At 43.1% G+C, this 288,358-nt stretch overlaps 2 protein-coding genes across 3 annotated transcripts; both read right to left on the bottom strand.

Moving 5' to 3' along the window:
• Positions 1 to 7,402: 7,402 nt before the first annotated feature.
• Positions 7,403 to 113,188, bottom strand: LOC141114291 (NXPE family member 4-like). The gene is made up of 6 exons (XM_073607895.1): positions 113,084 to 113,188; positions 54,504 to 54,604; positions 40,755 to 41,467; positions 25,488 to 25,549; positions 11,146 to 11,364; positions 7,403 to 8,969 (listed from the first exon to the last, which is right to left on the bottom strand). The coding sequence occupies exons 2-6, from the start codon at positions 54,588 to 54,590 to the stop codon at positions 8,434 to 8,436; spliced, it is 1,617 nt and encodes a 538-aa protein (XP_073463996.1). The 5' UTR covers positions 54,591 to 54,604; positions 113,084 to 113,188; the 3' UTR covers positions 7,403 to 8,433.
• LOC141114290 (NXPE family member 1-like) lies at positions 66,547 to 140,007 on the bottom strand. Of its 2 annotated transcripts, XM_073607892.1 has the most exons (7): positions 139,965 to 139,995; positions 113,084 to 113,189; positions 90,457 to 90,561; positions 89,644 to 90,365; positions 80,207 to 80,265; positions 76,264 to 76,482; positions 66,547 to 67,357 (listed from the first exon to the last, which is right to left on the bottom strand). In XM_073607892.1, the coding sequence occupies exons 2-7, from the start codon at positions 113,093 to 113,095 to the stop codon at positions 66,822 to 66,824; spliced, it is 1,653 nt and encodes a 550-aa protein (XP_073463993.1). In that variant the 5' UTR covers positions 113,096 to 113,189; positions 139,965 to 139,995; the 3' UTR covers positions 66,547 to 66,821. The 2 variants fall into 2 exon arrangements, with proteins under 2 accessions (XP_073463993.1, XP_073463995.1); XM_073607894.1 differs by lacking the exon at positions 113,084 to 113,189 and having other exon boundaries at positions 139,965 to 140,007.
• Positions 140,008 to 288,358: the final 148,351 nt, after the last annotated feature.

Consider the following 288,358-nt stretch of genomic DNA (forward strand, 5'->3'; position numbering starts at 1 on the left):
ACCTCCGTGGCCGTCCGGCCAGCCTTCTATTTAGCTTAGGAGGAAATGAAGAGGTAGGACAGGTCATGTGACTGTGAAGGGGGAGGAGCTGGATGAGACCTCCTCTGCCTGGTGTCGTAAAAGGACCTGGGACTGCTAGAAAGGTAAGTGACACTATCACTATGCCAGCCTGCCAATGTTTTTTTTTTTGTATCTTGGCTGATAATGTGTCTTTTTTCATACCTGCCAGTGTGTTTTCTTTATCGTGCCTGCCAGTGTGTTTTTTTTTAATCATGCCTGCCAATGTGTTTATTTTATCATGCCTGCCAATGTGTTTTCTTTATCATGCCTGCTAGTGTGGTTTTTTTATCATGCCTGCCAATGTGTTTTTTTATCATGCCTGCCAATGTGTTTTTTTTATCATGCCTGCCAATGTGTTTTTTTTTTATCATGCCTGCCAATGTGTTTTTTTTTTATCATGCCTGCCAATGTGTTTTTTTTTTGTATCTTAGCTGATAATGTTTTTTTTTTTCATGCCTGCCAATATTTTAAACTGATCTTAATAAAAAATAAAAGTGGTCAGACATCCCCCTCCCTCCTCATCACTGGAGCAAACCTGGCAGTATGCTGCAGCAGGGGGAACATGACTGCCAGATTGCTGTCCTTCTTGGGCACCCCCTCTGTCTGGGCTCACGTTACTGCCTTCCTCTAGCTGAGTACCATCATCAGAGCCTTTAAACGCTGGGCATCACCCTGGAGCACGTACCCAACACTGTGGTCAAACAGTTCGGGGGGACTCCACAGGAGGACATGGTGGGGCTAGGGAAGGAGTGACTAATGCCATTGAGCCAAGGGAAGAGGCCACGTTGGCAGCTGCTTTGCCAGACAACGTACCCTGAGCCTGGGTGAGGGAGGATGAGGAGGATGAGGACGGCTTGGTCATCCACTCGACCAAGTCTTCCGTATGTTGCGGCTCAACACGGCCAGCTGCCAGAAAAAGGGCACCGAGGATGCACCGTGTCCACGACCAGCACTGTTGCCTCTAGACACAGAGCCTGATTGCCCTCTTTTATTGGCTTGTGACTGTCTGCCTCTCCTTGTTGGCCTTCCAGACATACTATTGGCCTGCAGTGAGATGTAGCTGCACAAAACTGGGATGTATATATATATACCGATTATACTGCAGCTAGCAGAATCAACTGCCTGCCTGTAGTATTATTAGTATGAGAACACCTGCATTTGTCTTCAGGTAGCTACACTGTAGGTGCAACTGTGCAGGGTACACAGTATAGTAACTGGAAATACGTCTAGAGCCTACACAAGCACCTGGCTTCAGGTAGTTATACTGTAGGTGCAACTGTGCAGGGTACACAGTACACTAACTGGAAATACTTCAAGAGCCTACACAAGCACCTGTCTTCAGGTAGCTATACTGTAGGTGCAACTGTGCAGGGTACACAGTACAGTAACTGGAAATATGTCAAAAGCCTACACAAGCACCTGGCTTCAGGTAGCTATACTGTAGGTGCAACTGTGCAGGGTACACAGTACAGTAACTGGAATTACGTCAAGAGCCTACACAAGCACCTGGCTTCTGGTAGCTATACTGTAGGTGCAACTGTGCAGGGTACACAGTACAGTAACTGGAAATACGTCAAGAGCCTACACAAGCACCTGGCTTCAGGAAGCTATACTGTAGGTGCAACTGTGCAGGGTACACAGTACAGTAACTGGAAATACGTCAAGAGCCTACACAAGCACCTGGCTTTAGATAGCTATACTGTAGGTGCAACTGTGCATGGTACACAGTACAGTAACTGGAAATATGTCAAGAGCCTACACAAGCACCTGGCTTTAGGTAGCTATACTGTAGGTGCAACTGTGCAGGGTACACAGTACAGTAACTGGAAATACTTCAAGAGCCTACACAAGCACCTGGCTTCAGGTAGCTATACTGTAGGTGCAACTGTGCAGGGTACACAGTACAGTAACTGGAAATACTTCAAGAGCCTGGGATGCATATATATACAAAATACACTGTAAGTGCAGCTAACTGACTCGACTTGCCTACTCTATCTAACTTAAATCAAATGACACTGTCTCTCTGTCTGTCTATCTCTCTCCAGTCTCCACCGCAACACACTGCACAAGGCTGCCACGTAGGCGGCCTTATATAGTGTGGAGTGTGTACTAAACCCCCTGAGCCATAATTGGCCAAAGCCTCCTTGGCTTTGACAATTACGGCTCTCTGTACACACAGAGCTGTGATTGGCCAAGCATGCGGGTCATAGTGCATGCTTGGCCAATCATCAGCCAGCAATGCAGTGCGATGCCACATTGAATTATGGGCCGTGACGCACCACTCGAATTTGGCGCCAATGGCCCCTATCGTTAGTAATTCGGCGAACGACCGAACACACGATGTTTGAGTCGAACATGCGTTCGACTCGAACACGAAGCTCATCCCTAGTCCCCAGCCATGTTTTGGAAAGTGGTTGTAAACCTCTGAATTGAAGCAGCTCTGCTCCTGTATGCTGTGTGAAGGGGATATGTCCCTTCCCTTCAATCAGCTCTCACTAAGCTCTGCAGAGTGTAACTTCAACTCTGCAACCCCTGCTTTCTGAAAGCTCACACAAGCTCTATAAATTCTAGAATTTGAATGAGAAGACTGCAGATCAACAGATACAACTTATGCAGGAGGTTTTGTTTAATCTCTGCGTATCACCTGAGGGTAGTAATTTCATTTGTTATATGTAAGGATTTTAGACATTCGTGTGATTCGTTTCATTCTGAATAAATATTCAGACAGATTTTTGGTTATTGGGAGATAACCGAAATCCCGAATTACAGTAAAAACAAAGTTTACCGAATTCTCTGAATAACAAAACAAAATTCGTCTGAATTTCCGAAATTCAAATTGAAATTTGAAGCAAATTTTACATTGAATTCCATTCGAATTCGAACTGTAAAGATATTTCTGAAATCAAAGACTGCGTGTGTTCTTTTTCAAAATAATGCTTTTTTAGTTTAGCCAAAGGTCATTGTAATCAAAATGCACTTTTTAAATGTAAACATTTGGGCTGCCGCATTTGAATGAAAAAAAATCAAAAATTGTTGATTCGACCGATTCAAAATTAAAATAATCTGTAAATTCGAATTTAATAAAATACATAAAACAAATTCCGAATATGAATCCCGAATACAAATTGAATGAATCAACTGATTAACAAATTTAAATGGAACAAAACAAAACAAATTTTTACATCATGCACATGTCTAAAGGATTTACAACCACACTTAAGGACTGCCCGCCGCAGTTGTACGTCGGCTGTTTGAAGTCGAATACCGTTGTTATGGCAGCAGCTAGTGTAGTAGAATTTCATATTAACCAATATATTTTATGCTATTCATATTCATTTGCACGTTTTATTGATAATATTATTATTATTATATAGTAGTGATCTTATCAATATTATTATTCAATAGTAAAGCAATAGTTATTAATGTATACTATTTTATTCCATAAATATAGAGAAAGTCTTAATTTTTAAATGTTGAACTTTAGATGACCTCTCTGCTTCATGCTGATATTTTAGTCATAAGTTTACATTCACTAATTTAGAAGAGAAACACTTTGACAGCAGTTGAACAATAGTCTGATAGGATAACATTCCTTAAAGGTAATAAATAAACATTGTCAAGAACAAGTGATAACTTCTTATACTGATGGTTTAAAAAGTAATTATGTGGAATATGGGAAAGTTATGTATATTAATTTAGTTTGACAGGGTCAAAAAAGATCTGCTTGTGTCCTCATTAAAACAGTTAAAATACATTGAATAAAAGAACACTGATGTGTGTATGTATGTATATATTAATAATTAGACAATATTGAATAAAACAGTCAGCCTTGTATGTGTAGATAGTGTGTGTGTGTGTATATATATATATATATATATATATGTGTGTGTGTGTGTGTAGATATATATATGTGTGTGTGTGTATATATATATATATATATATATATATATATATATATATATATATATATATATATATATATATATATATATATATATGTGTGTGTGTGTGTATATATATATGTGTGTGTGTGTATATATATATATATATATATATATATATATATATGGGCATTGCTAGGTCTCCAAAAGATCTGGGGTCCCCAGAGAGCCTCCCCCATGCATCAGGGTCCCCAGAGAGCACCCCACTTACATCAGGGTCCCCAGAGAACCTCCTCTTTAAATCAGGGTCCCCATAGAGCCTCCCCCTTAAAATCAGGGTCCCCAGAGAGCCTCCTTCCTACATCAGGGTCCCCAGAGAGCCCCACCTTACATCAGGGTCCCCAGAGAGCCCCCCCCTTACATCAGGTTCCCCAGAGAGCCCCCCCTTACATCAGGGTCCCCAGAGAGCCCCCCTTACATCAGGGTCCCCAGGGAGCCTCCCCCTTACATCAGAGTCCCCAGAGAGCCTCCTCCTTGCATCAGGGTCCCCAGAGAGCACCCCACTTACATCAGGGTCCCCAGAGAGCCTCCCCCTTAAAATCAGGGTCCCCAGAGAGCCTCCCCCTTAAAATCAGGGTCCCCAGAGAGCCTCCCCCTTAAAATCAGGGTCCCCATAGAGCCTCCCCCTTAAAATCAGGTTCCCCAGAGAGCCTCCTCCTTACACCAGGGTCCCCAGAGAGCCTCCCCTCCCCTTGGAGGCTCCTGCAGGGGCTATGGGCCCCAGACTCGGGGCTATAACCCCAAAAGCCACCCCCTAGTGATGCCACTGTATATATATATATATATATATATGTTTATATGTGTGTAATATAATTTGTAAATAATATTGTACCTTTTTGTGAAACCAATACATATTTGATTGTATAGATAAAAACTGTAGAACTTATAACACATAAGGTAAGGTTATTGCAAGTTCATTTTCCCAAAGTCGTAAATCTGTTATCTTTGAGTTGGTGTAGTCTTCTCAGGACAAGGAGGGTTTGATTTAACATGACTGGGTGCCATATTGTCTCTATACAAGTATTTTAATGGGTAAAGCCATAGACAAAAACAGTTATAAATCATTTTAATAAACATGTAGGAATTCTGGGAAAGAATAAGTTTGTCTGGTTGTATGACAGGTGTCAGATTTATAGTTAGTTACATTGACTTAGATCTTAGCAACCAATCATGTTGTACCTAATATGCTTGCATTGTAAGAAACTGTATAAATTAGACCTGCATCTTGCAATACTTTGAACATAAACCTGTATGTTCCCAGCTGGTGTTAATAAACCTGCATCACGGAAGTCCTGCCTGGTTCGATACCATTCCTTATAATTGGAATAAAATTGACTTTTTTTTTTTAAAGGACAGTGTAAAAATAAAAAATAAAAAGTAAAAGAAATCAGAGAAAAAAAAAAAATTTAAAGTGCCCTGTCCTGCTGAGATTGCGCATTCATAAGTCGTGCCCGCATATGAATGCAGTGTGAGGTATCACCGCAATCAATGGAGCAAGAGCAATAATTCCAGTACTAGACCTCATCTGTAACTCAATACTGGTAACCTGTAGAAATTTTTAAACGTCACCTATGGAGATTTTTAAGGGTCAAAGTTTGTCGCCATTCCACGAGCAGGTGCACTTTTGAACCGGGACATGTTGGGTATCAGTTTACTTGGCGTAACATTATCTTTCACAATATAAAAAATAATTGGGTTAACTTTACTCTTACTCTTATTTTTTTATTCAAAAAGTGTATATTTTCCAAAAAAATTGAGCTTGTAAGACCGCTGCGCAAATACGTGTTATATAAAGTATTGTAACGACCACCATTTTATTTTCTAGTGTGTCTGAAAAAAAATATATAATGTTTGGGGGTTCTAAGTCTGAAATATAGCTGGTAGTGATGCCTGTGAGTTCCTCTATGACCTCTGGAAGGTTCCGCTCATCTTAGACCGCATGCTACTAGTCGGTGTACTTTCACATTGTGCCATCTTCTATACTGCTTGTGAGTAGTTCCTTTTTATCATTATTTTCAATAAATTTTTATCCAAAAGATAATGCACATGGCTGGTGCGCCCTTTTTCCTTTCTCTCATGCTGTCTATTAGGATTCCCCATCCTTGAGGGCAGCAAGGCCTGTGTCTTTGCACCATTTGTCTGGTTATCCACTCGTGCGCAGGAGCAATTTCTTTCTCTGAAAAATAGGCCCAGTCTTTAAGTGGTTAAAAAGATTTGTAATTTTAATGTTGCCTTTTAAACTTTATTAAAATTGATGCTCCTCGCCAAACACATTTTAATTTTTTCTTGGTACATGTTCCCCACAGCAGTGCCCAGCCAACTCCCCCCCTCCCTCTTTTTTTTTTAATTCAGTGGAGTTCAGATATGGCGCTCGAACTTTAGTGATGTTTGCCCAACCTACCTTCGAACCAAACCCAGGTACATTCGGCTCACCCCTACTTTGAAAAATGTGAGGAAAAACACTGCGCTAACTAGAATATAGGAATAAACAGCTACATACGGTGTGACAAAAACAATACAAAGAATAGTGAAAAAATGTAGCACATGGTGAACATACATAAATATTAGGGTTGTCCCGATACCACTTTTTTAGGACCGAGTACAAGTACCGATACTTTTTTTCAAGTACTTGCCGATACCGATTACCGATACTTTTTTTTAATGTCACGTGACAGTTTTTTTTTTTGCTATTTTTTTTGGGGGGGGGGTGAACAATGTATGTGTGTGTGTTTTTTTTTTACAATTTTTATTTTTTACAATAATATTTTTTTATTCTTTATTTTTATTTTTTATTTTTTTAAATCAGCCCTGTTGGGGGGCTTTGGTGAGATATCAGGGGTCTTAACAGACCTCTGATATCTCCCCCTTGAGACAGAGAAAGAGACAGAGGATAGAGATTCCCCAGTCCCTTTCTCTGCAGCGTCAGCTGCACTGAGAATGAATGGAGAGAAGACAGCGGCTCTTCTCCATTCATAAACTGACACATCGTAATCACAGGAGATTACAATGTTTCAGTTATGTGAATGGACAGAGTCAGCTGACTCTCTCCATACACAAAGGAAGGAGGGGGAGGACGGAGGAACTGAGGGGGAGAACGGAGGGGACAGATAAGGAGAGAGAGAGGAACGGAGGGGGAGTACGGAGGGGGACAGATAAGGAGAGAGGAATGCAGGGGACAGCGGAGAGACACAGAGGAACGGAGGGGGCACGGAGGAGGATGCAGTGACAGTCAGCTGTGAGCGATCACCGCTGTATGTCACTAAGCAGCTGAAAGCCGGCGGGGGGAGAATCTTGTAACTCCCCCACGCGCTGATCACAGCTGACTCTCAAGGTATCGGGGAAGCATCGGGAGCATTTGCCCGAGTACAAGTACTTGGGCAAATGCTCGGTATCGGTGCGTATCGGGACAACCCTAATAAATATCGTAAACCCTACTTTGGACCATAAAAATATTTGTCTATCAACAATTAGAATGTGCAAATTGACTTTTTGTTGTTGTCCTGGTTTCTGTTGCAAAGGTTACTTTGTTTCCTGTCTGGTGAAAACACTTTCACCGGGACAGTAGCTGAGGGGAATTCTCTCTAATCGTGGCAGTAATGAAGGCAAATCTCGCTAATAGCACTACTGATAGCAGTAAAAAACTCCACAAGGGTTCTAACTCTGCCCCTCTCTATCCTAAACCAAAAAAGTTTTGGCTGAACATAAATATTAAGGTTTAGTCTTTAAAATTTGTGTTTAAGTATAGTTTAGAGCCAAAGAGAGACTTCTGCAAAGGTTTTATGTTCACTTGTTTACAGCATCAAAGCCCTGAACCATAGACCAGTGTTTCTCAACCTTTTTTTTTCAGTCAAGGCACCCTTTAAAAATTATGGACACTCTCAAGACACCCTTTAAAAATTTTAGACAGTCTTGAGGCACCCCATTGTAAAATGTAAAAACTATTCTATTAGAGTTGCATAACACAGCAGTATCCACACATGTAGGACACCCAACGTTTGAGGTGATTGATTCTTCCAAAGCAAACACACTTTTGCAAACTGGTACTGACTATTATTCCAATGTTTCTCTTCATCCCTAATTTTTCTCCATCACTTAGCTAAGGTGCCCTCAAGAAAGTTTTAAAAGTGCCCAATGAAAATCTGTGGCTTTGTGTAACTAAAAGACTCCCTTGATCCACCTGCTGGCTTGTATACAATTTTGGGGCAGTTTTTAGGCATTTTTCCAAGGCACCCCTGAAGAAACCTCAAGGCACCCTGGTTGAAAAAGGCTACCATAGACTGTCATAGGAGAAATTCATTATTCTTCAGCTTCTCAATTAAGCTATTATTTAATGTTGCCCTTTGAGTTTTATCAAGTATTTTTCTATATTTTAAGTATTATTGGATAATAACTAGTGTCTTTCTCTTCTTTTAAATCTGCCATTTTTACTAAACTAACAAATATAAGTTAAAAACATATATATTTGGTCTTGGATGACATTTTCTGGAGGATTAACATTATCTGTATTGTACGCTATGGTCATGTCCCAAGCATCGACCACACCAATTTGAAGATCCCTGAAGATGTCCTTTACTATGAAATACTGAATATAGCCATGGAAGTCGCTGAATCTCTCAGCATCTAAGTTTGTCTCTCTGGTGTTCTCTGTTTTAATAATAACCTTTGTGTCCGGACTCCGTAAGAAGAGACGTTCCAAAGCTCTGCGCACATTAATAACTCTTTTGATGAAGAGGTGGATGGGAAAAGGTCTGAAGTTTTGGCCCAGACAGATAACGATGACATGCTGTGGACCTCCACCCAGCTGGTCTATTTGCTCACTTACATAGCGGTCATCTTTTACCCAGTAAAACTGATCTGCAACAATAGGATGACTGTGCTTATTCCACTGTAGCTTGATGTTCCTCTGTAGATCAATTGATAATGCCATAGACTCCAACCCTGTCCGATATAGCTCAAAATGTTTCAATCCTGGTATAAAAAATAAAAAAAGCACATGGTTTTAACTGTGTTTGAACTTTGACTGTACCCTTGCTACTTGACTGTACATACTTACATACTGGGCAAATACAAACCAAAAACTTTAATGAAAAAAAACAAATGCTTTCCTTTTGGAACGCAATGCCTTGCATATAAAACAATTTGAAGCAGAAGTCCAGACTAAGGGCACCTGGTAGCAGAAAAGAATTACTACAAAGGATAGCTCCTGACTACAGGTGAATGTTCTGTCCCACCTATACATACCTCCCAACTTTTTGAGATGGGAACGAGGGACACCAATTAGCAAAGGTATGTAGGCATAGGACACACACACACCCCCTGTCACGCCCTCTTAAAGCGGAGTTCCACCCAAATTTTGAACAATATCTGTATGTATTCTCTTCCTTGCCTAGAAGCTGACATGCCGTTTAAAAAAATTTAAATCGCCGTAATTACCTTTTATTTTTCTATTCTACTTTGCACTTCCTGGTTCTCCTCCCGTGGGAGTAGGCGTGTTTCTAGCCTCTCCCAGACTCCTGGGAGCTAGTCTCAGGCTTCCCAGGATGCCACTGAGCATGTGCGGGAACGAGCGGTGAATGCTGGGAGCACAGCATTCACCACATCCAGGAAATAAATGCTTGTGGGCTTCAAATGCCCACAATGAAGATGAAAACTGCCTGCAGTGAATAATATAAGTTATTCTTTCTGACGAAATCTGACACAGGCGGACATATTACACACAATATGTGAGTATGTAATGCTGAGAAGAAAATTTTGTGAATGAACTCAAAAAATAAAAAACGATAGATAGGTGGACCCCCGCTTTAACCGCTTGCCGCCCGCCGGCTGTCATATGATGGCCAGGCGGCGCGGCTCTCCTTCTGGGAGGGTGTCATAGTAGGGTGCCTTCCCTACTCACCAGGGGGCACACGCGGCAATCGCGCGCGTCTGCCGTGTCACTGGGCACGCGATGCGCGTGCCCAGTGGCCACGATGTCCGCTGGGCACCCGCGAATGCCCGGTAACACGGCAGGATGTGGATCTGTGTGTGTAAACACACAGATCCACATCCTAGCAGAGAGGAGAGGAGACCGATGTGTGTTCTCAGTATAGAGCAACACCGATCGGTCTCCTCCCCTTGTGAGTCCCCTCCCCCTTCAGTTAGAAACATTCCCTAGCAACACAGTTAACCCCTCGATCACCCCCTAGTGTTAACCCCTTCCCTGCCATTTATACAGTAATCAGTGCATTTTTATAGCACAGATCGCTGCATAAATGTGAATGGTCCCAAAAATGTGTGCTAAAAAGGCCAGGAGAGTGGTAGGGAACACCAGGTAAAATGGATGCAGGTTCTCTCAGATTAGGTCTTGAGATCTCAATGCACATAAAAAACACACACACAAGGGCACCTCCATCTAAGTGTAGTGATTTAATTAAAAAGGCATAAAAAAAGAAATAAAATGCACTCACTAGATAAAAGTAGATCAAGGCTTGTCATAGACCCATACAGACCTTCATAGGATCACTGTGAGGCTGCAGAACTCAGCAGGCACATGGCTGGTTGAAGCAGAGTTCTTGAAGGAAGTGCAGCTGTCAGGCTCAGTCTAAAGCCTGACAGGCCACGTGCCTGCTGATCTCTGCAGCCTTGTGGTGATCCTATGAAGGTCTATATGGGTCTATGACGAGCCTTGATCCACTTTTATCTAGTGAGTGCATTTTAATTGTTTTTTTATGCCTTTTTAATTAAATCGCTACACCTAGAAGGAGGCGCCCTCTTGTGTTTGTTTTTTAAGCTGAAGTTAGAAGTTGATTGGCTACCATGCACAGCTGCACAACTGCTCCAGTTTTAGTAAATCTCCCCCACTTTTATTGTTTATGGAGGGCAATGCATAAGCAAAAGTAATTTTATGAACAAAGTCAATGCATTAGGCAGCATTTGAAACAGAATAGTAAATATTGCAGCACAAGCTGTACTTTTTTTTTCAAGAGGGTACACAAAGTAATGGTGATATGAAAACTCAACTACAGGAAGCAAGCAGATTTTGCATTGGTGAAGTCAGATCAGCTTAAGATTAATTTTGATATATTGCTCTGGGTTACATCATTATGCAGATTTCTGCATTCTAGACATATTTCAAAAGTGTATCTTTGAGTAACTGCACTATTACCTTTAAATGTTTTTTCTAAATAATTATACCATTGTTGTACAGTAGAGTCACCAGTCATATGTATCATTTTGTCATTTAAACAGGTGTACATTTGTTCATGGAGTGTGAAGTTGGCAAAGTTACAGAATGCAGGTCTCCACTTATTCTGTAACACAAATCCGCTGGGAAATGGAGGTACCATCCCAATCTTGCATTGTTTTAGAGGGGGAGGAGATGATTCTGTGAAAATAAAAAGGAAGAAATAAATATTGGTGACCTGTCTTACCTGCGACAGGATTTGTAATTTTGTTCTTTTAAGGTCATGAACTGCAGACCCCTGCCAGACAACATAGTCAGTTCTTGCTTTTCCTAAAATATCATAAAATATCGGGAAACTTTGGCCTTTGGATTTTAGAGTGATTCTCAGCATGAGTGGATAATTTAAATGGAAATGGATAGTTAACAAGCTGCAGGTACCCCCTGCTTTTTTTTAGCCCATGAGTAGGGCTTTGCAAGGGGTCAAGGGGTCTGAGAAATGGCCAAGGATATGTCAAAATGCTCATACTCGTTCGGTGGTAACTCTCTCAGATACAGTTTCCTCTGTTTCATATTTCGATATTTTCGTATGACCACAGGTTGCAGTCTGGTAACAAATACATTATTGTGCATGTGATGGAACGCATGGCACCCCGCCTTGGTGCTTCTGCCAAGATACAGCTTCTTCCACTCTGGCACCAGGAACCAGGTATTATAGCTGAATATTGCACCCAATAACTAGATGACATTAGCTTAGATGCAAACTGGAACTGACTTAATTGTAAATTGACACAGAATATATACCACACAAAATCAGGTAAGCGCTTGACCACATTACCCTAAACTGTAAACAGTAATAGCAGTACATCTAATGAATAATGATGAGCTGAACAAACCCCAGTTCGGTTCTCACCAGAACATGCAAACTGGCAAAAAATTCGGACGTACACGCAAACACGGTTAAAGTCTATGGGACACGAACATGAAAAAAAAAGTGCCCATTTTAAAGGCTTATATGCAAGTTATTGTCATAAAAAGTGTTTGGGGACCTGGGTCCTGCCCCAGGGGACATGTATTAATGCGAAAAAAAGTTTTAAAAACTGAAGTTTTTCGGGAGCAGTGGTTTTAAAGTGAAACAATAAAAATGAAATATTCCTTTAAATATCGTGCCTGGAATCATTCAAAACCGATCGCGGCTGTAATGAATTGTCGGGTCTCGGCAATATAGATAAAACTCATTGAAAAAAACGGCATGGGTTCCCCCCCAGTCCATTACCAGGCCCTTTGGGTCTGATATGAATATTAAGGGGAACCCCAAACCAAAAATGTTAAAACAAATAGCATGAGGGTCCCCCCAAAATCCATGCCAGGCCCTTCAGGTCTGGTTTAGATTTTAAGGGAAACCCTGCACCAAAATTTAAAAAAAATGGCGTAGGGGTCCCTCCAAAATCCATACCAGACCCTTATCCAAGCATGCATCCTGGCCGGCTGCCGGAAATGAGGGGGGACGTGAGAGTGGCCCCCCTCCTGAACCGTATGGAAATTAAGGGGAACCCTTCGCCAAATTTTTAAAAAATAGCATAGGGGTCCCCCCAAAATCCATACCAGACCCTTATCCGAGCACGCAACCTGGTAGGCCACAGGAAAAGAGGGGGGACGTGAGAGTGGCCCCCCTCCTGAACAGTACCAGGCCCCTTAACATGGGGAGGGTGCCTTGGAGTGGCCCCCCAAAGCACCTTGTCCCCATGTTGATGGGAACAAGGGCCTCATCCCCACAACCCTTTTCCGGTGGTTGTGGGGGTATGTGGATGGGGGGCTTATCAGAATCTGGAAGCCCCCTTTAACAAGGGGACCCCCAGATCCCGGCCTCCCCCGATGTGAATTGGTAACGGGTACATTGTACCCTTACCATTTCACAAGAAAAGTGTGAAAAATAGTAAAAAAGACAGGAGACACTTTGGGACAAGTCTTTTATTAAAAGATTAAAAAATAAAAATATCCCACGATGTAGGTCCATCACGCCGCCCAACGAGCCGAAAAAAAGAAAAAAAAAGCCGCAACAGCTCTGCCTCCATGGGAGGCTCCCGCCGAGTGACGCTTCTTCTCGGTGACAGCTGTTATATAGCTGAGGGCGGTGCCACTCGGTGACGTAAACAGATGACCCTGCCCCCCCTCCGACGCCATGTGATTTTTTTTATTTGGCGCAGGGTTCCCCTTAATTTCCATACCAGACCTGAAGGACCTCTCATTTTTTTAAATGAGTTTTATCTATATTGCCGAGACCCGACAATTCATTACAGCCTCGATCAGTTTCAAATTACTTTTCCTTTATAAATGTAATTTTGCTGTGGTACTGTTCTAAAAAAAGGGAAAACGGTGCCACTATACTATACTATACTTTACAGGCATACCCCCATCACGATATTTGAAGGAATATTTCATTTTTATTGTTTCACTTTAGGATTCACTTTAAGTGATTAGAGAAAAAGTTCCTAATAACCACGAGTTAACTTAAGATCACAAAATCCTTACCTACTCCCTACCCACACTTTTTATTAACAGCTCTCAAACAATCTTCCACCTCCCTCCTCCTTCTCTACCCTATACCTCCCCCCTCACTCCCCACCCTCCACTATTACCCATTACCCCCACTTTTTTTTTTTATTTTAGTCTCTCTCTTGCTTCCCTCCTCTAGGAGATCTGCCCCTGGGGAAGTGGCCCCCCTAAACACCATGGCAGATACCAAAACCACAACCAAAAATGTCCCCCTCAAAATAGTCTCATTGAATGTCATAGTCCTTAATATACCCAAAAAACGATCCCAGGTACTGACTTACATGAGAAGCAAAAAAGTGGATGTTGTGTTCCTGCAGGAGACTCACTTCTCCTCAGTAGCAATCACTAATTTCTCTAATCAAGACTTTCCGACAAGCTATCATGCATCTACACCGAATTCTAAAACTAAAGGAGTCACAATCCTCATATCTAAGAATTTCTCTCTTAAAATAACAGATACACTAATTGACGCTCAGGGGAGATATGTGTTTCTAAGAGGGACTATCCATAACAAACCAATCACACTAGCAAACATCTACTGTCCCAATGTTTATCAAGTCCCATTCAGTCGTAAAACTCTGCGGACCCTCGCCTCTTTCCAAAATGGCATACTTATACTGGGAGGTGATCTCAATATTCCCCTCGATCCTCTCCTAGATACATCTTCAGGGACATCCAGTCTACCATATAGGGCACTACGCCAAATAAAATTGAGTATCCAATCTCTTCTTCTTCATGACACATGGCGCACCCACAGACCACAGGAAAAGGATTTTACCTTTTTTTCAGCACCACATAAAAAATACTCCAGACTGGACTATCTGTTTCTCACTTAGAGAGATCTTCCTCTACTATCGAATGCGACAATCGAACCTATGACCATATCGGATCACCATCCGATTACGATAACACTGACCTTCCCTGACAAAATCACACATACAAATATTTGGAGACTAGATCCTGTGATACTGACAGACAAAACCAGAGTCTCAACTCTTACCAAATGTCTAAACGATTACTTTCGAGAAAATGACACACCAGAAACCTCCAGTCTAACCCAATGGGAAGCATACAAGTGTGTGATAAGAGGTAGAGTTATCTCAATGGCGGCGACAATTAAAAAAGAAAAACAATGATATCTCGCAGGCCTATTTCATAAACTCAAGACATTAGAGGCCCACCACAAACAGACCTTGCCCCAACAATCCTACCAGGACCTCACAGACACTCGCAAATTAATCCAGGAAGAACTGAATCGCAACACCAGGAAAAAATGTATGCTTTCTCACAAGCTTTTTTACGAATCAGGAAACAAAAGTGGGCACTTGCTTGCCCAAGCATTGCATTAGAAGAAAGCTAAGACACCGATACATAAGATATGCTCCCCAACAGGTCAAACACACACAAGCAATACAGCTATAGCCCAGGAATTTGAGAAATGCTACACAAAACTATACAATATAGATAAGGCTAATACACCCACACTCTCTGATGAGGACCGCCAAACTAAAATTGAAAAGTTCCTAGAACAGCACTGCCCCAAAAGGATTTCTCCAGAATCCTCCAACATACTAGAATGCCTGATTACTTAACAGGAACTTAAAGACGCAATTAAAAGCCTGAAGGCCGGCAAAAGTCGAGGCTCTGACGGTCTATCCGCTGTCTACTTCAAAACATTCTTTGACACGCTTAGCACTCCCTTCTTAAAAGCTTTTAACTCCTTATCAGCATACAGACCACTCACTCCAGGAATGCTACAAGCACACATTACAGTCATACCCAAGGACAACAAAGATCCATCACAACCGGCAAACTATAGGCCTATCTCATTACTAAATGTAGCCAATAGACTTCTTCCACTACTCCCATCTATCATCTCCCGAGACCAAGTAGGTTTTGTCCCTGGAAGGGAGGCCAGGGACAACACTATAAAAGCGATCAATCTGCACCACCTCATGACATCCTCAAAACAAGCAGGTTTTTTCCTCGCTTCAGATGCGGAGAAGGCATTCGACATGGTGTCTTGGGACTATATGGCCGCTGTCCTAAAGGCCCTGGGAATAGGTCCGTAAATGTTCAATCTTATATTTCCCTTATATGCCCAACCTTCCATCAAAATTACAGTAAATAACACCCTGTTGAATGCCTTCCCCATCCGCAACGGAACGAGGCAGGGGTGTCCTCTTTCCCCCACTCTATTTTTCCTCACACTCGAACCTCTATTGTGTTCCATACGTCAAAACCCAGACATAAGAGGGGTATCCACTGGCCAAAGAGAATACAAATTAGCTGCTTAGGCAGACAACATACTCCTATCTCTCACACGTCCGGAGATCACACTCTCAGTCCTACTCGAAGAATTTTGAAAATTTGGCCTGATATCCGACCTCAAAATTAACTGTACTAAATCCTTTGCCCTTAATGTCTCCTTGCCCTCACCCATAGTCGATCAATGCAAAACAAATTTCCCCTTTCAGTGGCAGCCAGAGGCGATCACCTATCTAGGCATACAACTACCCGCAAAATTATCCAACTTATATACAAAAAATTATTTACCAATACTAAACAATCTTACAGAAGACCTAAAAAATTGGAATAGGCCGGTGTTCTCGTGGTTCGGGAGAGCTGCAATTCTAAAAATGAATGCTCTTCCACGAATCCTATTTATAGTGCAGACTGTCCCGATCCACGTGCCACTGACCTTCTTCAAATCCTACAAACACATCAGCTCCACCTTCCTTTGGGGGGGGCCACAAACCTAGAATTAAATATGCACAGTTAGCCTTACCCAAACATCTAGGAGGCATAGGTTTGCCAGACCCCACCAACTACTACAAAGCTGTACATATGACCAGAATACTATATTGGAATCTTCACGGAACCACAAAAGATTGGGTTAGACTGAAGGATTCTTTCACAAACCTCTCCCTAGCATCATTACCTTGGATTCTAGAACGTCACTTTCCCACCGAAATGAAGCTTCATCCTCTAATCAAACCAACAATTCAAAGCTTTCACATGACTTGCAAACGCTCCTCCATCTCAACAATCCAAGGCCCAATGACCCCACTCAGACTGAACCCGGATTTTACCCCGGGCATGCACACTAACTTCTTAACGCAACACTGGACTGACGGAGAGATCCTAGCCCATGACTTTTACAACCAAGAGAAATTCCTTTCAGCATCTCAACTCTCTTCTAGGTTTGACAAACCCCAGATACCAGACTGGACATATCTCATGATTACTCATTTCTTGAGAAACCTAGAAAGGAAATTTTCCTGTTCTAGACAACTGACTCCCTTTGAACGCATATGCTCCCAGAAAACACCGCAAACACACATGATATCAACTGCACACTCCCTTCTCTTCATAAACTGTACGCCTAATAATTCAACAATGTGCACTGCTTGGAAAGGAGACCTGTCTATACCTCTTTCGCCGGAAGAATGGGAAAGAATTTATCTCAATATCCACAAGGGATCTATCAATGTGACTACTCAAGAAAATGGATTCAAAATCCAAACTCGCTGGTACCGCACACCCGCCTTACTGCATAAAATTAATCCTGCAATCCCAGAGGAATGCTGGAGATGTACTGATCAACCAGGAACCCTACTTCACTTATGGTGGGATTGTCCCTCTATGCAAACGTTCTGGACAGAAGTACATAAGATAATCACACGTGTCACCACCTACACTTTGTAAAGAAACCCCCGCTCAATTTCTACTACATCATTCAAGCTTACCACACAGAACATACCATAAATCGCTTGCGATGCACATGATCAATGCAGCAAAACAGTGCATTCCCACACACTGGAAATCCCAGACACCCCCCTCCATCAAAGAATGGCTCAACAAAATTAACAGAATCGTTGAAATGGAAGAGTTAATACATATAGCTAGAGACTCCCTGCACAAATTTAATAACAAATGGGCATGTTGGACACACTTCAGATCAAAATAAAAAGGAAGAAATAAATATTGGTGACCTGTCTTACCTGCGACAGGATTTGTAATTTTGTTCTTTTAAGGTCATGAACTGCAGACCCCTGCCAGACAACATAGTCAGTTCTTGCTTTTCCTAAAATATCATAAAATATCGGGAAACTTTGGCCTTTGGATTTTAGAGTGATTCTCAGCATGAGTGGATAATTTAAATGGAAATGGATAGTTAACAAGCTGCAGGTACCCCCTGCTTTTTTTAGCCCATGAGTAGGGCTTTGCAAGGGGTCAAGGGGTCTGAGAAATGGCCAAGGATATGTCAAAATGCTCATACTCGTTCGGTGGTAACTCTCTCAGATACAGTTTCCTCTGTTTCATATTTCGATATTTTCGTATGACCACAGGTTGCAGTCTGGTAACAAATACATTATTGTGCATGTGATGGAACGCATGGCACCCCGCCTTGGTGCTTCTGCCAAGATACAGCTTCTTCCACTCTGGCACCAGGAACCAGGTATTATAGCTGAATATTGCACCCAATAACTAGATGACATTAGCTTAGATGCAAACTGGAACTGACTTAATTGTAAATTGACACAGAATATATACCACACAAAATCAGGTAAGCGCTTGACCACATTACCCTAAACTGTAAACAGTAATAGCAGTACATCTAATGAATAATGATGAGCTGAACAAACCCCAGTTCGGTTCTCACCAGAACATGCAAACTGGCAAAAAATTCGGACGTACACGCAAACACGGTTAAAGTCTATGGGACACGAACATGAAAAAAAAAGTGCCCATTTTAAAGGCTTATATGCAAGTTATTGTCATAAAAAGTGTTTGGGGACCTGGGTCCTGCCCCAGGGGACATGTATTAATGCGAAAAAAAGTTTTAAAAACTGAAGTTTTTCGGGAGCAGTGGTTTTAAAGTGAAACAATAAAAATGAAATATTCCTTTAAATATCGTGCCTGGAGTCATTCAAAACCGATCGCGGCTGTAATGAATTGTCGGGTCTCGGCAATATAGATAAAACTCATTGAAAAAAACGGCATGGGTTCCCCCCCAGTCCATTACCAGGCCCTTTGGGTCTGATATGAATATTAAGGGGAACCCCAAACCAAAAATGTTAAAACAAATAGCATGAGGGTCCCCCCAAAATCCATGCCAGGCCCTTCAGGTCTGGTTTAGATTTTAAGGGAAACCCTGCACCAAAATTTTAAAAAAATGGCGTAGGGGTCCCTCCAAAATCCATACCAGACCCTTATCCAAGCATGCATCCTGGCCGGCTGCCGGAAATGAGGGGGGACGTGAGAGTGGCCCCCCTCCTGAACCGTATGGAAATTAAGGGGAACCCTTCGCCAAATTTTTAAAAAATAGCATAGGGGTCCCCCCAAAATCCATACCAGACCCTTATCCGAGCACGCAACCTGGTAGGCCACAGGAAAAGAGGGGGGACGTGAGAGTGGCCCCCCTCCTGAACAGTACCAGGCCCCTTAACATGGGGAGGGTGCCTTGGAGTGGCCCCCCAAAGCACCTTGTCCCCATGTTGATGGGAACAAGGGCCTCATCCCCACAACCCTTTTCCGGTGGTTGTGGGGGTATGTGGATGGGGGGCTTATCAGAATCTGGAAGCCCCCTTTAACAAGGGGACCCCCAGATCCCGGCCTCCCCCGATGTGAATTGGTAACGGGTACATTGTACCCTTACCATTTCACAAGAAAAGTGTGAAAAATAGTAAAAAAGACAGGAGACACTTTGGGACAAGTCTTTTATTAAAAGATTAAAAAATAAAAATATCCCACGATGTAGGTCCATCACGCCGCCCAACGAGCCGAAAAAAAGAAAAAAAAAGCCGCAACAGCTCTGCCTCCATGGGAGGCTCCCGCCGAGTGACGCTTCTTCTCGGTGACAGCTGTTATATAGCTGAGGGCGGTGCCACTCGGTGACGTAAACAGATGACCCTGCCCCCCCTCCGACGCCATGTGATTTTTTTTATTTGGCGCAGGGTTCCCCTTAATTTCCATACCAGACCTGAAGGACCTCTCATTTTTTTAAATGAGTTTTATCTATATTGCCGAGACCCGACAATTCATTACAGCCTCGATCAGTTTCAAATTACTTTTCCTTTATAAATGTAATTTTGCTGTGGTACTGTTCTAAAAAAAGGGTAAACGGTGCCACTATACTATACTATACTTTACAGGCATACCCCCATCACGATATTTGAAGGAATATTTCATTTTTATTGTTTCACTTTAGGATTCACTTTAAGTGATTAGAGAAAAAGTTCCTAATAACCACGAGTTAACTTAAGATCACAAAATCCTTACCTACTCCCTACCCACACTTTTTATTAACAGCTCTCAAACAATCTTCCACCTCCCTCCTCCTTCTCTACCCTATACCTCCCCCCTCACTCCCCACCCTCCACTATTACCCATTACCCCCACTTTTTTTTTTTTTATTTTAGTCTCTCTCTTGCTTCCCTCCTCTAGGAGATCTGCCCCTGGGGAAGTGGCCCCCCTAAACACCATGGCAGATACCAAAACCACAACCAAAAATGTCCCCCTCAAAATAGTCTCATTGAATGTCATAGTCCTTAATATACCCAAAAAACGATCCCAGGTACTGACTTACATGAGAAGCAAAAAAGTGGATGTTGTGTTCCTGCAGGAGACTCACTTCTCCTCAGTAGCAATCACTAATTTCTCTAATCAAGACTTTCCGACAAGCTATCATGCATCTACACCGAATTCTAAAACTAAAGGAGTCACAATCCTCATATCTAAGAATTTCTCTCTTAAAATAACAGATACACTAATTGACGCTCAGGGGAGATATGTTTTTCTAAGAGGGACTATCCATAACAAACCAATCACACTAGCAAACATCTACTGTCCCAATGTTTATCAAGTCCCATTCAGTCGTAAAACTCTGCGGACCCTCGCCTCTTTCCAAAATGGCATACTTATACTGGGAGGTGATCTCAATATTCCCCTCGATCCTCTCCTAGATACATCTTCAGGGACATCCAGTCTACCATATAGGGCACTACGCCAAATAAAATTGAGTATCCAATCTCTTCTTCTTCATGACACATGGCGCACCCACAGACCACAGGAAAAGGATTTTACCTTTTTTTCAGCACCACATAAAAAATACTCCAGACTGGACTATCTGTTTCTCACTTAGAGAGATCTTCCTCTACTATCGAATGCGACAATCGAACCTATGACCATATCGGATCACCATCCGATTACGATAACACTGACCTTCCCTGACAAAATCACACATACAAATATTTGGAGACTAGATCCTGTGATACTGACAGACAAAACCAGAGTCTCAACTCTTACCAAATGTCTAAACGATTACTTTCGAGAAAATGACACACCAGAAACCTCCAGTCTAACCCAATGGGAAGCATACAAGTGTGTGATAAGAGGTAGAGTTATCTCAATGGCGGCGACAATTAAAAAAGAAAAACAATGATATCTCGCAGGCCTATTTCATAAACTCAAGACATTAGAGGCCCACCACAAACAGACCTTGCCCCAACAATCCTACCAGGACCTCACAGACACTCGCAAATTAATCCAGGAAGAACTGAATCGCAACACCAGGAAAAAATGTATGCTTTCTCACAAGCTTTTTTACGAATCAGGAAACAAAAGTGGGCACTTGCTTGCCCAAGCATTGCATTAGAAGAAAGCTAAGACACCGATACATAAGATATGCTCCCCAACAGGTCAAACACACACAAGCAATACAGCTATAGCCCAGGAATTTGAGAAATGCTACACAAAACTATACAATATAGATAAGGCTAATACACCCACACTCTCTGATGAGGACCGCCAAACTAAAATTGAAAAGTTCCTAGAACAGCACTGCCCCAAAAGGATTTCTCCAGAATCCTCCAACATACTAGAATGCCTGATTACTTAACAGGAACTTAAAGACGCAATTAAAAGCCTGAAGGCCGGCAAAAGTCGAGGCTCTGACGGTCTATCCGCTGTCTACTTCAAAACATTCTTTGACACGCTTAGCACTCCCTTCTTAAAAGCTTTTAACTCCTTATCAGCATACAGACCACTCACTCCAGGAATGCTACAAGCACACATTACAGTCATACCCAAGGACAACAAAGATCCATCACAACCGGCAAACTATAGGCCTATCTCATTACTAAATGTAGCCAATAGACTTCTTCCACTACTCCCATCTATCATCTCCCGAGACCAAGTAGGTTTTGTCCCTGGAAGGGAGGCCAGGGACAACACTATAAAAGCGATCAATCTGCACCACCTCATGACATCCTCAAAACAAGCAGGTTTTTTCCTCGCTTCAGATGCGGAGAAGGCATTCGACATGGTGTCTTGGGACTATATGGCCGCTGTCCTAAAGGCCCTGGGAATAGGTCCGTAAATGTTCAATCTTATATTTCCCTTATATGCCCAACCTTCCATCAAAATTACAGTAAATAACACCCTGTTGAATGCCTTCCCCATCCGCAACGGAACGAGGCAGGGGTGTCCTCTTTCCCCCACTCTATTTTTCCTCACACTCGAACCTCTATTGTGTTCCATACGTCAAAACCCAGACATAAGAGGGGTATCCACTGGCCAAAGAGAATACAAATTAGCTGCTTAGGCAGACAACATACTCCTATCTCTCACACGTCCGGAGATCACACTCTCAGTCCTACTCGAAGAATTTTGAAAATTTGGCCTGATATCCAACCTCAAAATTAACTGTACTAAATCCTTTGCCCTTAATGTCTCCTTGCCCTCACCCATAGTCGATCAATGCAAAACAAATTTCCCCTTTCAGTGGCAGCCAGAGGCGATCACCTATCTAGGCATACAACTACCCGCAAAATTATCCAACTTATATACAAAAAATTATTTACCAATACTAAACAATCTTACAGAAGACCTAAAAAATTGGAATAGGCCGGTGTTCTCGTGGTTCGGGAGAGCTGCAATTCTAAAAATGAATGCTCTTCCACGAATCCTATTTATAGTGCAGACTGTCCCGATCCACGTGCCACTGACCTTCTTCAAATCCTACAAACACATCAGCTCCACCTTCCTTTGGGGGGGGCCACAAACCTAGAATTAAATATGCACAGTTAGCCTTACCCAAACATCTAGGAGGCATAGGTTTGCCAGACCCCACCAACTACTACAAAGCTGTACATATGACCAGAATACTATATTGGAATCTTCACGGAACCACAAAAGATTGGGTTAGACTGAAGGATTCTTTCACAAACCTCTCCCTAGCATCATTACCTTGGATTCTAGAACGTCACTTTCCCACCGAAATGAAGCTTCATCCTCTAATCAAACCAACAATTCAAAGCTTTCACATGACTTGCAAACGCTCCTCCATCTCAACAATCCAAGGCCCAATGACCCCACTCAGACTGAACCCGGATTTTACCCCGGGCATGCACACTAACTTCTTAACGCAACACTGGACTGACGGAGAGATCCTAGCCCATGACTTTTACAACCAAGAGAAATTCCTTTCAGCATCTCAACTCTCTTCTAGGTTTGACAAACCCCAGATACCAGACTGGACATATCTCATGATTACTCATTTCTTGAGAAACCTAGAAAGGAAATTTTCCTGTTCTAGACAACTGACTCCCTTTGAACGCATATGCTCCCAGAAAACACCGCAAACACACATGATATCAACTGCACACTCCCTTCTCTTCATAAACTGTACGCCTAATAATTCAACAATGTGCACTGCTTGGGAAAGAGACCTGTCTATACCTCTTTCGCCGGAAGAATGGGAAAGAATTTATCTCAATATCCACAAGGGATCTATCAATGTGACTACTCAAGAAAATGGATTCAAAATCCAAACTCGCTGGTACTGCACACCCGCCTTACTGCATAAAATTAATCCTGCAATCCCAGAGGAATGCTGGAGATGTACTGATCAACCAGGAACCCTACTTCACTTATGGTGGGATTGTCCCTCTATGCAAACGTTCTGGACAGAAGTACATAAGATAATCACACGTGTCACCACCTACACTTTGTAAAGAAACCCCCGCTCAATTTCTACTACATCATTCAAGCTTACCACACAGAACATACCATAAATCGCTTGCGATGCACATGATCAATGCAGCAAAACAGTGCATTCCCACACACTGGAAATCCCAGACACCCCCCTCCATCAAAGAATGGCTCAACAAAATTAACAGAATCGTTGAAATGGAAGAGTTAATACATATAGCTAGAGACTCCCTGCACAAATTTAATAACAAATGGGCATGTTGGACACACTTCAGATCAACGTCAGACTACGCCTTCCTTTTCTCTCCAAATTAGTAAATATTTGACATAAACTGTCCTACCATTCCACTGTGTAAATATATGCACATTTCTACTACCTTTTCTCCCACAATCCCAAACGACTATGCGAATAGGCTCGACAGATACCCATGACATTGATCAGCTGGTATGGATCTAATGCGAGCCCCCCTCTGAGGAGGGAGGCAAGAGAGACGCACAGCTTCCCACATGTCACTGAATACTCCCCAAATCTTAATCATTCTGATATCTTTCTTCCCCCCCTTACTTCTCACCTCCTTTACCATACTCTCCACTTTCATAAACTCATGTCATCAGTTGCCCCATCCTCGGATACACCCGAGTCATACTCACCCCCCACACCTTCTCCACTTCCTACCCACCCACCATTCCCCAGAAGTTAATATACAACCTAAGATTAATGACCTGACCAGGATGCCACCGACAACACAACCCACTTATATCCTATCCTGAGCAAAGTTAGACCGAATGTCGCAGCACCATAATATTGAGAGGAGAGACAAATGATGATACCTCTGGGGTAATACATAGATACATAACCCGATCCACTCCTACTAAACCCCCAATTAAGGATTTTCCCATGAGAACCCTTACTGACATTCAGTCTCAATAAGCCTCTAACTGAATATAAACATACTGTCGGTTAAAATTACACAATATTATTACAGTTACATGTGTGAACAATGTACTACTGTATGCCTGACTGCTTGTTTTCCCTGTTCATGTTCATACTGTTCATGTGAAATATGTATGTTCAAAACCGGTTTGTAACCTTACTTATGTGAAAACAATAAAAACCTTTTGAGGAAAAAAAAAAAATTCATGGTTAAATCTGTACACTTAAAAATCACAAATTCTCTTACACATTCTCTTACACATACTGCAACTGCTGGCTTTTAATAATTGGACACTTACTTGTCCTGGAGTCCAGCGATGTCGGCACCGCAGCTGATGTTTCAATCAGCTGCCGGGTGCATGCCGCCGTCATTGCGGGTAAGGGAACCCGGCAGTGTAGCCTTACGTCTTTCCATCGGGAACCCTACTGCGCATGCGCGAGGCGGCAAGGGAAGGAGGAGGGAGGAGGACGGAGCTGAGCGGGGACGTCATGGGCCACGACCTGGACTCCCGAAAGTGGGAACAGGATACCTGTCTTTTATCCATTCCCCCCAAAAATGGCTAAATGTGGCACTGGAGGGGGAAAGGAGACAAATCAGCGGAAGTTCCACTTTTGCTTTAAAGTCGCACCCATGATCATGGAGATTGCATGTACTATGAAAACTGGGGATGTGGGCAAAGATACAGATTCTGCAGCCTTTTGTTGCCTCCCTGTCACTCATATTAGGAGACAGATGGAAATATTGAGACCCTTTAGTGGATGTTGAGTGAAGATTCCCTTAGAAACCAAATGAAAATAATAAAAACTTTCAAAGATATGTACAATTTTAAGGATTACTCACTTGTACATGAATTCACATCAATGGATTCAAAGTTTTTGGGGATTTCAATAGCAATATTTTCCCTGGAAAAAAAAAATATTAATATAGAATTTTATAATATTGACGTTTCATAATACACAAGATAGTTGTATGTCATTAAATGCCACCTATACGTCATTTTTTTTTTAGATTCAAATTCATTTGTAAATCTTATTAAATCCTATTTCCTATACATATTCATAAATATTTCTTGCAATACATGAAATAGGTATTAAAGTGGAAGTAAACCTTCCTATCGTTTTAAGCCAAGGAAGCTGCCATCATGGCCTCTGTTTGATCTTCAACTGCCATTGTTTTGCACTTATGATCCGTTATGTCACCAGCCATTGAATGGTTTAACAGTTTGGTTTAGAGCACATCCAATGTGACAGTTACATTCCCCGCATGTGCCAGAAATGTAACTCTTTTGAAACTGAAAGCTATGGGTTTACTTCCACTTTAAGGGTACAAAACTGTACACGTGATTAACAACAGATTTGTATTGCAAGTACCTATGTTAGCTGAGGCAACACAGCAAGGATGTTAAAGGGCAACTCCAGTGCACACCTATTTGCGTTAGTGCTAGGACACAGGTGGCTTTTGCCCTCTAGCGTCCTTGGTTGCTAAGATGCAGGCTACTGCTACCTAGTATACTAAGTTGCTTCAACACCTATGCTTAAGGACACTGAGGATAGGAGCTTGTGACTACTGCCCATCCCCATCCTCCTACAGCCAGGCATAGTATGACCTTCACACCCACTGCTGCAAGGTCCATTGTCATCTGCGGAGGGGTGACTGTCCAATCAGCATATGACAAGTGGAGGTTCTGCACTGGGACCAGGACTATCAGGGCACAGCTGTGTTAAGCCCCAGAAGGAGCAGTGGGGGCTGAGTAAGGAATGTCCCCCAGAGGGCACCAAAATACCAGCATGTCCAGCCATCACCTTGGGGACACCAGACGTACCCGCATATCCAACTGTTTTCACTCTGAGGCACCTCAAATAACAGCATTCTCTGGCAATCCTGCCCTGAGGTCTCACAAATACCAGCATGCCAGGCTGTTATCACCATGGGGGCACCAGAAGTACCAAACTAACCAGCCCTTAAAATGTTGGAGTATCAGCTTGCCTAGTTATTATCACTCTGGTGGCACCATTAGTGCCAAAATATCCAACCGTTACCATCCTGATATTCTATCAGTATGTATAGCCATTATCACCCTAGGAGGCTGTTAGCAGCAACACACCCACTGTACCATAGCCTACTCCTGGAATGTGTGAAATGGGATATAACCTCAGTACAGACCAACCCCCCCAGCACAGTCTGACCCCCCCCAACAAAGACCCCTCAATACAAACCCATCATTACAGACTCCCCCAGCACAGATTACCCCTCCCAGCACAGATCCCTCAGTACAGACCGAACCCCACAATGTAGACCCACTCAGAACAGACTGCCCCCTCCCTCCCCAGCAAAGACCTGTCAGCACAGATGGACTGCCCCAGCACAGACCCCTCAGAGCAGACCTATTTCCTAGAACAGACACTCCTTCTGCAATACAAACCCTTCAGTATTTCAGTATTGGCACCCCGACTCGCCAATACAGACCCTTCAGTACAAGCACCCCTCCCCCCCAATACAGACCCCTCAGCGTGGACACCACCTTCCCCAATACAGACTCTTCTGTACAGGCACACCCTTTTTGAACACAGACTCCTAAGTACAGGTACCCCCCTCCCCAATATATACCCCATAGTACATGCAACCCCCCCTCCCCAATACATACCCCTCACTACAGGCACCCCCCTCCCCTATATAGACCCCTCAGTACAGGCACCCCTCTCCCAAATACATACCTTTGAATATAGGCACCCCCCTTCCCCAATACAGAGTCCTTAGTACAGGCACCCCCTCCCTATTGCATACCTCTCAGTACATGCATCCCCTTCCCCAATACATACCTCTCAGTACAGGCACCCCCATTTACCAATACAGATTCCTCAGTACAGGAAAACCCCTCCCCAATAAATACCCCTCAATACAGGAATCCACCCTCCCCAATACATACCCCTCAGTACAGGCATTCCCCCATTCCCAGTTCAGACGGCCCTCCCCCTCAGTACAGTACAGAATCCTCAGTACAGCTTTACCATTTCAATTACTAGAAAACAATATGCAGCTCAGAGTGAAGGGAAGCCCGGCTCTGTCATATGAAGGGAGAGGGCAGGAGACTTTCTTTCACTCTGACTCCTGCCTGGATAATGGATTACCCTGCTGACTGCCACCTGTCCTGACTCTTGGCTAGATAATAGATATGTTACTGATCACAACCCGCCCTGACTCTTGCTTGGTTTACAGACTCTGTCACTGCCTGCTGACATGACAGCCCTGACAATCTAGCCACTAGCCTTTGTTTAAATGTCACTTATGCTGAAGTACACTGATCAGGTGCACAACTTCATGTGTGGGTTGGCACCCTCTAATCATGTTAAATCAAAATGTTTTTATTGCTCAAGAAACACAAAACATCATCATACATGTAAAACATCTGTACCAATTCTCTGGGGCTTATACCTGGCGTATCAAGCCATGCAGCCCATAACTTATCAAATCTCCCAGGATTCCCTCTATGCTGGTATATGTATTTTTCCATAGTAAAGGTGCTACCCATATGCTGAATCCATGTTTTAACCATCGGTGGTGTAGCAGATTTCCAGCTCATAAGTATTGTTTTCCTAGCCTGAAACAATGCTCTGGCAAAGGCCGTCCTTGTCATCTCTTCCGGGATTGTCCTTTCCAATACCCCTAAAAGGCACCCTAGTGGATCAAGAGGGACATTAGTTTGAAATACCCGATTGAGTAGGGCCATGACCCCAGTCCAATACCTGTGGAGTTTGGGGCAGCGCCAGAGGAGATGTATCAGGTCACTCGGCATTGTCTTGCACCTGCCACACAGCGGGTCCTGCACTGTACCCATCTTGTAAAGTTTTACTGGAGTGTAGTGCACTCTTAATAGGATGTATGCAGTGCACTATCCCCGTAGGAGCTGCTGGGTAGTTCATTCTTTTTCGCCAGTGTGGTTCTATTAACCCCCTTCCTTGAACTGATGACGCAGCAGTCTTAAACAGATAAACGTGAACTTTATTCTTTCCATTGATGCATAGCAGAAAGAATGTGAGTCTCAAGAAATATGAGCTGCCTTTATAAACTTGGTTCCTGTAATGGTCTGCATATCTTCTCCCTCCTGTTTACTACTACTTCCCAACCATACAGCCCTTCCAAATTATGTCCGAAGAACAATACTCCGAATAAAGTTCTTAGACTGACTGTTTGGATTTCTCCAGGGTGATAACTCTTTAAGACTCCACGGTCAGCACCTTAACAACTTCAGTCTTTGGAATTACTGTTTCCCTGGGTTTACACTCACGTGTACTCCTGAGCAACCGTCCATGCTTGCCATAGAGGGTCCTCTCCCAGTCCTTCTTCTGTTGGTAATAGCAGTCTCCTCCATTTAAATGTTGCAGATTCCTTCTGTTATCTCCTCCATTTCTCCTCCTGACAAGGCACGTTCCCCTCCCCAGAGGGGAGAACTCTTGAGCTGCACCAGCTTCTACATACTGTCTTCCTCTGCTATTCCTTTCCCATCAGCCAACCTCCCTTGAGCATGTGACCCACAGTTTATATAGACCTGATAGCCCCTGCCCGTTCAAATTAATGATTGGCTCAGGGTGATCCATACAACTAACTGCATCCTGTTCCAAATTTACCTGTCTTCCAGCACCTCTCACTGGACAAACAAGGCATCATTCTCGACAGAATGCAGGTGGTCACACCCCCAATTCTACTCTGTCATTTCTCCCAACCAAAATAAACCCAACCAGGCTTAAACCGGCAGGGTAATGCCTGGATTTTCACCTAACACTAACCCTCACTAACTAGTTAGCACACCTAAGTAGGTGGGCGCTACATGTATAATTGGGAAACTTTTTGTGATACATTTAGAGAACAGATGTTAACAGCTTGAAGGGCCTCTTCCCATTGCTCCCCTGTGATGGGGCCTAAATCTGCCTCCCATTGTGACGCTGCCTTCATGGGATGTCCCTCCAGAAATGAAGAAAGAAGCATGAGGTAACATTGGGATATTATACCCTTTGTGTCTGTTGCGTTTTGTAGTATGTGGAAGATAGGTGTGGGAGACTGCACCCAGTCCACTGCGACACCCTGCGCCTGACCTGCATGTTTTAATTGTAAGTAGTAGAAAAGCATATTGGAAGGTAATGCATATTTAGATTGCAAGTCTGCGAAAGAAAGCAATTTCCCGTTATGAAAGATATGTCTGAGGTAAGTAATTCCCATGGGACGCCATCTGGGACCCTGTTGAAGTTTATAGGAACCATTCCCCCAAATTGGGCTGTAGGCTGTGTACCCCGTGACATGTTGCAGTTGTTTAACCTTGTTCCACACCTTTTGAAGAAGTGTGTAAGTGGGCATTTGTTTGTTAGGTCGCTGAAAAATCTGAGCCTCCAGGCCCTCTGGTATCGACTCTGCCCCTGTGCCAATCAGCAGAAGTTTAGCTGACGAGTCTACAGGAGATGGAGCCATAGCTCCTATCAGGTGCTGTAACTGTGCAGCCAGATAATATATCCAAGGGTTGGGGAGTGCAAGACCTCCCCCCTCCCTTGGATACTGTAGCTGCTCCAATTTGATCCTGGGGGGATTAGTGTGCCACAATAGTACTCTGAATAGGGAGTTGACTACTCAAAATATTTTCAATGGAATTTGAAAATACTTGACCGGTGTGTTGTGTAGCAGGTACAGGAGTTGGGGCATCAGAATCATCTTGATGAGATTCGTCTTCCCTACCAAGGACATTTTGAGTCTGTTCTATACATTTATTTTGTCTCTGAAGCGAGTCAGCAAGGGATATATATTTAGCCTATAGTAATCAGTCAGTTTAGGGGATTTATAAATGTCTAGGTATTTAAAGGAAGTCACTATGGGGACAGGACAAGGAAGATATGCAATCAAGCCAGAGGTCCCATCCAGGCACATCAGTGCGGACTTGGACCAATTAATAGTAAGGCCTGAATAGTGACCAAAATCCGCAATGAGGGAGGAATTGTGCATTTTAATGATGCCCTTTAAGCAATCCTCCTGTTTTACCCCATATTTTTCCAGCACAAAGGTGACAACCCATCATGCTATGGGCACCACTATTGCGCCCTCACCCCCTACTCTGCCCGTTACTCCATTCACTACTTCACCCTCTGTCCCATTTTTGCCAGAACAACCCCAGTGAAAAATTTACTTATGATACTGTATCTATGGAGGAGCAGCGATGTAACACTAGGCCGGGGGTCGACAACCAGTCGATCGTGATCTACCCATTGACTGTGGGCAGCTGAAGGATAGATCACAAACATTGCCTGCTTTGCCGATCTTTCCCCTCTGCTTCCTCCACCGCTCTCATCTTTACTGCAGAGTATAGAGTTGGAGGCAGCACAGTATTGGATGGAGGGCTGGAGCAGGAGCTGCCTCAGTTAACCTTTCAAGTTAACCAGTAGGTGATTAGTTACTAGGAAGCTGTGTGTTCCTAGCAATGAATCACCAGCTTGTTAATATGAAAAGTTAACTCCGGCAGCTCCCGCTCCCGCCCTTCGTTCGGTACTGAGCTGCCTCCTGCTCTTCACTCTGATGTACACTTGCTGTCAGTTAGGAGATTGCTACTTATAGTACACAGTGGTGTGTGTTTGTGAAGGGGCAAAAGAAAATGCTGGGAAGGGGGTGGGGGGCAGAGGACATTACTGAAGGGGGCAAGGGAAACTGCTATGGGGATCAGTGGACCAGAGGACACTGCTTTTGGGGGATGGGTTACACGACACAACTGTGGGGGGAGGAGAGGGGCAGAGGACATTACTGTGGGGGGGTGATGTGAAGGAGGGCAGAGGACACTACTATGGGGGGAGCAGAGGTGCAGACGACACTATTGTGGGGGTGAAAAGGGAACTACTATGTGGGGGGGCAGAGGACACTACTGTGGGGGGCAGAGGTGCATAGGACACTACTGTGCGGGGAGGGGTAGAGGACACTACTGGAGGGGGCAAGGGAAACTGCTATGGGGACCAGAGGACACTGCTTTTGGCAGAGGGGGTACACAACACAACTGTGGGGGGAGGAGAGGGGCAGAGGACACTACAGTGGGGGGGGGGTGATATGAAAGAGGGCAGATGACACTACTATGGGCGGAGCAGAGGTGCAGATGACACTATTGTGGCGGGGGAAGGGGCACTACTATGTGGGGGGGGCAGAGGACATTACTGTGGGGGGCAGATGTGTATAGGACACTACTGTGCGGGGGGCAGTGGATACTACTGTGGGGGGCAGTGTACATTACTGTTGGGGAGATAATGTGAAGGAGGGCAGAGGACACTACAGACACCACTGTGGGGGGCAGTGTACATTACTGTGGGGGGGATAATGTAAAGGACAGCAGAGGACACTACTGTGGGGGGCAGAGTACATTATTGTGGGGGGAATGTGAAGGAGGGCAGAGGACACTACTGTGGGGGGCAAAGTACATTACTGTGGGGGGATAATGTGAAGGAGGGCAGAGGACACTACTGTAGGGGGCAGAGTACATTACTGTGAGGGGGATAATGTGAAGGACGGGAGAGGACACTATTGTGGGGGGCAAAGTACATTACTGTGGGGGGGGGGGTAATGTGAAGGGGGGAAGAGGACACTACTGTGGGGGCAGAGTACATTACTGTGGGGGGATAATGTGAAGGAGGGCAGAGGACACTACTGTGGGGGACAGAGTACATTACTGTGTGTGTGTGGGGGGGGGGGGTAATGTGAAGGAGGGCAGAGGACACTACTGTGGGAGATCTTTGATTTCATCCATGTTGTCTGGGTAGATCTCAAACTCTGAAAGGTTGCCTACCCTTGCCCTAGGCTGTTTTCCTGATCTAAACTATACACAACTCCCCTCTCATCATCTCTATTACATAAAGGGACATTGTTTTTTTAGTGCACAGAAGACACCTAACAAGGGAAATAAAATTGAGATTTCAGTTTAGGAAACATGCCAGGGTTTCTAGCAGGCTCTAAAGGAATTTTTCTGTCTTTGCAGAAAATGTACTTTGCTGAAAAGAAAATGAATTCAGTCACCACATCTGGGCTAGCACGCTGCAATAAAATACTTTGTTCCTGTAGATAGTGTAGCTATACTTCAACATTAAAACATTTTACCCCTTCATGTCTATTATCAAAACCGTTCAAACTGTTCAAACCAGATTGTGTGGAACTAAACCCTTCTATCATTTACAGCCAAGGAAGCTGCCATCTTATCTTCTGTTTGATCTGCAGTTTCATTGGTGCTGCACATGTAATCAGTTTTGACACCATGCATTTGATGGCTTGACCGTTTGGTTGAGTGCACAAAAAGATGTGACAGTTATTCATGGCATGCCTTTAACAATTTGACCTCCAGAAGATTTCCCCCCTTCATCACCAGGCCATTTTTTGCGATTCGGCACTTTGTTACTTTAACTGACAATTGCACTTTGTGCGACACTGTGTATAAAATTTATGTCATTTTTCCCACAAATAGAGCTTTCTTTTGGTGGTATTAGATCCCCACTGCGTTTTGTATTTTTTATGCTATAAACAAAAAAAGTCTGACAATTTTGAAAAAAAAAAAAAAATCATTTTTTTACTTTCTGCTATAAAACATATCCAATACGTAAAAAATCAAATATCTTCATAAATTTAGGCCAATATGTATTCTGTTACATGTTTTTGGTAAAAAAATCCCAATAAGCATATATAATTTTTTTTTTTACGCAAATATTATAGCGTCTACAAACTATGGGATATATTAATGAAAATTGTATTTATTTATTTTATACTAGTAATGGTGGTGATCGGAGACTTATAGCGGGACTGCCATATTGGACACTAATTAACACTTTTGACAATTTGCAGGAACCAGTGACACTAATACAGTGATCAGTGCTAAAAATATGCACTGCCACTGTACTAATGACACTGGCTGGGAAAGGTTTAAACATCTAAGGCAATCAAAGGGTTAACGGTGTGCCTAGCCAGTGTTTTTGTGTACACATTGTCCTGCTTAAACTAGGGGAAGAGATCGATTCCAGTCCCTGCTTTGCAGAGACACAGGATCATTCCCTTTCCCCTGTCAGAACTGAGAAAAGCCTTGTTTACATCTTATCTCAGTTCTCTGTGTTTTACTAACGATCAGAGGGTGCCGGAGGACATCTAGTCCCTGGAACCCGCAGATCAGCTTCTGCTGTGAATTATCACAGCAGAAGTGGCCTGCCAGTGCACGCACAAGCTCCCTGCAGGCAAAAATGCAGAATAGCATATATGTATGTGATTCTGCCCACAAAAGTGTTATAGAGCAGTCAGCAAGTGGTTAATTTAACTGTTGAAAAACAGGTAAATCGATGGGTGTAATAATGCTGTAAAGTTTTGGAATTTTCCAGTTTATGCATCAATACCTTTTTAACTACTTTGCATACTGAAATGATTTTCAAATATTTTATTGCTACATATAAGGCCATCATTTGTTCATCTGTTTGCAAAAATGCTGTTAATTTATTTTTAAACGCAGAGAAATTAACTAAAATGGACAACTACTGAGTATCAAACATTTTTGAAAACATCAATCTAAAAACATAGACTTAAAAAATAAATATAATTAGCCTAAAAATATTATAGTTATCATCTCTATTGCTTTTATCTGCTGTTTGTAAAATAAATGTAATTTAAAATGTTCCTCATGTATCTTGACAATTCTATATTACCAATCTTCTGATTTGCTATGTGGACTAAGGCTACTGGTTGCTTATTGCTTTCGTAATACTATAATGTGTCTAGATTCGATTTGAAGATACATATACAGTATCTCACAAAAGTGAGTACGCCCCTCACATTTTTGTAAATATTTTATTATGGTATATCTTTTCATGTGACAACACTGAAGAAATGACACTTTGCTACAATGTAAAGTAGTGAGCGTACAGCTTGTATAGCAGTGTAAATTTGCAGTCTCCTCAAAATAACTCAACACACAGCCATTAAGGGTCTAAACCACTGGTAACAAAAGTAAGTACACCCCTAATTGAAAATGTCCAAATTGGGCCCAAAGTGTCAATATTTTGTGTGGCCACCATTATTTTCCAGCACTTCCTTAACCCTCTTGGGCATGGAGTTCACCAGAGCTTCACAGGTTGCCACTGGAGTCCTCTTCCATTCCTTAATGATGACATCACAGAGCTGGTGGATGTCAGTGACCTTGTGTTCCTCCACCTTCCGTTTGAGGATGCCCCATAAATGCTCGATAGGGTTTAGATCTGGAGAAATGCTTGGCCAGTCCATCACCTTTACCTTCAGATTCTTTAGCAAGGCAGTGGCTGTCTTGGAGGTGTGTTTGGGGTCATTATCATGTTGGAATACCCCGTGGCCCAGTCTCCAAAGAGAGGGGATCATGCTCTGCTTCAGGATTTCACAGTACATCTTGGCATTCATGTTTCCCTCACTGAAATGTAGCTCCCCAGTGCAGGCAGCACACATACAGCCCCAGACCATGACACTCTCACCACCATGCTTGACTGTAGGCAAGAATCAATTGTCTTTGTACTCCTCACCTGGTTGCCGCCACACACGCTTGACATCATCTGAACCAAATAAGTTTATCTTGGTCTCATCAGACCACAGGACATGGTTCCAGTAATCTGGAATCATCAGCAAACTGTTTGCGGGATTTCTTGTGCATCATCTTTAGAAGAGGCTTCCTTCTGGGACAACAGCTATGCAGACCAATTTGATGCAGTGTGTGACGCATGGTCTGAGCGCTGACAGGCTGACCCTCCCACCCCTTCAACCTCTGCAGCAATGCTGGCAGCACTCATAAGTCTATTTCCCAAGGACAACTTCTGGATATGACGCTGAGCATGTGCACTCAACTGTTTTGGTCAACCATGGCAAGGCCTGTTCTGAGTGGAACCTGTCCTGTTAAACCACTGTATGTTCTTGAGGGAGAGCGATAACACCAAATTTAACACACCTGCTCCCCATTCACACCTGTGACCTTGTAACATTAACAAGTCACATGACATCGGGGAGGGAAAATGTCTAATTGGGCCCAATTTGGACATTTTCATTAAGGGGTGTACTCACTTTTGTTGCCAACGGTTGAGTTATTTTGAGGGGACAGTAAATTTACACCGTAGCAAAGTGTAATTTCTTCATTGTTGTCACATGAAAAGATAATAAAATATTAACAAAAATGTGAGGGATGTACTGACTTTTTTGAGACACTGTATAATGCAGCGTATACACGGTCAGACTTTTCGACCGGACTGGTCCGACGGACCATCCGATCATGTGTGGGCTTCATCGGACCTTCAGCGGACTTTTCCAGTCGAAAATCTGACGGACTTTAGATTTGGAACATGCTTCAAATCTTTACGTCGTAACTCCGCCGGACCCAGAAATCCGCTCGTCTGTATGCTAGTCCGACAGACAAAAAACGACACTAGAGCAGTTATTGGCTACTGGCAACTGTCAACTTCCTTATTTTAGTCCGGTGTACGTCATCACGTACGAATCCATAGGACTTTGGTGTGATTGTGTGTAGGCAAGTCCGTTCATTAAAAAGTCAGTCGGAAGTCCGTCAAAAGTCCGTTGAAAGTCCGTTGGACCAGTCTGGTCGAAAAGTCCGCCCGTGTGTACATGGCTTTAGAAGTGATCAGTGTTTGTCCACTGTATTTGCTTGCAATTGATTAGCAATGTCTTCTGCTTTCTTCTTTCCTTTGTAAAACTCATATTGTAGATCTTGATGTGCCGACATGTGAAAGTCTCTTTCATTGTTTTGTAAAAATGGAAAACCTTTTCTCAAAAAATATCTGATTAAAAAACATGCTTGGAACATGCTTCAAATCTTTACATCGTAACTCCGCCGGACCCAGAAATCTGCTCGTCTGTATACTAGTCCGACAGACAAAAAACGACGCTAGGGCAGCTATTAGCTACTGGCTATCAACTTTCTTATTTTAGTCCGGTGTACATTATCACGTACAAATCCGTCGGACTTTGGTGTGATCGTGTGTAGGCAAGTCCGTTCATTAAAAAGTCCGTCGGAAGTCCGTCAAAAGTCCGTTGAAAGTCCGTCGGACCAGTCCGATCGAAAAGTCCGCCCGTGTGTACGCGGCTTTAGAAGTGATCAGTGTTTGTCCACCGTATTTTCTTGCAATTGATTAGCAATGTCTTCTGCTTTCTCCTTTCCTTTGTAAAACTCACATTGTAGATCTTGATGTGCCAACATGTGAAAGTCTCTTTCATTGTTTTGTAAAACCGGAAAACCTTTTCTCAAAAAATATCTGATTAAAAAAATGGTCCTTATGGCTAGCCAAAAGCTAACCTGGGTTGTGGAGAAGTCGTATAAGATGGATAGCAGACTGTTGCTTGGCCCAGTATTTTTTAGTGCCTTTTTAGTGCTTTTTTGAAGCCTCATGGGAACATGGAAAAACATATCAGATATAGAATATGTTTTATATCTTTGTGAGAAAAGCAAACACTAAAACGTCAACTCAAAAGCAGATTCGAAGGAGTATGACGACATGGGGTTGCTGTGCTGCCACGGGACAGCTCACTGACTGACCAGTATATTCTAAGCTGGAGTTGGAAATTCTACAGTAGCCTGTCAGGACATCTGTCCATGATTTAATAATCAAAGTTGGCTCAGTCAAATGACAATGATCCAACAACAAAATGACTAAACCAGAAGAAATCCTATATTTTAGAATCGTCATTTTGAAGTCTTGACATCAGTCCTGTTAAAATGCTGTGGCAGAATCAGAAGCTGGACTTTTGAGCCAGTCATATCAAAAATATTAATAAACTGAAATATGCTTAACCACTTAAGGACCAAGCCTCTTTCTGAGATTTGTTGTTTACAAGTTAAAAACATGTTTTTTGCTAGAAAATTACTTAGAGCCCCCAAACATTATACATTTTATTTCTAACATCCTAGAGAATAAAATGGTGGTCGTTGCAATACTTTGTGTCACACCATATTTGCGCAGTGGTCTTACAAGCGCACTTTTTTTGGAAAATATACATTTTTTGAATTAAAAAATAAGACAACATTAAAGTTAGCCCAATTTTTTTTATATTGTGAAAGATAATGTTATGCTGAGTAAATTAATACCCGACATGTCACGCTTCAAAATTGCGCCTGCTCGTGGAATGGCGACAAACTTTTACCCTTAAAAATCTCCATAGGCGACGTTTAAAAAATTCTACAGGTTTTAAGTTACAGAGTGGGTCTAGGGCTAGAATTATTGCTCTCGTGCTAACGATTGCGGTGATTCCTCACATGTGTGGTTTGAACACCGTTTTCATATACGGGTGCTAGTCACGTATGTGTTCGCTTCTGCACGCAAACTCATCGGGACGGGGCGCTTTTAAAAATTTTTTTTTTTTTCTTATTTATTTTACCTTTTTTTTTTACATTTTTACACTGTTTTTTTTTTTTTTTTAAAATGTAAACATCCCTTGTAATAGAAAAAAGCATGACAGGACCTCTTAAATATGAGATCTGGGGTCAAAAAGACCTCAGATCTCATACTTACAGTGGGGACGGAAAGTATTCAGACCCCCTTAAATTTTTCACTCTTTGTTATATTGCAGCCATTTGCTAAAATCATTTAAATTCATTTTTTCCTCATTAATGTACACACAGCACCCCATATTGACAGAAAAACACAGAATTGTTGACATTTTTGCAGATTTATTCAAAAAGAAAGCAAATTGCTGAAATATACCAAAGAGTGAAAAATTTAAGGGGGTCTGAATACTTTCCGTCACCACTGTACATTAAAATGCAATAAAAAAAAACATTTTAAAAAATGAAAAAAAAAATGCCCCTTTAAGATCTATGGGCAGAAGTGACATTTTGACGTCGCTTCCGCCCTGCAGTAATATAGAGATGGGTGGGGGCCATCTTCCCCTCACTCGTCTCCATACTCAGGCAGGGGACAGACGCGATCGCCTCCGCCGCTGCCGACAGCTCCGGTAAGTGGCGGAGGGCACCGAAGCACGGCGGAAGGGGGGGCCCTCTCCCGCTGACGATAAAAGTGATCCCGCGACGAATCCGCCGCAGTGACTTTAATCTTGTAGCGGACCGCCCGCTGAAGAAGAGGATGCTGGGGTTATGGCAGCTAGCTGCTGCCATAACAACAATATCCTCCTTCAAAGTACCGACCTATAACGACGGTGGTTAAATACAAGAATGTGCCTCCTAGCTTCCTTAAAAGTATAATCAACAACTATAACACATATTTGGACTTTTCTGTTCTAAACACAGCTAAACTGCGCCACTTTACAGGCATACTCTAGACACCCCCCAGGCACGATATTTAAAGGAATATTTTATTTTTATTGTTTCACTTTAAGCATTTTTAAAATCACTGCTCTCGAAAAAACGTCAGTTTTTAAAACTTTTTGCATTGATACATGTCCCCTGGGGCAGGTCCCTGGTCCCCAAACACTTTTTATGACAATAGCTTGCATATAAGCCTTTAAAATGAGCACTTTTAATTTTTCATGTTCGTGTCCCATAGACTAACGGTGTTTGTGTGTTCGTCTGAATTTTTTGCCTGTTCGCATGTTCTGGTGAGAACCGAACCGGGGGTGTTCAGCTCATCCTTACTTATACCTTTTTTCAGTGAATACAAGGCATTCTCTAATTTGATGAGATGGAGAGGCAGGGTAGTGACATTATAATCTCCACCTTTTTCAATCAGCGAAGGCCCTGCATTCATTGAAAAAAATGCAAGGCGTTCTCTAAATGGCAACAATGCCAAGCAAGTGACCCCACTGTGGTTATTATGTAGAAGGTTGAAGAAAACAGGACCAAATTTCACTAGTTGTACCTAGCTTGTATAGTTGTAATATGATTTTTTAAAAATAAATCAATATGATAAAATTCTTATGCTTGTCTTTCAAGCAGGACTCCAGTTTGGATATTTTTTACTTATCTTTGCCCACAGGGAATCCTGAGTGCACTTCATTTTTTTCTGTGCATTACAGCTCCGAGTTCTACATCACAGGGCACCTTTGTGTATTCGTCCCTGGCAATAGCTTCGTGGAAACTTCATTGTGCACAATATTAAAGACTAAGTTCACCTTTTTTCTTTTCTAAATTCCCCTATGTACCAGTATAGCATTAATGAACTTATTTAGCAAAAATAAAACAGCTTTCCATTAATTTTACACTGGATTACCTAATTCTCTTCATAGGTGTTTAAACACACTGCTCGATTACTTCTGCCTTACTTCCTGGTCAGACTTTAGGTTATGACACAGGAAGGAGTTGACCAGTTGAGGGTAGATGATACAGGGAGTGTGCTAATGAGATTGGCTGGTCAACTCCTTCCTGTGTCATGACCTAAAGTCTGTCCAGGAAGTAAGGCAGAAGTAATTGAGCAGTGTTTTTAAACAGCTATGAAGAGAGTGAGGTAAGCCTGTGTAGAATTAATGGAAAGCTGTTAATTGCTGTTAGAAATTATTGCTATATTGGAACATAGGGGAGCTGGAATTTAGAAAAAAGGAGTGAACTTAGCCTTTAAGCATCAACAGTGGCTTCTGTCATTTTATGGCCCTTCCCCCTGTAGTTCTTAGTACTACAGATGTGATGTAATGATGCAGCCACACCTGCCAGTGGTCTTTATTATTGGCCCAAATAGCACAGCGGCTATGCCCACAGCGGCAGACCTCTAGGACATGTAGTCCCTGTGTCACAGCAGCTCCCTGCCCACTGACATACCACAGGAAGGAGAACAATGGGACTATAGTGGTTATGCAACTGATACATTACAATTTTAAACATAAAGGTATTTAGCTAAAAAAATTTAAGACAAATACAGAGTATGCATTTGTCTTTTAAAACAACTCCTATACAGTATGTGTATTTCATCTGTAAGTTTAGTTGTTTGCCTATAGTTCAGCTTTAAATTCCCTGGCCAAGACTGTGTAAAATGTTGTCAATTTGTAAATTATTTAAATTGTGTAAAATTTTGTGCAATTCTGCCTAAAACCACTTCAGAGTTCTGATGTTTTCTCTGTTGTCCAACAAAATATATATTGTATTGATTCCTTGCACAATTTGTATATGTTTTTGTTGAAATTTAAACAGTTTTTTATCGAATATGTACTGACCTGTCCAAGAGAGATTTTTCAAGTGTGCTTAGAAAGGAGAGATCCCTGTTGAAAGACTGAAGATATATTAATGACCTACAATCAAAAGATTCTGGTTTAGCGCAGTAAAATAATTCATTGTATCCTTCCTTTCTATATTCACATATTTCCTTCTTTGTGTTCGGTTGGAATCCACATTCAGACTTCAGTTGATGAGTTCCATTTGTAAAAGTTCCCGTGAAGTAAATGAGGCCATAGCCCTGATTCCTTGCTCTCCACAAAGCTGAGACAGCCTCACTTGAATGGTAGAGGACCAATGAGAAGAAAACCTTTCCTTCCCAAAATAAAGTGAAATAGGCATGATAGGTTCCATTGTTAAAATCTTCAATTCTCCCAGAAGCCGCAGCTTTAAGATCTGGAGAAAAGATCCTAGCTCTTATGAAGTCTCCTCCATATGTTTTCCTGTTACCCAAATGGTCAAACATCTCAATTTGGACAATTATTGTCTCTCCAACACAATACTTTTTTCTTGGGTTCAGTATGGTGGCTCTGCTCTTCTTAGCACTGGTTGTGTGGTCCTTGTGGTTAAACGTGATGGAAGGAATCAGGACAGAAATGTTTTTGAAGATGAGAGAAGCTTGAATTTCATCCTCTAATGGGAAACTGGCAATTGTTATAGTTTTTTCCTTGTGGTCTACAGTGGGATTGCTGGAATGCAGAACTGCATCTGAGCTCTGGAATAAATAAATATAGTTATAAATACTGATTTAAAGCGATCAAAGGTTTGAAAAAATTATATGTTGAATTAAGGTGGGCAGGGGGGATAAAACAATTGAAAACGTAAAGCCCAGCTTCAGGTTCTCCCCCAGTAACACCCATAAAGTTTGCCCCACACAATTTTATGAAATATATTTATTCACGTCAGTCACATCTTGTAGAGGGTTCCTTTCCTCTTCAGATCTTGTCCTAATGGCGTTCTTCAATGATGCAGAGAGCAAGACTGGTATAGCAATGTCACCAACACTCTGTATCATTACACTGTATTAGCAGTATGCCTTCTCAGGTAGTGGTTCCATGGAATCCAGCACCCACAGTGTCTTCTGGTTCAAATGACACCCAGAAGACTAAGGACCAGGGCTTTTTTTTAGCCAAAATGTGCTGGAACACAGAAGACAGTAGAGGAAGTTTTCTGCTCAGCTCACTTCCTCTACCGGGTTCTCTGTTCTGGCACTGGGCACCTAGAGCTCCTGCCCTTGAGCCCTGGTGAGTGCTTCGGATGCCGGTGCAGCTGCCTTTGGTGATTTGGGAGGCAGTTTCTGTACCTTCCCCTGTCACCACTACTCATTGTAGACATTGTAGCAGGGAGCCGAGTAAAGAGCTCTGAAACTCCTCATCGGCTTTGTGCTACAGTCCTGATAGGTAGAGCTCCCCAATTAGACTATGCTGTACTGTGGTGCTGGCTTTGCTGAAGAAGAGAGGGAGCTGTGAATGAAAAGGGGAGGAGCTTTGGGGAGAGTGAGTTTGTGCAGATAGGAGAACTGAGAAAGTTACGGAGGGAGGATTTGTGCAGAGAGGAGAGCAGGGGGGGGGATTTGTGCAGAGAGGAGAGCTTGGGGGAATTTGTGCAGAGAGGAGAACTGGGGGAATGTGTGCAGAGAGGAGAACTGGGGGGATTTGTGCAGAGGGGAGAGCTGTGGGGGGAATTTGTACAGAGAGGAGAACTGGAAAGTAGGGGGGAGGGGATTTGTGGAGAGTGGAAAGCTGGGGGGGGGGTTAAGAATAGAGGAGAGCTGTGGGAATTGTGCAGAGAGGAAAACAGGTAAAGGGGGGATGTGCAGAGGTGAGAATTGCAGAGGGCAGAACACAGGTTGTGCAATATGAGCAATATGAGAGCTGTGGAGGGAGCAGGTTGTGTACAGGTGAGAACTGTGGGGGAAGAGGGGGGTGCAGAGGTGAAAGATAGGGGGGTGGCCAAGGTAAGAGCTGTGAACTGGGGTGAGCTTTAGATGGGGCGCAGAAGTAAAATGTGGAAAGGAGGCATAAATAATGTGGATGGTGGTGCAGAGGTGAGTTGTGGACTAGGGGTGTAAGATGTGACTGGAGGATTGGAGGGGTGCAGAGGTGAGATGTTGACAGGGGGCAAGGGTGATTTGTGAATGGGGTGGTGCTAAGGTGATCTGTGGTTAGGAGTACAGAGTTGAGCTATGGACAGGGGGAGAAGGTGTGAGCTGTGGACAGGGGAAAGAAAGAACAAAGAGGTGAGCTGTGGATGGGATGCAGAGATAAGCAAAGAGATGTGCAGAGTGTCAAAGACAAATTCGATACCACACATATCCTAGAAGGAGAGAGTTAAGGTGCAAGTATAGCATAATGCTAGAGAAACTGACATACAGTATGTTACCAAAAGTATTGGGACACCTGCCTTTACACATGAACTTTAAAGTGGTTTTAAACCCTTTACAACCACTTTTGCCTACAGGTAAGCCTATAATAAGGCTTACCTGTAGGTGCTGTGAATTTCTCCTAAACTTGCACAGTTTAGGATATATTCACTGTATACGCATGTGCCGACAGCAGCTGCTGTGCCGTGACTGGCGACTCCCACCCGCATGTGCCCATCACAGCAGCGTTCCTCATAATGAGCTAGTATGTGATGCATACTAGCTCATTATGCCTTATGGACTTTGCTTTGTACACTGGTGCCCAGTCAAGTTGGAACAGGAAGGGGCTACCCCAAACTGTTCCCAAAAAGTTGGGAGCATGAAATTGTCCAAAATGGCTTGGTATGCTGACACCTTAAGAGTTCCCTTCACTGGATCTAAGGGACCAAGCTTAACCCCTGAAAAACAACCCCACGCCATAATCCCCCCTCCACTAAATGATTTGGACCAGTGCACAAAGCAAGGTCCAAATGCGCTTCTGGAAGAATGGTCAAACATTCCCATAGACACACTCCTAAAACTTGTGGACAACCTTCCCAGAAGAGATGAAGATGTTGTAGATGCAAAGGGTGGGCCAACTCGATATTAAACCCTACAGACTAAGACTGGGATGCCATTAAAGTTCATATGTGTGTAAAGGCAGGTGTCCCAATACTTTTGTTAATATAGTGTATACTGACACAAGACTAGCATTCAGCAGTTTCTGTCTTTATTGTCTTAAGAAATTATATTTATTTCCATAACCATTATTAATAAATTTTAGGCGTATTTAAGGCATTTTAGGGTGTTAACAACTCATTAATTATGCTATTAGATAGATAGTGAAATCTAGATTACATACAGTAGATGTATTGTTATTACTCAAAAGTCTTTTGAGTCACAGTGACCATTTTCTATAGGATGTAGCTTGAGTGAAACCACAGATATTCAAAATACGGAAAGAAGCCAAGAGGAAAAGAGAAAACAACAGTGAGGCTTCGTTCACATCTGTGTTCTGAATCGCGGTTGGAACTGCAACGATTCCGCCCATGATTCAAAATAGCAGCAAACTGTGGGATGCCCGTGCGCTCCCTGTGACTTCCAATGCCATCCCAATTGCGGCGCGATTTTACCGGGATTCGGCAGGCAAACAGAATTTCGGGACGCTTGTTGCCCAAAAGAAGCTCTTGTTCATCTTGTTCAAGAAGTGAGGATTTGATGGTTGATGGTTTTTGTTTGGGGAAGACCAAGGAAATTTGCATACATCATTCAGTTACCAAGAGTATGTAATGTATGGCACAGCATGCAGGGTGCAGTGGTGAGAATTTTGTAACATACTCAGAACCGCTCTACTCTGTATGCTGTGCTCTGTAGGCTGATGTCACCAAGCTGGTCCAGGCCAGGGCCAGACTGGGAATAAAAACCAGCCCTGGAAATAATTTTATACCAGCCCCATAGGATTATTATACCAGCCCAACAGCATAACGTCATTATTTTCCTTTTCATAAAATGGAAAACCATGCATTTTAAAGCACATTTGAAGAGCGTATTATATATAGATAAGACAGATATGAAAGCACATAGGGCTAGGGATATATAACGCCAGCTGAGCGGCCAGCTCAGAGAAGATAGGGCTGAGCCCAGCCCTAGCAGTACCCTCTCCACAATGACCCCTCCCCCTCGGAGGACCACCACAGGGGAAAACCTCTATGGAAATCACGGAGGAGGACAGGGGCATGTACGTCCGAGGATGAGACCCAAGAGCGTTCCCCCTGACCCAATGCACCAAGTACTGTATGCGCCCACGGAACCTACGGCAGTCAACAATGGAGGTTTCTCAGGAGGAGCATGGACCTGAGCAGCAAGAATTTTGTCACCCAAAGAAGAAGTGAGACTGGTGCGAACCGTAGCCAGAATACGATCAGGAGGAAACCAACTCCAACTTGGAAGTGGAGGAAAATTGTGGTGACAAGGCATCAGCCCTTACATTCTTAGTACCGGGTAAGAATGAGACAATGTAATTGAAACTTGACAAGAAAAGTGCCCATCGCGCCCTTTTGGGAGAGAGGCGTTTAGCCTCAGGCAAGAATGTGGGATTCTTATGGTCAGTAAGAATGAGAACCGGCACAGTGGTACCTTAGAGATGTCTCCATTCTTTTAGGGCTAAAATGATTGCCAACAGCTCTCTGTCACCAATCTCGTAATTGCACTCTGCAGGTGACAATTTTTTGGAAATGTAGCCACAAGGATGCACAGCGCTCTCAGAGGTAGGACGTTGAGACAGAAGGGCGCCAACACCAGTCTCAGAAGCATCAACCTCAAGGATAAAAGGTAACGTAGGATCAGGATGTGCCAACACAGGAGCAGAAACAAAGGCAGCCTTGAGACTCTCAAAGGCCTTAATGGACTCTGGAGACTAACTCTGTGGGTTACCGTCCTTTCTGGTCAGATCAGTCAGGGGCTTGACCAGAGATGAGAAGTTACGAATAAACTTCCGATAATAGTTGGCAAAGCCCAGGAAACGTTGCAGAGGACATAAACCAACGGGTCGGGGCCAATGTAGGACTGCAGAAAGTTTCTTTGGGTCCATCGAAAAACCAGCAGTGAAAATTACATAACCCAGGCATTTAACCTGTTCACGATGAAACTCGCACTTCTCCAGTTTACAATAGAGATTGTTCTCTCTTAGTTTCTGAAGCACACAACAGACATCTGTGTGGTGACTCTCCAGGGACTTGGAAAATATAAGGATATCATTTAGATAAACCACCACACCAACAAATCTCAGAGGACATCGTTAATAAATTCCTGGAAAACTGCCGGGGCGTTACAAAGGCCAAAAGGCATTACGAGGCATAATGGCCTGTTCTGTTATTAAACGCAATTTTCCACTCATCGCCCTCCTTAATCCTCATGAGATTGTATGCCCCTCTCAAATCAAGCTTAGTGAAAATCATTGCTCCCTTGAGGCGGTCAAATAACTCTGTAATCAACAGAATCGGATAGGCATTCTTAATCGTGAAACGATTGAGACCCCTATAATCAATACAAGGTCTCAGTTCACCACTCTTCTTCTTCACAAAGAAACCAGCACCAGCAGGAGACAAGGATTTGCGGCTGAAACCTCGAAAAAGTGCGTCTGCAACACACTCCTCCATGGCCTTATCCTCCAAGACCAACAAAGGGTAAACCCAGCCACGGGGAGTAAGGCACCAGGTTGAAGGTCAATTGTGCAATCATACGGCCAGTGTGGAGGAAAACTACTGGCTTGACCTTTGTCAAAGACATTGTTGAAATCAGGGAGGAGAGTGAAGAGGTGCACAGGACCTTGGCTACCTTCTGGAAGCATGTCTCACTGCATTGTGGTGACCAGGAGAGAACCTCTGCACGGAGCCAATCAAAAGAGGGGTTATGCCTCTGTAACCAAGGATAACCAATAACCTAGGTGAGAAAATAACTTTGAATTGGATTATCTAATGGTGAAGAGCCCCTACGGCCATGGACAACGGAACCGTCTTATGAGTAACATGGGCAGTCATATGGGCAGGTTGTAGAGGTCTCCCGTCAAGAGCCTCAATGGCAAGTGGAGTGTCACGCAGCTGCAGTGGAATCGAGTGCTTCAATACAAAGGCAGCATCAATGAACAGGCCTGCAGCCCCAGAGTCGATTAGAGCCTGTATCTCGATGGATGACTCGGCCAAAGAAAGGGTGACCAAAACCAGGGGCTTATCCTTCTGGATAACTGGGGATGAAACAACACCACCTAAGGTCTGTCCATGACAGGACCTCAAGGTTCGGGCGTTCCCTGGACGGGTAGGACAAGACTTCAAAAAGTGACCTGCTTGGCCACAATAAAGGCACAATCTATCCCTCCTCCTAAAGGTTCTCTCATCAGCAGAGAGACACGTGAAGCCCAAGTGCATGGGTTCATCTTTACTGACCGACTCGGTACCAGGAGGCATGGGAGGTGAGGGAGGCATGGGTGGGACTGCAAAGCTCGGAGGCAAACGTACAGGAGGCTTCCACAAGCGCTCCTTAAAAGAGAGTCTTTCTTTGAGTCTGGGGTCAGTGAGGATGGCAAACGTGATCAACTTCTCCAGCTGATTGGGTATATCTCGGGCTACTATCTCATTCTTGATGGAATCCGAGAGACCATGAGAAAAAGCAGCCACGAGGGCCTCATTGTTCCAAGCAACCTCTGCTGCCAGAGTACGGAATTCAATGGCGTGGTCGGCAACAGTTCTTGTATTCGTACGTTCGATGAACATGAGGCACTTGGCAGCAGAAGCGGAGCGTGCGGGAAAATCAAATACCCTTTTAAAGGAGGCCACAAACTCGGTAACTCAAGACAACAGGTTTTTGTGTCTCTCATAGAGGGTTTGTCCAGGCCAAGGCACTCAGAAAGCAAAGATATCAAGAAACCTACTTTGCTTCTGTCCATGGGAAACGCCTGGGGCAGTAACTCAAAGTATATCTCAACCTGGTTGAGAAACCCTCTGCATTGAACTGGATCGCCCCAAATCACTGGGGAAGCAGAGCGGAACCAGACATATCTCTTATAGAGTTAATACTCGAGGCGGGTGCCTGCACAGAGACTGGCGCAGCAGCAGGGATGGCCTGCAACTCAGGTTGTACCAGAGCAGCCACAGTGGGAGATTTCAGGTGAGCCGTACGACTTAGGAGCATTTGTAACGCTATGGCAAACTGATCCATGCGGTGATCTTGCTCATCCAATCTGGAAAAAATATTACCAACAAGTAGATTGACTGTATCTTCTGAATTCATGGCCTTCCCTTACTGTCAGAAACCATGAAATCAGAACGAGACAGAAGTACAGTTAAATCACACTTGTTTAATAATAAAAGTAAAAAGAACAAACGTAGTCAAAACATAGCCAAAGTTCAGTAACCGGAATGGATAGTCAGCCAAGCCAGAAGTCGGGGATCAAAGTAATGGAACAGCAAGCAGGATCTGGAGTCAGAAAGGATGTCAGCAAAACCAGTCTTTAAACAGGAACACAGGAGATTCTTGTGATGTGACCAAGGCGAAGGCAGAGCTCCTCTGGACTGGAAGGCTTAAGTAGGCAGGACTGACGAGCAGGATCATCAACAGCTGAGTAACTGTGGAGAGAGATGGGAGCTGTCAATTAGCCGACAGCTGAGCGGCCAGCTCAGAGAAGGAAGGGCTGAGCCCAGCCATGACACCATGCAGCCTCACTGTGGCCATCAATACAGCCTCACTGTGCTCATCAATGCAACCGCACTGCCCATCAATGCAGACTCACTGTGCCCATCATTGCAGCCTCGCTGTGCCAATCAATGCAGGCCTCACCGTGTCCATCATTGTAGCCTCACTGTACCCATAAATGCAGCCTCACTGCCCATCATTGCAGCCTCACTATGCCCATAATTGCAGCCTCACTGTGCCCATCAATGCAGCCTCACTGTGCCCACCAGCACAGCCTTACTGTGCCCACCATTGCAGCCTCACTGTACCCATCAATGAAGCCTCACTTTGCCCATCATTGCAGCCTTACTGTGCCCATAATTGCAGCCTCCCTGTGCCCATAATTGCAGCCTCCCTGTGCCCATCATTGGAGCCTCACTGTGCCCATCATTGCAGCCTCACCATGCCCATCATTGCAGCCTCACTGTGCCCATCATTGCAGATTCACCGTGCCCATCATCGCAGCCTCACCATTCCCATCATTGCAGCCTTACTGTACCCATCATTGCAGCCTCACAATGCCCATCATTGCAGCCTCACCATGTCCATCATTGCAGCCTTACTGTGTCCATCATTGCAGCCTCACTGTGCACATCATTGCAGCCTCACCATGTCCATCATTGCAGCCTCACTGCCCCCATCATTGCAGCTTCACCATGCCGATTATTGCAGCCTTACCGTGCCGATCATTACAGCCTTACCGTGCCCATGATAGCAGCCTCACTGTGTCCATCATTGCAGCCTCACCTTGCCAATCATTGCAGCTTCATTGTGCCCATCATTGTAGCCTTACTATGCCCATCATTGCAGCCTAACTGTGCCCATCATTTCAGCCTCACCATGCCCATCATTGCATTCTCACTGTGCCCATCATTGCAGCCTTACTGTGCCCATCAATGCAGCCTCACAATGCCCATCATTGCAGCCTTAGTTTGCCCATTATAACTGCCTCACCATGCCCATCATTGCAGGCTCACCATGCCCATCATTTCAGCCTTACTGTACTCCTCACTGCAGCCTCACCATGCCCATCATTGCAGCCTTACTGTGCCCATCATTACAGCCTCACCATGCCCATCATTGCAGCCTCACCATGCCCATCAATGCAGCCTTACTGTGCCTATCATTACAGCCTCACCATGCCCATCATTGCAGCTTCACCGTGCCCATCATTGCACCCTCTCTGTGCTTATAAATGTAGCCTCATTACACTGACTGTGCCCGTCCATGCAGCCTCACTAGTCAGTGCCTGGATTACGCACAGCAGGCATCTCCCGTTGTGTCATGGAGCTCAGTCTGAAATGTTCAGCCATGCTGTGACAAAAGTCCCGCCCTCCTCCTAGAACAGCTTGTGTGATAGACAGAACACTGCGTCTATCACACAAGCTGATCTAGGAGGAGGGCGGGACTTTTGTCACAGCGCAGACCGAGCTCCATGACACAGCGGTCTCCCGCTGTGTATGACATCACATGTACACAAGAGTAGGGGGGAGGGAGGGGAGCGCTGCAGCCACAGCTTGGCTCGGCTCAAAGGAGCCCCAGGGCAGGCAGCCTGCCAGGAAATGTCCCGGTATCCCAGTAGGCCAGTCCGGCCCTGGTCCAGGCTCAGGCAAGAATATGACCATATGGACAGGATCTGTTCACATGCCTGGACCGGCACCTGGCTCAGCTTCTCTGCAAGTTGCGGAGAGCCTGAGACCACCGTTCCCACCCCCTCCACAGCCCAGCACTCCCTCGAAGAGGGGACAGAGCAGAGAGCTGCTGACTGACAGTCACCAGCTGTCTGTTCAGGGAGTTGTGAGAACCGAGCGATCAGCGGTGTTTGATTGCTCAGTTCTCAGTGTTAGAGCCAGCGGGGGACAGATGCAGCATAGGACCGATGATACCTAGGTAAGTATGATTAAAAAAAAAAAAAGGAATGTCTATAAATAAAAATTTATATTTTGATAATTTCTATCATTTTGATCTAGTGGACAGTTTTTAAAAAGGTCAAAGGACAGTATGAGCTTAGGTTTGACTATCCCAAGAGGGAGAAACTGAACTAATTTGGTCTGTAAACAAGCTTGCGTACAGAACAAATTCTCTGGACAATGGGATTTCTGTAATCCCCACACCTGAATCCTGGAAGAAATCTTCTTATCACCCTGAAAGTGATTTGACAAGCCTTGGGCCTAGAAAACACAAGCCAACATCCTATGGCAAGATACACAGTATCTTTCTCTCTATTGTACTGAATAGCAGGACAAATTAACCTTGCGTACACAGCTGGTTAAAGCGGGAGTCCCGCGACCAATCTTTTTTTTTTTTTTTTTAGGTCATTGAGACACTTTAAATAATACTCACAGTTTGGGTGTAATATTTCCGCCTCTGTCTGTTTTCGTACTGAAGAATGACTTAAAAAATGTGATGCTGGCTGTTTCCATCTTGCTTGTGGGCATGTGAAGCCCACAAGCATTGATTTCCTGCAGTGAATGCTGTTCATTCACAGCTTGTTCACACGCATGATCATTGTTTCCGCACTGAATCTTGGGAAGCCTGACGCTAAGCTCCCAGGAGACAGTGCGGTGCCGGGGAAAGGCAATAAACACGCCTACTCCCATGGGAGGAGAGACAGCAAGTGCCACAATAAAGTACAATATAAAGGTAGTTACAGCGATAAAAAAAATATTCGTGCGGCATTTGAACATCTATGCAATTAACTGAAGAGGGTAAGATTAAGTAAAAAATTTGAATGGAACCCCGCTTTAATGTTCATTGAAATGAGGAACATTGGGTGAGAAACTGTTAATCGTTATGTCAGCTTGCAAGAAACTTTTTAAAAGGGGCTTGAAACTGAAGAAAAAAAGAGGGGAAGTATTTTTTAATATTATATAAAAATAAAACATGATACAACACAGTTGTATGTATAATCAGCATGAAATAGCATACTATCTTAAAAGGATTTTTTAAGGTTTTAATGGTTATGGTTGTTTATTTGTAATTATTTTTTTATTAATGTGTGTTTTATAATGTCGGCATATTCAAATAATAGTTTATATTGTGGGAATTTTAAGTATATCATTAATATTTGATTATGAAATCATGCCATCTCTGTAGTTAGAAGTGTACAGTTGAATACTGCTACACTAAAATAATAATGATCATAAATTAGAAATCACCTGTCTCTCCTAGGAATTCTATAGATTTTAGTCACTTAGTCCAACTTGTTATAGTAAAATATGAATTGGTCCTATAACAGATTACTTTATAAGATCTATTTCCGCTGGAAAACAGAAATAGTCATTTTTGGTCCTAGGGTACCATGTGGTGGCCAAGTGAGCTAATACACAAGTAAACACAGGGTTAAAAATTTGACTGCCCTGCCAATCATAGAGAAGGTTACACCTTCTGAGCCAGGTTTATCAACATTTTATAAGTATGTTGTCTGCGACTCAATAAGAGAGCAGGTCGGGTAGGCAGGGACAGAAACCCATCATCTAGGGATCATCACGACATCATCACAAAATCAGACTCATCATCACACATCACCAGACTTCGCCATCCAGATCAGACCACCTCATGTAGATCTGATAAAAAAGTATTCATACCGCTTGAAATATGTGACATTTTGTCATGTTACAACCAAAAACATAAAAATGATCTTTATTGAGATTTTATGTGATAGACCAACACAAAGTGGCACATAAATGTGAAGTGGAAGGAAAATAATAAATGTTTTTCAACATCTTTTGCAAATAAATATCTCAAAAGTGTGGCGTGCGTTTGTATTCAGCCCCCCTGAGTCAATACTTTGTAGAACCATCTTTCACTGTAATTACGGGTGCAATTCTTTTAGGGTATGTCTCTACCAGCTTTGCACATCTAGAGAGTGAAACTTTTGCCCATTCTTCTTTGCAAAAGAACTCAAGCTCTGTCAGATTGGATGGAGAGTGTCTGTGAACAGCAATTTTCAAGTCTTGCCACATATTCTCAATTGGATTTAGGTCTGGGATTTGACTGGTCCATTCTAACACATGAATATGCTTTGATCTAAACCAATTCCATTGTAGCTCTGGCTGTATGTTAAGGGTCGTTGGGTTTTAGTTTCGCCTGCTGGAAGGTGAACCTTTGTCCCAGTCTCAAGTCTTTTGCAGACTCTAATAGGTTTTTTTTTAAGATTGTCCTGTATTTGGCTCCATCCATCTTCCCATCAACTCTGACCCTCTTCCCTGTCCCTGCTGAAGAAAAGCATCCCCACAACATGATGCTGCAACCACCTTGTTTCATGGTGGGGATGGTGTGTTCAGCAGGGTGATGTTTTCCGCCACACTTAGCATTTTGCTTTTAGGCCAAAAAGTTAAATTTTGGTCTCATCTGACCAGAGCACCTTCTTCCACATGTTTGCTGTGTCCCCCACATGGTTTCTTGCAAACTGAAAACTGAACTTCTTATGGCTTTCTTTCAACAATGGCTTTCTTCTTGCCACTCTTCCATAAAGGCCAGATTTGTGGAGTGCACGACTAATGCCGTGTAAACACGATCGGAAATTCAGCAAGCAAAAGATCGATGAAAGCTTTTGGTCGGAAAATTATGTATGCTCCATCGGACTTTTGCTGGCGGAATTCCCACCAGCAAAATATTGAGAGCAGGTTCTCAATTTTTCGGAAAAAGTTCCTATCCAAAAATGCGATTGTCTGTACAAATTCCGATGCACAAAATTTGCATGCTCGGAAACAATTCGACGCATGCTCGGAAGCATTGAACTTCATTTTCTCTGCTCATCGTAGTGTTGTACGTCACCGCCTTCTTGACGGTCGAAAGTTCAGGGAACTTTTGTGTGACCGTGTGTATGCAAGGCAAGCTTGAGTGGAATTCCGTCTGAAAAACTATCCAGGTTTTTTCCCGACTGAAAATCCGCTTGTGTGTACGCGGCATAATAGTTGTCCTGTGGAGAGATTCTCCCACCTGAGCTGTGGATCTCTGCAACTCCTCCAGAGTTACCACAGGCCTTTTGGATACTTCTCTGACCTGTCTGGTGTGTTCCTTGGCCTTCATATTGCTGTTTGTTCACTAAGGTTCTCTAACAAACCTCTGAGGGCTTCACAGAACAGCTGTATTTATACTGAGATTAAATTACACACAGGTGGACTCTAATTACTAATTAGGTGACTTATGAAGGCAATTGGTTACACCAGATTTTAGTTATCAGGCATTCAGGTATCAGAGTAAAAGGGGCTGAATACAAATGCACGCCACACTTTTCAGATATTTATTTGTAAAAAAAAAATGAAAACTATTTATCATTTTCCTTTCGCTTCACATTTATGTGCCACTTTGTGTTGGTCTATCACATAAAATCCCAATAAAAGATATTTACGTTTTTGGTTGTAACATGACAAAATGTTCAAAATGGCAAGGGGTATGAATACTTTTTCAAGGCATTGTACCTCACTAAAGCCAAGGCACCCAGCTCCAGCCTAGATAGACAACATTTTGGGGAACATGAACTCCACCCATTAGTCGTCAGCCATTTTAGAAGAGTTTGACCAAATAGCCATTTTAAAGGGTAGCTATATTTTCCACATATATTATTGATTTTTCTGTGTTCAAGTATTTTATGCTAGTTGAATTGCTATCCCATTAGATCTCCAAACACTCCAAATTTGCCTTAATTGGCATAAGTTTAGACAAACTTTACCCGGTAATTTGACTGCAGTGGTTTCACGGGTCAAGTTGGTCAACTGCAGATTATTATCTGCCAAATTTTATCCAGTTGGTTAGGATATCTACAGAAGGGGGAAATCATTATTGTATTCAAACAAATAATTTTCAAACCTCATTGAAAGATATAGTGTTTGTGTCAACCTATTAATCAAACTATTAGTAGTGTTTGTAAAGGACTTTGCAAATAAAAATATTCATTTATTTTCGATAGCCTCGGTTTATACTTACACCAATCTTGTGTTTTTTCTTTAAAGAATTCTCCTTTGCAAAATAACTCAAAATAATGAAGTCAGTTAAATTATTTGTATAAATTATTCTTTTATTGGGGGCACTGTGATTCGATAAAAACTGGATGTGGGACCTGTTTAGATCATACTGGAGCCTTTAGATTTACTAAAAATGTAGGTGATTTAGTACATACCTTTGTGAAGCGATGCACTGTAAAGCTTATCAGCAAGATGGTAAAGAATGTAACAGCCACAAACTTTGTATTCCATGTAGTAGTCATCACTGCTTCATAAGCTGAAAAAAATAGGTTACCTCTGTTATTTGTTACTTAAACTAGAAATATTGCAATCTTACAGTACAGTTAGAGTTGACCTCCTTTTGACTTGTATTTGACATGCTTCAAGCGGGTTTTGCAAAACCAATTTGAAGCAAACAACAGCCTGTCAAAGCAGGCACTTACATATGTATAGTAGTAGTTAGCGTCATAGGCGTGCGCAAGGGGTGTGGCAGGTGTGCCACCTGTCAATGGTGGGCAGCTGATAGGTAAACCGCAATCCTTCCTTGCTAACCCTCAGAACCTGGACAGGAGAGGTGGCGGGGGTGGAATTTTATGGAACTGATCTGTATTTTCCTCCTGTAGCAGCTGAATGTAGGCTTCTCCTCCTCTCCCTTTAGTCAACATTCAGCTGCCACAGGAGGAAAATATAGGGGATCTGTATTAATATATGCCACCCCTCCTTTCCCTGTTCCTCTTCCTTCTGTTGCCGGGATCCCCCATGTGCTCCCTTGCTCCCCCTTCCCCCCATTGTTTCAGGATGGAGAGCGGGGAAGAGGCCGGTAAATATGTCAAAGGCATATGTGTTGGAGCCTTTGGGTGCACTCCCTAATGCAATAGGCTGTGCACACCTATGGTGAGCGTTGAACAGGAGAGGTGCCCCTGGGATTTTAGGGCAAGAATGAATACCAGATAGGGAAGTAGAGGCGTATTATAAAAAATACTAAATTTGTTTAATACAATGGGACTGAGAAAACAGAGCTATCACAATGAATATCTAAAAACAGAAAAAGACATTCATAGTATAAAGTAATAAGTAGAGTTGTCCCGATACCACTTTTTTAAGACTGAGTAGAAGTACCAATACTCGCCGATACCAATTACCGATACTTATTTTTTACAATTTTTTTTAAATTATTTTTTACTATATATATATATATATATATATATATATATATATATATATATATATATATATATACACAATTATTTTTTTACAATGCTTTCTTTTTTTGGGGGAGGGGGGGAGTGTCAGTGTTTATTTTATTTTATTTTTTATCATTTTTACAATTTTGCTATGGAATATTTATTTATTACAATGGTTTCTTTCTTTTTTTTTTCTTTTATTTATTAAGGGGGCTTTGGTTAAATATCAGGGGTCTATAACCCTTACATCTCCCCTTTGAGACATGGAAAGGGACTGAGGATAGAGATTCCCCACTCATCCCTTTCACAGCAGCCTCAGCTGCACTGAAGATGAATGGAGAGGAGACAGAGGCTCCTCTCCATTCATAAACTGAAGCTTTGTAAACACTGTTTACGATGCTCAGTTATTATGAATGGACAGAGTCAGTAATCACTGACTCTGCGCATTCAGAAAAGGAAAGAGCTGGTAAATTACCGGCTCCTTCCTCTGCTCTCCATCCTGAAAGATCTGGCAGGAGGGGGGGGACCTGAGGAGAACACAGAGGAGGAGGAGCGCGTGCAGGGGGAGCGGAGGATGGCGGGAGGGACCGGAGGAGGGGGGGAACCGAAGGAGAACACAGAGGAGGAGTGCATGGAGGGGGACCAGAGGAGGACAGGGGGAACTGGAGATGAACATGAAGGAGAGGACAGGGGGACTATAGATGAACATGGAGGAGCGCACCGAGGGGGAGCGGTGGACAATGGGGGGGACTGGAGATGAACATGGAGGAGTGCACGGAGGGGGAGAGGAGGAGGAGGAGGGGGAGACCAGAGGAGCCCACGGAGGAACACAGAGGAGCTCACTCAGAGGGGAGCCAGAGAAGGATACAGGGGACACTCAGGAACAATCGGTGCGGCAGCGGGGAAGTTATAAATAACCAATCTCCCTGTGTGCTTCTCCTCCTCTCCCCTCCGTGGTTTTTAGCTTCTTTATTGAAAACCACACAGGGAGATCTGTGATTATAACTTCCCCGCCACTGCACCGATTGTTCCTGAGTGTCCAGGTATCGGGCAAAGCATCGGGAGCAACTTGGTTCTAGAACATATAGTTGATCTCACAGTCAGAGGTCAAAATTATGTATGTAGAAGAAGAAATCCCAACATGTTTCGGAATATATATATACTTAGGTACTTAATTCCTACTTCAGGGGTTGGTTTAGAGCAGGCTGTGTTATCTAATGATATAATAACAAGGTATCAGAAAAAAACGTATAATAAACGTACCTAATGCATGAACAGTAAGTAGCAGCTTGGCAATAGCAGGGCAGGCATTTAAATCTGAAAATACTCACATAATGAATATCTTTGATGAACAATGATTCACAAAGGAATTCACAGGTCTAGCATCTCCATAGCATCCCGTTGCATGATATGATTTGTCCAGGAGGAAAGGGTATGTCAAAAGGGGAAAACGTACCCCAGAAGGATAGGTGGAATAGTAGTCACAATTCTGGACAGCCTCTATATATGGTGTAGAAGGGAAGAGGAGTATTGTGTCTCTGCTACAGATATGCCAGAGCTCATGAGAATTGACATATATGGAGTCAGCCCTAGCACAAATATAATATATAATATATATATATATATATATATATATATATATATATATATATATATATATATATATATATATACGGTGTTCTGTCAATTTCTCCAACCCATCAGAAACTCCAACCACTTAACTTTAACTTCTGGTTTCTTTAAACCAGCAGTAATTTGAGTTTTTGATGAATTAGTGGTTGGATACAACACCGGCAAATGAATAGAGTCCGGTGCAGGATATTATGAGTGGAGATTCTTACTCCACTCCGATACTAGCCAACAAAACAGCCGCCTCAGAGACGGCAACAACTTTGTCCTCGTTAGCTGCCTCTGAATGCTGTCAAAACAGCTCAATCTTCTTGTACCGGACTCTATTCGGTTGTCGGTGTTGTGTCCAACCACCAATTCATCAAAATATCCAATTACTAAGGGTTTAAATAATAGTGATGTAGTTGGAGTTTCTGAAGGGTTGGAGAAATTGACAGAACACCGGTGTCACCGCGCACATGCGGCGCGATGACATCAGACGTCGTGAGGCTGCAGACATGCTGAATGGGTGATGCGTCCCTATCAGATGGAAAAACAATGATCGCAGCAACAGACTAGCCCAGATAATGCCCCAGGATGCCTGAAAGGCACCAGAAGGCCTACATGTGCCAGGGAGCACCGGCAGAAGCGGCAGCTATATTGATATATATAAAAGATTTAATCTTATGGAGGATGCGAGAGAATGCTTGATAATGAGAAGAGGCAAGAACCTGGATCATAACAACAAATTCATATACATGGCTGTATTGACAAAAATAAGTAAATATAATAAAAATCATAAAGCAGTACAAATAATATAGGATGACACAGGACAACACAAATATACAATTGGGAAAACATCAAGCATACCTAGATGGAACAAGGTAGGTATAACATGAAAACATGAAAGCATGGCAGTTGCTACAGAATAAAATGATACAACAGAGAAACTCCCAGAGAGATGAAGAGCAGGGAGCAAAAAGAAGCATGTGTAAATTAGAGCCATAATATATAGGTGAGTGAAAAGACTAGATATAGATATAATTATAGGCCCATAGAGACATGCTATCAGAGGAAATGCACGTAATGCATCGCCGATCACATGTCTCTCTCAAAACCACCGGATGAGAAGCCTTGTAAAAAAGGTTTAAAATTAAAGGCTTCATTCAAACCTGGTTCAAAGTAGCATTTAGGTCGGCTATCCATCGTAGCTCACGTTGTAAGAGGAGCTTGTTAGAGTCTCCTCCCCATGAGCTCGATTGCATTTGATCCAGCACTAGGACAAACACTTTAGGAAAAAGGCTGTGGTGGACTTATGCCACACGTCTCCCTAGTGGGAGGTCGGGGTTGCTGCTTTGCATAGTCAAAATATGGTGATAAATTCTTTGCCATAATTTTTGTATTGTTTTGCCTATGTAGTAGCAGCCACAACCACATTGCAAGAGATATACAACGCCTGTTGTTTATGTGCCCCATCAGAATGTGGCACAGGTACATAGAGAGGTTCTCATCCTCAAATATGGTCCGCTCCCATTCCCCTAGGTACAGGTTGGCATAGCTGCAACATGGGCCCATGGCCACCCACTGCACCACTGGCCATCGGACAAAAAAACATTATGCTTCAAAATATATTCAAGCGATAATAGTATGAATTAGTTGAACGATTCTTTATGGTGACTGGTCTAGGATAATACTTTCCAAATACATGCAAGCCCCTTGGCATGTGGTATAGAGCTGTAAAGAGCATCCACGTCTATGGTGGCCAAGACTGAGCCACCAGACACATGTATGCCCTCAATTATTTGCAAAAATTGAATGGTGTTCCGAACATACAAGTGTAAAGCGGTAACAAAATATCTTAAGTATTCATCCACCACTCTAGACAGGTTCTCATGATAGAACCGTTACCCAAGACAATAGGTCTCCTCGGGGGGTCCCTGTCATTCTTCTGAATTTTAAGAAGTGAATAAAACGTCACTGTTTTAGGGAAGGTGGTTCTAACAAAGTTCCATAATTGTTCTGAGATAACATTGTTGTAATATGCACTGTCAACGAGCAAATAAAACTTTTTTGAAAGTATCAATAATCGTTGCCTTTATTGGTAGATACCAGTTGGCATTGCTCAAAATTTTATCTATTTGTTGTTGGACTTCAATGAATTGTGTGAATTGCTCCTTTCAAGGTTTTGCTGCACTAAAGGTCACTTTCCCATTTGGAAATGTAAGTGTGCTCAGTTTGTTTGGTTAAACAGTTAAGCTGGGGAGAGAGAAATAATGGGGATCAGTTTGGGAAAGGGAGGTGCATGGTAGCAGAAGAGCTCTAAAATAGATAGGGGTTGATTTACTAAAACTAGAAATTGCAAAATCTAGTGCATCTCTGCCTAGAAACCTTCAGCTTCAAGGTTGTTTAATTGAACAAGCTGAAGTTAGAAGCTGATTGGCTACCATACACAAATGCATCAGAATCTGCACTTTTCAGTTTTACTAAATCTACCCCATAGTTGGATGGTGAGGCCCCTATTTGCAAGCACCAAGGTGTTTGATTTGAACATAGCAAAAAGAGTCCCAAGGAGGGGACTTGGAATTCCTCCCTAATTTCTTCCCAACTATAAATGGAGCATACATTGATAATGAATAGATATACTGGAATTTGTGGAAGTGCTACCAGTAAAAGGCTCGCTGAAGTTAGAAGCTGATTGGCTACCATACACAAATGCACCAGAATCTGCACTTTTCAGTTTTAGTAAATCTACCCCATATTTGGATGGTGAGGCCCCTATTTGCAAGCACCAAGTTGTTTGATTTGAACATAGCAAAAAGGAGTCCGAAGGAGGGGGCTTGGAATTCCTCCCTAATTTCTTCCCAACTATAAATGGAGCATACATTGATAATGAATAGATATACTGGAATTTGTGGAAGTGCCACCAGTAAAAGGCTCTACAGTAGGTGATTCCAGGAAAGCATAATGGGTTACCCAAATGTTGTAGCAGGGGCAGGTGTGGTCAAAGCTTACTGAAGTATTTAGTGATGTCCCAGATAGCTAAAATGTGCCATATTAAAGGGTTTATGGTTAGGAGTAATGAATGGGGTGGGTGCTAGGGGAAAGAATAAAGAGGGGGGGGGGGCAATGGGGAACAGCATAAAGCTTCCAGGTCTACCCACTGAGCAGCTTCTCTAGATGTGGATAAAGATATAGACACCAATTGGGTATTTTGTGCAGCTGTATAGTGTTAGGTAAAGTTGATCCAGGGAATATCCGATTACCTCTTAGGGGATCAGGAAGGAATTTGTTTCCCTGCTGGAGCAAATTGGATTTTGCTTTGCTGGGGTTTTTGCCTTCCTCTGGATCAACTGTGGGTATAGGACTGTGTATTTAGGATTGTTAGCATTTGGAGACTGTTGAGGGTTGATTTACTAGGGCCAAACAGGCTGTTCACTTTACTAGGAAAGCTGCACATTGCAAGGGAATTTTCCCCAGTGCTTCGTGAATATGGGAAAATTCAACTTTGCAAATACCCAATCACGTGCATAGAAAATAAAAAAATATATATTATTTTCCTGCACATGATTGGATAATGGAAGCCAGCAGAACTTCATCTCATTCACTAAGATCTCTAGAAAACTATCATCCTAAGTGCAACGTCCCTTGCAAATTGAACAGCTGGTTTGCCTTTAGTAAATCAACCCCTTGTCAGACCACAAGAACCTCATAAGATGATTTTGAAAGGCTTTAAGTGTGTAAAATGGGACAGGGGTAGGAAGACTGCAGAACAAGTAGAGACATTTCGGCAATCTAGGCATTTTTATACCATTGATTTTTCCTATCCAGAATAAACTGAAGAGGGACCAGGGAGAGATGAGAGTTTTAAGATGGAGAGCTAGGTTGTAATTTGTTGTATAGAAAGTTTGGTATGAGCCAAGTAATTTCCAAGGTAATCTAAATGGGATGCAGGCCAGTTGAAATTGAAGTTTTGATTAAAAGAGGTCATGGTTGAAAATTCATTCTCATTGTATGACTCAGCTTCTATGTGATCCCTGTGCCATAACTGGCATAGTGATCACAAGATAGGAAATCAATGTGATTGGATTCTGATTATTGGTGGACCAGAGCTGTCAGCAAAAGCTGGATCTGACAGCTAGCAGCCAACACTGTGTCCAAGAGGGGACATAATTGAAAGAGATCCTGTTACCAACCTAAAAGTGCAGCAACGCATAGCATCCAATCAACATATAGCTTACTTTTTAAAGGAAACCTATACATGGTGACCTCCCTCTAAAAATATGTTATGCTTGGCTGTCTCTGCTTTCAATACTTTGAGTCACTAGGTACATGTCTGCCTAAAGCATTGTGATGTAAGGTTATAGTCGGTGTTGGCAGGGCAGGACTCAGGGTGGTGGGGGCCCCTGGGCTTGAGTCACTTTTGGGCCCTACCCTTCTATACATATGCACAGCTCTATAAAACAAAAATAGAAAAGGACAAGGTGTACCAGACTCAGTGCAGTATTAAAGAACTTCTGTTTAATTGGACAAGACAAAACAGCCAAATGGCTACTCACAAAAGTAGATAATATATACGCTTATAAGTGGGGGATACTGTACTGGTATTCATCCTGGGTCCATGATTAATAAAAGCAATAAAAATGGATAAAATGATAATTGCCGTATTTATCGACGTATAACAAGCACCCCAAGTTTAGGAGGTAATTTTAAGGAAAAAAACTTTTAGGAGAGAAGTTTAAGGAAAAAAACTTACATTTAAATGCCCATCAATGCAGCCTCAACAGTGTCCATCTGCAGCCTTGTCAGTGTCATTGCAGCCTTGTCAGTGTCAGTGTATCCTTGACAGTGTCAGTGTAGCCTTGCTCCAGTGTCATTGCTGCCTTGTCATTGCAGCCTTTCAGTTTAAAAATGGCGCCGCCGAGATACAGAGCCGGATGTCCTGTGTATCTCGGCGGCTTTCGACGGCTATCGGCCACTCTCGGCGGCTCTCTGGAGCTTTCGGCTGCTCTCGGCAGCTTTCGAAACAGGTGGGGCCCGCGGGGCCCCCTATTGGCCAGGGCCCATGGACTTGAGGCCAGTCAAGCCCAATGGTAAATCCAGCCCTGGGTGTTGGTGTGCTCAATGAAATAGTGAAATGTCAAAGTTTGCATTCTGGGCATTGGGATGTCAAAATGGGATGAAGGATTCATGTGATGATGTCATGATGAGTACTAGGATATCACAGAATTGTGTTGTCATAGTAAGAAAATATTAAAGTCAGCACTATAAGGGCATATGAAACATTGCTATGTCAAAGGAAGAATTGTCAGCTAGTGATACATAGCTTGATAAGGAACCCACAGTTTCGATACCCGATTGCATGTTGGACCTCAGCTTTGTAGTTTGACCTGTATCTAAATCCAATAACAAAAAAGTAACATATTGCAACTTACCAGATCTAAGATGAGGATATTTCCTGGCAACAATGGATGTGTCATTTGTGAACGTACAATTTTCTCTGCAGAGAAAGCTGTATTTTGATATGAAACGCTATATAATTGACTACACATTTGCTAAATGCTGTTATTGCTATGGTATTTATCTCTCTCTAGCTGAACATTTGCAGCAGTAAGGAAGAGAGAACATTCACTCATATGTCTGCGACAAATACAGCCTGAACTATTGAACTCTGTAAACAACTTAATTTTTTTCAACACAGCAGTTAAGAATAGAACGGTAAGCTGGCGACATGGAGCCTAGAGTGCCACCTGCTGACTGAAAATGTAAATTTAAGATATTAAGATATCACGTTTCATATTGATTGACTGGGCAACTGAACAACTCTTAGTTTACACAGAATAGCTTCCACTGCTCCAAGCAGCAGCATGGAGGATCAAATGATGCTGCATTGAAGGCAGGCATGGTTAAAGTAAATCTGCTTTTTGCCGCATAGGTAAAGAACAATGTATGTTCAACTTGGAGGTTGCAGAATCTGTCCGCACATAGTTCCATAAAACTCAAATTAAACAGAGTGGACATTAAAAATTTAGCACAGGATCAATACTTCTCAGTCATATAAAATTGCCAGGAATGGGGACTGTTTTAAAATAAGAGTGTGCAAAACCTGCATAAAGAGAAAAAAGCTGTTCGTCAGGAAAAGAATCCAATGATGACCATTTTTAGCCTAGTTAGATTAATCATATTTGTTATATTGCCAGTATTCCTCACAGAGGCTGCGATATTGGTGTTTTTGGTGTGCACCAATTTCATATAAATCATATGTATACTCTTTAATTATGGAGGTACAATGAAAAAAAAAATATGTTATGGGTTTTCTGAGTGTGACAAAACTACATATAGGATGTAGTCTGTCACTAGCGCAAACATTACCCCCGTAACAGTTTTATTATTTGTCGACCCCACCAGTAGATCTAATATTCTTATTTTTGTTTCAACAGGGTTACAACACTGTTCATTCTGCAGTGAAATCACACAATAGCACTGTCAACCTATAGACAGTGTAGTCATAAAGTGGTTGTAAAGCCTTAAGCATTTTTTTTATATTAATGCAGTCCATGCATTAAGGTAAAAAAACCTTCTGTGACTCGGATCCCCCTAGCCCCCCCTTATACTTACCTGAACCCCATTCTGATATAGCGCTGTGCATGAGTGGCAGCGGCTCCCTCCTCACAGGACAGATCTATAGTAGCAGGAGCCATTGGCTCTCTCTGCTGTCAATCAAACTCTGTTTCACTGGATGAAGAGGAGGAGCCAGGAGCGCCATTGGGGGACCCGAGAAAAGGAGGGTCGGGGCTGCTCTGTGCAAAACCATTGCACAGAGCAGGTAAGTATAGCATGTTTGTTATTTTAATATAAGATTAAATTATATTTAATATTATATATTCGCCAAAGCCATGTGGGCAGTCTGTATCCAGAGCACACACAGCTTTAGGATTTTATAAAACCAGTTATCATCTCCTCTGTTGAATAGGTGCCCTCATTTGGTTCCTATTAATATTACACATTTCTGGCCCTTCTGTACCTCCTGTGCTCACATGCAAGCCTGGTATTTGACATTGTTGTGAAACTTATCTATTTCTTCAATACATGATACATTATAGGCTTTCAGATTACTAGCGGTTATCACTTCCCCTGAAGAAGCCCCACAGGGCGAAACATGTTGGGAGTTTACACTGTTACACCTATGGAAATGAGAACAACAAGGCTATGTTAAGAATGTGTATGATACTATTATGAAATGTTTTTAACATTGTGAACTAACATACCTCCCAACTTTCTGAAACAGGAATGAGGGACACCTATTAGCAAAAGTATGTAGGCATAGGACACACACCCTGCCAGACCCCCTTTAAAGGAGAATTGTACAAAAAAAATGATTGCTTTATCCCACAAGTGCTTTTTTTACCACTACTATTCCTACTGGCTATTGAAATTTACAAATGGAGCAATTTAAAAATTGGATGAAAGGTTTAGCACTGTAAATCCTTTTGGATAGATAAATAGTGCATTTTATATACAACTATATAGATCAGACCAAAATGAGGGACAAATGAGGTGGAAAGAGGAACAGAAAGACTTTGTTCCAAATCAGGGACAGTCCCTCAAAATCAGGGACAGTTGGGAGCTATGGACTAATAAATGATGAATTTTTAACAGTCTATAACTGTTTGCATTACTCATCTTTAAAAGTTCGATCAGTTCCTTTTTTACAAGTTTCTTATATCAATTGATGTGGTGCTGTAAAGTTGTGTATCACTCACCCATACCATGAACCAATATTCATTAAAAAAAAAAAAAAAAAACCTTTACAATCACTTTAAGCTGGCTAACTTTAGATAGACATTAGTTTTAGACCAGGCCTTTTTCTGACACTTGTTTTTTACAAGTAAAAATCTGTATTTCTTGCTAGAAAATTACTTAGAACCCCCCAATCATACATTTTTTTAGCAGAGACCCCAGAGAATAAAATGGCAATCATTGCAATTTTTTATGTCACACAGTTTTTGCCCAGCGGTTTTTCAAATGGAAAAAATACACTTGAATGAATTAAAAAACAAAACATAATATATACCCCAATTTTTTGGTATAATATGAAAGATGATGTGATGCCAAGTAAATAGATACCTAACATGTCCAGCTTTAAAATTGCACGTGCTCAGGGAATGGCCCCAAACTACGGAACTTTAAAATCTCCATAGGTGACGCTTTAAACATTTTTACAGGTTACCAGTTTACAGAGGGGCTCCAGCACTAGAATTATTGCTCTCGCTCAGACGTTCGCCGCTATACCTTACATGTGTGGTGCGAACACCGTTTACTTATGTGGGTGCGACTTACATATGCGTTCACCACCGCGCATGAGCACGCAGGGACACGGGCATTTTTAACATTTTTTTTAATACAATAAAATCATTTTGAAAATGTTTGCACTGTCCCTTTAAAAAAAATGTGATTACTTTTATTACTTTTAGTGTCAGGATGTCACTTCCGGTTCCGGCCACATGTAAACAAGGCCATTTTTTTTAAAAGCAAAAGATCAAACTTTTTTTTTATCTTTTGCTTTTAAGAGTAAAGGAGATATTTAGGGTCTCCTGATCTCTCCATATAGAGGACCTGTCATGCTATATTGTTATTGCAAGGGATCTTTACATTCCTTGCAATAACAATAAAACATGACAGGTCCTTTTTATGGAGAGATTTCCTCAATCTCTCCTCTACCCTTAAAAGCAAAAGATGGTAGGAAAAATAGAAATAATGGCACGTAAAAGAAAAGAAAAGAAATTCATATATCAAATATAATTACATATATTAACCCAAAAGCTATAATAGCAAAAGTCAGCAACTAGCATTAAAAGTAGGATTTCTAATCACGCTAATAAATAATAAGACAATTTAAATAAAACCCATGTCATGGTTTCTGAAAATGAGGCAGATATCAACAAACCCCAGTTAATGAAGTTATGTATCTATTATAAAAATAGTTAGAATTTTTAAATGCAGCTAGTGTACTTAAAGGAGAAGTGCAGCCAAAGCTTATTTGGCTGTAGTTCTCCTGTGGATGACAGGAGTGCAGTCCGTTCTGCACTCCTGTGACCTGTTTTCAGTAGAGAGCGGACTGTGACCCGCTGTCAGCTGACGTCACAGAACCGGTCCAGGCTTGGGGAAGATCGTGACCATATGGTTGGGATCCGCCCACATGCCAGGACAAGCCGCTGAGAGCTTGAGCCGGCCTCTCCCACCCCCTCTACAGTCCAGCGCTCCAGTGAGCCCAGTGGGGCAGAGCAGAGATTGGTAGAGAGATCACATCACAACAGAATAAGTGCAACATTTCGGAGCCACGCAGGACCCCTTCGTCAGACAGGTGATGAGATGAGATGTCATCACATACCTGATGAAGGGGTCCTGCATGGCTCTGAAATGTTGCACTTATTCTGTTGATCCCTCTACAATAAAAGTTTTGGACTACAATTGAAGATCAATATTGTACTGGCAAACATGTTTACTTATCTGTGATGTATCCAGTATCCACCTGCTACAGAGAAGCCTATAATCCAGGAAAGCAATGGGAATATAGACAAAACTGTATGGATTAAACAAAAATCGTACGATCTGGTATCGTACAAGAAAAATTTCTGTATTTGTCACTTGTAGTTTTCTTGTATGATTTTTTTTTTTTTTTTTTACCAATCCCATCTTTCACTTCTAACAGATATATGACAAGAACAAGTTGATCTGATTCATAACAACAAACTCCGGTGGATGGCCAGTTTGAGAGTCAACTGCTATGGACATGTCCCAAGCATCTATCACCCCAACATTAAGTCCACTGAAGATGTCTTTTACTAAGAGGTACTGGATGTAACCATGGAAGTCACTGAATCGCTCCACGTCAAGGCCATAGTCCCTGTTATTTTCAGACTTTATGACAACTTTTGTATCCGGACTTCGTAAAAACAGGCTCTCTAAGGCACTTCGTATGGCGAAAAGTCTTTTGATGAAATGGGGAAGAGGATAGGGCCGGAAGTGCTGTCCTATAGTTAGAACTATGATTGTGTTGGAGCCACCAGCAAGCCGGTCAATTTCATTGGCCATGTAAGCATGCTCTTTGACGCTGAAGTAGATTTTAGCTACAAATGGATGTCCATGTTTCTTCCATTGAATGAAGATGTTGTTTTCTAGGTCATATGCCACATGGGTCCTGTGCCAACCAGACACGTGGTTGTTAAAAAATCTCAGATCTATTTAAAAAAAAGATCAAAAAGATTAAGCCTTTTTAAAAATATATTTTTTAATAGTCTATTTTAACAGACTTTGGCAAAATCCACCAACATTACATAGTTCTTGAATTATTTGTTAAGCAGAAGACTAGATTCCAAACTTTTTAAAGAAAAGTAACAAATGACAGCATTAAACATATACAAGAACAGTAATAATTTGAAGTTAAAACATGCAGCTCAATCAAGATAAACTTGCAAAAAAAGGGAAAAATCAGCCAAAGATAAGTGGAGAAAGGCACCACTTACCAATTAATTTAAAGAACTAGGAAAAATGGGAAGGGGGACTTTTAATATGCCTGGAGAAATAATAACTATTTCATATATAAAAAAATATCAAATTTTATTAAATACATATAGTAAAAAAGATATAAAAATCTTCATGATAAAAATAGATATTGATCAGACCAAATTATCGATGTATTCACTGTACAAAAAACATATTTCTTGACATGTTTCGCTATAATAGCTTCTTCAGGAGATTCATAATTGTCTGTGTACAGCGTATTCCCCTGAAATAAATTTCAGGTTGGTATGCGAACACTGGGAAGGGGCACTTATAAGGTGCGGTTGTGGTTTAGTACTGTGTTATATAAGTGATAAATTCATGCTCTTGTATAAATATATCTTAACAAGGGGTCCAGCATTCCCTTTCAAATGAAAGATGGCTTTGACAACTGTTAAGTAGGCAATCTGACTGAAAAGAATATGTCATACCCAGCATTTCTTAATCCTGATCTGTGCCTGCTGTACCATGTACTTGTATGAAAAAGTATCCTGTTCTCTTTGTATTGATTTCCTTGTTTGAAATCCCTGGCGTTTCTGAAAGTCCCTTCGCTTTCCTATAAAAACTGACTATGCCAGGCATGAGAGCACACCGTGGTCAGTTTTTTAGCCTCCAATGATCAGACTTGTCCTGACACACATCCTCTGCACAGCCTTTAGTTGGAAAGACTAGTGTACTGCTGTTTCTCCTCCCCCATCATTCTGTCATTCTGAGCTTCTTATGCTTGCAGCTGAGAACAGAGGGTATGTAATCGCTTATGAAAAAGGGGAAAAAAATATTATATATATATATATATATATATATATATATATATATATATACAGTATATATATATATATATATATATATATATACAGGCATACCCCACTTTTAAGTGCACAATGGGGTTTATTTACTAAAGTTGGAAAGTGCAAAATCAGGCTAATTTTTGTATAGAAACCAATGAGCTTCTAACCCCAGCTTGTTCAATTGAGCTTTTGTAATAAAACCTAGAAGCTCATTGGTTTCTATGCAGAAGTGAGCCTGATTTAGCACTTTCCAGCTTTAGTAAATAAACCCCATTGCGTACTTAAAAGTGGGGTATGCCTGTATATATATATATATATATATATATATATATATATAGTGGCTTGCGAAAGTATTCGGCCCCCTTGAACTTTTCAACCTTTTGCCACATTTCAGGCTTCAAACATAAAGATATAAAATTTAAATTTTTTGTGAAGAATCACCAACAAGTGGGACACAATTGTGAAGTGGAATGAAATCTATTGGATATTTTAAACTTTTTTAGCAATTAAAAAACTGAAAAGTGGTGCGTGCAAAATTATTCAGCCCCTTTACTTTCAGTGCAGCAAACTCACTCCAGAAGTTCAGCGAGGATCTCTGAATGATCCAATGTTGTCCTAAATGACTGATGGTGATAAATAGAATCCACCTGTGTGTAATCAAGACTCTGTATAAATGCACCTGCTCCAGAGAGCATCATGAAGACCAAGGAACACACCAGGCAGGTCCGTAATACTGTTGTGGAGAAGTTTAAACCCGGATTTGGATACAAAAAGCTTTAAACATCCAAAGGAGCACTGTGCAAGCGATCATTTTGAAATGGAAGGAGTATCAGACCACTGCAAATCTACCAAGACCTGGCTCTCCCTCTAAACTTTCAGCTCAGACAAGGAGAAGACTGATCAGAGATGCAGCCAAGAGGCCCATGATCACTCTGGATGAACTGCAGAGAACTACAGCTGAGGTGGGAGAGTCTGTCCATAGGACAACAATCAGTCGTACACTGCACAAATCTGGCCTTTATGGAAGAGTGGCAAGAAGAAAGCCATTTCTCAAAGATATCTATAAAAAGTCTCGTCTAAAGTTTGCCACAAGCCACCTGGGAGACACACCAAATATGTGGAAGAAGGTGCTCTGGTCCGATGAAACCAAAATTGAACTTTTTGGCCACAATGCAAAACGATATGTTTGGCGTAAAAGCAACACAGCTCATCACACTCAACACACCATCCCCACTGTCAAACATGGTGGTGGCAGCATCATGGTTTGGGCCTGCTTTTCTTTAGCAGGGACAGGGAAGATGGTTAAAATTGAGGGGAAGATGGATGCAGCCAAATACAGGACCATTCTGGATGAAAACCCGTTGGAGTCTGCAAAAGACCTGAAACTAGGACGGAGATTTATCTTCCAACAAGACAATGATCCCAAACATACAGCAAAATCTACAAAGGAATGGTTCACAAATAAACGTATCCAGGTGTTAGAATGACCAAGTCAAGACCTGAATCCAATCGAGAATCTGTGGAAAGAGCTGAAAACTGCTGTTCACAAACGCTCTCCATCCAACCTCACTGAGCTCGAGCTGTTTTGCAAGGAAGAATGGGCAAGAATTTCAGTCTCTCGATGTGCAAAACTGATAGAGACATACCCCAAGCGACTTGCAGCTGTAATCGCAGCAAAAGGTGGCTCTACAAAGTATTAACGCAAGGGGGCCGAATAATTTTGCACGCCCCACTTTTCATTTTTTTATTAGTTAAAAAAGCTTCAAAAATCCAAAAGATTTCATTCCACTTCACAATTGTGTCCCACTTGTTGGTGATTCTTCACAAAAAATAAAAATTTTATATCTTTATGTTTGAAGCCTGAAATGTGGCAAAAGTTTGAAAAGTTCAAGGGGGCCGAATACTTTCGCAAGCCACTATATATATATATATATATATATATATATATATAAATATATATACAGGCATACCCCACTTTTAAGTACGCAATGGGGTTTATTTACTAAAGCTGGAAAGTGCTAAATCAGGCTCACTTCTGCATAGAAACCAATGAGCTTCTAGGTTTTATTACAAAAGCTCAATTGAACAAGCTGGGGTTAGAAGCTCATTGGTTTCTATACAAAAATTAGCCTGATTTTGCACTTTCCAGCTTTAGTAAATAAACCCCATTGTGCACTTAAAAGTGGGGTATGCCTGTATATATATATATATATATATATATATATATATATATATATATATATATATATACAGTTGTGCTTATAAGTTTACTTACCTTGGCAGAATTTATGATTTCTTGGCCATTTTTCAGAGAATATGAAAGATAACACAAAAGCATTTTTTTCACTCATGGTTAGTGTTTGACTGAAGCCATTTATTATCAATCAACTGTGTTTACTCTTTTTAAATCATAATGACAACAGAAACTACCCAAATGACCCTGATCAAATATTTACATACCCTGGTGATTATGGCCTGATAACATACACACAAGTTGACACAAAGGGGTTTGAATGGCTATTAAAGGTCTTCACCTGTGATCTGTTTGTTTGTAATTAGTTGTATGTGTATAAAAGGTCAATGAGTTTCTGGACTCCTGACAGACCCTTGCATCTTTTATCCAGTGCTGCACTGACGTTTCTGGATTCTGAGTCATGGGGAAAGCAAAAGAATTTTCAAAGGATCTGCAGGAAAAGGTAGTTGAACTGTATAAAAAGATATTAAAGGAATTGAGAATGCCAATCAGCAAAGTGTTCAAACTCTAAACAAGAAGTGGAAAATAAGGGGTTCCTTTAAAACCAAAGGTAAACCAACTAAAATTTCAGCCACAACTGCCAGGAAAATTGTTCAGGATGCAAAGAAAAACCCACAAATAACTTCAGGTGAAATACAGGACTCTCTGAAAACATGTGGTGTGGCTGTTTCAAGATGCACAATAAGGAGGCACTTGAAGAAAGATGGGCTGCATGGTCGAGTTGCCAGAAGAAAGCCATTACTATGCAAATGCCACAAAGTATCTCACTTACAATACGCCAAACAGCACAGAGACAAGCCTCAAACCTTCTGGCACAAAGTCATTTGGAGTGATGAGACCAAAATTTAACTTTTTAGCCACAACCATAAATGCTACATTTGGAGAGGCATCAACAAGGCCTATGATGAAAGGTACACCATTCCTTCTGTGAAACACGGAGGTGGATCGCTGATGTTGTGGGGATGTGTGAGCTACAAAGGCACAGAAAATTTGGTCAAAATTGACGGCAAGATGAATGCAGTATGTTAACAAAAATACTGGAGAAATATTTGCATTCATCAGCTAGGAAGCTGCGCGTGGGACATACTTGGACATTCTAACATGACAATGATCCAAAACACAAGGCCAAGTCGACCTGTCATTGGCTACAGCAGAATAAAGTGAAGGTTCTGAAGTGACTATCTCAGTCTCCTGACCTCAATATCATTGAGCCACTCTGGGGAGATCTCAAACGTGCAGTTCATGCAAGACAGCCCAAGAATTTACAGGAACTGGAGGCTTTTTGCCAAGAGGAATGGGCAGCTTTACCATCTGAGAAGATAAAGAGCCTCACCCACAAATACCACAAAAGACTTCAAGCTGTCACTGATGTTAAAGGGGGCAATACACGGTATTGAGAACTGGGGTATGTATACTTTTGATCAGGGTCATTTGGGTAGTTTCTGTTGTCATTATGATATAAAAAGAGTAAACACAGTTGATTGATAATAAATGGCTTCAGCCAAACACCAACCATGAGTGAAAGAAACGTTTTTGTGTTATCATTCACATTCTCTCATAAATGGCCAAGAAACCACAAATTATGCCAGGGTATGCAAACTTATAAGCACAACTGTATATATATATATATATATATATATATATATATATATATATATATATATATATATATATATATACACACAGTATCTAACAAAAGTGAGTGCACCCCTCACATTTTTGTAAATATTTTATTATATCTTCTAATGTGACAACTATGAAGAAATGACACTTTGCTACAATGTAAAGTAGTGTGTACAGCTTGTATAACAGTGTAAATTTGCTGTTCCCTCAAAATAACTCAATACACAGCCATTAATGTCTAAACCGCTGGCAAAAATAGTGAGTACACCAATAAGTGAAAATGTCCAAATTGGGCCCAATTAGCTATTTTCCCTCCCCGGGGTCATGTGACTCATTAGTGTTGTAAGGTCTCAGGTGTGAATGGCAAACAGGTGTGTTAAATTTGATGTATTAGCTCTAACTCTATCATATTGGTCACTGGAAGTTCAACATGGCACCTCATGGCAAAGAACTCTTTGAGGATCTGAAAAAAAGAATTGTTGCTCTACATAAAGATGGCCTAGGCTATACGAAGATTGCCAATACCCTGAAACTGAGCTGTAGCAAGGTGGCCAAGACCATACAGCTGTTTACCAGGACAGGTTCCACTCAGAACAAGCCGCACCATGGTCAACCAAAGAAGATGAGTGCATGTGCTCAGCGTCATATCCAGAGGTTGTCTTGGGAAAAAGATGCATGAGTGCTGCCAGCATTGCTGCAGAGGTTGAAGGGGTGGGGGGGTCAGCCTGTCAGTGCTCAGACCATACGCCCCCACTGAATCAAATTGGTCTGCATGGCTGTCGTCCCAGAAGGAAGCCTATTGTAAAGATGATGCACAAGAAAGCCCGCAAACAGTTTGCTGAAGACAAGCGGACTGAGGACATGAACTACTGCAACCATGTCCTGTGGTCTGATATGACCAAGATAAACATATTTGGTTCAGATGTTGTCAAGCGTGTGTGGCGGCAACCAGGTGAGGAGTACAAAGACAAGTGTGTCTTGTTTACAGTCAAGCATGGTGGTGGGAGTGTCGTGGTCTGGGGCTGCATGAGTGCTGCCGGCACTGGGGAGCTACAGTTCATTGAGGGAACCATGAATGCCAACATGTACTGTGACATACTGAAGCAGAGCATGATCCCCTCCCTTCGGAGACTGGGCCATAGGGCAGTATTCCAACATGATAACGACCCCAAATACACCTCCAAGACGACCACTGCCTTGCTAAAAAAGCTGAGGGTAAAGGTGATGGACTGGCCAAGCATGTCTCCAGACCTAAACTCTATTGAGCATCTGTGGGGCATCCTCAAACGGAAGGTGGAGGAGCACAAGGTCTCTAACATCCACCAGCTCCGTGATGTCATCATGGAGGAGTGGAAGAGGACTCCACTGGCAACCTGTGAAGCTCTGGTGAACTCCACAGGGTTCCCCTTACAATCCATACCAGACCTGAAGGGCCTAGTATGGATTTTGGGGGGACCCCCACACGTTTTTTTTTTTTTAATTTTGCGGGGTTTCCTTTAATATTCATACCAGACCCAATGGGCCTGGTAATGGACTAGGGGGGGGGGCCCATGCCGTTTTTTCCAATGAGTTTTATCTATATTGCCGGGATCCGACAATTCATTACAGCCACAAGCAGTTTTAAATGAGATTTTTTTCCTTTAGAAATTTCATTTTGCTGTGGTATTGATCTAAACATGGGAAAGATGCACTACTTTACAGGCAGAAAAATGACACCCCCCAGGCATGATATTTAAAAGGAATATTTCATTTTTATTGTTTCACTTTAAGCATTAATAAAATCACTGCTCCTGAAAAAACTTCAGTTTTTAAAACTTTTTTTTACATTGATACATGTCCCCTGGGGGGCCGATTTTGGCTTTGTTCGCGTCTCTGGCCAGCCAGCGGACATGCCGGGTGGTCACTCGGGTCCTGTGGTGGAAGGGGAGAGCCCAGGCAAGAGGCAGAAGGCGTTGGGAGGGAGGGGGAGTCTCCTCCCGCTGCTTGTAATAACAGCCGAGCAGCTTCTTAGCTGAATTGGTTGTTGCTAATAGAGAGTCGACCATCAGCTCTAAAAATGGTACCGAGGTGATGCCTGCAGTTGCATCACTGCAGTACAGCCACTTACAATACAATAGTACATGATTACATGATTACAGGTACACGATTTGGCGGCAAATGGTTAAACCATGCCCATTTAAGCATTTGTTGTGGTGCATGTCACATGCCACTATTACCCCCCACCCTGAATTAAAATGGGTGTAGTCAGTAGCAGTGGGGGCCTGTCTATATGAGGTGCAGGGGCGCCACCCCCCTAATCCATGGGGCCCCTAATTGATTGACCGGCCCATAATTTACATGCAGGGCGCTGGACGCATGGATTCCAATGGGTTTTTATTTTCAAAGCACATGATTAGAGCCAGAAACTCTAATTGGCATAAAAAAAGGTGGGCTTGGGGCACAGAGCACTGCGCTCCGAGCCCACCCACTTGTATGACTATAGCAAAATAATATTCGCTATTGTCTTCCTGATTCTCCTCCCGGCCACTCAGGAATCAAGTCTTGAGAGCCGATTGGCTGAGAGGAGAAGCACAGGCTTCCATTCTCCTTCCTCCCACATCATCCAGGCGGGCATGTCATCCAGGTGTGCCTGACATTTCGGCTCGGCTCCCCTGGTCTTGGATCCCACCTCCCACAGGGATAAGTGTAGTGCTGGTGGGGCGGAAAGACAGACGAATGAGTGAGTGACGGGGGGAATTTGGTGGGGGACCAACCAACTGGGGAGTCAAACAATAGACCCGCCACCCCCAAAATGGAGCAACAGCTGCCACTGGTCAGTAGGCTATCCCCAGATTTAATTTGGAAAATCAGGTCACCTTACTCTGAAAGGTAAGTTGCATGGCAGAGAAGCATGTTACTGTCAGGGCTGGGCTCAGCCCTTCCTTCTCTGAGCTGGCTGCTCAGCTGTCGGCTAATTGCCAGCTCCTCACTCTCCACAGGTACCCAGCTGTTGATGATATCCTGCTCATCAGTCCTGCCTACTTAGGCCATCCAGCCGAGAGGATCTCTGCCTTCACCTTAGTCAACATCACAGAGACGCTCTCCTGCATTCCTGTTAAAAGACTTGCTTGGCTGACATCCCTTCTGGCTCCAGATCCTGCTTGCTGTTTTACTACGCTCATCTCCGGCTCCCTGACGGGTGGCTTGTCTGACTATCCGTTCCGGTTCCTGAACTCTGGCTATGTTTTGACTATGTTTGTTCTATTTATTTTTTTTTATTAAACAAGTGTGATTTAACTGTACTTCGGTCTGATCATGGTTTCTGACAATTACAAGAAGCTACAGTGCTGCCCAAGTGCTTGCACAATTAAAGCTGAAGTAGATTATGGTAAATTAAGTAGACTTTTTGATAATGTGTCACCTGGAGACCATTAGAAGCTCACTATTTAAAGAGAGTTCCGCCCGCCCCTTTAAAAATTAAAAGTCAGAAGCTAAACATACTGTAGCTGCTGACTTTTAACATTAGGACACTTACCTGTCCTGGAGTCCAGCGATGTCGGCACCACAGCCGATGTTTGCATTGGCTGGTCAGGTGCTGCTGCCGCCATTGCTGGTGAGGAAACCTGCAGTGTAGCCTTTCGGCTTCACGGGCATGTCCCTACTGCGCATGCGCAAAGTGCGCTGTGCTCTCTCACTTGCCCGGCAGAAGGGGAGAGAGGCGGAGGAGGGCCGAGCTGCTGATGTATTTCGCCGTGGCCCAGTCTCCCGGAAGTGGGGATAGGGTACCTGTAAAAAACAGGTACCCGCTCCCCCCAAAAAGTGCCAAATGTGGCACCGGAGGGGGGGAGGAATCAGATTACTTTTGGGTGGATCTCCACTTTAAGTCACGTGTTCCCTGGGGTTATGCTTTCAAATTTCAAAACCCAATATGAATACTTACTCTTTAGGACTTTTGGGAAGTATTCTATCCATTGGCGGAGTGTTGAATCGCCCATCAAATATATCATTTTTCCAGCCAAACATTTAGTTACGTTTAACAAGGGCTCATAGGAAGAAAGATTGCAATGTGAGGGGAACCATTGGCCCTTCATAAAATAACCACTAGGGAAGGGAAGAGAGGTCCCAATTTGGCATTTTGAAGTCACAGTCATAGGAGTTTCTGAAAAAGAATCGCATTAACAATTAAGTTTAAAAGGTTTTTGGTCTTTTTTATAGTCTATGTAAGCATGACTTTAAATTCTAAATGGAATCTATAATGAAATATGAAAGTATAACTGCAGCCTTTTCGTAGTTTTGGAGTAGAGCTGGAGTTGCCAAGGGTTACAGTATATTTTACAAATGGTCCCGGGCCAACAGAAATTAGTTTTTATAAATAAATGAGCCCCCTTTACATCAGGTCCCCCTTACATCAGTGAACACAGGCTGATTATATTTAGTTACATTCGTTATGTTAGAATGATTTGTTTTCTTAATTCGTTTGGTTTCATTTTTTCGCTTTCAATTCGATTTTAAATTTTCAGTTGTATTCAAATCAAATTCAATTTTATTATAATTGATATCGATTTGATTTGAATATCTGAAAATTAGTTAGGTACTTGTTCATAGATTGTTTGAGATTTTATCTGATAAAAATACGTTTTCACAACATAAAAGCCTCCATTATGGGCCCAACGGTATATGTGACATGAAATCATAGATAATTTATCATCATTGTTCTATATAAAAATTGTTGAACTATAAGAATATCAACATGTGTTGGTCCCCAAACACCTTGAGCTATTCATGAAATACCACTAAATTCTTCTTCTGGAAATTATGACTGCAACTTTATGCATTGTATAAAAATGTAATTACTATTACTAACATGAAACTCACACGATCAAAGATACTTTGTATACATTAAGACACACATACATACATAACAGTTAAGTTGAGTATAGTCATTACAAGTATGTTATGCCTTCAAATGTTTACACTATCCACTGCTGCCAGAAAAAGGTTGGGGAAAACAAGGAGCATTAAAATGAGTATTTTATACATATACAGTACATCTGATAAGTATTCACAGCACTTGACTTTTTCCACATTTTGTTATGTTACAGCCTTATTCCAAAATGGATTAAATTTATATTTTATTTAAAATTCTACAAACAATATGCCATAATGGCAACATGAAAGAAGTTTGTTTGAAATTTTAGCAAATTTATTAAAAATAAAGAAATAAAAAGAATCACATGCCTTTGCCATGACACTCAAAATTGAGCTCAGGTGTATCCTGTTTCCACTGATTGGAGTCTACCTGTGGTAAATTCAGTTGATTGGACATGATTTGGAAAGGAACACATCTGTCTATATAAGGGCCCACATTTGACAGTGCATGTCAGAGCACAAACCAAACCATGAAGTCCAAGGAATTGCCTGTAGACCTCCGAGACAGGATTGTTTTAAAGCACATATCTGGGGAAGGGTACAGAAAAGTTTCTGCAGCTTTGAAGGTCACAATGAGCACAGTGGCCTCCATCATCCGTAAATGAAAGAAGTTTGGAACGACCAGGACTCTTCTTAGAGCAGGCCGCCCAGCCAAACTGAGCTATTGGGGGAGAATAGCCTTAGTCAGGGAGGTGACCAAGAACCAGATGTTCACTCTGAGAGAGCTCTAGCATTTCCCTGTGGAGAGAGGAGAATCTTCCAGAAGAACAACCATCTCTGTTGCACTCCACCAATCAGGCCTGTATGGTAGAGTGGCCAGATGGAAGCCACTCCTCAGTAAAAGGCACATGACAGCCCGCCTGGAGTTTGACAAAAAGGTATCTGAAGTATTCTCAGAACATGAGTAACAAAATTCTCTGGTCTGAGGAAACAAAGATTAAACTCTTTGGTCTGAATGGCAAGCGTCATGTCTGCAGGAAACCAGGCAACACTCATCACCTGGCCAATATCATCCCTACAGTTAAGCATCATGCTGTAAAGATGTTTCTTAGTGGCAGGAACTGGGAGACTAGTCAGGATTGAGAGAAAGATGAATGCAGCAATGTACAGAGAGATCCTTGATGAGAACCTGCCCCAGAGTGCTCTGGACCTCGGACTGGGGAAAAGGTTCATCGCTCAACAGGACAACGACCCTAAGCACACAGCCAAGATAACAAATGAGTGGCTCTAGGACAACTCTGTGAATGTCTTTGAGTGGCCCAGCCAGATGCGAAACTTGAACCCGATTGAACATCTCTGGAGAGATCTGAAAATGGCTGTGCTCCAACGCTCACCATCCAACCGGTTGGTGATTGAGAGGTCCTGCAAAGAAGAATGGGAGAAACTGCCTAAAAAATAGGTGTGCCAAGTATGTAGCATCTTATTAAAAAAGACTTGAGGCTGTAATTGGTGCCAAAGGTGCTTCAACAATGTATTGAGCAAAGGCTGTGAATACCTATGTACATGGGATTTTTTAATTTTTTTTTATTTTTAATAAATTTACAAAGATTTCAAACAAACTTGTTTCATGTTGTCATTATGGGGTATTGTTTGTAGAATTTTGAGGCAAATAATGAATTTAATCCATTTGGAAATAAGGCTGTGACATAACAAAATGTGGAAAAAGTGAAGCGCTGTGATTACTTTCCGGATGCACTGTACAATGCCATTTAAGAAGATCCAATGAGTTAAATATTAGTAATGGTAATGGATTGGATATGTACTGTACAATAGATTACAATAGATAGGAAATAGGTTCTAACCTATTGGATTGGTACTCTTGAAATTAGCGCACCCAATTTCTATTTATTTTTTGACCATACCTGGTTGGGTTTGATGGTCTAGTCTGAGCTTGTTGCTGTACTTACTATGTAAGTACGCCACCGTTGTTTTTTATTCTCAAACTGTGTCTGCTTGCAAGTTCTACCTACATTTACTATAAAAGTTCTATGGCTTTACTGTTCTCTGTTTGTACTTACAGTAAAGTCGGCCATAGATGGTTTGAATCTTGGGCGGTTCAGCAGGGACCAGCCAAGATTCAAACCATCTATGGGCAGGGTCATTGTACTCAAGTCGATCCATCAAACAGCACGTTGGATTTTTCACGTGATTATTGCCAGCGGCTATAGCCGATAGCAATATTTACTGTGAGTTCTCCTGGTAGGGATGGTTTCCAGCATCCCCACCCCCACCGGGAAAACACAATCATTTGCGGGAGGGATTCAAACTTTAATAATAAGATTCCAACTGAATAAATTGAGGGGTCCTAGGTTATGTAGGGTATGTTGATCTGGACACAAATGATGCTAAAATGATTCATTTACCAGAAATATTGATAGTTTGATTTTTGACATGTTAATTTCTTGGTATTATTAAAGTTTATTCAGAAGTTGTGAAGTGTTCTAAGTTATAAAAAATACCGTACTTCAACATTTAAAGTATTATGCAAAAGTTTTAGAAAAGTATAAAGAAAAATTGTAAAATAAGAATGATTTCAAAAATAGATATTTTACTTTATTTTTATCAATTTTAAAAGTAAGTGAGTGAACAGAAGAAACATCAAAATTAAATCAATATTTCGATATCCTTTGGCTTAAAAACAACATCAATTCTTTTAGGTGCACTTGTACACTGTTTTGAAGGAAATCAGCAATATCTGTAGTTAGCAATATATTTATATTTCAAATTTTCGATTTAGAATTTGTTTCAAAATCTATTTGAATTTGAACAAAATTTCTTATCGTTATAATCTATTTCACATTTTTTAAAATTTGTTCCTATAATAATTTGGAATTTCAGATACATCCTAACGTACACTTTACCCCCAAATGTTTGCTTGCGTAAGTATTACATCTGACTGTACAATCTCCTTTCAATTGTCCAACAATAAAAATAATGTAAAAATGTAGACTTACTTGGGCACTTTAAAACATCAATTCTTTCAACTTGTTTGGGAATTTCTACGCCATGGATCCTTTAATTACGAATAATGAAAAAACAAGAAATACATTAACTATTACAGTGGTGCTAATATCCTTTTATTGTATGTACTGTATATCCAATGGGTCCCGCCCCATTGCCCCCAAAAAGTTTATATAAACCTAAAAATGAAAATGTATTATATTGCACCTTACCAGTTCTTAGAGGTGGTGGCTGAATTCATATTCTTTTTCAGCCTGGTGCAATCGCCACAGTCTGCCAGGCTTGGCAAAATTGATGAACAGAATAAAAAATACGGCAAAACCGTTCTCATGTATTTGTATTCTAACTAACTGTGTATTAGTTAGTGGTCACAGCTCTCTACCCACAATATATACATCCCAATACTATTTCAAGGTGATTCTAAAAGTCCATCATTGGACAGAACATGTTGAGCAGGTAAACAGATAACATCAATGCACCAGTACAGTACTTGGCAAGTGGAATTTCTTGCCAACAAAGCCGCAATCCACAGAGTGGCAAGATTGTCTTGAGCATGTCATCTTGTACCAGTTATAGCACACATGCATATAAGGATTTCACTGTTTTTACTAAAGCATTTTTAAAATATCACACCATGGAAAGTTTTGGACTTTTTTGTATTTAACTTCTTGCCCAGAATTTAGCTTTAATCTACAGTTTCCCTAAACTCAAGTAACCAAATTCACCAGGCATCATCAGAAGCTTCATCTGGGACTGAAACATCTTGTCACATGTTTCTTTGCCATACAAACTCCCTCTCAAGCCTCAGTGTAAGGGTGTGAGTCTTCACTAAGATGTGGAGTTGGAACTATGGAATTCTTTGCTTTTATTTTTTCAAAATCCAAGTCCTTCTAGAAGATGAGAATAATAGTAAGATGGGAGAAAATGTGATGGCGGTGAAGGAGCAGGGTCTGGTGGACGGTGTTTACCTGTAATGATGTAATGAGCTGTTCAGTATGCAAAAAAGTTTATTGAAGATGATAAAGAAGGGACACTTTTGGCTAGAGCACACACAACTGGTGGTGTAACCATAAGTCAGCTTGGAACAGTACTATTTGCAAATACTGTTATATTGAAGGCTCCCTAAAGTCTCGTACACACGACTGGATTTTCCGACGGGAATTGTGTGATGACAGGCTGTTGGCGGAAAATCCGACTGTTTGTATGCTCCATGGAACAATTGTTGTCAGATTTTCCATGGACAAATGTTGGATGGCAGGCTTTAAAATTTTCCACGGACAACGGTCTGTTGTCGGATTTTCCGAGCGTGTGTACACAAGTCCATCGGACAAAAGTCCAAAGTACAAACACGCATGCTCGGAAGCAAGGACGTGACGCGGCAAATTATGAAATGTCGACATCCAGCGCACATTCTCTTATTCTTTAATGGGATAATAATGAAGCTGCTTTGCTGGTGATACTAATGGAGTTATTGCAAACGCTTTTTTTTTCTAGTGATATCAAGAATAATATTATTATGCTTTTTATTTTTTTACTTGGTCAAGTTAACACAACACCATTATCCCGTAGTTTTTAAGATCAAAGATACAACTATGTTGGTGTCCCTTGTTAATTTTACATTGTATTTTTAAAATGTAACTGCCTACTCCCAAAATGTAATTTGAAGTAAAACACATAGCCAAGTATTATTCTACACAATTTCTTTACTGTGCATTAAAAAAAAGAAAACAAATAAAATTAGACATGCTATCTGCCAATAGAAATATACCAAATCAAATCATTATTCAACCAAAAATATATGTCAAAGCAATAACTCCAAGGCCAATAATAAATATAACCTATTATATTACGAGTAATATTAATAATTATTATGAATTTTTTATTATATAAATATATATTTTTTACATATACTGTATGTACTATGACATTATTATAAATGTATACATTTTAATAATGTATTTATATTTATTATACTTGGGAGCTATCTAACAACAGTGCCCCCATAGGAATACGCTTTCTATAGGGGGGACTCGCCAAAGAGGAGGAGCCAGGAGCGCTGGAGAGGGACCCAAGGATGGATCAGTGCTGCTCTGTGGAAAAACCATTGCACAGAGCAGGTGAGTATAACATGTTTGTTATTTTAACTGCCTGCCGACCCGCTGCAGTACAGTTACTGTTGCAGGTCAGCTCATACAGGCACAATCATGTGCCTGTATTGCCATGTACACACGAGCGGAATGTCCAACAGAAAAAGTCAGACGGGAGCTTTTCATCGTATATTCCGATCATCTGTATGCCCCATCAGACTTTTTACGTTGAAAATTCTGACGGACCTAGAAAGAGAATATGTTCTAAATTTTCGGGAAAACCGATCATCTATATGCTGTTCTGATGTACCAAAAATGACGCATGCTCTGAAGCAAGTACGAGATGGAAGCTATTGGCTACTGGCTATTGAACTTCCGTCTTCTAGTCCCGTCGTATGTGTTATACGTCACCGCGTTCTGGGTGGTCGGAATTTGGTGCGACTGTGTGTATGCAAGACAGCTTGAGCGGAATTTCGTTGGAACTCCGTCAGAAAAACCTTCAGAGTTTATTCTGACGGCAAAACTGGTCGTGTGTACAGGGCATAAGTGTCACTGGAGATGTCAGTGACAGTTAGTCAGTTTCCACAAAGAATCAGTTAGTGTCAGGTTGTCCGCCACAGTATCTTAGTATCACTATACGTCTCTGATCACTGCCATTACTAGTATAAAAAATATATATATATATATATATATATATATATATATATATATATATATATATATATATATATATATATATATATATATATATATATATATATATATATAGTATCTAGAGTATAACATAGTTTGCAGATGCAATAACTTTCAATCAAACTGCAAACACCAATCAATAGAAACGTATTGGGATTTTCTTTTTTACCAAAGGCATGTAGCAGAATGCATATTGGCCTAAATTTATGAAGAAATTTGACTTTTTACATTTTTTTAATTGAATATCTTTTATAGCAGAAAGTAGAAAATATTGTTTGTTTTTTTCAAAATTTTTGGTCTTTCTTTGTTTATATCACAAAAAATAAAAAAACCCAGTGGTGATCAAATACCAGCAAGAGAAATATCTATTTGTGTAAAAAAATGATTTAAATATTGTTCGGGTACAGCTTTGCATGACAACCTAATTGCCAGTTAAAGTAGCGCAGCACTGAATAGCCAGTGGTGGTGATCAAATACCAGCAAGAGAAATATCTATTTGTGTAAAAAAATGATTTAAATATTGTTCGGGTACAGCTTTGCATGACAACCTAATTGCCAGTTAAAGTAGCGCAGCACTGAATAGCAAAAAATGGTCTGGTCAAGAAGGGGGTAAAACCTTCTAGATTTTGGTTAAAGGGGGAAAAAAACTAAGCTTCAATGTTACATTAAGGGGGACTATAATCACCTTTTAAGAATAGCTAAAGCGGAGTTCCACCCAAAAGAGGAAGTTCCGCTTTAGGGCCTCCTCCCCAGCTCCTGTTTGTGAAACTGAGCTTTTGGGGAGGAGGGGGCGAGCAGGTACCTGATTTTGACAGGTACCTACTCCCACTTCCGTTCCAGTCACATAGGCGATGGGAAGCAGAAGTTCTCCCTCCTAAAGTCTTCTGGGACACGTGACAGGTCCTAGAAGACTGCAGGACCAGTCACCAAGTGCAGCACGACTCCCACATGCGGTGGGCACCCAGCTGTGAAGCCACAAGCTGTCAAAAGTGGGTGCCCATAGTAGAGATGCTGGCGCCACCGAGGGAGGACACGGGGAGAACACGGCTGGGGTGAGTGCGCTGCTGGATTGTGGGACAGGTGAGTGGCTGTTTATTAAAAGTCAGCAGGTACACTTTTTGTAGCTGCTGACTTTTATTAACCAAAAATATGACTGGAACTCCACTTTAAACATTCTGTATTTTAAATAATGAACATGTAGCCAGGAGCTGGCTATCATTGCCTGCAATTCAGAGGACAATGTGCAGTACTATTGTTGTGGAGTTGTTTCCCCCTAGTGTTGGCCTGGACTCCATATTGACATTTCCTAAAGTTAGAGCACTGAGCAGAGTAAAGCATCGTAGGATGTTTAGTCCAGTATGCTGGGGTTTTACTTCTAGTAGGACGGGTTTGAATGACAACTACCATCCAGCTGGGAGAGAACAGACTGCTGAGAGAGCATATAAAAAAGTCTGGTCTAGGCCTAGATCGCTCTCTTGGGACCCCAGCCTGGATCTGCAAGCAGGGTGTCTGTGTCTGAGTGTGCTGTGACTGATTCGCAGCCTGTGCAAGAAAGAGCCATCAAGCAGGTGTTCAAAGGGGCATCTGCGGTCAGCATCGCCTTACTGACTGGCGGCAGCCTGGAGGCCGCTCCTGCTCCATTTACACCGCATCTACACCAGACGGATGGTCGGACATCATCCCCTAAGCCAGGACCCTGAGGGAGACCCTGTAAAGCCATCTTCATCATCATCAGTATCGGTGAGCGGGCACCTGCCCATCCAGCTACATAGACACTGTATACAGACACCATTGTCTTTATTTACATTGCTGGTACCTGTAGTATCACAGGATACAATACCTTTAAAGGAAAACAGTCACAGTGATCACTTTGTACTCAAACTACACAGGAAGATTCTGCATCCTCTTCAGGCTAAAATCATACCAGCTGATTTGTTCTGCTCTACCATTCAGGATTGCCTCATTCACAGTTCTTTAAGTGCTAGCTGAAGACCTACAACCTTTATCTTTAAGACGGAGCTACCTTTAACCCTTTTTGTTTCTCCCACCCCCCAATCTTTGCAAGTGACTATTGTCATTGAACTTACAGGGGTTTCTTTCAGCTATTTGGGACTCTGCTTAAAGGAGCCAGTCAAGATACAAATCCAAAAGTTCGCTGAATGTTTTGCTATTTGCCTTATGCCCCGTACAGACGATCAGATTTTCCGACAACAAATGTTGGATGTGAGCTTGTTGGCGGAAAGTCCGACTGTGTGTATGGTCCATCGAACATTTGTTGTCGGACTTTCCACCAACAAACGTTGGCTAGCAGGTTCTCAAATTTTCCGCCAACAAATTTTGTTGTCGGACTTTCCGTGTGTACACAAGTCCATCGCACAAAAGTCCACGCATGCTTGGAAGCAATGCTCACCAAACACAACATTAGCATAAGGAGCCCAAATGGTGACGCATGACTATTGAACTTCCTTTTTATCGGCTCGCCGTACGTCTTGTACGTCACTACGTTCATAATTGTTGGCCAACATTTGTGTGACCGTGTGTATGCAAGACAAGTTTTAGCCAACAACCTTTGAACAAAAATCCACGGTTTTGTTGTCGGAAAGTCTGATCGTGTTTACGGGGCATTAGTGTTAAGTGCCTGTGGGCTGAGGTACAGAACGGAGTGGACTGACATAGTCAAAAGTCGGTTCCCTTCCTTTCTGCTGCCTGTTCACATAGGTATTAATTGAGTGAACAAGGGTTTGACTGCATTTAACTACATTGTGTTTCTTTGCATTTTTCTTACTAACAAATATCCTTAGCCAGCATAATTGCATTCGTTACTATTGATTTGTTACCCAAGATACTCACATAAAGTATACGTTTATGTTGTTCACTTTGATATACCATTCTTGCTACAGTAAACAGAGTTAAGCTGTTTCATCAGTACTGTGTAAGTCTTTTATTATTTATGTCAAAGGGTAATAATGACTGAACCCAGGGTGTCAGAGATGTCAGAGGACAATCAGTGGGGTATAGATTTTACCAGCGGCCCTCACGAGGGTAGCGCTACAAATACATCAATGGATCTACCTGAACCGGCTTCAGAAGCAGATCCTTTATTTGCTTTTTAAATCACTACATCCGTTTTACCACTTCAGCCCTGGAGGGTTTTACCCCCTTCCTGACCAGAGCATTTTTTTTCGATAAGGCACTGCGTTGTTTTCACTGACAATTGTTCAGTGGTGCGACGCTGTACCCATATAAAATTTATGTCCCTTTTTCCCACAGATAGAGCTTTCTTTTGGTGGTATTTGATCACTTCTGCGTTTTTTTTTTTTGCGCTAAAAACAAATAAAGACCAACAATAAAAAAAAAAAAAAAACAATAATTTTTACTTTCTGCTATAAAACATATCCAATAAATTAAAAAAAAAAAAAATCTAATTTCTTTATTAATTTAGGCCAATATGTATTCTGCTACATATTTTTGGTAAAAAAAAAAAATCCCAATAATCGTATATTGAATGGTTTGGGGCAAAAGTTATCGCGTCTACAAACGATTGGACAGATTTATGGACTTTTAATTTTTTTCATATTTTTAGTAATGGCGGCTATCAGTGATTTTTAGTGGGACTGCGACATTGCGGTGGACAAATCTGACACTAAGTGCCACTTTTGGGGACCAGTGACACCAATACAGTGATCAGTGCTAAAAAAAAATGCGCTGTCACTGTATAAATGACAATGTCCAATCACAGCGGTCGCCGGCGGTGCGTGCGTGTTCCAGACCCAGAAGAAGCGAACAACGTACAGGTACGTTGTTTTGTGCAGCCGGGCTGCCCTGCGTGCAGTGGGCGGTCCGAAAGTGGTTAATATAAGTTTCATCCTTCAACATTTATTTGCCCAGCCTTGATAAAAATGGAACATTTGAAACTCCATAACATGTTGGCTTCGACTGAATATCATTTTTAAAAAGTAGCTTTTGTTTTCTTTTATATAATGTGTTTGCCACTCTTCTCCATGCAAACCAGTTTCTACTTAAAGTGTTACTAAAACCACAACAGTAAAATCAGTCTGTATATGCAGTAAAGCATGCTTGTTATACTTACTGTGGAACCTAAGGGGTTAATCCTCTGCATTGTGTAAAAAAGGCTGTTTGATCCTGTCTTCTCTGATCCTCCCCTTCTTTCACTGTCATCTCCTAATAGAACAGAGTCTAGGGGATAGCTAGGGGACAAGCTGCACATGCTCAGTTTGGTGTGTATTGCTAGAGAGTTTTTTTTCTTGGGAGGTTGCATGTGATCAGGGGCCAATCAGCACTATCCAGACAGAGGGTCAGGGATCCTGCAGCCTCATAGGACAATCAGGGGAGAATGAAAACTCCTCCTACAAGCTTTAACTAGACACTGATAGAAGTCACAAGACTGCTATACAGTATACTGCTGATGATAAAAGGTATTTAGCAATTTATATTTACTAAAATAATTGCATGTCCATGTTCTGTGTACTGTGGGAGACCAGATATAGTGAATGCAGGGTCCTGGGTTTAGCAACACTTTAAGATACATGCCACCTACTGTATGGCCTTTACTTACGGAACAACAGCTTAAAAATAAATATTTTCTTGAGTCTTGAGAACAAATAGTACAAACTGATCTGTCTCTAACAGAGGAATTGAAAGCAAATCTATCTATCTGAAAGTACATATACTGTATAGTAGTTCTAAAGTTTTTTTTACCATAAAACACTTTTTGCATTAAGGTAAAAAAAACCTTTTCAGTAGTTGTTTTCTCCCCTCACCTCCCTAAATTCACTATATTACCTAAAGTATTGGGACACATACCTTTACACACACATGAACTTTAATGGCATCCCAGTCTTAGTCTGTAGGGTTGGATGAGAAGGCCTGGCTCGCAGTCTCCGCTCTTATTCATCCCAAATGTGTTCTATCTGGTTGAGGTCAGGACTTTGTGAAGTCCAGACAAGTTCCTCCACCCAAACTCGCTCATCCATGTCTTAATGGACCTTGCTTTGTGCACTGGTCCAAATAATTTGGTGGAGGGGGGATTATGGTGTGGGGTTGTTTTTCAGGGGTTGGGCTTGGCCCCTTAGTTCTAGTGAATGAACTCTAAAGGCATCAGCATACAAACACATTTTGGACACTTTCATGCTCCCAACTTTGTGGGAACAGTTTGGGGATGGCTCCTTCCTGTTCCAACATGACTGCACACCAGTGCTCAAAGGAAGGTCCATAAAGACATGGATGAGCGAGTTTGGGGTGGAGGAACTTGACAGTTTATTTATTTTTCAATAAAGGAATTGTCAAAAACTCTTGTTCTGTCTTCATTCACTTTTACACTTTTTTGGTGAATGTGTAGGGGTACTATGTACTCTATACTGATTCACATAGGGGAAAGACCGGATCTTGTTAAAGGGGGGTTCCAGATTCCATTAAGACCCCCACAATCACAGCTCAGGGTTGTGGGGAAGATGCCCTTGTCCCCATCAACATGGGAAGTAGAGCCCCCCCACCCCAAAGCACCCCCCATGTTGAGGGCATGTGGCCTGGTATGGTTCAGGAGGGAGGCTCTCTTGTCTGACCTGCATGCTCGGATAAGGGTCTGGTATAGATTTTGGGGGGGGGCACGGCATTTTTTTTTTCTTTTACATTTTGGCCTGGAGTTTCCTTCCAAATCCATACTAGACCCGAAGGGCCTGGTATGGATTTGGGGGGGACCCCACGTTGTTTTTTTCCCAAATTCTTTTTTTGCTATTTTTTTTTACATTCAGCTGTCAGCTTGGAACCCTGCTGACAGCTGATGACTCATCAGTTGGTAAGGACGCGGCGGTCAACTTTCCAGCCCGCACCTTACTAACCAGCTATATTCAGTGTGTTTAAAGAGAAAAAAAATGCATCAAAAACGCAGGTTTCAAAACGCACTGCAAAACACACCTGAAAAAAGGCATCAACCACAACCACATAGATATGAACCTAGTGTTAGTGTGATGAGTGATTTTAACCAATGATACAGCCAAGATAGACTTTTACAGAAAAATCCCAATTAGGGCTGCATATACAGCAACACAGGAGGGTGGCTACATTTATACATACAGAGGGACCATGAAGAATCAGCAAAGTTACCCTCTAACAGGAAGTCAAATCAAAGCTGCAAAAATTTAAATTTTTTAAAAGAATTTAGAGATTTAGAGGAGGCCAAGAGCAATAGAAGTTACATTTTTGAGTTATGAATGCATACTTGAATAGATTTTTTTTAAACCATAGTTTATTGTCACTTTTTAAAATTGCATACATCATCAGATATCTTGATCTGCTAATCATTTTATTATGCATTCTTTCTTAAAGTGAACTTATGGCAAGACTGTCGTCACTAATTTATTTAAATATGTTCATCAGGGTGTACATGAGCTTTAAACAAGCTCTTACTGACCTTGGTAGCTGCAGTCCTTGTGAAGCAATTCATCCTTAAAGTGGTATTAAACCCAAAAACAAATACTTATTATACTACTTCTTTTTTAGGCTCTTTGCTTTATTTTCACCTGGTGATTTGGCCAGAAAGTCTGTTGTTTTTTCAACAGAACAACAAGTTTGGAACCTCATATACTATAATACAAACTATTTAATAAAAAATAAACTTAGGAAGTACTTACGCGGTAAACAGAGTCCTGTTCTCGTTGCTGAGGTATGTAAATGTTGTGTACTGATTACTTAATGATATGAAAGCCTCACAAGGTACTGCTGGTAACTTGATACAGTAGAAAACTTCATTATATTTCTTCTCCAAATATGTACATTTTTCTTGTTGGGAATACAAGTACATGCCACATTTCGTATGTACCTCCTGGGTTTTATTAAGGAATTTTCCTGTGTAGTCCATATAATTGTACCCCATGCTCCTCGTTTTCCACAACAGAGATACTCCTTCACTGGCATGTAATAGGCGAATGGATATTTGTACTTGTCCTTCCCAAAATAATGTAAAATAAATATTGTAAGTTCCATTATTGAAGTCCTCAATTCTTCCACAAGCCGCAGCTCCAGGATTTTGTGAAATCATCCGGGCTCGTAAGAAGTCTCCTCCATAAGTCTTTCTTTTCCCCAAATAATTGAACATTTCAACCTGAAAAATCAAGATGTCTCCAACACAATAGTTAGGTTTATAGTTCAATATTATTGCTGTGCTTTTCATCGCACTGGTGGTTTCATTAAAATACATGTTATCCTTTTGGGGGATTGTATGGTTTATCCTGGTCATTATCTCTGCTATTTGTTGGTCGATGATTTTGTTTTCCGTTGTTGTGGCAATGTACCCAATTTTTCCATAGGCAGGTGCCAGATGATTTATTACATTCAAAAAGTGAAAGTTGGAAAGCTGATGAGAAATGGTCAACATTTCTACTGTTACACTCTTAGCTTTATTTACAGACACAATTTAAGTGTGAGGTCTACAACAAAGAACCTACCTGACTGAAGTTTAGGTGAACGATGTATCTAAAAACCACGAAAACTGTACAACACAAAATGATCATATAAACTTTTCTGCTTGGTTTGAACATTCTAATGGTCTCCTGAAATAGAAGTGAGGTGAAATCAATCAATAAATGTGATCCACAATCTACTGTATAGTATAAATAAAGGGAGTCCTTACAAACAATGGCCAACCCAGAGCAGCTTTCATGCTCATTGCTTTGTGGTGGTTAATGTCCCATTGCATTTTATTGTCTTGCCTAATGAGGCATAGGCATATTATGTGTTTTCAACCATATTTTAGGGTTAATTCATGGCGAGTTAAAAAAACAACTTACAAAATGGAGTGATTAGGTTGAAAACACTGAAGATCCACACCAACCTACGCTGACCCGAATGCACACACTCCACTATCTTATAAGATAAACTGTTGGACCTTATAAGACCCATCTTGAGTCATACCAGACCTCCAAATCAGACCCTGGTTATTCAAAGCTTTGCCAATGATCTTGGTCTTTAGCTGGTAGACCTATGGTAAGAACGCCACATGATCTTTAAAAGATGTGCTATATTACTGTAAAAGAGAGAGGAAGGGTAGTCAATAATATGATACACTGCATAGATAAAACAAAGGGGGTGGGAGCACTGTGAATTTAAAGTCAGTTAGTTTTATCATGATTTTTATTGGTAAAATAATGTGTTTGAAAATGCAGCTACACATTTCAGGTTTCTCCCCTTTCTACAGGACTACAAAACGCTAGGGAAAAGATGTACAAGTGACAAATTTAGGGTAATGGCCGCGTAATACAGAAAGTTCACATATAATTTACATATACAGTATGTTTCTGACGCTGAGAATCAGAATTAAATAACAATAAATATAAAACAACAAACACTTGTTCAGTGTGATTGTTAAAATATACAGTTAAAAGGCTGTGTAGTATGACCATGTGTCTTTGCATGTATAATGTGTGTATGGAAGTATTCATTAGGTAGAGACAAGTTAGGAAGGAATATACACATTGCCAAAAGTATTGGGACAGCTGCCTTTACACGCAACTTTAATAACATCCCAGTCTCAGTCTGTAGGATTCAGTATATTGAGTTGGCCCACCCTTTGCAACTATAAGAGCTTCAACTCTTCTGGGAAGGCTGTCCACAAGGTTTAGGAGTGTGTCTATGGGAATGTTTGACCATTCTTCCAGAAGCGCATTGTGAGGTCAGGCACTGATATTGGACGAGAAGGCCTGACTCACACTCTAATTTATCTCAAAGGTGTTCTATCAGGTTGAGGTTAGGGCTCTGTGCAGGCCAGTCAAGTTCCTCCACCCCAAACTCGCTCATCCATATCTATCGACCTTGCTTTGTGCATTGGTGCACAGTCATGTTGGAACAGGAAGGGGCCATCTTCAAACTGTTCCACAAAGTTGGGAGCATAAAATTGTTCAAAATGGGCTTGGCCCCTTAGTTCCAGTGAAGGGAACTCTTAAGGCGTCAGCATGCCAAGACAATTTGGACAACTACTTGCCTGCAAAGCAATGGAGGACCAAGTCAAGTGGAATGCTGCCCACATGCCAAATGTCATCTAGTATCAATGCATATGTACCATAAAGCCGGGTACACACTATTGCCCCGTACACACGGTCGGATTTTCCAATGGAAAATGTCCGATCGGAGCGTGTTGTCGGAAATTCCGACCGTGTTTGGGCTCCATCGGACATTTTCCATCGGATTTTCCGACACACAAAGTTGGAGAGCAGGAGATAAAATTTTCCGACAACGAAATCCGTTGTCAGAAATTCCGATCGTGTGTACACAAATCCAATGGACAAAGTGCCACGCATGCTCAGAATAAATAAAGAGATGAAAGCTATTGGCCACTGCCCCGTTTATAGTCCCGACGTACGTGTTTTACATCACCACGTTCAGAACGATCGGATTTTCCGACAAATTTGTGTGACCGTGTGTATGCAAGACAAGTTTGAGCCAACATCCGTCAGAAAAAATCCTAGGATTTTGTTGTCGGAATGTCCAAACAAAGTCCGACCGTGTGTACGCCCTATATTAGTTTTATTTTTGTTCAATTCTCATTCAACCCAGCAGGTTGAACGAAAAAAAACCTGACAGCTCCGTTCGGAGCCGCTGTACTAACCATGTGAGGTTAGTTCAGTGTTCTCTCCCGTTGAGCTGTTGTGTTCTGAGAGGGGGACTGCCCCCCGCCAGAACACTCTGTACAGCGCTCTCTGTCATTGGCTGGTGGTTTGCAGGTTACATCAGACCTTTTTCTTTTTGTCTGTCATTGGCTGAGAGCACTGATCGGGGGTCGGTCGGATGCTGGTTTTCCAGCATGCTCGTCTGACAGAAGCCAGTCAAACTGTCTTTTGTCGGACAGGCACCGACATACACATGGACCGAATGTCGACCGTTTTTTTCTTAACTGCCCATTGTCTCTCGACATTTGGCCTGTGTGTACCCGGCTGAAGGTGTTTGTTATTTGCTGTGCTTAAGGATTACATTATTTGGTTTTGATTCACCAAGATTGCTGTCCCTGTAAAAGTGGTCCTCAAGACAACCGTAGGAAACAATCTGCAACTTGAAATATAGAAACCATCTGATCAGGAAGCCCGATGTTCTGCCAAGAAAGTTCCGCTCGGCGGATAAGGACCCCCCTCCACTGCGCTGGCGATTCGCCTGCCCAGTAGGATCCGGCGGAAATAGCCGAAGGGGAATAGGTGAAAATCAGCTGTACACCTCGCCTCTAAGAGGGCCCCTCGCGGGCTCGCTTCGCTCGCCACGCTTCGGGCACATCCTCGCTTCGCTCAGCTCTTTTTTATTCCCCCTCTAGATCCACTTGGATGGTGGGGAAGGAACCTGGACCCAGGGCACAGGCGCCGTGTACAGCTGATTGTAGAATTTGAGCTTCGGCTATCTCCGGTGGCTGATAGTAGTTCGTACTGCGCAGGCACTGCGCCTGCGCAGTACAGGGGGGGTCCTTATCCGCCGAGGGAACTTTCTCGGCAAGACACCGGCATCTGACTCCAGGTACACAATGAGAAGAACTGATGTTCTTCTCACTGTATGATGTCTGAAACTGAAAGCTACGAGGCTTTTGTCACTTCTAGTTTTGGTCTCATGTAAACAAGCCATTACTGGCTTGTGAAAGCATCAGATCAAACCAGTCTTGGTTTGATCTGATGCTTTGGAAGCCAGAGGAGAGATCTGGGATCTAATAGACCCCAGGTCTCTCCATAAAGAGGATCTGTCATGGTCTATGCTATCCTATCACAAGGGATGTGTTCATTCCTTGTCATAGCAATAAAGTTAATAAAACAAATTAAAGGTACAATATTAAAAAATGTAATAAAATAAATAATAAATAAAATTACCCCCCCCCCGCGCGCGTGCTTACGTGCAAAAGCGCATGCATATGCAAACGGCGATCGCACCACACATGTGAGGTATCGCCACGAACATCAGAATGCAGCAATAATTCTAGTGCCAGTTAACTCTAAACTGGTAACCTGTAAAGGCTATGGAGATTTTTAGGTACTGTAGTTTGGCACTATTCCACAGGCTAACTGAATTTTAAAGCATGACATGTTTGGAATTTTTGTATTCGGTGTAACATGGTCTTTAATATATTACAAAACAAATGGGTATTATATTGTGTTTGCAGGGTCTCTGCTTTAAAAAAGAAGAATAATATATATATATATATATATATATATACTGCTGCCCTCTCCTTGTGTAGGGTGACTGGTTTTGTATCTGCCCCCTCCTCTCTGAACAGGCTATGTACAGTCCAACTATAATGTCACCACAAAATAATAAATGGATTTGTAAAGGCATTTAGTGCACACATTTATATCCTTTGTGGCTATGAAAGATTATGTGCCCAGTGTTCAGCCACGTTTTTTTGGAAAGGTCTCCAGCTTGTTAATCGCTTCTAGCTTTGGCCAGCATTAAACCCACCTCCAGCCAAATCTTTTTTTATTGATAGTTTTTAAGAGAAAAGGGGGATTTTAAACCTCTCTTGAATTGTTTTCTGTGTCCTCTTTGTGGGGATTTCCCCTATTTCCTGTTTGTTCCTACCCTTATTACCTGGACAGGAAATGAAGGAAAATCTCTTCATTAGGAGCAAAAATATGAGTTGATTTACATTAGCAAGTCATAAGACATGAAGTCTTTGACAAGTTAAAGTGTTACTAAACCCAGGACCTCACATTCACTATATCTGGTCTCCCACAGTACACAGAATATGGAAATGTAATTAATTTAGTAAATATAAAAATCTAAATACCTTTTCTCATTAGCAGTATATGCTGTAGCAGTCTTGTGACTTCTATCAGTGTTTGGTTAAAGCTTGAAGGAGGAGTTTTCACACTGCACTGGCTGTCCTATCAGGATCCAGGACACCTGATCCTCTGTCTGGACAGTGCTTATTGGTGATCACATGCACTCTCCCAAAAAGTAAAAAAACTTTCTAGCACTACACACCAAACTGAGCATGTGCAGCCTGACTCCAGTAACTCTGTCTTATCCTGACATGTTTTAGAGTCAGTGGAAGAAGGGGAGGATCACAGATGACAGGATCAAACAGCCTTTTTCTCACAATGCAGAGGATTACCCCTAGTGCCGCGTACACGCAATCGTGTTTTCCGTCAGAATAAACTCTGACTTTTTTTTCAACGGAGTTCCGCTGAAACGGACTTGCCTACACCCAATCACACCAAAGTCCAATCATTTAGAATGCAATGGCGTACAACGGGACTAGAAAAAGGAAGTTCAATAGCCAGTAGCCAAAGCTGCCCTTGCATTGTTTTTGGTCTGTTGAAATAGCATACAGACGAACGGTTTTCCCGATAGAAATTGATTCCGTCGGAAAGATTTAAAAAATGTTCTATTTCTAGGTCCGTCATAATTTTTGAAAGAAAAAGTCCGATGAACACCACACACGATCGGAATATCCAATGAAATGATTCCGTCTGACCTTTTCTGACAGAAAGTCCGGTCGTGTGTATGCACTATTAGGCTCCACAGTGAGTATAACAAGCATGCATTACTGCATATACAGACTGATGTAACTGTTGTGGCTTTAGTAACACTTTAATTAACTCATCAATCAAAAATCAATAATAATTCTGTCCAGCCAAGGTGAGGTCAGAAATACAATGCAAATATAGGCCTAATAGTTTGAATCATTTTGTGTTATTTGATGGTATTTTACTTTCAATTTTTATTTAATTATTCAAGTAATAAGACAATGTCATAGAAAGTACATTCAATGAACAACAAAACTTATAAGTGTGAGATTAAGCATAAGCATCTGAGTGTCCTTCCATCAGGATATGCAGAAATACAGCACCTCAAAACATCAAACTGAGAAATATAATATATTTTGTGGAAGTATTGGTGAGGTTGACAAGATGAACCAACATAGAAGGACAAAAGTCGTCAGTGGCCAGGTCATGAAATACGTTTCTGACTCTTTAGGGACTAACCACGTAGAATCCCAACGAGCCACCTAGACTTGTACTACTGGAAATAGCCATAGTACAGGGAAAAGATATAGTGTAGGAACCGAAGGAGGGGGATGGGGAAGGGGAGGGGAGGGGAAGGGAGAAGAGAAAAGAAGAACAAAAAAAGGGGGGGGGGCCGTGGTTCCCTTGTGCCCTTTTCCGTAAATCTCAACAACATGGAATAATATGAACTATCAAGTCATCCTATATCTCTAAGGATATCTGATAAACAGCAAGTATTAAAGAAAGGAGTAAAGAAAAGGAGAAGAAGAAAGAAGAGAAAGAAGAAGAAAAAAACAAAAAAGAAGAAGGGGGGGGGCAGCCAGAAGTGTATTAGGATGAAGATATATATCGTATCCATGGGTCCCATATTACATCAAATTTCTTAGTAGTGTTGCAGAGAATACATGTGAGTCTATCATTAACCATAATCCAGTTAAGCAAGCTTTTTCTTTACGGAGTCAAGAGGAACCACCTACTGCTTCCAATATTTAGCAATGGTTAACTTGGTGGTATTTTACATAAGGAGTAACAATCAATAAATAGCTGTGTAAATGAAATCAATGCTGCATGTCATACACATTTGATTCTGATAAGGAATTAATTGTCTGACACTGAGAACATGATCATAAACTTAAAGTGGTTGTTAAGTTGTTAAGGTTGTTAAGTTAGAAAGTACACACAATAAGAAAAATTCTATGCTGCAGTGTATGTGTCCTGTAAACAATATGCCCATTACTACCTTATTTGAGAGCGCTGATCGGTGCTCATGTGACTCCACGCTGCTCCCTCTCCCAATCTGACAGCTACAGTGGGAGGAGTCGTGAATCCCCCGCTGACGTCAGTCGGGAGGAGGGGAGAAGAGCGTTGAGACGTCAGCCGGGAGAAGGGCAGCAGAGAGGGGTCACATGAGCGCCGAGCGGCACTATGAAAAAAGGTAGTAATGGACTTATTTTTTCCAAACACAGACAATGCTGCATAGAACGTTTTCTAACAGAGAGTATTTTTTACTGTTACTTCAGCAGCAGGAGGGGGGGTGGGGTGGGCCCTGACACAGAGCTGATGGGCAGGGAGGGGGTGAGGGGAGGACAGAGGAGAGACAGGCGAGCTGCGGATGACAGAGGCACGTAAACTGACCATGGTGTCAGGGCTCAGCAGCTATGATAAACCGTGGTCAGTTTACAGGGGGGAGAGTATAGCCAGGCAGGATCAGCCAGGTAATTCAGGTGATAGAAGGGGTCAAATTACACAGCACAAGCACTGTGCTGTATAACATGCTTTAACATTTGCCGACTGGGCCATAACTGAGTGACAGTGCGCTCGGCTAGTTCTGGGAGGGCATACTATGACGTCCTCCCAGACTCATGATTCCCGCGAGCCCCCTGGGGCACGCACCTGGAAGTGTCCGTGACGGAGTAAAGGGCCAATGACAGCGGCTCTTTACCACATGATCGCTCTGTCCACTGACGGAGCGATCACTTGTAAACAAACATGCATATGTCCGGTTCAGCTCTCTCCTCAAGCTCATGAGGAGAGGAGGGAGCCAGCTTTAAAGTGCCCACAGTGCTGATCTGTGCCCATTCATGCCTCATATGTGCCCATCCATGCCCATCTGTGCTTCATACATGCCCATATGTGCCTCATACATCCCCATCCGTGCCTCATACGTGCCTCATACATGCCTTATACTCCCCCATCCATGCCTCATCCGTGTCCATACCTGCCCATCAATGCCTCATCCATGACCATCCCTGCCTCAACTGTGCCCATCCATGCCCGTCCATGCCTCATACATGCCCATCTGTGCCTCATCCATGCCTCATACATGCCCATCCGTGCCTCATCTGTGCCTCATTAATGCACATCCATGCCTCATCCGTGCCTATCCATGCAATATCAATGCCCATCCATGCCTCATCTGTGCCCATCCATGCTCATCCATACCTCATCCGTGCTCCATTCATGTCACATCAGTGCTCATCCGTGCTCATCCATGCTAATCTATACCTCATCCGTGCCACATCCATGCCCATCCATGCCACATCAGTGCTCATCCGTGCCACATCAGTGCTCATCCATGTCACATCACTGCTCATCCATGCCACACCCATGCTACATCAGTGCTTATCCATGCCACATCAGTGCTCATCCGTGCCACATCCATGCTACATCAGTGCTCATCTGTGCCTCATCCGTGCCACATCAGTGCTCATCAGTGGCATTGGGAGGGGGGGGCTGGAGCCTCGAGTAGGCCCCCAAAAAGCCCCAGGTCTCGGGCATTCACAATTCAATTATTAGCCCTGAGCCCGAGCAGGGACCGAGTGACATAGCAGGTCCCGTCCTCTGGAGCCTGCAGCGCCTATGATGGATGGACGTCCCACTGGTCCAATGCCGGGACCGCGGGACGTGTGACATCCATCATAGGCACTGCAAGCTCCAGAAGGCGGGAATTACAATGCAGCTGCGTCGAGCACTATGATATCCCCGCTTGGTGCTCAGGCGGACGGCTCTCCTATCCTCTCCCGTCTCTGCCAGCCTGCTGTCTACTGGGATGGGCGCGCCGCACACTACAGCTGAGCTGCAGGAGGAGGTCACCTGAAGTCTGACGTGTAATGGTCAGGTAGGTCAGTGCATGTCAGTGTGGGTCAGGAGGGTCAGAGTGGGTCAGGTAGGTCAGTGTGGGTCAGGTAGGTCAGTGTAATGGTCAGTGTGGGTCATGTAGGCCAGTGTGCGTCAGGTAGGTTAGTGTGCGTCAGGTAGATTAGCGTGGGTCAGGTAGGTCAGAGTGGGTCAGGTAGATCAGTGTGGGTCAGGTAGGTCAGAGTGAGTCAGGTAGATCAGTGTGGGTCAGGTAGGTCAGTGTGGGTCAGGTAGGTCAGTGTGGGTCAGGTAGGTCAGTGTAATGGTCAGTGTGCGTCAGTCAGTGTGCGTCAGGTAGGTCGGTGAGAGTCAGGTAGGTCAGTGTGGGTCAGGTAGGTCAGTGTGCGTCAGGTAGGTCAGTGTGGGTCAAGTAGGTCAGTGTGGGTCAGGTAGGTCAGTGTAATGGTCAGGTAAGTCAGTGTGTGTCAGGTAGGTCAGTGTGCGTCAGTTGGTCAGTGTGGGTTAGGTAGGTCAGTGTGGGTCAGGTAGGTCAGTGTACTGGTCAGTGTGGGTCAGGTAGGTCAGTGTGGGTCTGTGTGTGTCAGGTAGGTCAGTGTGGGTCAGGTAGGTCAGTGTAATGATCAGGTAGGTTAGTGTGGGTCAGGTAGGTCAGTATGAGTTAGGTAGGTCAGTGTGGATCAGGTAGGTCAGTGTAGTGGTCGGTGTGGGTCACATAGGTCAGTGTGCGTCAGGTAGGTCAGTGTGAATCAAGTAGATTAGTGTGAGTCAGGTAGGTCAGAGTGGGTCAGGTAGATCAGTGTGGGTCAGGTAGGTCAGTGTGGGTCAGGTAGGTCAGAGTGGGTCAGTGTGGGTCAGGTAGGTCAGTGTAATGGTCAGTGTGCGTCAGTTAGTCAGTGTGCATCAGGTAGGTCGGTGAGAGTCAGGTAGGTCAGTGTGCGTCAGGTAGGTCAGTGTGTGTCAGGTAGGTCAGTGTGGGTCAGGTAGGTCAGTGTAATGGTCAGGTAGGTCAGTGTGTGTCAGGTAGGTCAGTGTGCGTCAGTTGGTCAGTGTGTGTCAGGTAGATTAGTGTAATGGTCAGTGTGGGTCAGGTAGGTCAGTGTGGGTCTGTGTGCGTCAGGTAGGTCAATGTGGGTCAGGTAGGTCAGTGTAATGATCAGTTAGGTTTGTGTGGGTCAGGTAGGTCAGAATGAGTTAGATAGGTCAGTGTGTGTCAGGTAGGTCAGTGTGCGTCAGTTGGTCAGTGTGGGTTAGGTAGGTCAGTGTGGGTCAGGTAGGTCAGTGTACTGGTCAGTGTGGGTCAGGTAGGTCAGTGTGGGTCTGTGTGCGTCAGGTAGGTCAGTGTGGGTCAGGTAGGTCAGTGTAATGATCAGGTAGGTTAGTGTGGGTCAGGTAGGTCAGTATGAGTTAGGTAGGTCAGTGTGGGTCAGGTAGGTCAGTGTAGTGGTCGGTGTGGGTCACATAGGTCAGTGTGCGTCAGGTAGGTCAGTGTGAATCAAGTAGATTAGTGTGAGTCAGGTAGGTCAGAGTGGATCAGGTAGATCAGTGTGGGTCAGGTAGGTCAGTGTGGGTCAGGTAGGTCAGAGTGGGTCAGTGTGGGTCAGGTAGGTCAGTGTAATGGTCAGTGTGCGTCAGTTAGTCAGTGTGCATCAGGTAGGTCGGTGAGAGTCAGGTAGGTCAGTGTGCGTCAGGTAGGTCAGTGTGTGTCAGGTAGGTCAGTGTGGGTCAGGTAGGTCAGTGTAATGGTCAGGTAGGTCAGTGTGTGTCAGGTAGGTCAGTGTGCGTCAGTTGGTCAGTGTGTGTCAGGTAGATTAGTGTAATGATCAGTGTGGGTCAGGTAGGTCAGTGTGGGTCTGTGTGCGTCAGGTAGGTCAATGTGGGTCAGGTAGGTCAGTGTAATGATCAGTTAGGTTTGTGTGGGTCAGGTAGGTCAGTATGAGTTAGATAGGTCAGTGTGTGTCAGGTAGGTTAGTGTAATGGTCAGTGTGTGTCAGGTAGGTTAGTGTAATGGTCAGTGTGCGTCAGGTAGGTCAGTGTAATGGTCAGGTAGGTCAGTGTGTGTCAGGTAGGTCAGTGTGCGTCAGTTGGTCAGTGTGTGTCAGGTAGATCAGTGTGGGTCAGGTAGGTCACTGTAATGGTCAGTGTGGGTCAGGTAGGTCAGTGTGGGTCAGTGTGCATCAGGTAGGTCAGTGTGGGTCAGGTAGGTCAGTGTAATGATCAGGTAGGTCAGTGTGGGTCAGGTAGGTCAGTGTGTGTCAGGTAGGTTAGTGTAATGGTCAGTGTGCATCAAGTAGGTCAGTGTGCGTCAGGTAGGTCAGTGTAATGGTCAGTTAGGTCAGTGTGGGTTAGGTAGGTCAGTGTGTGCCAGGTAGGTCAGTGTAATGGTCAATGTGTGTGTCAGATAGGTCAGTGTGGGTCAGGTGGGTCAGTGTGGATCGGGTAGGTCAGCGTGGGTTAGGTAGGTCAGTGTGGGTCAGGTGGGTCATTGTGGGTCGGGTAAGTCAGCGTGGGTTAGGTAGGTCAGTGTGGGTCAGGTAAGTCAGTGTAATGGTCAATGTGTGTCAGGTAGGTCAGTGTGTGTCAGGTAGGTCAGTGAGGGTCAGGTAAGTCAGTGTGAGTCAGTGTGGGTCAGGTAGGTCAGTGTGTGTCAGGTAGGTCAGTGTATTGGTCAGGTAGGTCAGTGTGGGTCCAATAGGTCAGTCTGTGTCAGGTAGGTCAGTGTAATACAGAAATGACAAAAAGAACGGTGCCCTCTAAGTGCAGTATAATTAAATACACTCACAAAGGTGTAATGGGAATGGGCATGTGACATGGTGTCATCCACTCCTACTGCCAGGTGAAGAAGAGGTCCAATGATGTTATTATGGACGTGTGTCCACGATCCTGTTGTTCCTCCGGCCACACGCCGCTGAATGCTGTCCCCACCATCCGGAAGCCTTGTATACCAGCAGTGTGGCCGGAGGAACGTCAGGATCGCGGACACGCGTCAATAATAACATCATTGGACCTCCTCTTCACCCCGCAGTTGGAGTGGATGACACCATGTCACATGCCCATTCCCATTACACCTTTGTGAGTGTATTTTCATATACCTTTCATTTACATTAAAATACTTGCATACTGCACTTAGAGGGTGCCGTTCTTTTTGTCCTTTCTGCATTCCAGAGTTTTTTCTGCATTCTAAACTCCTGAACTGGCAGCCCTCCACGGACAGTTATTTGTTTATTTTTTTATCCTCACATGGACTAATCTCCAAGTAAGAACTATTTTATATACTTTCTATTCCTTTAACCATACCATTTTTAATGACATTGTTATATCCAGAGTGCGCCGTATTGTTTTTAGGTCAGTGTAATGGTCAGTGTGCGTCAGGTAGGTCAGTGTGGGTCAGGTAGGCCAGTGTTGGTCAGGTAGGCCAGTGCGGGTCAGGGAGGTCAGTGTGGGTCAGGTAGGTCAGTGTGTTTCAGTGTAATGATCAGTGTGTGTCAAGTAGGTCAGTGTGTGTCAGGTAGGTCAGTGTAACGATCAGTGTGGGTCAGGTAGGTCAGTGTGGGTCAGGTAGGCCAGTGTGGGTCAGGTAGGCCAGTGTGGGTCAGGTAGGTCAGTGTGGGTCAGTGTAATGATCAGTGTGTGTCAAGTAGGTCAGTGTGTGTCAGGTAGGTCAGTGTAATGATCAGTGTGGGTCAGGTAGGTCAGTGTGTGTCAGGTAGGTCAGTGTAATAGTCAGTGTGTGTCAGGTAGGTCAGTTTTTAGTGGTCAGCATTGATGGCCACTGGTAAGCCAGGCAGCATCCAGCAAGGGAGCTTACCCCCCCCCCCGCCTCTCGCCACAGAAAAGAAAAGTCTCACACATTTGGTATCGCCATACTCAGGAGGAGTAGCAAAAATTATTTTGGGGTGTCATTTTTTCTATGTACATGCTACAATACGTGTTAGAAATATCTTATAAATCTACTACTTTGTATAAAAAAAATATGCGTTTTCATTTTCTTTCCACATTTTCCAAAAAATGCGGGGAAAAAAAACAACATGTTCAAAAGACCCATTATGCCTCATAGAATATATGTTGGGGTGTTTGCTTTCCCAAATGGGGTCATTTTGTGGGTGTTTCTATTGTCTTGGTGCTTCAGGGCCTTCAAAAGTGTGATAGGTTGTCAAGAAATTAAATGTTAATTATGCTCCTAGAACACCGGACGGTGCTCCCTGTATACACCGCTCCTCCACCACCGCCTGTAATCAGGGCACTGATATGCAGTGCCCTGATTACAACAAAGTGCCCACAGTGCCAGAAGTGAGTGTCCACCAGTGCCAGCAGTGAGTTCCCACAAGTGTTAGCAGTCAGTACCCATTAGTGATGCCAGTCAGTGCTGGCTATCACTGCTGCCCATCACTGCTGTCCATCAATGCCCATCAGTGCCGCCTATCCATGCTGCCTATCTGTGCCCACCAGTGCCGCCTATCAGTGCTCATCAGTGCCACATATCAGTGCCACCTATCAGTGCCTATAAGTGTGGCATATCCGTGCCTCCTCATCAGTGCCACCTAATCAGTTCCCATAAGTGCCACCTCATAAGTGCCCATCAGTGCAGCCTACCAGTGCCCATCAGTGAAGGAGAAAAATTACTTATTTACAATTTTTTTTTTTTTTTAGGAAAAGATAAAAAATCCAGAAGTGATTAAATACCACCAAAAGAAAGCTATATTTGTGTGAAGAAAATTATACAAATTTCACATGGTTACAGTGTAGCAGGACCGCACAATTGTCATTAAAACTATGACAGCGCTAAAAGCTGAAAAATGGCCTGGGCAGAAAGAGGGTGTAAGTGCCCTGTATTGAGGTAGTTAAAGGAACAGGATCCAATTTTTTTTTTTGCGTTACAAACACTTTAATGACAGCAGGCAATGCCAAGTTGCAGTTTCTAAAGCAACCAACATTATTTCTTGTATAAATGAAGGCTTAGACCTATATAGATGATCTGCACCTGTACAAAGCATTACTAAGACTGTGATGTGACCATCACATTTTCCTTGTCAAAAGAAGTTTATTGAGTATACAATGTTATAAAGATACATAAAGTAAGTTTACAAGGATCTATAAAGTAAGCTCATTGTTTTACAGTAGGGTTTCTATAGGTAAATATAATGAAATTTCAAATATTAAACATTGGGTTCACGTAAACCTAAATTAAAGATATATATCATTTCCTTAGTTACTTTTGTAGGTATTTAAATGATTTATACCTACTATACATATTGTTTACAAGTAGAGTGTATATAGGTCAAATAAATTCTGATAATGAGCTTTAATCGTAAGGTGGAGAAAAGGAAAGAGAAAGAAGAAAAAGGGTTGAAAGGTAGAGGTATGGTTCACAAGGTTGTCCCGCTCGTCAGTTTATTATTCTTTTTAGTTCTCTTTGAAGCCTTAGAATGGGTGTCTCTGTAAGTCATTTAATCTGTTACCATGGCAACAGGACAGAGTCATTGAAGTTTGACAGGAACTGTTGTTTTATCCAAAGATGCCAAAGTTTTTCAAATTTTGGAATTTGATTTTGATCGATGGCTACCATCTTAGCATGGGACATTGTATTATTCATTCTGTGAATTGTTTCTGCTAGTACCAATGTAGGAGATTTCCATGCCTTGGCCACTGTTTGTTTTGCAGCCGTTATTAGTTGGATCATAAGTTTGAATTGAGAGAGTGTTAACCATTCCGGTTTTAGATTAAGTAAAGTTAAATATGGATCTGGTTGTATTATTTTTTTAAATATTTTAGATGCAATCACGAAGACTTCCTTCCAGAAGGTTTGGATTACTGGGCACGTCCACCATTTGTGTAAATATGTGCCTATTTCTGGGCATCCTCGAAAACAAAGAGCTGAGGTATTAGGTGAATATTTTGCCACTCTAGCGGGTACAAGGTACCAGCGAGTTAGGACTTTATAATTTGTGCGACCATCACATTTTCAGGTTGAGTACTACAAAAAGAACCATAAATCTTGCTTAGGCAGCATTACCAGAGTTGTCCATTAGGAATTCTAAAAGGCTAATTACATCCATTTAGCTTTAATTTAGCTTGTTAACCATCATTTATGGAAGCTGGAGAAAGCTTAAAGCTTAAATATCTTTGAAAACAGGTACCTTTTAATGGGCCTTTTATCATTCCCATTAGCAAAACATAAACATTACCTACTACTTTATCCAGCAGTTCAAGGAATAAACATCTGAATTCTGATGTTTCAACTGCTACAAATTGCACCTTTATCAGTACTACATTCGAGGCCTGACAGGATCTAACCAATGCTGATTATGCTCTTCTAATTTATGACATCAATTTACTATGCAGTTTTGACAAAAGCTTTTATGTATTGATGTGTTTTAGAATTTGTATAAAACTATATTTTTCTACAATTTATTGTTCGTGTACACTAATTCTTGGAGTCATTGCCCCTTTAAAGTCCCACCAGAGGGTTTCCTTTTGTATTGTTTATGCTCTATAGAAAGGGCCAGAGCCGCCTCTACCTTTTGAGGAGACTGAGGTCCTTTAACATCTGCCATACAATGCTGAAGATGTTTTATGAGTCTGTGGTGGCCAGTGCTCTCCTGTATGCAGTGGTATGCTGGGGAAGCAGGCTTAGGGTGTCCGACACCAACAGACTCAACAAACTGATTTGCAAGGCCAGTGATGTTGTTGGATTGGAATTGGAGTCTTTTACAACAGTGGCCTGACAGGCCACTGGAAAGGAGAATGTTGTTCAAGTTACATTCAATCTTGGACACCTCCTCCCACCCACTCCACAATAAGCTGGTCAGTCTGCGGAGTACCATCAGTGACAGACTGTTATGCCGTGTACACACGAGCGGACTTTCCGGCAGACTTGGTCTGGCTGACCGGACTCCGTCGGACAATTCGATCGTGTGTGGGCTCCAGCGGACTTTTTTTCCCAAAAGTCTGACAGATCTAGAAATGAAACATGTTTCAAATCTTTCCAACAGACTCGAGTCCGGTCGAAAAATCCGCTCGTCTGTATGCTAGTCCGACGGACTAAAAGCGACGCTTGGGCAGCTATTGGCTACTGGCTATCAACTTCCTTATTTTAGTCCGGTCGTACGTCATCACGTACGAATCCATCGGACTTTGGTGTGATCGTGTGTAGGCAAGTCCGTTCTTTGGGAAAGTCCGTTGGAAGTCCGCCGAAAGTCCGTCGGATAGTCCGTTGGACCAGTCCGGTCAAAAAGTCCGCTCGTGTGTATGCGGCATTACACCCACGATGCACCACAGAGTGACACGGAAAATCATTTTTGCCTGTGGCGATCAAGAAATATAATTCTTTTCTATGAGGGCTGAAGAGGTGAAGATTTAATTCTGGTTTATGATCAGGATTTTGTGTTGTTTTTATAGTATGTTGGTATTGTGTTGGTTATTATTTGGGGTGGTGTTAGAGAAAGTGGTGTATTATTTGCATTTGGTAGTTTGATTGTCTGTTATTTTAATCTGTGTTATTTATTCTATGTTGTATTTTAATTGTATGGATATTTTATTTGTAGTGTAGTTTTAATTTGTTTATTTGGTGTTAATGGCTGTTATTGGTAATTTTGGTGTGTTTTTGCATCTTGTTCAGTTTATTGTTGTGATTTTGTGTTGTTTTTGTTAAGTGTGTCTGTGTCGTAACAACTTTCCAATTTCCCTTTGGGATTATTAAAGTATTCTGTATTCTGTATAAAAAAAGAAAAAGGGTTCCCCTAAGTGGATTTTCCCGGCACTTGCACAGCAATTATATAAAGTGTAATGCCCCGTACACACGGTCGGACTTTGTTCGGACATTCCGACAACAAAATCCTAGGATTTTTTCCGACGGATGTTGGCTCAAACTTGTTTTGCCTACACACGTTGCACAAAGTTGTCGGGATTTCCGATCGACAACCACGCGGTCACGTACACCACGTACGACGAGACTAGAAAAGGCCGGTTCAGAACCAAGCGTGGCACCCTTTGGGCTCCTTTTGCTAATCTCGTGTTAGTAAAAGTTTGGTGAGAGACGATTCGCGCTTTTTCAGACTCGTGGCTTTCAGATCGTTTTCTGCCGTTCAGTTTGTGCTTGTGGGTTTGTATCTGCTCTTCAGTGCGTGCAAGCAAGTTCCGCGTGACTTTAAGTAGTCATTGTATTCTTGTTCGTTCGTTACTGGTTTTCAGGTCGCTCTTCACAGGCCTTGCTGTTCTTCAGTGCGTTCTGTTACTTCGTTCTGAGCAGCCGACCGTTTTCTAGCCATGTTTTGTATGCGTACTCCTCGGTAGAGTTCGTGCTGTGCGGGGGCTTGGTGTTGGGGTCCTGACCTTGACACAAGTCCAGTCCATGAACAGGGTGGGGAGGAGTTCATGGACCAAAAATTGGTTGCTTCAGCGTGACCAGTTCTCTCATATGCCTTTGCTCTGGGAGATCCGTGAGAATAATCCTGATGATTTCAGGAACTTTCTCAGGATGACGGACCCCGTGTTTCACTGTTTGTTGGCTTTGCTGACCCCCTATATCAGCAGGCAGGATACCTGCATGAGGCAAGCCATCACTCCGGAGCAGAGGTTGGTCGCTACCCTGCAGTATTTGGCCACAGGGAGAAGCCTCCAGGACCTCAAGTTCTCGACAGGCATCTCCCCCCAGGCTCTTCTTTGTGGACATTTACTGCTTGTGTTTGTTTGAGCTGACCCTGACAGAAATGTGTGGAGTGCAGAAAATGTCGTGATTGTGTAACCTTATACAAAGCACTGTTGGCTGTTATTTACTAAATGCAAAGACACTTTTCACTACAAGTGCACTTGCAACTGCACTGAAACTGCACTTGTAGTGCAAAGAGGATTTGCCCTTAGGAAATTACCCCCATTTTCTCATAAAACAACAATTACATCACCCCAAAAGTGTTGTAGTGTTGAGACAATAATCCACACATTCTTGATGAACAATCTTTTTAATACCTGCACAATCACATGTGCATTTACCAAAGGTTTTTCTGACAAACCAACATGTTTGTTGTATAACAATTTTTGTGGTGTCATTATCCAAAATCAAAATGTGCATTTTATATAAAACAGGCCTGTGTAAAACCAAAAAGAAAGACACAAATCTTGATCTTACAAAGTTCACATTTGGTAGAACTGGAAGGCAATATCAGACATGAGTATTTAGGAACTGGGTTTGATATTGCGTTCAGATGGGGGGAAATCACCCCTGGAAAAGCCAAATTTGGAAGATGCACACAAATTTCACAATGTCAACATGTGCTAGCTGCCATCACGGGGGATCAAGGGATGTGTTTTGGGGGAGAAAGCCCTTCCTCACCGCTACTTTATTATTGAGGAAGGGGTTGCACCCCCAAAACGCGTCCATTGATCTCCCGTGATGGCAGATAGCACATGTTGGCACACTGTGTGCATCCTCCAAATTTGGCTTTGGGAAAAATCACAAAAACATTTCGCACATTGTAGCACACAAAAGAAGAAAGTGATTTGGAGGGGTTTTAAACTCTCCCCAAAACATCAATGATGTTTTTATATTTTGGAATAACATCATTGATGTTTTGCTTGATGTTTTCCAATTGTAAATTACACCCCATGATCTCCCCGATCAGGATCTGGACACTTTCGGATGTGAAAGGATCTTCATCCACAACCTCACGATCACCTAAAAAGAGAGGAACCCCCAAATAAATTAGGTCTAAAAAATATGCCGCCATCCATCTCTTATCTGAGCCTGGGGTCGCAGACACTCACCTGTTGTGGTGACTAGTTCCACCACGTCTTCTTCCTCCTGCTCTTCTTGTGTTGGGGGTATTTCCCCTTCTTCCAGAGGGGGGGGGCTCTGGTCTCCTCGGATGAGGGGTGTCCTCCGAGTCTTTTCTCCCCTATGTAAAACAAAAATGGTATAATTAGCACACAGATATTTGATGGCAGAACTATAAAGATGAAACATTGCTTGGAAGTGGGGTACAATTATCTATTTTAGCCGAGTTCCAAGATGTAGCTTTTTTAGTGTCCTTTGTCAAGCTGCAATACTTTACCTGTTTGGTACAAGCTTCACAGATGTAGCCCCCCCTATAGTATACACTGGAGCACCTGTGTGACCCCCCTAATAAAAATGGTGTTCTGGGGTTCCACACTAGTGCTCCAGTGTCCAGATGTGAAAACAGCTGCTGAGTGTCCTCTCCTTACACAGAATCTAGTTTGCATTTCATTCTAGTAACAAAGCCATCTACACAACCCAATTCTTTGAAGACAAGTAAAGGGCCTCAAAATGATGGCCAAATGCATATGGCCTAAACAATGGTATTTTATCGTCCGAAATAAAAATGTGTGATCCGAACGAATAATGTGCCAATGAACATGAAAGTTGCCATTTTAAAGTGTACAACAGTTCCTAAAAGCACATGGAGCAGCACGAACGTAATAAACACAAGAACAATAGGAACACAGCACAACTACTTACTTTTTTGCAGCACTCTCCGGATCTTTCTGTACTGCTCATGTTCTCGTAATTTCAGGTCCGACCACCGCATCCTGAGCTGATCTTTCGATCGTCGTACCCCGAATTTCCGGTGCAGACTCCTGACCACTTTCGCCATGATCTTGGCCTTTCGGACATTGTGGTTGGGGTAAGGCCCATACTTTCCATCATAGTCGGCCTTCTTCAGGATGTCCACCATCTCTAACATCTCCCCAAAGGACATATTTGAGTCCTTTAATCTCCTTCTGGATCGGGACGTTTCAGGCTCTGGCCTTTCCTCCTCCTCCTCGTTGCTACAATTAGCACGATCCTGCTGTCTATCCGCTATGTGCTCTTCCTCCACTGCGCCAAACAAAAAGGGGCGGGGAATAGAATAGAAAGAACGTCAGGGGCGGGCGGAGTTGTACGCATGCGCAGTGTGTATAAATCGTAACGCGCGCGTCTTACGTACGATCTGTGGGCGGAGGAAGGAGCATCGGAGACGCCGATTGTGCTAACGAAGGTAGGATCTAAACTTGGGCCTATACTGCTTCGAAATGGAAGCCTATATTGTAACAAGATTAGGGGAGTTTGGCCTGACATTATGGTTTGTCTTGTGTTGTGTCTTGCAGAGAAAATGGATGGGTTCAACGACCACAATTTCCTGCCCCTGTTCATAGACAAGTACAGGGAGCTGCCCTGTCTGTGGCAAGTGAGACACCCCCACTATAACCACAAACAGAAGAGGCAGGCAGCGCTGGAGAAACTGCTGGAGTTGGTGAAGCCGGTGGTCCCCACAGCAACCATCCCTTATTTAAAAGCTAAAATTGGTGGCCTGAGGAGCACGTATCTTAGGGAGCGCAAGAAGGTCACAGATTCCCAGAGGTCCGGAGCTGCAGCAGATGACGTTTATATCCCCAGGCTGTGGTACTATGAGAGACTGCGATTTCTGTCAGACCACACTGAAGTCAGGGAATCCCTCTCCACTCTTCCTTCCACACTTCCTTCCATACCAGCTGAGGCTTCTGATGTCCAACCTGGGCCTTCCAGCCAGGAATAAGTGGAGGAGCCCAGCTGGAGTCAGGTATAGCATTCTTCTACAGATTTCTGGGCAATAAATAAATGATGTTTACTAGATGTTATTATTGATCATTAATTGCTGATTAAAAAAAGTGTTTTACATATCAATAGACAGTAGTGGGCACCCAAAATTGGGACAAGAATGCAAAATGCTGGGCTCAGAAGGATAGTCTGTTATATTTGTTAACATTCAATTTGCAGCAGTCAGGAGGTGAAAATTGTGTGTGATTGATGTAAAAAATACTAAAACTATGTCCCTTTTTCATACACAGGAAGACCTCAGCCAGGAGGAGGTTGTGGAATGTGGCAGTCAGGAGGAGGCGGGGATTAGTGTCAGCCAGGAGGAGGCGGGGATTAGTGGCAGCCAGGAGGAGGCGGGGCTAAGTGTCAGCCAAGAGAAGCCTGGGACAAGTCGCAGCCTGACTGAGTCTCAGGTTCCTCCCCTCCGCCTGCCACATAAACGAGCCAGGAAGGCCACTCCCAGTCCTGTGCAGGATTCAGCATACAGGCTGATCCAGGAGGCTTCGGCGTCCCTCAGAGCCTTCCCCAGTCCTGAAGAGGCCTTTGCCTGCATGGCTGCCACCAAATTGCTGGGCATGCAGGAGGGCCAACGCAAGATCTCTGAGGACCTGATTTATAAAGTCCTACGTAAGGGGGAGAGTGGGGAACTGACACACAAGACGGATGTCATTGAGATGGACGATACTCCTCCTCCTCCTGCTGCCACAACTCCACCACCACAGCTAAAGGCTGGAAGGAAGCGTGGAAGGAAGACCAAAGAGTGATGACCCTGGGTTCAGTCTGGTCTGACAGAAGATGCAGTCTCTCGTATGACCACAGCCTGGGGACATAGATGTCATCTGCTGCTTTCCGGATCTCTGGGACTTCTGGACCAGACTGCCCTCCCTTAGATATGGACTCCTCAGGCCACCAATTTTGCTTTTAAATAATTGATGTCTGCCCTGGGGGTCCCAGGCTTCGCCCACTTCTGCAGTTTCTCCAGCGTTGCCTCCCTCTTTGTTTATAGTTGTGACCCCTTAATAAAAATTTTTTCGGTAAATTCTACTCTCCTGTGTGTGTTTTCATCCAAAAAGGACAGTTTGTTGGTGACGATTCAGGTACATTTCTAAAAACATAAAATGTGAAATTAACAAGGGACAACAACACCAAACAATCTCCTACAGATTAAATAGAACAACATATTAGTGGTGTTGTCGGAACTTGTCACAAAAAACACACAAACATTTTCGGGAGTACAAATCAAAATCACCAAAAAAAAAATTAAAAAAGAGAAACACAAAAAAAGATTCTACATTAAAGTAAAAAAAAAAAATATGTTGTCAGATGTGAGAAATCAAAATATATTGAGGGAATCCCGATAAATAGTAACGAAAGAAGTTTGTGAGAAGTGTGTGTGAATATGAGCAGCAAAACTACTTAATTCTTGTTACATTATAAAGAAGAAGAGAGTGCGCTGTATTAAACCATTTTGAACATTGCAGCGTGACGAAAGTGCTGTATCCATTGCGAACGCTAAGTTTACCAGAACGAGCTGTCCCGTGTCAGAATTTCTTCTGAGCATGCGTGGCACTTTGTGCGTTGGAACAGGCCACACACGGTCAGAATTGACGCAATCGGATTTTGTTGTCGGAAAATTTTATCTCCTGCTGTCCAACTTTGTATGTCGGAAAATCCGATGGAAAATGTCCGATGGAGCCCACACACGGTTGGAATTTCCGACAACACGCTCCGATCGGACATTGTCCATCGGAAAATCCGACCGTGTGTACGGGGCATTAGAGTACAAACTCATATAAAGAGTAAAACACTATTTTTATTTAAAGATTCTCATGAATTAAAAACATTATAAACATTGTAAACAACGAAAACATTGTTAGTAAACACAGTTCAGAAGAATTTTTGGTTGTGTTCTACTGAATGGTGATACTTATAAGATGGGACTCTTTTCAAGCCCAACGCGTTTCGGGGTACATTATATTTCAGTCCTTCTTCAGGGACTTACTTGGAAAGAGAGATTCATCTAAATTGATTGAAAAAGCGTAATGGATAAGTTACCATATAAGTCTATACGCAAGTTTCCATTTATAGGTTAAATGATCCATTGATCACCTACCTGTTGTGTTAACGTTGCTTTCTTTGGAGCAAATAATAAAAACCATAAGGAGAGGCAAGAGATGCTTGGGAGTAGAATGACAGTTGGATATAATTTACATGTGCAAAATGATGCTATCTGGGTACTCTACCAGTGTACAGTAGTTCCCCACATAGGGGTATGTAGCGTTTCACCTACCCCGCCCCTCCCGGATGCGTGCCGGCCACAACGGTATACTGTATTCTGTATAACAGCTTCAACTCTTCTGGGAAAATTGCTACAAGGTTTAGGAGTGTGTCTATGGGAATGTTTGACCATTTTTCCTGAAGCGTATTTGTGAGGTCAGGCACTGATGTGGATGAGAAGGCCTGGCTCGCATTCTAATTCATCTTAAAGGTGTTCTATCAGGTTTTTTACATTTCTTCAGTTCTGCTTTCTGGTTTCCAGGCCTAGGAAAATTATGTCATACGTGCTAGGAGTCATCAGGAGGGGAGATGGGGCTTTCTCAGCTAAGCACACCCTCTGCCTGCATGCCTGAGCTAAGGGCAGATGGATTCCAGGAAGTAAATTCTACATGCCACACAGATGGCCACAGTCAGAAGTGCTAGAGGGTGTTTTTTAAAGTGATGTCTCAGCAAAATAAAGCATGGAGACCTAGATGGATTGCGGAGTTTGCTTTGAATAATATAAATTAATAAAATAGCGGTTTCTGTTTGTGGTGCTCCGATGTAGTGTAGTTTTGCTTTAAAGGACAATTTGCATTAAAAGAAAACATTTTGCCTTCAATGAGGCTGATGTTTAGGTAGTCCCCCACCCTCCTGAATGCAGCCCATATGGTAAAATACCTTCCTCCTCATGCCAGAGATCTTCGCTGTGTTGCCCTGCCTGGTTTTGCCAGCCTTTTGTAAAGAAAACCTTCAAGCTACGTCTTTTTTTTTATGTTGAACGTTTCTGTTTAATAAAATGAGGAACAAGATTTCACTGTAAATACATTGTATTTCCTGTTTGGCATCCCATACAGAGCGACATATATATACCCCTGAAATGCATTGGAAACTCTTTTGATTTCCCCACTGACCTTTAATGGAAGAAAGTCACATCTGGATTTTTTTTTTTTTTGCAGTGCTGTGGCCTTTCAATTAACATTTTTGTTGCATTACACTACAAGCCAAGGAGACCATGGGGATTCTCTGGGGTGTAGAAGCCTTCCTGGGAACCAGATTACCCACCATGAGCATCAATAAATACAGTAATACCAAAAACATAACCTTACAGATTTCTGGCAGGATTAGCATTTTCCAAAGCATTCTGTAAGTTTACCTGACCCAAAGGGAGAAAATAAGAACATGTTACGATTGGATTTTCTGCAGACAAAGCATTGGACTTTTGTCCGAAAGCGTGTGCCTGGATTTTGTCTTGCATACAAACGGTACACAATTGTCTGCCAACAAACACGAACGTAGTGACGTACTAGACGTACTACGAGCCGATAAAGAGGAAGTCCAATTGTCAGATGCCACCCTTTGGGCTCCTTCTGCTATTTTCGTGCTAGTAGAAGTTTGGTGAGTGTTGATTCGCGCTTTTCATTTCGCGCTTTACATTTTGCGCTTTTCAGTTCCTTTCTGAGCGGCCGGCCGTCAACCAGACATGTTGCGGAATCGGAGGAGATAACGTATTATTTATTATTGGCCTTGGAGTTATTGCTTTGACCCAAGTCCAGTCCAGGAACAGGAGGAGGAGGATTTCTTGCACCTAAAATTGGTTGTTTTATTAATCGTGACCAATTATGTCATATGCCTTTGCTGCTGGAGCTCCAGGAGAATAATCCGGATGATTTTAAGAATTATCTCCGGATGACGGACCCCTGCTTTCACCAACTCTTGGCATTGTTGACCCCCTATATTAAGAAGCAGGACACATGCATGAGGCTTTTATTTTATGTTTTGGTTGAATATTGATTTGATTTGGTATATTTTCTATATTTTTGGATGCATAGAATGCACTTTTTGGTTAAGTTATATTGGCAGATAGCATGTCTAATTTTATTTGTTTTCTTTTTTTTCATACACAATAAAAAAATTGTGCAGAATAATACTTGGCTATGTGTTTTACTTCAAATGACAGTTTGGGAGTAGGCAGTTACGTTTTAAAAAATACTAAGTAAAATTAACAAGGGACACCAACATATTTGTATCTTTGATCTTAAAAACTACGGGATAATGGTGTTGTGGTAACTTGCCCAAAAAAAAAATAAAAGCATAATAATATTTTCCTGGACCTCCCCATGTCAGCCTACTATGGGTCAGCTCCGCCCCCTCTGACCCTTCCAGGGCCACCTTTTTTCTAGCCCATTAAGGGCGGCTGTCGGACCAGCCCAGTGTTCTTTTTTCGTCCTCGCAAAAAAAGGAAAAAAAAATTTCTTATATTGTGAGTGAAGAAATGGGTCGAATTAACTCCGGGTCGGGTTAAGCCTCTCCCGGTACAGAAGACCCTCTCAGATGGGCTGTAAATCTCCCAAGGTGGTGGGTTCCCGTGGTGCAGGGACGTTTGCTAAACAGTTTAAATAACTGTGCTGTTCGCTGGCAGACAGAAACAGGCAGGTTAGTGGGGCTGTGTGCTGTTTTTTACTTGCAGCTGTTTACCTTGCTTTCCTTGGTGGCTAGTGAGTGGTCTGCTGGGCTATGCAGTTCGCCCCTTGTGTGTCTCTGAGTGGCGCTGAGCGTGGCGGGTGACGTCACGATGGCTTCCCTTCTCTTGCGGTTGCCTAGCAACTGCCGAGACGCTCCTCGCTGACTCACGCCGTTGCTAGCCTTAAGGGGCGGTGTTTCCAGGCTCTGGCTTCCCTGCATTCCTCTCAGCGCTCCAGCTCGTCAGACTGCTATGCCTAAAGGTAGGCTGTCTTTCTTAACTGAGGCTGCATGCTTACTAGTGTTTGATACCGCAGTACATTGATCCTCACACTTGCCTTCCAGGTCCATCTGCCTGCCTGTTTTCTCTGCCTATTGCACTGAAGAACCTATGGAAAGGTTTTTACCTATTTTTTTATTTATATATATATATATATATATATATATATATATATATATTTTTTTTTTTTTTTTTTAAAGTTTTTTATTATGCACAACAAGTATACATATCACTCATATTACACATATTCCATATGTTCCATTAGCATAACAATCATATTGCAGGCTTAACATATGCTCATTCCATCATCAATTCTGTCTTATGATATCATACACGTGCATTTTTTTCAAACAGAAACCCCACTAACAATAAAAATAACCCCCCCCCTCCCCTCCCACCTTCTTCCCCTGGGATGTCTGCATTTCAGTATTTTTTTTTTTTTTCTTGTTTTTTCCTTCTTTTTCTTCTTCTCCTTCCTTCTTTTTTTTCCTGCCCCTTCATAAAAAGAAACGAACATGTCAAGCCCATCTTGGAAAGGGAAGCAAGCAACCCATTTCCATCTCTCCAGAGTTTTTTATCTATCACTCATACAACATACTAGGGCTCTCCCTCATCCAGAGTATTCTCAGAGTCCATCCACCAGAACCAAACTTTCCTAAACTTCTTGGTAGCCCCTCTAGCCTCATAAGTCATTTTATACATCATTAAATCTGCGTTTATTATTTTAATCCACATCCCTAGCGTCAATTGTTCCTCATGTATCCATCTCCTTGCTATGAGCTTTTTAACACCAAAATACAGGATCCTTAGGAACAATTTAGTGTGGGCATTTAACTCCTCTTGATCGAAAATCCCAAGTAAACACCGCATAGGAGAGCAAATATTCGGTAAAGCAAACTTATCTGATATAAATTCAGTGACCTGAGGCCATAGCGGTCTCACCTTCATACATTCCCACACCATAAGTGCAAATGTGCCCTCCTCCTTCCCACATTTATGACAAATAGCAGAGTCCCTCCTACGCATTCGATGTAATCTGGTCGGTGTATAATACTGTTGGTGTAGATATCGATATTGAATCATTCTGTCCGTGGAGGAGATAACAGACACCAAAAACGTGTCCAATACCTCCTGCCACAGTTCCTCCGACAACTCCGGGACAATCATCTCCCATCTCCCCCTGGCCTTGGAGGTCAAAGCTACCTGACCTGGACCCACCGCCCCGTAATATCTGGAAATCCTCTTTGACACATCCGGGTCAATCAGTACCTTTTCTAAGTCTGTTTTCTGTACACGAATCTCAGACCCTCCAAACTGAGTGTATGCTGCGTGCCTCAATTGTGCATATCGGAAGAGCCAAGACCTCGGCACTCCAAATTGCTCACGCAACTGGGTAAACGTGCACAAACGACCATCTCTACAAATTTGGTGTAGATATTTAATACCATATTTTGCCCATGACCCTGGGCCATCAGAAAGTTTCATAAACTCCCCCAATGATCGGTTGTACCATAAAGGACTGTTAGGAGATAGCCACAAGGGGTCATCCCCCCGTCGCTGAGAGCACAGGTGAAAAACCTTCCCCGGTAACGCCATCACTGAACCCATCTTTCTACCCGGGACCCCCCTCCTATATAACACATTCTGCAGGGTCTCCTGTGATGTGGCAATTGCGGCCTCCAACAAGGCAGTGGCATTAGGTGTCTGCGGAGACAACCGCCAGTGCAGGAAAGAGAGCTGTGAGGCCAAAAAATAGGAGCGCAAATCCGGAAGGGCAAGCCCCCCCAATGTAACTGGTAGTTTCAAAACCTTTAAAGAGACCCTGGGAGCTTTAGACCCCCACAAGAAACCTACAATAATGGAGTCAATATTCCTAAAGACCTGCAATGTCACGAAAACCGGGGAGTTCGAAAGGATATAGAGAAACTTGGGCAGGAAGATCATCTTAAATAGGTTTATCCTTCCCATCAAGGTGATCGGTAAATTCTGCCACCTTTGAACTTTTTCCCAAAACTTCCCCACAATCGGTGACAAATTGGCCTCCAGGAACTTAGAAATGGGAAGTTGAATCTCAATTCCCAGATATCTAAAAGATGCAGACAGTGGAATGGGGCACCCGGGTGGGACAGTCACCCCCTCATCAATAGGGAAAAGAGAAGATTTTTTCCAATTTATACAGAATCCAGAGTACTCTCCAAACTTCTGTAACATTCGGAAAGCCTCCAGAAGCGAGGGTCCAGGATCCTGCAGATAGAGCAACATGTCATCTGCATAGAGTGACACTCGCTCCTCAAAATCCCCGATCCTCAATCCAGTCAACTGTGAACTACACCTCAGCTGTACCGCTAAGGGCTCTATGGCCAGGGCAAACAGGAGGGGTGAAAATGGACACCCCTGCCTGGTGCCCCGAAAAATAGGAAAGGGATCTGATATAATACCATTGACCCGTATTCTAATCAATGGGTCCGTATACAACAGCCGGACCCATGAGATGAACACTGGGCCAAAACCATAGGACTTCAGCAACTGAAACAAATACGGCCACTCAACCAAGTCAAAGGCCTTCTTTGTATCCAAAGAGGCCACCACCCTAGTCCCGGAGTTGTCATGAACAGTCTGAAGATTCAAAAAAAGCCTCCTGATATTCATCTGAGTGCACCTACCCTGGATAAATCCTGTTTGGTCTGCATCCACCAGCTTAGGAATGACTGCCTGCAGCCTGCTTGCAATTATTTTGGCCAATATCTTTGTATCAACATTCATCAGCGAGATCGGGCGGTAAGAATCACATTCCCGAGGATCTTTCCCCACTTTAGGTATCAGGACTACCAAAGCTTCCCTCATAGAAGGGGGCAACCCACCGCCCACCCTGGCCTCATTAAAAACTCTAAGCAAGCGGGGAGCTAATCCGTAGCGATAGGTGCAATACCACTCTGATGGGAAACCATCTAACCCAGGGGATTTTCTAGGGGGGAAGGAGGCAATCGCCTCCTCCACCTCCTCTACCGTAATGCCAGCCTCCAAAGCAATGCTGTCATCCTCCGTCAATTTAGGGAGATCAATGTCCGCTATATACGTTTCCACTGCTTCAGACCCCAAAGGAGCACAAGACTTGTATAATTCTTTATAAAAAAGGACAAAAGTGTTCAAAATATCCGCCGAGTCACAGACCTCCAACTTACAATCGTCAAAAACCGATTTAATATGTACCGGAACGTATTCCGGCCTTGCCAAGTATGCCAGCAATCTTGTCACCAAATTCAAACGCCGGCGTTGAGCGAGGCCAAGCTTCGTAGTATGGTCTGTTAGTGCTGTCTTGTACTCCCTTGTTGCCACCCGCAATGTCAACAGCCGCTCCTCAGTGGGATCCCTAACATATTCTGCCTCCGCCAGAGAGACCTCTGTTTCCCTATGCTGCAGTGTGGAGGCCAACTGCTTCTTAAATCCCTTTACCTCTGCCATGAACACCCCTCTCAACGTGGCCTTAAAGGCCTCCCACTGAAGCAAAAAGGACCCGGAACCGGCATTATCAGCCCAGTAATGTTTGATGGCTTCTGTGCACTTAATTGTTACATATTCTTCCTGAAGCCAACTAGCCTCCATCCGCCAGAGTCTCAACCCAGGCCTCGGTCCCAGATTAAGCTCCAACAGCATAGAGGAATGATCAGAGAGAGCTCTGGGCAGGTAAGACATCTTCTGAACTAATGGCATGCCCTCCCCCTCCGTTAGGATAGCGTCTATTCTGGAGAGTGTCTTGTGCGTTTCGGAGTAGCAGGAGTATTCCCTAGTATCAGGATGGTGAAAACGCCAGACATCTCTAAAGCCATGAGCAGACATCCATCCCGCCAATGGGGCAGGAGCACCAACCGTCCCTCCCAACCTGTCCAACACTGGATCAGAGACTGAATTAAAGTCCCCAAATATGAATATCCTCCCCTCCGCTACCTCATATGTATCCTTCATCATATCATCCAGATGAGTTAGCGCAAAGGGAGGAGGAACATACAGATTCACAAATGTCAATGTCCTGTTCATCACTTTCAAAACAAGTATAACATATCGCCCTTTAACATCTGTTCTTACTGTTTGAATGGATATGGGCATGGTCTTGGTGACCAAAGTAGAAACTCCCCTCGCATACGAGGAATAGCTGGAATGATAGGCCCCAGCAATGTGAGCCCTTTTTAAAGAGAGAAGCCTGGAGCCCTGCAGATGAGTCTCCTGGAGGAGTATCAAGTGAGGTTTGTATTTTTTTATATACTCAAACACCAAAGAGCGTTTAAACTTAGCATTTAGGCCTCTTACATTCCAGGCATTCCAGAGATGCGACTCAAAAAAACCTATCACATGAGACCAGTCGCCAAAAGGGCGGCCAGTTCTACCCGTATAGTTCAAGAACTGTTCACCTGTTATTGAACAAAAAGGTAAGAACAATAGACAAAGTCCACTAATAGAAAAATATATTGCCTAGAGCATCTTGCAGACCTGGCATATATTGCTGGCAATTGACATAAACAGTCCCAATATCAGAAAAAAAAACCTTTCCCTCCTGTGTTCCCTCTTTTCGTACAAAACAATACAAGGAGGTAATGGTAAAGAAAAAAAAAAAAAAAAAAAAACCCCCTTCAGTTCCCCAAATTATGTGTCCCATGGGAGGATCAGCAAACTGGTAGATCTGTGCCAATATAGGTGTATCTTCCATAACTGTGCAATATCAAGCACAACTCTAAATGTCATCCTTGAGAGAATAATGCGGGGGGGGGGTAAAAAAAACTTTTTCCTCCCATTTTTAATGCAAATGCCCTTACTCTTCCTCCCAGCATGTATGCAAAAAAGGTTTTGTAGGAGAAACCTGAAGACCATTTTTAGGTTGGTCTGGAGGAAACGATCAAGAGAAAAAAAACAAAATCCCCCCCCCCTTTTCCAAAAAACAAGGTTCTGCTGACATTTCTTCTGTGGGCCCCCCGATCCAGTGGTGTCTCCACCAGACTCACTCATGGTCGGCTGGGAGAAACTCTATTTCTTTGGCGGCCACGTGTATCCAACCACTCTGAGGCCTCAGTAGGATTGTTGAAGAAATATACTTTCCCATTATCCACCACCCTCAATTTGGCAGGGTAGAGCATGCTGTAGATCAGGCTAAGATCCCTCAATCTCTTTTTTACAGGATGAAAGGAGGCCCTCTGCTTCTGTGTAGTTGCAGAAAAATCAGGGTATATTGATATACGGCATCCATCGATCGTTAACTCAGGTCCCGTTTGGGCTCCCCGTAGGATATTTTCCCGATCACGGAAGTGCAGTACTTTTGCAATCATCAATCTAGGGGGGGCTCCCTTTGGAGGTGCTCATCCTGGAATGCGGTGTGCCCTTTCAATGGCAAACATACTTGTAAAGGTGTTAGAAGGCATATGTTCCAACAACCACTTCTCAAGGAATTCTTCAGGGTGCCTCCCTTCCACCCCTTCCGGGAACCCCACCAGCCTAATATTGTTCCTTCTCATACGATCTTCCATATCAGCCATCTTTAATGTATGTTCAGACAGTGTCTTCTTAGTCACTTGTGCTGCAGTATCTAATGGTCTGAATACATCTTCCAATGTAGTAAGGTGGCGATCCGTGATCTGTGCCTTTTCTCTTAGTTTTTGCATGTCATGCTTCATGAAAGAGAATTCTACCTTCAGCTCCTCAAAGTGGTTTATTAACTTGCTCTGACATCCCTGTATGGCCTCCATGATTTGTGTTAGGGATGGCTCCTCTCCCCCCTCCACCGCTCTGTCAGCACTGGCTCTAGAGTCTCTCAGCCTGTCTAGGGATCTCCCCCTCTTCAGCACATCAGCCCGCTGGGGTTTAGGCCTCACCCTGTCTTGCTGTGGAAGCGCCTGCTGTGAAGAATCCTCAGGCCTGTGAAGCGGCGGCCATTCGTCTTCCTCCTTCTGTGTGCCGGCGCATCTGGTCTTTCTCCCTCGGAGGAAGATTCGGGACATTCAGATCCAAAGCAGGAGAGTAATGACCGGTTCGTTCCTTGCAGCGAGAGAATGCATGCGCTATCTTGGAGTGCTATCAGCCACAACCCCGGTAGTTCCATGGGCCAGGTGGAGAAGAAGAACTTTTCAGTGTAATTTCCTTCTCCAATGGGATTGTCACTCTCTGATGCAGAGCATATACATTCCAAGGTTGATAAGTCAATCCCTCCTTTGGTGGCCCGGGGTGTATTTCTTCGGCCTCCGGATCTGGTAGTGCTGACTACCGATGCCAGTCTCCTGAGTTGGGGAGCTCACTGCCTGGGCCAGCAGGCTCAGGGTCGGTGGCCCCCACACATCTCACAAACGTCAAACTTCCTAGAATTGGAGGCCGTCCGGCGCACTTTTCTAGCTTTCCGACCACTCTTGAAACATCAAGCGGTAAAAATATCATCGGACAGCAAGACCACTGTCACGTACATGTCCCGTCAGGGGGGCACCAGGAGCCGGGTCCTTCTTCAAGTCGTGTACCAGTTATTCCAGTGGGCAGAGAAGAATCTCATTTCCCTGATGGCAGCCTATCTCCCGGGGCCCGAGAATACCTTAGCAGACCAGTTGAGTTGGAACTTTGTGGATCCCAGCGAATGGGCCTTGAATCCGAAATTCCTGCGAAGGATCTTCAGACTCTGAGGGTTGCCTGTAATAGACCTCATGGCATCAGTAAAGAATGCCCAGCTTCCTTGCTTCTTCTCTCGAACATACCATCCACAAGCTTACGGCCAAGATGCTCTGTCCAAACCATGGGACTTCCCCCTGGTGTATGTGTTCCCTCCGCTTCCTTTAATCCTCAAGACCCTGTTGAAGATTTACAGGGAGAGGATCACAGCCATAGCAGTCCTACCATTCTGGCCCAGGAGGCCATGGTTCCCACTAGTGTGGAGAATGAAAATGTATCAACCAATCCCGTTGCCACCTTGTCGGGATCTCCTGTTCCAAAACGGAATATGTCACCCAAACCCCAGGAGGCTGAGGCTAATGGCATGGAAATTGAGAGGAGATCTCTCAAGGATTTAGGCCTCTCAGAGGGAGTGTTGAGCACCTTGTTACAGTTTCATAAAAAGTCTACAAACTCGACCTATCACCGGGTATGGAAGGCTTTCCGACGCATTGCGGCAGAGAGGGGCTGGCAGCCCGAATCTCCTTCAGTCTCAAACATCTTAGAATTTCTCCAGCAGGGTCTGGACAATGGCCTGGCTTATAATTCTCTGAAGGTCCAGATTTCTGCCCTTTCGGCAATAATGAATTCTAGGTGGGCATTAGATCCTGTCGTGATCCGTTTCCTGAAGGCAGCCAATAAAATCAGACCTCCCCCCTGAAGTCCTACTTTCGTAAATGGAACCTGACTCTGGTCTTAAAAGCTTTGTTGGCTCCTCCTTTTGACCCGACATCATCCTGTTCTTTATTTCATCTAACATTGAGGACAGTGTTCTTGACAGTCATAGCCTCCACTAGGAGGGTTTCCGAATTATGCGCCTTTTCATCCAGGGAGCCTTTTTGTGTGATTTTTCCCAAAAAGATTGTTCTTAGACCAGTTGATAGCTTTCTACCAAAGGTCTCTACTGCTTTTCACATGAATTGGGAGACTATTCTGACAGCTTTTACAGTGGACCAGTTACAGGATGATTGGAAGAGGCTAGACTTGGTCTCCTCTATTTCAGCTTACTTGAAGCGGACTGAGGAGTTTCGCAAGCAAAATCAACTGTTCATCTTCCCTTTGGGACCTAAAAAGGGCATGGCGGCTCCACCTAGGGTTGTCTCATTCTGGATTGTGAAGACCATCCAGATCACTTACAAGTCTCTGGGCCTTTCCTTTCCTGCAGAGATCAGGGCGCACTCAACCAGGGGCATGGCAGCATTGTGGGCAGCCTATGCGAAGGTGTCACCTGAGGTAGTGTGCAGAGCAGCGAATTGGAGCGCACCCAACACGTTTATCCAGCATTATAGGCTAAATGTAGCCCTCTCTCCTGCAGAAACGTTTTGGCTCTTCTGTTATTTCTGCAGCTGTCGCCCATTAAATTTGTTTAAGCAGCAGTATTATCTCTGACTTGTTTTGTTCTTTCCCTCCCTTATTGAAGGTTGCTTGGTACATCCCATAGTAGGCTGACATGGGGAGGTCCAAGAATAAGGAAAATTGTTGCCCATACTTACCGTAATTTTCCTTTCCTGGATCCTCCCCATGTCAGCCGAGGATTCCCACCCTATCTTCCATCGCGAGGAAAGGTATTTGAACACTGGGCTGGTCCGACGCCTGCCCTTTATGGGCTAGAAAAAAGGTGGTCCTGGAGGGGTCAGAGTGGGTGGAGCTGACCCATAGTAGGCTGATATGGGGAGGATCCAGGAAAGGAAAATGACGGTAAGTATGGGCAACAATTTTCCTTAATTCTTTTTTACACTAGGAAAAAAAAGCCTTTTAAAATATGTTTGGCAGAACTCCATCAGTATCACCAGCAAAGCAGCTTCATTATTATCCCATTATAGAAGAAGAGAATGTGCACTGCATTTCGAGATTTCATAATTTGCCACGTCACGAATGTTAATTTTCCATTATGAACGCTACTTTACAAGACCGACCGTTTCTGGCTTGTCCTTGCTTCCGAGCATGTGTGTTTGTACTTTGGACTTTTGTCTGACGGACTTGTGTACACACGCTCGGAAAATCTGACAACAGACATTTGTCTGCAGAAAATTTTAAAGCCTGCCAGCCAATATTTGTTCGCAGAAAATCTGACAACAATTGTCCGATGGAGCGTACAAACAGTCGGATTTTCCACTAACAGCCTGTCATCACACATTTTCCGTCGGAAAATCCGATCGTGTGTACGAGGCTTAAGGGTCTCTATACATTCACAACACAAAGGCCTCTTTCATACATGCAGCAGTCCCTACCATCCCTCTGAAAAGTGTTCTGATCCAAAGTGGATTGCTTTAAAGAGGCAGTTTGCAGGCTTTCAGAAGGTCACAAGCCTTTTTTTTCCTCATTTCTTTTTTGAGCCAACAGAGGATTTAGCATTAAAATACTGTGTCACAAATGCTCATGGTTGTGGTGCAGCCCTATTGACTCAAATAGGCAAGTTTTGTAGGCGCTGCCACCTTTCAGACTAGGTAGAGCAGGGGTGAGAAACAAAGATCTTTATTAAAAATCAGCACACATGTTAGGCACAGGGCTATCTTTAATGAAGAGCAAAAAAGGCAGCTGCCCCTGGCCCAGTCCTTCTTGTGGGGCCCAAAGCAGCTGCCCTTTAGGCCCATGCCAGTGGCGGAACTACCAACAGAGCCAGATTAAATGGCTTCCCCCTGTAGATCCCCTGTCAAAACTATTGGTTGCTAGGCCCGTCTACCATCCCAACAACCACTTGCTTGGAGGACCTGGCATTAGGAGGTCCTGCAGTATAATGCAGGCCCATTATACAGTAGGGACGGAAAGTATTCAGACCCCCTTAAATTTTTCACTCTTTGTTATATTGCAGCCATTTGCTAAAATCATTTAAGTTCATTTTTTCCTCATTAATGTACACACAGCACCCCATATTGACAGAAAAACACAGAATTGTTGACATTTTTGCAGATTTATTAAAAAAGAAAAACTGAAATATCACATGGTCCTAAGTTTGATACTCATAAATTTAACTGAGGTGCTGTCCATTTCTTCTGATCATCCTTGAGATGGTTCTACACCTTCATTTAAATCCAGCTGTGTTTGATTATACTTGATTAGGAAAGCCACACACCTGCCTATATAAGACCTTACAGCTCACAGTGCATGTCAGAGCAAATGAGAATCATGAGGTCAAAGGAACTGCCTGAAGAGCTCAGAGACAGAATTGTGGCAGGGCACAGATCTGGTCAAGGTTACAAAAAAAATTCTGCTGCACTAAGAGCACAGTGGCCTCCATAATCCTTAAATGGAAAACGTTTGGGACGACCAGAACCATTCCTAGAGCTGACTGTCTGGCCAAACTGAGCTATCGGGGGAGAAGAGCCTTGGTGAGAGAGGTAAAGAAGAACCCAAAGATCACTGTGGCTGAGCTCCAGAGATGCAGTCGGGAGATATGAGAAAGTTGTAGAAAGTCAACCATCATTGCAGCCCTCCACCACTCGGGGCTTTATGGCAGAGTGGCCCAACGGAAGCCTCTCCTCAGTGCAAGACACATGGAACCCGCATGGAGTATACTAAAAAACAGCTGAAGGACTTCAAGATGGTGAGAAATAAGATTCTCTGGTCTGATGAGACCAAGATAGAACTTTGGCCTTAATTCTAAGTGGTATGTGTGGAGAAAACCAGGCACTGCTCATCACCTGTCCAATACAGTCCCATCAGTGAAGCATGGTGGTGGCAGCATCATGCTGTGGGGGTGTTTTTCAGCTGCAGGAACAGGACGACTGGTTGTAATCGAGGGAAAGATGAATGCGGCCAAGTACAGGGATATCCTGGATGAAAACCTTCTCCAGAGTGCTCAGGACCTCAGACTGGGCCGAAGTTTTACCTTTCAACAAGAGAATGACCCTAAGCACACAGCTAAAATAACGAAGGAGTGGCTTCACAACAGCTCCATGACTGTTCTTGAATGGCCCAGCCAGAGCTCTGACTTAAAACCAATTGAGCATCTCTGGAGAGACCTAAAAATATCTGTCCACCAACGTTTACCATCCAACCTGACAGAACTTGAAAGGATCTGCAAGGAGGAATGGCAGAGGATCGCCAAATCCAGGTGTGAAAAACTTGTTGCATCTTTCCCAAAAAGACTCATGTCTTTATTAGATCAAAAGGGTGCTTCTACTAAATACTGAGCAAAGGGTCTGAATACTTAGGACCATGTGATATTTCAGTTTTTCTTTTTTAATAAATCTGCAAAAATGTCAACAATTCTGTGTTTTTCTGTCAATATGGGGTGCTGTGTGTACAATAATGAGGAAAAAAATGAAATGAACTTCAATGATTTTAGCAAATGGCTGCAATATAACAAAGAGTGAAAAATTTAAGGGGGTCTGAATGCTTTCCATCCTCACTATAAGTCTCTGATCAACACCATTAGTATTATGAAAACAAAAATAAAAAATTCCAGTATATATACCATGGTTTGTAGACACTATAACATTCACCCAAACCAATCAATATACACATTTTTTTTTAACTAAAGAAATGTAGCAAAATATAGCCTAAATTTATGAAGAAACTTATTTTTTTAATTTTTTTATTGTATATGTTTTATAGCAGAAAGTAAAAAATATTTTCAAAATGTTTGGTCTTTTTTTGTTTATATAATAAAAAATAAGAAAAAACAGTGGAGCTCAAATACCATAAAAAAAAGTTCTATTTGTGTGAAAGAATTTATACAAATTTTGTTTGGGTACAGCGTTGCATGACCGCGCAATTACCAGGTAAAGTATCACAGTGCTAAATAGCAAAAATTGGCCTGGTCATGAAGGGGATAAAACCTTCCAGAGGTGGTTAATAGCAGAACCCTACTGATTACAGCGAGTGCCCCCTTCCAGCGTCTTTGGTAGGACCTAGCTGTCACTTTGACAACCTGCTCCTGCACACTGCATGGAGACAGCCAGGAAGGCACAAAGTCAGGTGTGGCACCTGCCGCACCACAGTGATCAACCGGGATCCTCTTCTGCCTGGGCTTTGGCTCTGGCTGTAGGCCCTAATTTGTAGCCCCATGCACCCCCCCCCCTCTTTTCCATCTCAAAAAGCTTAGAAAAGATTGCAGTGATATCATAATTTATTACATTGTCCTTACTAGCATCTCTACTGATATAGTTTCTTTTCCATTTCTTTTTGGTGTTAGCAAAGCCAGGTCTAAAGCAAAATTAACTTCCAAACCACCGGAAACAGAAAGCCTGAACAAAGTCAATGCGTACATTCCATTCCATTTGTGAGTAATTAACCTTCCTGTAAGATTCTTCAACCTGGTCAGCCAAAGGTTAAAAGAGGACAAATAAAACAAAAATTTTGAATAAAAACAGAAGCTTTTAGTTGCACAACATTGGCAAGTTTATGTAGAAGCTGCACTGCCTCTGCATAGTGCAGGCCTAACTGTAGTCTATGAGAGAGCCCATGCTGATGTACATACAGTCCCTTGAAAAAGTATTCATTCCGCTGGAAATTTTCCACATTTTGTCATGTTACAACCAAACATGTAAATGTATTTTATTGGGATTTTATGTGATAGATCAACACCAAGTGGCACATAATTGTGAAGTGGGAAGGAAAATGAGAAATGGTTTTCAATTTTTTTCACAAATAAATATCTGAAAAGTGTGGCGTGCATTTGTATTCATCCCCCTTTACTCTGATACCCCTAACTATAATCTAGTGGAACCAATTGCATTCAAAAGTCACCTAATTAGTCCACCTGTGTGAACAAATAGCATCATAAAGGCCAAGGAACACACCAGACAGGTCTGGGATAAAGTTGTGGAGAAGTTTCAAGCAGGGTTAGGTTATAAAAAATATCCCAAGCTTTGAACATCTCACAGAGCACTGTTCAATCCATCATCCAAAAATGGAAAGAGTATGACACAACTGCAAACCTACCAAGACATGGCTGTCCACCTAAAATGACAGGCCAGGCAAGGTGAGCATTAATCAGAGAAGCAGACAAGAGGCCCATGGTAACTCTGGAGGAGCTGCAGAGATCCAAGGCTCAGGTGGGAGAATCTGTCCACAGGACAACTATTAGTCGTGCACTCCACAAATCTGGCCTTCATGGAAGAGCGGCAAGAAGAAAGCCATTGTTGGAAGAAAGCCATAGGAAGTTCTGTTTGCAGTTCGTGAGAAGCCATGTGGGGGACACTGCAAACATGTGGAAGAAGCTTTTTAATATAGGGGGTCAGCAATGCCAAGAGTTAGTGAAAGCAGGAGTCCGTCATCTGGAGATAATTTCGAAAGACATCTGGATTGTTCTCCTGGAGCTCCCGCAACAAAGGCATAATTGGTCACGATTAATAAAGCAACCAATTTTTTGGTGCAAGAAATCCTCCTCCTCCTGTTCCTGGACTGGACTTGGTTCAAGGCAATAACTCCAAGGCCAATAATAAATAACACGTTATCTCCGATTCCGCAACATGTCTGGTTGACAAATGGACGTTCAGAAACGAACTGAAAAGCACAAAATGAAAAGTGCTAAATGAAAAGCACAAACTGAAAAGCGCTAAATGAAAAGCGTGAAATGAAAAGTGCAAATCAAAACATTCACCAGACTTCTACTAACATGAAATTAGCAGAAGGAGCCCAAAGGGTGGCGCTAAAGATCTAAAAAAAAAAACACGTAGTACGTCACTACATTTGTGTTTGTTGACCAACAATTCCTTGTCGTTTGTATGCATGACAAAATCCAGGCACACGCCTTAGGACAAAAGTCTGAGGTTTTGTCTGTGGAAAATCCGATCGTGTGTACGAAGCTTAAGTGTTGCGGTATGAGCCTGGCTGATAGTAGTAGCACACCAATCGGGAACAATCCGCACGTTTCGGTATATTACTCTCTATTTAGTGTAAAAGCTGTGGGAGGAGTTAGGGTGATAAATTTGGCTATAAGAATAATAAGAACTAGACAAAAATACCTGTGTTTTGATGTATAAATTGTGTATGACAAGTAGATCTTGTGGGCGTGAGAGCAATTTATAGAGAAGGAACTGAAATAATCTTTTTAAGGCTCTGTGCTCTAGCTATGACATCTTGGGTGGATTAGGAGATTAGGTCGGGATTGGGTGATATATTAAATTAAGTCAGGATTGGGTGATATTAGGAGGTTAGGTCGGGATTGGGTGATATTAGGAGGTTAGGTCGACATTGGGTGATATTAGGAGGTTAGGTCGGGATTGGGTGATATTAAGAAGTTTGGTCGGAATTGGGTGATATTAGGAGATTAGGTCGGGAGTGGGTGATATTGGGTGATATTTGATTAGGTCAGGATTGGGTGATATTAGGCGGTTAGATCGGGATTGGGTGATATTAGGAGGTTAGGTCAGAATTGGGTGATATATTAGGAGGTTAGGTCGGGATTGGGTGATATTAGGAGGTTAGGTCGGGATTGGGTGATGTTGGGAGGTTAGGTTGGGATTGGGTGATATATTGGGAGATTAGGTCGGAATTGGGTGATATATTAGAAGGTTAGGTTGGAATTGGGTGATATTAGGAGGTTAGGTCTGGATTTGGTGATATGTTAGGAGGTTAGGTCGTGATTGGGTGATATATTAGGAGGTTAGGTTGGAATTGGGTGATATTAGGAGATTAGGTCGGGATTGGGTGATATATTAGGAGATTAGGTCGGGATTGGATGATATTAGGAGGTTAGGTCGGGATTGGGTGATATATTAGGAGGTTAGGTCGGTATTTGGTGATATTAGGAGGTTAGGTCGGGATTGGGTGATATTAGGAAGTTTTGTCGGAATTGGGTGATGTTAGGAGATTAGGTCGGGATTGGGTGATATATTAGGAGATTAGGTCGGGATTGGATGATATTAGCAAGTTAGGTGGGAATTGGGTGAAATTAGGAGGTTAGGTCGGGATTGGACAATATATTAGGAGGTTAGGTCGGGATTGTGTGATATTAGGAGATTAGGTCAGGATTGTGTGATATTTGGAGATTAGATCAGGATTGGGTGATATTAGGAGGTTAGGTCGGAATTGGGTGATTTATTAGGAGGTTAGGTTGGGTTTGGGTGATATTCGGAGGTTAGGTCCGGATTTGGTGATATATTAGGAGGTTAAGTCGGGATTGGGTGATATATTAGGAGGTAAGGTCGGAATTGGGTGATATTAGGACAGTGGTTCTCAACTCCAGTCCTCAGGACCCACCAACAGACCAGATTTTAAGTATTACCTTAGGGAGATGCAGACTAGAATACTGCAATCACCGAGCAGCAAATGATGTCACCTGTGATGTATTTCAGTTATCTTGCAAACCTGGCCTGTTGGTGGGCCCTGAAGACCGGAGTTGAGAACCACTGTATTAGGAGATTAGGTTGGGATTGGGTGGTATTAGGAGATTAGGTTGGGATTGGGTGATATATTAGGAGATTAGGTCGGGATTGGATGATATTAGGAGGTTAGGTCGAGATTGTGTGATATATTAGGAGATTAGGTCAGGATTGGATGATATTAGGAGGTTAGGTTGGGATTGGGTGATATATTAGGAAGTTTGGTCAGAATTGGGTGATATAAAGAGATTAGGTCGGGATTGAGTGATTTATTAGGAGATTAGGTCGGGATTGCATGATATATCAGGAGGTTAGGTCGGGATTGTGTGATATTAGGAGATTAGGTTGGGATTGGATGATATATCAGGAGGTTAGGTCGGGATTGTGTGATATTAGGAGATTAAGTTAGGATTGGGTGATATTAGGCAGTTAGATCGGGATTGGGTGATATTAGGAGGTTAGGTCGGGATTGGGTGATATTAGGAGGTTAGGTCGGGATTGGGTGATATATTAGGAGGTTAGGTCGGGATTGGGTGATATTAGGAGGTTAGGTCGGGATTGGGTGATATATTAGGAGGTTAGGTCGGGATTGGGTGATATATTAGGAGGTTAGGTCGGGATTGGGTGATATATTAGGAGGTTACGTCGGGATTGGGTGATATTAGGAGGTTAGGTTGGAATTGGGTGATATATTAAGAGGTTAGGTCCGGATTGGGTGGTATTAGGAAGTTAGGTACAGATTGGGTGATGTTGGGAGGTTAGGTCGGGATTGGGTGATATTTGGAGATTGAGTCGGAATTGGGTGATGTATAAGGAGGTTAGATTGGGATTGGGTGATATTAGGAGGTTAGGTCAGGATTGGGTGATATTAGGAGGTTAGGCCAGGATTGGGTGATATTAGAAGGTTAGGTCTGGATTTGGTGATATATTAGGAGGTTAGGGTGGGATTGGGTGATATATTAGGAGGTTAGGTCGGGATTGGGTGATGTATTAGGAGGTTAGGTCGGGATTGGTTGATATTAAGAGATTAGGTCGGGATTGGGTGATATATTAGGATATTAGGTCGGGATTGGGTGATATTAGGAGGTTAGGTCGGGACTGGGTGATATTAGGAGCTTAGGTTGGGATTGGGTGATATTAGGAGATTAGTTTGGGATTGGGTGATATTAGGAGGTTAGGTCGGGATTGGGTGATATATTAGGAGGTTAGATCAGGATTGGATGATATTAGGAAGTTTGGTCGGAATTAGGAGTTTCATTGAATATCAATAGATGGCTTGAATTGCAAAAAAAGGTCATATTGTAAAAACTATCAGGACTATGGCTTAGCCGTGGACTTGTGTAGTGGCAGCAGGGATTGCTGAACGTTTTGATATAAGATTGGTGTAGGTGGGCTTGAAAATGAGGGAGTGGTGGCAGTTTAGAAATCATGTCCTGATTTTTCAGCTTTTGTCACCTCCCACTCTAGTTTTGAACATTTCGCCATTCATTCCTATGGGACCAATTTTGCCGCAAAAGCGACGATATTTCGTGAACCATTCGGCAAAACGTTCCACAAAGTAATAGTGCACCAATCGGGAACAATCCGCACGTTTCGGTATATTACTGTCTATGTAGTGTAAAAGCTGTGGGAAGAGTAAGGGTGGTAAATTTGGCTATAATAAAAATAATAATATATATGTGAGATAACAGTAAGTGGTCTTGCTATGCAAGAGCACTTAACTAGAAAAGCTACAATTTTTGGGGAAATTGTGTGAAGTGTTTTTGCCTCCACCTACAGTAGTTTACAACTGGAGTGGGCAGAGTAACTGGGTGGAGTGGCTTGAGTAACTGTTGTGGTTGCAGTGGCTGGAGTAACTGTGAAAAGTGTTAAAAAGCTTAATATTTTAAAAAGTATAAATAGTAGTAAAAAAAGTTGAAGAAGTGCCATCAGTAGCTGAAAGAGCTGAACATTTTTTTCAAAAATTATTTTTTCTTTTTTTCAAAAATGATTTATTTATTTATTTTTTAAATGATTTTTTTCTTCAAAAATGATTTTTTTTCTCAAAAATGATTTTTTTTTTTCAAAAACAATTTTTTTTTTTTCAAAAATTGTTTTTTTCAAAAATGATTTATTTTTTAAATGATTTTTTTTTTCAAAAATTATTTTTTTTTTAAAAAAATTATATTTTTTTTTTCATGGGGTGGTCATAATGTTTTGGTTGATCATAGGGTGGTCATAATGTTTTGGCTGATCATGGGGGGTCATAATGTTTTAGCTGATCATGGGGTTATCAGCTTTTGTCACCTCCCACTCTAGTTTTGAACATTTCGCCATTCATTCCTATGGGACCAATTTCACCGCAAAAACAACGATATTTCGTGAACCATTCGGCAAAACGTTCCACAAATTAATAGCACACCAATTGAGAACAATCTGCACGTTTCGATATATTACTGTCTATGTAGTGTAAAAGCTGTGGGAGGAGTTAGGGTGGTACATTTGGCTATAATAAGAATAATAATATATATGTGAGATAACAGTAAGTGGTTTTGCTATGCAACAGCACTTAATTAAATTATTTATTAATTGTCATAATCGGCTGGAGGCACTGTCTATTAATTCTATTTATAATTCAGATACCGCCCTCTTAATAATAATTTATAGTTTGCCAAGCCCCTCCTTATTATTTAATTACATTTCCCCATATACCTCACAACCAGATTTTTATACCACACGCTCATTCACAACAGCTTGGTGGTTGTCACTTCTTTCTATGGTCAGTGCAGTGGCTTGGTGGTTAGGATTTCTGCCTTGTAGCATTAGCCTCTTTGTTTTGAATCCCAACCAGGATACTACCTGCATGGCATTTACATGTTCTCCCTGTGCTTGCATGGGTTTCCTTCCACACATCAAAGGAATGCAAGTTCATTAGCATTGTCGTTAAGTGCACTCACTTTTCTTAAAGGGCCTGAACGATAGCCGGCAGAAGAAACATCTTAAAGATTGCCCCTGTCACACTACTTGTTGACTAATGCCCTGTGCCTCCCTGTACCCATTTCCATCAGCTAAAATACTGACACTGCTCATGAGACAGTTTTAGGCCTAGCATAGTCACCATTAGTGCACTCTGCCAGTATAGTTCTGGTAGTTTATAGATTAACTCCCGCCGACCGTACGCACATATGCGTACTCGGCTTTCCAGGGTTATACCGGGATGATGCCCGCAGCTGCAGGCATTATCCCGGTACCGTTGTTTACAGCGGGCGATCAGCTACCCGTGTATAACAACCAATGCGGCTAAAAGCCGCTCGGTTGTTATACCGGAGGAGCGGGAGGGGACATCCCCCCCTCCCGCCGCCTCCCGCCGCTGTTACCGGGCCTCTCGTGCGATCGGGAGGCCCGGTGTCCAATCGGGTACTTTCGGCGGCTGGGGGCGGGCTGGAACGAAGCTGTGAGCGGCTTCGTTCCAGCCTTCTTGTTGTAAACGCGGAAGCGACGTCATGACGTCACTTCCCGTTTACTCGGCTGCCAATGGCGCCGAATTTAAAAAAGTACACAGTATTCAGAATCGCCGTTTTCGGCGATCTGAATACTTTGAAGTGTAAAGGAGGGATGGGGGGTCTTTTAGACCCCCCATCCCTCCATAAAGAGTACCTGTCACCACCTATTACTGTCACAAGGGATGTTTACATTCCTTGTGACAGCAATAAAAATAAAAAAAAAATAAAAAATTTTTTTAAACACAATTTATAAAGTAAAGAAAAAAATCAAATAAATAAAAAAAAAAAAAAAATTTTTTTAAGTGCCCCTGTCCCCGTGAGCTCGCGCAGCGAAGAAAACGCATACGGAAGTCGCGCCCGCATATGTAAACGGTGTTCAAATCACACATGTGAGGTATCGCCGCGATCGTCAGAGCGAGAGCAATAATTCTAGCCCTAGACCTCCTCTGTAACTCTAACCTGGTAACCGTAAAAAAATTTTAAAGCGTCGCCTATGGAAATTCATAGGTACCGTAGTTTGTCGCCATTCCACGAGTGCGTTCAATTATAAAGGATGACATGTTTGGTATCTATTTACTCGGCGTAACATCATCTTTCACATTATACAAAAAAATTGGGGTAACTTTACTGTTTGGATTTTTTAAAATTCATGAAAGTGTCCCTTTTCCAAAAATTTGCGTTTAAAACACCGCTGCACAAATACTGTGTGATAAAAAATATTGCAACAATCGCCATTTTATTCTCTAGATTCTCTGCTAAAAAATATATATATAATGTTTGGGGGCTCTAAGTAATTTTCTAGCAAAAGATATGGATTTTAACTTGTAAACACCAAATTTCAAAAATAGGCTTAGTCATGAAAGGGTTAAGTCTTATTTACTGTTCACTGCTGCACTTCAGGTGGTGTTGTTACTGTTTATGCTGATTTGGATGGCAAATACCACCCTACACCTTATCCTTATTGCTAAATATTCTGTATAATAAAGTGTATTATTACCATTATTATTCATTCTACTCAACTCTACTCTCGCTTACCTGCCACTAACTTTGTTGGGTGACAATAAATTTAAAAGAGAAGTATGGGTTTAAATAAAAATAAACATTTATACTCACCTAGGTGGATGCAGCATTGATCCAATGCTGTATCTGTTCCCCACAGCTTCTAAGACTGAGAACTGAGCAATCAAAGACTGCTGATCGCTCAGTTCTCAGTCTTCAGTAAGCAGAGAGCCAGTGACTGTCAGATACTGGATCTCTGCTCTGCCCCTCCAGAGCTCACTGGAGGGCCGGGCTGTGCAGGCGGTGGGAGTGGCTGGCTCAGGCATCTGGGTGGATCCCAACAGTAAAGTTGGGATCTTTCCTGATGTGAATTTAAAATGCCACACTAATAACAAATAACATAGAATCAAATGTGCAAATATTAATGTGCAAAAAATAGAAATAATAATCCCATAGATGTGCAATGTAGTCCCACAGCAAAAATAGTATTGGGAAAAGTCTTGATAACGTGATGCTCCAAGCACCTGAGTGTCCCACCACCTTGAATGAAAAAACTAGAGCATGTGGACTCTTTATACTGTGACAGTATGAGATGCTGTCATTGGAAAATTGGTAATTTAAAGGACACAGGGTGTGCACATTGGCTCGGTGCAGGACTGCAGAGCATAGATGTGGCCTGGAGAAAACTGCTTTCGCAGCTTTCTCCGGATTTTGGTATTCCTGCATGGAGTTCTGTAGTTTGGAGATTCCATAGTATCTTGGGTGGGATGGAGGACCAGTATATAAAGGAAAAGAAACCAAGGGATAGCCAGTAGCTTACTGGGGTGTATAGGCTGGGAAGGCTCTGAGTGAGAGCAAACACAACGTCCCTCAAGTTGCTGACTCACCTCGATAAAGTGTGATCCTGATAATCAAATTAGCATACAAAAAAAAAAAAGGTGAAAGATGATCTCACCTAGAGTATTTACTGAGGACCATGCAGCTTAAAGATAAAGGAACTTTTATTACACAAAAATATCAATGGTAGTTCAAAAATCACTGGATGAGAATCCCACCACCAACACCTCAGCATTGGTATTTTGTGTAATAAAAGTTCCCTTATCTTTAAGCTGCATGGTCCTCAGTAATTACTCTAGGTGAGACCCTCTTTCACCTTTTTCTTTATTTTGTGGAGGACCAGCAGGGTGTGTGCTCAGCTGAGCACAGTCCTTATAATGAAGGTATGGAAATACCTCAGGCCTCCCAGTTGGAGACTGCTCTAGCCAACAGACAGGAGGTCTGTGCATGGGGAGTCAGAAGGACTCCATTCCTCTCCAGGAGTCAGAGGGGCTGCAGCCAGAGCATGATTGTCTGCAAGAGACAATAAGTGGCCTAATGATTAAGGCCTGATGAGTTGTGTGCGTTAAAGTGTACCCGTCATCACTGAAGAAACCTATGGTCTGGGGACCAGCATAAAGAGCAGAGATACTGCAACTAAAAAGTTGAGTTAGAGCTTAAGTGCCAGGTGGGCTAGCATTTTCTGTTTATGCCTTTTTACTGGAGAAGAACCCCTGCGTGGGAAACCTTTATGTTACAGACTTTTTATTTGCCTTTTAATAAAAATGGGCCATAAGGCCCTTAAAATATAGTTCCTGACTACCGTGAATCACTAGAAAACACATTTACCACTAGAGCTAATGGTCCCCCATGTTACAATACATACAAAAGTCACATACGCTTGTGTATCTGTAGGGGAACATGAGATGCCTCCAGGTCTCCACATATGGGCACAAGAACACCTCGTCCAATCAAGAAGGATATTCAGCCAACACATACATAGAGACCCAGGAGCACCAGCATCGTGTAAAAACTGTATAGAAGAATTTATTTTAAAAAATCCTAGCTACTCACATAATTAAAAACATCGACAGCATAAAAGCTCTGGTCCCGGAATTGGAACTGGGTACTTTCTGGTTGTAGCATACATGGTGACGTCACGAACGATGGCGCCGCCCAGCTCTTTGTATGTGTTGGCAGAATATCCTTCTTGATTGGATGAGGTATTCTTGTGTCCATATAAGGAGACCTGGAGGCGGCTCGTGTTCCCTTACAGATATAGCATACTCAAGCATATGGGACTCTTTACCTTCAAAGTGGTGGGACACTGAGGTGTTTAGAGCATCAAGTTATCGAGACTTTTCACAGTACTATATGTCCTTTGGGACTGCATTTCACATATTTGGGACTAAGATTTGCATGTTTGATTAAATGTTAGTTAATATTAGCATACCTCCCAACATTTTGAGATGGGAATTTGGGACACCTACTAGCAAATGTATCTAGGCATAGGAGACGCCAGGGGCGTAACTAGAAATAGCAGGGCCCCATAGCAAAATGTTGTATGGGGCCCCCCTGCAAACAGCCCCCCCCCCACAGCTGCCTAGTGTCAGTGCAGCGTGGCCTGTGCCCAATACAGCGTGACCTGTGCCCAATACAGCGTGACCTGTGCCCAGTACAGCCTGGTCTGCCTGTGCCCCATACAGCCCCACCTATGCAGAGGAAGAGGCAAGCCACCCGGATCAGCAGAGAGTGGGATTGCCCGCTGTAATAGCTTTCATTTGAATTTCCCGTCTTCTAGGGGCTCATCGTCACATAGCCCCACCTCTTGGCCCGATGCCTTTGATGACGTCACATGTCCCGCATTGGATCGGCGTTCTGTCTATCAAAGGCACCGGGCCAAAAGGTGGAGCTATGTGACGTGAGCCCCGGGAACACTGGAAGTTCTAATGAAAGCTCTTACATCGGACAATTCAGCTCTCTGCTGATACGGACAGCTCGCCTCTTCCTTTCCTCTCTCTTCCCCTGGCTGGGAGACTGTGCCGGCGGTGCTCTTATCTTCACTGGGCCCCACTCGGCTGCGGGCCCCATAGCACCCGCATGGGTCGCTATGGTGGTAGTTACGCCCTTGGGAGACGCCCCTGCCCCACCCCCTTAAAGGAGAATTAACCCCAAAAAAGGTTAATTAAATCCACAAGTGCTTTTTTACCACTACTATTCCTTTATATTGGCTTTTAAAATGTACAAATGCAGCATTTTAGAAATTGGATGAAAAGTTTAACACTGGGAAACACTTTTTGAAATATAAAAAGTGCATTTTATATACAACTATATGGATCAGACCAAAATGAGGGACAAATGAGGAGGAATGAGGGACAGAGGGACATTGCTCCAAATCAGGGACAGTCCCTCGAAATCAGGGACAGTTGGGAGGTATGATATTAGTGTGGCATTTTTAATTCACATTTAGTACACAATGGGGGTTATTTACGAAAAGCAAATCCACTTTGCAATACAAGTGCACTTGGAAGTGCAGTCGCTGTAGATCTGAGGGGGACATGCAAGGAAAATAAAAAAACAGCATTTTAACTTGCACATGATTGGATGATAAAATCAGCAGAGCTTCCCCTCTTTTTAGATCTACCCCTCAGATTTACAGCAACTGCACTTCAAAGCGCACTTGTAGTGCAAAGTGAATTTGCCTTTTGTAAATGACCCCCACTGTATCTAATTGTTTAGCCAGCTGCTGTTTGGAACTTTTAACGTGATTTCTGTTTTCTTTTATGCTTGGGATTTTTCCCGGGATTGGACTGGCTGAGTAACGTCAATGGACAGCAGGCTTTAGCAGTTCGTTCTGCACTGCTGTGATCCCAAGAGAAGTACAGCCAGAATAGCTTTGGCTACAGTTCACCTTCAAGTTTGTTCTTACTAATTGACTTGGTGCCTGTGTTCTTTGAAATAGCATTATTGCATGGTACTTAGTGTTACTGTCAGTGTTTTCCTGTCATATTGTGTTTGGGTACTCAGCTCGGTGTATCAGAGTGGCTGAGGTCTTTGAGAAAGTCAAAGCAAGGAACAGAGAAACAAAGGACCCACCTTAACCAGCATCTCCTTGGGGGTAGTGCTATATATTGTATATATACACTCTTTGGCTACTTTGTTAGGTACACCTGTTCAATTGCTTGGTAACACAAATTGCTAATCAGCCAATCACATGGCAGCAACTTAATGCATTTAGGCATCTAGATGTGGTGAAGGCTACTTGCTGAAGTTCAAAGCTCAGAATGGGGAAAAAGGGGATTTAGGTAACTTTGAACGTGGCATGGTTGTTGGTGTCAGACGGGCTGGTCTGAGTATTCAAAAAAACTGCTGATCTACTGGGATTTTCACGCACAACCATCTCTAGGGTTTACAGAGAATTGTGGGAAAAAGAGAAAATATCCAGTGAGCGGCAGTTGTGTGGACGCAAAGACCTTGTTGATGTCAGAGGAGAATGGGCAGACTGTTTCGAGATGATAGAAAGGAAACAGTACCTCTAATAACCACTCGTTACAACCGAGGTATGCAGAATACCATCTCTGAATGCACAACACATCTAACCTTGAAGCAGATGGGCTAAAGCAGCAGAAGACCACTTCGGGTGCAACTCCTGTCAGCTAAGAACAAGAAACTGAGGCTACCATTCGCACAGGCTCACCAAAATTGGACAATAGAAGATTGGAAAAACGTTGCCTGGTCTGATGAGTCTCGATTTCAGCTGCGATGTTCAGATGGTAGGGTCAGAGTTAGGCATAAATAACATGAAAGCCTGGATCCATCCTGCCTTGTATCAACGGTTCAGGCTGGTGGTGGAATGGCGTGGGGGATATTTTCTTGGCACGCTTTGGGCCCCTTAGTACCAATTGAGCATCATTTAAGCCCCACGGCCTACCCGAGTATTGTACCCAACTTCTGATGACTCCTTCCAGCAGAATAATGCACCATGTCACAAAGCTCAAATCATCTCACCACTGGTTTCTTGAACATGACATTGAGGTCACTGTACTCCATTGGCCTCCACAGTCCCCAAATCTCAATCCAATAGAGTACCTTTGGGATGTGGTGGAACAGGAGATTCGCATCATGAATGTGCACCTGACAAATTTGCAGCAACTGCGTGATGCTATCATGTCACTATGGACCAAAATCTCTGAGGAATGCTTCCAACACCTTGTTGAATCCATGCCACCAAGAATTAAGGCAGTTCTGAAGGCAAAAAGGGGGGTCCAACCTGATACTAGCAACCTAATAAAGTGGCCGGTAAGTGTATATGTCTATGTACTGTACACACAGGCATACTAATATAAAGAATATTAATAAAATCATGTATCACAAGATAATTAATACACACGAAAACAGAAGAAGGAAACATCTTAGTTTAAAATGATCCTGTTGCCCCAAACACATGCATATATTTTAAAATAACTCTTTCAATTATTGGAATTTAACAGCCTAAAAGAAACAGGTTGCTCAGGAATTTCCCAGAATTAATATGACAATCATTTATCAGTCCAATGTACCAGGCTTTGATCTCTTACCTTGTGCTGCCAGATTTGGACCAAGTTCTCTGGAGGAAGAACTTTTACAATGCTCATACCTTCTAAGTTTACATATTTTACAGACAAGGTCAGGGAGGAGTTTTACATATTACAATCTTTATATTACCTTGTAGTAAAATGATGGGTGTGTGCTGGGAACTGATCCTCCTTCACCAACCTCAACATATCAGTTTAAAAAAATCAGCACGCTTTGGGCCCCTTAGTACCAATTGAGCATCATTTAAGCCCCACGGCCTACCTGAGTATTGTTGCTGACCATGTCCATCCCTTTATGACTACAGTGTACCCAACTTCTGATGACTCCTTCCAGCAGAATAATGCACCATGTCACAAAGCTCAAATCATCTCACCACTGGTTTCTTGAACATGACATTGAGGTTACTGTACTCCATTGGCCTCCACAGTCCCCAAATCTCAATCCAATAGAGTACCTTTGGGATGTGGTGGAACAGGAGATTCGCATCATGAATGTGCACCTGACAAATTTGCAGCAACTGCGTGATGCTATCATGTCACTATGGACCAAAATCTCTGAGGAATGCTTCCAACACCTTGTTGAATCCATGCCACCAAGAATTAAGGCAGTTCTGAAGGCAAAAAGGGGGGTCCAACCTGATACTAGCAACCTAATAAAGTGGCCGGTAAGTGTATATGTCTATGTACTGTACACACAGGCATACTAATATAAAGAATATTAATAAAATCATGTATCACAAGATAATTAATACACACGAAAACAGAAGAAGGAAACATCTTAGTTTAAAATGATCCTGTTGCCCCAAACACATGCATATATTTTAAAATAACTCTTTCAATTATTGGAATTTAACAGCCTAAAAGAAACAGGTTGCTCAGGAATTTCCCAGAATTAATATGACAATCATTTATCAGTCCAATGTACCAGGCTTTGATCTCTTACCTTGTGCTGCCAGATTTGGACCAAGTTCTCTGGAGGAAGAACTTTTACAATACTCATACCTTCTAAGTTTACATATTTTACAGACAAGGTCAGGGAGGAGTTTTACATATTACAATCTTTATATTACCTTGTAGTAAAATGATGGGTGTGTGCTGGGAACTGATCCTCCTTCACGAACCTCAACATATCAGTTTAAAAAAATCAGAAAGGCCACTTTTAGTTAGAGCAGGCGTGTCAAACTGGAAACCCTTCAGCTGTTGTGAAACTACAAGTCCCATCATACCTCTGCATATGGGAGTCATGCTTGTGTAGCGGTACCCTTGTGGGGGCTGCTGAGTATAGTAGCCCACCTGTCACCCTGTCTAGCCCGGCACACAATTTCCAGTCACTCTCAGACAGAAACAGTCCATGCACTTTGTTTTGTTTTTTTTATTGAGGGGAATTAACCACTTCAGCCCCGGACCATTTCGCTGGCCAAAGACCAGAGCACGTTTTGCGATTCGCCACTACCGTCGCTTTAACTGACAATTGCGCGGTTGTGCGACGTGGCTCCCAAACAAAATTGACGTCCTTTTTTCCCCACAAATAGAGCTTTCTTTTGGTGGTATTTGATCACCTCTGCGCTTTTAATCTTTTGCACTATAAACAAAAATAGTGCGACAATTTTGAAAAAAAATGCATTATTTTGTACTTTTTGCTATAATAAATATCCCCCCAAAAAATATAAAAAAAAACATTTTTTTTCCTCAGTTTAGGGCGTTACGTATTCTTCTACATATTTTTGGTAAAAAATAAAATCGCAAAAAGCGTTTATTGATTGGTTTGCGCAAAAGTTATAGCGTCTACAATAGGGGATAGATTTATGGCATTTTTATTAATAATTTTTTTTATTAGTAATGGCGGTGATCTGAGATTTTTATTGTGACTGTGACATTATGGCGGACACGTCGGACAATTTTGACACATTTTTGGAACCATTGTCGTTTTTACAGCGATCAGTACTATCAAATTGCATTGATTACTGTAAAAATGACACTGGCAGTGAAGGGATTAACCACTAGGGGGCTAGGGAGGGGTTAAGTGTGTCCTAGGGAGTGATTCTAACTGTGGGGGGGAGGGGCTGTGTGTGACACATCACTGATCATAGCTCCCGATCACAGGGAGCTGTGATCAGTGACAGTGTCACTAGGCAGAACGGGGAGATGCTTGTTTACATTAGCATCTCCCCGTTCTTTCTCTCCGTGAGATGATCACGGGTATCCCCCGGGAGCGCTGTGTAGGGAAATTTATAATCAGTGCTGTATCACTAATATATGTTTGATGTGTTAATACATTTATTATATTCTGTATTCTTCTGTCAGCACTACAGAAGAATTGAACAAACATGTTTTTCTCTTAAAATATGTGTTGCCAGCAAGTTAAGATAAACATTCTGTAGTGTAGGCTGTTGTAGATGGTAATCATATTGTAAGCAGTAGTGTGAATATGCAAGTTATTGTATGTGATGCGCTGATAACAATAAGTCACGGAATGTTAAGTCATCATTCTATGTCATCATAGCTCCTGAAGAATATCGATAAGGCAGAAGAGCTAGGTGTGTCTATCATAGAATGGGTATAAAAGAAGTGAAAGTTGTCATGCTCTTTAGAACATGGCTAAGACACATACATTTTGTGTACAGCTCTGTTCTGCATATATATATATATATATATATATGCAATACAACTTTTGGATTTGGAGCCATTTTGTTTTCATGTAATTAATCCTTTTACATCAATGGTGCCGTAGAAGGACCCGGATTGCCAAACTGAACACAGGATCTGTGGTCTATCTGACGTGCAACTGCAATGAGACAAGGGCCCAAGGGTGAATAAAAATGTTCTCCCTGATTGTCTGATTGATCTTGTACGGCGGGGGGAACACAGATCGTGTGTCAAAACGCAATCAAAAGAACCTGGGCAAAAGGGGTGATATTTTATGTCCTGTTTGTCTACTAACTTGAATGAATGGGTTCCTGAGCCATAGTCTGGCTGTAAGTCCTTTAGAATTTATGAAAATGTGAATGTGTGGGGAAAGTTGGGGTCTCAAGGTAAGGAGAACCCCTTTCCAAGCAAATGTGAAGAGTGAACATTATTGTCTGTTGTATTAAACAGTTGTCTTTTTAACTAACACAGAGTACCAAATTGTTTTAAGTGTGAATGAGAGGGTTGCCTAAATGTCAAAAGCTGGAAAGCCTGGGTTTATAGCCTAAGGTGAGGCCATACGTGTATGTGCTGTTTTGATGCCTATGACGTCAACAGGTGCCCTCTGAGTGAAAGTGTATTGTCTAAATGTCATAAAACTATACTATTTGTTGATACTCATGCATACTAATTAAAAGGTATTAACAGCTACCCTGTATGAGTGGGGTTTTACTAACAGGGTTCATAGAGTAAAATAAGATTTTGCCTAAATGAATAGTACTGGTAATCTTTGTGCAAATTCTTTGTATTTAAAATATTGACGGTAGTGTTGGGGGCAATTGCTTGGCTGCTATTAGCAATAATTGTGCTTAGACCAAGAGAGAGAACCGTATCCCCAGAGCACAAAACGCTAGAAGGGAGAGGATACATAAAATTGCATAACCTTGCTGATGTGTCCAAGCAATGAATGTGGGCAGCTTGAGGTGTTAGTAGATACCTTGTTCATCTGTTATATCATATTGTTTGTGGTATGTATGCTGTTAAAAATCTGGAGAGATAGACAGCGTGGTTTCCCTGTGTGTGATCTCCAATTCGTGCTGTAACAAGCTGTGCCACAAAAGTCCAGTATATAGCCTCATCCAAGTAGGGGGTGAGGGCGTGCTTTCAGTGAAGGAGAGCGCAAGGGGAGTATTGGCCAGCTCCCATAGGAAAGGAAAAGTAACTGGAACCTCACTGACGATCCAGTAATGGGGAATCAGGTGGGAGGAGGTGCTAAAGTTTACGGGGCGCCATTGACACCCCGGGAGGAAGTCAAGGCCCACTATGGGAAGTGGGTAGTGAAGTACCTAAAGAAATGGCACAGCTTGGCAAAGGCAACGGATTGGCCGGTACCCATACAGGGAACATTTGATGTCAGAGTTTGGACACCATTACACCATAACTTTAAGAGTAGGATGACTGAGCCTAATGAAGTTGCAGCATGGGCCAGATGGAAGGCAAAGGCATATGGGAAAACAGCTAAGGTCCTAGTTGCAACACTGCCCAATGTATCGGAGGAAGAAGGTGAGTTATCAGAAGAAATGATTGCTAGTACATATATGTTAGCAAAAACACTCATCAGAAACCCAAGTAGGCCTGTCTCTGACCAACTAATATCTAGTAGTGGGTCCCCACCACCATATGTCACATCATCTACCCCTCTTGGAGCAGGTGCTATAGAAGCATCTGCGCCAATGAGAGAGGAGGTGATGCAAGGATATGTACCAGACACACCTAAGGGTAAACATTGGTATCAGTTGCCAGGATGGAGTAGCATGCCTCCGTCCAAGTTGCTGAGTACAGAAGATTCGCCAGAAGTAAGTTGGCAGGATAAAAGTTTCCTAAGAACACCTGTCGGGATGACAACAATACAAGGGGTGAGTATGCAACAAGAAAGAATTTACCCACCTCTCCCCCCTGACTCAGATGATGAAGAAGTAATAACTTCTAAACAAAGGGGGACAGGAAGAGTATTACCAGTAAGAGAGCAGAGAGCTTATAATGATAAGAGTGAATTAACAGGGACTAAAGTTCACCATATGCCCTGGACTCCTGGGAGATGAATACGTTCTTGAATTCAATCCCCAAGCCTAGGCATAGTCCTCATCTGTTTACTAAGCAGCTATGCAACATAGCTGCAAGCTACAGAGCAAATTGAGAGGACATGTTACGAATCATAAAGGGGGTGTCAGGAATAAGTGATGCTGATCTTATGATACAGGAGGCAAGGTTAGTAAAATCAGAATATTTAGGGGTTTTCAAACGGGACTCACCAAAATTGGCACTAGAATAGTGTGAGAAATTGAAGGAGAGGATAGGGAAGATTTTTCCGGCAGCTTCCTGGAATAAGGTGAGTTCAATGACCCAAGAAAGTAAAGAGGAAGTGCACCAATACACTGATCGGTTTAGAAATGGAGTCCTTGAGACTGGGCAGGACCCAGATAGTCCAGCCTTGGCCTCAATGGTTGTCACCATTGGGGAACAGATTTGAAAAAATCTGTTCAGGAAAAGTTAACCACCCGTTATCCTGAGTGAAAGACCATGAGCCTACAAACTCTGACATCAGTGGCATCCCATATCCAAAAGAATATGGATGACATGGAGGCAAGAAAGCCACAAAAGGTGTTGCTCTCCTACCTCCCACCAAAAGAAGCCCCACAGGGCGAAAAGGGGAGGGAGGGTGGGAGACCAAGAGCTATGGGTGTGTGTTTTAACTGGCAAAAACCTGGCCACATTGCTAAATTTTGCCGTGCACCCAGGAAAAGTGGCATGGATGCATGGGGAAAGAGGGATTGACAGGCAGAGGCCCCAGAGTGGTCAGTAATATCTGAAACTGATGGTAATGATGCTTTTGTAAAAAATTTCGGCAGAACAAAATTGTAAGGTAGCTAAAGATAAGCTAAAGTGGTGTCAGGAAAAAGTTGTTTTCCTGGGGCACTGTATCTTTAAAGGGGGTAAGCACCTAACCTCAGAAAGGAAAGAGGTGATACGTTGATACCCCCTTCCAAAGAATCAAAGGTCTCTAAGAACTTTTTTGGGTTTGGTTGGTTACTGCAGACAATGGATCCCAAATATGTCCCAAATAGCTAAACCATTGTATGCTTTAACCTCAGGTAAGGTTGTGCATTTTGAATTGTCTGCTGAGGAGATACAGGCTGTAGAGGCATTAAAGGAGGCTATAATGGCATCTCCAGCATTGGCCCTGCCTGACTATAAAAAGGACTTTTACCTATTCTGTCATGAATCAGATAATCAGGCATCTGGAGTGTTAACACAAAAATCTGCTGATAAGCATAAACCTGTGGGATCATTTTCCCAGCCTCTTGATCCTGTAATCTCAACAGCAGCACCTTGTGTGAAAGCAGCAGCAGCCATGTTAGTGGAGAAAACTGCTGAAATTGTGTTGGGAAACACCCTGATTCTCATGGTCCCCCATGCAGTGGAGCAGGTGCTGGGACATCTTAACACGAGACACTTATCTGCTGCTAGGTTAACTAGGTATGAACTGGCTTTGCTTACACCAAGTAATATCGTCATTAAGAGGTGTGATGTTTTAAATCCAGCCACTTTGTTACCCATTTGGCCTACTCCAGTGTAGTGGGTAAATGACTGTTGTCACACAACTGAGGCCTACTATGAGCTCCCAGTGACGGTACAGGATTTTGCCCTGGAGAACCCAGAGATGGAACTGTGGGTAGATGGTTCCAGGTATTACACCGAGAAAGGTTCTCCCGTCACTAGTTTGGCTGTGGTAAGTCAGAAGAAAGTAATTTTCCAGAGGGCTCTACCAAATCGTTGTTCTGCCCAAGTGGCGGAGTTGGAGGCCTTGATAAAAGCGTGTGAATTGGCAGAGGGGAAATCAGTGAATATATACACTGATTCTCGTTATGCCCGCAGTGCTATACATGATTTTTCTATTCTATCGAAAAGCCGTAATTTTTTGACATTTTAGGGCATGCCTATTAGAAACTCTGCTCAGGTGAAGGCCCTACTTGGAGCTATCACTTTGCCCGCTGCAGTTGCAGTGGTCAAGGTGAAGGCTCACACAAAAGCATCTGATGCTGTTGCAATGGGTAACCAAAGGGCAGGCGAGGCAGCTAAGGCAGCTGCCTTGCTCCCCCTGGTGGTGAGTGATGATGAAAGAGTGTATTTCCTAAAAGGGATACAGACACTCAAACCCTACAACAATTGCAGAGCACAGCATCTCGAGAGGTAATCAATAAGTGGAAAAAGAACAATTGTCATTACAATGAGGATACCGGAATTTGGCTCCATGAGGATGGGAGGTCGTGTGCCCCTCCTTCGATGTACCCTTCTCTTTGTTCTATGGCACATCTCACTTCTCATGTAGCCAAAGGGGGGATGGTTGATCTGATATGGAAATTGTGGTATGCACCAGGCATTGAAGAAGTAGCTAAGCAGTATTGTCAGGCTTGCTTGATCTGTGCACAATATAATCCAGGGAAACGGGTAAAAACTCCTCAGGGTCACATTCCGAGGGCTCTATATCCCTTCCAGAGATTACAAATAGACTACATACAGTTACCTAACGTAGGTTTATATGAGTATGTGCTCACGTGTGTGGACTGCTTCTCAAGCTGGTGTGGCGTGGAGGCGTGGCCTTTACTGAAGGCTACAGCCACAGCAACAGCAAAGAAGCTGATACAGGAAGTGGCGTGTAGATATGGGGTTTTTGAAACCTTAGAGTCAGATAGAGGAAGTCACTTTACTGGGCAGGTAATGAAAGAGGTACTTGCAGCCTTTAACATTGAGCAACGCTTACACACTCCATACATCCCCACATCTAGTGGTAAGGTAGAAAAATACAACGGGCTACTAAAAGCCAAGTTGAGTAAAATTACAGCTGAGACAGGGCTAAATTGGCTCCAAGGGTTGCCTATAGCTCTGTTTGCATTGAGAACTACACCTAAACAAAAAGGGGAGCTCTCTCCCTATGAAATATTATTTGGATCAATACCAAAGATGGGCTTGTACTATCCACAGGCTTTAGCAAGATCATACGGGTCACTCACTGAATATGTCATCGGGTTACACAGGCATTTAAATCAATTGCACAAGAAAATATATTCATCTCTTCAAGACCCAGATGCCCTTGAAGGGACTCCTGACCTGCAGCCAGGTGACTGGGTAATGGTGAAAAAGCATCAGAGGAGGGGTCTGGATCCCAGGTGGACAGGACCCTACCAGGTGCTACTTACTACAGCTAAAGCAGTGAAGCTGGAAAACAGGGATACTTGGATACATGCTTCACATAGCAAACGTGTACATTCTGCAAGTGGATCTGAGAAGTAGGACCGGTTCTCCTGCCTAAGGATTCTGTGTCCTCAGCAATACACTGCTCAGAATGTGATCATATCTCTCTAGTCGTTGCAGGAACATCTAACAAGAAGTTGTGCTGTGTTTAAATTACCGGATGAAGGATCATGAGTGTGGATCCGGGGGGGGCAATGTGGCAATTGCCCCCCCCCCCCAAGAATTCAGGTGAGAGAGCGGGCGGCTTCCCGGGCGGTTCTGCGGATGGCTCCACGGGTGAGAGAGCGGGCGGCTTCCCGGGCGGCTCCGCGGGTTAGAGAGCGGGCGGCTTCCCGGGCGGCTCTGCGGGTTAGAGAGCGGGCTTCTTCCTGGGCGGCTCGGCAGGTTAGAGAGCGAGCGGCTTCCCGGGCGGCTCTGCGGGTTAGAGAGCGGGCCGCTCCACAGGCTGTCAGGCGGCTCGGTAGGTGAGAGAGCAGGCGAACAGCTGGGCGGCTCGTGGGTGAGCAGACGGCTGGCCAATGAGGGAGCCGTGGGCGGGGGAGCAGAGAGATGACATCTCTCACTGCCCGGCGCCCGCCCTGAATCCCTGCAGTACAGTTCCGCCCTCACTATGCAGGCAGCTGCGGGAAGCAGAGAGATGACATCATCTCTCTGCTGCCTGACTGATAACATGGCAAGTGACAATTTGCATCTGGTGACAGGTGACGTGGCAAGTGGCAATCCACATCTGGTGACAGGTGACGTGGCAAGTGACAATCTGCATCTGGTGGCAGGCGACGTGGCAAGTGACAATCCTCAACGTGTGGCAGGTGATGTGGCAAGTGACAATCTGCATCTGGTGGCAGGTGACGGTGGCAAGTGACACGCTCAGGGCTCCCACTGATTCTGCATTATGGTGAGTTGAACTATTTTATTTTTTATAACAATGTAATAATAGAAATAATGTGCTTCAAATCATCGTGACACCATATCAACCATGGTGCCGGGATGATTGAAGCGCCAACACCAGCGGTTTCCCCGACAAATTGCCCCCAAAAAAACATATTTTTGTTTTTTGCCCCTCCCGAGACTAGGCTCTGGATCCGCCCCTGGCGTGGTGTGGACTTGTGGATGGTCAAACCTGAATAGGATGATCCAATTACATGAGGTGATCAGTACTCAATTCAATCTCTCTAACTGTTGGGTGTGTTCTATGATTCCCCAAGTGTGAGTCATAAACCGATAGTAGCTATAGCAGTTACAGATCCCAATTTATTTTATGCAATATTGATAAAAGAAACAGCCAATAGTACCCTAGCTGAGAAAGAAAAAGGGCTGTTAGTGCAGGGAAAATCAGGAAAAGGAATAGCATACTTGCCAATAGTCCCGAATTTCCCGGGACATTCACGAATTCTGGAGCCTCGTCCCGATTTTATTATTTCCAGCAATTGTGTGGTGTGTGTGTGTTTTTTTTGGGGGGGTTTGTTACAGCAATTGTGTGATTTTTTTTGTTTTTTTGGGGGGGAGGGTTGTTACAGCAATTGTGTGGTGGTTTTATTTTTTTTGGGGGGGGGGGTTGTTACAGCAATTGTGTGGTGGTTTTTTTTTTTCTTTTTTTGGGGGGGGTGTTACAGCAATTGTGTGGTATTTTTTTTATTTTTTTTGGGGGGGGGGGTTGTTACAGCAATTGTGTGGTTGTTTTTTTTTTGTTTTTTTTTTTGGGGGGGGGTTGTTACAGCAATTGTGTGGTGTTTTTTTTTTTTGGGGGGGGGGTTGTTACAGCAATTGTGTGGTGGTTTTTTTTTGGGGGGGGGGTTGTTACAGCAATTGTGTGGTGTTTTTTTTTTGGGGGGGGGGGGTTGTTGTGGCAATTGTGTGGTGGTTTTATTTTGTTTGTTTTTTGGGGATTTATTTTGAGGGGGGGGATATGAAGTGGCAGTGGGTGACCCCCGTATGGTGACAAATAGCTGATGGTGGCCCAGGTAGATTTTTGTGTATTTAAAAAATGAACAGGGTCACCCACCGCCACTTCCCATCTACCCCCCCCCATCAACGCTGTGCTCACTGTCACTTCCTATCACACCCCTCCAAAATGGAAAAAGAAAAAGAGGGGGTCCACCTTCATCCATCCAACCCCATAAAGGCCACCCACTGCCGCTTCCTATTACCGCCCCCCACCCCCTAATTTAAATTTTTTTAAATACACAAAAATCTAGGGGGTGGGGGGGCGGTAATAGGAAGCGGCAGTGGGTGGCCTTTATGGGGTTGGATGGCTGAAGGTGGACCCCCTTGTTTTTCTTCTTTTTTTTCACATTTGTGTGTGATCGGAAGCGACAGTGAGCACGGCCTTGATGGGGTTTTTTTTGGGGGGGTGGGGGGGATAGGAAGTGGCAGTGGGTGACCCCCTTAAGAGGACAAATAGCTGATGGTGGCCCGGTTAGATTTTTGTGTATTTAAAAAATGAACAGGGTCACCCACCGCCACTTCCCATCTACCACTGTCGCTTCCTACCACACCTCTCAAAAATGTGAAAAAAAGGAGGGGGTTCACCTTCAGCATTCCAACCCCATAAAGGTCACCCACTGCCGCTTCCTATTACCACCCCCCACCCCCTAGATTGTTGTGTATTTAAAAAAATAAAATAAAAATTAGGCTTTGGGGGGCGGTAATAGGAAGCGGCAGTGGGTGGCCTTTATGGGGTTGGGTGGCTGAAGGTGGACCCCTACTTCTTTTTTTTTTTTCCCATTTTGGGTGGGTGTGATAGGAAGCGACAGTGAGCACGGCCTTGATGGGGTTTTTTTTGTGGGGGGGGGGGATAGGAAGTGGCAGTGGGTGACCCCCTTATGGGGACAAATACCTGATGGTGGCCCGGTTAATTTTTTAAATACACAAAAATCTAACCGTGCCACAATCAGCTATATGTCCCAATAAGGGGGTCAACCACCGCCACTTCCTATTCCTGTTATTAAGCAAATGTCTAACCACTGACTTCTTATATGATCTAGTCGGGCTTGGAGTGGCGTGCAGCAGAAAAATTGCGGTATCTCTCTGCGTTATGTGACTCGTAAATTTCTTAAAGACTGTCTCAACTGCTTTCCAAAAATTCTGTAATAGTGGGCAGGTACAAAAAATATGCAGGAGTGTCCCTTTGTCTGTACAGCACCTCCAACATCTATCAGATGTGTTAGAGAAAAATTTGTGTATTAGTTGAGGTGTATAGTACCACCTAGTCAGAATTTTATAATTTGTCTCCTGAATTTTTGTGCAGATGGATGACTTCAGTGTGAATTGAAGCATGTTTTGTGTTTGTGCTGCTGTAAAATTACACTGTAGATCATTCCCATTTCCGTAAAAACAGCAAGTCTGGTTGTTCCGTTGGTGTGTTGAGTAGAGAGTATGTCATAGATAGCACCTGAGACAATGTACCTTCCCCTCTACAATATTCTTCTAGGGTCGTCATGTCACGCTTGAATCGTATAGGGTCTGGTATTGAATGAATGTAATGGTGCAACCGGATCGCTTTCCAAAATGACAACTGAAAACCCCCATTACCGTTCGTAAATTGAATTGAAGTCAAGTCGGATTGAATTGAAGTCAAGTGGTCACCTTCTAAATAATGTACCGCACAGTCTTTACCTGCCTTCCAGAGCATCTCATATTCTAAAGTTTCTTTATTTTTTATTTACATTTTTTTTTTTGGTGGGGGGGCCATTATTTATTTTTTGGCTAAATTATGGTATGTGGTAGGGATGCACTGATACTGATATTGGTGCCAATATTAAAGTGGTTATAAACCCTAATAAGAAATGAGAAAAAAAACCCTGCAAGAAAAGGGCATAATGAGCTAGTATGCGTAGCGTACCTCAGATCAAAGCCCCCGCAGCCGTCCTAGTCACTCCCACGCATGCTTGTTTGCCCCAGTGCACATGTGCCGATGACATCAGCACTTGTAGATACAGGGGATATCTCCTAAACCATTCAGGTTTAGGAGATATCCTGGGTAGCTACGGGTAAGCCTTATTATAGGCATACCTGTAGCATAAAGTGTTTGTAAAGGGTTTCCAACCACTTTAAGCATTTGTACGAGTAACAGTACTCGTGCAAATGCGCCGATACCTTCAGGTTTGGTTCTTCCCCCGCTGTTAGATGAAATGTATACAAAAGATTGCAGGCAATTATCGGTTAAGGAGCGGGTCCGCAGCATCATTAAAACCGATGACATTTCAGTTGTCAGTGGGGATTTCCCTTCCCCGCAATGGACCTGTGCCAGCCCCGCTCCTCCTGTGATGGCCACACCCCTCCATTTTGGGTTTGTTTTTTGTCATTCGGGCGATCTGCTTCTCCTCCTCAAGCTCATCTGGAGGAAGGTGACTGATGTGCCTGGTGAGTAGTGTTATGCACTAAGCCAGGCTTTGCTTCCCCCACCTCTGATGGCTTTCCCTGAGTCTAGGGTCACACTGATGCGATGTGTAATTACAGCTCTGGTTCCCTCATCTCTCCTCTCCCTCAGACAGTTCACACTGCCTTCTGCGAACCGCTGTGGGTGCAATACATTGTTAATGACACCCCAGATCGGTTTACAGATCGCATTGCGAACTATGAACTTGCACAGGAATTGGATCGCATAGGTGGGAACACCCATGCAATCCGATTCTAGTGCGAGGGGGGGAAAACAAGTCCGTGCACGTTTTTGAATGAATTAATGATTTGTATAGCGCTGCAGTTGTGAAATGTGAGAATCTACTTTCAAAACATTTTATTATTGTTTTAACATGACATACATGAGAATGCGTACATTTCCGGAAACTGAGGAAACATAACCTATAATGTGTTACATGGATAAGAACAAAAATTACAATCTAGTACAAAAGAAAAGAAGCAAAACTGTCATTACGAAAATAGCTCTCAGCTGTGATATACATTTCTGTTGTAATCTGTAATTAACCTAGATTCAATATGGAATTGAACTATTTTGTGAAGCACAGAGTGAGAGGTATTAATGTAAATTCCTAAAAATTCTCATGAGCCGAGCAGCAAAAGTCCTGGATTATATAGAACAAAACCCGGACTCCTGGGTCTCAGGAATACCATATGCGGAAATACTAACAGGTGTAAAGCTTTCGGACAGGTTCCTCAGGAGTCTCAGGATACCGTAATGTAAGCACAGATCCTTTGATCCCTGTGTATTAATCAGGGATGTCCGGAGGACCCCTCCAACCCAGGTGGACAGATATAAGTAGGGATTCACTCCCTGAGGAAGGACGTCGGATGACCCCGGGCGCCCTTGCACACCCCCCCTTCCTGTAGGTGTGGTCGGGCTCTGCCCCGTGCCAACCGCCTCCCCAGGAGCATTATAAATTGGCTGGGGGGCTAACAGAACAAGACCCCCCACTTCTGTTTCATGCCGATGTGCCCATTCATCTTCCTGAGAGAGGAAGAAAGGGTCCCCCGGATATCCCGAGCAACAAAGTCCTGAGAACCCCTCACAGTGTACAGAGAAATCATGTTATACCTGAGAAATAGAGGGGTCTAATCAATCTTAAAAAGGGGAGACAGAGAACGTGTGAAAAGAGGGATAAGAAGGAGTAGAGAAGGTGGAGTGAGAGGTTTATTTAATAGCAGAGGCTAAACTTGCGTCAGGTTCCAAACCCGGTATAAGGGATATGTTGCAAAATGTGGCCCAAGGTTCCCAGATGGTAATAAATTTCTCGACTTTGTCATTCAGCTTCGCGACTATTTGTTCCTGGGACATGATCCAGGATATTTTCCTCTTGCAAGCCTGGAAGGACACCGTGGGTTTCTTCCAGGCTTTTGCTATAGTGATTTTTGCACCTAGCAAAACAAAGTATGATAGTGCCCGTAAGTGTTTAGGTGTATTGGGTATATCATGGTTAAATAAGGCAATATGTGGATTGGGGGCAACCGAGACCTCAATCAGTTTGCTAATTGTACGAAAAATTAGCTTCCAGAAGGTTCTGATGCGGGGACAAGTCCACCAAATGTGAAGCATGGTGCCCTCTAGGCTGCACCCTCGGAAACAAAGAGGAGAGGTACCGGGGTATATTATTGCTAATTTGGATGGAACATAATACCATCTGGACAAGACCTTTAGACTGGCTTCTATGAGGGAAATGTTACAAATACCTTTGTAGGAGCGTGTCCAGGATCTGAACCAGTCTGTCGTCTGCCAAACTTCGCCTGTATCCTCCTCCCAGGTCTTTGCGTAAGATGGTTTGTTCAGGTTTGTCTGTATGCAGTATAAATCAAGGAGATTCCCCCCTTTTGATCCATCAGGTTCGAGCACCAATGTTCAAACGGGGTTATTGAGGGAGGTTCCGGTTTGTTAGTCCAGATAGAATGTAAGAAGTGTGAGATTTGTGTAAGATGGAACTGTTCCGTGTCCGGCATTTCTAGTTTACGCTTGCAGTATGACGTAGTAAGGGGGCCAGCAGGAGTTAGGAAATGTCCGATCCGATAAAGGCACTTGTCAGTCCACCATCGAAATATTTACTCCCGGTGTAAATTTTGTGTTGTGGAATAGATGGGATAAAGGCTTGAGCTGTGATGTAAGGGAGGGTTGTTGTAATAGTTTAGTGCATGTTGCTATGGGGTGAGAAAGAGTGGGGGCCATTATAGCTGGTCTAATGGTAGGATCACAATATAGGAGGAAGTCAATGGTGTTGTGGGGTGTAGCTCTTCTTTCCATTGAAAGCCACTCGGGTTTTGGGCCTTTAGAAAAAACTATACAGATTTGCGTCAATTGCGCCGCTTGAAAGTAGTTCCATAGATCCGGTAGGTCTAAGCCTCCTTGTGTCTTAAGACGATACAGTATCTTGGAGGGACATCTATAACCCTTTTTACCCCAGATAAAACGAGTAATCTCTGATTGAAACTTTCGTATAACATTCCTCGGAAGCGGGATTGGTAGAGAGCGAAATAGATATAAAAGACGAGGAAGGAGCGTCATCTTCACTGCGTGAATTCGTCCCAGCCAGGATAGGCCACATCTTGACCAATTTTGTAGTTCCCGTCTATACCTATTGAGCATGGTTTAAAGAGGTTATTTACATCTGGGGTTAAATTAATCCCCAGATAAGGAACGGTCACGGGGGCCCAGGAGCATTCAAAGTTATTAGTTAGTTGTGTCACTATGTCGGGAGCAACAGTTATATTTAATGCAATGGATTTGGACATATTAACCTTTAATCCAGATATTTTGCTAAATGAGTTCAGGACCCTGTAAATGTTCGGGGTAGTTATTAAAGGTGAGGTAATATAAAGGAAGAGATCATCCGCATAAAGTGCGCATTTATGCTCATGTTCTCCGCAAGCCACCCCCTTAATATCAGGGTTCATTCTAATTGCTATGGCCAATGATTCAATGGCCATTGCAAAGAGAAGGGGCGATAGGGGGCAGCCCTGCCTAGTGCCCCTCCCAATTGAGAAGGAGGAAGAGTATCTTCCCATCAGCTGTACTTGGGCAGAGGGGTTAGAGTACATGGAATTAATTATATTAAGGAAATGGGGGCCAAAGTTCCAATGTCTAAGGATTTCAGAAAGGTAGTTCCAGTTGATTGAATCGAACGCTTTGTGGAGGTCAATAGAAAGAATAAAACCTGTTTGTGGGGAACCTCCATCCCAGCTAGATTTAAGGAGGGAAATTACATCTATTATCCTTCTAATCTGGTCCGGGCCTTGCCTCCCAGGTATGAACCCTACCTGATCATTCTTTATATATAAGGGGATAAAACTGGCAAGTCTATTGGCTAGGATCTTGGTCATAATCTTTATGTCGTTGTTGATTAAGGAGATAGGCCTGTAATTTCCGACTTCGCTCGGATCCTTCCCTGGCTTGGGGATCACAGAAATGTATGCTGCATTTAGATCAGGTCCCAGAGGGTGACCTTCCCTAAGAAAGTTAAAAAGCTTTGTGAGATGTGGGGCTAAGGTTTCCCCAAATTTTTTATAGTACCCGGTGGAAAACCCATCTGGTCCAGGGGAGGAGCCAAGTTTCAAGGAATTAATGGTGTCTAGAACCTCTGGAACCGAGAAGGGGCTTTCAAGTAAGTTCCTGTGTTCTAGGGATAATGAGGGCAAAGGCAGGGAGTCAAAGAAGTCATCCCGTGGTAGTCCTGAATGTTGACTTTGGGGTCTGTAAAGTTCCGCATAAAACTGTTGGAATGCTTCCATGATCTTGGTAGGATTCTGGAACAGGTCACCTGAGTTCAATTTAATTTTAGGGAATATCAGTAGGCGAGGCTTAGGGGTGAGTTTTACCGTCAGTTTCGCTCCTATCTTATCTTTCTGTGAGTAGAAACGCGCCCCTGTCCACCTGAGGTGCCTTTCTGCTGTTGTCGTTAGGTTCAGGTTAAGGAGGGCCCGAGCTCTATCCAACCGAGATAGGGACTCCGCATTAGGATTAAGCTTATGTGCTTTTGCAAGCTCACGAAAATTCGCGGTCAATTTGATCATATCATTTTTGTGTTCTGCTTTCAGTGTAGCTGTTAATTGCATTATTTTCCCCCTGATTACCGCTTTATGAGCAGCCCAGACTGTGTAGGGAGTAATATCCGACGTGGTGTTTATTGTGAAGTACTCTTTAATAGATTTCTCTATTATGGTGGCCTGTATGGGGTCGTTAAGGAGGGATTCCTGCAGGCGCCAGCGGTTGCGTTCTCTATGGCCTGATGTTCTATGGGTGGACAGAGTAACCATTGAGAGGTCTGATAGTGGGGCGTCTATAATCCGGGACCTAACAATCACAGGGATCGTAGAGGCCTGTATGAAGATGTGGTCAATCCTGGCGTAAGAGAAATGAGAATAATCCTTAGTACGAGGATTAGTTTCCCTCCAGGCATCTACCAATCCTGCTTCGTGTAGCAACTGAGCAACTTTAACGCTCTGTTTAATAGGGCGCTTGAGTTTCTTTAGCCCATCTCCTGATTTATCCATTGAGAAGTCAAAGGCTAAATTTGAATCTCCCCCCAAGATAGTTGTTCCCTTGAAGTGTGGGCGGAGTTTGTGTAGCATGGAATCAAAAAATGCCCGTTGGCCTTTATTAGGGGCGTAATATGAGACAAAGGTGTATAATGCACCATCTATATTCCCTGAAACTAGTAAATACCGTCCCATAGGATCTATAATCGTGTGAGGTTGAGAGAGATTGATATGTTTAGCAAAACATATGGCCACCCCTTTTGTCTTGTTGGGAGCTGATGCGATAAAAAATTGGGGGAAGTTGCGATGAAGAAATGTGGGCTTATATGAAATGGGGAAATGAGTTTCCTGCAAAAAGAGAACATCCGTGTGCATGGATTGCTATACTTGGAATAATTTCCTCCTCTTAACAGGGGAGTTCAATCCCTGAGTGTTGTGGGAAATAAAATTAAGTGTTGGATGAACTTTGCGGTTATCAGCCATGACTTGTATGTCGTGGGAGTGTGCTTATGAGAAAGGCCATACCTGAATTTGTAGGAGAATTCATCTCGATGTTCACGTGGAGGAGATCCAATTGGGGCGAAAGACCTGGGAGGAGAAGCCACGAACGAGCGCAGAACCTGGAGACTCTCGTGTGGGAGGCAGGAGGAAGAGAGAGTAGAGGGGAGAAAGAAAGTAAAAGGGAGATTAGACATGTTACCAAAAACGTATTCACAGATCTGTCGTACATGTAACCAGAGCAGCGTTTACAAAAACAGGTGTCCCCTAACCCCTTCCCTACCCCCGGGTAGGATGAACTGCCCATACCTAACCCGTCGCCTGAGAGGGCTGGTAACCAACCAATTGGCAACCGGGCAAGAAACCAAATGCACTCTAGTGCACTTGGATTCAACTAGAGGTGCACTAAGTCCACCACGGCCCCTCCACCTCTAAATCCATATTTCTAATGAGATGTAAACTTTCTAATATTACTTTCATAAACTAAAACGAACCAGGAAGATAAAAAAATAAAACCTAAATGAACATTATGGAGAGCAATAAAGCAGAGCAACCCTATCATCTAATGGATGTGTGTAAAATAGGGTTATACTGTCCTAACCGGACTTCAGGGCTCCAGCGAGATATCAGGGATAATTAAATGGTAGGGTCTGCCGGAGAGATCAGACCCTTAAAGGAGAACAAAATGGTACAAAAATAGAGATTTAAACTAAAATAAGTGCCATTGTGGAATTTGCTGGTGAGGAGAGGGTCAGCAAGACCTAGTACCCATATGGGCCTATCAGGCTTATATAATAACCAGATATGGCTATATATATACAATAGCTTATGAGAAGACAAGAGACTTCCTCCCGTCTCTGCCACAATCCCGTGAGTTTACAGAGTCCGCTATTGCTGAGTCTGTGAAATCTGAGATGGTAGCAGTAATGTGGGCCACTACAGAGGAATGGAGCGCCTCTGACATATGGCATGTTTGCAGAGGACGTTTACATGAGGAAGAGGGAATGTCCCGTAAGAGTTAACGTTAGCCCGTTAAGTCCATCGGGGTTCACCGGAACAGGTTCTGGATCCAAATAGAGGATAGCCCGTCATCATGGTGGAAGGTTTTCTTTGGAGCGTTTGGAGGTCTGTTTAAGCCAGTTGTGTTGCAGCGGACTTGCTGGTGGGGGCCTTTTTGTAGATGATGATGAGCTCCTGCTGTTCTGTAAGGAAGCAGGATCTTGAGGGATCAATCCCAATTGTAGAAGCAGACGTTCCCCTTCAGCAAATGAGGAAAAGCCGTAGTTCTTATTTCTATAGGAGGAATTTAATCGAAGTGGGAAAGACCAACGATATGTGATCTCTTTGTCAAGCAGTGGTTGGAGTAAAGGTTTGAGAGAGTGTCTTTTTTGCACAGTGTATGGTGACAAGTCTGCAAAAATTTGGATCCTGTGCCCCATCAGTGTTAGATTTTCATAGCCCCTAGATCTTCTCATCACCTCCCCTTTAATGGAGTAGAAATGGGTTTTCACAATGATGTCTCTAGGGAGACCTGTCTAATTCAAGTTGTTGTTCCATGATATCCGGTATAAGGTTTCGCAAAAGGGTGTTTACTGCACCATAAACATTTTTCTCTGATTCAGGGAGACCTCGCACTCTGAAATTATAGCGTCTCGATCTGTTCTCGAGGTCATCGATTTTGGCAAATGCTGATTCCAGCTGATCTTGCATATCTTGTATCCTTGCTGTATTTTGATTAATCCGGGAAACTGCTTGGTCAGCTTTCTTTTCAATTATGTCCATCCTCATCCCTATTTGCTGCAGGTCAGCATGTATGGATGAGGTAATGTGTGCTGCATTTTGGGCCAGGCTTTTTGAAAGGAGATGAGAGAATGCCTCCATCATGGAGGGGAAGTCTGATGGTACAGGGATTTCAGGCTGGGCTTCTGGGGCTGACAATAGCATGCCTGTATGAGGATCTAGCATTGGTGTTGAGGGAAGGCCCAGACCCATCCTGCCCAGGAGGGATTCTGTGGAAGCTGGGGATGCAGCCAGGGGCAGGGGTGGATAGTCCTCACCTGGGGACTGTGGTGGTGGTGGATGCTGAGAGTCCTGCTCCCCCCTCGAGAGCTCTATCTCTTCCTGTGTGTGAGGGCCTCGTGGAGCCGCCACCATCTTGGCGTAGCTGAGCGGAGGGCCCGTTGAGGTCATCTGGCTCGCCAGATTCCGGCGGACGTTCGCCGTTTTCGGGGATCTGTTCTAGGGGGTTTCCCCCGCTCGTACCGTCCGGTTAGATGCTCCTGACGCTCTGGTGGTTAACGCTGGGCCGCGGTGGAGCGGAGCACTAACAGCCGGTGGCCATCTTAGGTGACTCCGCGCATGCGCCTCAACTGTGAGAATCTAATGCGGGTTCAGCCATACAGCTATATGGCTTAACTTGCACTAGTGTGAGCCTAGGCTGAGTGCTGCAGAACTTCTTGGAGGGGGAGCAGTGGTGGCCCGTGCATTGTGGGTGCACAGGCGCCACCCCCCATCCCTGCCACCAACCCCTATCCATGTGCCCTGCCCCTTTCAGGATGCCAAACGCATGGATTCCTATGGCGGGGTTGTTCTGTTTTTTCATTTTTTTTGTATTTTATTTTAGCACCTGATTGGAGCCAAAGGCTCTAAATAGGGTGGGCTTGGGGGTCAGAGAGTGTGCCCCGATCCCACCCAATTGTGTCATGATGACAAATGAATTTTAGCTATTTTCACACTAACATTCCTCCCCACCAATCAGGATGCGGAGGAATGTTAGACCTGTTTCCTGATTGGCCAAAGTGCCAGGCGATCATATAGTATGCCGTGCGCTTGGACCCCTATCACACTGAGGCGCTTTGCAGGTGCTATAGTGCTAAAAATAGCGCCTGCAAAGCGCTCTGAAAAAGCCGCTGCTTTCACACTGAATCGGTGCGCTAGCAGAACGGTAAAAGTCCTGCTAGCTGCATCTTTGAGGCACTGTAGGAGCGGTGAATACACTGCTCCTAAAGCGCCCCTGCCCATTGAAATCAATTAACCCTTTTTTGGGCACTAACGGGGGGTTAAAAGCACCCCGGTAGCGCCCGAATAGCTCCGTTAACACAACGGTAAATTGCCGTTAAAAATAGCGGCGCTTTATCGCCGACGTCCCCACCGCCCCAGTATGAAAGGGGTCTTCGAAAGTGGAGGCATGAGCAGAGGAGACGCGTGCTGGACTTGAGGAAGGACATCGCTGCTGCTGCTTTGCAGGAGACAGTCAGGACACCACAGCCCAGTGGTAAGTGCCGCAAGCGATGGGTGCCGTGAGCGGTCAGTGCCAATCTGTGAGGCTGAGCTGATGCTATATTCACTGATCAGTGATGCTATATATCCTGAATTGTGAGGATGAGCTGTGTATACCCTGATCTGTGAGGCTGAGCTGTATACTCTGTCCTGTGATGCTGAGCTGTATACTCCTGACACTATGGGTGGAATACAGGAGACAGAGTGGGTGGATTCTATAAGGGGTTGGGCTTATGAGAAGTGGGAGGGATCAAAAGGGCAGGGTCTGGAGGCCCCCCATCCTAAAATGTAACCAGCTGCCACTGAGGGGGGAGGGCAGCTCTGCTGGATGTTGTAGTCCAGTGATTGGCAGCTCTAGGGTTCCCAAATACCCCCATTCCCCTCCCTTCCTGTATATACCAACAATAACACCACTTCACTCTAAACAATAACCTGCCTCCCCTCCCCACCTCAAACGTTAAAGGTACAGTGTTAAAAAAAAAAGTAAAAATAGGAATCGGTACTTGTACTCAGTCTTTAAAAACTAGTATCGGTGCAACCCTAGTATGTGGTTGTAGGATATACCCCCCCCTCATGTGCAGTGCTAGCAGTCTTCCTCTCTCACATTGGTGTATCTATCTTGTGGATGTGTAATGCCTCATTTTTATCCTTGCTTTACCCTCAGGTTCCAAGGCTCTTGCGATCCAAAAGATTTTACGGTCCCCTGCGTAGAGAACTACTTTGCTGTGAGCATCTGTTTGCCCAAAAGAAGGTATGTGGTTCTAGATCCTTTTATGTACAGTGCTAGCAGTCTCTGACCCTCATTTTATAACTCTGCTGTGTGTATTTTTTTACTTTGAAAGTGTTAAAGCAGAGTTCCACCCAATTTGACAGCTACCCGTCCCCACTTCCAGGTTATTTTGCTGAGACCTTGCCACGGCGAGATCACCGGGAATGTTTTGGGGTAGGGGTGGTTAGGGGAGGGGGGCCCCCTCCTTCCCCTGCGTGCGTAATAGGGAACCGGCTGTGAAGCTAAAAGGCTTCACTGCTGGTTTCCCTTACTGGCAATGGTGCGCCGTTGGCAATTAAGAGCCGATTAAAACATTTAAGCAGAAATGTGGTCAACTACTTGTTATGCCCTTGTTTTTCAACATGCATTAAGGCTGCTTTCACACGGAGGTGTCAGCATTTAAGCACCGCTATTTTTAGCGACACTTTACCGCAGTTTTTGCAGAGGTATTTGGCCGCTAGCGTGGTGCTTTTAACCCCTGCTCGCAGCCAAAACGGTTAAAACCTCCCACAACACGCCGCTGCCGATTAATTTCAATGGGCAGGAGCGGGGTACACACCGCTCCAAAGATGCTGCTTGCAGGAGTTTTTTTAAATGTGCTGCCAGCGCACCGCCTCGGCTTTCACACTGAGACTGCAGGGGAGCTGTTTTACAGGTGCATTTTTAGCCCAAAAGTACCTGGAAAAACGCCTCAGTGTGAAAGGGGTCTAGATGTCATCATGGTTGAGTTGTAGTTGCTCTAATGTAGTGTAACAACTTTACTACCACAATGTAGCCGAAAGCCAGCTAGATCATGGTTCTCTTGTTCTACAGACTTGGGCACACATCAGGCATGCTCCTGTGAAGTTTCTCAAAGCTATATATAAAAATCATTTTGTATGGGGACTTGCTAGTTATTTTAGACAAAAATAGGGCACTTCACATGCACTGCATATTTCTTGGATGGCTTTTATGTTTAGGTATCTCTTTAACATGCAAGTCTTGTCTATCATTGCCTTACCGTGACAAGTTGACCACATATACCCTCACTGGCCACTTTGTTAGGTACACCTTGGTAGTATCGGGTTGGACCCCATTTTGCCTTCAGAACTGCCTTAATTCTTGCTGCTATAATTTCAACATGGTGATGGAAACATTTCATGCAGATTTTATCCTGCTGGAATAAAATGGGTACACTGTAGTCATAAAGGGATGGACATGGTCAGCAACAATACCCAGGAAAGCCGTGGCATTTAAATGATGCTTAATTAGTACCAAGGTGCCCAAATTGTGCTAAGAAAATATCCCCCACACCATTACACCACCAGCCTGAAACATTGAAGCAAAGCGGTATGTATCCATCAGTGGCGGTGCGTCCATAAAGGGCGCACAGGCACCGCCCCCTCTCCTGCCATCCCTCTCTCACCATAGATTCATGCATCGCATGAATCTATCTATGGTCATCATTGCCACCCCTCAGGTGTCAGGCCCCTTGCCGGGCACCTGAATTATAGCGGCGTGGGTGTTTTTTGGAAGCACTTGATTAGAGCCATAGGAGTCCAAAACAATGAACAGCATTCGCTGTTCACTCAGCTGTGTTAGGAAACCGCCTCTCAGCTAATCAGGTGTTTGGGTCTGTGTTACCTGTCACCTGATTGGCTGAAACAGGCTCTGTGATTGGACGCCGCCTATCAGGCGTCATATCATAGCAGAGGGTGGGAGAAGAGATCGAGGTGCATGGAGGACACAGCCACTGTGACCCGATAACCCACCGAGAAGAGGTAAGTGCCGGGCGGTGAATGCACAGTGGCTGCGGTGGATGAGCACAGTGGCTGCGTTTTATGGGCACAGTGGCTGCAATTGATTTTTTTTTTGTTTGTTTGTTTGCACTACCCCCAAAAATTTTGAGCACAGCTGCCACTAGTATCCATGCTTTTATATTCATGCCAAATTCTGATGAAATTGATATGGAAGAGCCCTGGGGCCATCATAAAAAAAATTACAGAATTATGAGTTTGCAAAAAAAAATTTTTTTTTTTTACAGAATTCTGAGTTTGAAAGTCAGAATTCTGAGATTCAAAGTCAGAATTCTGAGATTCAAAGTCAGAATTCTGAGTTTGAAAGTCAGAATTCTGAGATTCAAGGTCAGAATCGTGAGTTTAAAAAAAAAATCTACAGAATTCTGAGATTAAAAGTCAGAATTCTGAGTTTCAAACTCAGAATTCTGAGATTAAAAGTCAGAATTCTGAGTTTCAAAGTCAGAATTCTGAGTTTCAAAGTCAGAATTCTGAGTTTCAAAGTCAGAATTCTGAGATTAAAAGTCAGAATTCTGAGATTAAAAGTCAGAATTCTGAGTTTCAATGTCAGAATTCTGAGTTTCAAAGTCAGAATTCTGAGTTTCAAAGTCAGAATTCTGAGATTCAAAGTCAGAATTCTGAGTTTCAAAGTCATATTCTGAGATTAAAAGTCAGAATTCTGAGTTTCAAAGTCAGAATTCTGAGTTTCAAAGTCAGAATTCTGAGATTCAAAGTCAGAATTCTGAGTTTCAAAGTCAGAATTCTGAGATTAAAAGTCAGAATCAAATTCAGAATTCTGAGTTTCAAAGTCAGAATTCTGAGTTTATAAATATAGTAGTCTTTATTAGGAAGATTTTAGGACCAATGAGCAATAAGGTAGTAACACCCACAGATCATCATTCTGCAGACATACATGTCTTCTGCTCTGTATATGAATATGTAAATCTATCTTAGTTACAGCACAACAGTATAGGGAAGCAGGCAGTGCTGGGTTCTCTGGTTCCTCTACTGTATTAATTAGTTCCTTGGTTTGCTGTCTTATCCTTCTTCTCTGTCATCTGCTCCAACATAAAGAGCCATGCTGAAAACGTGTGTATTGTAGGGATGAGCCGAACACCCCCCTGTTCGGTTCGCACCAGAAAATGCGAACAGGAAAAAAGTTCGTTCGAACACCGTTAAAATCTATGGGACACGAACATGAATAATCAAAAGTGCTAATTTTAAAGGCTAATATGCAAGTTATTGTCATAAAAAGTGTTTGGGGACCGGGGTCCTGCCCCAGGGGACATGGATCAATGCAAAAAAAGTTTTAAAAACGGCCGTTTTTTCAGGAGCAGTGATTTTAATAATGCTTAAAGTCAAACAATAAAAGTGTAATATCCCTTTAAATTTCGTACCTGGGGGGTGTCTATAGTATGCCTGTAAAGGGGCGCATGTTTCCTGTGTTTAGAACAGTCTGACAGCAAAATGACATTTTGAAGGAAAAAACTCATTTAAAACTACCCGCGGCTATTGCATTGTCGACAATACACATAGAAGTTCATTGATAAAAACGGCATGGGAATTCCCCAAAGGGAAACCCCGAACCAAAATTAAAAAAAAAAAATGACGTGGCAGTCCCCCTAAATTCCATACCAGGCCCTTCAGGTCTGGTATGGATATTAAGGGGAACCCCGGCCAAAATAAAAAAAAAAAAATGACGTGGGGTTCCCCCTAAATTCCATACCAGACCCTTCAGGTCTGGTATGGATTTTAAGGGGAACCCCGCGCCAAAAAAAAAAAAAAAAAAACGGCGTGGGGTCCCCCCAAATAACCATACCAGACCCTTATCCGAGCACGCAACCTGGCAGGCTGCAGGAAAAGAGGGGGGGACGAGAGTGCGGCCCCCCCCTCCTGAACCGTACCAGGCCACATGCCCTCAACATTGGGAGGGTGCTTTGGGGTAGCCCCCCAAAACACCTTGTCCCCATGTTGATGAGGACAAGGGCCTCATCCCCACAACCCTGGCCGGTGTTTGTGGGGGTCTGCGGGCGGGGGGCTTATCGGAATCTGGAAGCCCCCTTTAACAAGGGGACCCCCAGATTCCGACCCCCCCCTGTGTGAAATGGTAAGGGGGTACAAAAGTACCCCTACCATTTCACTAAAAAACTGTCAAAAATGTTAAAAATGACAAGAGACAGTTTTTGACAATACTCTTGCAATACAGTCTTGCAATACTCTGCAATGCTGTGCAATACTCTGCAATACCCCCACAATACTCTGCAATACCCCCACAATACTCTGCAATACCCCCACAATACTCTGCAATGCTGTGCAATACTCTGCAATGCCCCCACAATACTCTGCAATGCTGTGCAATACTCTGCAATGCTGTGCAATACTCTGCAATACCCCCACAATACTCTGCAATACCCCCACAATACTCTGCAATACCCCCACAATACTCTGCAATGCTGTGCAATACTCTGCAATACCCCCACAATACTCTGCAATGCTGTGCAATACTCTGCAATACCCCCACAATACTCTGCAATGCTGTGCAATACTCTGCAATACCCCCACAATACTCTGCAATGCTGTGCAATACTCTGCAATACCCCCACAATACTCTGCAATGCTGTGCAATACTCTGCAATACCCCCACAATACTCTGCAATACCCCCACAATACTCTGCAATGCTGTGCAATACTCTGCAATGCCCCCACAATACTCTGCAATGCTGTGCAATACTCTGCAATGCTGTGCAATACTCTGCAATGCTGTGCAATACTCTGCAATGCTGTGCAATACTCTGCAATACCCCCACAATACTCTGCAATGCTGTGCAATACTCTGCAATACCCCCACAATACTCTGCAATGCTGTGCAATACTCTGCAATGCCCCCACAATACTCTGCAATGCTGTGCAATACTCTGCAATGCCCCCGCCATACTCTGCCATGCCCCCGCCATACCCCGCCATACTCCGCAATACCCCGCCATACTCCGCCATACCCCGCCATACCCCGCCATACTCCGCCATACTCCGCCATACTCCGCCATACCCCGCCATACCCTGCCATGCTGAGCCATGCTCAGCTGTACTCGGCCTCTGTATGTGGCCAGGCTGTGGAAGTCTCACACATGTGGTATCGCCATACTCAGGAGGAGCAGGAGAATCTATTTTGGGGTGTCATTTTTGGCATGTACATGTTATGTGGTAGAAATATTGTATAAATCGACAACTTTGTGTTAAAAAAAAAAAAAGCATTTTAACCACTTCCCGCCCGCCGGCCGTTATACAACGTCCTTGACTTTGTGCGGAGATATCTGAATGATGGGTGCAGCTACAGGCATCATTCAGATATCAGCTTTTTCAGCCGGCGATTCCCTACACCATGAGAATGATCATAGCAGCTGTTCCGCTGCTTGATCATTCTTACGGGAGACGAGAGGGGACGTCCCCCCTTCCCGCCGCCTTGCGGTGCTTCTACCGACTCACCGCTACGATCGAAGCCAGGATCTTTTTTTTTTTTTTTTTTAATTTCAGGCTTCCCAGCCTAGAGGTGAGATGTGGGGTCTTATTGACCCCATATCTCACTGTAAAGAGGACCTGTCATGCCATATTCCTATTACAAGGATGTTTATATTCCTTGTAATAGGAATAAAAGTGGTCAAAATTTTTTTTTTTTGGAAAAAAGCATCAAACTAAAATAAATAAAGTAAAATGAACAATAAAAAAAAAAAAAAAAATTTTTAAAGCGCCCCTGTCCCTGTGTGCTCGCATGCAGAAGCGAACGCATACGTAAGTCCCGCCCACATATGAAAACGGTGTTCAAACCACACATGTGAGGTATTGCTGCGATCGGTAGAGCGAGAGCAATAATTTTGGCCCTGGACCTCCTCTGTAACTCAAAACATGTAACCAGTAAAAAATTTTAAAGCGTCGCCTATGGGGATTTTTGAGTAGCAAAGTTTGGCGCCATTCCACAAGCGCGTGCAATTTTGAAGGGTGACATGTTGGGTATCTATTTACTCGGCGTAACTTCATCTTTCACATTATGCAAAAACATTGGGCTAACTTTACTGTTTTGGTTTTTGTAAAGCACAAAACAGTTTTTTTTCCAAAAAAAACGCGTTAAAAAAATTGCTGCGCAAATACCGTGCGAGATAAAAAGTTGCAACGACCGCCATTGTATTCTCTCGGGTCTTTGCTAAAAAAACATATATAATGTTTTGGGGTTCTAAGTAATTTTCTAGCTAATAAATGATGATTTTTACATGTAGGAGAGAAATGTCAGAATTGGCCTGGGTGCTCCAGAACGCCTGAAGGTGCTCCCCTGCATGTTGGGCCTCTGTATGTGGCCACGCTGTGTAAAAGTCTCACACATGTGGTATCGCCGTACTCGGGAGTAATAGCAGAATGTGTTTTGTGGTGTAATTTGTGGTATGCATATGAGGTCTGTGAGAAATACCCTGCTAATATGACAATTTTGTGGAAAAAAAAAAAAAGTAAAAAAAAAACCTTGATTTTGCAAAGAATTGTGGGAAAAAATGACAACTTCAAAAAACTCACCATGCATCTTTCTAAATACCTTGGAATGTCTTCTTTCCAAAAAGGGGTCATTTGGGGGGTATTTGTACTTTTCTGGCATGTTAGGGTCTCAAGAAATGAGATAGGCCGTCAGTACTTCAGGTGTGATCAATTTTCAGATATTCGCACCATAGCTTTTGGACTCTATAACTTTCAAAAAGACCAAATAATATCCACCGATTTGGGTTATTTTTACCAAAGATATGTAGCGGTATAAATTTCGGCCAAAATATATGAAGAAAAATTACTAATTTGCAAAATATTATAACAGAAATGAAGAAAAATGTATTTTTTTACAGATTTTTCAGTCTTTTTTCTTTTACGGCGCAAAAAATAAAGAAACCAGCAGTGATTAAATATAAAAAGAAAGCTCTATTTGTGTGAAAAAAAGGACAAAAATTTCATAAAGATACAGTGTTGCATGACTGAGTAATTGTCATTCAAAATGTGAGAGCACCAAAAGCTGAAAATTGGTCTGGTTAGGAAGGGGGTTTAAGTGCCCAGTTGTCAAGTGGTTAAGCATTATTAAAATCACTGCTCCTGAAAAAACGGCCGTTTTTAAAACTTTTTTTTGCATTGATCCATGTCCCCTGGGGCAGGACCCAGGTCCCCAAACACTTTTTATGACAATAACTTGCATATTAGCCTTTAAAATTAGCACTTTTGATTTCTCCCATAGACTTTTAAAGGGTGTTCCGCTGCATTCGAATTTGCCGCGAACACCCCAAATTGTTCGCTGTTCGGCGAACTTGCGAACAAACAATGTTCGAGTCGAACATGAGTTTGACTCGAACTCGAAGCTCATCCCTAGTGTATTGTGTGTGAATGGGGGGGGGGGACACAGCTTCCATAGATAACAGAACACAATGGCCAGCACAACTCTGCACCCCAACTTGTAGGACACATTGCACTATTGCCCCTACATGAGGGAATTGTGAATGGCTAGAAGGCAGCAGGAAAATGTGTGTCTATGGTCATAACAGATTAATCATAGCAATTAATTGTATGGGCTGATAAGGTGTTTCACACACAATTTATCTCATATTCAACATAAAAAGCATTCATAAAATGTCTTTAAGTGATAGCCTAGTGGCTAGAGTAACAGGCTTATAGTGTTAAAAGTTGTGGGTTCTTATCCAGTTCAGGGCATAATCTTTATTAATATATTAAACATATTTTAAAATATATTATATATATGTATTTTATTTATATATCCAAATTGATTTCAAGGCATATTAACAAAGACATATTGATAAAATTGTTGTATATGCTGACTACTATAAATTAGAGAGTAGGGATTTTTTTACAAATCTGTGTATATATTGGGATGATTTTGGTGACATGGGGCCAATTCTCAATTTCAGGAGATTGTCCCTGAAAGCTGCATGATAACCATCATATCTCACAACTCAGCCCTGAGCTCTGCACTATAATCTGTGTACTACAATGTACACACCCATATCTCCCCTTCACTGATTGGCTGCACTTTATCCCCACTGACACTGATGCAGCGCCATTTTCCTCTTAGCTACACCATTGACACAGAAATTTTTTCCATCCAATGACACCACCGATGCAGGGTCATTTTTCCCATCCAGTGACACCACCGATACAGGGTCATTTTTCCCATCCAGTGACACCACCGATGCAGGGTCATTTTTCCCATCCAGTGACACCACCGATGCAGGGTAATTTTTCCCATCTAATGACATCACCGATGCAGGGTCATTTTTCCCATCCAGTGACACCACCGATGCAGGGTCATTTTTCCCATGTAATGATATCACCGTTGCAGGGTCATTTTTCCTATCTAATTACCCCACCGATGCAGGGTCATTTTTCCTATCCAATGACACAACCGATGCAGGGTCATTTTTCCCATCCAGTGACACCACCAATGCAGGTTCATTTTACCCATCTAATGACACCACCGATGCAGGGTCATTTTTCCCATGTAATGATATCACCGATGCAGGGTCATTTTTCCCATCTAATGATACCACCGATGCAGGGTCATTTTTCCTATCTAATGACAACACCGATGCAGGGTCATTTTTCCTATCTAATGACACCACCGATGCAGGGTCATTTTTCCTATCCAATTACACCACCGATGCAGGGTCATTTTTCCCATCTAATGACACCACCGATGCAGGGTCATTTTTCCTATCCAATGACATCACCGATGCAGGGTCATTTTTCCCATGTAATGACATCACCGATGCAGGGTCATTTTTCCCATCTAAAGACACCACCGATGCAGGGTCATTTTTCCCATCTAAAGACACCACCGATGCAGGGTCATTTTTCCCATGTAATGATATCACCGATGCAGGGTCATTTTTCCCATCTAATGACACCACCGATGCAGGGTCATTTTTCCTATCCAATGACACCACCGATGCAGGGTCATTTTTCCCATCCAGTGACACCACCGATGCAGGGTCATTTTTCCCATGTAATGACACCACCGATGCAGGGTCATTTTTCCCATCTAATGACACCACCGATGCAGGGTCATTTTTCCCATCCAGTGACACCACCGATGCAGGGTCATTTTTCCCATCTAATGACATCACCGATGCAGGGTCATTTTTCCCATCCAGTGACACCACCGATGCAGGGTCATTTTTCCCATCTAATGACACCACCGATGCAGGGTCATTTTTCCCATGTAATGATATCACCGATGCAGGTTCATTTTTCCCATCTAATGACACCACCGATGCAGGGTCATTTTTCCTATCTAATTACCCCACCGATGCAGGGTAATTTTTCCTATCCAATGACACCACCGATGCAGGGTCATTTTTCCCATCTAATGATATCACCGATGCAGGGTCATTTTTCCCATCTAATGACACCACCGATGCAGGGTCATTTTTCCCATCCAGTGACACCACCGATGCAGGGTCATTTTTCCCATGTAATGACATCACCGATGCAGGGTCATTTTTCCCATCCAGTGACACCACCGATGCAGGGTCATTTTTCCTATCCAATGACACCACCGATGCAGGGTCATTTTTCCTATCCAATGACACCACCGATGCAGGGTCATTTTTCCCATCCAATGACATCACTGATGCAGGGTCATTTTTCCTATCCAATGACACCGCCGATGCAGGGTCATTTTTCCTATCCAATGACACCACCGATGCAGGGTCATTTTTCCCATCTAATGACACCACCGATGCAGGGTCATTTTTACCATGTAATGATATCACCGATGCAGGGTAATTTTTCCCATGTAATGATATCACCGATGCAGGGTAATTTTTCCCATGTAATGATATCACCGATGCAGGGTCATTTTTCCCATCTAATGGCGTCACCGATGCAGGGTCATTTTTCCCATCTAATGACACCACCGATGCAGGGTCATTTTTCCTATCCAATGACACCACCGATGCAGGGTCATTTTTCCCATCTAATAACACCACCGATGCAGGGTCATTTTTCCCATCTAAAGACATCACCGATGCAGGGTCATTTTTCCTATCTAATGACACCACCGATGCAGGGTCATTTTTCCCATCTAATGACATCACCGATGCAGGGTCATTTTTCCTATCTAATGACACCACCGATGCAGGGTCATTTTTCCCATCTAATGACACCACCGATGCAGGGTCATTTTTCCTATCCAATGACACCACCGATGCAGGGTCATTTTTCCCATCTAATGACATCACCGATGCAGGGTCATTTTTCCCATCTAAAGACACCACCGATGCAGGGTCATTTTTCCCATCTAATGACATCACCGATGCAGGGTCATTTTTCCTATCTAATGACACCACCGATGCAGGGTCATTTTTCCCATCTAATGACACCACCGATGCAGGGTCATTTTTCCTATCCAATGACACCACCGATGCAGGGTCATTTTTCCCATCTAATAACACCACCGATGCAGGGTCATTTTTCCCATCTAAAGACACCACTGATGCAGGGTCATTTTTCCCATGTAATGACATCACCGATGCAGGGTCATTTTTCCCATGTAATGACACCACCGATGCAGGGTCATTTTTCCCATGTAATGACATCACCGATGCAGGGTCATTTTTCCCATCTAAAGACACCACCGATGCAGGGTCATTTTTCCCATCTAAAGACACCACCGATGCAGGGTCATTTTTCCCATGTAATGATATCACCGATGCAGGGTCATTTTTCCCATGTAATGACACCACCGATGCAGGGTCATTTTTCCTATCCAATGACACCACCGATGCAGGGTCATTTTTCCCATCCAGTGACACCACCGATGCAGGGTCATTTTTCCCATCCAGTGACACCACCGATGCAGGGTCATTTTTCCCATCCAGTGACACCACCGATGCAGGGTCATTTTTCCCATCTAATGACATCACCGATGCAGGGTCATTTTTCCCATCCAGTGACACCACCGATGCAGGGTCATTTTTCCCATCTAATGACACCACCGATGCAGGGTCATTTTTCCCATCCAATGACATTTCGGCCACTAGCGGGGCACTTTTACCCCCCCACTAGCGGCCGAGAAAGGGTTAAAGCTGCCCGCAATGCACCGCAATAGCGGCGTTTTGCCGGCGGTATCCCAGCGCTGCCCCATTGATTTCAATGGGGAGCAGCAGTGGGGGAGCGGTAAACACATCGCTCCAAAGAAGCTGCTGACAGGACTTTTTTTCCTGTCCTGCCAGTGCAGCGCTCCGGTGTGAAAGTCCTCAGGTAGAGTAATGTGAAGTCCTCGGGTAGAGTAATGTGAAGTCCTCGGGTAGAGTAATGGGAAGTCCTCGAGTAGAGTAATGTGAAGTCCTCGGGTAGAGTAATGTGAAGTCCTCGGGTAGAGTAATGTGAAGTCCTCGGGTAGAGTAATGGGAAGTCCTTCAGGTCTGGTGTGGATTTTAAGGGGAACCCCGCTCCAAAAAAAAAAAAAAAAAGGCGTGGGGTCCCCCCTAAAAATCCATACCAGACCCTTATCCGAGCACGCAACCTGGCAGGCCGCAGGAAAGGAGGGGGGGACGAGAGTGCGGCCCCCCTCTCCTGAACCGTATCAGGCCACATGCCCTCAACATTGGGAGGGTGCTTTGGGGTAGCCCCCCAAAACACCTTGTCCCCATGTTGATGAGGACAAGGGCCTCATCCCCACAACCCTGGCTGGTGGTTGTGGGGGTCTGCGGGCGGGGGGCTTATCGGAATCTGGAAGCCCCCTTTAACAAGGGGACCCCCAGATCCCGGCCCCCCCCCTGTGTGAAATGGTAAAGGGGTACTTACCCCTACCATTTCACTAAAAAACTGTCAAAAATGTTAAAAATGACAAGAGACAGTTTTTGACAATTCCTTTATTTAAATGCTTCTTCTTTCTTCTATCTTCCTTCATCTTCTTCTTCTTTTGGTTCTTCTGGCTCTTCTGGTTCTTCCTCCGGCGTTCTCGTCCAGCATCTCCTCCGCGGCGTCTTCTATCTTCTTCTCCTCGGGCCGCTCCGCACCCATGGCATGGGGGGAGGCTCCCGCTCTTCTCTTCATCTTCTTCTTCATCCTCTTCTCTTCTTCCTTCTTCTCTTCTTCTCTTCTTCATTTTCTTCTCTGGGCCGCTCTGCACCCATGCTGGCATGGAGGGAGGCTCCCGCTATGTGACGGCGTCTCCTCATCTGACGGTTCTTAAATAACAGGGGGCGGGGCCACCCAGTGACCCCGCCCCCTCTGACGCACGGTGACTTGACGGGACTTCCCTGTGACGTCACGGGGAATGCCATAGGGAAGTCCCGTCATGTCCTGTGCATCAGAGGGTGACCCCGCCCCCCGTTATTTAAGAACCGTCAGACGAGGAAACGCCGTCACACAGCGGGAGCCTCCCTCCATGCCAGCATGGATGCGGAGCGGCCCGGAGAAGAAAATGAAGAGAAGAAGAGAAGAGGATGAAGAAGAAGATGAAGAGAAGAGCGGGAGCCTCCCCCCATGCCATGGGTGCAGAGCGGCCCGAGGAGAAGAAGATAGAAGACACCACGGAGGAGATGCTGGACGAGAACGCCGGAGGAAGAACCAGAAGAGCCAGAAGAACCAAAAGAAGAAGAAGATGAAGGAAGATAGAAGATAGAAGAAAGAAGAAAGAAGAAGCATTTAAATAAAGGAATTGTCAAAAACTGCCCCTTGTCATTTTTAACATTTTTGACAGTTTTTTAGTGAAATGGTAGGGGTAAGTACCCCCTTAACAATTTCACACGGGGGGGGCCGGGATCTGGGGGTCCCCTTGTTAAAGGGGGCTTCCAGATTCCGATAAGCCCCCCGCCCGCAGACCCCCACAACCACCGGCCAGGGTTGTGGGGATGAGGCCCTTGTCCTCATCAACATGGGGACACGGTGTTTTGGGGGCTACCCCAAAGCACCTTCCCAATGTTGAGGGCATGTGGCCTGGTATGGTTCAGGAGGGGGGGCCGTACTCTCGTCCCCCCTCTTTTCCTGCGGCCTGCCAGGTTGCGTGCTCGGCTAAGGGTCTGGTATGGATTTTTGGGGGGACCCCACGCCGTTATTTTTTTTTTTTGGCGTGGGGTTCCCCTTAAAATCCATACCAGACCTGAAGGGTCTGGTATGGAATTTAGGGGGAACCCCACGTCATTTTTTTTTAAATTTTGGCCGGGGTTCCCTTTAATATCCATACCAGACCTGAAGGGCCTGGTATGGAATTTAGGGGGACTCCCACATCATTTTTTTTTTTTAATTTTGGTTCGGGGTTTCCCTGTGGGGAATTCCCATGCCGTTTTTATCAATGAACTTCCATGTGTATTGTCGGCAATGCAATAGCCGCGGGTAGTTTTAAATGGGTTTTTTCCTTCGAAATGTCATTTTGCTGTCAGACTGTTCTAAACACGGGAAACATGCGCCCCTTTACAGGCATACTATAGACAATAAGCATTATTAAAATCACTGCTCCTGAAAAAACGTCCGTTTTTAAAACTTTTTTTTGCATTGATCCATGTCCCCTGGGGCAGGACCCAGGTCCCCAAACACTTTTTATGACAATAACTTGCATATAAGCCTTTAAAATTAGCACTTTTGATTTCTCCCATAGACTTTGAAAGGGTGTTCTGCGGCATTCGAATTTGCTGCGAACACCACAAATTGTTCGCTGTTCGGCGAACTTGCGAACAGCCAATGTTCGAGTCGAACATGAGTTCAACTCGAACTCGAAGCTCATCCCTACTGGAGACAATGCTGCAGCTGTTTGAGGGCGGATTGCAGACGCAGTGTGAAAGGGGTCTTACATACTACAAATATATATATATATATATATACAGATACATATACTGCTGATTGGACAGAACTGCTATTACACTCTGCTCACTGCCCTGTCACTACATTGTGCTTAATCTCTGCCCTGACACAGCCAGTACATACAGCTCATGGCCTGCACTGCCATTATATACACTATTTACTGTGCCCCTCCCCCCTCTCAGGTGGGGATTCTGGGAAAATAGTGGCATGCAGAGCAAAATACTGTATCTGTGTATATATATATATATATATATATGTATATATATATATATGTAGTATGTAAGACCCCTTTCACACCGAGGGCGTTTTGCAGGCGCTGTAGCGTTAAAAATAGCGCCTGAAATCCGCCCTCAAACAGCTGCAGCATTGTCTCCAGTGTGAAAGCCCGAGGGCTTCACATTACTCTACCCGAGGGCTTCACATTACTCTACCCGAGGGCTTCACATTACTCTATCCGAGGACTTCACATTACTCTACCCGAGGACTTCACATTACTCTACCCGAGGACTTCACATTACTCTACCGGAGGACTTCACATTACTCTACCCGAGGACTTCACATTACTCTACCCGAGGACTTCACATTACTCTACCTGAGGGCTTCACATTACTCTACCTGAGGGCTTCACATTACTCTACCCGAGGGCTTCACATTACTTTACCCGAGGACTTCACATTACTCTACCCGAGGACTTCACATTACTCTACCCGAGGACTTCACATTACTCTACCCGAGGACTTTCACACCGGAGCGCTGCGCTGGCAGGACAGGAAAAAAAGTCCTGTCAACAGCTTCTTTGGAGCGATGTGTTTACCGCTCCTCCACTGCTGCTCCCCATTGAAATCAATGGGGCAGCGCTGGGATACCGCCGGCAAAACGCCGCTATTGCGGTGCATTGCGGGCGGTTTTAACCCTTTCTCGGCCACTAGCGGGGGGTAAAAGTGCCCCGCTTGCGGCCGAAATGTGCCGCTAATCTGACGGTAAAACGCCGATAAAAATAGCTGCGTTTTACCGCAGATGCTATAGGCAGCTCGGTGTGAAAGGGGTCTTAGAGTTTAAAACTGGAGCACACATAAGGGGATAACAGTAGTGAAGAAGAAAAATTACCCTGCGTCGGTGGTGTAATTGGATGGAAAAAAATTACCCTGCATCGGTGGTGTCATTGGATGGAAAAAAATGGCCCTGCATTGGTGGTGTCATTGGATGGAAAAAAATCGCCCTGCATCGGTAGTGTCATTGAATGGAAAAAAATGACCCTGCATCGGTGGTGTCATTGGATGGAAAAAAATGACCCTGCATCGGTGGTGTCATTAGATGGAAACAAAATAACCCTGCATCAGTGGTGTCACTGGATGGAAAAAATGACCCTGCATCGGTAGTGTCATTGCATGGAAAAAAATGACCCTAAATCGGTGGTGTCACTGGATGGAAAAATGCCCCTGCATCGGTGGTGTCACTGGATGGAAAAATGCCCCTGCATCGGTGGTTGAGTTATGAGATATGATGGTTATCATGCAGCTTCCAGGGACAATCTCCTGAATTTGAGAACTGGCCCCATGTCACCAAAATCATCCCAATATATGCACGGATTTGTAAAAAGAATCCCTACTCTCTAATTTATAGTAGTCAGTTTATACAACAATTTTATCAATATGCCTTTGTTAATATGCCTTGAAATCAATTTGGATATATCAATAAAATACAATTTAAGTTCTCAGTAACTTATAGTTTAAAATAAGTTTAATATAAAATCATATTGAAACTATATATAATTAAAAGACGTGCTCTGAATTGGATAAGAACCAGAACTTTCAACACTATAAGCCTGGTACTCTACCCACTATACTATCACTTAAGGGTTATTTATGGTTGCTTTCTTAATGTTTAATATGTGGTTCATTATCTGTGAAACAACTATATTAATCCAGACGAGTGAATTATGATAGATTTGTTATGACCAGTCTCCTGAAATTGTGAACTGCCCCCCAGGGGAAACTGAAGATGACATCCTAATGATACCATCTGATCACCCTAATAATATATACACAGTTTTTTCTTTGAAATCTCTACTCTCTAATTTATAGTAGGCAGCATATACTACAACTTTGTGTGCTCAATATATCAGTGTGTCTTTGTTAATATACCTTGAAATCAATTTTGGATATATTGATAAAATACAATTTAAGCCCTCACTATCTCATATTTTAAAATATATATGTATAAAAAAAAATGCCCTCACCTGGACTAGAACCCACAGCTCCACCAATATAAGCCTGCTGCTCTAACCACTACACTATCTCTCAGTAGTGTTTTGGGTTTGCTTTTATGTTTAATATGAGGTTAAATGTATGTGAAACATTTCTATTAGTCCAGACAAGTAATTGCTATGATCAATCCGTTATGAACATAGACACACATTGTCCTGCTGCTTTCTAGCCATTCACAATTCCCTCATGTAGAGGCAAAAGTGCAATGTTTCCTACAAGTTGGGGTGCAGAGCTGTGCTGTACTGGCCATTGTGTTCTGTTATATATGGAAGCTGTGTCCCCCCCCACTCACACACAATACACACGTTTTCAGCATGGCTCTTTATGTTGGAGCAGATGATGGAGAAGGATATGACAGCAGAGGAACCAGAGAATCCAGCACTGCCTGCTTCCCTATACTGTGTGCTGTAACTAAGATAGATTTACATATCTATATACAGAGCAGAAGACATGTATGTCTGCAGAATGATGATCTGTGAGTGTTACTACATTATTGCTCATTGGTCCTAAAATCTTCCTATAGACTACTATATTTATAAACTCAGAATTCTGACTTTGAAACTCAGAATTCTGACTTTTAATCTCAGAATTCTGACTTTTAATCTCAGAATTCTGACTTTGAAACTCAGAATTCTGACTTTGAAACTCAGAATTCTGACTTTGAATCTCAGAATTCTGACTTTGAAACTCAGAATTCTGACTTTGAAACTCAGAATTCTGACTTTGAATCTCAGAATTCTGACTTTGAAACTCAGAATTCTGACTTTGAAACTCAGAATTCTGACTTTGAATCTCAGAATTCTGTATTTTTTGTTTTAAACTTACAATTCTGAATTTCAATCTCAGAATTCTGAGTTTCAAAGTCAGAATTCAGTTTTTTTTTATGATGGCCCCAGGGCTCTTCCATAAATTGAGACTCCTCATAACAGGCAGTTATTTTAATCTGTTGTCACTTTTTTTGAGCCTTTGGGAATTGTAGCCTTTCCTGTTCTTAGCTGTCAGGAGTGGTAACTGGTGTGGTCTTCTGCTGTAGCCCATATGCTTCAAGGTTCGATGTGGTGCTTGTGTGCATACCTTGGATGTAACAAGTGGTTATTTGAGTTACTGTTGCCTTTCTATCATCTGTAACCAGTCTGCCCATTTTCCTCTGACATCAACAAGGCATTTTCCTCCACACAACTGATGCTCACTGGATATTTTCTTTTCCCACCATTCTCTGTAAACCCGAGAGATGCTTGTGCATGAATCTCAGATCAGCAGTTTATGCCGTAATCAGACCAGCCCATGTGGCACCAAAAACAATGCCATCTGTTAAGTAACTTAAATCCCCTTTCTTCCCCATTTTGATGCTCAGTTTGAACTTCTAGTTGTCGTCACCAAATCTAGATGCCTAACTGCATTGAGTTGCCGCCATGTGATTGGCTGAATTAGCAATTTGTGTATTAGTAGTGTGGCCAGTGAGTGTATATCGTGAAGACCATCATAAGGGCACTAATATATATTAAAATGGCGACAGGCTATAACTATTTATTTATTTTTTTTAAGAACTTATTTTTTTTTCTCTACTACAGTCCACTGTGGTAAATCTAATAGTTTGATTTTGTCCTTTAAATACAGTACGATACTGAGAATCTGAAAATAAGTTGGACCAAAAAAAACCTATTCAATTTCTTCAAAAAAAAAACTCGTATGCAGAAAAGATGCTGATGTATCTGAACAGGATGAAGGAGTCATTTCAATGCAAAACATGTCAGTTGTTTAAAAAAAATCAACTTCTATTGTTCAAAATAGCACAGTAATGCATCCTTTTTTTGAAAAAAAAAATACCGGTCACAGTGCAGTAGAACCAGAACCTGTACAATCCATTGCATTGTATTATGTGGATTCTGAAAGCAATGATTCTGATTGCCATGACGAAGCACAATCCTGTGATAGATCATTCTGTGTCAGTAACTTAGTAGATGTGCACATAATAAGTTCAGAAAATAGTGAGGGTGACAATGTAAGTGTTTTGCAACAACGGGAGCAACTAGCGCCACAAATGGTGACAACAAAGGAGAGTCGTCCTAATTTGGAAGACTCTACTTCTGAATTGTCTCTTGACATTCAGGTATTGCCTGAATAGGAAATCGTATTGCCTGAACAGGAAATCGCATTGCCTGAACAGGAAGTCGTATTGCCTGAACAGGAGGTCGTATTGCCTGAACAGGAAGTCGTGTTACTTGAACAGGAAATCATAGAGGAGGAGCTCATTGAAAGTGCACCGGCTGAGGAAGATAAATGCAAAGGTTCTCAGACTTTAGCACAATTAAAAGCAACCAAAAAAAAAAAGGTCATGCAGCTTTAATGCTGAATGGCTGACAAAATATGCCTTTATAAGAAAGAGTTATCTTGGCGTGGAGTATGCCTTTTGTACTCTTTGTTGCAAGGATATTAATATTGGCCATGGTGGAGCACATGACATCAAAATCCATAGCAAGTCTCGGATCCATACAGAAAAGGCTGCACTAGAAGACTCATTGACGGTTAATGGAAGAATAACCACATGGGCCAGTACATTAGGAAACGCCACACTAGATGATCAAGTCAAACAAGCTGAACTGCTGTGGACTGCCTTCTTAATTGAGCACAACATTTCCTTTCTAACAAGTGACCATGCAACTAAGCTGTTCAAAAAAATGTTCACAGGAGAGGTCACGGCTAGATTTGCATGCGGTCGAACCAAGACCACACATCTGTGTAATGGTGTTTTAGTACCAGAAGCAAATAAAATTGTTGCTGATGCATTGTCGAATACAGAAGATGGCTGGTTTGCTATTGCTACTGACGGAAGTAGTGACACAGAGGATAAAATGTTCCCAATTCTTGTCACACATCATGAAAAGAACTCCATGAATGTTGTTTCATCATTGCTGGATATGTTTCCCTGTAACAAGGCAACAGGTGAAAACATATTCAATGCCATCAATGAAGTGATTAATGAGAAAGGCCTTAATTGGAAAAAATGTGTAGCGTACAGCAGTGACAATGCAAGTGTCATGATAGGAAGGCATAACAGCGTGCTTAGCAGAGTAAAATCGCAACAACCTTTAGTATTTGATGTGGGTTGTCCGTGTCATCTTGCACATTTACTAAGTCAACGATCTGTCAAGATTTTGTCTGTGAATGTGGAAGAACTTATAATTGACACTTATTATCACTTTGAGAAAGCTTGTGGCCGAAAACAGGATTTGCGAGACTTTATGGTCTTCTGTGGTACTGATGTCAGGAAAGTTCTAAAGCACAGCTCAACCCGTTGGCTTAGCCAAATGAAATGTGTGGAAAGAATTCTTTCTAAATGGGATGCATTAAAAGGCTACTTTCTAACATATTTTCAAGAGGATAACGAGCGAGGAAGGAAGAAAGGAAATGAAAGAGAAAAACGTTTGGTTGGAAAGTTTGAAGACCGAATCACAATGATCTACCTCTATTTTATCCATGCGGTGTTAAATGGTGTTGACAGCTTTAATATACTTCTGCAATCCAAGGAACCGAAAATTCATGTTTTGCATAAAGAAATTATAAAGTTGTACAAGCACTTTCTTGTTAAATTTGTAAGATTGGACATTTTGGCAAACAAGAGTGAAGGTGAGCTGCTGGAGATCGACTTCTCCAACGAATCAATCCAAAGAGATAATGGAAGCCTTTTCATTGGTTTTTCTACCAGACAAGCTCTACGAGCACATGAGGATGACCTGAGCCAAATTCACATTAGCGCATTTTTTTCAGATGTGAGATCTTTCTACTGTGCTGCACTCAAATATATGCATCTGAAATTCCCTCTGGATAACCAAGTTCTAAAAGCTGCCAGATATCTTCATCCAAAAAACAGATCAGTTGTTGGATTAGGAGAAATAGCTGATCTGCTTGATACGTTTCCAGGCATAATTTCTTCTGAAGAAATCGATACATTGCAATCTGAATATGAATTGTACCAAATAGTTCAAAATGCAGAAATCGGAATTGATGAAGACACAGCTGTTGATAGAATCGATTCTTTCTGGCAGAATATTGATACACTGACTTGGACTTCATCAGGATTTTAAAAATACCCCCTTCTCTGCAAGCTTTCAAAATGCATCCTGCTCATTCCACATAGCAATGCCTACTGTGAAACTATGTTCAACATGGTGCGAAAAGTACAAACAGAATTACGAAATCAGCTTGGAAAAGACACCAAGCAGGCTTGTTCATCCACCAGTGTGTACTCGGATTTTACTGGAATCCGAAACACGTTGGTTGCAATTTTATCTTCAAAAATTAATTTGTTTTCCAGTGTTTCTTGTCATGAATGGAAGCCAAGTGAGCAGCTTGTAAAGAAGGCAAAAAGTATTACATATACAACATTGAAGCAGAGAAGGGATAAAGTTTCTCAGGAGACCAGGCAATGATGCTATTTTTGCTAAGCAATTGGGTGTTTTATACTATTTGTTGGGCCTTCATTTTGGGTGGTTAGTGGCCTGTTTCTAATTAATACAACCCTAAAGCCAAGCATAAATCCAGCAAAGTTTTGGACCATTACAATTCTTATAAGACACAGAATGCAATGATTTCCATGTCTCAATTTTTTTTTTTTACCCCCCCCCCCCCAAACACAGGAGCAAATATTTGTTTCAACTGTGAAAATGTACCATTTTTAAGAACAAAACTTTGGTTCTTTTAACATTGATGGCAGATGGCAGCGACGGTGCCAAGTCCTGGCTGGTCTGTAAGCTATACAATCTGCTTTGATTCAGGATGGGACAGGAGCTAACTGACCGCTCTGGATCACAGCCAGATGAAGCTGCTGTGCTGACACCCCCCAAAGGGAGAGAGCGATTCTGCTCCTCCTCCCGTCCTCTCCTGTGTCTGCCCTGCACGCATTCCCTGACAGTGTTCGGCCTAAGAGGAAATGTGTGCAGGAGAGGTAAGATGAATCCTACCGATCCATCCACTCCCTCCATTCTTACTCCTGCTTTGGTTGGTAGTCTGATGTAAGGGGCTCCCTTACTCTTTCTCCCCTCCCTCCCTTATTCTCCCCCCCTCCCTTACATTTTCACCCCCCCTCCCTCCCTTACTTCCCCCCGCCCTTTCTCTCCCCCCCTCCCTCCCTTACTCTTTCCCGCCTCCCTCCCTTGCTTTTTCACCCCCTCCCTCCCTTACTTTCCCTCCTCCCTCCCTTACTTACCCCCCTCCCTCCCTTACTCTCCCCCCCTCCCTCCCTTACTCTTAACCCCCTCCCTCCCTTACTCTTTCCCCCTCCTCCCTCCCTTACTCTTCCCCTCCCTCCCTTACTATTTCACCCCCCTCCCTCCCTTACTCTCCCCCTTCATTTCTTCTTCTTCTTCTTTCTTCTTCTTTCTGTCTCTTCTTCTTCTTTCTGTCTCTTCTTCTTCTTCTTCTTCTTTCTGTCTCTTCTTCTTTCTGTCTCTTCTTCTTCTTTCTGTCTCTTCTTCTTCTTCTTCTTCTTCTTCTTTCTGGCTCTTCTTCTTCTTTCTGTCTCTTCTTCTTCTTTCTGTCTCTTCTTCTTCTTCTTCTGTCTCTTCTTCTTCCTGTCTCTTCTTCTTCTTTCTGTCTCTTCTTCTTCTTCTTCTTCTTTTTCTGTCTCTTCTTTTTCTGTCTCTTCTTCTTTTTTTGTCTCTTCTTCTTCTTCTTCTTCTTTATGTCTCTTCTTCTTCTTCTTCTTCTTCTTCTTCTTCTTCTTCTTCTTCCTGTCTCTTCTTCTTCTTCTTCTTCTTCTTCTTCTTCTTCTTCTTCTTCTTCTTCTTCTTCTTCCTGTCTCTTCTTCTTCTTCTTCTTCTTCTTCTTCTTCTTCTTCTTCTTCTTCTTCTCCCTTCTCCCTTCTCTCTTCTCCCTTCTCCCTTCCTTTCCCTCTCCCTCTCCCTAGCCTTCCTTCCCTTTCCCTCTCCCTAGCCTTCCTTCCCTTTCCCTCTCCCTATCCTTCCTTCTCTTTCCCTCTCCCTCTCCCTCTCCCTATCCTTCCTTCCCTTTCCCTTTCCCTTTCCCTTTCCCTTTCCCTTTCCCTCTCCCTCTCCCTCTCCCTCTCCCTATCCTTCCTTCCCTTTCCCTCTCCCTCTCCCTATCCTTCCTTCCCTTTCCCTTTCCCTTTCCCTCTCCCTCTCCCTATCCTTCCTTCCTTTCCCTCTCCCTCTCCCTATCCTTCCTTTCCTCTTCTTCTTACTCCCCATTTTCTCAAATTATACTATGGTTTATTCCTCACCCTTCTCCAGTCCCCTTGGAATGCATCTATTTAATCCCCTTCTACCCTCATGCCAGCACAAATCCTCTGTAGAGCTGCCTCTGTGGGATGGCACCAAGACCTTAGGCTTCTAAAAATGGGTTTTGGCCTTGTCCCTCACACACTGAGATGTATCCAGATTCTTAATCTTGTGATATGTACGGTAGATGTTGTTTATAAAAATATTTGAAATTTTTGATATTGAGGAACATTTTTTAAGATTGACTATTTTTCTTAGCTCAACAACCTTTAGTGTTTGGTTACCTGTGACATTTTGCACTAAAACTGGTTATACATTATACAATTTTCTTATACAATTCATCTTTAGATTTACCAAAACCATATGAGGTGAAAGCTAAACACTTTCAATTTGTATGCAAACAGCCAGGCCTTTGCACTACATAATTGAAGGTAAATCTAAATGAAATAGAAACAGAAAATTGTATAATATATGGCCAGTTTTCGTCAATGATCTGTGAAGGCTTTGGGTGATCTGGCTCAGGTCAGCCTCATGTGCCCTGGCTGTAAAACCATTGAAAATACTTCAATTATCGCTTTAGATTACTTCATTGGAGAATTCAATCTCCAGGAGCTCACTTTCACTCTTGTTTGACTTTCTGTTCAAGATTGTAAGATTGGACATTTTGGCAATGTGCAAGATGACGCTGAAAACCCACATCAAATACTAACGGTTGTTGCAATTTCACTCTGCTAAGCAAACTATTATGCCTTCCTATCATGACACCTGCACTGTCACGTTCTCAATCACTTGATCACATTAAATATATTTTTCAAAGTTGCCTTGTTACAAGGAATGTATCCAGCAATGATGTAACTATTACTGGAGTTCTTTTTCATGATGCGTGACAAAAATTGGGAGGAGTTAATCCGGTGTCGCTACTTCCGTCAGTAGCAATAGCAAACCAGCCATCTTCTGTATCCAACAATGCATCAGCAACAATTTTAAATGCAGGAAAACCAATGAAAATACTTCTATTATCTCTTTAGATTGACTGCTCCAGTGAAGCAATCTCCAGCAGCTCACTTTCACTTTTTTGTTTGCTAAAATGTCCAATCTTACAAGCTTGATAAAGTGCATGTGCAAGATGACACGGACAAATACTAAAGGTTGTTGCAATTTCACTTCTAATGATACTATTATGCCTTCCAATTATGGCACCTGAACTGTCATTGCTGTACGCTACACTTTTTTTTTTCCCCCAATTAAGGCCTTTCTCAATCGATTTATTGATATCGAATATATTTTCCGCAGTTGCCTCGTTACAGGGGAACATAACCTGCAATGATGTAACAATATTCATGATGCGTGAGAAGAATTGGGAAGAGTTTTTATTCTGTGTCACTACTTCCATCGGTAGCAATAGCAAATCAGCCTTTTTTTTTTTTTTTTTTTGCGTCCTGTCAGCACACTGCTCCAGTGTGAAAGCCCTCGTGGCTTTCACATTGGACAGCGGCACTTTCAGGGCACTTTGCAGGCGCTATTTTTAGTGTTATAGTGCCTGCAAAGCGCCCCAGTGTGAAAGGGGTCTAAGATGAACATTTTTCTCAGCTGAAAAGTTTGATATTTTCTATTGAGACTAAAAAATGGTTGAGATTTGGAAATCATTGCATTCTGCTTTATGTGCACATAACATACCAAGTTTTCAGGATATTGGGTTGTAGTTTTTCAGGTTTGACCATTAATGGACCAAAGTGTTAAAACATTTATCAAATGTTATAACACTCAGTGTGTAGTGGTAAATCACTATCATAGCTTAAGGTTCTTTTCGTCTGTAAAATTTTTTGGGCAAGTGTTAGATATTCTATACTGCACTTAGCAAGTTCTAAAGGCATATTTTGTCAGCCATTCAGCATTTTTTTAATTTTTGGTTGCTTTTAATTGTGCTAAAGTATGAGAACCTTTGCGTTATCTTCCTCAGCCGGAGAACTCTCAATGAGCTCCTCAATGATTTCCTGTTCAAGCAATATAATTTCTTGTTCAGGCAATCCGATTTCTTATTCAGACAATATCTGAATGTCAAGAGACAGTTCAGAAAAAGCTAAAGACCCCTTTCACACTGTGCTGCCCCAGGCGTCAGCTGTAAAGCGGCGCTATTTTAAGTGAATTGAGCTGCTTTTTTAGGGCGCTCTGCAGGCGCTATTTTTAACGCTATAGCGCCTGCAGAGCGCCTCAGTGTGAAAGGGGTCCAAGTCACTGTTTTCACTCTCCTGTATGGTTACATGTAGAATGCCACACAGATGCAATATCCAAACATTCAAAGAACTTCCTAAGTGCAATATAGAATATCTGTGTGGCATTCTACATGTAGCCATACAGGAGAGTGAAAAGAACAGTGACTTAGACCCTTTTCACACTGAGGCACTATAGCGTTAAAAATAGCGCCTGCAGAGCGCCCTGAAAAAGCTGCTCCATTCACTCCAGTACACTGGAGCGGTTAGTTGGCAGGGCATCAGAAAGTCCTGCCAGCAGCTTCTTTGGAGCAGTGAACTAACTGCTTGTCACCCATTGAAATCAATGGGGCAGCACTGCTATACCACCGGCAAAACGCAGCTGCCGCAGTGTTTTTTGGGTGGATTTAACCCCTTTTCAGCCACTAGTGGGGGTTAAAATAGCGACGCTTTACTGCTGACGCCTGGGACAGCACAGTGTGAAAGGGGTCTTTAGCTACTCTGTTCCTGATGCCCTGTGTTGCTATAGTACACAATAGCTGTATCTGTAAGGACTGAGCTGCTGAACAGCAAGAATTCCATAAGGCTAAGGCTAGGTTCACATTAGTGCAAATTGGATGCAGATTTCCCTGCATCCAATTTGCATGATCGGAGATTGTGGGAGCGGGTTCACACATCTCCGTGGTGGCTACAGAGTGGCTTGGACAGGAGTCCTGTGCATCTTTGGCTGAGTTTCAGGAATGACTTCAGGCACAAATTCAGCCCCCAATTAGTCCTTGACACTGTGAACAGGGAAGCACCAGACCCCTGCTGCGAGCCGCATCCACAAGCAGTGTGAACCCAGCCTAAGTCATACAGATATAACTGTTAAGCAGGTCACCAATGTATGGCAGCAGCTATAGAGAACAGCTGCAACCATTGTTTCGACAATCTACATTCTTAGCCAGGCACCTTCATACAAAAATACTGTATTTTGTACAGTTGAGGTTCAAAAATATTTCCTATTGCACTATGTTTAAAGTGGAACCATGCAAAATCCAAAATCCTTACATCTATAGACAACAGGGATCAAACACTAACCTCTCTCTATCCCTGTAAAGAAAATATGAATAAACATAACTTTTTTGGAAGCCGGTCTGACCTGCTGCGACCCAATCTCCACAGCAGAAGCTCTGCAGAAGACACAAGCTGCTGTGAAATGAATGGGACATGACATCCCCCTAATGCCCCGTACAGACGGTCGGACTTTGTTCGGACATTCCGACAACAAAATCCTAGGATTTTTTCCGACGGATGTTGGCTCAAACTTGTGTGTCGGAAAATCCGATGGAAAATGTGTGATGGAGCCTACACATGGTTGGAATTTCCGACAACAAGGTTCTATCACACATTTTCCGTCGGAAAATCCGACCGTGTGTACGAGGCATCAGAGTTACTATGGGGCTTCTGTTGCCTGTCTCCTCTACACCTGTCTACACAGAGAAGCCACAGCTGACAGCTCAGCATGGGATCCGATAAGAGCAGGTCAGATTGGCTTCCAAAACGGTATGTATACTTATCTTTTCTTTACAGAGATAGATAGGTTAGTGCTCGATTCCCTGGTGTCTATGAATGCAGGCATTTTAGATTTTACATTGACTTCAACTTTAATGCAAATCTTGCACTTTTTGGGGCCTGAAGTGATTTATTTATATTTAATTTATTTTATTTTTTGTACTCGGACATGTTAATTCAGGCTGCTTGTATCAAACAGTGTGAAGATAAAAGCACTTGGGGAAAATATTATAGCAATTTTCACTACTACTGTCTGTGATGGCTGCTATTTTTTCTGTAGCTGGTAAATAGTTTATTCTCATTTAAGTTGATTTTTTTGGCACTGTATCTGCCTTGTGAAAGTTTGTTACTATTTATACATTTTGCACTTTATTGCCCTGTGAGGTGTTGCTACCGTAATCTGAAATGTTTTTTTTTTCATTTATGACCATTTTGACAACGTTTGTTAAAAATTTAAAATGGACAAAATAAAATATTTTTCAAATATACAAGGTTTGGTTCTTCTGTCTTGGTGTAGTTCTTGGAAGGTGTTCTTACTAGAATACTGAGTTTTTGGATAGATTAAGCTTTGGCAACAACACCCGGAAGCTGGTTGGTTTCTAAGCAGAGCTGCATCAGATTTTGTACCATCCAGTTTGTTACTAAACCCCCTTTAGGAGATAAACCATCTCATGGATGGTGTGATAAACAGCACCATGGGCTACGAAAAGAAAGGAGGTAGATTTTCTCTACATCTTTTGTGATGCCTATTTTGGAGGATTTATTCCACTGTCCTATTTTTACAATGGGAGATACACTACCCTACATTCTACGGGCCTCTGTACAATGCCCTATATCTTAGACCTGCTGTACATACTACAGTCCTCTGTAAAATGCCCTATCAACATTACCTTTTTAACATTACCACATTCTCCACTATGCAAGCTATATCAATCCGACGAGCAGCAGAGCCAAGGGACTCCGTTGGGGGCACCTGATGGCATCTTCATTACGGTGAGTTGAACTATTATATTTTATATTGCAATGTAATAGAAATAATGCACTTCAATTATCACCGCAACATGGTTGGTATGGTGTCTGGATGACTGCATACTTGCCAACAGTCCCAATTTTTTATTTATATATATATATCCCGATTTTGGGACCCTCATCCCGATCGGAGCTCGTCCCGATTAATTTCCTAGGATTTTGTCTGTCCCGGGAAAATCGGGAATGTTTTAGGGAAAAACATTCCCCTCCCATTGTGTTCAGTGGAGAGGGGAGGGATTGGCTGCCCCCCTCTCCATTGAACACACGAGAAAACTGGGAACTGTAGTTGTCGCACTGCTGGGGGACACAGATCGCTCTGTAAGGAGGGCTCAGCTGCTGCTGCCAGGAACACTGAAGTAAGGTGGGCTCTGTTGCTTGGGGGCACAGATCGCTCTGTAAGGAGGGCTGCCAGCTGCTGGTGACACTGATGTAAGGAGGGCATTGTTGCTGGGGGACACAGATCTGTAAGGAGGCCTCCGCTGCCAGGGACACTAGATGTAAAGGAGGGCTCCGCTGCTGGGGACACCAGATGTAAGGAGGGGCTCTGCTGCCAGGGACACAGATTTATATGGAGGGCCTCTGCTTCTAGGGGTACCTGATGTATAGATGGACTCTGTTGGGGGCACCTGATGTAAGGACGGACTCTGTTGGGGGCACCTGATGCAAGAACAGACTCTGTTGGGGGCACCTGTTGGCAGGCGACGTGGCAGGTAACACACTCAGGGGTCCCACTGATTCTGCATTATGGTGAGTTGAATGATTTCATTCTATATTACAATGTAATAATAGAAATAATGCGCTTCAATTATACTGACGCCATAACAACCATGGTGCCGGGATGATTGAAGCGCTAACACCAGGTGTTTGGAGTATCTTTAGCTGCTAAGTGTTAAAATCTGGAATACACATCTATTGTGGTGTAGGATCTGGGGCTGCTGTCCCTCCATCCCTTTCCCGCTCCATCCCTCATTCATCTCATGCTAACCACACCCCTTTTTGAGCCACACCCATTTAAGCCACGCCCGCTATTCGTGTAAACCACGCCCATTTTTTGCGCGGCGTGCACATCTCTACTTTTCTATGACACACCCACAAAAGCATGGCCCGCCCCCTAATTATAATGTGACTCCGCCTACGGCCAATAAAGTGTCCCTAAAAAATTTTTTGCAATGTTGGCAACTATGGAATAGGACTAATCCTTAACCATAATGCTGACCCAGAGATGGTTGAAATGGGGATTACTGATATTTATCAGGATCCTGGGAATGTTCAGGTTGTGGTGAATGGTTGTTTTAGCATAGAAAACCAAACTATGTGTCAGTGCCTTAAGAATTGCTCTAACTGTTTTGCTGGGGGTGATCTTAGGAGCTGTGCTATGTTTGTATTTGTGTTTTAAGATAGTCATGTGTGCATGTGTAGCAATGTGTAAGGTAAAGATGAAACCTGATAAGAAAACCTCAGATGTTTCTCTTGCTTTCCCAAAGGAAGAAAATGGCAGAAAGAGAAATGCCAGACCTATCCTCCATCTTTGATGGCCCCTGCAGTTGTCTGTCCTGTTATGCTGCTGAAGTAGAAATGCCTGAACTAGAGTTTGGACCTGAAATTGAGAATTTATCCACCCAGATGATTTATGAAATATTTGAAGAATCTCTAAGCCCTACTACAGTCGCTACCATGAACTTTGAACTAGAACAATTGAGCTGTGCTGCTGGACCCAGTTCCCTACCCAGTGCTGAAGAATCTCCAGAAGAGAATCGGGAGTCTGTTTATTCTGATGACTCACTCCAAATAGTGGAAGATGAACAGACTGTGCGAGAACTTTGGGTTGTGGGACATTCATATACACATTGGGCCCATAAGAAGTCATTACAAGTGGGCATTGAGAATTTGGGCTGTGATCCTAACAAGATAAGAGTAGTTTGGGGTGGTGTTAGGGGAATGCGCTGGAGAGCTTTGAGGCCACTCTTGTTGGAGGCGGCTGGTCATTGCCCTACACCTCTTGGCATTATCATCCACTTAGGTAGTAATGATGTGGGGAGAAAAAGGAATCTTGGATTGATTTCTTTGATAAAAGGAGATCTGAAGTGGATTTCAGGGTATTTCCCTGACACCATTCTAGTGTTCTCTTCCATTGTTCTTAGACCCTGTTGGAGTCGGGGAGCGAAATGGAGGGGAAGGAGAATAAATAATGTTCTACAAAGGTTTTTGTGGAAGGAAAAAGGGTATATGTACCATAATCATTCTTTAGAAGGAGAACAGCTTAATCTCTTCCGAGATGATGGGGGTTCACCTGAGTAATGAAGGAAATTGCATTTTTGTGTCTAGTTTGAAGCAGATGGCAGAGTTCTGTTTGTTTATGGGGATGTGAATTTTTAGTTAGAGTGTGGATGATTGATGTGTGCGATGGCTAAATAAAAATTAAAGTTTGTTTGAATGAATAGTTGATGACTCTGTCCCATTAACTCCAACTCTTCGAGGGTAACATTTACCAAGTTCATGAGTATGGCTACTCCAGCTCGTGGATGTTGGTAGAGGAGATGGAATGGACAGTGTCTAGATCTTAGGAGGATAGTAAGGAACTAAAGTATTGTAACCTTCCTTTACACCAAAAGGTCTGTGGATGGGGATGAGTGTGGGAAAGTAAAGGACTTATATCTTTACATTTTCATACTTAAAATGATAAATGTTTTGAAGGCTCTTTTGTCTTATACACCCGTGGTCCCTGTCACTTTCAGGTTGGTGGAAGGGAATGACAATTAGTGATCGGCAATGATCAAAGGGGGGAAATGTGTAGGGAAATTTATGATCAGTGCTGTATCACTAATATATGTTTGATGTGTTAATACATTTATTATATTCTGTATTCTTCTGTCAGCACTACAGAAGAATTGAACAAACATGTTTTTCTCTTAAAATATGTGTTGCCAACAAGTTAAGATAAACATTCTGTAGTGTATATCATATTGTAAGCAGTAGTGTGAATATGCAAGTCATTGTATGTGATGCGCTGATAACAATAAGTCACGGAATGTTAAGTCAACATTCTACGTCATCATAGCTCCTGAAGAATATCGATAAGGCAGAAGAGCTAGGTGTGTCTATCATAGAATGGGTATAAAAGAAGTGAAAGTTGTCATGCTCTTTAGAACATGGCTAAGACACATACATTCTGTTCTCCATATATATATATATATATATATATATATATATATATATATATATATATATATATATGCAATAAAACTTTTGAATTTGGAGCCATTTTGTTTTCAGGTAATTGATCCTTTTACAGCGCGCGCGAGCCGCCGGCGATGCAGACGCGATAGTACGGCGGCAAATTCAAAGGGACATACAGGTATATATAGGTATACAGGTTGCGCAGCTATGCCATTCTGCCGACGCATTTGTACATGCGGCGGTCGGCAATCGGTTAATTTGTATAAGATAAGGGTATATGGCATGCCCAGCTGATTGCAGAACATTTATAACAACTATATACACTCTCTGTATATTCACTCCAGTCTTCACTCCAGCACAACACTTGCTTGCAGACTATTACTCCTTAACACCTCCAGCACTTCACTTGCTTATATTTCCAGGACCAGTTAGCACTGATTTGTAGGCCGGAACTGACTCAACCAGGCCTCTTTTAGTGTAGCAATGAAAATAAGGTAGTTCTTTAGTGCTAGCTGTTCGCGTGGCTACTGAGCCCAGTACCACATCTTCAGGCCCTGCCAGCCTTCTTGGCTGCAGCTGCCTCTCTCCACTGCCCATGTTTCCACAGTTCTCGCACCTGGTTCTGCACCCATCTCAGCCTGCATTCTCCCAGTCCTATCAGGCATGCCCCCCAGTCCTCTCTTCTGGTTCTACACCCATCTCAGACTGCTCTGTATCAGTCCTCTTAGGCGTATCTCCCCAGTCCTCTTAACTATGCTTCACTCACCAGCTCTCCTGGCTGCGACCTGGCTGTGCTCTCTCCCGCTGTCCTCTCATTGCTCCTCTTGGCCAGGACACTTCTGTGTGTTGTAGGAGGGTCCCGTTCACACCTGAGCCCAGGCCCAAGGTCCCCCCTCCCCCCCCCCCAGACTGGGTATCTCCCTCCAAGGCCACTAAGAGCCTAGCATTCCGTCTCCAACTTCCTCCGAACAACTCCCCCTTCAGCTGGGCTGACCTCGGGTATTTAAGGAGGCCACCCCCTGCCAACCCAGATTGGGGATTGGTCAGGGCTCCTCTAAATACCCCAGGCAGCTCCACCTCCCCTCTCCACCTCTCTCACCAGAATGTTCTGGAAAGAAGTAGAAGCTCCTGGTTATGCTACCCGTGAGTCACCCAGCACTACCCTGAGCCACTCCCAGCCCAGTTAAAAAAAACAGGCCTGGCTGCCAGCTAGGCCTGCCTAAATTGACCTACTCTGCCAACAACCTACATACATACTCTAGCAACCTAGAGGGTGCTGCACTTCTGTCAGCCTTGCAATGCTTCATAGGACTTGTAGTTCTGCAACAGCTGGAGGGTCGCCATTTTGACACCTGTGAGTTAGAGGGTCATTTCATCCTTGTTCAAGGTAATGGGCGAACTCTATGAAGACCAACAGCAAGTAGCTACTGGTGAGTATGGACACCTAGTGGAACAATGACAATCCCAAACATCAGTTGCGCTTCAGTGTTTCTGAGCAATTGAAGAACAGTTTAGCCAAAGTTGGTACATTGAATGAGCTAATTGGACTAGCTACCCAAACGGATTAACATCTCAGAGAACACATGTTGGAGAAGATGAAGACTTAACGATTTACCTGGTCCCCCACAAATTCTCTTCCCAAGAGGGCCATAGCTTCAACCTCTTCTTCCTCCTTGACTCTTCCAGACTTGCCATACAGCTGGGCCTAGTGTGGTCTTAATTGTCCTAAAAGGAAGGACAGTAAATTAACTAACCTCTGCTTTACTGTGGGGCATCTTGCAATTTCCTTCATAGTTGTTCTTAATGGTGACCCAATAAGGACCACACCTATTGTTTTCAGCCTACCTATTACCCTGTCAGCCTCTTAAGTGCATATTTCAAATCAGGGCCTTCCCACTTCTCACTACTATTTCTTCGGGTCATCAAGATTATCTAAACTTTTACATCATCCCGTCACTGCTGTTTCTCATAATTTTGGGTATGTCCTGGTTACAGGCCCATAACCTGAATGTCAATTTGTTCCTGGGAAAAATCTCTGAAATGGAAAATAAACAAAGCGTATCTTTCCATAGTGTGTACTTGCCTCACTCCAAAGCTCCCAGTGTGATTTCTGTCTGCTGTCTCCTTCCTTTGTTATCTGCATGAGTCACTTCTGACAACCTTTGATTTACAACCTCAGCTTTGCACGTTAATACAGTACAAATTTGCTATTGTGGCATCTAAAAAACAAGAGTATAAAAGTGACTGTTTGTGACAAGTAGTCAGATCGAAGTTGGAGAGTGCGGTGTGGTTTATGATATGTACTAGATAGATATAGTTTTAAAAGTACACGTTATGGTAGGAGCATTGGCTGTCACAGTGAAGAAGTGCTAGGTGACATAAAAAAAGGCAGTTTTGGCAAGGAAAGGGTGCCGGAGAGATCAGATCAAAAATTGCCAGGAGGTAGGGATTTTTGGCAGAAGAGTCATGCAACATTTAACCTCCAAGAAAACTTTTTCTTCCTCCCCTTTTCCATAGCTTTTTTGTGTACACTGTATGGTACTTAAGCCAGACAGTGTGCGCTCTCAGTTCCTGGGACAGGGATGATGTAACTCCACATGTACTGCTTACCCCTGGACCGCTGGAAATAGACAGGTTCTCCCTTACTAGTACAGAGGCTGCCAGTCACGCAAGCACAGATCCACTCACACTGAAAATTCAGACTCAGTCCAGGGCTGGTGCTAGACTAATTTGCACCCTAGGTAAGACCAGCTACTTGCACCCCCCTTCCAAAAAAATAAAGGCTTTAAATGCAGCCTGTGCAGGGATGCTTTCTCACGTCCTTGCCAACATTAGCTCCATGTGGAGACTGACTGGGGAGCTGGGAGGAAGTAATGTTGCGCACAGCAGGGCTTGCGCGACACCTCATTGGCTTGATACCTCTTCTTTGGCTGAAGTTTGCAGGAGACAGATTAGTCTCCAGATAACATCATCCAATCCTGCAACGGTATGCGGAACATCGGCGCAGTGTGGGGGAACAGGGCAGCCATAAGAAATTGTGGGGGCTCATTACACGGCTTTAGGCCTGGGCCCCCCAGGCATGACCCCCTTACATCAGAGTTTACCTCTTTCATTAGGGTCCCCAAGGTTCCTCCCTTACATCAAGGTCCCCAGAGTCCCCTCTCCTTAAATCAGGGTCCCCAGAGTCCCCCCTCCCACACTTACATCAGTGTCCCCAGAGTTCCCCCTTCTTAAATCAGGGTCCCCAGAGTTTGTCCTTACATCAGAGACCCCACTTCCATTAGGGTCCCCAAAGTCTCCCCTTACATTAGGATCCCAAAGTCCCCCTTTATACCAGCATTCCCATAGCTCCCCTTATATCAGAGCCCTCTCTTTTAATCATGTTCCCAGAGTCTCCCCTTACTTCAGGGTCCCTAGAGTCCCTCCTCTTTAAATCAGGCACCCCAGAGCCCCCCCACGCCAGAGTCCCCTTTTCATTAGGATCCCCAAAGTCACCCCCCTTGCATCAGGGTACCCAGAGCCCCCCTTGCATCAGGGTTCCTAACGTGACCTTACATCAGGGTCCCCAAAGCCCGCTTAAATCATGGTCCCCAAAATTCCCCTACATGGTGGCCCCTAGATCCCTTTCCCTTTCAAAATGGTCCCCAACATTAGAAGGGAAGAGGAGAGTGGGATAAGGAGAGTGGAGAGGTTTAAGAGAATAGTTGGTATAGTGGAAGGAGAGAAGGGAGTATTGTGAAGACCCCAGCTTACATACAGTGCCTTGCACAAGTATTCACCCCTCTTGGCTTTTTACCTATTTTGTTACATTACAGCCTTTAGTTCAATGTTTTTTTTAATCTGAATTATATGTGATGGATCAGAACACAATAGTCTACGTTGGTGAAGTAAAATTAGAAAAATATATACATAAAACTATATTTCAGAAATAAAAAACTGATAATTGGCATGTGCGTATGTATTCACCCCCTTGGTTATGAAGCCCATAAAAAGCTCTGGTGCAACCAATTACCTTCAGAAGTCACATAAATAGAGAAATCATGTCCACCTGTGTGCAATCTAAGTGTCACATGATCAGTCATTACATATACGCACCTTTTTGAAAGGCCCCAGAGGCTGCAACACCTAAGCAAGAGGCACCACTAACCAAACACTGCCATGAAGAACAAGGAACTCTCTAAACAAATAAGGGACAATGTTGTTGAGAAGTAAAAGTTAGCATTAGGTTATAAAAAAACATCCAAATCTTTGATGATCCCTAGGAGCACCATCGAATCTATCATAACCAAATGGAAAGAACATGGCACAACAGCAAACCTGCCAAGAGACACACCAAAACTCACGGCAAGGAGGGCATTAATCAGAGAGGCAGCACAGAGACCTAAGGTAACCCTGGAGGAGCTGCAGAGTTCCACAACAGAGACTGGAGTATCTGTACATAGGACGACAATAAGCCGTACGCTCCATAGAGTTGGACTTTATGGCAGAGTGGCCAGAAGAAAGCCATTACTTTCAGCAAAAAACAAAATGGCACGTTTTGAGTTTGTGAAAAGACATGTGGGAGACTCACAAAATATATGGAGGAAGGTGCTCTGGTCTGATGAGACTAAAATTTAACTTTTTGGCCATCAAAGAAAACGCTATGTCTGAAGCAAACCCAATATATCACATCACCCAAAGAACACCATCCCCACAGTAAAACATGGTGGTGGCAGCATCATGCTGTGGGGATGTTTTTCAGCAGTCTGGGAAACTGGTCAGAGTTGAGGGAAAGATGAATGGCGCTAAATACAGGGATATTCTTGAGCAAAACCTGTACCACTCTGTGTGTTATTTGAGGCTAGGATGGAGGTTCACTTTCTAGCAGGACAATGACCCCAAACACACTGCTAAAGCAACACTTGAGTGGTTTAAGGGGAAACATGTAAATGTGTTGGAATGGCCTAGTCAAAGCCCAGACCTCAATCCAATAGAAAATATGTGATAAAACTTAAAGATTGCTGTTCACAAGCACAAACCATCCAATTTGAAGGAGCTGAAGCAGTTTTGCAAGGAGGAATGGGCAAACATCCCAGTGGTAAGATGTTGCAAGCTCATAGAGACTTATCCAAAGCGACTTGGAGCTGTGATAGCCGCAAAAGGTGACTACAAAGTATTGACTTTAGGGGGGTGAATAGTTATGCACATTGACTTTTTCAGTCTTTTTGTCCTATTTGTTGTTTGCTTCACATTAAAAAAAAAAACATCTTTAAAGTTGTGGACATGTTCTGTAAATTAAATGATGCAAATCCTCAAACAATCCATGTTAATTCCAGGTTGTGAGGTAACAAAACACGAAAAATGCCAAGGGGGGTGAATACTTTTGCAAGGCACTGTAAGTATCTGTTCCTGATCATTGTAGCTATCGGCTAGAGGACAAGTGCAAGCCGGAAGGCTGGGCACTGGGACTGGATAGGTTTGGAGGAGGAACTTCCTCCTCTCTGAATACTGAGGCCTGGGGGAGGGGCAAGCACGTGATTGAATGCTAGGATATGGGAGGTCTTAGCAACCAAACCTTAGGGCTGAGAAGAGTAGCAGGGACGCTGACTGGGTATTTGGGCAGGACGCTCTGGGGTGGGGGGTTTTGGACCTAGCAACAACTGACTGTGGCTGCCTAGTTCGCCTAGCCGTAGCGCCAAGCCCAGGCTCAGTCTAGGGAATGTCTTTTTTAGTATTTATTGCTAAAGAACTTTAACAGGAGAAGGGTTTAGTGTCACATGATACTCCAAAATGATCAACAGTAATAATGGGAGAGCAAAAAAATAAAAGTAAAGACGCAAAAACTTGAAACCATAAAATACCCAATAACAATAAAAATCTGTAATAAATTCACAGTCTATTAAAGTCCATGTGCAGAGCAGGGATGAGCCGAACCCCCCCCCCGGTTCGGTTCGCAGCAGAACATGCGAACGGGCAAAAAATTTGTTCGAACACGCAAACACCGTTAAAGTCTATGGGACATGAACGTGAAAAATCAAAAGTGCTAATTTTAAGGGATAATATGCAAGTTATTGTCATAAAAAGTGTTTGGGGACCTGGGTCCTGCCCCAGGGGACATGTATCAATGCAAAAAAAAAAAAAGGTTTTAAAAACGGACGTTTTTTCAGGAGCAGTGATTTTAATAATGCTTAAAGTGAAACAATAAAAGTGAAATATTCCTTTAAATTTCATACCTGGGGGGTGTCTATAGTATGTCTGTAAAGAGGCCCATTTTTCCTGTGTTTAGAACAGTCCCTGCACAAAATGACATTTCTAAAGGAAAAAAAGTCATTTAAAACTACTCGCGGCTATAATGAATTTTCAGGTCCCGGCAATACAGATAAAGGTCATTAAAAAAACGGCACGGGATCCCCCCAGTCCATTACCAGGCCCTTTGGGTCTGGTATGAATATTAAGGGGAACCCCGAACCAAAATTTAAAAAAAAAATGCGTGGGGGTCCCCCAAATTCCATACCAGGCCCTTCAGGTCTTGTATGGATATTAAGGGGAACCCTGTGCCAATTTTTTTTTTAAATGGCGTAGGGGTCCCCCTCAAAATCCATAGGGGGGTGGGGCCACCCAGGTACCTAAACGGGTGGCCCTGCCCCCTCTGATGCCACGGGGAAGCCATTAGGAAGTCCCTATGCGTCACCTGGGTACGTCACAGTATGGCCCCGACCTGTCATACAGCGGGTGCCTCCCATGGAGGCGGATCTTTTTTCTTTTCTTTTTCGGTCCATTGGCGGAGCAATAGAAGAAGATGAATGGACTTCGTGGGACATTTTTATTTTTTTAACTTTTAATAAAGGACTTGTCCCAAGGTGCGTCTTGTGTTTTTTTAATATTTTGACACTTTTTCTGTGAAATGGTACGGGTACAATGTACCCGTTAAAGGGGGCTTCCAGATTCCGATAACCCCCCTGACCGCAGACCCCCACAACCACCGGGCAAGGGTATTGGGGATGAGGCCCTTGTCCCCATCAAAATGGGGACAAGGTGCTTTGCAGGGGCTACCCCAAAGCACCCTTCCCATGTTGAGGGCATGTGGCCTGGCATGGTTCAGGAGGGGGGGCTGCTCTCTCGTTCCCCTCTCCTTTCCAGCCTCCAGCCAGGTTGCGTGCTCGGATAAGGGTCTGGTATGGATTTTTGATAGGAACCCCATGCCATTTTTTTTTTAATTTTGGCGCGGGGTTCCCCTTAAAATCCATACCAGACCCTCAGGTCTGGTATGGATTTTGATAAGGACCCCTACGCCATTTTTAAAAAAAATTGGCGCAGGGTTCCCCTTAATATCCACACTAGACCTAAAGGGCCTGGTAATGGACTAGGGGGGGGATCCCATGGCGTTTTTTTCAATGACTTTTATCTGTATTGCCGGGACCCGACAATTCATTATAGCCGCGAGTAGTTTTAAATTACTTTTTTTCCTTTAGAAATGTCATTTTGTGCAGGGACTATTCTAAACATGGGAAAAATGCGCCACTTTACAGGCATACTAGAGACACCCCCCAGGTATGAAATTTAAAGGAATATTTCACTTTTATTGTTTCACTTTAGGCATTATTAAAATCACTGCTCCCGAAAAAACGCCCGTTTTTAAAACTTTTTTTTGCATTGATACATGTCCCCTGGGGCAGGACCCGGATCCCCAAACACTTTTTATGACAATAACTTGCATTTAAGCCTTTAAAATTAGCATTTTTAATTTCTCCCATAGACTTTTAAAGGGTGTTCTGCAGCTTTCAAATTTGCCGCGAACACCCCAAATTGTTCGCTATTTGGTGAACAGGTGAACACCCGATGTTCGAGTCGAACTTACGTTCGACTCGAACATTGGGCTCATCCCTAGTGCAGGGTGATATGGAAGGGTTAAAAGTCCAAAGCATTCAGGGCTGCCATCATATAGGAACAGAAACCAAGTTCCAAGGAGCTGCAGAGAAAACAAGGAATGAGGCGCCTCTGGGTGCAGACGTTTTAATGTAAACGTTAATAGACATACAGGTGTCAACTCACATTTAAGCTGAATAATATAGGCATTGCAGTTCCCAGTCCCAGTTGGGAAACCGCAATGTCTATATTATTCAGCTTAAATGTGAGTTGACACCTGAATGTCTATTAAAGTTTACATAAAAACGTCTGCACTCAGAGGCGCCTCTCTCCTTGTTTTATAATGGGAGAGCATACTTCTCACTAATCTTCCTTATAGCCACCTGGAGGTAATAAGGAATAGCCAGTACATCTAGAATTCTATAAGTGCATCCCCAGTCCATATGGGATGGTTTTCCATTATTTCCTGCCTATGAGGTGCAGTAGGAAGTGAGAAAATGTCTAAAAAGTGAGGGGAATGTTCCAGGAAGTGCAGCCTGTCTGTGTGAGGCTAGGACTCAAGATGGATGCCGTTTCAATCTAGTGCCCCTCATACACACCATCCAATATGACAGTGTCTCTCCACTGCTGAGCCACCAGTCTCAAGGATTCCATCTGTGGGTCTCAGTGGGTCTGGAGATTTCTTGCACACACAAGGGATTTCCTTCGAGGTACTCTATAACATCTGGAACATTGTCTCTTATTCCATATACAACTGAACCTACATTGGTTTGATGGGGATGAGAAGGGCGGCAACCCCCACGATGCTTACGTTGTGTGCTGTTTTTTTGGTTTTTTTTAAATCTTTATTTAAGTTATTTTTATCCATACAAAAGAAAGCACATACAGAAATAACCTTCACATCCTCTTCAATAATAATTTCCCTTGTAACCCATAAACCCCCCCCACCCCCCCCATCCCGAACCCCCCCCGAACCCCCCCCCACAGACTCTGTCCAGCCAGGTTCTTTACGCCCTCCTACCCCTCTGGTATCAGCATTAGCTCAGCCTCTTTTCCGCATACCTCACAGATTCCTTATAAGCCACCCAACCAACCCATATGCCTCCCCCTCTCTCATACTCCACATTTGACAGATCTCTCTCCCTTCTCTCTAGGTTATATGTTTCCTGCACTCTTAGAAACCAATCCTTGATCTTAGGGCCATCGACCATCTGCCATTTTTTAGGGATTTCACTTTTTGCCGCGTTCAACAGCATCGGGGTGATGGAACTAATATAGTCTCGGTTTCCACCCTCTGAGCTGTGGAACAGGCATATCCATGGGTCGTACGGGATTATTTTACCAGTAATCTCCTCAATTATGAGTAACACCTCCAGCCAGTATTTTTTAACAACCGGGCAGCTCCACCACAGATGTGCCATGGTCCCCAATACCTTACACCCTCTCCAACAGTTCGGAAATTTATCTGGTTGGAATTTGCTAATTATCTCTGGAGTGGCATACCATCTAGATAGACACTTGTAGTTTGTTTCTGTCATTTTTATGTCCAATGCCGAGCTGTGCGTTGCCTTCGGAACATTTCCCACTGCGTTTTCCTCTAGGGTCAACCCCAAATCTTTCTCCCATTTATTAATGAATGGCGGTACTTCCATCTCCCCACTATTTATCAACATTTTGTATATCCTAGAGATATATCTCCAAGACTTCTTGTTGCAGAATATTTTCTCTATTGGTCTAAAGTCTTTTTCCTCTCTAACGCGCCCTGGTAGACTTTCTACAAAGTGAGAGAGCTGAATGTACCGCCACTCATTTATTCTCATTAAATTTCTCTGTGTAACTAGGTGCTGAAAAGTGTACATTTTCCCTTTATTCATGATATCTTTTAATTGTGTTTCAGTGTTTGTGATCCAGTTTCCTCCTACTTCCTCCATACCTGGGGGAAACATCTCATTATTTTTTAAATAAATCAGTGGTGAATTATATTCCCAACTATTAATTGTGTGCATCATGTCCCACCTTTTAAAAGTGTGTTGTGTAATAATATGTGTTTCTGGTCCTAATTTTCTAAACCGTGGTGGATTCCATAACAGGAATTTTAAACGTGCCCTACTTAATCCCATTTCTAAGTTGACCCATCTTTTGTTATCCCCCCCTTTAACCCAATCTACAGCCCGTGCTATTGCTATTGCGTTACAATATTTTTTAAAGTCTGGCAAAGCCAGCCCTCCCTGTGCTTTTTCTCTACATAACTCCCTGTGTGCTACCCTTGATTTCTTATGGTTCCACACAAACCCATTTATTATTCTTGTTTATTTTTTAAAATATCTTTGGGGCAACGGGATTGGGAGCATCTGCATTTTATAGAATATCTTTGGGGCCACCACCATTTTAATTGAGTTGATACGCCCAATCCAGGAGATCGGGTGATGCTCCATCCTTTTTGTTTCTGCTCGAATTTCATCCAAAAGAGGTATAAAATTTAATAAATATGTCTTCTTAACTGAATTTGATAATTTAACCCCTAAATATTGGATATTATCTTTAACTGGGCATTGGAAATTCTCCCTAATCCACTCCTCTTCTCTCCTGTTGATGTTAATGTTTAGCGCTTCAGATTTCCCCAGATTGATTTTAAAATTTGAAAACTCTCCATACTTCTTCACAATGGCCAATATATTGGGTATTGAGATCCTCGGGTTCGTAATGTAGAGGAGAACGTCATCCGCGTACGCGGCCAGCTTGTGTTCCTCCTCCCCCACTATGCAACCTTTGATGTCTGGATTTTCCCGTATGGCCGCTAACAGGGGCTCTAGAGTCAAGACGAATAGGAGGGGGGAGAGCGGGCAACCTTGCCTGGTCCCATTCTTCATTTCAAACTGCGCTGAAGCCACGTTGTTGACTTTTATAAAAGCTGAGGGGCGATTGTATAAGATTTTAATCCATTTTATCATTCTATCTCCCACTCCCATTATTTCCAGCGTTTTAATCATGAAACCCCCAGTCTACTCTGTCGAAAGCCTTCTCGGCATCTATGGACAGAAATAGACCTAGGGTTCCGCTAATCTTGATGGCCTCTGATATAAGCAAGGAACGCACCCCATTGTCTCTAGCCTCTCTCCCTGGGACAAAACCCACCTGGTCAGGATGTACCAGGTGCACCATTCTCCCCTTGAACCGTAATGCAAGAACCTTCGCATACAGTTTGAGGTCTGCGTTAATTAGCGCTATGGGCCTATAACTTGAACATAGGGTGTGATCCTTGCCCTCCTTAGGAATCAAGGTTACCGCAGCCAACAGCGCGCCATCGCCCAACTCTCCCTGTGTCCCAAGCTCGTTCCATAGACGACAAAGTCTTGGAACCAGTGCGGCCTCAAATGTTTTAAAAAATCCGGACGTGAAGCCGTCTGGACCGGGAATCCTCCCGGAGGGAGAAGGTTTTAGGGCCAAACGGATCTCCTCTTCTGTTATGGGGTTATCAAGTTCTTTTGAGTCCTTTTCGGTCAGTTTGTTAAGCCCTGCCTCTTTTAAAAAGTCCTCCACCTTATCTTTTTTGCCTCTGCTACCACTTGTATCGATCGAATATAAAGATGAAAAATATTGTCTAAATTCCTCACCAATTTCTCTCGATGCGAACCTCATGTCCCCTTTTTTATTCTGAATCTTATCGATGTAGTTTGAGTCTCGCTTTTTCTGCAGAGTTTTTGACAAGTGTTTACCTACTTTGTTACCCCATTTATATTTCTCTCTCTGGTATCTATTCATAATACGGTTCGTCTCTTCTTCCATTAAATCTCTTAATTCGTCTCGCTTAATAGTCAACTGCTGCAATGGTGTCCTATCTGTTCCTCTATGGGCTTTGTGGATTTGCTCTAACTTGAATATTTCTGCCATGAGTGTTTCCTTTTTTTTTATCCTTTCCCTTTTCAATCCTGCCCCCACAGAAATCAAGACCCCTCTTATATAGGCCTTAAAAGCTTCCCATACAGTAGCCACCGAAATCTCACCCGTGTCATTTATTTGAAAGAACGAATCTATTTCCTCCTGAATCTTTTCCACAATCTTCACATCTCTAAGTAAGTTTTCATTTACGTGCCATGTAAATGGGGGTTTGTTAATTCCTTTTAGTCTCATTTTCATCATGACCGGGGCGTGATCAGACAGTGTTCTGATCCCGATCCCAGTTTCTTCAACTACATCCAGCAGGCTATGATCCACCATCAGGTAGTCTAATTGCGAGTATGTTCCATGCACGGGGGAGAAGAAAGTATAGTCTCTGCTCTTTGCATGTTGCACCCTCCATACATCAATCAGTTGACAATCGTGTAGTTTTTTCCCGATTTTTCTCAAGAGACTTTTACTCATCCCCCGTGCATTTGAGGAACTATCTAAGGATGGATCCAAGCCGAAGTTGAAATCTCCAGCCAGTATCATCTCCCCCTCTCTAAATTCCATCAGCTTGCTTAATACCTGGGCTAGATATTTGGTCGCACCTTGATTGGGGCAATATACATTGGCTAGGGTCAGGATCTTATTAGCACTTCTGATCTTTAGAAAAAGAAAGCGCCCTTTCGGGTCTAAGTAAGTTTTCATTTACGTGCCATGTAAATGGGGGTTTGTTAATTCCTTTTAGTCTCATTTTCATCATGACCGGGGCGTGATCAGACAGTGTTCTGATCCCGATCCCAGTTTCTTCAACTACATCCAGCAGGCTATGATCCACCATCAGGTAGTCTAATTGCGAGTATGTTCCATGCACGGGGGAGAAGAAAGTATAGTCTCTGCTCTTTGCATGTTGCACCCTCCATACATCAATCAGTTGACAATCGTGTAGTTTTTTCCCGATTTTTCTCAAGAGACTTTTACTCATCCCCCGTGCATTTGAGGAACTATCTAAGGATGGATCCAAGCCGAAGTTGAAATCTCCAGCCAGTATCATCTCCCCCTCTCTAAATTCCATCAGCTTGCTTAATACCTGGGCTAGATATTTGGTCGCACCTTGATTGGGGCAATATACATTGGCTAGGGTCAGGATCTTATTAGCACTTCTGATCTTTAGAAAAAGAAAGCGCCCTTTCGGGTCCACCTTCCTGTCTATTAGGACAAAATGTAATCCTTTAGCAAAGCCTATAGCCACCCCTTTTGCCCTTTTTATAGGGGAATCACTATATATCCATTTGGGAAAATACTTAGAGTACAGCTTTACCCCTGCTTCCCATATTAGATGGGTTTCCTGTAAGAACACCACGTCTGCCCCATAATGTTGTAACTCTCTCAACACCTTATGCCTTTTATTGGGGGAATTTAACCCTTTCACGTTATAGGTCAGACACTTAATGTCCATTTACCTGGTCTTTGGGCCTCTCTAGTGACTTGCTGTTTACCCAAGGGGCTTCGTGTGTCAAGTGTCTGCACGGGGTAGCTCGCCCCCCCCCCCACCCCCCCCATATCCCATCCATCTCCCACCCCCCTCCCATCCCTCGCCACTTCCTGGCCCCTGGAGCGCAGTGCTGAGTCTACAATACTCATGCCACCGCACACCTTTGTGCCCTGGAGTGGGGACCTGATCATGGTCAACGATGGCCCCACCCCCCTCCTTCGTGTGGGGGGGTAGGGGTCCCCAGAGATCTCAGCAAGCAATAGGAACACTTACTCCCCCTCCCCCAAACCCCCCAACCGTCCCCCCCCCCCCAGCCACCTTCTCTCTTAAATAAAAAGAACACTGAACTAATCCAAGGAAACGGAGAGAGGAAAAACAAAAAGCAAAAAAAAAAAAAAGAAAAAGGAACACATTGTGCCCTCTACTATGGAAACAACCCCTCGGGTAAAGGCAGGGGCGACAATATCCAAGTTCCTGCAAAAGTCCTGAAGATCACCAGAATATCTTATTTTGAAAGTCCTTCCCTCTTTCGTCACACTCAGAGAGAGAGGAAAACCCCAACTATATTTTAAATTTGCCCCCCTTAATATGTCCAGTAATGGTTTCAGCTGACGTCTCCTTTCCAAAGTTCCTGCGGAAAGATCGGCAAATATTTGGATCTCTTGATTGTTGTATTCAACTGGAAGGGCCCCTCTTAATTGCTCCATATTTTCGCTTTGTCCTCGAACTGATGAAACTTCACTATGACATCCCTCGACGCCTCACCTCTCAAATTTAGGGGTTTTCTGATTCTGTGGACTCTATCTATTTTCAGCTCACACTCAGGATTCCTTCCCAGTAGAGGGTTAAAAATTTATTTTATCACCATTGTCAGGTCTAGGTTTTGTCGCCTATTTTGGTTTTCTTGTTCTTCCAACTTTAACATCAATTCACGTTGGCCCCTCTGTAGTGTTTTTACTTGATTCTCTAACCCAGAGATTTCCTCCTCTTGCGTTTCCATCACCTTCTCCACTTCCTCCACTCTCTTAAGAAGGTGACCCATGTCTGTCCTTACATTTAGAATTTCCTCCTTAATTACTTTTTCTAATTACCCAAACATGTCTTGAATCTCCGCTTTAGTGGGTAGAGCTTCACCGACAGGGTCAGTCTCCATAGTCCGATCTGGTTCTGCATCAGATATATTCACTGCGCTGGCCGCCCCCCCCCCCGGGCCCCTTTATTTTTGGTTGTCACCTTTTTTTTATCCTTAGCCTCTTGTTGCTTGTTTTCCATCCCTGGGCTTTTTAAATACTTTTGAATTGTGCTGGAATTCAGACTGTCTCTGGGTTTGTTAGGTTCAGCTGATTTTTGGGAGCGTCCTCTCATGCTCATCCCTTCCCTTCCCACTTCCGACGTGTGGTATCTTCCTGTGGCTGGAGCTCCAGCCACAGGAAGATACCACACGTCGGAAGCCTCTTTCCCTACCAGATCCAGGTTAAAGTAATACTAAACTACCCATTAAGATACTGTGCCTGCTGGCACCCATCTAAATACATATGACTACCTGAGCTATCCTGCGGGACCCATGTGCACATAAAATAGAGTGACAGACTTAAACATCCCTAAATCAATACTGGAATAGGTCTGTGTAGGAGATAGCACCAGTTCATATCCATCCCGACGTGTGTGGATATACCACATTGCCAGTCCCCCCGTTCTTCCTGACCTGTGGGTTGTTTTTTCATGATTTTAGACACGTTCAAGATCCACAATATATACTGTTTCGCTCTTGAAGAAGCGTGACGACACGCGAAACATGTTGAGCATCGAATATCTACATGACATGAACTAATCGATTGCGGACTTGCTATCTAGCCATCTTCTTGGACCGATTGTTATTTGGGGTGGTTATCCAGATGTCCGAAGAACTATATACTTAGATGGTGTTGTATAGCTATCGCTTTAACACATATATACATGATTTGTGGTTTTTAATCAATGTTTTTTTTGTTATGTATTTTTCTAATTGAATAAAAATAACTTTTTTATAGACTATCTTTGTAGTTGTGCCTAAAAAGTCCAAAAGTCCCTCCTGTTTGCTTTTTGAACACGAATTTGTAGGATGTGGCACAGGTATATTTTTGGTGTATCCACGGTGCCACTCCGTGTCACGATACATCTCTAGTTTTGCAGTACTTGAAATAACACTCTGAAACGCGTCGGATGAAGGATATCTGTTGCAATTTACCAGCTTGCATAAGTTGTATTTCCAGTTGCTGTTGTATGGTATACTCCTTGTTACCTGTTTTTAACCATGTATTAGAAATAAACATACTTTTTACTATTCTACGATTGTATACCTATTTAAAGCGGAGTTCCACCCACTTTTGAGAGCTGGTCTTAAACGAAAGACCACCTCTCCACCCCTCGTCTTTGGATATTGAAAACATTTTTTTTCCTTTAGTACCCTTTTTGGAAGTACACGTGTCTTTTCGATTGAGCTGGGCCACGGCCCAGTACGTCACGTCCTCTTCTTCAGTGAGCACCCCTGTTGTCTTCTGGGACCTATGTGTTCCCCGGAAGACAAGCTGGCCATTCACAAAGTGCCGCGGTACTCGCGCATGCGCAGTCGAAAACCGGCAGTGAACCGGCTCCAGGATCCTTGAAAAAGTCACGTGTCAGTGATGTAACGCGTGGGAGGAGCTTAGGACGTTCAGTGCTGCAATACACCTGAAGGTTAACAGCAGCTGTTTCTCTATGGGAAACCTCGTCCACAGCGGCTGACTGCAATCTGCTTATTTTGCTTCTAATAGACCGGGAGTGTGTGAGTGTATCTCTTGTCCCTGTTTTGCTTATGTACTATCTAGTAAGTTCACTGCACAATGATCTATTTTTTTTGTTTTGTTTGCTTTGCATAAAACCTTTATCCTGAGAGCCGAATCACCAGCAGTGTAATTGCTGAAGTGGGATGCAAGAAAAACTAAATATCCTGGTACAAACGATCTAACCCAGTGAGTCAATCAATCTGGATTAAGGGAAGGAACTGTTTAAAATTTTTTTTTTTTTTTTTTTTTTTTACTTTCTCCCACTATTTATCTCTGCCTGGACATTGTACTCAGAGTGTCATTATTATTTTATTTATACTCACCGTCACATCACCAATTTGAAGATTTATTTTGGCAATTTTAACACATGTATTAGCACCATAATTATTAATTTATTTTATTCACATGTATGCATTTTTTATTCCTGGATTTAAGCTTAGTCGCAGCAGCATATTGTGCACTATTTATTTAAAGCGCATCAATTTTATACTTAGTACTACTTGTCCTCATAGAAATTACATCTCCCACAATCCTTGGCTGAAATCTCTGCCTCCATCCAGTCCGAGACCAGCCAATCCGGAATGAACATGAAAAGTCAATGGAACATAGCTTCCGAACATGCTGGGACTTGTTGTCCTACCCTAATAACAGTTTTGTCTTTAGGTCACTTTCCTCAAGAGGGATCCTTGTGCCAGCCCCCTGGCTACTTTTCTTTACCCATCATTAACATGCTAATGATATTCTTTCTTTTTATATATAATCTTTCCAGTTCCTTGCATTACATACCTTATTTTAGACACAATGATGTCATCACAAGATCTCTGTGCTTTTCTATACAATACAGGCACATCGTGGCTGGAGGAAGGGCCGGCAGGGTGCTGTACAGCTGTGCAGCTTCCTGAAAACATCACAGTACCTGGCCCTCAACCCTGATAAAAGCAGTTTTGCAAATATCAAAATGCTTTAATGGATAAGTATCAGTCTGCAGGAGTGTGAGTGTCTAGGCAGCCTGGATTTGCATGCAGATCACCATAGGCAACACCCTCATCTGATGCTGAGCCCCCATGATTGAAAGAACTTAAATCCAATGAATGGATAAAAAATATTTTATATACAGTGGGGACGGAAAGTATTCAGACCCCCTTACATTTTTCACTCTTTGTTATATTGCAGCCATTTGCTAAAATCATTTAAGTCCATTTTTTTCCCCTCATTAATGTACACACAGCACCCCATATTGACAGAACAACACAGAATTGTTGACGTTTTTGTAGATTTATTAAAAAAGAAAAACTGAAATATCACATGGTCCTAAGTATTCAGACCCTGTGCTCAGTATTTAGTAGAAGCACCCTTTTGATCTAATACAGCCAGGAGTCTTTTTGGGAAAGATGCAACAAGTTTTTCACACCTGGATTTGGGGATCCTCTGCCATTCCTTCTTGCAGATCCTCTCCAGTTCTGTCAGGTTGGATGGTAAACGTTGGTGGACAGCCATTTTTAGGTCTCTCCAGAGATGCTCAATTGGGTTTAAGTCAGGGCTCTGGCTGGGCCATTCAAGAGTTGTCATGGAGTTGTTGTGAAGCCACTCCTTCGTTATTTTAGCTGTGTGCTTAGGGTCATTGTCTTGTTGGAAGGTAAACCTTCGGCTCAGTCTGAGGTCCTGAGCACTCTGGAGAAGGTTTTCATCCAGGACATCCCTGTACTTGGCTGCATTCATCTTTCCCTCGATTGCAACCAGTTGTCCTGTCCCTGCAGCTGAAAAACACCCCCACAGCATGATGCTGCCACCACCATGCTTCACTGTTAGGACTGTATTGGACAGGTGATGAGCAGTGCCTGGTTTTCTCCACACATACCGCTTAGAATTTTTTTTCTTTTCAATACTCTTTATTACAAATTTTGTACAAATTAATCCACATAATTTAACATTTTGTATCCTTATACAATTCCTCATATATTTCCATTTACATTCTCTCTTGTCAATCACTCCATTCTCTCTCCTCCACTCTCTCCATGGTCACTTTATACTTCATTTTCAGGCAGAGGCGGCTCTCTAATTAGGCGAAATAGGCGGTGGCCTCAGGCCTCGCAGTCATAGGGGCCTCACACAGCTGTATTGTTTACCTAATCAGAGAGCCGCCTCTTCCAGCAGCAGAGGTATCCGCCATCACACAGTCCTGAGTCCCCTCGTTTTGTTACAGGGAGACAACAGGCTGCGAGTGAGATGTGTGATCGGAGCTCACATACATCTCCGGATCACAGACAGGGAGGGAGAGCCGCTCAGCATAGCCTGTTCTGACAGATCTCCCCCCTCCCCCTGCTGCCCACACAGCCAAACAGAAGAGGAGAGAGAGCTTCTGCTCCTCCTCCTCCCGCCCTCTCCTCCTGTGTCTGCCCCGCCCACTCTCCTCGGCAGTGTTCTCTGCTCTGTCTCAGAGAAGGGAATGTGTGGGCGGGAAGATTCAAGCTGAAGAAGAAAACAGAAAAGGAAAAGGGGAGTCTGATCCATCCATCCATCCCTCCAGTCCCTCCTGCCTCCCAGTGAGTACACTGATGTAGGGGATGCTCTTCCTCCCCTTCTTCCCCCATCCCCTTCTCTTTCTTTCCTTCCATTTTTCTTTCTTTCCTTTCATCCATCTTTCTCTTTCTTTCTTTCTTTCTTTCTTTCTTTCTTTCTTTCTTTCTTTATTTCCATCCATCCATCCATCTTTCTCTTTCTTTCCTTCCATCTTTCTTTCTTTCTTTCTTTCTTTCTTTCTTTCTTTCTTTCTTTCTTTCTTTCTTTCTTTCCATCCATCCATCCATCTTTCTCTTTCTTTCCTTCCATCTTTCTTTCTCTTTCTTTCTTTCTTTCTTTCTTTCTTTCTTTCTTTCTTTCTTTCTTTCTTTCTTTCTTTCTTTCTTTCTTTCTTTCTTTCTTTCCTTCCATCTTTCTTTCTCTTTCTTTCCTTCCATCTTTCTTTCTCTTTCTTTCCTTCCATCTTTCTCTTTCTTTCCATCTTTTTTTCTCTTTCTTTCTTTCCTTCCATCTTTCTTTCTGTTTCTTTCCTTCCTTCTTTCTTTCTCTTTCTTTCCATCTTTTTTTCTCTTTCTTTCTTTCCTTCCGTCTTTCTTTCTGTTTCTTTCCTTCCTTCTTTCTTTCTCTTTCTTTCCATCTTTCTTTCTCTTTCTTTCTTTCCTTCCATCTTTTTTTCTCTTTCTTTCCTTCTCTTGTTCTCTTTCTTTCTTTCCTTCCATCCATCTTTCTTTCTCTTTCTTTCTTTCTTTCTTTCCTTCCATCCATCTTTCTCTTTCTTTCCTTCAATTTCTTTTTCTTTCCTTCCATCTTTCTTTCTCTTTCTTTCTTTCCATCTTTTTTTCCTCTTTCTTTCTTTCTTTCTTTCCTTCCATCTTTCTTTCTTTCTTTCCTTCCATCTTTCTCTTTCTTTCCATCTTTTTTTCTCTTTCTTTCTTTCCTTCCATCTTTTTTCTCTTTCTTTCTTTCCTTCCATCCATCTTTCTTTCCCTTTCTTTCTTTCCTTCCATCCCTTCCATCCATCTTTCTTTCTCTTTCTTTCTTTCCTTCCTTCCATCTTTCTTTCTCTTTCTTTCCTTCCATCTTTCTTTCTCTTTCTTTCTTTCCTTCCATCTTTTTTTCTCTCTTTCTTTCCTTCCATCTTTCTTTCTTTCCTTCCATCCATCTTTCTTTCTTTCCTTCCATCCATCTTTCTTTCTCTTTCTTTCTTTCCTTCCTTCCATCTTTCTTTCTCTTTCTTTCTTTCCTTCCATCCATCTTTCTTTCTTTCCTTCCATCCATCTTTCTTTCTCTTTCTTTCTTTCCTTCCTTCCATCTTTCTTTCTCTTTCTTTCTTTCCTTCCATCCATCCTTCTTTCTTTCTTTCTTTCTTTCTTTCTTTCTTTCTTTCTTTCTTTCTTTCTTTCTTTCTTTCTTTCTTTCTTTCTTTCTTTCTTTCTTTCTTTCTTTCCTTCCATCCATCTTTCTTTCTCTTTCTTTCTTTCCTTCCATCCATCTTTCTTTTCTCTTTCTTTCTTTCCTTACATCTTTCTCTTTCTTTCCTTACATCTTTCTTTCTCTTTCTTTCTTTCCATTCATATTTCTTTCTCTTTCTTTCTTTCCTTCCATCTTTTTTTCTCTTTCTTTCTTTCCTTCCATCTTTCCTTCCATCTTTCTTTCTCTCTTTTTCTCTTTCCTTCCTTCCTTCCTTCTCCACCCATCCCCCTTTATTTCTCTCTTTGTGATAGCCTACTAGAATAGGTAGGATCTGTGAGAGCAGCTTCCCTGTGCAGCTCTGCTTGAGGAAAATATATCTTTATTATGCCCACTTACCTACCCCCTGTACTGTCCACTCCCCTATACTGTACACTCCTAATACAGTTCATTTTCATCCCTTGAATTATTTTTCCCATTATGGGAGTGAGTGGGGCCTCATGTCTAAGTTTTGCCTAAGGCCTCACAAAGTCTAGAGCCGCCTCTGGGTATTCCTACATCCAATGTTAACCACTTCCCGCCCGGCCCATAGCAGATGACGGCCGGGCGGTGGTTGTGTTATCCTGACTGGGCGTCATATGACGTCCAGCAGGATAACCCCCTAGCGCGCGATTAGCCTGCTGTTTACCATGTGACCGGCTGTGTCCAATCACAGCCGGTCACAAATGTAAACAGAGGAGCAGTTACCATCTGATCTCTGCTCTCTCCTCACACACTGATTGTGTGAGGAGAGAGCAGGGATCAGTAAGTGAGATATCAGTGTAGTGTTCTGTCTATATATACTGTATACTGTGCACAACACGACCCCCCCAATAAAGACACCTGTCACACAGCCCAGCCCATCTGTCAATCAGCCCATCTGTCAGTCAGCCCATCTGTCAGTCAGCCCATCTGTCAATCAGCCCATCTGATCATTCAGCCCAGTCAATGTCACCCAATCAATCAGCCGATCTATCAATCATCTGTCACAGGCCCACCGCTATTAGTACCGCCATTGGTACCGCCACACAGGCTACCAGTAGCGCCATCGGTACCACAGCCAGTCCTGCCATCAGGCCCACTATCGGTACCGCCATCAGGCCCACCGCCATCGGTACCGCCACACAGGCTACCAGTACCGCCATCTGTACCACCGCCAGTTCCGCCATCAGGCCCACCATCTATACCACCACACAGGCCCGCCACACAGGCCTGCTACCAGTACTGCCACCCATACCGCCATCGGTACCGCCACCACCACACGTACCGCTACCTGTACCACGATCAAAATTGTATAATTATTCCCGCGCTATCTGGATTTAAACTAAACAGAATTCAGATAGGAGAAGCTGCCTGCACCGAATCGGGTACAACACAAACCCTGTGGATAAATAATAGTAAACAAAGATGGTGCCGCGCTAATTCTGGATAAATTAGCTAAAGTAACTTAAGGTGGTGTGACATACATAAACAGTGTGTAATCACAGATATAGTTACACTATAGAAGTGATTAACAACAAACGTGTATCAATCTCCACTCATGTGGCAACAATTCTGAGTGGTGGAATGATACTCATCTGTGGTGACAATAGTCAATAAGTATCTCTCATCATATCCATAGACAAAATATCAATAGTGTAAAAAGTGTCACTAATCAGTAAATAATAATCCATCAATAAATATATCTCATCATGCCCATAAGCAAAATATCGAAAATATAAAGAGTGTCGATTAGGAAAAAAAGTGCATAATGCAATCTAAAGTGACTTTTAGTACATAGTAAACATGCAACACTTAAAGTGACATTGTGCAACAGTGCAATAACATTTTTTTAGAAAATAGTAGAATATCCAGAAATTAACAAGTGCTATAGCATGGAATCTATTTGATAAAGTGTGACTGTAACGTCCTGACATACAGCAGTTGTAACAGTACAAAGTGTTTCAGCAAAAACAAAAGGTCCTTCTTTGAAAATGTGGCAAAAACGTCCTAGCATGCAACAGTCACAGTGCAGTGCTCACAGAAAATCACACAGTGCACATCTTCGCATTTATACATACAGGTAAGAAGTGGCCCCTTACCTTAGGGTAATAGGGCAAAACGCATATGACCTTAAATCTTTAGGGGAATCCTCCTATCGGTGTAGAGCGCTATCTTCCCGGTCCTAGTCCCAAGAGGTGGTTCCCTCAGTGGTATAGGAGGACAGAAAACATAGGGAGTCCCAATAGCGTAATAACGTTTTAACCAACAGCTTTTATTCAGTAAATTAAGGGTACTCACATTAACAGCATAAAAACAATCATATCTCCAACGAGCGGCGAGCTCATATACCTCTCACAGCATGTAAAGCCTGACCCGTCCCTACGCGTGACGTCACACCACAAGTGACTTCATCAGGGGTGCGTACAGGCTAACAAACGTGTCTTTAAATACTCTTATAATGGGCGGCCATTTTTTCGAAGTCCTCTGGTTATAGTTACGGCGGCCATTTTCCTAAGGATCATACCGCGCGGCCATGTTAGGGTGTTATGTGCGCATGCCAGTATTCAGTGGCACCTGATCCCAGCGGCCAATTAGGCGGGGCGAATACAACCACGTCTCTAATACTGTCAGCAGGGAAGGGGAAGCTATCTAGTGCTCAGCCCAACAATCCCTATAACGGACAGCATAGATAGACGAGTGATACATTGGGGAAGTTGGAACAAGGGGAAAAAACAATTTTAAAACGAAAAACAATATGTATATTAGTATCCAGGGAAAAAAGAAAAAATATATACTGGGAGTATGCTCCAGAACTAGGCGAGCTAAAGCAAAGGGGAATGATCCGATCAGTATGGTCAAATCTAGAGAGGGATTTATACACATAGAGGTATACATCCCGATGTAAGAAAAAACAAACCTATATAGAAAACGCAGAAAGGGAAGGCGGTCATGCTGCCATAGGTAAACAATAACAAATAAGGCAACAGTAGTGTATCTATATCAATTAAGCGTGGGTATAAAACATAGCTGACACATAATAAAATAACTAAAAACAATAAACCAGTTACACTAAAATCGTAATATTTATAGGTATTGAACTCTAAAATCTCATGGAGAATCAGGCTACTCAGGATATGACATGAGAGAAGGGCTAATTTATTAAAAAATAAAATAGAGGAATACTAGTGTCAAATTCATATATCACTAGAATAAAATATTGAAATATCCATAATAAATATCAAAAAAGAAAAAAAAAAAAAAAAAGTAATTTAAAAATCACTAAGGAAACAGTTAAGATCGAATTCGATATTAAGGCCACGAGGAGAGAAAGTATCTAAAGTAAAGATCCATTTGGATTCAAGTTTACTTAGGGTCCTTACCTTGGGGCCCCCCCCGCCAATGTTTAATATACGGTGTAATACCCCATAACTTTAAATGGGTGGGATCCTTATTATGACAGGTCAGGAAGTGTTTTGATACGCTATGTTTGTCATAGCCATTGAGAATGTTTTTAACATGTTCTTTGATGCGCACTCTGAGGTCTTTTGGTGCGACCAACATACTGGAGGCCGCAACTACATTCAAGCGCGTATACCGCCCCTTCGGTGTTACAACAAATGAAATCCTTAACCTTGTATGTATCTCCCGTGCTAGTAGACGTGAAGTCGAATACCTTTTCATTTGGGCGTTTAGTCCTTAAGCACGCAAAACATCTTTTACATGGAAAAAATCCATTACCGGTAAAAAATGAAAAAGGTTTCTTCGGTGGATCCACAACATTTTTAACTACTAAATCACGAATTGTCGGTGCCCTCGGTGCCGCTTAATTGATATAGATACACTATTGTTGCCTTATTTGTTATTGTTTACGTATGGCAGCATGACCGCTTTCCCTTTCTGCGTTTTCTATATAGGTTTGTTTTTTCTTACATCGGGATGTATACCTCTATGTGTATAAATCCCTCTCTAGATTTGACCATACTGATCGGATCATTCCCCTTTGCTTTAGCTCGCCTAGTTCTGGAGCATACTCCCAGTATATATTTTTTCTTTTTTCCCTGGATACTAATATACATATTGTTTTTCGTTTTAAAATTGTTTTTTCCCCTTGTTCCAACTTCCCCAATGTATCACTCGTCTATCTATGCTGTCCGTTATAGGGATTGTTGGGCTGAGCACTAGATAGCTTCCCCTTCCCTGCTGACTGTATTAGAGACGTGGTTGTATTCGCCCCGTCTACTTGGCCGCTGGGATCAGGTGCCACTGAGTACTGGCGTGCACACATAACACCCTAACATGGCCGCGCTGTCTGATCTTTAGGAAAATGGCCGCCGTAACTATAACCAGAGGACTTCGAAAAAATGGCCGCCCATTGCCGCCCATTATAAGAGTATTTAAAGACACGTTTGTTAGCCTGTATGCATCCCCTGATGAAGTCATGTGTGGTGTGACGTCACGCGTAGGGACGGGTCAGGCTTTACATGCTGTGAGAGGTATACGAGCTCGCCGGTCATTGGAGATATGATTTTTTTTTTATGCTGTTAATGTGAGTACCCTTACTTTACTGAATAAAAGCTGTTGGTTAAAACGTTATTTCGCTATTGGGACTCCCTATGTTTTCTGTCCTCCTATACCACTGAGGGAACCACCTCTTGGGACTAGGACCGGGAAGATAGCACTCTACACCGATAGGAGGATCCCCCTAAAGATTTAAGGTCATATGCGTTTTGCCCTATTACCCTAAGGTAAGGGGCCACTTCTTACCTGTATGTATAAACACGAAGATGTGCACTGTGTGATTTTCCGTGAGCACTGCACTGTGACTGTTGCATGCTAGGACGTTGTTGCCACATTTTCAAAGAAGGGCCTTTTGTTTTTGCTGAAACACTTTGTACTGTTGCAACTGCTGTTTGTCAGGACGGTACAGTCACACTTTATCAAATAGATTCCCTGCTATAGCACTTGTTAATTTCTGGATATTCTACTATTTTCTAAAAAAATGTTATTGCACTGTTGCACAATGTCACTTTAAGTGTTGCATGTTTACTATGTACTAAAAGTCACTTTAGATTGCATTATGCACTTTTTTCCTAATTGACACTCTTTATATTTTCAATATTTTGCTTATGGGCATGATTAGATATATTTATTGATGGATTATTATTTACTGATTAGTGACACTTTTTACACTATTGATATTTTGTCTATGGATATGATGAGAGATACTTATTGACTATTGTCACCACAGATGAGTATCATTCCACCACTCAGAGTTGTTGCCATATGAGTGGAGATTGATACACGTTTGTTGTTAATCACTTCTATAGTGTCACTATATCTGTGATTACACACTGTTTATGTATGTCACACCACCTTAAGTTACTTTAGCTAATTTATCCAGGATTAGCGCGGCACCATCTTTGTTTACTGTACCACGAACGGTACCACCACCACCCGTATCGCCACCTGTACCGCAATCAGTACCACCACACAGGCCCGCCACTAATACCACATCGGTACCACCACTACCGCCAGCAGTACCATTAGTACCAGCCCGCCAAAAAGCACTACCAATAATGTCGCAAAGGGTTTACACACCTGAGGAGGCATATGCCCTTCTTACCATGTCGGATGATGAGAGCAGCGGGGAGCTCCCATCATCCGATTCTGGTTCAGAATACGAGCCAGTGGAGATAGTGGATCGGAGTCCTCGTCCTCGGAGGAAACCGTCCCTCCCAAAAGAATGAGATCAGGACCGAGATCAGGACCAAGATCAGGACCAAGATCAGGACCAAGATCAGGAGATCTGCCCACCACCAGCAGCGCCAGACCCCAGGAAGAGGAGCCCAGTAAAAGCACTGGAATCACACGCTCAACCCGAAGAACCCAGCCCCAGTCCTACCTTCCAGATGCCCTGGCAAACCCCTTATGGTTGCCTGCCAACTCAGGATCCGCTATCATCCCCCCTTTCACTGCACAGCCAGGTGTGCAGCCCGACACTACAAATTTTTCTCAATTTGATTATTTTTCTTTATTTTTCCCACAAGATTTTTCTGCAGAATATGGTGGATCAAACTAACCTGTATGCATCCCAATTTATTGCTGCCAACCCCAATTCTTCCTATGCCCGCATGTTCCAGTGGCGACATTTAACACTGGATGAATTTAAATTATTTTTGGGCCTTACGTTCAATATGGGGCTTACAAAAAAAACGAAGTCCATGCATACTGGTCTACCAACCCCATCCACCACATGCCCATATATTCCGCTGTGATGTCTAGGACAAGATACGATATGATTATGCGTTTTCTCCACTTCAATGACAATTCACAGTGCCCTCCCCGAGATCATCCCAACCATGATAAATTGTACAAGATACGCCCCCTAATCAATTCCTTTTCCCAGCGATTTAGAGACGTTTTTATCCCAGACCAAAAAATTTGTGTGGACGAGTCCCTCATACATTTCACTGGCCGACTGCACTTCAAGCAGTATATACCAAGCAAGAGATCCAGGTATGGGGTGAAATTAAATAAATTATGTGATCGAGCCACTGGATATATCTTCACATTCCAGATCTACGAAGGCAAAGACTTCCATCTCCAGCCCCATGATTGCCCCACATATATTGGAACCAGTGGTAAAATTGTCTGGGAGCTGGCATACCCCCTGTTCGACAAAGGATACCGTTTATTTGTCGACAACTATTATACCAGCCTGCCCCTTTTTCATCACCTTTATAGTAAAAAAACCCCGGCCTGCGGTACTTTAAAAAAAAAAACGGAATGGATTCCCACAAAATTTGTTGACCAAAAAATTGGAAAACGGAGAATCGGCATTCATGAGGAACGAGGAGGTGTTGGCCATGGAGTGGAGGGACAAGGAAGATATCCACATCCTCTCTACCATCCACAATGACACCGTGGTGGAGACCCAAAGAAGAGGCGGACTCATTGTAAAGCCCGAATGTGTCCACGATTATAATATGTACATGGGGGAGGTGGATTTAAACGATCAGATGCTACAGCCCTATTTATCAACCAGAAAGTCCCGTTATTGGTATAAGAAAGTTGCGTTTCACCTATTTCACATGGCCCTTTTTAATAAAGTAAGCATTCGTTCTGATAGCGTGAGTCGACTTCACAAGCAACACTTTCCCTATCACATTCCCCCCACAGAATCTGGAAGAAGACGCCAAAAGAAATGCCGTGTATGCAGCAGAGGAGGAGTAAGAAGAGATACCAGCTATTATTGTCCCCAATGTCCCTCCCAACCTGGCCTGTGCATCGGAGATTGCTTCAAAAATTATCATACATCCATCCAATATTACTTCCCCTTATTATTAACAGACTGCCATTTCCCCATTTGCCTGCTACCATGTAATTAACTGACCCTGGCCTGTTTACCGACGATGTCTTTGCTTGCCGATTTAAACCACGTTTCTGACTTCCATGTGCACCAACCTCAGCCTGTTTACCGACGATGCCTCTGCCTGCCGATTTAAACCATGTTTCTGACTTCCACGTGCACCGACCTTGGCCTGTTAATCAACCATGTTTTTGCCTGCCACTTGGACTGATCTTTTGGCCATCTACTTCAGTACACAGGGGTCTCACATATGTAAGGGGCTTCAGAATAGCGTTCTAAGTAGAGAAAAACAGTTTTTCGTTTTCTGTGCTCCCAGAACAGGGTCTGGTTGCCCGGAGGCTTCAAAGCGATTTGGGTGGGAGAAGCCTCTACCCCTGTCCCCCTGGCCCTAAGCTTGATGGTCCTTCCTACTGCCTGGACCAATACTTTGGCTGTGCTGACCATATTGCTGCCTGTAATGACCCAGGACATTATGGACCATGTTTCTTCCTGCTGCTTGGACCAATACTTTGGCTGTGTTGACCATATATCTGCCTGCTGCCTCTACTGACTTTGGACAGTATTTCTGCCAGGACACCTCTGCCTGCTGCCTGGACCTGTACTTTGGCTGTGCTCTGGCTGTGCTCTGGCTGTACTCTGGCTGTGCTGACAGTATCTACTGAACTATGGACAGTATTCCTACCTGCTGCCTGGATGATTGCTTTTGCTGTTGCTGACCTCATTCCTGCCTGCTGCCTGGACCGATGCTCTCCTCTGTGGACAACTGCACTTCTAAAACCACAGGTAATCTTTTGTTATTTGGTATGTACCTGCTATGTGTTAGAAATATGAAGGGCCTTCAAAAATGTGATCGGTAGTTAGAAAATGATATGTGTAATTAATGCTGCTAGAATGCCTGGAGGTGCTACTTCACTGTTGAGCCTCTGTATGTGGCCAGGCTGTGTAAAAGTCTCAAACATGTGGTATCACCATACTCAGAAGGAGTAGCAGAATGTATTTTGGGTGTCATTTTTGCTATGTACATGCTATGTGTTAGAAATATCTTATAAAGGGACAACTTTGTGTAAAAAAAAATGCATTTTCATTTTTTTTCCACATTTTCCAAAAACTTCTGGAAAAAAATGAACCGTTCAAAAGACTCACTATGCCTCATAGATTATACGTTGGGGTGTTTGCTTTCCAAAATGGGGTCATTTTTTGGACAATTCCATTGTCCTGGTGCTCCAGGGCCTTCAAAAGTGTAATAGGTGGTTGAGAAAGGATATGTGCAATTTATGCTTGTAGAACACCTGAAAGTGCTACTTCACTGTTGGGCCTTTGTATGTAACCAGGCTGTGTAAAAGTCTCACACATGTGGTATCACCATACTCAGGAGGAGTAGCGAAATGCATTTTGGGGTGTCATTTTTGCTATGTACATGCTATGTGTTAGAAATATCTTATAAATGGACAACTTTGTGTAAAAAAAATAAATGCATTTTCATTTTTTTTCCACATTTTTCAAAACCTTTTGGAAAAAAATGAACTGTTCAAAAGACTCATTATGCCTCATAGATTATACGTTGGGGTGTGTGCTTTCCAAAATGGGGTTATTTTGTGGACAATTCCATTGCCCTGGTGCTCCAGGGCCTTCAAAAGTGTAATAGGTGGTTGAGAAAGGAGATGTGCAATTTATGCTTGTAGAACGCCTGAAAGTGCTACTTCAATGTTGGCCAGGCTGTGTAAAAGTCTCACACATGTGGTATTGCCATACTCGGGAGGAGTAACAGAATGTATTTTGGGGTTCAGTTGCAATTATGCATATGCCGTGTGAGAGAAATAACCTGATAATATGACCAGTTTGTGTAAAAAAAAAAAAAAAAATCTTAATTTTCCTAAGAATTGTGTGAAAAAATTACAACTTCAAAAAACTCACCATGCCTCTTAGTAAATACCTTGGACTGTCTACTTTCCAAAAAGGGGTCATTTGGGGGGTATTTGTACTTTCCCGGCTTCTTAGTGTCTCAAGAAATGAGATAGGCCTTCAGTACATCAGGTGAGATCAGATGTGATCAATTTTTAGTGATTGGCACCATAGTTTGTAGACTCTATAACTTTCACAAAGACCAAATAATATACATTAATTTGGATTATTTTTTACCAAAGATATGTAGCAGTATAAATTTTGCCACAAATTTATGAAGAAAAATTACTTATTTGCAAAATTTTACAATAGAAACTAAAAAAAAATGTGTTTTTTTTCTAAATTTTCGCTGTTTTTTCACTTATATCGCAAAAAATAAAAAACCCAGTGGTGATTAAATGCCACCAAAAGAAAGCTCTATTTGTGAGAAGAAAATGATAAAAATTTTTATTTGGATACAGTGTAGCATGACAGTAATTGTCATTCAAAAGTTGAGAGCGCTGAAAGCTGAAAATTGGTCTGGGCGGGAAGGTGCATAAGTGCCTAGTATTAAAGTGGTTAAACATGATCTATTCCACTTTGCCCATATATTCTCAAATCTCTGCAGATTACCCCTTTGCTCATACATTATTCTTTCATATGGTAAAACCTGATTTACTGCTTTCACCCACTGGTTCACTGTCGGTGGGTTCAGCTGAATCCATTTCTCTACTATTTGTTTTCTTGCGAAAATACTTCCTGCAGGAACATCCTATTATATCTGCTACTACCTCTCTTCTCCCTTCGTATTCCCAACAAACAGAGTTCAAGTGTGGCCATAATTGGTTCATTTAACACTTTTCCTATTTTCCTGATCACCTGTTGCCAGTATCTTTCTACACTGCCACAGTACCACATTACGTGGAGGAAGTCCGCCCCTTCTTGCCCGCATCTTGTGCAATTTGGTTCAGTCATTCTCCCCATTTTATACAACCTATTTGGGGCCAGGTAAGTCTGACAAACAATATTTAACTGAATTATCCTGTTATTCATTGCTGGGGATACTTTCAAGTAGGAGGAGCAGACCTCATTCCATTCCTAATCACTCATGTCTGGGATAGTTACTTGCCATTTATTCATTATTTCCATTGGTTCCCCTCCTATTTTACTCTGTAGCAGATGTGAATAACATTTGGCTACTGGTCCTTTTGGTCCCTGCGATCTCAAAATACCTATAAGAGAATATTTAGATATTTTTAATTCCTTTCCTCTAAACTGTGTCTGTAGCACTTGTCTGAGCTGAAGATATCTATAAAATTGTTTACTTGATAAATTATATTGTTTACATAAATTTTCGTAGGGTACTATTATATTTCTATTGTACACCTAACCAATACTTATCACCTCATTCTGTTTCCAGAATTTGCTATCCTCAAATTTTTCCAGTTGCTCAAGTGCTGGATTATTTCACAAATCAGTTTCTGGTGGGATATCAGAAAATCCAGTTCGTTTTTTTGCTTCCTTCCAGACTGCTCTGGCTAGCTTTAACAGGGGAATTCTTACTCCCACCCTCCTCAGGTCCTTTATTTCTAGTCCTACAAAGAAAACTTCTACTTGCATCTTGCTTAATAAATACTCCTCAATTCTTGTTTTTTGCTCCTGTCCTACCCAGGATCTTAAATGCTTCAGTTGCCCAGCCAGATAATATAAATATAGGTCTGGCAAGGCCAACCCTGCTGCAGTTTTGGGTCTTTGTAGCTTATTAAGTTTTAATTTGCTTCTACCATATGCCCAAATAAACCTAGTTATCTGTGAATTCAGGTCTTTAAATATCTGTTTTGGTATTTTTACCAAGGAGTGTGCAAAAAGATACAGGCACTGTGTCTGTGGGCAATATAATAGATTTAATCAGCTGAATTCTACCCGCCATTGATATTGGTAATTGTAGCCATATTGCCAGTTTTCTCTTGACATATTCTACCAGAGGGAGTATATTAACTTTCAGGGCCTCCTCAGGATCTAACATAATGTTTATTCCTAAGTATTTAAATGCTTCAACTATTTTTAATGGGGTCTGGGCTCTCATTCCGTTTCCTGGTCCAAGCAGCATCAATGCAGATTTCTGCCAGTTTATTTTGAGTCCTGAAAATATCCCATATGTTTCTATTATTTTCATCGCCTCCCTCAGGGAGGTATGCGCGTCCCCCATGTATAATATGATGTCATCAGCATATAAACCTATGTGTTCTATTTTTTCCCCTACTTTAATCCCTTTGTATTTTTTTGATTGTCTAAATCTATTTGCCAGTGCCTCAATTGCCAAGGCAAATAGCTGGGGGGACAACGGACACTGTCTCGTTCCCCTGTATAGTTTTATTGTAGAAGATATTGTCTCATTTATTAATAGGTTTGAACATGGTTGTTTGGAAATTATTCTAATCCATTTTCTAAATCTTTCCCCAAATCCATTTTTTTTCAATACTATATGTAAGAATTCCCATTCTACGGAGTCAAATGCCCTGGCCGTATCCAACGAAGCCAAGACACTTGACTCCGGAATAAGCTCCCTCATCTGTACCATAAATTGAGTTCTAATATTGATTGAGGTAGACTTCCCTGGCATAAATCCAGTTTGGTCTTCTGACACAATGGACAAGATTACTTCGTTAAGCCTTTTGGCAAGTATTTTTGCCAAGATTTTGTAATCTATGTTCAATAATGAAATTGGTCTATATGACACACATTCAACTCTATCTTTATCGGGTTTAGGTATCAATATAACTGTTGCCTCATACATAGTGGGTGACATTTCTCCCTGAAGGAATATCTCTCTATACAACTTGGTTAGGGCTGGTGCCATAATCTCCGCATATCGCTGGTACATTTACAGCAGTATACCATCCAGTCCTGGAGATTTACCCTTCCCCATAGAGAAGATAGCTTCTCGTACTTCCTCTTCCTCAATATCTCTCTCCAGCTCCACCTTTTGCTCTTCTGTTAATTTGAGGAAGTCTAAGTCTCCCAAATATTCCTCTATCTCCTCTCCTGTACGGGACAATGTTGATGTATACATATTAACATAATATCTTTGGAAGCTCATGAGTATCTCCTCTAACGTGGTTACCATCTCCCCTTTCTCATTTCTCACTTCTGAAATCACCAGTGATGGAGTCTGTTGTTTTATCAAGAAGTTCAGTATCCTATTAGCTTGATGTCCTTGTTCAAAATTTTTTTGTTTTTGCTGAAATTTCTTACGTTTAGCATTAATTATTAATTGGTTCTTATACTGATGCGCTAATCCTGCCCATCTTATCTGGTTTATATTTGAAGGATTGGTTATTTTTTTTTTTTTCTTTTCTTTTTTCCTTTCCCTCTTCTTTTTTTTTTTCTCTCTCTTCCTCTCTTTGCCCTTTTTTTTTTTTTTTTTGTAATGCTGAATAGCATGATTATGTGCAATACATAAATATGAACTATCTGTACACATTTGCATATCTAGTAACTCAAAAGTAAAGGTTTAAAAAAGAAAGGAAAAAAAAAAAAAAAGAAGAGGGGGGATGCTTTAGAAAATATATATATTGTAAACCAAGGGAGAGAACACACAAAGTAAAATCTTAAAGTGAAGCTGAGTGAACACATAACTATTTACAAATGAGACCAAGCAATACCACAACACTAGTCTAAAAACTGTACTTTTAGCAAAACAAAAAAAAAAAAAAAAACCCTACACACGCCATACAAACCTTCCATTATAACACAGAAGTGATATTACCCAAGCATTCATGAATGTTACTGCCTTTTCTAGAGTTTCTGTACAAAGCTGAAGAGACGCAGCCCATGCAATATAACCAAGGAAGTTTGTCCTGCACCCAGGTACAGCTGAAATGCAGGAGACGAGCAGCCCTCATTGGGGGTTCCTGGTTAGTGCTCAAAAAGGAGAAAAGGGAAAAAAAAAAGATAAAAATCCTAACAAAAAGACAGCACAGATGCACGCACAAAATCTTAAAAACAAAAAAAAACAAAAACCTACAGCAGCCAAGTAAGGTATGGTTTCCATGCAAAACTGTGCAGTTGAATCACATAGTTAAACCTCCATTTATGGATAAAAGCCATTTTATAGACTACCTTACTGAATTAAAAAGAAAAACCCACAAACAAAAAATATATACGGCCCAAACGCTGCAGATGAAGCCCTTGTCCCTCGATGGATTTGGTTCCATCACTGAAGTATTTGTATAATTGCTTCTAAAGCTGACAGGTAAACCTCTATGCTCTCAATTTTCAGATGGCCTCCATTAATGAACTATAAATATAAAATGCAGACACAAAAAAGGCACAAGAGGGCTTTCAAAGTTAACAAGGCTTGAAAATCTGCAGTGATGTCCTAAGAGGAAGAAACAAAAACACACACAAGGCAAAACGTTAACATATAGGGGAAGACCCCTCTGTTCAGAGTATTGTAAAATGTATGCATTTCAATTAATCAGTATACTTCCAAAGGGGTGTGATCCCAGAAGAGAACCAAGCAGTGGATCTAATAAAATACACTTTCACAGAAATAATAAACTGAATCACTGCTTAAAACTGGGACCACTAAACACAAAACACACCTGCAGCTATAACAGTCCAAAATTGAAGGATTGGTTATGAACTTGGTTTCTGTTCGTGCGCACTCCTGCTCCAATTCCTCTTCTTCCTGTCTATTGGTTCGTTTTATATAGGATATTGTAGATCTTGTTATACCTCTTATAAATGCCTTAAAGCTATCCCACAACATGCCCCCCATTTTCCTATCTCCATCCGCTTCCAAAAACATTTCCAGCTGCTCCGGTATTCTATCGTTTAGACCAATCTGGGCTAACCATCGAGATTGAATCCTATAGCCTGGACATCTTCCTCTATTCCCTATTTTTAACTCAAAGGTCAGCCCAGAGTGGTCAGACACTCCCCTAGGCCTATAAGTGGCAGATTGCACCATTGGGAGTATCTTCTCATTCCCCAGAGCCAGGTCTATTCTAGACATGCAGCCTCTCCCTGGTGCATGCCATGAATAAGACCTAGCTTCTGGATTTCTAATCCTCCAGAGATCAGCCCATCCGACTTCTTTTATAAATTTTTCCAACATCTTGGACCCTACTGTTCCTCTCTGGTTATTCCTCCCAAACCTATCCATCTTTGGATTTAAACACATATTAAAATCTCCCATACACACAACATATGCCTCTGGATACTCTGACATAAATAACATTGCTTCCTTCAATACTGCCATCGTAGCAGGTGGATTATATATTCCCATAAATACAAATGGCAGTGAGTGCACCAGGGCAAAGACAAAGACATATCTCCCCTCCGGGTCCCTCCTTACCCTAATGCACTCCCATGTCACCTTTCGATGCACCATAAGGGAAACCCCTCTTGAATATGTTGTGTGACATGAGTGACTCGACCACTGTATCCAAGGCTTTTTTAAATAATCCAGTATTTCTTTAGTCATGTGTGTTTCTTGAATGCAAATTATTTTGGATTGCACCTTACTAATTTCTGAAAAAACCTGTGTTCGTTTTAATTGCGTACCCATACCTCTCACATTCCATGACAAAAGGGTATACTGATTACTCATATTACTCATATTTATTGTTTTTTGTTTTACCCTTCTTTTCACCAGGAATCTTAAATCTCATTCTTACCCCCGTGACCTTTCCCCTTCCTACATACCCCTCCCCCCTACCCCATCCATTCATCTTCATTCATCCATTTAAAATTTTTTAGGGCATTACCGACATGGTGCATCTTGCCCTTATATAGGTAATTCGTATTGATTTCAGCCTATCTACTCCTCGACCCCCCCTCTTACTTTTAAGAAGGAGTTTGAGGACAGGGGGAAGAAGAAGAAGACACTAACAGAAAAAAAAAAGTCACCAAACCCCCCATTTGTTTTACACTCCCATATCCCCTCCTATCCATGTGAATATTTCATATGCAGCTCTCCCCTCCTACCCACTACTATGTGCTTCCCTATATCTCCTGTGTTGGCTGTATACCCTCGCATGCCATCCATATTACATCTTAATTCCCCTCTTGTGTTACTTCTCAACTCTTAACCCCCCTCTTCTCTCCCCCTACCCCTTATCTCCCCCTATTCATAATCTACCCCTCCCTCCCCCCAACACTCCCCCCAACACTCCCCCCAACACTCCATTCTTCAGTGTTATGTATACTTGTGTTCATACTTTTAATCTTCAGTGTAATCTTTAATCTTTAGTGTACATACCTCCCCTTCCCCCTCCTTCTCACTCCGCTCATGTGTTCTCTATCCTTTAAACTTCGTTCACCCGTGCTCCCCCCCAAAAAAAAGAAGGGTCTCATCAATCAAAAAAAAAAAAACACCACAAAAGGAGGAAAGAGAGGGTTAGGGTAAAAGAGCACCCCCCCCAGGGGCCCACATATCTGGCCGGGGCCCCCAGGGGTAGTCCACCCAACCATCCAGACAAAAAAAAAAAAAAAAACCTTTTTATTCACATCAAGGAAAAAAAAAGAAAAAACTCTTCATTTATACTAAAAAAAAACAAAAAACAGAAAAAAAACCCCACAGCGCCTCCTCCCCTTCCGTCATGCATAAAACACAATCATAGACCCCCCATAGTGTCTATACTTTGGGGGTTTCCCTCAGCCCCCTATTCTCCCTTCTTTTAATGAGGTAATAGTTTAACAGTCCGCATCCAGTCTTTGGCTTGTTCCGCTGTACTGAAATACATAGTCTTTCCTCCTTCCTCCACTCTCAACCGTGCTGGGTACGCCATAAAGTATTCGATTCCTGCCTCTCTCTTTCTCGGTTTTACCTCATAAAAAGTAGCCCTTTGCTTTTGAAGCTCTAGGGAGAAGTCCGGGAATATTGACACTTTGCTATTCTCATAATGAATTTCTCCCTTTTGTCTTGCTTTCCGCAAAATTGCATCTCTGTCTCTGCAGTTCAATAATCGCACCAACAAAGGTCTAGGAGGGAGCCCTGGCTTTGGTATTGCTGCCAAGACCCTGTGTGCTCTTTCCACTGCAAATGCTGTTGAGACCTCCATATCTGGGAATACATTTTTCAACCACTTTTCTATAAAGTCTCCAGGGTTATACCCCCCCACTTTCTCCGGTAAACCGATTATTCTTAAATTATTGCAGCGCATGCGATTCTCAAAATCGTCTGTTTTTTTGTTGCCATGTAGCAATCTGTTTTTCTTCTAATAATATTCTTTTGGGCATAGGGTTAACTGCATCTTCCAATATAGATATCCTATTTTCCACTTCTGCCATCCTGTCTCTCATACTCTGCATATCATGCCTGATCAGTCCTATGTCATTTTTAATTTCAACCATTTTACCTGTCAGGGCTGCATTGCTTGAGTGGATGGCCTCCATTAGTTGTGAATTCATCTGCTCCAGTGTCAGCTTAGGCAGCTTCTTCCACTTTTCTATCTTCTCAGGCTGCGGCTGGGGCGTGCTGGGCTTCTGGATCTCCAGAGCTGATGTTCCGCCGCTCTGTGTCTGTGGAGGGCTTTGCCCGCCGTCTTGCCTGTCGGATCGTGCAAACTCCTTGAGGCGATCCGCCGCCGTCTGCTTGCTGCTCATCTCGCCGCCAGGAGTGTCTGTTTTCCGGGTTATGGGTCTCGGTAGCAGGGACTACACAGGATTCTGATGGAGACTCGGGGTGATCTCGGAACTCCCGCTAATCACATCCGCCCATGTCAGCGGAAGTCACGCCCCACATACCGCTTAGAATTAAGGCCAAAAAGTTCTATCTTGGTCTCATCAGACCAAAGAATCTTATGTCTCACCATCTTGGAGTCCTTCAGGTGTTTTTTAGCAAACTCCATGCGGCCTTTCATGTGTCTTTCACTGAGGAGAGGCTTCCGTCGGGCCACTTTACCATAAAGCCCTGGTGGAGGGCTGCAGTGATGGTTGACTTTCTACAACTCTCGCCCATCTCCCGACTGCATCTCTGGAGCTCAGCCACAGTGATCTTTGAGTTCTTCTTTACCTCTCTCACCAAGGCTCTTCTCCCCCGATAGCTCAGTTTGGCCAGATGGCCAGCTCTAGGAAGGGTTCTGGTCGTCCCAAATGTCTTCCATTTAAGGTTTATGGAGGCCACTGTGCTCTTAGGAACCTTAAGTGCAGCAGAAATTTTTTTGCAACTTGGCCAGATCTGTGCCTTGCCACAATTCTGTCTCTGAGCTCTTCAGGCAGTTTCTTTGACCTCATGATTCTCATTTGCTCTGACATGCACTGTGAGCTGTAAGGTCTTATATAGACAGGTGTGTGGCTTTCCTAATCAAGTCCAATCAGTATAATCAAACACAGCTGGATTCAAATGAAGGTGTAGAACCATCTCAAGGATGATCAGAAGAAATGGACAGCACCTGAGTTAAATATATTAGTGTCACAGCAAAGGGTCTGAATACTTAGGACCATGTGATATTTCAGTTTTTCTTTTTTAATAAATCTGCAAAGATGTCAACATTTCTGTGTTTTTCTGACAATATGGGGTGCTGTGTGTACATTAATGAGAAAAAAAATGAACTTAAATGATTTTAGAAAATGGCTGCAATATAACAAAGAGTGAAAAATTTAGGGGGTCCGAATACTTTCTGTCCCCACTGTATATACATGCATACAGTGAGGGAAAAAAGTATTTGATCCCCTGCTGATTTTGTACATTTGCCCACTGACAAAGAAATGATCAGTCTATAATTATAATGGTAGATGTGTTTTAACAGTGAGAGACAGAATAACAACAAAAATATCCAGAAAAACGCATTTCAAAAAAGTTATGAATTGATTTGCATTTTAATGAGGGAAATAAGTATTTGACCCCTTTGCAAAAGATGACTTAGTGCTTGGTAACAAAACCCTTTTAGCAATCACAGAGGTCAAACATTTCTTGTAGTTGGCCACCAGGTTTACGCATATCTCAGGAGGAATTTTGTCCCACTCCTCTTTACAGATCCTCGCCGAGTCATTAAAGGGGGTTGCATCCTATGCACTAAGGTGAAAAAACTTCTGTCACTGACCGTCCCCCCAGCCCCCCGTTTTACTCACTTGAGTCTGTTCATTCCCCCGCCGGAGACACGCTCTACCTCTCTGCCCTGGGTTCTCGGCTCTTGATTGGATAGATTGATAGCAGTGCAGTCAGTGCAGTGGCTCCTGTCACTGTCAATCAAATCCAATGACGCGGGTGCCGCGGGGTGAAGCCAAGTCTGGCATTCTGTGTCTATGGATGCAAATGCTGAACTCGGGAGCGCGCCCACAAGGTAACCCCCAGGGGGATCTCCTAGGGGGTTTACCGATGCGTGGAGGAGCCACAAGCGCCATTGGGGGACCCCAGAAGATGATGATCGGGGCCACTCTGTGCAAAACGAACTGCACAGTGGAGGTAAGTATAATATGTTTGTTATTTAAAAAAAAAAAATGAGGGTTTACAACCCCTTTAAGGTTTCAAGGCTGACGTTTGGTAACTCGATTTTAGACAGTAAGGCCTCATGTACACTGCTGCTGGTAAACGGACATTTAGGAGCAGTTGGGCGTTTTTTTCAGCTGCTCCCGAACTCTCCTCTATGTTATCTTATCAGTACATGTACACAGGGTCGTTTCTAGTCGTTTCTAGGCAGTTGAGTTTAGAAGCATTTTTTGGAAAAAAATGTGTTCAGGACGGATGTTCAGAGGCATTGAAATGTAACAGCTTGTAAACGCAGCAACTCGCATTTCATTTCGTTTACAGGCATTTTTCATTTTTGACTATTTGAGAAAAAAAACGCTTCTAAACGCAAATGCAGGAAAATGCTGCTAAACGCGGCATGTAAACGTTGGTTACTATCTGTCAAGTTAAAATCGTTCAGGAGAGGTTGTAAAACGTCCCGTGTATATGAAGCCTTAAGGGTTTGTTCCGCACTGATGGGTAATTTATACTATTGTAGCAATAACTCTCGGTGGAGCTGCTGGTTTAAAGCGGGCTTGTTACCTTCACTCTCCTTCCCTCTGTTTCGCCGGCACTGGGTCTAGGGTTCCATTGAGTTTACCTTCAGACGATATAAGCACCAACACTTGAGTACGTTTTCAATGCTTTATTGAACAATTAACGAAGGAAGTAGCAGGAAAGAGGCAGAAGGGAAACCCCAGGGAAAGCTCAAATACCTTTCCGTATGATTCTTGACAAATGTCCTTTAGAGTTGAATATTTCAGTAGAATGCGCTCCCCTCGTAGGACACACTCTTTGCTCGCCTGGATAGGCCTCTCTCACTTGCCTAGCAGCCAGTACGTAGCATGAACAAAAGTCTCTGCCACAGACTTGCTTGGGATGAACCCGTACGATCCTCTGCCACAGGATGTATTGGTTTTGTGGTGAAGGTCAGTCACAGTGCTTGAACCTTTAAGCCAAACCCGGCAACACTATGCTGTAAAGTCACTTTAGGATACGTCCTCCAACCGAGTCACCAGGCCCCTCTCCAGACCAGTACTCTGCATGATCCTTCCATGACGGGTCCTTCCCTGGGATCTCCTCGGTTGTCCAGCTTCTTCACTCTGGATAGACAGTTCAGGACCATTCCTTGGCTGCCGTGGTAGGCCCCAGACAAGCTTCTGGGCCCACCCATGCGCTGCAGCGACGCGGGCCTCCGGAACGGAGGATCACGAGGTAGCACTCTAACGCATACCTGTCGGCCAGGAGGGCCAGCAGGTGGCTGTAAAATGACCCTAAAACATGGCGTCTGTCCCATAAATACCCTCTCCCAGAATCCCACTCAGAGGACCACCTCCACCGAGTTGTCTCCGGGACAGAAGACCATCCATACGCTTTGACACGTTGCCTTTCCAACACTAGCCAATAGTAACAACGACACCCACTGGCCCAGTATGGAAACACATGCAACGTCAGCCAAGCTGGAACAGAGGCAAATCTAACTTCCCCTAACGAGCAATTTACTAAATTTACCTATCAGATGGTAGATCGCAAATCTACCAGCGCTACACTATGATAAGAGCTGCTGCCTCTAACGGTGATGCCTACCTAAGTAGGGTCTATATGAAAACAAAGGATTCTAGTGGGTGTGGCGCTGCCCCCCGACACCCCCTTCACCACCTGTCACTGTGTCACCCAGTACAGCAATCAGATTTTTTTTTGATCGCTGTACTAGTGTCATTAGTGACAAAAATCAGTGTTAGGGTAATTAGTCTTAGGCCCAGACAGGTCTAGAGACCCCCCTAACCCGTCCAATAAAGGTTAAACCCCTTGATTACCCTGTGTCACCTGTGATCACAGTATAAGTGTCACGGGTGACGCAGTTTAGCTAGTTTATTTTTTATAGCGTCAGGACACCCGTCGTATTTTACCCAATAAAGGTTTAACCCCCTGATCACCCGGTGGGTGTTCAAAGTTAGGTTTTTAGCGTCAAATAGGGTCTGAGTTGCCCCAGGCAGCGTCAGATCAGTGCCAGTACCACTAACACCCACGCACGCACCATACGCCTCCCTTAGTAGTATAGTGTCTGAACGGATCAATATCTGATCTGATCAGATCTATACTAGCGTCCCCAGCAGTCTAGGGTTCCCAAAAACTCAACCTGCTAGCTCCTGCGTTTAGCCCCTCCGCCCGGCCCAGCCCAGCCCACCCAAGTGCAGTTTCAGTCGATCACTGTCACTTACAAAACACAACACACATAACTGCAGCGTTCGCAGAGTCAGGCCTGATCTCTGCGACCGCTAATACCGCCTACACACGAGCGGACTGTCCGACAGAGAAAGTCCGACGGAAGCTTTTTATCGTATATATTGATTGTGTGTAGGCCTCATCAGACTTTTTTTTTTTTTTTTAAATCTGACGGACCTAGAAATGGAACATGTTCTAAATCTTTCTGACAGACCCAATTCCTATCGGGAAAACCAATCGTCTGAATGCTGGTCCGACGGACCAAAAAAGACGCATGCTCTGAAGGCAAGTACGAGACGGAAGCTATTGGCTACTGGCTATTAAACTTCCTTTTTCTAGTCCCGTCATAAGTGTTGTACGTCACCACGTTCTGGATGGTCAGACTTTGGTCGGACTTTGGGTTGACCGTGTGTAGGCAAGACCGCTAGAATGGAATTCCATCGGAGTTCCGTCGGAGAAACCGTCGGAGTTTATTACGACGGCTAAACCGGTCATGTGTACGCGACATAACAGTTTTTTTGGTAGCGTTGAATCAGTTGCTAACACTCAGGAGCTTTTTTACCTGTGAGTCTCACTAGTGTACCACTAAATTTAGAGACCAAAATGTCAAATCGAAGGTAGACTAGTGAAGAGGCCTACAGGTTTCTGAGCATGACAGATAGTGAAGAGGAAGTCACTCATCTGTCAGATTCAGGCTCAGAATACGATCCTGTAGATGACAGTGGCACCCTGACAGATAGCTCTGACAACGGAGTTGTGGTCCCTGCTAGGGTCAGGCGTACCAGACCCCGATCTTCTTGCGCTGTCATTGAGGTGCAAGAACCGCAGGTCCCTCGTATGGAGCAGCAGCGGCCTAGTACATCCTGGTCGTACATTCAGCACTGCAGTAACGTGGTGACGTGGCGAGTCCCATAAGTGCAGTTCAAGCTGGCGAGGTGGCAAGCAGGAGTAGTGTCCCGCTGCCACCAAGAAGAAGACAAACACAGGCCGTCATGCCCATAGTGCCCTTCCTGCTGCATTCGCCAATCCTAATTGGGAACCCACCACTTCTGCAGCACCCGTACTTCCCCCATTAACTGGCCAACCTGGAATTCAGGTGGAAACAGTTGATTTTACGTCACTTGATTTTTATTCGCTGTTTTTCACCGAAGATCTCTATAGATCTATTGTGAACCAAAGCAATTTGTATGCTGGTCAATACATCGCCAATCCCCTTTTGCCCCTTGCCAGAGATTGGAAACCAATTACGGTTTTCAAATTTAAGACCTTTCTGGGCTTATCCCACCTCATGGGCATAACCAAAAAGAGTGAGTTGCGGTCATATTGGTCCACTGACCCAATTCACCATACGCCCGTGTTCTCTGCCTCCATGACCAGGACACGATACGAGCAGATCTTACAGTTCATGCTCTTCAGTGACAATGAACTCTGTCGTCCTCGGGGTGACTCTGGATACGATCGGCTCTACAAAATTCAGTCCTTCGTAAACCACTTCAACCAAAGTTTTGCAGCCTTGTTTACTCCCAATCAAGTTGTCTGCGTTGATGAGTCCCTGATTACGTTTTCTGGCCGCTTGTCTATCAAACAGTATTTTCCCAGCAAGCGTGCCAGATACGGGGTCAAGATGTATAAGCTCTGTGACAGGGCCACAGGCTATACATATCATTTTATGGTTTACGAGGGAAGAGATAGTCACGTAGTGCCAGAGAACTGCCCTGACTACTTAGGGAGCGCTGGTAATATTGTGTGGGACTTGGTGTCACCCTTATTCGGAGAGGGGTACCACTTGTACGTGGACAATTATTACCACTTTTTTGTCACCTTTTTGATTGTGGAATTGGCGCATGTGGCACCTTGCGATCTAATCGCCGGGGCTTACCCCAACGGCTTGTAGAATTCCGTCTTAGTCGGGGGGAGAGAGCCTGCTTGAGGTATAATAATTTGTTAGCAGTGAAGTGGAGGGATTCACAGAATGTTTTCGTTCTGTCCTCACTTCACGCAGACTCGGCAGTCCAAATTCCTACAGCGACTGGTGTTGTGGAGAAACCCCTCTGTGTCCACGAATACAACCTTAACATGGGAGGGGTGGACCTCAACAACCAGTTGTTGGCGCCGTACCTAATTGCCCGTAAGGCCAGACGCTGGTACAAAAAAGTGTCTATACTTATTTCAATTGGCTTTGCTGAACGCTCATGTGCTATACAGAGCTTCAGGACAGACTGGATCCTTCCTTAAGTTCCTGGAAGAGATCGTCAGAGCCCTTCTGTTTAAGATGGTGCTCTTGCCCAACTTCCCAATCCAAATGCAGTGAGCCGGCTGCATGAGAGGCATTTTCCTTTTGCCCTCCCTGATACCCCTACCCAAAGAAACCCCCAAAAAAGATGTCGTGTCTGCAGCAAATGCGGATTTGGGCGTGACACTCGCTTTTATTGTCCCTCCTGTCCTGGCCAACCTGGTCTCTGCATTGGTGAATGTTTCAAACGCTACCACACACTAGTGGAGTTTTATCGTAGGGTACAGAACCACACAGTCCTAGGCAAATGTACACAGGGTCTCGAAAGATGTGATGGCCATCACATTTTGAGAGACCCTAATCTACAACGTTCAGTTTACAGTTATTTTAAAGTTTTTATAAAAGTGAAAAAAGTGAAAAAAAAACAAAAAACTAAAACACAAAAAAAAAAGATAAAATAAAAAATTGAAATATAGTTGGGGTTATATTTTCCTCCTCTCTCTCTATTGTTCTCTGTCTTATGTTCGCTCTCTACTGTCCGCTCTACTTTTCGCTCACTATTGTTCTATATCTATCGTTCTCTCTCTGTTTTATTTTTACCATGTTTTATTGTATTTGCTTTGCAGGCATGGTATGTTATAATGTAATGTTTTGTTTTATTGTTAACCAACATTTGCTTAGCAGGTACGCCATTCAGCTGCAGCACGGGTTTATATATCTTGAGAGCAACAGCGTTTGCTCCCACGATACATAAAGCAGTGACTCCAGCGTTGTCGGAGGTGATTTCACCACCACAGTTACAAAAAAAAGAGCATATATGCCGAAGCATGGAGGCAGCAGGGGTGGAGGGGCGATTTGCTCCTAACTTTTGAGGCGGATGCCCCCATGCTTCGGCATATATATGTGTATGTATGCCCATCATTAGAAGTGGGTGGATAAAGAGAGGTATTCTAATGGTGGGCATACCCACCGATCAATCTCTTTTTTTCGTTCAGCCCACAGGCTGGATGAAAAAAAAAGATTACAATATATAATAAATACATACATATATATATATATATATATAAATAGAATAAAAATATATCTTTTTTATTTCATCAAACATTTGGGCAATATAGTGTGTTTTGGTGCATTAAAATTAAAAAAGTGTGTTTTTTCCAAAAAAATGCATTTGAAAAATCACTGCGCAAATGCTGTGTAAAAAAAAAAAAAAAAAACACCCACTATTTTAATCTTTAGGGCCTTTGCTTTGAAAAAATATATAATGTTTGGGAGTTCAAAGTAATTTTGTTGCAAAAAAAAAAATTTTTTTCATGTAAACAAAAAGTGTTAGAAGTGGTTAGAAGAGTAGGTGATGTGTGACATAAGCTTCTAAATGTTGTGCATGAAATGCCAGGACAGTTCAAAACCCCCCCAAATTACCCCATTTTGTAAAGTGGACACACCTTAAGCTAATTGCTGAGAGGCATGTTGAGTCCATGGAATATATTATATTTTGACACAATATATCACTGAATGATATATTGCTCAAAGATGCCATGGGCATATGTGGAATTACACCCTAAAATACATTCTGTTGCTTCTCCTGAGTATGGGAATACCACATCTGTGAGACTTTTTGGGAGCCAAGCCTCGTACAGGACCCCAAAAACCAATCACCGCCTTCAGGCTTTCGAAGGGTGTACATTTTTGATTTTACTCCTCACTGCCTATCACAGTTTCGGAAGCCATGGAATGCCCAGATGGCACAACCCCCCCCCCCCAATGACCCCATTTTGGAAAGTAGACACCCCAAGCTATTTGCTGAGAGGTATCGTGAGTATTTTGCAGATTTCGCTTTTTGTCACAAAGTTTTGAAAATTGAAAAACAAATGAGAGCTGCAAAATACTCACAATGCCTCTCAGCAAATAGCTTGGGGTGTCTACTTTCCAAATGGGGCCATTTGGAGGGGGTTTGTGCCATCTTGGCATTTTATGGCCTTCAAAACTGTGATAGGTAGTGAGGAGTGAAATCAAAAATTTACGCCCTTAGAAATCCTGAAGGCGGTGCTTGGTTTTCGGGGCCCCGTATGCGGCTAGGCTCCAAAAAAGTCCCACACATGTGTATCCCCGTACTCGGGAGAAGCAGCAGAATGTATTTTAGGGTGTAATTCCACATATGCCCATGGTATGTTTGAGCAATATATAATTTAGTGACAAAAATTTTTTTTTTTTTTTGTCATTATTCAATCACTTGGGACAAAAAAATTAAATATTCAATGGGCTCAGCATGCCTCTCAGCAATTTCCTTGGGGTGTCTACTTTCCAAAATGGGGCCATTTGGGGGGAGGTTCTACTGCCCTGCCATTTTAGCACCTCAAGAAATGAGATAGGCAGTCATAAACGAAAAGCTGTGTAAATTCCAGAAAATGTACCCTAGTTTGTAGACGCTTTAACTTTTGCGCAAACCAATAAATATATGCTTATTGACATTTTTTTTTACCAATGACATGTGGCTGAATACATTTTGGCCTAAATGTATGACTAAAATTGAATTTATTGGATTTTTCTTATAACAAAAAGTAGAAAATATCTTTTTTTTTAAATTTTTGGTCTTTTTCCGTTTATATCGCAAAAAATAGAAATCGCAGAGGCAATCAAATACCATCAAAAGAAAGCTCTATTTGTGAGGAAAAAAGGACACAAATTTAGTTTGGGTACAAAATTGCATGACCGCGCAATTAATATTGAGTTAATAGAAGCACCAGAGAAAAGACCGAAATTTTTATTAAAAAAAGTTTTTCTTTGTTTCTGTTATAAAATTTTGTAAAAAATAAGTTTTCTCCTTCACTAATGGGCACTGATAAGCTGCACTGAAGGGCACTGATAAGGCAGCACCGATGAGATGGCACCTATGAGGTACAAAAGGTAATAGCTGCAGAGAATGATTTGATGGGGGTGGCCAATCACGGCTGATCACAATGTAAACAGGAAAAGCCATTGATCAGCTTTTCCTCACTCGTGTCTGACAGACACAAGTAGAGGAGAGCCGACTGGCTGCTCTCCTGACGGGGGGGTCTGTGCTGATTGTTTATCAGTGCAGCCCCCCCTTGGATGCCCGCCCAGGACCACCAGGATGCCGCCAGGACCACCAGGGATTGCCACCACACTGGACCACCAGGTATGCCACCCTAGACCGCCAGGGAAATGCCAATTAGTGCCCAGGCAGCTGCCAATCAGTGCCCATCCCCAATGCCTGCCAGTGCCATCAGTGATGCCTATCAGTGCCATCTATCAGTGCCGCATATCAGTGCCACTTATTAGTGCCCGTCAGTGCCCAGCAGTGCTGCCTTTCAGTGCCCAGCAGTGCCGCCTATCAGTGCCACCCATAAGTACCCATCAGTGCAGCCTTTCAGTGCCCACCAGTGTCGCCTATCAGTGACCATCAGTGCCCACCAGTGCCACCCATGAGTGCCCATCAGTGCCACCTATCAATGCCCATCAGTGCTGCATATCATTGCCACCCATCAGTGCCGCCTATCAGTGCCACCTCATCGGTGCCCCTTATCAGTGCCCGTCAGTGCCCCCTTATCAGTGCCCATCAGTGAAGGAGAAAACTTATTTACAACATTTTATAACAGAAACAAAAGAAAAACTTTTTTTCTCCTATCACCTCTTAGGATGGCACACCTGAGAGATGAGGGCTCCTCCCTACAGGAAACACAATCAATTGACAGCTTGTTATAAGTTCCCACCCTTCCCCTTGATCCCCAGTATTGATTGTGTTTCTCCCGAACACAGCAGCATGTTTGTTTTGTTTAAAGACCAAATGACCGGGGAGGATCTGATGGTCCCCTGTTGAGACAGGTTATAGGGAGGCTGGGGAGGGCTGAACTACCCTGCAGACTTGTCCTTCTCACAGGTTGCCCCCAAATTTGCACCAGCGCTCTGGCCGCAGGGAGTGCGCGCCATCGCTGGATGTGCATGAACCTCCACCACCAGCCGCTCTCTTCATTGCCTGGAATCTTCTTACAGGAAGTACTGCTCTCCAAGCCTCACTCTGGTACACGGCCGCATCACAGGAAGTGGGCGGCGCCGTAGTTACAGCGCAACCCGGAAGTGTTAAAAACGCAGTGAGAAAGCGTGGAGAGCGACGTGGAGACAGAGCAAGATGGTGGAAAGTGGTCGGCTTGCTGTACTAGCCCCACTAGCTGTACCACAGCCCAGGACCCTGTCTACCTCCTTGTGGAACAGGAGGAAGGGAAGGAAACTGCAACTGCGGGCAGATCCAGGTCAGGGGCCGGTGAGTACAATCTCCCTTAGGAAAGGGAAGGGGGTGTGAGGTCCTGGATTCTAGGTGTCTGAGAATCTTTGGGATGGCCAGAACAGGGTGGACTTCATCAATCACCTTACCCTTCCCCCCTCTCCAGTACAAGCCCGCAGTTAGGGGGAAGACAAAATAATGTTATATGCTATATCTTTTGTCTTACAGAATCCCCCAGCAGAGCCCAGGAGGCCCCAGATAAACACCCTCCTGCCGCTACAGGGCATAGCTCCTCAAAAAATGTGGGTACTGTAAGGATAAACTTCCAAAGTCCCACTCAAAGCCCTTCTGCTAATACTGTATAAACAAATTAGCAGAAAGAGAAGCTTCTGCATTGATGAAAAAATGTCTCTCATCTATGCAAACAGTTAAAGCTTTCTGTGAGGCCGCCAGGCAGTCAACAACTCAGGGCCCTGACACAGAGGAGCTTACCCCTAGAGAAGGCACATCCTCCTAGGAGAGCCTCTTTGGAGGGGGACCTAGTGCCCTTCTCCCACCCTAACAGTCACTCCCTCTAGCCCAGGTAGAGGAGGAGGAGGAGGATGGGGGGATATGGAAAGCCAGGCCAGGTCAGAACACAGCTCAGAAGGGGAGCTGGATCCAGACCTGTTAAGTCAGACTCAGGAGGATGCCAGGTTAAGGAGACACCTCTTTTCCCTAGAGGATCTGGATGGACTCCTGCAAGCAATATATGCTACTGAGGAGATTCCAGAAGCCCCTAGAGTAACCTCAGCACAGGACAAGGTAAACAGGGGGCTGAGCAAGGCTCAATCCAGAGTGTTCCCACTCCATCAATCCCTTAAGGATCTGGTCCTACAGGAATGGAGGGAGCCTGAAAGGAGGATTGTCAGACAAAAAACTTGCAAAAGGAGGTTTCCCTTTAATCAGACTGACGAAGAGAAATTCTTTAAGCTCCCAAGACAGGATGCCGCCCTGTCTCAAGTCACCAAGCTGTCTAACCTCTCCTTTGGGGATGCAGGTAGTAGTAAGGATCTGATGGACCGTAGAGCAGAATCCCTTCTTAGAAACGCTTGGGAGGCTAATACATCAGCCATAGGTCCGGCCTTAGCATCAGCCTGTGTAGCCAGGAATGCAGATTTCTGAGTGGAGAAACTGACCAAGCACCTGTCTCAGGAATCCGAAGCGGGTGACATCCTTGACTCCCTATCAGTGAAAGGAAAAGCTGTCGCTTACCTTGCAGATGCTGCAGTTGATTCTGCAAGAGCTTTGGCTAAAACGGCCGCATTAATCAACTCAGCTAGGAGAGCTGTCTGGATTAAGGCTTGGGAAGGAGATGTTACGTCAAAAGGTAAACTGTGTGGCCTTCCCTTTCAGGGTTCATTGCAGGGCCTGGACAACGTTCTGTCTAGGTCTTCAGAAAAGGGTAAAAAATTCCCAATAAAGCCCATAAAAGAAACATTTAAAAGAATTTTTCGAGGCCCCCCAGGGCAACCACAGCATAGAGCCAAAAAGGAGCCCAACAATTGGTGGGGTTATGGTAGGGGAAAGCATAAGAACGGTTTATTGTTTTCCTACCCCAAGGTTGGCACCAAAGAAACCAAGTGACGCCAGGATCAGGGTGGGGGGACGGCTGTCCCACTTTGTCCCTCAGTGGAAAAAAAAGATATCGGACAGCAGTTACATCTGCCAGATCCTGCGAGAGGGTTATCATCTGGAGTTTTCGGCAAAACCCCCCTCTATGATCACCCTTACACATCCCCCCCAGGGATACCCTGAAAAGATCTGCCCTCCTAGAATTGGTGGAACAGCAGGTGGTGGTACCAGTACCAAAGGAACAACAGTACCAGGGATTCTTCTCCCACGTATTCGTTGTTCGCAAGCCGTCAGGAAAGTATCGGCTGATAGTAAACTTAAGAAACCCGAACAGGTACCTGGAATACAAAAAGTTTACAATGGAGAGCATCTACTCCGTACGCAAAAACCTCATGAAGGGGGGCTTCATGATGACTCTGGACCTCAGGGATGCCTACCTGCATGTGCCAATTCACGTGGATCATCAGGCATTCCTGAGGTTTGCAGTAGCAGTCAGAGGGGAGATTTTTCACTGGCAGTTCATAGCCCTTCCGTTCGGGTTAACAGCCAGCCCAAGGATTTTTACAAAAATTCTAGCAGAGGCAGTAGCCTTTATACATCTCCAGGGTATAGCTCTAATTCCATACCTGGATGATCTACTGATCTCAGGTCCTGTCCTCCCTGGAGTGGTGGACAGTACCCAAAAACCTAAAGGGTGGCAGGCCTTGGGCTCAATGGAATCTGGTAAAAGTTACCACCGATGCCAGGTGGGGGGCCCACCTTGGAAAGGAGAAAGACCAAGGCCAATGGAACAGTTCACTAGGTCGGATGTCGACCAACTACAGGGAGCTCAAAGCAATGGGGGAGGCCCTGAAAGCCTTTCAAAAGAGCATCATGAGCAAGGAGGTTCAAGTGAGCGCCGACAACCCCACTGTCGTAGCCTACTTGAGTCACCAGGGAGGCACCAGGTCCAGACTCCTACTAGAATTATCCAAGCAGATCCTGGACTGGGCCAAAGGAAAGTTTCTCTCTGTTTCAGCTGTCCACATAAAAGGGACAAGCAATACCGAGGCAGACTTCCTCAGCCGTCAGCCGATAAGACAAGGGGAATGGGAACCGAACCCCGAGGTATTTCAAACCCTGGTGCAACGCTTTGGAAATCTGGAAATTGATCTGGGAAACAGGAAGGTAAAGAGATATTTCTCGATTTCCCAAGAGAGGGAGTCAGGACTAGATGCACTGACTCAAACCTGGCAGTGCAGGCTGGCATACGCCTTCCCACCCCTAGCACGGATTCCGCAAGTTCTTCAGAAGCTCAGCCAGTCCCCATGCCAACTCCTCCTGATAGCACCCTGGTGGCCAAGGAGAGCTTGGTTCGCAAACTTAAGTTCAATGGCAGTGGCAGAGCCATGGAAGCTCCCGAACAGGCCGGATCTTCTCAGACAAGGTCCAGTACTACACCCAAGCCCGGATTTTTTCCAGCTGATAGCCTGGTTAGTGAGCGTCAGATCTTAAAAAGTAAAGGCTGCTCAGAGAGAGTAATAAGTACCCGCCTTCTGAGTAGGAAACCAGTGACTAAAAAGATTTATTCTAAAGTTTGGAAGACTTTATGTTCCTGGGGTAAAGAAAAATAGATGACCTCCACCACTGTTCCGGTTATCCTGGAGTTTCTCCAGGATGGAGTAGACCAAGGTCTAGCGGTCAGCACCCTTCGGGTTGATAGCGACCCTCTTGGTCCATCTTGATGTAATATTGGCAAAAGAAGACCTCACTAAACGTTTTCTGCTGGCCATGGAAAGGATTTCCCCCGTCTCCAAAAGTAGTTTCCCACCATGGGACTTGACAAGAGTGTTAGAGGCATTATCTAAACACCCATTTGAACCTATAGAAGAGGTTCCCTTTAAGTTTCTAACCTTAAAATTATCATTTTTGTTAGCAATTACTATGGCTAGGAGGGTCGGGGACTTGCAAGGGCTGTCCATGAAGGAACCTTTCCTATTGGTACAGCCAGATAGGGTCACCCTCAGGGCAGATCCTTTGTATCTACCAAAGGTAGCATCCTTATTTCATAGGATGCAAGATATAACACTGCAGCCATTGGCTCCTGCTGCTGTCAATCAAATCCAATGATGCGGGCGCTGCTGGGCGGGGCCAAGTCTGGCATTCTGTGTATATAGATTCAAATGCTGGACTCGGGAGCACGCCTGCAAGGTAACCCCCAGGGAGAGCGCTTCTCTTAGGGGGTTTACCAATGTGGGGAGGAGCCGCAAGAGCGCCATTGGGGGACCCCAGAAGAGGTAAGTATGATATGTTTGTTATTTAAAAAAAAAAACAAGGGTTTACAACCCCTTTAAGGTTTTAAAGCTGACGTTTGGTAACTCGATTTTAGATAGTAAGGCCTCATGTACACTGCTGCTGGTAAACGGACGTTTAGGAGCAGTTGGACTTTTTTTTTTCAGCTGCCCCTGAACTCTCCTCTATGTTATCTTATCAGTACACGTACACAGGGTCGTTTATAGTCGTTTCTAGGCAGTTGAGTTTATAAGCATTTTTTGGAACACAAAAAAATGTGTTCAGGACGGATGTTGGTTTCGTTTACAGGCATTTTTCATTTTTGACTATTTGAGAAAAAAACGCTTCTAAACACAAACGCAGCTAAATGTGGCATGTAAACGTTGGTTACTATCTGTCAAGTTAAAATCGTTCAGGAGAGGTTGTAAAAGGTCACGTATATATGAAGCCTTAAGGGTTTGTTCCGCGCTGATGGGTAATTTATACTATGATAAGAGTTGCTGCCTCTAATGGTGACGCCTACCTAAGTAGGGTCTATATCAGGGATATGCAATTAGCGGACCTCCAGCTGTTGTAAAATTATAAAGTCCCATCATGCCTCTGCCTCTGGTTGCCATGCTTGTGGCTGTAATGCCCCGTACACAAGGTTGGAATTTCCGATGGAAAATGTCCGATCGGAGCGTGTTGTCGGAAATTCTGACCGTGTGTGGGCTCCATCGGACATTTTCCATCGGATTTTCCGACATACAAAGTTTGAGAGCAGGCTATAAAATTTTCCGACAACAAAATCCGATCGCGTCAATTCCGACCGTGTGTGGCCTGTACCGACGCACAAAGTGCCACGCATGCTCAGAAGAAATTCAGAGACGGAACAGCTCAGTCTGGTAAACTTAGCGTTCGCAATGGATACAGCACTTTCGTCACGCTGCAATGTTAAAAATGGTTTAATACAACGCACTCTCTTCTTCTTTATAATGTGAGAAGAATGAAGTAGTTTTGCTGCTCATATTCACACAGACTTCTCACAAACTTCTTTCTTTACTATGTATCGGGATTCCCTCAATATATTTTGATTTGTCACATCTGGCAACATTATTTTTGTGTTGTATTGTTTTTTTTTTTGTTTTGTTTTAAGGCAGATTATTTTTTTTTTGGTTTGTATTTTTTTCAAGGCGGATCTTCGTTTTATTGTATTTTTATTTTTACTCCAGAATATTTTTGTGTTTTGTGTGTCAAGTTACCACAACACCATTGATATATTGTTATATTTAATCTGTAGGAGATTGTTTGGTGTTGTTGTCTCTTGTTAATTTCACATTGTACTTTAGAAATGTACCTTAATTGTCACCAACAAACTGTCCTTTTTGGATGAAAACACACATAGGAGAGTATAATTTTCCATAAAAATTCATTAATTAAGGGCTCACAACTAAACAAAGAGGGAGGCAATGCTGGAGAAACAGCAGAAATGGGTGAAGCCTTGGACCCCCAGGGCACACATCAACTATTTTCAAGCAAAATTGGTGGCCTGAGGAGTCCTTATCTAAGGGAGTGCAGTCTGGTCCAGAAGTCCCAGAGATCCGGAAAGCAGCAGATGACATCTGTGTCCCCAGGCTGTGGTCATACAAGAGACTGCAGCTTTTGTCAGACCATACTGAACCCAGGGCCATCACTCTCTGGTCTTCCTTCCACGCTTCCTTCCACGCTGTGGCTCTGGTGGTGGAGTTGTGGCACCAGGAGGAGGAGGAGGAGGAGGGGGATGGTCCAACTCAATCACGTCGGTCTTGGGTGTGATTTCGCCACTCACCCCCTTAGTTAGGACTTTATAAATAAGTTGCTCACACATGAGGCGTTGACCCTCCTGCATGCCCTGCAGTTTTGTGGCAGCCATGCAGGCAAAGGCCTCTTCAGGAGTGGGTAAGGCTCGGAGGGACGCAGAAGCCTCCTGAATAAGCCTGAGTGCAGAATCCTGAACATGACTCCCCTTCCTGGGTCTTTTGTATGGAAGGCGGAGGGGAGGAACCTGTGATTCGGTCATGCTGCAACTGGTCCCAGGCTTCTCCTGGCTGACACTTAGCCCCGCCTCCTCCTGGCTGCCACTAACCCCCGCCTCCTCCTGGCTGCCACATTCCACAGCCTCCTCCTGGCTGAGGTCTTCCTGTGTATGAAAAAGGGACATTGTTTTAGTTTTTTATTCATCAATCACACACAATTTTCACCTCCTGACTGTTGCAAATTGAATGTTAACAAATATAACAAATTAGGTGAAATGTGCAGCGCTTATGTGATCATATAAACCATAACAAATAATATGAGTACAGAAAACGTGAATAATAAATGATGTGCTCAAAAATACTCCAAGCAGTCCTCTATTATGACATGTGATGTCTATAAACAGAGGAACTTGGACGTGTGATGTCCAAAAAAGAAAAAAGTCAGTGACAAGCTTTAGTCATGTGTGATGATAATCCTCAACCACATGTGGATATAATAGTGACAGTCTTTAACTTCAAATATGTATGATGTAATAACAGTTAATAGTAGGTCCACCACCAAAGACACCAGAAGCTGCTTACCAGAGGGATTGAACTCAAATAGGTGTACACCTAGTGAGTCAATCAAGCTTTGTGGTATAATATACCAAGGGGATCAGATGCTCTATCCAGATATGACCTCCAGATGGACCTCCGAACAAGTGTAAGGTATGGATGGACTCAGTAGATATAGGCAGTCAGCCCCATCATTAAAAGAAAGAGGAAGGCATATAGTGTAAATCTGTATGGAAATTTTAATACATAAAAAGCAAAGGAAATACACTCACGTGTTTAGCAGTAAAATCAAGCGCTTGTATAAAAGAAGACAGTGGTCTCAGGATATCCTTCCGACGCGTTTCGACTTAGAAGTCATCATCTTAGAAGTCCCCAGATGATGACTTCTAAGTCAAAACGCATCGGAAGGATATGCTGAGACCACTGTCTTCTTTTATACAAGCGCTTGATTTTACTGCTAAACACGTGAGTGTATTTCCTTTGCTTTTTATGTATTAAAATTTCCATACAGAGTTACACTATATGCCTTCCTCTTTCTTTTAATGATGGGGCTGACTGCCTATATCTACTGAGTCCATCCATACCTTACACTTGTTCGGAGGTCCATCTGGAGGTCATATCTGGATAGAGCATCTGATCCCCTTGGTATATTATACCACAAAGCTTGATTGACTCACTAGGTGTACACCTATTTGAGTTCAATCCCTCTGGTAAGCAGCTTCTGGTGTCTTTGGTGGTGGACCTACTATTAACTGTTATTACATCATACATATTTGAAGTTAAAGACTGTCACTATTATATCCACATGTGGTTGAGGATTATCATCACACATGACTAAAGCTTGTCACTGACTTTTTTCTTTTTTGGACATCACACGTCCAAGTTCCTCTGTTTATAGACATCACATGTCATAATAGAGGACTGCTTGGAGTATTTTTGAGCACATCATTTATTATTCACGTTTTCTGTACTCATATTATTTGTTATGGTTTATATGATCACATAAGCGCTGCACATTTCACCTAATTTGTCATTTTTTGCAACTTTATCCACTGCTGTGCTGGCTGCTTTAGTCTTTTTTTCTTTTTTTTTTTTTTTTGAGACAGCGCGGTATATATTTGTTTATAATTAACAAATGTAACAGACTATCATTCTGAGCCCAGCATTTTTCATTCTTGTCCCAATTTTGGGTGCCCACTACTGTCTATTGATATGTAAAACACTTTTTTCAATCAGCAATTAGTGATCATTAATAACATCTAATAAACATCATTTATTTATTGACCAGAAATCAGTAGAACAATGCTATACCTGACTCCAGCTGGGCTCCTCCACTTCTTCCTGGCTGGAAGGCCCAGGTTGGACATCGGAAGCCTCAGCTGGGGTGGAAGGAAGAGTGGGAGGAAGAGTGGAGAGGGATTCCCTGACTTCAGTGTGGTCTGACAGAAATTGCAGTCTCTCATAGTACCACAGCCTGGGGACATAAACGTCATCTGCTGCAGCTCCGGATCTCTGGGAATCCATGACCTTCTTGCGCTCCCTTAGATAAGTGCTCCTCAGGCCACCAATTTTGGTTTTTAAATAAGGGATGGTTGCTGTGGGGACCACCGGCGTCACCAACTCCAGCAGTTTCTCCAGCGCTGCCTGCCTCTTTTGTTTATTATTATAATGAGGATGTCTCACCTGCCACAGACAGGGCAGCTCCCTGTACTTGTCTATGAACAGGGGGAGGAAATTGTGGTCGTTGAAGCCATCCATTTTCTCTGCAAGACACAACACAAGACAAACCCTAAGGTCAGGCCAAACTCTCCTAATCTTGTTACAATATAGGCTTCAATTTCGAAGCAGTATAGGTCCAAGTTTAGTTCTTACCTTCGTTATCACGATCGGCGCCTCCGATGCGCCTTCCTCCGCTCACAGATCGTACGTAATACGCACGCGTGTTACGCTTTATACACACTGCGCATGCGTGTAACTCCGCCCGCCCCTGATGTTCTTTCTAGTCTATTCCCCGCCCCTTTTCGTTCTGTGCAGTGGGGGAAGAGCACATGGCGGAGACACAGCAGGTGCGTGCTAATTACAGGAACGAGGAGGAGGAGGAGGAAAGCCCGGATCCAGAAATGTCTGGATCCAGAAGGAGATTTAAGGCCTCAAATATGTCCTTTGGGGAGATGTTGGAGATGGTCGACATCCTGAAGAGGGCCGACTATGATGGAAAGTATGGACCTTACCCCAACCCCAATGTCAGAAAGGTCAAGATCATGGCAAAAGTGGTCAGGAGTCTGCACCGGAATTTTGGGGTACAACGATCGAAAGATCAGCTCAGGAAGCGGTGGTCAAATTACGAGAACATGAGCAGTACAGAAAGATCTGGAGAGTGCTGCAAAAAAGTAAGTAGTTGTGCTGTGTTCCTATTCTTTATGTTTATTACGTTCGTGCTGCTTCATGTGCTTTTCTTAAAAGTGTACATTTTAAAATGGCAACTTTCATGTTCATGGGCACATTATTCGTTCGTATCAAACATTTTTCTTTCGGCCTATAAAACACCATTGTTTTGGCCATATGCATTTGGCCACATTTTTTACGCCCTACTTGTATTAAACTAATTTGGTTGTGTAGATGGCTTTGTTACTAGAATGAAATGAAAACTAGATTCTGTGTAAGGAGAGGACACTGAGCAGCTGTTTTCACATCTGGACACTGGAGCACTAGTGTGGGACACCAGAACACCATTTTTATTAGGGGGGGCACACAGGTGCTCCAGTGTATACTATAGGGGGGTCTCCATCTGTGAAGCTTGTACCAAACAGGTAAAGTATTGCAGCTTGACAAAGGACACTGAAAATGCTACATTTTGGAACTCTGCCAAAATAGACAATTGTACCCCACTTCCAAGCAATGTTTCCTATTTATAGTTCTGCCATCAAATATCTGTGTGCTAAGTATAGCATTTTTGTTTTACATAGGGGAGAAAAGACTCGGAGGACACCCCTCATCCGAGGAGACCAGAGCCCCCCCCCTTCTGGAAGAAGGGGAAATCCCCCCAACACAAGAAGAGCAGGAGGAAGAAGATGTGGTGGAACTAGTCACCACAACAGGTGAGTGTCTGCAACCACAGGCTCAGGTAAGAGATGGATGCCAGCATATTTTTGATACCTGTTTTTGTTTGGTTTCTCTCTTTTTAGGTGATCGTGATGTTGTGGATCCAGATCCTTTCACATCAGAACGTGCCCAGATCCTGATCAGGGAGATCATGGGGTGTAATTTAGCTTTGGAAAACCTCAAGAAAAACATCAATGATGTTATTCAAAAAAATAAGAACATCATTGATGTTTTGGGGCGAGTTTAAAACCCCTCCAAATCACTTTCTTTTTTGTGTGCTACAAAGTTCAAAATGTTTTAGCGATTTTTAGAAAAGCAAAATTTGGAGGATGCGCACAGTGTGCCAACATGTGCTATCTGCCATCACGGGAGATCAATGTAGGCGTTTTGGGGGTGCAACCCCTTCCTCAATAATAAAGTAGCTGAGAGGAAGGGGTTTCTCCCCCAAAACATGTCCCTTGATCCCCCGTGATGGCAGGTAGCACATGTTGACATTGGGAAATTTGTGTGCATCTTCCAAATTTGGCTTTTCCTGAGGTGACTTCACTCCATCTGAACGCAATATCAAACACAGTTCCTAAATAATCATGTCTGATATTGCCTTCAAGTTCTACCAAATGTGAACTTTGTAGGTTCAAGATTTGTGTCTTTCTTGTTGGTTTTACACATGCCTGTTTTTTCTTAAATGGACATTTCTATTTTTGATAATGCCACCCCAAAAATTTTTATACAACAAACATGTTGGTTTGTTTTAAAAACCTTTTCTAAATGCACATGTGATTGTGCAGGTATTAAAAAGATTGTTAATCAAGAATGTGTGGATTATTGTCTCAACGCTACAACACTTTTAGGGTGATATAATTGCTGTTTTCTGGGACAATGGGGGTTAGTTCCTAAGGGCAAATCCTCTTTGCACTACAAGTGCAGTTTCAGTGCAGTTTCAGGTGCACTTGTAGTGCAAAGTGTCTTTGCCTTTAGTAAATAACACCCAACAGTGCTTTGTAAGGTTACACAATCACACCATTTTCTGGACTCACCACATTTCTGTCAGGGTCAGCTAAAAGAAACACAAGCAGTAAATGTCACCAAAGATTTGCATTTTTTTTTTATTGGATCAAGGTTTCACAAATTGTCTGGCATATTGATGCCCCCCTTATCCGCAAAGAACTCCAAGGTATCTTAACCGGACATCACGGGCACTCAGGGAGGGCAAGCCAGGACGGCCACTTTCAAACGTCGTCAGGGTTGTTTCATTTATCATTCTGGCCTCAGGCCCAACTGAGCTAGCATAGTTGGCAGAATGTTGACATAAAAAGTTATGTAGAACACAGAACGCCAGGATTATATGATTCAGTTTATACTCCGCCATATGGATGGGTGTAAGAAATAGGTCGGAACCGGCTGGCCATGATTCCAAATGTGTTCTCCACCACTCTCCTGGCTCTGGCCAGCCGGTAATTAAAAACCCTCTGTTCCGGGGTGAGGGTCCTCATCGGGAATGGCCGCATAAGATGGTCCCCCAGCGCAAATGCTTCATCCGCAACGAAGACGAATGGGAGTCCTTCCACATTCTCTTCTGGAGGTGGCAAGTCCAAGCTGCCATTCTGGAGACGCCTGTAAAACTCCGTCTGGGCGATGACTCCACCATCGGACATCCGGCCATTCTTCCCCACGTCCACATACAGGAACTCGTAATTAGCCGACACCACCGCCAACATCACAATACTATTGAACCCCTTGTAATTATAATAGTACGACCCCGGGTTGGGTGGTGGGACGATGTGGACGTGTTTCCCATGAATTGGCCCTCCGCAGTTAGGAAAGTCCCACCGCTGGGCAAAGTGGGAGGCCACAGTCTGCCATTCCTGTGGCGTGGAAGGAAACTGTTGAGGAAAACAAAAACAACTTAGGATTTTTGCACATAAACATGGAAAGCAGATTAGACACAAAGATTCTTGGCCAACATCCAGATAACATTTATTAAGGTGAATTTTACAACACCAAAGTATAAGGTACACCTATCATATTCCCCCTCCCCCCTCTCATGGGCCATTTCTAACATTATAGGGGGGGGGGGTCTTGGACAGGTAACCCTCTTCACTTCATTGAGAGATGAATGCCTAAATAATGGGTATTACTTGGAACAGCCCCTCCTTAGTTACACTATTGGCAGCCCACTGGACAGGTAAGAAGTGTCATAATACAAAGATATAAATACACACTGTACACATTTGAGCACATTTGGACATTCTGCCATTACCTATCAAGATAATAATAGTATCCAAAAACTTTAAACAGTACCATTTGAAAGTATACCGGCAGGCCGTTGCACTACATGCTTTGGGGAATTCATCCATAAATCTGACCACAAAAGAGATGGGTATAGTGTGTATGGGTTTGGCAAAGTCAGCAGATAGAGGATTGAGGATAGATAGAGAATTGGGATCAGCTGACTTAGCAGTTGGGGGGGAGGGAGGGTTCCAAATGATTTGGGGACACCACAAAAACAAGCCTCTGGCACTCTGCCTGAATTTGAAGCACAAATCACATTTCTAAACATTTTAGGGGTGTTTGGGGTAAAGCACTACTATGGAGCTGATAAAATACATTGTTAAGTGACTACATGAGGTGAATATAGGGCCAGGAGATCATGCTGGGGAGGTAAGTGAAGGCAAATATGTATGAAGGACAAAAAAACCCCATAAAATTCCAGCATGCATGAGGAGAAAGGGGACATTCACAGCATATTACAATCATGGTAATTATGGAATGAGGAAAGAAATACAATATATTAGCAATCATTCAATACAATAAAATGTGATATCAAAGGATAAAAATCTTACCTTCATATACTCCTTCTGCAGGACCTGGATGATGGCAGAACAGGTCTCTGGGATAATGATCCCCAGAGCCTGGGGGGAGATGTCTGTTGAGAACTTGAGGTCTTGCAGGCTTCTCCCTGTCGCCAAGTACCGCAGGGTAGCGACGAGCCTCTGCTCCGGAGTGATGGCTTGCCTCATGCAGGTATCCTGCCTGCTGATATAGGGGGTCAGCGAAGCCAACAAACGGTAAAATACGGGGTCCGTCATCCTGAGAAAGTTCCTGAAATCATCAGGATTATTCTCACGGATCTCACGGAGCAAAGGCATATGAGAGAACTGGTCACGCTGAAGCAACCAATTCTTGGTCCATGAACTCCTCCCCACCCTGTTCATGGACTGGACTTGTGTCAAGGTCAGGATCCCAACACCAAGCCCCCGCACAGCACGAACTCTACGAGGAGTACGTATACGCAACATGGCTAGAAAATGGTCGGCTGCTCAGAACGAAGTAACAGAACGCACTGAAGAACAGCAAGGCCTGTGAAGAGCGACCTGAAAAACAGCAACGAGCAGACAAGATTGCACAGAGAACTCTAATACGAACTGACTGCACGCACTGGCAAGCACCAGCGGCCTAGTACATCCTGGTCGTACATCCAGCACTGCAGTAACACTTGGTGATGTGGCGAGTCCCATAAGTGCAGTTCAAGCTGGCAAGGTGGCTAGCACGAGTAGTGTCCCGCTGACACCAAGAAGAGGGCGTACCCATACTTACCTCATTCACTGGCCAACCCAGAATTCAGGTGGAAACAGTTGATTCTACGTCACTTGATTTTTATTCGCTGTTTTTCACCGAAGATCTCTATAGATCTATTGTGGACCAAAGCAATTTGTATGCTGGTCAGTTCATCACCACTAATCCCCCGCTGACCCTTGCCAGAGATTGGAAACCAATTACGGTTTCCGAATTTAAGACCTTCCTGTCCCTATCACTCCTCATGGGCATAAGTAAAAAGAGTGAATTGCGGTCATATTGGTCCACTGACCCAATTCACCATATGCCGGTGTTCTCTGCCTCCATGACCAGGACATGATACGAGCAGATCTTGCGGTTCATGCACTTCATCGACAATGACGTCCTCGGGGTGACCCTGGATACGAACGGCTCTACAAAATTCGGCCCCTCGTAAACCACTTCAACCAACAGTTTGCAGCCTTGTTTACTCCCAATCAAGTTGTCTGCGTTGATGAGTCCTTGATTAAGTTTTCTGGCCGCTTGTCTATCAAACAGTATCTTCCCAGCAAGCGTGCCAGATATGGGGTCAAGATGTATAAGCTCTGTGACAGGGCAACAGGCTATACACATAGTTTTATGGTTTACGAGGGAAAAGATAGTCACGTAGAGCTGGAGAACTGCCCTGACTACATAGGGAGCACTGGTAAGATTGTGTGGGACTTGGTGTCACCCTTATTCAGAAAGGGGTACCACTTGTACGTGGACAATTATTACACAAGCGTGCCACTTTTTAATAGCTGGGGCTTCCCCCAACAGCTTGTAGAATCCCGACTTAGACGGGGGGAAAGAGCCTGCTTGAAGTGTAATAATTTGTTAGCAGTGAAGTTGAGGGATTCACGGAATGTTTTTGTTCTGTCCTCGCTTCACGCAGATACGACAGTCCAAATTCCTACGGCGACTGGTGTTGTGGAGAAACCCCTCTGTGTCCACGAATCAAACCTTAATATGGGAGGGGTGGACCTCAACGACCAGTTGTTACGCCGTACCTAATTGCCCGTAAGGCCAGATGCTGGTACAAAAAAGTGTCTGTATATTTATTTTAATTGGCTCTGCTGAACACTTTTGTGCTATACAAAGCTTCAGGACTGACTAGATCCTTCCTTAAATTCCAGGAAGAGATCGTCACAGCCCTTCTGTTTCCAGACGGTGCTTTGGCCCACCTTCCCAATGCAAATGCAGTGAGCCGGCTGCATGAGAGGCATTTTCCTTATGTCCTCACTGGTACCCCTACCCAAAGAAGATGTTGTGTCTGCAGAAAGCGTGGATTTAGGCGTGACACCCACTTTTATTGTCCCTCCTGTCCTGACCAACCTGGTCTCTGCATCAATGACTGTTTCAAGCGCTACCTCACACTAGTTGAGTATTAGCGTAGGGTACAGCACTACACAGTCCTAGGCAAATGTACACAGGGTCTCGAAAGATGTGATGGCCATCACATTTTGAGAGACCCTAATCTGCAAAGTTCAGTTTACAGTTTTTTTTTTACAGTTTTTATAAAAGTGAAAAAAGTGGAAAACACAAAAAAATATAACGTAAAAAATACAAAAATAGTTGTGGTTGTTCTCTCTCTCTCTCTCTCTCTCTCTCTCTCTCTCTCTATTGTTCTACAACCCCTGGCAAAAATTATGGAATCACCAGTCCCTGAGGATGTTCCTTCAGTTGTTTATTGTTGTAGAAAAAAGCAGATCACAGACATGGCCAAAAACTAAAAGAATTTCAAATGGCAACTTTCTGGCTTTAAGAAACACTAAAAGAAATCAAGAAAAATAATTGTGGTGGCCAGTAACAGTTAGATTTATAGAACAAGCAAAGGGAATAAATTATGGAATCACTCAATTCTGAGGAAAAAATTATGGAATCATAAAAAACATACAAACAAAATAACACTCCAACACATCACTAGCATTTGTTGCACCACCTCTGGCTTTTATAACTGCTTGCAGTCTCTGAGGCATTGACTTAATGAGTGATAAACAGTACTCTTCATCAATCTGGCTCCAGCCTTCTCTGATTGCTGTTGCCAAATCATCTTTGCAGGTTGGAGCCTTATCATGGACCATTTTCTTTAACTTCCACCACAGATTTTCAATTGGATTGAGATCCGGACTGTTTGCAGGCCATGATATTGACCTTATGTGTCTTTCTTCAAGGAATTTTTTCACAGTTTTTGCTCTATGGCAAGATGCATTATCATCTTGATAAATGATTTCATCATCCCCAAACATCCTTTCAATAGATGGGATAAAAAAAGGGTCCAAAATTTCAATGTAAACCTGTGCATTTATTGAAGATTTAATGACAGCCATCTCCCCAGTGCCTTTACCTGACATGCAGCCCCATATCATAATTGACTGTGGAAATTTGCATGTTTTCTTCAGACAGTCATCTGCATAAATCTCATTGGAACGGCACCAAACAAAAGTTCCAGCATCATCACCTTGCCCAATGCAGATTCGAGATTCATCACTGAATATGACTTTCATCCAATCATCCACAGTCCATGATTGCCTTTCCTTAGCCCATTGCAACCTTGATTTTTTGTGTTTAGGTGTTAGAGATGGCTTTCTTTTAGCTTTTCTGTATGTAAATCCCATTTCCTTTAGGCGGTTTCTTACAGTTCGGTCACAGATGTTGACTCCAGTTTCCTCCCATTTGTTCCTCATTTGTTTTGTTGTACATTTTCTGTTTTCAAGGCATATTGCTTTAAGTTTTCTGTCTTGACACTTTGATGTCTTCCTTGGTCTACCAGTATGCTTGCCTTTAACCACCTTCCCATGTTGTTTGTATTTGGTCCATGTTTTAGACACAGCCGACTGTGAACAACCAACATCTTGTGCAACACTGCGTGATGATTTACCCTCTTTACCTATATACTAACAAGCAGATTTAATCTGATACAGGTGTTAGTGTTTGTAATGAAAAATTACAGGGTGATTCCATAATTTTTTCCTCAGAATTGAGTGATTCCATAATTTATTCCCTGTGCTTGTTCTATAAATCTAACTGTTACTGGCCACCACAATTATTTTTCTTGATTTCTTTTAGTGTTTCTTAAAGCCAGAAAGTTGCCATTTGAAATGCCTTTAGTTTTTGGCCATGTCTGTGATCTGCTTTTTTTCTACAACAATAAACAACTGAAGGAACATCCTCAGGGACTAGTGATTCCATAATTTTTGCCAGGGGTTGTATATCTATTGTTCTATATCTATTGTTCTCTCTGTGTTTTATTTTTACTATGTTTTATTGTATTTGCTTTTCAGGTATGGTATGTTATAATGTAATGTTTTGTTTTATTGTTAACCAACATTTGCTTAGCAGGTACGCCATTCAGCTGCAGCACGGGTTTATTTATCTTGAGAGCAACAGTGTTTGCTCCCACGATACATAAAGCTGTGACTCCAACGCTGTCGGGGGTGATTTCACCACCACAGTTAAAAAAAAAGAGCATATATGCCGAACCATGGGGGCAGGGGTGGAGGAGCTTTTTTCTCCTAACATTAGGGGCGGATTGCCCCCATGTCTTACTGTCATACTCTAATGTTACTTTGTTTTATTGTTAACCTTCATTTGCTTAGCAGGTACGCCATTCAGCTGCAGCACGGGTTTTTTTATCTTGACAGCAGCAGCGTTTGCTCCCACGATACGTAAATCAGCAACTCCAGCGCTGTAGTGCTGTAGGAGGTGATTTCACCACCACAGTTAAAAAAAAAAAAGGTGCATGTATGCCCATCAATAGAATTGGGTGGATGAAGGGTGGTATTCTAATGGTGGGCATACCCACCGATAAATCTCTTTTTTTTTTCGTTCATCCCACAGGCTGCATGAGATAAAGAACATTACAATGTATGCCCCACAAGGATCAGCAATGTACTGGTATGTTGCTGGACTTTGAGTGGTTATACCAGAATGATGCCTGCAGGTTTAGGTATCATCTTGGTATCATTCTTTTCAGCCAGCGGTTGGCTTTCATGTAAAAGCAATCCTAGCAGCTAATTAGCCTCTAGACTGCTTATATAAGCAGTGGGAGGGAACGTCCCCCCCTCCCTCCGTCTTCCATGGTTTTCTCGGGCTCTCCTGTCCCAACAGGGAATCCGAGAATGCAGCCGCCAGCTGATCATAGAGCTGATCAGAGACGGCTCCAATCATTTCTATGGCCTAAGAAACCGGAAGCTACAAGCACTTAGGTTTCGCTGGATATAAACAGCGCCATTGGGAAATTGGCATAGCATTTTATCACACCAATCTTGGTGTGGTCAGATACTTTGAGGGCAGAGGAGAGATCTAAGGTCTAATAGACCCCAATTTTTTCAAAAAAAGAGTACCTGTCACTACCTATTGCTATCATATGGGATATTTACATTTTCTGAGATAACAATAAAAATGATAAAAAAAAAGTAAAAAATGAAAGGAACAGTTTAAAAATATAATAAAAAAGCAAAATAAATAAAAGAAAAAAAAAGCACCCCTGTTCACCCGTGCTCATGCGCAAAGGCGAACGCAATCGTTGATCTGGTGTTATATGTAAATAGCAATTGCACCATGCATGTGAGGTATCACCGCGAAGGTCAGATCGAGGGCAGTAATTTTAGCAGTAGACCTCCTTTGTAAATCTAAAATGGTAACCTGTAAAAGGTTTTAAAGGCTTTCAAAAATGTATGTAGTTTGTCGCCGCTGCACGTTTGTGCGCAATTTTAAAGTATGTCGTGTTTGGTATCCATGTACTCGGCATAAGATCATCTTTTTTATTTCATTAAACATTTGGGCAATATAGTGTGTTTTGTGCATTAAAATTAAAAAAAGTGTTTTTTCCAAAAAAAATGCTGGCGGTATAGCCGCTCTGCCCCATTGATTTCAATGGGCAGGAGCGGTGAAGGAGCGGTGTATACACCACTCCTTCACCGCTCCAAAGATGCTGTTTGCAGGAGTTTTTTTTGCCTCCTGCCAGCGCACCGCTCCAGTGTGAAAGCCCTCGGGCTTTCACACTGGAGACACAGCAGCGGCAGTTTTAGGTCGGTTTGCAGGCGCTATTTTTAGCGCAATAGCGCCTGCAACCCGCCCCTGTATGAAAGGGGCCTAAGAGGCATAGTGAGTATTTTGCAGATCTCATTTATTTTTGAAAATGAAGAAAGAAAAGAAATTTTTTTTTTTTTTTTTTTTTCAATTTTCAAAACTTTGTGACAAAAAGTGAGATCTGCAAAATACTCAACATGCCTCTCAGAAGATAGCTTGGGGTGTCTACTTTGCAAAATGGGGTCATTTGGGGGTGTTGTGCTATCTTGGCATTTCATGGCCTCCGAAACTGTGATAGGCAGTGAGGGGTGAAATCAAAAATGTAAGCCCTTAGAAAGCCTGAAGGCAGTGATTGGTTTTCGGAGTCCCGTACGCAGTTAGACTGACAAAAAGTTCCACACATGTGGTATCCCCATACTCAGGAGAAGCAGCTGAATGTATTTTAGGGTGTAATTCCACATATAACCATGCCATGTTTGAACAATATATCATTTAGTGACAATGTTGTGTAAAAAAAAAAAAAAATTCCCGAAACTTGTGGCAAAATATATAATATTTCATGGACTCAACATGACTCTCAGCAGTTAGCTTGAAGTGTCTTCTTTCCAAAATGGGGTAATTTGTTGGGGGGGGGGGGGGTTTGTGCTATCTGGTCATTTCATAGCCTCCAAATCTGTGATAGGTAATGAGGAAGTGAAATCACCATTTTACGCCCTTGGAAAGCCTGAAGGCAGTGCTTGGTTTTCGGGGTCCTGTACACGGCTAGGCTCCCAAAAAGTCCCACACATGTGGTATCCCCGTACTCAGGAGAAGCAGCAGAATGTATTTTGGGGTGTAATTCCACATATGACCATGGTATGTGTGAGCAATATATCATTTAGTGACAACTTTGTGTAATTTTTTTTTTTTTTCATTTTTCAATCACTTGTGACAAAAAAATAAAATATTTAATGGGCTCAACATGCCTCTCAGCAATTTCCTTGGGGTGTCTACTTTCCAAAATGGGGTCATTTGGGGGGGGGTTATACTGCCCTATAATTTTAGCACCTCAAGAAGGCAGTTATAAACTAAAAGCTGTGTCACGTACCTTACAGCAGAGTCTGAAATGACGAGGGCGGCCTCTTGCGCGGTCCCGTTCTAGCACCCCTGGAGGTTGAGACAGGGTTGCTAGGGCGGCGGAAGGGTGCAGGTGCCTGCTGGCAGGATCAGGAACACAGAAGTCTTCGGAAAGAAGCTGGGATGCTGATCACTGGATGGATTCAGGAGAGGTCCAGCAAAGGAACTTGCAGGGTCAAAGGCAGGCAGGAGTTGGCAACGTGCTGGCAGCGAGGTACACAATCGGCAGGCAGATTCATAGTCAGGGACTGGCGGAGGTTGGCAACAAAGTGGCAGTGAGGTACAGAATCGGGAGACAGAGCCGTAGTCAGGAGTCCAAGCCGGGTTCAGTACAGGAAGCAAGGCAGGCAGAGAAGTAGGGATGATCCGAGAGGGTAGTCGAGGAAGGCAAAGGTTCAAGATCAGGGTCAAGTAAACAAGGCAACAGCAAGGGTTCAGGAACGAGCTGAGACAATCCAGCACTGATACTAGTATGCTGATCATTTAAATAGGATGCCTTGCGTCGTGATTCGTTGGCGTGTCAACGTGTACGCGCTGACGTGCCCTCGTTCGTACGATCGCATTACGTGCATGCCTAGTCCGGGGCTCGCTCGTTCTTACCATACGTCTGGCTGGCACACGGGAACGAGCGTTTGTGACGGTTCTCTGACAAGCTGCGTAAATTGCAGAAAATGTACCCTAGTTTGTAGACGCTATAACTTTTGCGCAAACCAATAAATATACACTTATTGACATTTTTTATACCAAAGACATGTGGCTGAATACATTTTGGCCTAAATGTATAACTAAAATTGAGTTTATTAATTTTTTTTATAACAAAAAGTAGAAAATATCATTTTTTTTCAAAATTTTCGGTCTTTTTCCGTAAAAAATAAAAATCGCAGAGGCAATCAAATACCATCAAAAGAAAGCTCTATTTGTGGGAAAAAAGGACACAAATTTAGTTTGGGTACAACATTGCATGACAGCGCAATTACCAGTTACAGCAGCGCAGTGCCAGATTGTAAAAAGTGCTCCGGTCATTGAGCAGCCAAATCCTCCGGGGCTGAAGTGGTTAAGTCTGACCACAGATTTTCTATTGGATTGAAGTCTGGGCTTTGCCATTCCAACATATTTAGATGTTTCCCCTTAAGCCACTCAAGTGTTGCTTTAGCAGTGTGTTTGGGGTCATTGCCCTGCTGGAAGGTGAACCCCTGTCCTAGCCTCAAATCACACACAGAGTGGTACAGGTCTTGCTCAAGAATATCCCTGTATTTAGCACCATCCATCTTTCCCTCAACTCTGATTAGTTTCCCAGTCCCGATGGTGTTCTTTGGGTGATGCGATGTGTTGAGTTTACACCAGACATAGTGTTTTCTTTGATTCTGTGAATGCACACAGAACTATATGGCGTTAAACTGGCAGAAATCCACACAGAAGTAAATGGCGTTAAACTGGCAGTAACGCAAATGGCGTTAAACTGGCAGTAATGCAATTAAATAGATGGTGTTCAACCATCACTACACTGATGCTATCTGAACTGTTCCTACTCTAGCTATACACTAATGTAAAGATTACTGACACGGTCTCACTACACTACACTGAAACTATATGAGCTGCCCCTACTCCACACTAATGTATGTATGAATGACACGGTCTCAATACACTACAGTGAAACTATCTGCGCTGTCCCTACTCTAGCTGCACACTATGCAAAGCTGAATGATGGTCCTCCTCACTACACTCACACTATCCCCAGACTGACACTAAACTAATATTCTACACTGACAATTGAAGGAAAAAAGAGCACAATATAGCAAACTGACTAACCAATAGCACTAAACAGAGCCCTGTTCTATCTCTCTCCGTGCCGACATCACACTGAAAACAGCAACCATTGAAAGAATACTTTTATGCTGTGGCGCAGGAATGAGCCATGATTGGATAAAGTCATGATGACAGTGTCCAATCATAACTCTGACAGTGCCCTGTGCCTTGATTGGCTGAAGCTTTCACTGCTTCAGTCAATCAGGGCTTGCAATGTACTGTTCAGCGCCACAATGCATAGTGGTTGGTTCGGGGGGTCCGTTTGTTCATCGAACGCCTGAACAGTGAAAGTTCGGCCCGAACTTATGCTCGGGCCGAATCGTTCACCCATCCCTACTTCTGAATGACTGGATTTACAGATTCATTTGTGGAGCTGAGCCTAGTAATGATTCATACGGGCTGGATCATACTGAAATTAAACCATTGCAGATTGCATCTTCAAGTGTCTTCTGGGTTCTGCTGCTAAAACAACATGCATGCATGACCTTTATAGTGAGGGTCCATCTAAAAAGTGAGCATTTTCCCTTAAGGGAATGGAGAAGATGTTCACATGGAGTGTATATTATCACAAAGTTTTGGACTTTTTTTGGATTCATCTGGTGTGAGATTGGAGCTTCACTTCTATATTGTTGTGCACTATGTTTGTTATTATACTTATGGGATTTGTTATTTTAATCATATTTGTTTAATTATTTTGGCCTCATTGCATTAGTCAAATGGGTGTTACTATTACACGTTGTAGCACCCATGTGGATTACTGAAAATTATTCACATTAAGGAGTGTCTTTTTCAATCTATATACAGCTCATACAGATTACATTTTCTGAGGTTTAACATGTAAGTTATTTGAATTGAGTTTGTACTTGCTACAGGAGGTCAGAGCAATCTCACCTTGGATTAATGCTGGAGTGATACTCAATTGGAATGCGGAGATGGGAAGTCCCTTAAAGGCTAAATTCACCTTTTATTTATTTTTTTCTAAAATCCACCTCTCCTATGTACCAGTATACCAGCATTGTACCTCTGTTGCACAAAAATACAAGTTTTCTTTGGTTTTGAAGACCAGGCCTCACCTTCATCCATGGCTGTAGTTTGCAGATCACTTCAGAAACTTCCTGATAAACAGAGGACAGACACACAGGACAGACCAGCCTGTATGACCCAGTAAAGAGTTTACCAGCTGTCTTCATTAGCGCACCTTCACCCATCAACTAAGTTTTCACAGCACCCCCGGCATTCCTCCATGTGTGAATTTGCCTGATTTCCCCAGCGTCCCTTCGGACAGACTCAGGATGCATGCTAAATTCCCTGGGGGCACATGGAAGTGCAAGTGCCTGCCTGATTGGATACAGAGTGATTGGATTGATGCCATCTCCTCCTATTATATAGTTTTGGTAAATCTAAAGGGGAGTGTAAAGAGATTGTACAATCAGATGTATAGCGAATGGCCACATTTATATACCTAAAATTACCTTGTTGTGCTTTCAGTGTCATTAATTGTTAATGGCACACCAAACACAGAAGAAAACACACATTTTTCCACATGAAAAAACAGGTGACAAATGCAGTAACAAATTTACAAAAATGTCCTATGAGCTAATTTGCCAGGTGGAGCGCAGCCCAAATCGTCTGGCTGCTCTATGTGTGTCACTGGAACAACAAGCCAAAAAACATGCACTCCCACAACTCTAGGTGTGAATGGGGCCTGAAAGTGAAATTGGTGTGTTTACAGAAGAACAATGAGGCTCCATTCACATCTGTGTGTTTCCAAATGCATGGCAAACTGCACTGAAAATGTGCGCTTTGCCGTGCGTCTCATAAATGCTGCAAATGTGCATCGTGTTTGTGTTGTCAGCACATGTTAAAGGCTCTCCAAGTGCGGCAAACACACTGAAAACTGCAGTAACGCACCTTGCACCACTCCAAAAATAGTTCAGGAGCTTCTCTGGGGTGATTGTTGCACCTAGGGCAGTCTATGTAAGTGAATGGGCTGCCCTATGCGTGATGAGTGAAGATGCTCCAAAACACACAAAACACATCCATGCGGGAATGAGAGTTTTTGTTAGGTGGAGATGTGAATGAGGCCTAGTCATGACTGAGTGTCTCCGTCCACTCCCTCCTATGTACTTGTATAAAGATGCCATACACTATGTAATCTGATTGTACAATCTCTGTACAATTTCCGTTAGATTTACCAGAACTATGGAATAGAGGACACACCTGAACACTCCATTCAATTTGTAGCAAATCAGGCAGGCCCTTGTACTACATAGCTGATGGGAGATCTAAAGGAGATACAATACAAGCTACAGGAAGTGACATAATCTAAAAATTAATTCAAAGATACAACAAGACTGACAAGATTCTAAATATCATGTGAATGAGGAAAGTGAGAGAAAAGCACATTGGGAGGGCTGGGTCAGGAATGGCATTGGAAAACGCTACTATTTATTATGACAACTGAAATTCTGCCCATAAAGGTGAACTTATCCTTTAAAGGATAATGACATTCAAGTGAAAAGCACTCCAGTAAAGGCACTAGACCCATATAATTGTAATTCCAAAATGTGACCTTGCACAATATACTATATATAATATTGAGTTAATAGAAGCACCTGAGAAAAGACTCATATACCAATCTGAAGTATTACAAACGTCTGCAATGTGTTAGATGTTCACAAGCTCTACAGACCCTTACCTTCTAAGCAGGCCTTATATCTGTAGAATTTTTTTAGAGATTTGTTGTTTTAGAAAGTTTGCTCAATTATCACAAGAGTTAAAGGGAACAGCTAGACTACTGGTTTTGACCAAAGTGAGTAAAAAACATTGAAGGATAAGAATAGAAAGAATAAGAATAGAAAATGTTGTTGAATCGAATGGGAATGAACACATTTCTAATAGTTGAATTCACTCTTGCCTAAGAAAAATCACATCTAGTCTTATGCACGTGTACTTGTCAAAGTTAATGCGGAGTTAGAAAGTTTGTTCTTCAAAATTCGAAACATTGACATGGTACTTGAATGAAAAGTTGAAAAGTTGTTTCAAAATTAGTCAAGTCAATGAAGGCACCATGCAATGGTTGGAAAAGCGATTTGTTTACATTGTCAAATGAAAATGGTAGACAATGCAGAGAGTGACAACGGCCGTTGCATTGCCTACCATTTTTATTGTTTGTGATCACTTTTATTTGTATTGTGGTTTTTAGCAATAAACAATCTTTTTTGACCTGCACTATGTGGAAGCATATCTTTCTTTTCCCACATACCGTCTGGATGTGAGCGGATGTTTGTTTCATGCACCCATCATCGAGATCCTGTTTTGATGTTCTTGGGACCGAGTTGATCCGGAAACTACCCATCATCCCTGGGGATTCCATCTTGGAGGCCATCCATACACTTGCCTGACATGGCACAGTGCCTGTTTGACTCTATACTGCCGGTATTAGAGAACACCTTATCTGGTAAGAGCATTTACATCTCGCTATATTTGGATGATCCTCCCTTTTGGATGTTTCCATCATGGATTGAGTTGTGTCCCCGATTCACCTCACCAATATTGGATTTTTTGAACTTTCCCTCTCACTTTGTGCTAATATTTTTTCATTCAAGGTTTATCACATTATTTTGTTTGCAGATGGACGTTTGCATATTACATTTAGTTGTATTTCATTAACAATACACATGGTGGTTAACATTGGTGTACATTTTCAGCGCTACATTTTGTCATTTTCTGTATTCACATGTTTGTCACATTTTTATGTAGCTGCTCTCTTTTTCCTTGATTTTTATGGTTTAGCGCAGTAATCACTTCCTATTTACATTGTGAATCAAATAGACCCTCACAGATCCAATTTATATACAGTGCCTTGAAAAAGTATTTATACCCCTTGAAATTTTCCACATTTTGTCATGTTACAACCAAAAACGTGAATGTATTTTATTGGGATTTTATGTGATAGATCAACATAAAATGGCACATTGTGAAGTGGAAAGAAAATGATAAATTGTTTTTAAATTTTTTTTGCAAATAAATATATTTTCTCCTGCTGTTCTTCTGAATTTTGGAATTCCAGCAGCATGATTGTGATATTTACTCTTTTTACAAAGCTATTTACCACCATATATATTTTTTTTTCCAGAACTCCTTTATATTTAAGTCGATGAGCCACTGTTTAGAGAAGTCCGTCCGTCCGAAATTCCAACACCTTTCACTTGTTTGTTAAACATTCAACAGGTGTGTATTATTTATGATCTTGAAATATATGTGTGTGCTTATACATGTATCCACACTACACAATGTTTTATGTATACTTTATCGGAGTGTGACCTATCTTAGCACACTCAGTATTTAGACTGCGGCTATATCATACCAGCTATTTTGTTTGTCCCTCTACTTATACATATATTTTTTACTTTTTTGACAGTTTATGTTTAATCTGTTTATTGCGACCTGGCTTCCACACTCACCCGAGATATTGCCTCTTTGGGGCCTGCAGATGCCTTGTCGGTTTGATCTGGTCCAGTCTCAGTAAGCTCCTAATATCCATCTTATACGGAAATGCCTATGTTCTGGGGATCACCTGTTTTATATTACTTGATTTGATCGCTGGATTTTGAACTGGCCCATTTATTTGGCAGAACTGATCTGGGCCTGTACATGTTCTAATCCATGCTATCTCTACTATTTATATATTGTGTGTTCTTTAACCTGATTATTTACTATCTGTTCTTTGTAGACATATCTACACACATTTTCCTCTGAAGTATACTCCTGAAGAAGTGGTCACACAGCGAAACTTGTCAAGGTTGAACTGACATAGGACAAGATCCATGGTCCTCCTGTCTGGGTGGACATGCGTCCAAGTGTCGAGTTCCTCTTCAGAGATTTAATACTGTGTATTATATATTTCCCCTCACAGGACCATTTTTATGATGGTTTTTTTGTCTTAATAAATTTATACTTTTTTACAAATATGTATGTGAGTCTTTGCTGTACCATGAAGAGTCCATAGTTGCCTTAAACCTTCTGCCACAATTTTCAAAACATATATAGAAGTCGAAAAGTTTAGGTTGCGCTGATTAATAATCATCTAAGTGAAAATGCCATTTGAGTGAAACAAAAACAAAATAATGAACAGTCCTATAAACAACAAGTGATGCAAAATGGTGCATTTACTTAGAAAAACACTATTCGGTCCTTGATGGGAAAAAAGAGAGCCAAGAAAGTTCCTATGTTGAAAATGGTGCATCAATGTATTCCTTCACGGTGGTGCACAAGCAGAACACCACAAGAAAAGTGCACAATAGGAAATAGGATAGTGCCTCCACGTCTGTACACACTGCCGCTTACCAGCTGTAAATGATCTCCTATTATGGGAGATCAAATGCGCTTGTGGCTTATTCCCATGCCTCGGGTCTCTATACAGTGCGCCAATGCTCACAACGTCATCACCATATATAAAGCCTCATGTACAGATGCATTCCACAGGTTCCCATGAAAAGACAATGAAGGCTAACATAGTGTAAATCCTAATTTTATTATATAAAAAGAAGGGCAAGATTGCACTTACATTTCAGTTGTTTATAGCTTTTAAGAATCGAGCCGGCCGGCTCTCGATAGCAGCCCGTTGCTTCCGGGACCTGCATACACGTGGTGACGTCAGCAGGTCGCTCCTCCATACGTACGTTTCGTCATACACCTGACGTCGTCCTAGGGCATGGGTGGCGTACTGACTCACCACCTTTTAAACATATCACAATAACCACTTCCACCCTGTTACGAGCTCCCAGTGTCATTAGTTCCACATCCGCCATATTGGAATCTGGCGGATGCCCACATCTAGCAGTTTAAAACATCTTTATATATATATATATAATGTGTGAGGCTGGAGAAATTGGGAAATTGGTCATGCATGCCATTTGTGAGGGAACAATGTGAGATAGAACAAGGAGAAAACCAAGGATTGGTGCCAAAGAGCATTGACTAAGGATAATAGAGAGTATTTGTTGGCATTACCAGATGTCCTATTTCATTTTAAAGGAGAACACCCAGTGATCTTATGCAGGCAGCTGCAAACACCAAAGTCACTTATTTTGTAATAGTGTTTCAATGAAGCCATAGATATACTGTATATTCAACTTAATAGATGTTTTACAAGCTGCTTTCAAGATTTTTTTTTTCCTTAATTCAGATGTATTTAATGCATAGCACTACTGTATGTCTATAGGATATTTATCAATTGGTAATTCAGGCCTTACCCTATCTGCATTCTGCCACCTGCAAATCCCTGAGCTGGGATGTATTAAGGATTACATTAATCTTGAAATATAGGGGGTCAAGACTGACTGTTTCAGGAATGCCATGGCTCAAAAAATGTTGGGCTTATTCCTGGGCAGTGTTTGACATACCCTATATTACCAAAAGTACAGGGACGCCTGCCTTTACACACACATGAACTTTAATGGAACCCTAGTCCGTAGGGTTCAATATTGAGTTGGCCCACCCTTTGCAGCTATAACAGCTTCAACTCTTCTGGGAAGGATGTCCACAAGGTTTAGGAGTGTGTCTATGGGAATGTTTGATTATTCTTCCAGAAGTGCATTTGTGAAGTTGGGCACTGATGTTGGACAAGAAGGCCTGGCTCACAGTCTCCGCTCTAATTCATCCCAAAGGTGTTCTATCGTTGAGGTCAGGACTCTGTGCAGGCCAATCAAGTTCCTTCACCCCAAACTCACTCATCCATGTCTTTATGTACCTTGCTTTGTGCACTGGTCCAAATCATTTGGTGGAGAGGGGATTATGGTGTGGGGTTGTTTTTCTTGGGTTGGGCTTGGCCCCTTAGTTCCAGTGAAGGGAACTCTTAAGGTGTCAGTATACCAAGAGATTTTGGACAATTTCATGCTCCCAACTTTGTGGGAACAGTTTGGGGATGGCCACTTCCTGTTCCAACATGTCTGCACACCAGTGCAAAAAGCAAGGTCAATAAAGACATGGATGAGTGAGTTTGGGGTGGATGAACTTGTCTGGCTTGCACAGAGTTCTGACTTCAACCTGACTAGAACACCTTTGAGATGAATTAGAGCGGAGACTGCGAGCCAGGCCTTCTCATCCACATGAGTGCCTGACCTCACAAATGCACTTCTGGAAGAATGGTCAATTCGAATAGACACACTCCTGAATTTTGTAGACGGCCTTCCCAGAAGAGTTGAAGCTGTTATAGCTGCAAATGGTGGGCCAACTCACTATTGAACCCTACAGACTACCATGACCATGAATTGCAAAAGACAGTTCATCATGTTTTGTCTCTACCCCATTAATGCGGTTGCCCAAAGAGGCTAATTCTTGAGACAAAGTGCATGCTTTCTTAAGCAGTTTGCTTTAACATTTAGCCCCAAGACTGGTCAATATGGGGTCCAGACAGGATTCTACATCTTGCTTTGTGAGGTGTGCACTGTAGTCATACTTAGCCAGCTGATGTGTATGGGGGACTTGGAGACTCCATGGAGAAGATGTCAGCATTGCCATGACACATGGTAGGCTGCATGCAGTGCCCCAGTGATTAGGGGCGGCCCGTCCATTTAGGGCGCACGGAAGCAGCCTCCCCTTTCCATCGCCGCCCCCCCCATCTATGTGTCCGGCCCCTTTCAGGATGCCGGGCACATGATTTACAACACTGGGTTTTTTTGTTTTTTTTTTAAGCACCTGATTAGAGCCAGAGGCTATAATAGGCTTCAAAATAGGGTGGGCAGAGGGTGGGGAGAGCATTGCACCTGGAGCCCACCCAGGTGTGTTAGAATAGCGAATTAATATTCCAGGGTGGATTTGAATTAAATCTCGAGACAGTCGTCAATATTAGTACTATATTGCATAATAAGGGGAGTCTAGCTATGGGCAATAGCCACCAGGCTGGCTCACCGTATATGGTTATTTGTGACTGTTTATGGAATGTAACTCCTTATGATGTTCAATGTGATATCTGTTAAAATGACAAAGAAAACTTTTTCAACCCTAAATCACGATTTAAATCACTAGTAAAAAGGCTTGATTTAAGTCAAAATTTTTAAAGAGCAACTGTCATCTTTGTCCCGCAGTGGCTCCTCCTCTGAACCGCTGTTGACTCCCCGACAGTCCCATTCACTAATAGGATGGCTGGTGATATGGCAGTGACGCAACAAGGTGAGGGATGTGGCGTACAGGCGCTGCCATGATGGATCTGAAATGACAGGTGCTCTTTAAATATAAGGACTCATTCTTGCTAGTAGTTAGAATCTTTAATATTTGCAAACAAAATGAAGGTTTCCTATTTCCGTGTGTATGCAAGACAAGTTTGAGCCAACATCCATCGGAAAAAATCCATGGATTTTGTTGTCGGAATGTCCGATCAATGTCCGACCGTGCGTACAGGGCATAAGTGTTGTAACACATGCACCCCCCCAGTTTTGGTGATATTTCACACTATGTTTAATATTTTCTTTGTGCCTTTGCACATGTATCGTTCTATGGCAGTCATCTCAGGTTGGGGAGGGGCTAGGAATACAAAAGCTATTAGCGGACTAAAGTGGTGTAGACCATCTGTGTGTATGCAATGGAAAGGAGCTTATTTTGGGCAATAAGCTTCACGTGGAGCGATTGCTACACGATAAATCCCAGTAAAATCATTCCGCATTTTAGTGCCTTTAAAAATAAATGGCACACAAATGTGTCCTGCATATTACCAGCATTGCAGTGCAAATGGTAACCGCAAGCAGAATTGCAACGATTCCGCCCGCAATCCCAAATCTCTGGATGTAAACGGGGCCTCAGATCTGGAAAAACTGAAAAGGAGGCAGTCTTTTTCCCATTTTGTTTTTCCAGATCTGGACAGACTCAGAGGTATACGGGTATAAGACAGACACAAGTTCTTTTACATCTCTCTACCTATAGACCCACATACAGTGGCGGCTGGTGCTCAAAATTTTTGGGAGGGGCGCAAACAAACTGAAAAATTCTGAAAAATATTGAAAAAAAAACATCAATTGCAGCCACTGTGCACATAAAATGCATCCACTGTGCCCATAAAATGCATCCACTGTGCCCATCATATGCAGCCACTGTGCCCATCGATTGAAGCCACTGTGCCATCAATTGCAGCCACTGTGTCCATCATATGCAGCCACAGTGCCCATCAATTGAAGCCACTGTGCCCGTCATATGCATCCACTGTGCCTGTCATATGCAGCTTTTGTGAACATCATATACAGAATGTGCCCATCATATGCAGCCTGTGCCCATCATATGCAGCCTGTGCCCATCATATGCAGCTTCTGTGCCCATCATATACAGCCTGTGCCCATCATATGGAGCTTCTGTGAACATCATATACAGCCTGTGAACATAATTTTCAGCCTGTGCCCATCATATACAGCCTGTGCCCATCATATACAGCCTGTGCCCATCATATGCAGCTTCTGTGAACATCATATACAGCCTGTGAACATCATATGCAGCCTGTAAACATCATATACAGCCTGTGCCCATCATATACAGCATGTGCCCATCATATGCAGCTTCTGTGAACATCATATACAGCCTGTGAACATCATACGCAGCCTGTGAAAACTTCATATGCAGCCTGTGCCCATCATATGCAGCCTGTGAACATCATATACAGCCTGTGAACATCATATGCAGCCTCTGTGACCCCCCCCCGCTCGCCGTCTGACCAGAACACACTTACCTCATACTGCAGACGGCTCCTGCATCCTCCATCGTTCTCTGTCCTCCCGTGCATGGGTTTCTTTTTCCTTCTGCTAGGTGTCCAATCGGAGCACCTCTGCCTTCAGCCAGGTGACGGGTATTAGACTTGCGCCTCCTGATTGGCTGAGAGGAGGTTCAGTGTTAGAAAAGCAAATATTCATTCGCTAACACACCTGGGTGGACTGCGAGCGCAATGCTTTGTGGTAGCAGTTCACCGTTTTTTTAAAGCCTATTAGAGCCTATGGCTCTAATCAGGTGCTTCAAAAACACCCCCTGCTGCTGTAATTCAGGCACCCGTGTCCTAAAAGGGGCCGGACGCCTGAATAGGGGGTGGCTACAGCGGCCATGGATAGATTCATGCAATGCATGAATCTATCCATTTTACACAGAGGGGGTGAGGGAGAGAGGGGGCACGTGCGCCCCTAATGGACAGGCTGCCCCTGCCCACATATATCTTCCAGTCAGGTACACCTAAAAAATTGACAGGTGGACCTGATAGAAAGTCTGCCCCCTGCTTGCTGCACTCTTGATGTTGTGTGAAAGCAATCGTCACACTGTAAAGGTCCAACACATCCCTCTTCTCCCTACTGAGTTCATTTATGGACCTCTGCAAAGAGTTGATCTTTGTGGATTTCCCACAAAAGGAAAAATTCCTGCAACATACTGGCAGGGGACAGGCTTTTCTACAGTCACAAGTTGTGACTGATTTATATAGACAACAGACTGTAATGCTCTGTACACACGGTCGGACTTCCTGACGGAAAATGTGCGATCAGGGCTTGTTGTTGGAAATTCCAACCATGTGTAGGCTCCATCGGACTTTTTTCCATCGGAATTTCCGACACACAAAGTTTGAGTGCTGGATCTAAAATTTTCCGACAACAAAATCCGTTTGCGTAAATTCCGATCGTGTGTAGACAATTCTGACGCACAAAGTGCCACGCATGCTCAGAATCAAGCAGAAGAGCAGCACTGGCTATTGAACTTCATTTTTCTCAGCTCGTCATACGTGTTGTACATCACCGCATCCTTGACGTTCGGAATTTCTGACCAACTTTGTGTGACCGTGTGTATGCAAGACAAGTTTGAGCCAACATCCGTCAGAAAAAATCCGATAGATTTTGTTGTCAGAATGTCCGATCGTGTGTACAGGGCATTAGACTTTACAAACATATTGTCTGATGCACCTGGAATGTATTTAGATGATTTACCTGAAACTATCCACCACAAGAGGGATTTACTCTTATTAATGCACTGCAAATGCAGACTTGGTAGCTTCAAAACTATCAACAATTTGTAGGAGATGTAAGTACATCTCACTGGCATCTACCCAAAACTGACATATCACTGATCCACTAAGTATGGTAATTTTCTTGGACGCATTCCTGTATATGGATGTAGACACATCTGTACATGTACAGTTGTGCTCATAAGTTTACATACCCTGGCAGAATTTATGATTTCTTGGCCATTTTTCAAAGAATATGAATGATAACACAAATACATTTCTTTCACTCATAGTTAGTGTTTGGCTGAAGCCATTTATTATCAATCAACTGTGTTTACTCTTTTCAAATCATAATCACAACAGAAACTACCCAAATGACCCTGATCAAAAGTTTACATACCCTGGTGATTTTGGCCTGATAACATGCGCACAAGTTGACACAAAGGGGCTTGAATGACTATTAAAGGTAACCATCCTTACCTGTGATCTGTTTGCTTGTAATTAGTGTGTGTGTAAAAAAAAAAAAGGTTATTGAGTTTCTGGGCTCCTGACAGACCCTTGCATCTTTCATACAGTACTGCACTGACGTTTCTGGATTCTGAGTCAAGGGGAAAGCAAAAGAATTGTCAAAGGATCTGCGGAAAAAAGTAGTTGAGCGGTATAAAACAGGAAAGGGATATAAAAAGTTATTCAAGGAATTAAGAATACCAATCAGCAGACTTCAAACTCTAATCAAGAAGTGGAAAATTAGGGGTTCTGTTGAAACCAAACTCCGGTCAGGTAGACCAACTAAAATTTCAGCCACAACTGCCAGGAAAATTGTTCGGGATGCAAAGAAAAATCCACAAATAACTTCAGGTGAAATACAGGACTCTCTGAAAACATGTGGTGTGGCTGTTTCAAGATGCACAATAAGGAGACACTTGAAGAAAGATGGGCTGCATGGTCGAGTTGCCAGAAGAAAGCTATTAGTACGCAAATGCCACAAAGTATCCCTCTTACAATACACCGAACAGCACAGAGACCAGCCTCAAACCTTCTTGTACAAAGTCATTTGGAGTGATAACACCAAAATTGAGCTTTCTGACCACAACCATAAATGCTTCATTTGGAGAGGAGTCAACAAGGTCTATGATGGTACACCATTCCTACTGTAAAACACGGAGGTGTATCGCTGATGTTTTGGGGATGTGTGAGCTACAAAGGCACAGAAAATTTGGTCAAAATTGATTGCAAGCTGAATGCAGTATGTTATCAAAAAATACTGGAGGAACATTTGCATTCATCAGCCAGGAAGCTGCGCATGGGATGTACTTGGACATTCCAACATGACAATGATCCCAAACACAAGGCCAAGTCGACCTTTCATTGGCTACAGCAGAATAAAGTGAAAGTTCTGGAGTGGCCATCTCAGTCTCCTGACCTCAATATCATTGAACCACTCTGGGGAGATCTCAAACGTGCAGTTCATGCAAGACATCCCAAGAATTTACAGGAACTGGAGGTTTTTTGCAAAGAGGAATGGGCAGCTTTACCATCTGAGAAGATAAAGAGCATTATCCACAAATACCACAAAAGACTTCAAGCTGTCATTGATGTTAAAGGGGGAAATACACGGTATTAAAGAGGAAGTAAACCCTGATGAGTTTACTTCCTCTTTGTTTCCCTACAAAGGTAAAGCATAATGGGCTACTATGCATCGCATAGTAGCCCATTATGTGTCACTTACCTGACAAGGGAGCCTGCGATGTCACCACTGTCCCTTCTTCTACGAAGCGTCCATCTTCTTTCTGGGTATCGCGGCTCCAGCGTGATCGCCATTAGAGATGGCACGCTCAGTGCGCCTGCGCGACGTTGTCTATGGTGCATGCGCCGTAGACATTGGTGCCTGTCTTTTGGAAATATCTCCTAAACCATGTAGGCTTAGGAGATATTTATTGCACCTACAGATAAGCCTTAATCTAGGCTTACCTGTAGGTAAAAGTGGTCTGTAAGGGTTTACAACCACTTTAAGAACTGGGTATGTAAACTTTTGATCAAGGTCAATTGGGTAGTTTCTATTGTGATTATGATTTAAAGAGTAAACACAGTTGATTCAGCCAAACACTAACCATGAGTGAAAGAAAATTTTTTGTGTTATCTTTCATATTCTCTGAAAAATGGCCAAGAAATCATAAATTCTGCCAGGGTATGTAAACTTATGAGCACAACTGTAATGCCCCGTACACACGGTCGGATTTTCAGATGGAAAATGTCCGATCGGAGCGTGTTGTCGGAAATTCCGACCGTGTGTGGGCTCCATCGGACATTTTCCATCGGATTTTCCGACACACAAAGTTGGAGAGCAGGAGATAAAATTTTCCGACAACAAAATCCGTTGTTGGAAATTCCGATCATGTGTACACAAATCCGACGGACAAAGTGCCACGTATGCTCAGAATACATAAAGAGATGAAAGCTATTGGCCACTGCCCCGTTTATAGTCCCGACGTACGTGTTTTACGTCACCGCGTTTAGAACGATCGGATTTTCCGACAACTTTGTGCGACCATGTGTAGACAAAACAAGTTTGAGCCAACATCCGTCGGAAAAAATCCTAGGATTTTGTTGTCGGAATGTCCGAACATAGTCCGACCGTGTGTACGCCCTATAACTATAAACTAATCATCCATAATAAAACACAATTAATATCAATATATGTGTATTCCCAGTTATCATCTGACATCTGTTATTGAACATGATATAAATTAGTAAATTACCTGATTGGATCCCAGGACAAGTTCAAAATACAACCTGGCCCAAACTCCCAAATATGTTCAGGAAACAAAGCGAAGACAACATAATGAATTCCAAACAATGGGATGAGAAGTAGAGTTGATTTAGCTAATCTCCTAAGAAAGAAAATGATCCAGGTATTAAGTATTGAAAAATGTACATGATATGCTTTTACAATTTTTTCAACCTAATAGCCTTAAGTATTTTAAAAACAAAACTCCAGCTCTCACTGTCACTTCCTACCTGAAGCCCCTCTTGGATCTTTTTTCTTAAAAAACCCATATACATATTTTTTTTCTTCCACAGTTCTTTCCTCTTCCTCTCTACAGCAGCAGTGGACCATTCTCCCTCCATGCAATGAGGTGTTAGCACTGTTCAGTTGAGGAGTACTATAAGCCCAAAACACATGATGACCCCCCCCCCCCCCCCGTCAATGACAGCCTAGACACACAGGAAGTGGGTAGGACAAAGCTGGGCATCATTCAACTAGAAGATGCAAAGCACTGGACTATGGAGCAGTAGGAGGGGGACAGCATCAGAAACAAGTATTCTAACTTTCTAGCTACTTTTTTATCCTGTGAACAGTATTTAAACCTCTATTGAAATAGAAAAAATAGTGGAATAAATAGTGGCGCTCAAAGTAAATACCATAAGTGCAAAAAATATTAATGATGAAATGATAAAACAGTATTTCTCAATGAAGAAAAAACAATGAATAAATTAATAGTGTTATAAATGTTGATGTCACCCTGTGACCAGTGGAAAAACAAGTTACACGCTGCACCAGGAGGTGGAGGCTCGTGTCGAGGAGCGGGTGAGAGTGTCATCAGCCACCGTACACCTTGGGTGTGCCGCGACTGCAATATATCACTCAATTAGTGCATGGAATGCCTTGCTATGATTATTCTTTGCTTGCTGTGAATTTGACTTATGTGAGTACAATGGTGGTGGATTACTTAACTCTTTAATAAATAGTTTGTATGACATTACACTATTGGAGCACTTTTGTCATTTACATGTGGAGAAATTACTTCATGGGGGAAGTTTCTTGATACACACGATTGGAGTTTGAAGATCTTTTTTAACCCCTATATGTGCGGGTTGAGGCGAGTCCAGCCAAACACGAAAGTGTGAGGCTAAAGCAGCTGCTGAGTGCATGTCTTTGAGGGGAGTGGAATCACTGGCACAGAGGTGTGGTGGATGATTAGAAGAATTGCACATTGAGGTGTACGTTTATGAAGTAGTGAAATCTATTCACTGCTTCATTCTCCGGCATTCACAGAGGAGATCTTTCTCCTCTGTGTGCCAGGTTAAGGAATCAGAGTGGATCGCTTCTTCTTTGGAGGAGTAAAGCGATCTACAAACGCTTCCAACAGTGGAGAACGGCCCCTGATACGGAATCTTGTGAGACTTTAGGGCTCTTTCACACGGAGGATCCGTATGTCCGTTTTTCATCCTTCCGTTTTCTGATGAAAAACGGACATACATGTATCCCTATGGACCGTCAGATGTCAGCGGTGACATGTCCGCTGACATCCGACCCGCTCCGATCAGAAAAGTGTAACGCAGGAAAACCCTACTTTTCCATCCTTTTCAGATCGGATCGGGTGACGACGGACTCTACGGTCCATCATCATCCGATCCCCCATAGGGGAGAGCGGTGCTCTGACAGGTCCGATGATGCACAGTGTGCAGCGACGGACCTGTCATTTTCCTGCTCAACGGGGATCAGCGGAGCGATCCTCGCTGAGCAAGCGGGTGTTCACGGGGCGGATCATCACTGATCCGCCCCGTGTGAAAGAGCCCTGACGAGATTACAATACCAGAAATTCACCGAAAAACCGATGTCAGTTTATTAAGCAGTGATAAATTATCACTGGTGTGGATAAGTGTGGCGCTAAAAGTAAAATGTATATGTACCTTATTGAGCAAAGCCAGACCGAATATCATCTGAAAGACAATATGCACAATAAAGTATATTAATGAAACTTGATCGTGTGTGAACTGTTAGCTGACACTAACAGAAATAAGTACTGTGAAAATTGAAGGCAATATATACCCTATAGTGGTTGGGTAAAACACACAAGTAAATCGTGTATAAACTGTTAGCTGACACTAGCAGAAATAAGTAATGTGAACTGGTGTAGAAAAAGTGAAGAGGATATAAATAAATCCTACAGCAGCTACAGATCCCAGAAATGGGAAGGGGTGGTGAAATAAATAAAGGAAACATAAAGCAAAAAATGATATCCAATTCCTAAGATGAACAAGAGCAGAATGTTCCCCTGGGGTGGGATTTTGGAGGCATTACCACAAAAAGTATATTGATAGTAAGAAATATTTTATTACAAAAACAGGAATATAACACACAATAATCAAAGTATACCATAGCACATATAAAAATACAAATATAGAATTGCATCGGGAGTGCAGGTGACAACAAGAGGTGGTATATGTCACACACGACAATAAATGAAAACCAGACTGATATTATAAGATGGAGTGGGTCTCACTAAACCAACGCGTTTCGGAAAGTCCTTCGTCAGGGTTTGACGAGTGAGAGTTACCATCTATTAAATATTGTAAAAACAAAAAAGTGTCAGAATAGTTAATGTCAAATACATGCATGAAGTAGTATGTCCCCCACACCCCAAGTGTGAGAGAGTACACGCTTACCCAATGCAGAATAAAAAACGAACAATCAGCGCATAAAATCAGCTCTGCTGTGGTGTCCCAGGCCGCATGCATATGTTAGAAGTCCAAGAGTAGATGGGCAGAATGCTATGAATAGATCCGTATAAGGAGTGCTCTTCCCCTAAATGCTGAGGAGACGCCGCGTCCAAATAGGGCGCAGCGCCTGTGCGCAGGCTGGGGTCCAATTGGATCTTCGGACCTAGAATTGTATGAACCATATCATGAGAGAGGGCCAATAACATATAAGAAAACTAATACTACTAAATATGGTGAAGTCTGAAGAAAACAAAATCCTAAAGAAAGCACCAGAAAAGTATATCTGCATGTATAAAGAATAAAGGCCAGGAGCATACCTGAAATTTGGAACTGGGGGGGACACCTACATTGTGTAATGTAGGGAAGGGAGGAGAGGCTCATATAACACCGTACCAGTTAATGGGCTGGCCAAAGAGTAAGAACCTATTGTTAAAAGACAAAGGGAGAGAGGGTAAGCTCCAAAGTAAAGTAAATGGACAAGTAAAGATGTATAGAGAACCCCATGCAATAAGGTGTTCTCCAAAGTAAAATCTAGTAAATGCCCCCAATCCATCAGTATATTACCTATGGCAGCCAAGAGCGCAGCACTGGTGCACCGTCCACCTCCGATCACAAGATCAGAGTGGATGGGCTAAGGTATATATTCACAGTGGAGGCACTCCCAGCTGATTGTGATGACAATCAGCTGGGCGCCGTGTGTTCCCTGAGTTGTCTCCTCCCGTTCACCACAGCTGTCAAGCAGACAGCCTATGAAACGGCATCCCGTCCTCCTCGTCCAATCCTGGACCCCCTGGGAGTGGACCGCGCCGCGCCCCCCCACGCACGCCGGCCCCGGTTCCCCACCGCGCATGTGCGTTAGCCAGGCTGGAACGCACCGTCACGGCTGACGTCACGGGGCCCCGCCCCGGGGACGCGCGCCGCCGTCCAATCCCACCGGCATGGGAAGCCGGGGCTGAGTTCAGCTGACGCTGAGTCAGACCCGGAAGGGAGGAGCCGAAAAACGGCTACCTCTCTAGTGTCCCCAAAGAGGGGAAGCCTTTCCGTGCCGGGTCCGCGCACATCACAGCAGAGGGGGGCAAATATTAAAGGTGTCACCCAAGAAATTGGGCATGCATAACCAAAAAAGTATCTAAAAATATGAAGAGAGAAGCACGTATCTATGGACATAGTGTTCCATGATGAGGGAACATGAACGATGTTAGTTAACTAACAAAGCACCTATGGCGTGAGAGACCACAACACAGCTGTTACATGGGGAGAGAAAATGCTGATAAATACGTAAACAGAGAATTACATAACACTCAGATAAGGGGTCATAACATCTAATTCGCCCCATTGGGACAGGATTAGATCAAACGAGGATAACCTCCTTGTCCTGAAAAACAAGAGCAGGTAGTGTAAAGCCCCCAGTATGGCCTGTGAGGCACCAATATCCAACCCCCAGTATAACAAAGGCCCATCCTCCCCATAATGGGGGCATTGTAGAAGCAGAACAGAGGCCAGGTCGGAGGTGGTAGGATAGAAGTTTATTTTTCCATGCCCCCGGAGTCAAAGCCCTCTAAGAAGGGTTTGAAGCATGTGGAATCGTTCAAACCAGGGGGTCTGGTTGCCCGTAAGTTATAGATCCACCTAAGCTCGAGCTGGAGGAGGTCCTTGTTCCAGTCTCCTCCCCTCCAGCCCGGGTGGACCCGGTCCAAGATCAAAAATTTGATATTGGGAAACTTTCCCTGGTGAACCAGGGCCGTGTGTCTCCCCAGAGGTAAATCGGGGTCACATGTCTGCATGCTCCTGATGTGGCGGTATGCCCTATGCCAGAATTCCAGTTTGGTTTTCCCGACATAGAAACATCCGCAATCACACCGGAGCATGTAGACCACCCCTTTCGTCTTACAGTTTGCAAAATGCTTGGGCCTGAAGACACTGCCATTAGGTAAAATAGGATTTTTTATAGTGTACATAAATCTACAGTATCCACAGGCCCCACACATAAAAGTACCCCTGTACTTGCAATGCTGGGCAAATTTTTCGTCCCTAAATTCACTTCTGACCAATCTGGAGGAAAGAGAAGAAGCCCTTCTGAAAGTGAAGAGGGGACTCTCAGGGAGGAGTCTCTGTAAGTTGGGGTCCATGGTGAGAATGTGCCAGTATTTGGACACAATTTTCCTGACTTCAAAATGTTGGTTACAGTACTTTGTGATGATACGCAGGGAATTATCCTGAGTCTTGTCTTTTTGCGAGTAAATAAGGGATTGTCTGCTGCGTGTGGTGGCCCGTTTGTAAGCTTTTTTGAGAGAGGTACGAGAGTAACCTCTCTCAAGGAGTCTCTCGCGCAGATTGTTTGCCTCTTTCTTAAAAGTCGCTTCGTCGGTGCAATTTCTACGCACCCTCAAATATTGACTATATGGTATAGATTTGATGAGACTTGCTGGGTGAAAGCTTGAAGCATGAAGGATGGTATTCCCAGCAGTGGCCTTCCGAAAGAGGCCACTGCTGAGTCCACCATTCCAGTCCCTACTAACCATAACGTCCAGAAATGCGATCTCACTGCGACTGAATGCCATAGTGAAATTGAGATTGAAGCAGTTTCTGTTTATGCTCATCAAGCATGATTGTAAGAGTTCTATAGGGCCATCCCAGATGGTAAAAATGTCGTCGATGTATCGGAGCCACAATATAAAGTGGCTCGTATACATCGACGAGTCCTCATCACTGAGAAAGGTAGTTTCCCACTCCCCCAGGTACAGGTTGGCATAAGACGGGGCACAACAAGTCCCCATTGCCACCCCCTGTACCTGGAGGAAGTGGGAACCATCAAAAGAAAAAACGTTATGGTATAAAATGTATTCCAACAGTTGTAAAATGAAGTCATTATATGTCCAGTCACCATCCTGTCTCTGAAAGATGGCCTTTTTAACAGCCCTAAGTCCACCGGTATGGGGAATGGAGCTATACAGGGCCTCTACGTCGATCGTCACGAGATAAGCATTATCCGGTATGGTGAGATTGTCAATAATTTTAAGGAAGTGGATAGTGTCTTTGACGTATGACCGTAAACTGGTGACATGAGGTTTGAGGTACTCATCAATCAAACGGCTGGCATGTTCGCTGATGGATCCCCTCCCCGAGATGATTGGTCTCCCTGTGGGATTCTGACTGTCTTTATGAATTTTAGGGAGTGAGTAAAAAGTTGGTACTATTGGGAATTTAACTCTAATGTATTCCCATACTGTCTTGTTGATAACTTTGTTGTTGTATGCCGTGTCCACGAGGGAATAATATTCCTGGTAAAATCTATTAATCAGATCACTAGAAATTTTTTTGTACCAATTTTTGTTCATAAGGATTTTATTGCACATTAGGATGTATTGGGCATTGTCCATCAGGACAATGTTCCCACCCTTATCCGAGGGCTTGATGACTATGGATTTATTGTCACCAAGTTCCTTGAGTGCCTGTCTGTCAGCCAAGTTGGTGTTTGTCTCACTGGGGGTGCGAATACGCATTTTTTCAATGTCTTTATGTACCAATTTAAGGAATGTAGAAATATATGGATTGGAGCTAGGAGGTGGGAATTGGACTGATTTCTTTTTAAGTTTGGACCTCTGATCTGACTCACAGGCCGACACCTCCCTGTTTGACAGGGGAAGAGAAAGCACGGAGGGTAGATCAATGCGATCAATGAGATCAGTTGTGTCGCTTTCCTCCAAAAGCGACACCAGTTGGTCAATGGCTTGGTTTTCCTGGGGTGTAAGATCCATGGACCCCTGGGGTTTCTGATACATGTTTTTTAACATTAGTTTACGTGCAAATAATTCGAGGTCTTTAACAACCTCGAATCTATCCATATTCTCGTTGGGGCAGAACCCCAGTCCCTTTTGGAGCAAGTGTTTTTCCCCCTCTGTGAGGGTGTGGGATGAGAGGTTGACGATGCTGAAGGTCCCGTGGGGGCGTTCAGCAGCATCTATGAAATCCGCCTCTTCACCCCGCTCTAAGTTCGATTTGTAACTTTGTTTAAAAGCGCTTCCGCTAAAGGGACAGCGTCCTGTCTATCGTTGGCCTGATGGGTAGTTTTGGATCTGGTAACTGGAGGTAAGTTTGTGTTATGCACCGGAGGTATAAGGGGGGTATTGGTGGAACCTCCACCGAACCCTCCTGTTTGTCTACCTATCCCTATCGTTGCACATTGTGTCCCCTCCATTGTGTTCACATTTTGAGTCCTTGTTCCCTGTGATCTGTTTTCACTTTGATGGGAACGAGTTCCCTTTTTGGTTCTAGGGGGAATCAGTGAGGAAGTAGAGGAAATGCTTGAAGAGGAATTGGAGACAGCAGAGTAATGGTCCCTTCTGTTCCTGAATTTGTTAGCATTTTTGAATTGTGGTTGGTTCCACCTATAGGCCCTATTTTCCTCAAATGCGCCACGATCCCTACTTAATTTGGTTTCTTTTTTAATAAGGATGTCCCTATTAAAATCCTCGAGATGTTTTTTGAGTTTGATCTCTCTATCTATGTATGTCTTGTGGGTTTGGAGTGGTTGGAGTTTCAAACAGATAGTTTGAATTTCGCCATCCAGCGCATTCGACCGTTTCTGATATTCGGTGATGAGAAGTTCCATCATGTCTTGGGAACAGGTACGTAAGATTTTTTCCAGGCATTCTTAAACTCAGTGTCCAGACCCTCCAAATTAGGGAAGATCTGGACCCTGAGTCCTAATGGATTCATGTTGTCATTGATGTAGTCACGAAAGGACCTAATGTGCCAATATAGGGATGATTTTTTCTCAAGAAATTTGGTTAATTTCACAAACAATCCTTTGATTTCAGATTCAATATGTTCATTCTTACCATATTCGTCCAGATAACCCGACATGAGGCTGTCCCAATTACTCCCCACATAGTTAGCCATGATCTGTACGTTTACAACAAAAGAATATACGAAAAGATATGTGTATGAATCACAAAATGAAATTAATAAAGGAAATTCAAAATCAAAAATAATAAGGTAGATAAAGGGGGCAAAAAAAAGGCCCAACAAAGAAAAAGTATTGATAGTTTACTACTGCTCGTCAGAAAATGCGGGGATTGGTATCTACTACCATAATAAAGAAAAAAAGGAGGTTCTGACCAGAAGTAGCAAACAGAAAAAGGTATGCCACATCCCTTAATAACATGAACAAGAGCAGAATGTTCCCCTGGGGTGGGATTTTGGAGGCATTACCACAAAAAGTATATTGATAGTAAGAAATATTTTATTACAAAAACAGGAATATAACACACAATAATCAAAGTATACCATAGCACATATAAAAATACAAATATAGAATTGCATCGGGAGTGCAGGTGACAACAAGAGGTGGTATATGTCACACACGACAATAAATGAAAACCAGACTGATATTATAAGATGGAGTGGGTCTCACTAAACCAACGCGTTTCGGAAAGTCCTTCGTCAGGGTTTGACGAGTGAGAGTTACCATCTATTAAATATTGTAAAAACAAAAAAGTGTCAGAATAGTTAATGTCAAATACATGCATGAAGTAGTATGTCCCCCACACCCCAAGTGTGAGAGAGTACACGCTTACCCAATGCAGAATAAAAAACGAACAATCAGCGCATAAAATCAGCTCTGCTGTGGTGTCCCAGGCCGCATGCATATGTTAGAAGTCCAAGAGTAGATGGGCAGAATGCTATGAATAGATCCGTATAAGGAGTGCTCTTCCCCTAAATGCTGAGGAGACGCCGCGTCCAAATAGGGCGCAGCGCCTGTGCGCAGGCTGGGGTCCAACTGGATCTTCGGACCTAGAATTGTATGAACCATATCATGAGAGAGGGCCAATAACATATAAGAAAACTAATACTACTAAATATGGTGAAGTCTGAAGAAAACAAAATCCTAAAGAAAGCACCAGAAAAGTATATCTGCATGTATAAAGAATAAAGGCCAGGAGCATACCTGAAATTTGGAACTGGGGGGGACACCTACATTGTGTAATGTAGGGAAGGGAGGAGAGGCTCATATAACACCGTACCAGTTAATGGGCTGGCCAAAGAGTAAGAACCTATTGTTAAAAGACAAAGGGAGAGAGGGTAAGCTCCAAAGTAAAGTAAATGGACAAGTAAAGATGTATAGAGAACCCCATGCAATAAGGTGTTCTCCAAAGTAAAATCTAGTAAATGCCCCCAATCCATCAGAGTATATTACCTATGGCAGCCAAGAGCGCAGCACTGGTGCACCGTCCACCTCCGATCACAAGATCAGAGTGGATGGGCTAAGGTATATATTCACAGTGGAGGCACTCCCAGCTGATTGTGATGACAATCAGCTGGGCGCCGTGTGTTCCCTGAGTTGTTTTTCTTCAGACTTCACCATATTTAGTAGTATTAGTTTTCTTATATGTTATTGGCCCTCTCTCATGATATGGTTCATACAATTCTAGGTCCGAAGATCCAGTTGGACCCCAGCCTGCGCACAGGCGCTGCGCCCTATTTGGACGCGGCGTCTCCTCAGCATTTAGGGGAAGAGCACTCCTTATACGGATCTATTCATAGCATTCTGCCCATCTACTCTTGGACTTCTAACATATGCATGCGGCCTGGGACACCACAGCAGAGCTGATTTTATGCGCTGATTGTTCGTTTTTTATTCTGCATTGGGTAAGCGTGTACTCTCTCACACTTGGGGTGTGGGGGACATACTACTTCATGCATGTATTTGACATTAACTATTCTGACACTTTTTTGTTTTTACAATATTTAATAGATGGTAACTCTCACTCGTCAAACCCTGACGAAGGACTTTCCGAAACGCGTTGGTTTAGTGAGACCCACTCCATCTTATAATACCAGTCTGGTTTTCATTTATTGTCGTGTGTGACATATACCACCTCTTGTTGTCACCTGCACTCCCGATGCAATTCTATATTTGTATTTTTATATGTGCTATGGTATACTTTGATTATTGTGTGTTATATTCCTGTTTTTGTAATAAAATATTTCTTACTATCAATATACTTTTTGTGGTAATGCCTCCAAAATCCCACCCCAGGGGAACATTCTGCTCTTGTTCATGTTATTAAGGGATGTGGCATACCTTTTTCTGTTTGCTACTTCTGGTCAGAACCTCCTTTTTTTCTTTATTATGGTAGTAGATACCAATCCCCGCATTTTCTGACGAGCAGTAGTAAACTATCAATACTTTTTCTTTGTTGGGCCTTTTTTTTGCCCCCTTTATCTACCTTATTATTTTTGATTTTGAATTTCCTTTATTAATTTCATTTTGTGATTCATACACATATCTTTTCGTATATTCTTTTGTTGTAAACGTACAGATCATGGCTAACTATGTGGGGAGTAATTGGGACAGCCTCATGTCGGGTTATCTGGACGAATATGGTAAGAATGAACATATTGAATCTGAAATCAAAGGATTGTTTGTGAAATTAACCAAATTTCTTGAGAAAAAATCATCCCTATATTGGCACATTAGGTCCTTTCGTGACTACATCAATGACAACATGAATCCATTAGGACTCAGGGTCCAGATCTTCCCTAATTTGGAGGGTCTGGACACTGAGTTTAAGAATGCCTGGGAAAAAATCTTACGTACCTGTTCCCAAGACATGATGGAACTTCTCATCACCGAATATCAGAAACGGTCGAATGCGCTGGATGGCGAAATTCAAACTATCTGTTTGAAACTCCAACCACTCCAAACCCACAAGACATACATAGATAGAGAGATCAAACTCAAAAAACATCTCGAGGATTTTAATAGGGACATCCTTATTAAAAAAGAAACCAAATTAAGTAGGGATCGTGGCGCATTTGAGGAAAATAGGGCCTATAGGTGGAACCAACCACAATTCAAAAATGCTAACAAATTCAGGAACAGAAGGGACCATTACTCTGCTGTCTCCAATTCCTCTTCAAGCATTTCCTCTACTTCCTCACTGATTCCCCCTAGAACCAAAAAGGGAACTCGTTCCCATCAAAGTGAAAACAGATCTCAGGGAACAAGGACTCAAAATGTGAACACAATGGAGGGGACACAATGTGCAACGATGGGGATAGGTAGACAAACAGGAGGGTTCGGTGGAGGTTCCACCAATACCCCCCTTATACCTCCGGTGCATAACACAAACTTACCTCCAGTTACCAGATCCAAAACTACCCATCAGGCCAACGATAGACAGGACGCTGTCCCTTTAGCGGAAGCGCTTTTAAACAAAGTTACAAATCGAACTTAGAGCGGGGTGAAGAGGCGGATTTCATAGATGCTGCTGAACGCCCCCACGGGACCTTCAGCATCGTCAACCTCTCATCCCACACCCTCACAGAGGGGGAAAAACACTTGCTCCAAAAGGGACTGGGGTTCTGCCCCAACGAGAATATGGATAGATTCGAGGTTGTTAAAGACCTCGAATTATTTGCACGTAAACTAATGTTAAAAAACATGTATCAGAAACCCCAGGGGTCCATGGATCTTACACCCCAGGAAAACCAAGCCATTGACCAACTGGTGTCGCTTTTGGAGGAAAGCGACACAACTGATCTCATTGATCGCATTGATCTACCCTCCGTGCTTTCTCTTCCCCTGTCAAACAGGGAGGTGTCGGCCTGTGAGTCAGATCAGAGGTCCAAACTTAAAAAGAAATCAGTCCAATTCCCACCTCCTAGCTCCAATCCATATATTTCTACATTCCTTAAATTGGTACATAAAGACATTGAAAAAATGCGTATTCGCACCCCCAGTGAGACAAACACCAACTTGGCTGACAGACAGGCACTCAAGGAACTTGGTGACAATAAATCCATAGTCATCAAGCCCTCGGATAAGGGTGGGAACATTGTCCTGATGGACAATGCCCAATACATCCTAATGTGCAATAAAATCCTTATGAACAAAAATTGGTACAAAAAAATTTCTAGTGATCTGATTAATAGATTTTACCAGGAATATTATTCCCTCGTGGACACGGCATACAACAACAAAGTTATCAACAAGACAGTATGGGAATACATTAGAGTTAAATTCCCAATAGTACCAACTTTTTACTCACTCCCTAAAATTCATAAAGACAGTCAGAATCCCACAGGGAGACCAATCATCTCGGGGAGGGGATCCATCAGCGAACATGCCAGCCGTTTGATTGATGAGTACCTCAAACCTCATGTCACCAGTTTACGGTCATACGTCAAAGACACTATCCACTTCCTTAAAATTATTGACAATCTCACCATACCGGATAATGCTTATCTCGTGACGATCGACGTAGAGGCCCTGTATAGCTCCATTCCCCATACCGGTGGACTTAGGGCTGTTAAAAAGGCCATCTTTCAGAGACAGGATGGTGACTGGACATATAATGACTTCATTTTACAACTGTTGGAATACATTTTATACCATAACGTTTTTTCTTTTGATGGTTCCCACTTCCTCCAGGTACAGGGGGTGGCAATGGGGACTTGTTGTGCCCCGTCTTATGCCAACCTGTACCTGGGGGAGTGGGAAACTACCTTTCTCAGTGATGAGGACTCGTCGATGTATACGAGCCACTTTATATTGTGGCTCCGATACATCGACGACATTTTTACCATCTGGGATGGCCCTATAGAACTCTTACAATCATGCTTGATGAGCATGAACAGAAACTGCTTCAATCTCAATTTCACTATGGCATTCAGTCGCAGTGAGATCGCATTTCTGGACGTTATGGTTAGTAGGGACTGGAATGGTGGACTCAGCAGTGGCCTCTTTCGGAAGGCCACTGCTGGGAATACCATCCTTCATGCTTCAAGCTTTCACCCAGCAAGTCTCATCAAATCTATACCATATAGTCAATATTTGAGGGTGCGTAGAAATTGCACCGACGAAGCGACTTTTAAGAAAGAGGCAAACAATCTGCGCGAGAGACTCCTTGAGAGAGGTTACTCTCGTACCTCTCTCAAAAAAGCTTACAAACGGGCCACCACACGCAGCAGACAATCCCTTATTTACTCGCAAAAAGACAAGACTCAGGATAATTCCCTGCGTATCATCACAAAGTACTGTAACCAACATTTTGAGGTCAGGAAAATTGTGTCCAAATACTGGCACATTCTCACCATGGACCCCAACTTACAGAGACTCCTCCCTGAGAGTCCCCTCTTCACTTTCAGAAGGGCTTCTTCTCTTTCCTCCAGATTGGTCAGAAGTGAATTTAGGGACGAAAAATTTGCCCAGCATTGCAAGTACAGGGGTACTTTTATGTGTGGGGCCTGTGGATACTGTAGATTTATGTACACTATAAAAAATCCTATTTTACCTAATGGCAGTGTCTTCAGGCCCAAGCATTTTGCAAACTGTAAGACGAAAGGGGTGGTCTACATGCTCCGGTGTGATTGCGGATGTTTCTATGTCGGGAAAACCAAACTGGAATTCTGGCATAGGGCATACCGCCACATCAGGAGCATGCAGACATGTGACCCCGATTTACCTCTGGGGAGACACACGGCCCTGGTTCACCAGGGAAAGTTTCCCAATATCAAATTTTTGATCTTGGACCGGGTCCACCCGGGCTGGAGGGGAGGAGACTGGAACAAGGACCTCCTCCAGCTCGAGCTTAGGTGGATCTATAACTTACGGGCAACCAGACCCCCTGGTTTGAACGATTCCACATGCTTCAAACCCTTCTTAGAGGGCTTTGACTCCGGGGGCATGGAAAAATAAACTTCTATCCTACCACCTCCGACCTGGCCTCTGTTCTGCTTCTACAATGCCCCCATTATGGGGAGGATGGGCCTTTGTTATACTGGGGGTTGGATATTGGTGCCTCACAGGCCATACTGGGGGCTTTACACTACCTGCTCTTGTTTTTCAGGACAAGGAGGTTATCCTCGTTTGATCTAATCCTGTCCCAATGGGGCGAATTAGATGTTATGACCCCTTATCTGAGTGTTATGTAATTCTCTGTTTACGTATTTATCAGCATTTTCTCTCCCCATGTAACAGCTGTGTTGTGGTCTCTCACGCCATAGGTGCTTTGTTAGTTAACTAACATCGTTCATGTTCCCTCATCATGGAACACTATGTCCATAGATACGTGCTTCTCTCTTCATATTTTTAGATACTTTTTTGGTTATGCATGCCCAATTTCTTGGGTGACACCTTTAATATTTGCCCCCCTCTGCTGTGATGTGCGCGGACCCGGCACGGAAAGGCTTCCCCTCTTTGGGGACACTAGAGAGGTAGCCGTTTTTCGGCTCCTCCCTTCCGGGTCTGACTCAGCGTCAGCTGAACTCAGCCCCGGCTTCCCGTGCCGGTGGGATTGGACGGCGGCGCGCGTCCCCGGGGCGGGGCCCCGTGACGTCAGCCGTGACGGTGCGTTCCAGCCTGGCTAACGCACATGCGCGGTGGGGAACCGGGGCCGCCGTGCGTGGGGGGGCGCGGCGCGGTCCACTCCCAGGGGGTCCAGGATTGGACGAGGAGGACGGGATGCCGTTTCATAGGCTGTCTGCTTGACAGCTGTGGTGAACGGGAGGAGACAACTCAGGGAACACACGGCGCCCAGCTGATTGTCATCACAATCAGCTGGGAGTGCCTCCACTGTGAATATATACCTTAGCCCATCCACTCTGATCTTGTGATCGGAGGTGGACGGTGCACCAGTGCTGCGCTCTTGGCTGCCATAGGTAATATACTCTGATGGATTGGGGGCATTTACTAGATTTTACTTTGGAGAACACCTTATTGCATGGGGTTCTCTATACATCTTTACTTGTCCATTTACTTTACTTTGGAGCTTACCCTCTCTCCCTTTGTCTTTTAACAATAGGTTCTTACTCTTTGGCCAGCCCATTAACTGGTACGGTGTTATATGAGCCTCTCCTCCCTTCCCTACATTACACAATGTAGGTGTCCCCCCCAGTTCCAAATTTCAGGTATGCTCCTGGCCTTTATTCTTTATACATGCAGATATACTTTTCTGGTGCTTTCTTT

This window comes from Aquarana catesbeiana, linkage group LG12 (assembly GCF_042186555.1).
Source record: "Aquarana catesbeiana isolate 2022-GZ linkage group LG12, ASM4218655v1, whole genome shotgun sequence".
Lineage (NCBI taxonomy): Eukaryota > Metazoa > Chordata > Amphibia > Anura > Ranidae > Aquarana > Aquarana catesbeiana.

Coding starts and splice junctions, on each gene's coding strand:
- LOC141114290 (XM_073607892.1), bottom strand. Junction 90,366..90,456: donor TTCACCTAAACTTCAGTCAG/GTAGGTTCTTTG, acceptor ATTTCTCATCAG/CTTTCCAACTTTCACTTTTT. Junction 76,483..80,206: donor TGATGTTTTAAAGTGCCCAA/GTAAGTCTACAT, acceptor ATTCTTTTTCAG/AAACTCCTATGACTGTGACT.
- LOC141114291 (XM_073607895.1), bottom strand. CDS start 54,590: ATGACTACTACATGGAATACAAAGTTTGTGGCTGTTACATTCTTTACC. Junction 41,468..54,503: donor CAGTGCATCGCTTCACAAAG/GTATGTACTAAA, acceptor TATTTATTCCAG/AGCTCAGATGCAGTTCTGCA. Junction 8,970..11,145: donor TTTAGAAAAAACATTTAAAG/GTAATAGTGCAG, acceptor TTTTTATACCAG/GATTGAAACATTTTGAGCTA.